At 48.2% G+C, this 233,910-nt stretch overlaps 4 protein-coding genes and 2 long non-coding RNA genes across 13 annotated transcripts; 3 read left to right on the top strand and 3 right to left on the bottom strand.

Moving 5' to 3' along the window:
- The first annotated feature begins 45,598 nt into the window (after nucleotides 1-45,598).
- Nucleotides 45,599-64,266, top strand: LOC144157611 (phosphate-regulating neutral endopeptidase PHEX-like). The gene is made up of 2 exons (XM_077688440.1): nucleotides 45,599-45,968; nucleotides 64,055-64,266. Exons 1-2 carry the CDS (start codon nucleotides 45,672-45,674, stop codon nucleotides 64,250-64,252), a joined length of 495 nt encoding a protein of 164 aa, XP_077544566.1. The 5' UTR covers nucleotides 45,599-45,671; the 3' UTR covers nucleotides 64,253-64,266.
- Nucleotides 64,267-74,498: 10,232 nt separating this feature from the next.
- LOC144158202 (deoxyribonuclease TATDN1-like) lies at nucleotides 74,499-145,762 on the bottom strand. 4 transcript variants are annotated; one of them, XM_077688901.1, is made up of 10 exons: nucleotides 145,513-145,762; nucleotides 131,188-131,274; nucleotides 130,462-130,553; nucleotides 116,602-116,668; nucleotides 106,441-106,590; nucleotides 101,578-101,750; nucleotides 95,110-95,186; nucleotides 89,659-89,729; nucleotides 88,443-88,575; nucleotides 74,499-74,692 (listed from the first exon to the last, which is right to left on the bottom strand). In XM_077688901.1, exons 2-10 carry the CDS (start codon nucleotides 131,225-131,227, stop codon nucleotides 74,575-74,577), a joined length of 921 nt encoding a protein of 306 aa, XP_077545027.1. In that variant the 5' UTR covers nucleotides 131,228-131,274; nucleotides 145,513-145,762; the 3' UTR covers nucleotides 74,499-74,574. The 4 variants fall into 4 exon arrangements, with proteins under 4 accessions (XP_077545027.1, XP_077545026.1, XP_077545028.1 ...); XM_077688900.1 differs by having other exon boundaries at nucleotides 131,188-131,299; XM_077688902.1 differs by having other exon boundaries at nucleotides 74,499-74,696; nucleotides 131,188-131,299.
- Nucleotides 120,036-121,544, top strand: LOC144157612 (uncharacterized). The gene has a single exon (XM_077688441.1). It carries the CDS (start codon nucleotides 120,152-120,154, stop codon nucleotides 121,325-121,327), a length of 1,176 nt encoding a protein of 391 aa, XP_077544567.1. The 5' UTR covers nucleotides 120,036-120,151; the 3' UTR covers nucleotides 121,328-121,544.
- A 6,139-nt stretch (nucleotides 145,763-151,901) lies between the features above and the next one.
- On the bottom strand, nucleotides 151,902-196,082 carry LOC144158201 (deoxyribonuclease TATDN1-like). 5 transcript variants are annotated; one of them, XM_077688895.1, is made up of 10 exons: nucleotides 195,924-196,082; nucleotides 188,927-188,986; nucleotides 188,744-188,838; nucleotides 181,901-181,964; nucleotides 179,871-180,020; nucleotides 165,910-166,082; nucleotides 163,959-164,035; nucleotides 158,862-158,932; nucleotides 156,116-156,248; nucleotides 151,902-152,069 (listed from the first exon to the last, which is right to left on the bottom strand). In XM_077688895.1, exons 2-10 carry the CDS (start codon nucleotides 188,970-188,972, stop codon nucleotides 151,925-151,927), a joined length of 954 nt encoding a protein of 317 aa, XP_077545021.1. In that variant the 5' UTR covers nucleotides 188,973-188,986; nucleotides 195,924-196,082; the 3' UTR covers nucleotides 151,902-151,924. The 5 variants fall into 5 exon arrangements, with proteins under 5 accessions (XP_077545021.1, XP_077545023.1, XP_077545022.1 ...); XM_077688897.1 differs by lacking the exon at nucleotides 195,924-196,082 and adding an exon at nucleotides 195,783-195,917; XM_077688896.1 differs by lacking the exon at nucleotides 195,924-196,082 and adding an exon at nucleotides 195,462-195,760.
- On the top strand, nucleotides 191,652-194,562 carry LOC144158203 (uncharacterized). Its single transcript, XR_013319983.1, has 2 exons — nucleotides 191,652-191,761; nucleotides 193,165-194,562. It is a non-coding gene; the product is annotated as an uncharacterized LOC144158203 (long non-coding RNA).
- Nucleotides 196,083-203,154: 7,072 nt separating the features above from the next.
- LOC144158204 (uncharacterized) lies at nucleotides 203,155-208,824 on the bottom strand. Its single transcript, XR_013319984.1, has 3 exons — nucleotides 208,393-208,824; nucleotides 204,601-204,637; nucleotides 203,155-203,253 (listed from the first exon to the last, which is right to left on the bottom strand). It is a non-coding gene; the product is annotated as an uncharacterized LOC144158204 (long non-coding RNA).
- Nucleotides 208,825-233,910: the final 25,086 nt, after the last annotated feature.

The raw sequence follows: 233,910 nt of genomic DNA on the forward strand, positions 1-233,910 counted from the left end.
ATCTTACCATTCCAATGATAAAAAAATACATCCAGCGCCTCAATCACGTCCGGGGTTGCTTTTTAATTAAGCGGCTGACGAGATCAGTACGCAGGGGCAATAGCAGAAATGGCCGCCGTCGCGGAATCGACAGTGCTTCGGCAGCTCTGCCCTGTGATATCCGTCCAACAGTCATGCGGACAGCTTTGTTTCCACAAAATCCAAACTTTCGCGGCAACCGCTGAAACCAAAGCCGCGACTGGCCGCATTAAAACGTCTCTAATTAAACAACCGTCGCGCGCGGGAGCAAAGGAGGTTTCCACACGTAATAAATAGGTCAATACTTATCGCAACTAAAACAACCAGATGCGAAATTTCTGTCAGCTCTCCTCATAGGGTTTTGGCTACGTTTTACAAAATAACTGCACTCACATCAAAACGTTGTTGTAGCTCCTTTACACAAGAAGGAAATGCAGATGCTGAGTGGGTTAAGAGGCAACGGCATTGTGGGCTGTAAAATATTTGAGTGTTCTGTCTTCAAGACAGATAGGGGGCGTAGTCGATCCCAATTACACTCAACGTAGAAGTCCACTCTTTAGGCAGAATATGCCAAAAGAAGAGCTTTTAGATGTGTTGTGGGGTTTATGAGGTTTGTTGGATAGGATGGAGGATAGTCGAAGCTTCCGCAGTTCCGAACGAGGTCGTGGTGGTCAGCTTGTGTGGAGAGCATACAGGCATGTGTGAGGTGACGCGCTCGTTTAGACGACTTGTTTCGATGCGGGAACCTGACCATGACGAGATTGCCCTCATTCGGCCTTACTGAAGAAAAAGAAGGGGCAAGTCACGCGAGGGAAGGACGTGGACCAATAAGAGGCAGCCACAACCGAACAGCTATGAAGCCCAGGAGAGAATAGAGGAAAACGAAGGGAGGAGTGGATGGAGCAGGATCGAGCAGCGCGACGTCCAGGTGAAAGACTCGGAGCTCGTCGGGTTTTCGGGACCCGAGCTAGAGAAGGGGCTACAAGGCGCCTTGGCAACATGGGATCGAGGCGCCACTAACTCGTGGAGGCGCGCAACCTTGGCGTGCTCCGCCCTTGGATGACCCGCCGCCTGTTGCCGGTCGGTGACCGGCAGTGCACGGTTCCCCCCTGCCCGCTGCTACAGGGCGCCACGTCGTAAGCGCCTGCCAAGCAGACCGTTGTATACGAGGACAGTGGTGCGTCCTCCTCGTCTACGCGCCGGCGTGTGCGACGCCGTCGTCACAGCCCCGGAACGCCACACCCCGCATCGTTACCGACAGCCACGACGCCCTGCAGACTCAGACTCATCGCGCAGAACATTCGGTGGGGACTTTTCTTTGAGCTTTCTGTAGATTTGCTATTCCTCAGGGTTATGTACATTTGGCATAACTTTGAATTGTAATTGGCTCTCGGGTGTAATAATTTCTGGTTTGATTTTATTGCATTTTTTTGGAGGGCGTTACCAAACTCCCTCGTCTATTTTTTGGCCCTGTGGCAGGTCCCAGTCGCCACAGAACAACTGAAAAGAACCTGCGAGGGAGACTGCTTTCACCACAGCACGTTGGTGGCAGATGAGGGGACGGCCACTCTTCGCCAATCTGCGTTGGAGATTGAACTTAAGAAATTTCTCCTGGACTTAAGAAAGGGTAAATTCCTGATAGGAACTTCCTGCAGGGGTGATGTCGGTGTTGCGGCAATTTTTCAATTTTAACTGTGCCTCACTGCTGGCGTTCGATGTCGATACATAACGCACTGCAGGAAAGCCAACACTAAACAATGGAAGGGAGCATGCTGATGATGGGTATCCACAAAGGTACATCAAGCGTCTCAAGAAAAAAAAAAACGTTTTCCGTCGGTCAAGGGCGTGGGGCACATGCCGTTCCACAGGGGAGTGGCATATCTTCACATCGGGTCCGGGTCCGTGTTTTTCAAGAACAAACGTCAGAGACCTAAAACGTTCGCTTGCCAGATCATTGTATGACCTTCCTGATCTTTGGAAAGGCCAAACCGCACCAAGTTGGACCCTTCGAAGCCTTCAAGGCACCATCGAAGGCACCGCTTTTACACTGCCGCTTCGCTAAACCTCGGCGGGGAGGCAGCGAGGCCGCTCGTGCAATGGCAGAACAACAGGCGGCTGCACGAGCAGGCACAGCGGCTGCAAGTGTGGTTGTGGCTAGCGCTCTTTCCACGTCGCAACAAATCGTCGATGGAGCTTTACCGATGGTGACTACACTGGACGGCGAGGTCATCACCGCTGAGGAGTATGAAGACTCTACTTCTTTCCTCTCCTCCTTTCCCCGCAGAGTAGCATGCCGGCGAACTCATGCCAGCAATCCTATCTGCATTTTCCTCTTTATTCAGGAGTTTCTCTCTCTCTACATGTGGCAATGGAACTCTCGGGGGTACAGATCTAAGCGGGGAGCACAGCAACAACATATTAACCACTTGGTTCAAAATTGATGATTGGAAACGGTGTACATTCATAGCGGTCTCATGTAAATAGAGTTGTTCTTTTCTTTTACGGCGGCTTCGGACTCCTTTCTTCATCATCTTATGGTGCCTGGAAACCCGGGAAGGAAGAAGACGGAGCCACCAACCTGGCGGAACGGGTACCAATCCAAGTGAAAGCGGCGGAGTCGGTGTCCGTAAGGTGGATGAGATATGCAGAGCTACGGTGGTGCAGCCCAAAGGCGACAGACGGGATGGACAAACGAGAGCGCGACTATTCATCCTCAGTTCTCACGATTGCCCTCGGTGGGTCCGGACAGTGACTTGGCGAATGGTGAGGTGAGTGTCGCTGCTTGGCGCACAACGAAAAAGAGGCTACTTCAACAACACGCACGCAGTTGCACACAGTCTAGAATGCTGCTTCAAGATCTAAAGGTAAATTTAAATTTAACCTTGTACAAATACTTGTGTTAAAAGGTTTTCAGTACGTAAATAAACGTTTCAGCAGTTACAGTAGCTGCTAGGTTTGCAGGTCACGTGACAGGGACACACATTGTAGTGCCAAGTTTCGACACTACGAACCGCCACCCTTCCGATTTCAGGAAGTTTGCGGCCAAATTAAAATTATTTCCGCCAGTTTGTTTAGAAATTGCTTGTGGTTATCGGGCTATATAAAACGCTGGCTTTCATATGAGCTGGAGAACATATACGCGACAAAAATCGGTTGTCTGTCCCTTTAAGCTTGAATGTAAGGACCACTGGTGTACATGGTATGTTGAAGAATTTTTTTGCGCGACATACGAAGAGCTGAAGTTGTGCTAAGGCATTTAAATGATGCGATTGAACAGGTTATCGACAACGACTGCCTGAATGAGGAATTCACAGTCAACATTGAGTATGAAGACCAGATGAGTGACATATTGAGCCGGTTGTACCACCGGTTAAAAGAAAAGGCGGACACCAGGGAACATTGCAAAGTCATAAAGACATTGAATGCATCGGCGAACTTCAAATAGTTTTTTACACTGACTAAGATGTGCTAGGAGCCACCCGATGTTGAATGCGCTGCTGAAGAAATACGCTCGCCCGCAACTTCGCTCCCATCACATTTTCTATCACAAGCTACCGGAGCGACTATGTCACGTTCCCTCGCTACACTGGACATCCAAACTGAAGATGCTTTGCTCTCACGTTCACCTGAAGAGTCCCCGAAAATGACCCCAAGTAACATAGTCTGCTCATCAAGCGCGGAAGCATCTCAACAAGCCCCATATAGCAAAAGTCCCGAACATGTAAATACAACTGATGGTCCTGCGGAAGTAGAACGTAGAGATGGGACACTTATAGTGGACGAAGACAGATTCTTCAAAGGGCCACAGACTGTCATTACCCATAATGGACGCCGCAAGTTGATTAAAACAGGTCACAACGGTTGTTGTCGGAAGGGTGGCAAGAATGAATCCCACATGTTGTTGTGCCAGAGCGCCTGGCCCAAAGGCGTTGCAAAAGGCGACGCGCCGACAGCGAGGCTGAGTCACGCCTCTCCATTTCGTCGCTGCGGCGCGGCCGAATCCTGCATCGGAGAACGACCAAACAAGGGCATGTCGCTACGCCCGGAGGCGAGGTCACGCAGACGGCGGTGGCGTCGCCCTCCCTTTCCCCATCGGCGGCGCAGCTGACTCACCGCTTCGCTACCATTCGTCGGAATTCAAACTTCAGGCAGCGAGAGCTCTGATTGGAGCTATTTGAACTTCTCGGGGCCCCAACGAACTTCCCGGGCTATAAAAGAAGCCCGGAGGCTCTCATCGTCGGAATTCCTCGGCGGCTTCTCTCCGGCACCAGTCTCTTCGGAAGCACCGAGTGAAAGGGGTGCTGTCGCCTTTGTGCGAGTTATGTAACGTTTGCTTACCTTGTACATACTGTATATAAATGTTACTTTAAGTTTTCGTCGGCTCGAGAACTTCTTCGCTGGGCTCTGCGCCGCGTCGATAGCGGACGGAGCAAGGAAACATCGCTACACCGGTGACTGCGCTCGGGTGGCCAGTCGCAACAGCGGAGACAGCGTCGGGATGGCTGATTCCCAACCTCGGTGACGAGCAGGAAGGCGAGTCACAACATTGGCGACCGCCCTGGGATAGTCATTCCCAACAGTGGTGCCAGCGGTGGGATCGTCAATTCCCAACAATGTACACACCAATTACCAAAACCCCAAGGAAGACGCGGAAGGTGCTAAACAACTCGTCTGAGGCCCCTGGGAATATATCTTTTTTTTTTTTGCGAGAGTTGGCCTTACGGCATAACAGTCATATATACGACATTACATTGGTTTAATGGAGAAACGTCAACAGAGACCGGTACTGAGGGCCCCATATCCACCGCTGTAGATCAGGGGGTCTCCCAGGATGGAGCCCTGTGCCCCGGAGGTGTTGCAGGCGAGAGGTTTGAAGGGCAGGGCAGGTCCATAGAAGGTGGCTCGTGTCGGTTTCAGACGCAGGGACCGTACAAAAGGGACAGGTGTCCGCAAACGGTGCGTGATAGCGGGCAGGCCAAGCGTGGGTCACTGCTGGGGATAATGCGACCCCAACTCGAAGCCTCCGCAGCAGGACCTCCTCCCAGCGAGCGAGCCCACTGGGGAGGTCGGTTCCACGCGGTGGAAGTAAAGCACGCGTGGCGCGGCGGAGGTTCTCCTTTTCCACCAGCAGTTCTTCTAGGGTGGACACCGGAAGAAGTGGCAGCGGCCTTTGTAGGTCTATACGGCGACAGGCGCGATCCGCCGCTATGTGGGCAGGAAGCATGTCCCGGTGAACCCACAATACACGCACAGGGCATGGATATGTGTCCAGGATCGCGTGAATACGTGCCGACATGCTGGTGCTACGCGCAACGCGACGTAGATCACGTATCGCCGTCGTTGAGTCCGTGTAAATTTCCAGTTTCACACCGGTAGTTACTGTCGATGAGAGCGCTTGGAGACCATCCCGAATTGCAGTAAGTTCTGCCAACAGGCTTGGGAGAGGTCGGAGGGTCTCGTAGGCGCAGCACTGGTTTAAGGTTGGGTGAGAGGGACAAGCCAAGGCTGTGGTTACGAGGCAGTCGTGTGCCCCGGCGTCCACGAAAGCCTGTATGACTCGTGTCCGCGTCGCAGGCGCCCAGTGACGGACATGAAGGAGGGCTGCATCCGGAGGTTGTAGAAGGCCAGAGGTTCGGACATGTAGCCTTGCCAGAGGCTTGTTGTCCGTCACCTGATGGTAGAGCCAGGGCGGTCTAGCCGCAGAAAAGGCTGGCATTGTATCAGGAACGTGGCCCATATACGCAGCGAGAGCCGCTGCCTCCGGTACATATCCACGCTTTAGCAGGCGAGCGGAACGACGCTGATGGATGATCTCATCTAGGGTGTTTAGCTGGGCTTCGGCTTGTAGCGGCGGGATTGGTGTTATGCGAGGGAGGCCAGTAATGGTGCGCATGGCGGCCCTGTTGATGGCCTCAAGCCGAGCCCAGTCCGCTTGCGTCATGTGCTGGAACTGGGCCTGATACACAAGCCGTGGCTGTAGTACGGCGCGCACTAGGAGACGGGCAACAGTCCAGCAGGCCCCGCCAGACTTCTGAGCGATGCGGCGAACGAGGTGGAGCATCTGTCCGGTTTTCTGCCGAGCAGATCGGAGCCACTGAGCTGCTGACCCTGATGCCGATATTTCTAGTCCTAGGACCCGAAGACGGTTGTGGGAAAAGGGACGAGCCGCCGAGGCCCGTTCTGATGAATGCTTTAATGATACATGATGATGATGATAGGCACGAGGGAGGCGAAGCGTCTTCTTTTTTCAACATCCTCCCCCGCGCGAAGATGGCTGAAAGCATCACAGCGTGCTAGAGTCCATGGCCGATAAGCAGCCCAGTTGAAAGGTACCAAAAATTCAAGTCCGTTGAAGGAACAAGGGTCAGGAAGCTCGCCGCTTCTGCTTCCACCGATGAAATCGATGCTTGTTAGCCAGCCGAAGCTTGGAACTCTGACCTCGATGAGCAACTGCTGAACCTTGCGTGTAGCTGAGAGGCATCGAACCGATGAGTTCACCAGTAGAACCAATACCCTTCTTTCGCCGGTAGGCTTTTCCGTTCTTCATAAAAGTTTGCGCTGTTTGTAACGCCATTAGTAGCCTCAAGAAGTTTGGAATCGAAGGCATTGTTTCCTTTTGACTTGGCTTTCGTTTAACTCCCTCTTTCGTCCTGGCGCTGTTAGCGACTCGGTGCATCCTCTGCATCTTGCCACAACGCATCCACTGGTGCCGCTTGCGTCTGAAATCTGCCACGTTGCGAAACAAATCACTCCTAAATTTATTCTCTATCGGCGTGGTTGTTCCTTTTCTGCCTTTCTGGCGGCCTTTCACGAGTTTCATACGATCTCTTACTTTAGGGTACATAAGCAGGGGCGGATGCTCCAGAAACGTGGTAGCTTGTTCCTCTTGCCCTTCAGATGGCCCGCTGCTGTCGGCTTCTTGTGATTTCTCGTGGTCGGATACTTCAACTGCCGCATTTGTCATTCTTGGTGTCTTATAGCCAGCGGTCGAATCGTCAACGGTGTTTTCCGCTTGCTCTAGTCTCTCTTTACCCAGAAGAAACTCACCCTGCTCTGAACAATCGTTGTCCGCCAGATGGCACGAAGCATGCGCGGCACAGCACCCAAGACAGCCGTTCTCCATCGGCAATATATCTTGCAAATTGAATACTGGATTCCACTGGCATTTGTGATTTTGGGGGCCAACATTGCTCTTTCCATTCGGTGTTCCCATATGTTTCGTATCTATATGTTCACCCTTTCGGTGCTGTCGGAGGTCTGACCAAATTCTGGCTTTGCCGGACGCTATGCGAGCTTGTGGGTTAGTTTTGGCATGGGTGATCTTCATTTCCAGTTGGACTTTCGCCGATATTACCCTGCCTTCGAAATCAAAGGCGTCAAACATCTCCGTTTCGAGCTTTTCAATGTCGACGGTATTTTCTATTTCCCGGTTAATATTTTCCAGGCAATCGTTTTGGTCAGTCAAAGTTTCCAACAGGTGAGTCAACTCACGTATCGGTGGATGCTCCAGGCGAAGAAAGTCTTCAAGCTTGCCGATGACAAGTGTTAGACGCTCCCGCACAATCTGCCGTCTTTCGATGAGGGCCTCCATGGTCCAGCCCAGCGTCACAGACGTCAATATGGCTGGGGTCACGCTCACGGGGCAGAAGTCGGCGCCATAGTAGCGGGAGTCACGCAGCCACGAAGGCACTATTCACAAGTCGGCAAAGGCGATGCAGTATGAATGGGTCCGGCTCGCTTCTTCTTCTTCTTGAGCTGCCCCCACCTTTCTCAACGGGTTCGCTGGAACGGCGGCTTCACTTGTGTTCCCCAGAGGTAAGAAGGCGGTCGAAAATAAGCCAAAATCCGCTCGGTGTGGCTCTCCTCTGGAGGTCCCTTGTTCCCAGTTCTCCCGGCGGTTCGTCGCAAGATCGAGGAACGTCGAGCAACGGGTTTTCGGCACCAAAAATGTGCGAAAAGGGACGAGCCGCCGAGGCCCGTTCTGATGAGTGCTTTAATGATACATAATGATGATGATGGGCACGAGGGAGGCGAAGCGTCTTCTTTTTCAACAACGGTCAACCACGGGTATGTCGTTCCCATTCAGTTGCAGTGAAACGGGAGACACTGCAAGGAGGCGGCGGTCCCAAGCGTTGGCCACGGGAAGTAAAGCAGTTTTCTCTTGCGAGGGAGAGAGGCCCGCATACTCGCACCATCTCTGGCAGTCTGTTAGTGCTTGCTGGAGGCACTCAGTTTGTCGTGACAGGTCTGGATGCACTGACCACACCGTAATGTCATCCGCGTACATGAGGAAATATAGATCTCGGATTGAAGCAAGGTGCCAAGCTAGCGGCAACATGACGATGTTGAAAAGAAGCGGAGACAAAACAGACCCTTGTGGTACGCCTCGGACTGGTGTAAAGTGACCGAAACTTGCTCTGTTGATGCGGATAGAAAAAGAACGGTGTTGAAGGATGTATCGGACGAAATCGCAGACTTTGTCTGGAAGGTGGAGGCCATGTAAAACTTGTAGGATGGCAGCGTGACTAACGTTGTCGTACGCCTTGCATATGTCCATGGCGAGCACAGATCTCACACGGCGGGATCGGCCTCCAACTAAAACCATAAATGAGAGGTATTCCAACCCATCCTCAGTACCGAGATAGGGCCTGAATCCAGTTTGAGCCGGGTGATACCATTGAAAGGTATCAAGCCACCACTGAAGCCGTGTTGCAAGCATTCGCTCTAACAACTTGCACAGCGTCGATGTCAGGGCGATGGGGCGCAAGTTCCGAAGTACATGTGGTGGTTTCCCGGGCTTTGGAATGGGAACAATATGCGCCCGAAGCCAAGAGTCAGGTAGTTGACCGGAGAGCCACACCTGATTAACCGAGTCCAAAAGCGGCACGAGGGCTGGGTCGTCGATGTTCTTGTACACCTCGTAAGTTATGCCGTCGGGACCCGGAGCAGTCCGCTGTTTAGCGTGATCGATCGCTGCCAGGAATTCAGCCACTGTGAACGGTGCCTGGATTCCCAAAACGGCTTCATGAGTAGGCCGTAATCCAACACCGTTAGGCAGGGGGAACGGAGACGGCATGGCGACTGGCACAAGGTCAAATGCAGGAAACAAGGCCCGAGCAACGTCGGGGGCGAATTGTGCCGGGTCCTTGTTTGACGCAATACAAGCGCTGGCAGCTGCATCTGGAGGCCGACTGCCCGATTCCATTGCGCGAAACGTGCGCCAGACAGACGCCGTTGAGGAAGATGGGCCTAGAGAGGCGCACCAGTCAAGCCAGCGCTGCCTCGACAGTTTTTTTTCGTGCCGCCTGGAAGCAGCGGTAAGGCGCTGATACTGAAGCCTGGCTGGTAGGGACGAAGGATCCCGTGCGGAAATTACTTCAGCTTGCTTGCGCTGAGCCCAAAGCTGCAGGAGCCGAAGATCGGGCTTTGGGCGGGACTCCTCCACCCACGTATGTTGAGAGGAGTCCATGAGGATACGCCGAAAAAGAGCGCTGGGATCCGGGATGGGCTCCGAGAAGGATGCATTCAGTGTGGAACGGAAGGTGTCCCAGTTCACCACTGTGCAACGGCGACGAAGGCGACCCGTCGACTCTGGAATAAGGCCCAGGCGAATGGGGTGATGGTCGCTGCCCCAGCAGTCAGCTTCACGTTGCCAGGATACCGTTTGTGCACCCAGCCACCACGACAAGTCAGGTGAATAGGGGGGCATCCGTACGTGGGTACACCGGCGTGTTGGGCTAGTAATGTCATTCAAAAGTGTAAAGCTGGCATCGGTGAAGTGCTCCAAGACTACTCGACCACGCTCACTTGAAGACGGATATCCCCAGTCGCAGTGCAGAGCATTGAAGTCCCCCGCCACAAGAATGGGACACCCAGGGTTAGCTCGCCGTAGTTGGGTAAGCCAACCCAGCCGCAGGCAGGTAGCACGACCACTATAAGGGCGCACGTAGCACGACACCAGTATTACCGCACAACGCGGGAGCTGCACTTTTGCCGCCACCACTTCCTGCCAGTCTGTACACCACGAGTTTAGAAGGATGGGGTTTTGAGGAAACCGAGATAGGACATAAACGGCCGCCTTGCCCGGAGGAGTAGAACTTGATCTGCACCGCCGATCAGGAATGGACGGCTCAGCATACGCCGTAAATTGAGGCAAGCGGGGGAGGGAGTTCGTCTCCTGAAGCAAGAAAGCCCAGGCATGGAGCTTCCCCAGACGTAGCCTTTCACGGATTTCTCCAATTTTTGTAGAGAGACCCCGACAGTTCCACTGAACGATATATTGGTGTGATTCAGGCATGTAGCTGACTGGTTAGCGAAGTTGGGCGGCGAGCACGGAAACCAGTGTCTGTAGCTGGTGCACCACAAACTGGAGGAGCTCCTTGTGGGTCAGAGTTGAGGGGGCAGGCTGTGAGGGAAGGTCAGTCGTAGACGGGGCGTGCTGATGAGCCTTGGAGAATGCACGAGGTGGACGTGGTGGATCTCCAGCTGATTGATGCAAGTTCGGCCGCCGGCGTGTTAATTGAGACCTTCGCGTGTTGAGTTTCTTCATTTCAACTTGCAGCAAAGCCAGCTGTTGGTCTATGGCCACAAGCTCATCCTCCGCAGGAGACAAGGGCGTCTCAGAAACAGCTGTCAGGCGACGGCGCAAACCACGAACAGCGTCTCAATATGTTGGCTGCGAGGGAGGCTCCGTAGCTTCCTCCTCCTCCACTGCATCCTCATCCTCTTCTGCCAAACAGTCGAAACGGTTGAACGTTGAGGTTGGGTCTGGCTGGGAACGAGCACGCCATGCACGGCGCTTCGCACGCGTGGCCTTACTCTTGGTGGGGCAGCCTTTATCTGTGATCTCATGGTCGTCAGAGCGACAAAGACCACACTTAAACTTTGGCTGTTGAGGTGGAGTAGTTTCGACCTGATTGGGATCCGGTGTTGGGCACGGACATGAAGAGCTCATGTGGCCACCGCGAAAGCAACGGTAGCAGTGCACTACCCCTGCCTGGAAGGGACGGGGCCTGAGGACAGAACCGTTGAAAAAAAGCCGGTTTGAGGGCTCCAGCGGGCCCCTTAGCGTCACGAGGCATGTGCGGCCGGATCCCATATACCGCCCGAGAAGCACTTCGTGCGTGTCACATCTGGTGTTGTCGCGAAGGTAGTCCGGATCCTCCCCGGGATCGACGCCCGTGACAACATAACGGCGGATGTCAGTTCCAGATACCAGGTACGCTTGCACTTTGAGAATTGTGTCAGCAGAAAGAGCTATGTGCGTTAGAGAGCACAACTTAGCCACTGCATTTAGAGATGTCACCCACACTGACACAGTGTTCGTAGCTCGGTGATAAGCGTATCCAGTAAATCCAGTTATCCCGAAGCAGTCATCAAGCAATTTTTGCAAAGTCTTGGTCGGTAGACTCAGGACGTTGAAATGCTGCCGAGGCTTGATGGCAACTTTGTACCTGGCTTGTGGCAAAGAGCTCCGCAGGGTAGGTGTCGCGGGAGCTTTCGCGGGAGTTGGAGTCGAAGCAGACTTCTGGGTGTTGCCAGCGGCACAAGCCCGCTTTGCAGCAGGCGCAGTCCCTCCCTCCGTAGCACCAGTATGTGGCTCGGCTGCAGATCGCTTCATGGACGGGTCGGCGGTTACCTCCATCAGTGAAGGAAAGTCGTCAGAGGTTCCAGCAGCAACATCAGCCGCAGCAGAAGCTCCTGGCAGCTGTGTTGTTTCGGTCGGTGGTATCTGGCCCAGCCCGACTGCCATGGCAGGGCCGGGTTTTGGTCGCAAGGAGCTCAGATGCTGCTGGGCTAAGCCTAGCGGACTCGCATCAGAGTTCAAGAACGTAGAAGACGGGATGCGAGTTGCAAACTGGATACGACGTCTGCACCGAAACTCCCGTCGTGTGCGCAAAAGACGGGCTCTTGCAGCACTCTATCTATCTGACTGCTTCAGCGGATTTGACAGGAACGGCTTTAATGTATACCGTGCTCGGAACCTGTGCGATCAATTACCTGGCAGACACTCGTAGGACCTTGGGGTTCGGATATTCAAGGGTAACTGCTTAATTTCATTTATCTGTGGGGCGGGGAGGATGCTACATTTTGTTCATCGGATGAACGCTCAGAAGACCTGGGAGTCATGGTTTTCAGGGGAGATTTGCTAATTCCATTTTTTGTGCCGGGGTGGGAGGATGTTATATTTTTGCGGTGGACGTAGGGCAATTACCCCAATGAAGAAGAGGACGTCTGATCGTGCAGCGTTAGTGTGAAGAGAAAGAAAGGAGAAGATGATCGGAAACGGTGTACATTCATAGCGGTCTCATGTAAATAGAGTTATTCTTTCCTTTTACGGCGGCTTCGGACTCCTTTCTTCATCACCCTGTCTGCTTACCAGGCAGGGCGCTCAGAGACCTCTCTCGGTATCAGGGTAACCTGAGCGAAGAAAGTACCCCCGTCCCCTACTTCTACACATGCTGTATGGTTTTTTCTAAATTCCCCAAACCAAATGATCGGCCCCCTAAAAGGGGCCGCACCGAAGTATCATTTCCATGATAATCCCTAAACCTGACAACTACCCCCACTTTTTGGTAATTGAATCTCTTGAACAAGTCAGGCCTATTGCTTCACAGTCCGTTTTCTTGATTTCGAAGTTTCTGCAAAGCATTGTAGGTGAATCCTGTAAAGCTAAGAAACAAATAACCGGCGGAATCTTGATCGAGGTACACAGTCAACAGCAGGCCACAAAACTCCTGAAGCAGACCCGAATTGCCGATCTTGACATCAAGGTCACGCCCCACCGCAGCCTCAACAGCTCGCAGGGCGTGATCTCGGAGCCACATCTAGCAAACGAGACAGAGGCCGATCTTCTTGAAGGCCTGAAAAGGCAAGGTGTGACATCTGTCAGGTGCATAACCATAAGAGATGATAAGTTAGTACCCACTGGACATATCATCCTAACGTTGGGCCATTTCGTCCTTCCAGACCACATAAATGCTGGTTTCATCCGGTGCTCCCTCCCAGCGTACATCCCGAACCCGCGGTGCTATTTCAAGTGCCAGTGGTTTGGGCATGGTAATAACTCGTGTCGGGGCCAAATAACCTGTGCAGGTGCGGCCAACATGACCATTCCACAGATAACTGTAGCTCACAACAACTCCTCTGCATTAACTGTTACGGCCCACACGCGGCGTACTCCAGAAAATGCGAGTTCCAACTTAAGAAGAACATAATAAACATAAAGGTCACAGAAAACATCACCTTCCCAGAGGCGTGAAAGACGTTCGCCTCTTTCTCCCTGGGGAGGTACGCCGGCTCTGCTCGCCGGGGGTGGAGCGGCGTCTGGTTTCGCGGAAACCCAGTACCGCGAGTCGTAACTCGTCTCGACCCCCCCCCCTCCCCTCTTCGGGTTGCCTCAGGAAGCCCAACCCGTCCCCACAGCGCTTGCTGAGCCAGCAGCGGCTGTGGTGGCAACGGTCACAGTCGGGACCGATGTCCCTCCGGCCCCTCCTTCTTCACCCTCCGTGCTTCCTCTGGAGGCTGCGGATGCGATGGACACCGGGGGCCCCGCATCGGCTCCCACTTCTGCCGCACCGCCCGTGCCACCTGTAGTGCTCCGAACACCTTCGACGGTAGCGGCTCAAAAAACACAAGGCACCCGAATGGGTGCCAAGTCCAGGAAGCCTGGTCCATCGGGCACCCCTAGGACATCCGAGGATGAGATGGACGTGGGACCATTCCTCTCTTTGTAGCAGTGGAAGTAACGGGTTCCTGCATCCAAACCTGTAGAGAATCCGAAAAAGCCACCTTCGAGAGTCGAAGTCCCGAAAGACCATACACGAATAACACACTCCAGTAGCTCCGAACACTTCATAATGCGAAGAGAAAACATAATCCAATGAAACTGCAGAGGTCTTTATAAAAATATTGACGATGTATACGAAATACTGAACGCTAATCACCAAATGTAATGTGTGTTCAGGAAACACATTTGAATTCCAATCACACAAATTTCTTGAATAGATACATGGTATTCAGAAAGGACAGGGATGGCTGCACACTCTTCTGGCGGTGTGGCCATAATCGCCCGGAAATCCTTAGCATGCCACCCTGTCACTTTGAACACTGTCCTTGAGGATGTAGCTATTCACACAATAATATTTAATAGGTTGATACTCCACATACATTCCTCCTGACCTTGCACTTTCGAGCTCTGACTTCGAGGCGCTGGTTGACCAGCTTCCCGAACCATACATCCTAACCGGTGACCTTAATGCACACAATTCTTTTTCGGGCTCTTCTCGCACTGATGCCCAAGGTAGCCTGACAGAGAAGATTTTAACATCCTCTGGAGCATGTCTTTTCAACAAAAAACAGCCTACATATCATAACATAGGACACAACACACGCACATTTCTTGACTTGGCTATTGGCCCTGCAGTTCTCTTTCCTTGTCTCGAGTGCGGTGTGGGCACTGACCCATACGGCAGTGACCATTTTCCCACCTCACTAACATATATTGATAAAGGTCCACGGAGTCCATCTTCCCAAAACAGGTTTAAGGGAGCAAGACCTAACTGGAATGCATTTATAGAAACATTCAAACTACACGACACAACCATAAGACACCTACACGTAAATGAAGCCGCTCAACTCCTCATGGCGCACATCCTCGACGCCGCCGAAATGTCCATTCCCCACGCCTCTGGTGCCCCGCGCAATCGGAGGAGGCCGTGGTGGAATGAGGACTGTAGGCGGGCGCGAGAGGTCCAGAACGAGGCGTGGGGTATCCTTCGTCGGTACCTTACGTCGGGTAACCTCCTGTTCAAACGGGCAAAAGCGTTTCGAAGACGGGTGCACCGTGAGGCAAAACGAGATAGTTGGCGCTCATTCATAACAACAATAAACTCCTACACAGACACACGGAAAGTATGGACAAGAATACGCACACTCAAAGGACAACAAGCACACAGCCTGCCTCCGGTCAGCACAACAGGGGACACACTCGAACACCAGGCTGGCACACTTGCACAACACTTCCAACACGTGTCCAGTTCAGCGCACTACACAAAAACTTTCATGAAACACAAAATCTTGGCCGAAAAGAAGCCTTTACATGAACATGACAGATCAACCACGTCCTATAACTCTGAGTTTTCGCTCTGAGTACCCGTAAACCCTCAGCTCCAGGCCCAGACAACATCACATATACAATGATACAACACTTACACGCAGACACTCTTGTTACACTCATTCACTTTTACAACAACATATGGCTTTCGGGGCACATTCCAAAGTCTTGGGGGATGCCATAGTTGTAGCATTCTTGAAAGAGGGAAAGGACCCTTCCACTCCCGCAAGCTATCGACCCATCGCCCTCACAAGCTGCCTGTGCAAGCTTCTTTAGAAGATGATCAACAGAAGTCTCGTGTACTTCTTCGTGTGCAAGGGTCTTCTCGAGAGCTGCCAGGCTGGCTTCAGGGTGGGGAGATCTACGAACGACCAACGTATCGCTCTTGAATCATATATCAAGGATGCCTTCGTGCATAAACAGTTTTCCCTTACGGTGTTTTTCGACAACGAGGAAGCCTATGACACCGCTTGGCGGTACGCCATCCTTAGTGACCTGAAGTCAATCGGTGTTTCGGGAAACATGTTGAACATCCTTTGTAGTAATATGTCGGAGAGAACCTTTCGTGTGAGATTTGGTCCTGCACTGTCAAAGGTTCATGTGCAAGAAAATGGCGGGCCACAAGGTGGAGTGTTGAGCTGCACTCTTTTCATAGTTAAGGTGAACTCTCTTGGAAAGGCATTGCCACCTACAATCTCTTATTCCATGTATGTAGATGACGTCCAAATTTCTATTAAATCATGTGATATGTCAATCCGCGAACGTCAAGTCCACCTTGTTGTCAAGAAACTCGCCGGCTAGGCAGGCAAGAATGGTTTAAAAATTAATCATGGAAAGAGCTCTTGTGTTGTGTTCTCCAGGAAGCGTGGGGTCCACCCAGACCCAGACGTCACTCTTAACGGCGTGTCGATTCCTGTGAACAAGGAGCACAAGTTTTAGGTATTTTATTTGATGAAAAGCTTATATTCATTCCTCATATCAAACCGCTTAAATGCAAATGCTTAAAAACAATGACCATTCTTAAGTCCTCTCACACCAATATTATGGGGCCGACAAACAATTCCTGCTGCGCCTTTACACTGCCTTGGTAGGGTCTCGGCTTGACTATGGCAGTGCCGTGTATGGGTCGGCGACAAAAAAATGCTCGACCCAGTGCTGCATCTTGGCCTTCGCCTCTCTTGCGGCGCTTTCCGAACGGGGCTCTTTCAGACACGCACAAGACACCCATCCATAGTTTCATTCCACCATGGCATCTTCGTCCTATATCATGCGACCTGTTATTCACGCAAGAAGGAAAAAATAGGGTACCCAGAAGTGCGATTCTTCAGCACTTCCTGTCTGTATGTCGAGTGTGACAAATGGTGCCTAGAGCATCAGCGGGAGTATGTTGGCTTGCTGTATGCATCGAAGATGGTGACTCTCACCAATCATCCTTTTAATCCTATCATGAACGATACGTCAAACTTGCAACTCTTTTTAAACAGGCCATCTATCTCCTTACCTTTCTCTCTCAGAGGGAGAGAGGAGGCTTCTGAGCTCAATTTCCCCCTTTCAGACACGCACAAGACACCCATCCATAGTTTCATTTTACCATGTCATCTTCTTACTATATCACGTGACCTGTCATTCACGCAAGCAGAAAAAATAGAATACCTAGAAGTGCGATTCTTCAGCACTTCCTGTTCCTGCAGGACAAGTACAGGTGCGCAGAATTCCTCAGCAACGTGTCGAAAACTGTTTGTACTGTCTCTTGTGCAGCACACGGTCCAAATTTTAGTGTTAGTAAAACAATGAATTTTCATAGGAGTATTTACACGGCAAATCACATCATCAAATAAAAATCCCAAGTCCATCGTGTACACAGATTCTCTAAGCGTTGTGCAAACACTGTCATCAGGAAGGTCGTATAAAACCGATGTGATCAATGTTCTTTTAAAGGTTATAACGACTGCATATGCTTCAAATTTAGAAATAACTATATGCTGGGTACCAGGGCACTGTGGGATCCCTGTGGTATCCCTGGATGAGACCGCTGATAAAATGGCTGGTGCCGCTGATCTCACGACCACAGTTGACATAACAGCAGCACCGTACACCGACCTAAAGACACACATCAGACGACAGCTTCGTAACACATGGCAACTGCACTAGAGTCAACAAACACACAACAAACAATACGTAATAAAACCGCAATTGGGACGCTACATAACTGACTCACACAATAGATAGACTGAAGTCGCCGTGGCTAGGCTCCAGATAGGAACTGACTCACACAACAGATAGACTGAAGTCGATATGAACTCCAGATAGGCCACACACATGTAACGCACTCCCACCTGCTCACTGGATCTTCCCGACCCATGTGTAGCAGGTGTGGAAGGGACCTATCCGTAGTACACATACTAATCACATGCAAGGCACTCGGTACAACACGACACAAACATTTCCCTGAATTATACCGACGACACATTCAACTGCACCCAACGTACTTTTTAGCTGACGAACCAATGTTTTCAAATCAACGTGTTTTTAAGTTTTTAGCTGACATAAAATTTCTGCAGCTCTTGTCATATCACGTGTAATCATCCTGGCCCTATACACCAGTCATCTCTATTGTATTTCGTATTGCGCCACTTTTACTTCTACTCACAGGTTTTAGTATTTAGCCTCATAAACCATTAAATAACTTCTTCTCTCGCGCTCTTAGCTGTTGTTGGCCTTGCGCCATTAAACACCAAACATCATCATCATCAAAATAACCTACGTTAATCAGTACCTAGAACTCAAGAAAGCGGAGAAAGACAAAATAGAACGAATTATGCGCTAAGTCACCAAGGTGGCTCTAGGCATTCCAATGGCTGCTTCTACAGAAAAATTACTGGAGTGGACATTCACAGCACGTTGGATGAACTTATATCCCAACGCATTGCCCAATACAACAGGATGGCTGGGACCCCCACAGTGCGAGCCATTCTGGAGTCGCTGCACATGCCTTAGCGGACCAGAACGGAACCAAAGACACCATTGAAGAAGACCTAGCAGCCCAAAATCAGTGTGGCCGCGCTCCCCAAAAATATGCATCCAGAGTAGCATCAATACCGTCGGCTTGCCCATGCTAATGCACTCCACAAGCAGTACACCTCAAACCCCGCGGTATGCTACGTCGACATGGTGGACTATCCTGGACAATGTACGGTAGTGGCCATGGTGGCAGATCAACAGGGAAAGGCTCATCCTGCTTAATCCGTACGTCCAACACAGAAACGGGGGAAAGGTGGCATTAGCTCATGAAATTACTGGCACGCAGGCTACTACCATCATTTCGTATACCAGGGCCGCCCTGTGCATGTATGCGTGCGGTAGGATCTCCTCCACAGCCGCCTAAATCCTTGCGAACAGCGCGACGCGAGTTTCAAGGCACATCCGTCTGGAATGGACGCCAGGTCACAAGTCTCTCCCTGGGAACGAGAAGGCACATGAAGCATCCCGAGGATTCACGAACCAGGCTGACTTCGAACCCGACGACGCGCCGTCTGTGAGGCGGAGCGGGATAGACTGGCAACTTACCGAGAGATTACTTAGAAGTGAAATTTCCAGCTGCCCACACTGCGCTAAACAAATGGCAAACAGTTCCGTGGCGCCGGTTGCAATCAAATATGTTCCTTCACCCCGCCCTGTGTCACCGCAGTGATCCCGATGCGGACACGCACAGATGCACGTGGTGCAAAATTTCAGTAGTCACACTAAAACACACGGTCTGGCAATGCCCCAATAAACCACAAGCCTTAGAACAAATAACACATATCAGAAGTAGTGAGCAGTGGGAGGCCGCACTGCTCAGCTCTCTTCCCGGGATACAAGCTGCTGTCATCCAACTGGCAGAGGATGCCGCCGGCGACGATGGGTTCGTGACCGCCGTCTGATGGGACGAAGACAATGGACATTCCCGCGCGGTTCATTCGTCTTTGAAAGGGATTACAATAAATGGACCTCTCTCGCTCTCTCTCTCGTCGTTCGGAACCGAACCTGGGTCCCTCACGTTATCAAACCGACGTCTATTCGATATCGCCGTTCCGACGCTATTGAAGCACCTTGGATTTTGGATTTTCACTTTTCGTCTGGTTGCATGCTAGAGTTTCGCCTGTTAACTATCTTTCACTTAAGAAAGTGGCTTTAATTTTAACCGCGAAGTTGTTTAGAAAATTGTAATTTTTCGCGTCCGCAGTTAAAAATACCCAGAAATTTCCGAGCGCGCACGTGTGTGCGTGCCTCGCGACGACCGCCCAGCATCGCCTGCGCACATTTGTAAAGCCAAGCATACCCACTCAGGGACATTGGCCACGATGGCGGCGACCGCCCGGCAGTTAAAAAACCAAGAAATATCTGAGTGCTCGTGTGTACGTGCCTCGCGGTTACCGCCCAGCGTCCCCGGCGCACGTTGTCAAGTCAATTATACCCGCGTAGCACGCGACTTCGCCTGGTTGCGGGCTACCGCAGCCGTGACGCTCCGAGCGAGCCAAGCGATAAGAAAGGACAATCTTGCGCGCTGGCATTTGGAGGTCACTTGCAACGCGATGAAAGATGTAGAGGAGTTGAGCTGCCGCTATAAAAAAGAACTTTGTACCCAAGAGTCTCCATATAAGTGCAAAGACAGGAACGCCCTTAATGTACTTGTTTAAAGAGCTCAGCGCAAAAAACAAGCCCCGCAGGGTGTTGTGGTGGAAGCCATAACAATCTACTACAACGCGGTTACCACTACTACAAAGCGATTATACCTCTACCTTTACTGTGGAGTAGTACTCCATCTCATGCCAGAAAGCAAGTATATTGGTCTTGCCACGCCCTCGATGGACATTTAAGTTGTAAGGTTGGGGATGACGGCTCGTTTTTTATTGTACGCACAGTACTTACAGCTTCGAAATCCATCAGGAGATCCCAGTTTGGCGCTCTTGATTACTCATGGTCATTGTGCCAACACTTTCAGTAATGACCCAAAAGAAACGTCATGGCTACTTTTGGCGATGGGATGCGTATGTTCCGGCCACAATTTTACCAACAACGCCAACCCAGCTGCCAACTTCTGCAAAACGTACCAATATGTGTCTTCTCCGAACTACGACCAGCGTTTAGGTTCACGTCCTACCGCAAGCGCTCTGTTTATTGCTGCCTGCACTATACTTTCGGAACAAACTTGCACTTGAATTTTTCGAGAACTTTAAAGCCATAAACATGTCGTCGACGCACCTTCACACAGAATTTCTGCGGGATAGACAAAGAGAACGCGCACATCTGCAGCTGATACCGGGGACACTCACAAGCTAAGCTGTGTGGGGATTGTGAGGAAGAAGTGGCATGTTCGATTTACGCCTGGCCAGAGGAGAACAACAAACACACCCAGCTACTTGCCGAGATACAGGTGCTCAGTAAATGTCAACACGGGGCCGAAAGTGGGACCGGTGACCAGGGTTCAAAGGTTCCAATCAATGGCGCGTCAGCGGAGTGAACTCGGGAAAATTGAAATGAATTCAGGAAACGTCTCTCGCCTTTATTATTGGAAGACCAATAAATAGGGCGAACAATGTGAGGAGACATGGGCGGGGGTTGGGGGGTGCGGGGGTCACGGTGTTTCGATATTTGCAGTTAGGCGGGCAGATACGCGGTCAATTTTTTCTTACATATACCCTCGAAAAAACCACTGTGCCTGGCAAATTCGACTCAGCGGGAATGTCTTGACACACGACAATTTCACTGAGGTGCCCACCGTCATCATCAGGACGCTGTGTTGGGCCCCTTTCACGCGGGCATGAACCAGGACGGTGCTCTGACAGCCACCTGACGGCGCCGCCTCCCGACAGCCCCCGCAATGGAGAACGAAACTCTTCTTCAGCAGACCGGTCCCGGGACGCACCTCTCGGGCGCAGCGCATGGCCCGTTCACAACCTCTAGGCTTCAAGCTTTACATCGGGGTGCTTCGGTGGACGCCCTCGTTCGCTCACCCCCCAGCTGTCCAGATCAAGGTGCCTGTTCGGTTCGCTCTAACTCAAAGGCTTCACTGCTACCTGGAGCCGACTGCGGTCCCTTGAAGGCAGCACCACATACTCAAGGCTACTCTTCAAATGCACGAACGTCACCGACGTCGCCTGAACAAGGTAACGTAAGACTTGGCCCTACTCCTCCGGGACTTGGCGCTTGCGTAAGCATGAGCATAGGAGACTTGAAGTCCCATACGGACATGAATAAGTCAGTTATGGCACCTGAACCATCATGCCTTCCAGACCATGCCAACCAGAGCTGTCTAAGCCTTTCTCGGGGAAGCACTTCTTTGAAAACAAGGATGCCTCTTGGGTTAATTTCAGCTAGCTCAGATTTTTTGATCCGCGCACCCGACGCGGCAACTGTCACTTGGAACCAAGGTACACCACGCAATAAAATTGGGGATGCGGAAAGCAAGACGGTGGAAACCGCAGCACGAACTGGCGTTACCTTCACAAAGACGAACAGTTCTTCCCCAAGAAGGACTCAAATAGTCGGCCTAGATGTATTCGCTGTTTCACCAAAGTACGAAGGGGCGAGTCAGCGCACTCCAAAGGCGCGGAATGTTCGCACGAAAGAAAGGACAACAGCAGAAAAGGAGAATGACCTTCGTGAAACCTCAAGGAGAAACTATACATCTGGAGACCGCGGTGAACAGGGCTGCCGCACTGAAGAGCGGTGGCGGGACACTGAAACACAATACCGCCCTAACATGCGTCTTGTACATGACGTTGTTGATGACCTGTTTGATGAATTTGTATCGCAAGACATTCTTAAGAGTTCCTCGATTCCGCTATCCAGGCGTTACACATCTGTATTATCGCTATCATTAGCGAGGACTGAGTCGCCAAAACGGACTCAGTCGTCGTCTTTACACGGTCGCGAAAAACGCGACCGCCTGTCGCTGCCGCAAGCTAAAGTAAATAAAAAGGCAACCCAAAGATCGGCTTCCACCACGCAGCAAGGACGATCTCGGGTTAATGAATCTAGCGACAAGGAGTCTTCGCCCAACGAGACCAAAGAATGCGTGTTAAACGCGTGCTCCCTATTGGGGTCGGTCTCGAGGGACGTCTCATCTGAAGCGCGACGCTTATGTGAATCCCTATCGGGCATAATCTCAAAGGGGAAGAGATTGACGAACCTAGCGGTGTGCGAAGACGACGGAAGCGACGACGGAGGTAAAGGCGGTTTGGAGAACAGAGCTAAAAGAACTGGCGACAAAAGGGGCCGAGTTTTCGGGGACAATTTAAAGTGTTCGAATAACGTGAAAGCCACGGAAAAGAAAAAGTTCAAAGGCGCGACCATCGGCAAGCATCGATCCCGCTTGAAGCAGACGCATAGAGGAAGCCGCGAGAAAGCGGGCGTCAGCGTAAAAGTTTCGCTCGTGACCGGACGCAAACACACGAAAACCTCGAGGAAGACGCGCAGACGGCATGAAGCGAACGATGATGATGACGGTGAAACCCCGCTTTGCACTCGTCATGCTGCTTCGAAATTGCAGAAGAGTCGAATTCAACCGCTTTGTGCTCAACAGCAGTCGAGTTCAACTTTGGGCCAAACAAATTGCGACTATGTAGCGGAACAACGGCCAAGGAAACCTATTTCCACACATCGTAACACATTCCACCTGCGAAGGGTACCGGGCCGAGTGTTTAGTCATGTGCGTCAAGGCCTAGCTAATAAAGGAACCGCTATCCGACGGCCAAGTAAACGGTCGTCGAACATGGACGAAGTTCTCAGCACGATCAAGCACATCGAGACCTCTTGGAGAACCCCATTATGCCGCTCTTTCTCTAGCCAAAAATCAGAAGTAGGGCCCGAACAGTCTGAAAATAAGTCTGGAAGGGATAAAGCCGACAAGAATGGCAAGTTCCTTATGAAGATCCCTAGAGCCGCAGGCTTAGCTATTGACGTCGACGTCAGTTTATCGGACCAGAGTGAACCCGAGTGGAAAACGAAAAGAATTTACTGCGTCAGCCCGAAAACCCGCGAAGACGAAGAACGCCGAAAAGTCAGAAGCTGCTCTACGAGCAAGGTGTCTCTGGTGAAGCAAGACCAAGATGTGGAAAAAGTTGTGTTCAGCGAGCTGTCATCGTCCAGCTACGAAACTTGGTTAGAAGAAGACACAGAAATACAACTGCAAGGCCTCCCACCGCGGCAAAGGCGTCTTCGATCAGAGCCGCGCAGGGCTGTCAATGACGACGTACAGCTCCCCATGCCACGTGTTAACCGATGCCACAGATATCACTCAGACATGCTAGTCGGGGACAACAGACACCGTCGCATTCCAGGTGCTCAGATCCGGCATTACTACAACGACATCCCATTAAGGAACTTCAGGACATTGGGTGCGGTGGAAAGATACAGCTGTGTGAAGCGCGTGAGCGACTCACCAACACACTTTGTTGTTCCCTTGAATGCACGCACCCTGACCTACACACGGGGATTAACGCCATGTCCAAGGAAGTCTCCCCAATCGCTTTCCGTAGACGTGGAGCGGAACCCAGGGAAAAGTAGTGACAATGGCCCCGCTTACCCGCGGTGCGGGAGGCACAGCATCTTCCGGCCCGGATCCCCTTCTGCTCGACGTAAGCGCGAGGACAGCTCTCCACCGCACGAACTTGAGCTCCTCCTGCTGACGCCCCACTCCCTAACACCGTTCTCTCAGACAGCAAGGCAGCCTGCCCCTGTCGCATACGGACACCGGTTCGAGACTCAGGTCTATACGTCGTTCTCTGGTCCGCCTTTTGCCCTGCAGTCGCCTTTATCCGAATGCATGGTTCGGCCGCCTGTCTTCCTTGAGCAGGCGGCACTGTTCAATGAGACAAGCTCGATCAACACTTATCCCTCGAGGCCACCAATCTTGCCCCGTCACAGGCTGTCTGCGCAGTTCCAGGAGGGCCTGTGCACAGTGAAAGCAACAGATGTTACTCCCGCGGAGCCTGACTTCCCGCGACCAGAACATAAGGATACCAAGAACGAGCCACTGAAATCACATTCTTCCTTTCAACGCATGTATGATTCCGCGAAGTGCAAACTATCTGGTTCAAGTTTAAAGGTCATTTTCCCGGAAACCGCCATTGTCACGCCTTCAGCTCTACCTAGAGTACCTAGAGTGATCTCCTATTCAGAACAACCAGGTCTTGCTATGGTTCAAAGGGCATCCCCCCACTCATGCTTGCCGGGGGACCAACGCTTCCGGCAAGCCTCATCTTGCGACGCTAGAGCAGTCACATCAATGGACATCCGCCACTCTCCTTCGCTGCAAAGGGATGGCGTCACTGCGTCAGATATCTCCCACGCACGCCAATGGTCGAGCTCATCCACTGGCCGCAATGTTACGCTGCCACCTGGTTTTCCAAATGCGCGGGAAATACAAAACGAGGCAGTGGGTGCAGCATCCACAAACTCCATCATGCCGAGCGTGGAAAACCGATTGCACAGAGAAGACGCCACGGCAATTTTCGGGCGCGTCGTCAGTGCGGCACTAATCTTCCTGGCATGCTTGTTTGCTGGTATTGCGGCTGCCTTCGTCATTCGTGCGAGGCGTCACCAGCCATTGGCCATCCCCGATAACGAAGACAGCGGAGACCTTCCGGAGATTCTTAGTCTGCCTTCGAAGATTGAGTTAGCAGGGACGGCGAATCGCTCCTCCTGCCAGAGTCAGATGTGCAGCGAACACGTGAGAAAGCTATTCGTCTCTCTGGACGACAGCGTGGATCCTTGCCGTGACTTCTACGGGCATGTGTGCGCGATGGCGGCGGTCAACGGCACGGCAGCTGAGCAACTGGATCAGCTGACCGCGCATCAGGTGCTGTCTTTCCTCAAGGCGACTGACAACAGTTCTGACGGAGAACTTCCATTGGTAGTGGCTTCTAGGCACCTCTATAACGAATGCGTGCAGCTCGCTACTCTTAACAGGAAGGAAAAGGCACCGTTGCTGAAACTGCTCAACCTTACGGGTCTGGGCGACTGGCCGTACGACGATAATGCCTCACTCCCGGACGTCTGGAAGGTAGCGGGAAATATACAGCGACTCCTAGCCCTGTCCCCTCTTTTTGAGCTGAAAGGCCTTTCCCACGGGAAATTGCGGCTTGTCCCCGGACACCAAGGTGGCCCCGACAAACCCGCTAACGTACTAGCCGCCATGTTGACGTTACATCATAACGGTTCGCGTCTCCGTGAGCTTGCGGCGGATGTCGCCCATTTGAGCCGGCGCCTTAAAAATTTGCGCTTCCTCCGGCCGACGTCAAAGTATCTGCAGGGAAACTACTCCGAGATACTGCCTCAGTCATACCTTGAAGCGGCGCTGACTGGCCTTGGACTGGACACGGGCGCAGTAGAAATCCAGCAAGAGGCAGGGGTCAAGCCTCTCGTGCAGTTAGTGCGGGACAGTATGCCTCGGACGGTGCTTAATTTGCTCGGATACCGTCTGATGCGGCACGTCGACGTCTTCACGAAAGCAGCGGCTAGTGGCGATATCCAACGGGTGGCTGTCCTCAGCAGGTAAGCATATGCGCAACATAACTTGGACCTAACTTTGCTGAAGCCAGTTAGCAAATTCTGGGCCCTTCCACCCTGTAAAGGCTGACAGGCGAAGGTGGGTGCACTCATCCTCGGGACAACTTCACTTATCTAACTGGGCCAAGGAATCTTTGCTGTATCATTTATACAATTTAGAGCAGTTGTGAAAGTAATGTGATACCGAGAAATGAACGTGGTTTTCGCAGGGTTGTTTCTACATTGCCCCCCCATTATGAGCACGTGTTTAAAAAGCGAGTAAGAAACATCCGAGCCCGAGAACATGTCGGAGTGCGCTAACAAAGGCTTCTATTACGAATGTTTTGCTCGGATGAAGTGATTCGGAAGAATTTACTATAGATCCCGAACAGTGTTCCGCAGTAGGTCCTGCTGTGTTGGTGCCAAATGGCTTCTTCAAACTCAGTTTGGGTGCACAGGGAGTCCCGATGTGCACGCGCTGTCCTCGAGGATGCTCTTACGAACGACGAGGCCGAGTTCGTTCGTTACGCGGCGGTACGCGACCGTCTGAACTTCGACTCCATACGCTCCATCGTGGCGGAGGGGAAGCGGGTCCTGGACGCCAGACTTGCCGAGCAACGCTGGTTGGACCTGCGCACCCGCAGGAGCCTCCGACGTCATCTAAGGGAACTGAAGGTGCGCCCGTCGCTTTCACAACATCCTGGCGTTTTAGGGGCGAAGCACCTTAGGACCTCGCTTCGTCCGGGGCTTGGCATCTGTGTACACAGTGTTGCTCATTCGCAAGGAGCATTGGATTGGATTGGATTAAATTGAATTGTATCGGATTGGATTGGATATGAATATGATATACTGTACACACGCGTTGTCACTAAATTACATGCGCGAGTGGGCAATGCCATGGATGATTTACGGTAAGAACGATCCCCAGTGCTTCGCCCACTCGTCATGATTCACTTCGTGAATTTTTTTAAAGACGATAGCCTTTCTTTCGTTTTTTAAACAAGCTTGTTTGGGGGACTAGTTGGTTCATGATTCTTAAAAATGTTAAGCGCAAAAATCAGACAATGCACAAGAATGGAGACAAGACAAGTGCTTTCCCTGTTGTTGGGGGACTAGTTGGTTTATGACGGTTAAATATGTTGAGCGGAAAAACAAAAGACGATACACAAGAAAGGAAACAGGTCAAGCGCTTGTCCTGCCTCTTTTCTTGCGTATCGTCTGCGCTAAACGTATTTGAGAATCACGATAAGCTTGACAGTGCTACGTAGCAGCGAACATTTTTGTCTGTCTGTCTGACTGTACCTCGATTCAGCTACGGGGCCAAAAGCTGTAATGAATAGTTACACGGGAACTTCATATAGGCAAACCTTGTCAATACCACCGCATCTGGGAACACACTTCATAAATGTCAAGATAATTTAGCGAAAAGAAAACATCATGCATAATTGAGGGAAAACATCGCTACAAAAGTGACATTTGCAGTGCTCTTTAAAGATGCATGATTGCGTGTTTTTTTTTGTTGCGATAGCAAATAGAAAACAAGCGTTGAAAACAAAATATTAAAAAAACGATTACGCTGAGGCCAGGAGCTCGTAGCTGGAAAGCCAAGCAAAACAGTAGCAAAATGACCCAACAGATGGCGCTCCAGCAGTGTGTACGCGGCAAAATTGGTTGCATCCAGCAAGCCTCTACTACGTCTGTCATTGGATGACCAAGACACGAAGGGAAGCGCGTGACAGGTGGACATGGTGGATATGAGAGGCCGTTACGTGGCAGAGGTGGCAGAAGACTATCGTCTGTCGACGACATTTGCAGAAAAACGAGCAGATACACGTGCAGTGCATTTTACGTTTCACGCTATTGAAAGGAAAAAATTGTTGTCTGTCTGTCTGTCGGTCTGTCTGTCTGTCTGTCTGTCTGTCTGTGACACGATTCAACTGATCCACCTACTCGCCACCCCCCTACTCGCCCCCTGCTCGCCACCAGTGTATCTGTCTTTTTTCCTTCAAATGAACGACTGTCATGGCTCGTACATGTACAGTCATGGAAAAATGAAACGCCATACCGAACATATGAACCAAAACACACAAATAGCGCCATTTCTTTCCATGCAAGTCAAAGTGGTGCGTGACTGAATTACAAAAACAAAGTTGCAAAATGTGGTTTTCCAAATATACTACCCGCCGCGGTGGCTCAGTGGCTAAGGCGTTGCGCTGCTGAGCACGAGGTCGCGGGTTCGATTCCCGGCCGCGGCGGCCGCTTTTCTGATGGAGGCGAAAAGCAAAAACGCCCGTGTGTACGAGATTTCGGCGCACGATAAAGATCCCCAGGTGGTCAAAATTAATCCGGAGCCCTCCACTACGGCGCGCCTCATCGCCTGCGTTGCGTCGGCGCGTTAAAACCCCACAATCAATCAAATCAAATCCAAATATACTAATAGCCTGCGATCCTTGGCCCCGCAGGAACAGGGTTTTTTTAATGTTACGCGTTTTGGTTCATATTTTCGTGTTCGCATTTGATTTGTCCATGACTGTACATATTATTCAGCGCACTGGAAACTTTGGGTATATTGGAATATTATTATGCGCTCGCAACGAACACCACCAACATTCATTTTATTAAGGGTATGCGTTGGAATGGTTTGTATGGCAGAAAACAAAATGTTCTCGAACACTGGCGAGGTAAAATCACGCGCTCCCAACAGGTGGCGCCTGAGCACTGAGAACGCGAACATAACAGATTGAACAAAACTTCATTGCATTCACCACGCGAGTTGCGATGAGGACAGAGGAAAGAGCGTCAGTGGTGTATGCGCAAAGCAGAGGTAGTTACGCGGCAGGGGCCGTTAAAGATCTTTTGAAGACATTTACTGGCTGGCAGCGAAGCAACAAGAAGCGCGTCAAAGGTTGCGGGTCAGATAAAGCGCTCCATGTGGTCCTCGTAAAGGGTATCGTGAGCGCGCTTGCGCAAGCCGGCGTGCGTAGGTGAAGACTGAATTATGCTGCCATTGTGCGTGTTATCTGCGAGAAAAGTGTTTGTCGTTTAAATGAGGAGCGTAATAACACATTTCAAGACGATGTCCTAACCGCGACCCTGGCGACCCGCAACGTGAACAGCGCGCACGCCGAGCATGCAGTGCGCATCGAGTGCACACCTGTCCACACTGGGCACCACCTGGGCGCAAACTGAGAGGCAGGGTGTAGCCTGTAGGCGACGACGGAGCGGTAAAACCACCGGAGGTGCTTTGGAAATCGGATGCTTCAGGCGAAGCGCGGGGTCAGCGAAGTTCGCGCCGTGCTAATTCAACACAACGCAGGCTCTTCTGGTAGCTGCTAGCGCAAAATAATTTAGCGAAAGAACATGAGCTAGCTTCGCTATCGAACCTTTGTTTTATGTCTAGCAACACCGCACTTGTGTGCCTGACGCTGTTTCTAGCTCGTTAGTTTATATTCTCGTCGCCACAAGCAAACCCCTGCAGGAGCTTTAAGCCAGCAACTCTAGTAGTCTCTGGTGCAAGGGTGTCCAACTCGTAATGACGCGTTTCCCTGCGCAGGTACGCTTTATTTCCGAGCGCTACCAAAGCAGCGGCGAGGTGAACCTGACGACCCCAGCGCTGGCGCTGTCGTCAGGGGCCCTGGCCACGTATCAGATGTTCCGGGAGTCGCGGTTCCGCAGCCGCGTGCTTCAGGGCGCTGCGTATGACGACGGAGGGGACCATGAATGCGCCTACGATGAGCACGAGAAGGTGAGGCCATGACGCCTGAAACCTTGCACTGGATGCGCCGCTGCATCGTGAAGCGCCGCGCTTGTCGAACGCTCTCAGAAACTCTTCCTTGCAGAAATTGCAGCTTCGATGCTAATGGAGTAATAATAACGTTAATAGTAATAATATCAATATTAAGAATAATCAATCAATCAATCATGTTTATTTACGTGCCTAGGAACAGCCAAAGGCCCTAGTGCTGCCGCACGGATAGTTACATAAGAAGAAAATACAAGAAACACATTGCAAGAAACACCCGCCGCGGTGGCTCAGTGGCTAAGGCGTTGCGCTGCTGAGCAGGAGGTCGCGGGTTCGATTCCCGGCCGCGGCGGCCGCTTTTCTGATGGAGGCGAAAAGCAAAAACGCCCGTGTGTACGAGATTTCGGCGCACGTTAAAGATCCCCAGGTGGTCAAAATTAATCCGGAGCCCTCCACTACGGCGCGCCTCATCGCCTGCGTTGCGTCGGCGCGTTAAACCCTACAATCAATCAATCAATCAATCAATCAACATTGCAAGAAACAATCAATCGACAACACACGCAAACTAAAGTAGTGAAAATGACATAAATAAAACACAGGTGGAGGGAAAGGTGAGTACAGGTAAAAAAGAAGAAAAGACTCCTTTGTGGCTCTGTTTTTATTAAAGACCGCACAACAAGCAGAGCAGCAAATTTTGACAGTAATACGACACAAACGATGGCGAAGTATAGAGATAAATGATAAGACGAACAAATCACAGGAAACAGTTTCAGGAATAGGCAACTATCAGTTGGCTAAAACAGTACCGCGGAGAAACTATATTCTAGCGATCAAGAAAAAAAAAAGACGACAGAGACATCATAGATGTTTCACATACTGTACTGAACAGGGCAGTACGGCAAATTTTAAAGTAAATTACTAATAATATTCAATCAATCAGTCAATCAATCAACCTTTATTAAAGTGACCAGAAATAGCCGAAGCCTGCGTTCTGGCGCACTGAAAGGGGAAGAAAAAGCCCTCATCGAAATACATCAGCGGCTGCCACATAAACAGCCACTAAAAAGGTGGGTGAGTAAAGGACAATAAAAAACTCGGAATACTACATAGAATAAAATTAAAAGTGGCATCCAACCTACATTACACCATTAACAGAGACTGTATATTATGGTACATTGCAAAAACGCATCGTACAATAACTATAGCAATAGGATGAAGCATCAATTACACTAAAATGTATGACACGAAATAAAGGAACTATTTGTAACTATTCAGGATAATGACGAGTTATAGAAACATTTGTTACTGTGGCCTGCCAGGGTCCCCCAAAAAATGTGTATGAAGAGTTGACTACAGAAGTGCGTGATAGTACATACAACAATTACGCCCACAGCTCCAACATCATACCCGAACAAATAAGAACAAACTCAGTGTAAACAACGCATACACGAGGAAAATAACTTAAGATCACGAGTGCTGTCGAAATGAAGTTGGCGTGACACGGCTAATTGATTGATTAATAATAATAATCAATCAATCAATCAATCAACCAACCTTTATTTTGGGTACCCAGGAACAACCCTAGCGTCTTGGTGCTGGTACACCATACAAAACAACAAAACACTAAAATTAAGACGAGACAACACACAAAAACAATATGTATGACAGAAAAAATAAAGTAAAAAATAGTTACAGAAATCTTACAAAGCAAAAAAGGAAAAAAAAAAGATCAAAAAAGAAAAGACAGGCCTAGTGTTGCAAACCATGACACTCGGCCAGCGAAACGTTCAAGAGACGTGAAAAATAGGAACTATACAAGCAAATATTGAATGAATATGACATAGAGTACACGTATAAAACCAAAGTTTTCTAACAAAATGTTAGGAAGTTCCAAAATGAAAAAAAGAAAAAAGCTTCAGCGTTACCAACACTGACACTAAAACGTACAGATTTTCGAGCAACACAAAACAAGGAAAAGTGAAAAACAAGCAAAAACACAGTTTGCATATAATAAAAACGGTACATAAATTTGGAATTACATAAAGGACTTAAGCTACAAGTTTTCAACTCATTAGACAACAAAGTAAAACAATTGTGTACAGGTACAACTTTAGCAATTTTCCAGCAGTTAGGAAACGTGCCAGTACTAATACAGTTGTTAAACACGCATAAAAACACTGGAGCAAGGATAGGACTGAAAGCCTTGAGTAGAGCCATGGGAATGCCATCTGGGCCACGCGCTAGCGAGGGCTTCGCGTCCCGTAGTAATTCCTCCCCTACAAATTCCGTGCTCGGTGCCGTACCGCGACAATTGTACATCGGAGCTGACGGAACGTCGCAGGTATTCCTATACACCGTTTTAAACTGCTGAGCGAACGCGGCAGGGATGTCATCAATTATTACTCCATCGGAGTTAAGAAAATTAATGCATTCAGTGTTATGCTGGGGTGACCTACTGCGGATATATTTCCATAAATCTTTGGGGCTCCTTTTAAGATTGCTTTCTATGGACGTAATGTATGCAGCCCGATCACGATAATACAGTTTTTTACATAGTGACCGGTATTCTTTAAACTCTAACTTCCATTTTGTCTCCCCACTCTTTTGAGCTTTTCTGTGGGCACGCTCTTTGCCGCTTAGTGCCGACCGGAGTTCACGCGAGAACCAGAAAGGATACTTCGAAGATTTATATTTCTTTACTGGTATATATCTGCGCATACCTTCTTGAAGTACTTTGGTTAATTCGCTGGCCTGAAAATTTAGGTCATTTGACGCGAGGATTGCCGACAAATCAAAATTCGACAAGTACTGGTAAAATGTAATGTAGTCACCTGCAGCAAAATTATAGCGGCGGAATTCGGATACGTGGCTTGTCTTTTGCACATCACTTTGAATAGGTAGTACTATGGATAAGGGTGGATGGTAATTGTCCGGGGTAACCAAATCAGTAGGGTTTATGTTGACACTGAGGTTTTCGATGTTTGAAAAACAAAGGTCAAGTAAGCTCCCAGCAGAGTTCACAACGTGGTTGCATTGTTCAAGACCAGTAAATGAAATGAAGTCCAGTAAGGCTGACGCCTTTTGAAGAACGTAGTTATTGCAATGAGAAATGCTAAGGTCCCCCCATTCCATTCCCGGCGAGTTAAAGTCATCGAGAATCACGATACGGTGTCTAGGATGAGAGGAAATTACATTTTCAATCGATGCTAAACAAGTTTGAAAAGAAACCGGAGCTATGTTAGGAGCTAAGTAAAATGCATCAAGCAGGACGCGTTCGCCACCGAGGCAACACAAGTCAACCGAGGCAGACTCATCCTCTGTCTCCAGGTCTGCGCGCCTCACGCATCTGAATGAGCTATTGACGGCTATCAATGCTCCCCCTCTCGTGCGTTTAAAGCCAGATGTGGCACGGTCACTGCGGAACACATTGTAATAAGGCGGAAAATAATCTTTTGGCGAGATACTGGGTAAAAGCCAGGTGTCCGTAAGAACAATCACAGAAAAAATTGAGGAACATACATTACAAAAAAACTCGTTTGCTTTAGTCCTTAGACCACGAACATTTTGATACAAAATGTTAAGAGACCTATTCATGAGTGACCTGGTCATTTTCTAACTCAGATGCGTGCAGATGGCGATCATGAAGAATTCCGTGGAAAGGTTTAAAAAGGCAGTTTGTCGGCCATAGGCCCGGGTACTGCAGCTTCTGAAAAGCTTCGTCGTCAACTGCAACGTAAAATGAGGCATAGGATTCATACTTCGTTTTCAGCCGTTTGCACACTAACGGTGCGATCGCCACGCTGGAAACATATGCCGACACCTGGGAAGACGATGTTTCAGGAGCCAGCTTTGCCACGCACAGCGCCTTCGATCGCCGATGTTGACTGGCGACCGACAACGTTGTACTTGTTGCCAGTCCAAAGCACGCCGGTGATCGTTCCTTGGTTGGACGACGAGAGCCTGTTGCCTGTAGAAGTGCTGGGCTCTCACCATTGGTTGACGATTGCGAAGGCGTGTCCGAGGCACCAGTTCCGGGCGCTCTCGGCTGCACTGGCCCCATGGGCCCGCATACATAATAATAATAATAATAATATAATAATAATGCTTTTTAAGCGAAAACTTAAGAAATGCAGGGAGGCAGGCCTGCCAAAGCCGCATTGGGCTTGATTGGCAGCGCCTGGCAGCCAACGGAAACAGCAAATAAGTAATAAGCACTGACACATGTACAACGCATAGTACAGCTGAACTCACAAGTAATCAAAAAACAAAAAGGAAAACAAGTTGACTTACGGCACATAGGTTACACCCGACAGAATTACAGTACTAGAGATTTAAAAATATTACCTTATTTCCTACACGAGTCACAGCTTATCAGAAATTGTTCAACGAGAACTCGAACGTCATACAATTCACAAACAGCGTTTGGCACACACCACCGGATATGGTTTGACAGAACTTGAGGTGTTGATTGATGTTCAGGTGCTATGGGGATTCAAGATAAGGTCTACGTACAAAATTCGGGAGTGTGCATTGGGTCTAAAGTTGCTCCAGTCCTGAGCAACATTTTTTTTCTGGGCAAGGTTGACTGTGATTTGCAGCTTGGTTTACAGGGCGTTGTCATTAAGGTTTTTCGTTATGTGGACAATTTTTTGGTCTTAGGCTGCAACGTGCAAATTGCGTCCTTCAAATGTGCTGTTCTTGAGGCCGTCAAGGCGCAAGGTGAATGTTTGAAGTTCACGGCTGAGGTTCCCGTTGACGGCACTTTGAAATTTTTTGACCTCGAGCTCCGGTTCTCCCAGCATCATACATGCCGGATGTACGCGCCCCGTTCTAGCAAGCCGCTCTTAAAGGGACCCTGCAACACTCTTTGAGCAGTGCAAGTAAACCTGCGCGACGTTTAGATTACACTGCCAGGAATACCTGAGCCAAATATTACACGTGCACGTGAAGCGGTGAGCGCGCAAATCGATGTGAAAGACGCGGAAAAACAAACCGCTCTCTCTTCAGTTGTCCTCATTATGCATGGCCTAAGGGACGTCACATAGGCCACGGCTGCCCGATCGGCTGTCACTGGTCAACTTCGCGGCTAGATTCTCCCATTTCCGTCGTCGTCATCGATGTGTACGAACCTCTTCTATGCCTGAACCTGTAGGCACAGTTTTTCCGTTTATTTTGTGTTTTGAGTGCGCGCGGAGTTTGAGTGATGAGCTCAATACTTCCCTTTCAACGGAAACACTCGACTACAAACGTTTATTGCTTCAAAAACGCCCTACCAGCCCGAGCGCTTGCTTGCGAGCAGGCACCCATGCCTGCTTTTTTGTGGCACCAGACCGGAAATAGGCCGCTCCGCGTTGCGGAGAAAAGGAGAAAACTACCCGGCATGTGATATATCGAAGGCCACCGAAGAGAACGCCGCGAGCCGCCCCCCTCTCCGGGAGAGAGCGCGCAGCTTTCGTCGCCTTGTTCGCGCTCGAGTTGAGAGGGAAGGATTATGCGCGATTTCTCATCACGCGTAGTTTCGTTAATTGTGAACGGATTTTCATAATTCTTGCGGGAGTAGATTTCTGGGACAATAGACTTTATCCCGAAATACAGTACTAGTAGTCGATGGCAAGTGTTGCAGGGTCCCTTTAAACTTCGCTTCTTTTCATTCGAAGCTAGTTAAGAATTAAGCCCACACTTGCCTCAAATCCGCTGTCAACAAGTCCTGTCATCATTTGGCGCAACCAAGCTTCAATGAGCAAATAATTCGACTGGAGAACGCTGGCTTTCGTCTCTCCGTGCTCCAGGCAATCTGTCAGCGTCTTGGGAAGCAATTGAAAGCGTTCGCGCATCACATAACGGATGCCGACCAGAGTAAAAAAGTGGTGGTCATACCGTATGTACATGCGCTGTCGCATCGCCTTAAGAAGACGGCTGACAGAGTCGGGGTTAAGGTGGTTTTCTCTGCCAGGAATAGGCTAGGTAGACTATGCAGCATGGTGAGCAACAGGCTCGATTCCCGAGACAGTGTTTCCACACGTGGGTGATTGATTAAACACAGACTCCAGGTTGGTCGGTGTAGGACCGATGTTGTGTACTGCATTCCTATGTCCTGTGTCCGGTTGTGCGTCGGCCAGACCGGCCGCTGTCTCAATGTACGCTTAAGGGAGCACCATTCCTCCTTAAAAGGAGGGCCCTACACACACCTGGCGCTGCACTGTTAAGACTGCGGTTGTAAGCCATGCTTCACAGACACGCACGTGCTTTTTAAACAAAGAGACCATGCTACCAGGGAATTGCTGAAGCCTTCCATATCCGGACTAGGGTTTGGGATTGTATAAGTCACTAGTCACAGAGTATTCTACATAAAGAAGTGCTACTTCATAAGGAGAGGGGTAGAGGACGGAGAAAAGAAAAAGAAGAGAAGGAAAGGGGGCGGTTGTTGTCATGTACCACCGTACGCATGTGCGACGGTCACACGTGCCTGATTTTTGGGTTTAGGCATGAGATATATGTGCTTTAAATTTTAATAAATCTTTCATTTGATAGTAGGCGCTGGTAAAAACGAAACGCCTTTTCTCGTCCCTGTGTCTGTTTGCGCTGAAGTTTCACTCATGGATGTTCCCCAACTAGTTAGTCTCTCCATTTTGCTTCAGTTGATTAAAAACGCACGAAAAAGCAGAATTGTAAAAGGGCAATAGTAACTGGACAGAAAAATATATAGCAGTGCTTTGAAGGCTGAAGGCGCGTGAACCAATAAACGCAAATGCGGCAAGACTAGGCCTTAAAATTCAAATTATATGTTTACAACACGTAATACCATTTTAATGCGCATTTCGTTTTTACAGAAAAAATACTGGGAGGCAACCTGTTAAAGTAGAAAAGGACGTAGAAATGACGCATTCTTCTACCTTACCTAGTTCGTACACAAGTACTAGTATTTCGGTCGTACACAACGAACTGGTATATATGGCTGCTTGAACGTGCTTGTCCAGAAATGTTTTCTTGTGACATTTTCCAATAATAATTGATCAAAGTTCGGTAAAGATAGTACTTTAAAGACGTCGACCTTATTTTCATAGCACAGTATATCGTAGCTACACTCTGTAAAATAAATCGCAGAATACCGTCATTTCTATTTTTCCAACGAAGTGAACATTGACCGTACACTGTTATACCGTAGTGTAAATTGCTATGAGCTAAGGCATGCGTGACAGCTCTCCGTACTGATATAGGCATGTAGTATTTAATGTTATAAAGGAGAGACAATACAGCCCTAAGTTTTTTGCACACTTGCGAAAGGTGCGAATTCGAGGAGACGTCATTATCGATAGGTAGGTCGAGATACTTTACAGCAGGCACGTATTTGATAAGTTTGCATGCGCAACGGGTACAATCAGATGTATGTAGCAAGAACGAATAGTCAATATTCACTTTTTTAAAGGATTATGAAAGCAAATTAGTTGACTTAGCAGCGTTGACGTTAATTTAGTTGTCTTTAAACCAATCCATTATATTTATTTCTGCCTTTTGTAACAACACCACCGCAGCCTTACACTCGTTTTCGGAAGCTATAAGAACGGTATCATCAGCGTACTGAAACAAAGAAACTTCTACAGTGTTGACAACATCGTTCACGTAAATATCAAACAGTAATGGGCTCAGAAAAGAACCTTGAGGAACTCTAGCTCTTATTAATGAAGCAACACTTTGACATTCACCTATTTTAGCTAATTGGTATCGGCCCCGAAGAAATTTTTTATTAAGCCAGAAAAGGAAGACATCATGGAAGCCAAGTAAGCAAAGTTTCTCTTACAACAGGTAATGACAAACACTGTCAAAAGCCTTGCTGACGTCAAGAAAGAGCCCGCAAGTCGCAATATTACTTTTGGAAGAGGAGTTTAAGAGATCAAAAATTCTTCCATTACCGTCTGCGTTCCCCTGCCTTCCAGAAAACCATACTGTGTAGGCGATAAAATACCATGTTTGTCTAGGAAAGATCACATAGTTATTAATAGGTGTTTTTCTAGTATCTGGGCTATCCTAGATAAGATTGAAATTCACCGGTAATTGTTTTTTGTTAAGACGGAGACCGGATTTATAGAGTGGAAAGAGAAATGGGCTCAGCGAAAGTTGTAGCTCTCTGTCTCTCTCTCTCTCTATATAGAGTGGAAAGAGAGTCTATGCTTTCAATTGCACAGGTATGTCACCCGTCGCAAAGATGTTGTTCAAGAGATGCAAGAGAATGTTTTTAAGGATTGAAAATTCCTTTGTTATTCATTAATCGTAATATTGTCTACACCAGGTGATTTATTGGCTTTAAAGGAGCCGTGAAGACAAAACACAAGTTTGGTTCATTCAAAAGATTGCCTCGTTAGAATCATACTGACACCACTTTTAAAACACGCTTCGCTCAAAGAAGCTATGTAATAATTATGAAAAAATGGAATGGCCATGCGACCACTAGCTCATTTCCCGCCACATAACCAATGATATCATACCAGCGAGCTCTGCGATTTGCGGAGGCCGGCGAAAGCAAACGCAAATTAGGCAGAGCTTATAAGCTTGCCGAGCGAACTATTTGTGCTTAAATTTAGGGCACATTCTTTTTGCAGCAGCAAGAATGAAGGGGTAAATAGTGGAAGTTACGTAAACTCCCGTGAACGTACAAGTACCGATGCGCACTGTTGTTGGTACTGCGCGTAATATGCTTGTTTTAACTGCACAGCAGTCCGCCGCTTTCGAGTTGTCTTATACCTGTGCTACACGAGCATTTGGAAGGACATTTCAGTCGAATGACCTTCGAAATTTCAAATGTCGTTCCAACTGGAAAGAGTCCTGTCACCTACACGACCATTCTCAAAGGCAGTTGAAAATTTCCGCGTTCCCCGCCACGTTTTGGTGTCGCCACTGCTGCCATGTTTCGTTCTTGGTGAAAATGTAATTTTAGGGTTAAAATGGGCAAAAAAGCAACTGATAAAGATCAAATTTATAGCTATATACAAGCGCGCACAAAACATGCACAAGGCTGCCAGTTTCTTTTCGCCTTTTTTCGCACCGCCGCTGGTCCGCCGGTGTTGAGAGTACCAAGTTACCTCGTAATCGTAGAGCGGGTGACAGAGAACGAAAACAAAGAACAACTGAAAAATTATGAATATGTTGCACTTCAAACACAAAGTTTTACTCGTAAATAATTGTTTTTGTTATTACGGCTTTCAGAAACTGAGCCCGAGGATACGACCGTACGTGTTTCAAAGGCCTTTGAGACTCTCAAATGTCATTTGTCGTGCTCCTTTGACTCAAATGCCATTTTAACTAAATGCCTTTGAAAAATCCCCGCATTTCCCCGAGGGGAAGAATGTGAAAGTGCGAATGCAGGAGTTGAATTTGCGCGGTTCGGTAATGTTCGCGAAAGATAGATCACACACACACACACAACTACAAAGAAAGAAAGATGCATTTATTCACAGACACCTATTTGTGTTTTCGTTGTACTTGATTGCTAGAGCGGATCTCAGCTTTGAAATTTCGTGTCAGTACTCCTTTAAGCGGGTGCATTAGCCCTTCTCACGCCCGATTCCTGGCCAATCCCCCACGTGGGTATGTGCCATGTCAGCGGCCAGGCAGCGCGCGCCCATCTCCCCCCGTTGCCAAGGAAGACCCCGGTTGCCAAGGAAGACGAGAAGATTCCTGGCCAATCCCCCACGTGGGTATGTGCCATGTCAGCGGCCAGGCAGCGTGCGCCCATCTCCCCCCGTTGCCAAGGAAGACGAGGAGCGCGCGCACCCGCAGCTGTTGCTATGTGGACGGACGGCGGTCACCGGAATTCAGGGTCGCTTATAAAGTGCATTCGCACTTAAAACGTCGTGTAGCAGCTGAAAGGTGTGATTTGAGTCAAATGCGTACATTCGACTCGAAGGCCTTAGAAACGCTCGTGTAGCACGGGTATTACACCCACTGGCCGATTGGCGTATGCGGCGTTGTCTTACGTGACCGTGTTTGTCGAGTATATTCCATTTACTTTCTGCAGTAACAAAAACAAGCCAGGTGCAATTACGGTCAACAAACAAGCAACGGCAGACAACAGTCAGTGCATGAGTATGGTAGCGCATCTGGGAAGACTGACGGCAATCAGCACTCCAACCGAATCACGCAGTGCCGCTTACGTCTTCATTGCTGATGTCCAGAAAACGCACGATTTGGCGGGATAATCAAAATTTTAACCTAAATTGATTAATTTCTCAGTGAATACGGCATCGTTTGCTCCCGGACAAGCGCTAGGAGCTCTATAAAACACGAAACTTTTCGAATAAAAACAACTTGTATTTTGTCTTCATGGCCCCTTTAAGGCTATAAATTATCATTCTTAAATCGTTTTCATCCCACAATGGAAGAAAGGTTGACTCCAAAATGCTAGAATGCAGAGTGCACATTTGTGTACTGGAAGCCAAACTACCCGGCATCCGTAAAAAAGGGCTATTGTATTCATTAGCAATGCTTTCATCATTACTGGAAACATTACTCCTGTAGGAAGACTACTCCTGCCGCTGCGATTGCCACCTTTTCTTAAGTCATTAATCAAACGCCAGGTTTTTCTAATGTCTGAGCGTGCGTCGTCAAATTTTTGCCGTAAACGAACCTGCTTAGCCGAACGAATCATGGCATTAACTCTGTTTCGAGATTCTTAAAACTTGAAACGCAAAAAGGCACTCGAAGGTGCTCGTCTTCACTGCACCCAGATAATATCTTTCTCCTTTATTGCTGCCAGAATTTCCGAGGTCATCCATTTATTTTCCGAGTTCCTTTGTTTAATTGTAACTTTGCGCGTAGCTGTCCCCTAAAGAGATCAAGCTGCGTAACAAGATTACCATAGATTTCAACTGGTGCCCTATTGACAGGAAATGTATTCCTGCCGTACTGCGCAATTAAATTATCAAACATTTAGTAGTCAGTGATCGAAATTTGTTTGCTGTGATTTGACTGACCCTGCGCATTCCGTGGAATAGTCAATGAACAACGAACAAAGTAATGGTAAGCGACTTTCGATTCTACCACTGCAGATTGGACAAGCACACCTTTAGGTTACAAAGGTGTCCTTTGCAAAGAGCTATCAATTGATAGGTCTTTGCAAAAAAGGTCAACAATGCGCAGAAATCCCGAGGCGCCTGCTCCACTAAGCACGAGCACAAGTTTGTAGAATATGCAAAAAAGATATTGTTTATTATCTACCATTACCATGCGGAAAGTGCTACGTTGGACAGTCGGGCCGCTGCGTCAATACAGGGCTCAGAGAGCATAGGAACAACTGCCAGCAGATCACTCCCAAAGGGAGACTTGCCGATCATTCTCATCATTGCCGCCAATGTCACAGCGTTCTAAATTTCACCAAGACAAGTGTCATCGGCCGAAGAGAGAAGATAGAAAGAGAGATTCTAGAAGCCTTCGCTATCATGAAAACAGACGCTTGCAAAAGCATGCCGACAGTCACCCTCACAGATAGCGAGGTAGAATTGCTGACACATGCCCAGAGGCGCTGAGACGAGAGGGGTGTTTTTGACGGGTTGGCAAATTATAACCTCGTTATCAATTTATAACCTTGATTCGCACCAGTGTCTTTTGATGTACATTTGTGTGTGTTGTGCAAAATAAACCAGTTGATAGTTCGCGCTTCGTCCACTCCTTGTGTGCTCTGCCCGTGTCTGTTGAAGGTTTAATACAGCGCGGTTCAAGAATATGTATAACCAACTAGCCCCTGTTTTAGCCTTGCTTACTCATGCGGGTGTTCATGCAAATTGCTTACTAGCTGCAGTTTTCATCTGGACAATAATGGAAGGCATGACATTCTGGCTCGCTGGTAAGCGATGTACTGTTGGTATATCGGTTTGCTGGAAGTCGGCAATGTTGAGTTTGACGGTATGGTCAGTCATAAAGGCAACTAGGTTGTCACCCTGAGTTGCCGGAAAACCATGTATTTCGAGTTGGCTCGCCTTGTGTATTGTATATTGTTCTAAGTCATTCATTTCTGTGCTCAGCTTATCCATCGTGTCGTTTTGCTGCGGTACGGTCAAAGAAAGGGACGCAACTACTGCATTTAGCTGAGTCAATTCTGCCTTCTCGGTGGTTACTTATTCAAGGACGTTGTCGTACTTCTCCTACAGAAAGCTTACGGATTCCACAAGCTTTTCACTTGTCGCCTTGAAGGCTATCATCACTTCCATTTCCTCCGCCAATGTCGCGAGTGGCTGTCAGTTGATCCAACTTAGCAATGACGCTCGATAGCTGCGTACAAGATGCCTCATCTGGAGTTGATGGATCGCCTGTGTTAGACCGACAAGTTTGGCAAATCCAACACTCGAGCAGTTTGTACCATTATGATAACGTTCCTTGCACGCTGAACAACTCAAGAACTTTCATTCAAACACTTGGAGCACACAACTCACAAGGAAGACATTGAAATGCACTAGTACATGTTTTATTCGTGCACACGCGCACACGCACAACTGCTAGTTCAGTGACCGGGGGGGAGGAGGAAAACTTTTATTGATATTAAATAAGAGTGCTGTAAGTAGAGTCCTCAGTCCAGGACCCCAGAAGAGCTTGCTGCCGCCTTCGCCCTCTCGATGAGCCAAAGCTGACGATCAGGATCTGAGCTGGCCAGCTCTCGCTCCCACTGCTCTAAAGTTGTATTTCGTATCGTGTCTATATCGTATTATGTTAGCAAGCCCACACCATGTGATATAATGTTGAGAGCTCTCTACAGTGAGGGCAAGTGTATGTATACATTGTAGGGAATATAGCGTGGAGCCTGGTAGGGTGCGGAAAAGTATTTGTCTGTAGCTGCCTAAGTGAGGTTTCTTTCTCTTTTGTGCCAGGGCTTTATGGCCTGGCGGATATATCTGTCGGGAAAGCTTATAACGTTGAGTGATATCTCTGTACGTGACTAACGGCTGGTTAACCCTCTGCTGATATTCTTGTGGAGCCCGGCCGGCTAATTCTCGGGCAATCGTGTGAGCGACGAGGTTCCCACGAAGACTTGAGTGGGCAGGTGTCCTGACGATAGTCACATTTTTCATAGGAGGGTTTTGCTGGAGTATTTGAAGGGCGGTTTTAGAAATTCGTCTACTGATATAATTCCTGCATGCTCCTTGTGGTTCTGAGGCGGCAGTCATGGCTTCAGTTTGAGTGATGGCAAGCGCAATGGCTGTTTCTTCCGCTTGCCTTGTATTGGTGCGTCTCAGGCTCGTGAGGGCTCGCGCCGTGTCCGTTATCACTGCCGTCATAGCATGCTCTCGGGCGTAGTCTCCCGCGTCTGTGTACACCACCCTGCTTTTTTCCCATATTTCCTCTGTAGGGTTTCGGCTCTCGCCGTTCTTCGTACCTCATGGTGCTGAGGGTGCATATTTCAAGGTAGGGGGGAAACTATTATGTTTTCTCTTAGTTCTTCGGGAATATCTTACATGGCAGGCCCCGAATTCCCTACCGCATATCCGAGACGGCGCAAAAGGGTGACGGCTAGTTGGAATGGTGGCGAGTCGTTGCTGTTGAGCGGTCAGGTGGGCTTCTATGAGGTCGTCTATGATGTTGTGCAGTCCAAGCACAAGCAGCTTCTCGGTCGATGTGCTTATCGGTAGTCCAAGGGCTTATTTATTGATCTTCCTGATTAACGCATCCAGAAGTTTTGAGTATGGCATACGGAGCGATGTAGAATATTCTTGATGCAACGAAAGCTTGTAAGAGGGGAATCGTGTCTTGTTCTTTCATTCCGTGCTGCTTGTTTGTGATACGGCGTAGCATGCGGGTGATTCGACTCACCGAAGAGTCGAGTTTGCAAATCACCTGTGATTTGGAACAGTCTTCTTGAAGAATCATGCCCAGTATTTTGATGGAGGCTGAGGGTTTGATGAGGACCCCATCTAATTCTATTTCTATGGTTGTCTTAGTGTCGTTCTTAAGTCGAGGTTTCTTCTGCACCAGTAGGTGTTCTGACTTCTGAGGGGTGCTATTGAGGCCGCAGTTTGCTACATAGGTTTCGACAACGTTTTCAGCCTGTTGTAATTTGTCTTGCATTTCGCCTTCTGAGCCTTCTTCTATCTAGATCGTGGTGTCGTCAGCATATTCCATGGTGCAGCCCTGTAATTTGATCCGGTTGCCTTGGAAGGTGGATGAGGGCAATATTGAAGAGAAGCGGGGAAAGAACCGCCCCCTGCGGACTGCCCTTGCATCCAATCGTGATGGGTTGGGAGCTCACGTCCGCAACTTTGATGACCGCCTCACAAGCCGTTAGGAATTCTCGAATGTATGCGTACATTCGTTCCCCGCAGCCGAAGTTAAGGTTTTGGAGGATGATTTCATGCTCGACGTTATCGAAAGTCGAGGGCTAAAATAGGTCGAGGGCTAAATCTTTAGGTCGAGGGCTAAAATAGCCTTCGGTGTGAGCTTGTTGGCTTTGCTCAGAACATCTTTAATTTGCAGGAGAATGTCTTGAGTTGAATGATGTCGCCGGAAACCAAACGTGTGTGACATGCGTTGGGATTCTTTAAGGTAGCCCTGTAGTTTGTTAAGAGCAACATGCTCCATGAGCTTTCCACTACACGAAGTAAGAGAAATCGGTCGAAGATTTTCTATGCTTGGATCTTTGCCCGGCTTTGGGATAAGCCTGACTTCGGCTTCTTTTCATGTTGAGGGTATGGCGCCTCCCTCCCAACAATGGTTCATGTATCGTATGAGTGCACAGATTGAGTTATGGTCAAGATTTGACAGAGCTCTGTTGGGGATTTGGTCCATTCCTGGTGATGTGTTCTTCCGGATTTTTGCAAGGGCTACGCTAACCTCTGCCTCGGTGATTGGGGGATCAAGGTGAGCGTTGGGGGAGCCATTGTACGGAGGCGGGTGGAAAGGGGGTGAACTGGGTATGTAGCGGGATTAGGGAGCACGAAGCATATCGTCTGTGGTTCGCGGAAATTGATGAATGATTGTCTGTATGGTTTTACTAGTTTCTCCTTTTCTTTTTGTCGGGTCGATGATTCGTGTAGACGAAGCAAAAGAACGCACGTTCTTCGTGCCTATGGTGCATTCTACGAGGAGTATCATTTTATCGGAACCAAGAAATCCACTTATTGCGTGGGCCCCTTGAAAGCGGTTTAGTGCCCTCCTTTTTCTGGCATACAAGTTTCCTTAACTTACGGAGGCAGCGTATACATCATCATCATAATTGTTGTCGTCGTCATATTCATCGTCATCCTGGTTGCACCCACTCCGTACGAAGGCCTCTGCCGAAGATATGCAGTTAATTGTCGCTATTTTTTGTAATATCATGCTACATAAATAAGGTATCGCGGCCTCCTCGAACAATGATTTCAATGCGTATTTTAAATTGAAAGAGCATTTTGAAGCTCGATAATGTGCTAAATGTGACCTTAAAAGGGCCATGAAAAACAAAATACAAGTTCGTGGAATTCGGTGCGGTGCGGTGCGGTGCACATGTAATTCAGTGCCGAAAAGTAGCTAGTGTGTCGCATGGCTGTTCTGTTTCCCTCATTATATACAGCTTATTTGAGCAAAGTTTCTGTTAAAGCTGGTGTAAGTGGTATTCTAACGACTGGTGTTCTATTCTATTCTATTCTTCCTTGAATGCATCAAACTCGCATTTTGTCTTCATGCGTCCTTGAAGCAGCGTTGTCATGTATGCACCTTTACAACCAGTCCAAGTTTGGAACCAGTCGAAGTTTGGAAACGTTTTTCTCTATAATAGTGAGAAAGACGGGTTGTTTCAGGAGACCGAGTCTGTTAGTCCGCTTCCCCTGAAAATTCAAAAAATACAGAGCAGGCAATTACGATAATAAATCCACGGAAGATGATGGCGATGACGGCACGGTTATGAGGAATCAGGGGTTTACCCCTTTGTGCCCACAATGCATATGCCGATAGTGGCAATGCTGTTTTTATAGATGAATATCCCGAAAACAGCTCTGATGCTCACAATATGTATTTCTCTGTTTTCAGGCGTTGTAATGAAATACAGAGAAGCGTCGCAGTCGTGTGGTTCCTTCAAATTGTCAATAATGTAGCAGTAACGCAAACCAAATTACAATGCATGGAGTACAAGCCATTCACCAAATGCACCAAAAGCGTGGCAGCCCATGAAATGTCATGGTGTAACACCTCTCCTGACCAATGCAGGTGCTGTTCTTGCGGCTATCGGTGGTTGAACTGCGTGAGCCACAGAGTCCGCTATGGCCGGCCCTGCAGGCCGCTCGCCTCGTCCCACGGCTTTCCCGGTGCATGCTTCGGGTCTTGCTGCCGTCGCCGACGGACCGGAGCGTCCGTGCGGCCATGCAGTGGTCTCCCGTGGCGCTCACCAAGCTTGATGGCTTACGGGCGTGCTTGAGAGCGCAGAGCGCACGACGAACAAAGCCGACCAGGTTGGGCTGGGGTCCGGAGCAAGAACAGCTGGTCGAAAGCGCTGCCTTAGGGCCCGCCAGAGACGTCTTCCGCACATACGCGGAACGCCTCGTCGGCAAGGACCATGTGGCCCAGCCGACGTATGACGCCACCAGGACTTCTAGAGAGTGGGACCAGGTGGGCAATTTCGAGGGTCTGTATTGGAGTTACGGTTCCTTGCTTACCTACTGACTCGCCACTCTTCGAGGGGAACAACATTAGAAGCACTGGTAATCTCTAGGGCTAGTTGCCATCTTCAAAGAACTGTGCGAACATTAGTCTGAAGCATTTTCTTGAATATAGGAACCATATTCTTGCCATAGTTTCAGGAACAGAGTTCCGACAGATGACTACGAAACTGTGGCGAATATACGGTGTATGCACAAGCGCCGGTGACGCGATGTATTGTGGGTAGGTTGCCATCTTGCCGTTCATCGAAGAGAGACGAAGGCCGGCCCAAGTGGTGTAACACGTAGCTTGATATCGCGCTTTTGGAGCAGTGGCAGGCTTTCTTCGTGGCGTCGGAACCAGGAGGATACGCGGCAGCCCTGAACGAAATCGACAGGGCACGATATGAGCAGAAAATTGCGTTGTGTGGCGTCGACCCGTTCGTGCTTGGCGAGGCTGACTGCGCTACGAGCGTGGAGCCGTGGCCAGTGTGGCCGCACGTCGACCATGTGGACATAGTCGACTCCCTTGTTCTCAGAACTAGTTTTGTGACCTTGAAACAGTTGAAGTGTCGGAAGTCTCTAAGAGGCCACAACTTTCTAACCAGTGGGTGGGTTCGTGAACCGTGGCTGAAGCAAGTCTCGGCCGACACCGTGATCATCGCCCCAAAGGTAAACTCTCTCGTATCACGCGTGTAATGTGAAGATCAGTTGCTTGGGCGCATGTTGATTGTAATTACATTTTCGTGTGCAGGTGAACCACTCCCAGAACCTGAGCGTGCCCCCTATGCAAGCTTGGACACTAGTGAAAAGTGATGTAGAGGTTATCGCGGTGCACTGCTCGCGCATGGCCAGGATCGAAGAGGCGTTCTCGCGCGTAGCTGCACTTTTGTTTTATCTGGAATGCGTCGCGCGTGCGCGAAAGGATCGTTCATGCACGGACGGCGCGAATCTGTGGCTTCCCCCACACCTTCGGAAACTTCCTGTGCGTACGATCGCCGAAATGGACTTCTCGTCGGCCACAATGAAGAAGCGGCAGCTTGACTCTGGATCGGCAGCAGTGAGCGCACCGACGGCTACCTCGCGGCCAACTGCTCCGGCGGCGACGAAGGCGGACTGGCTCACATTCTTGGCCGGCGCGATCCAAGCAGGACACCGGCCGGCTACTTCCAGCGTAGACTTGGCCTTTAAGGATGTGTATCTGCCAGCAGTGTGGAGCTGCAGGGGTGCAGACCTGCGCCGGACCTAAGAACGCGGTGCTCAAGACTTAAGTTGTGCAGAGGTTGAGCAGCGCTGCGACCAGGTGTATGATAGCCTCGACCTCAATGATAAGGCTGTTGGCAGCATTGAAGCTAGAACACGCAAACAGTCCATGAGCACGCAGTGGTACGACTACAGAGCTGGTCGAATCACTGCGTCAACTCTGTAGGATATTTGCCATACAAACCTAGACCGACCATCCCTGAGTTTGGTTAAGCGCATTTGCTACCCACACACTAACAAGGGGCATTCAGATGCGGTTAAATACGGCAGGGAGAACGAGGGGAACGACCTTGCAAGCTACAGAAGTTTGGCTCTGCAGCGGCACAACAGCGTGCAGTTTCAAGATGCAGGGTTTTTGATATCCCAGAAGAATGTTTTCCTGGGTGTAACACCTGAAATGCTCGTAAAGTGTTCTTGCTGTGGCAAGGGCATCGTGGAGGCCAAGTGCCCGTGGAGGGCAAGAGACCGAAACCTTGCTGACTTAGCAAATGAAACGAAAAGTTGCGTTGTTGAAAATGGTGGCATTTTAGAGCTGAAATCAAGTCACCGCTACTTTTATCAAGTGGAACTGCAGCTGCTTGTGTGGCAGGTGTACTACTTGCGACTTTGTGTTAAGGAATCACAAAGAGATCAATGTGCACAGAGTCGCAGCAGATAAGCAGTTCCTATTGCCCATTGCTACCTGTCGCAGAGCGTTTTTTTAGCAAGGTGCTTCTGCCCCAACCTTTTCACGCGTCCAAATGAGAACCGGCCGCCTGCTGTAAATGGCTCCGCATCCCCTGATGGTGCACGGTCAAATTTGGGTGCAAGACCCACTCAAGTTGGGAAAAGTGATCAACACTGTTCGTGCAAGGGACCTGAGCAAGGGAAAATGATTGCCTGCGATGGCCCTCGCTGCCCCATCATATGGTATCACTTTTATTGTGTAGGCCTCAAAGGGGAACCAAAAGCAAAAAAATGGTTTTGCAGCTCCTGAAAAAACACGAATGTTCACTTTTGGCAATTCCCCGATACTCCTGCAACGTGGTCCCGTCTTTATCATCATCGTCAGCCTGCTCAGTTCCACTGCAGGACGAAGGCGTCCCCCACTGACCTCCAACCGCTCCTGTCCTGTGCTAACCAAGTCCACTGTTTACCCCCGAAATTCCGTATTTCATCCCTCCATCGTGTTGTCGGCGTTCCCCTTCTAGGCCCATTTCTTGGTATCCACTTTGTCGCCCTAACTGTCCACCGCTTGTCATTTCTTCTCCCCGAATGGCCAGCCCCAGCCCATTTCTTTTTCTTTATTTGAACTATGATATCATCAACTCTTGTTTGTTCTCTGATCCAGGTAGCTCGTTTCTCGTCCCTGAGTGTTACTCCTCACATTATACGTTCTATGGCCCGTTGAGCCGACCTAAGTTTGCATTCTAGTCGTTTCGTAATGCGCCAAGTTTCAGCTCTGTATGCCATTACTGGCAGTATGCACTGGTTGTAGATTTTTCTTTTGAGTGACCGAGGTAGCTTACTTTTCATTATTTGGGAGTGCTTGCCGAGTGCTCCCCAGCCCATACCTGTTCTGCACCGGATTTCTCCCTCATGGTTGGCGTCAGCATTAACCATCTGTCCGAGGTAGTTATATTGCCGCCAACGATGCATTGTGTTTATTTGTGTTTTGCTTTTACCGCCCGGCTGCGCCGGTGTTATCTCTGTGCCAAGGGAAGCGCGTGTTTCACTCTTTCTTTCTGTGCCGCGTGCGTTATCTGTTCTGATAGGGGGAGCATTTCGATCTAACGTGAACAGCCCAGAATAATCTTCTTGGATCTACAATGTTCTAGATGTGAATCAACGGTTCGAGAACCACACGCGCCGAAAGATAAAAAGCCTGCAGAGCAGAAGCCGGGGTATGCGACTCGCCGTAGCTCGCATGCGTACGTCACTTTGTTGACTGCTGCTTCGCCGCCTCTGTATGCTTTGAGTTGTTAGGGGAGCACAAGTTCGCTCCAATAAACGTGTTTCTCTCGAAGGCAACTGCGTCGTCTGTGGCTTCATGACATCTGGTGGAGGTGCGGGGTACATGAACCCTACGCCCTCGTCAAGCCGACAGGGAACAAGGTCTTCAGTCGGAGTTTGGACTGCTTCCGGATAAAGTGAAGAAAGAAGACGTCGTGACCACCACTATGATCAACGCAGGCACCATGACCGTCGCTCCCAGTCCTGCCCTCGTTCTTCAGCAACCCAGGGAGCCCCCATCATTTCATGGGTCACCTTCGGAGGACCCTGAAGACTGGTTGGAGCAAGTCGAACGGGTCAGGCTGTTCAATCGATGGGACGACGCGGAGACACAGAGGCAAGTGTTCTTCTACCTTGAGGACTCAGCACGGATCTGGTTCGAAAACCATGAGAGCTCCCTAGAGTCTTGGAACGATTTCCAAACGCAATTTTTAACGACATTCACCACCGTTGTGCGAAAAAAGCGGGCCGAAGTCTTGCTGCAGACGCGGACACAACACCCTAACGAAAGTGTTGTAGTGTTCGTCGAAGAGATGAAGAGGCTCTTCAGGCGTGCTGACCCGTGCATGGCGGTAGAAAAGAAGTTACGCTTCTTAATGCGCGGCGTGAAGGAGGAATTGTTTGCTGGACTTGTCCGCAACCCGCCAAAAACCGTCGCCGAATTTGTGAGCACAATTGAGAAGGCTCTCGAAATGCGTGCTAAGCAGTATGACCGCAACTTTGTTGGCGCGACTAATGCGAACTACGTCGACCACATGCCGATTCCGGCAGACAGCCTACGTGAGACTATCCGCGCAATAGTGAGGGAGGAGCTGCGGAAACTTCTCCCCACGCCGCCACAGCCGCAAGTCGCTTCCCTTACCGATATGATTAGGGAAGAAGTGCAGCAAGCGCTGGGAACCTCAACGACGTCAGAAGCACCCCGCGAGCCGCAAGCCATGTCCTACGCGGCTGCTGTTCGCCGACCTCGCCCAACTGCTCTCTACCGTCACGAAACTCCGTACCGTCGCCCCCTGTCGCCGGCCCGACCACCTGCGGTGCCAGCCCCCGCCCCAAGGAAGACCGAGGTGTGGCGAACGCCTGATAATCGACCGCTGTGCTACCACTGCGGAGAAGCCGACCACATCTACCGTCGCTGCCCCTAGAGGCTCGGTTTGCGAGGCTTCTCCGTCGACGCACCGCGCCCCCGACCCGGCCAGCGCCCTACTGAGATCAAAGACTACCTGTCCAACACCAACCGAAGACCAGCCCGATTCAACCGTTCACCGTCGCCCTACCCGTACCAGTCGCCAAACCGCTGCAGCACTGCTGACTTCTCACGTGGAAGGTCCCCCAGCAGACGCGGGAAAACTAAAAGCAGCAACTTCTGGAGGTAAAGTTGCAGGACCACGGAAAAATAAAAACCCTCCAACGACGCAGCGACCCGATCTAACCCTGACCTGACTTCCGAACACGACGACAGAAAAACGGCGCGACGCGTACCCGACACGACCGAACCTGCCGCTGAGAATACGACGAAGACGACGACGCATAGTGCCCGACCGTCAACACATACAAGCAGAGATACTACGCCACGACGTAACCGGAACTCGAAGAAGGCGGCATCGGACGTTCAGCTGTCCATCGACGGCTTTGATGTAGTTGCTCTCATAGACACGGGGGCCGACTACTCAGTAATGAGCGGGCCATTTGCGTCTAAGCTGAAGAAAGGTATGACCAGATGGGACGGTCCGCACATACGCACAGCCGGAGGCCACCTCGTGACGCCAAGTGGAACGTGCACATCGCGCGTCACCATAGACGACACAACGTACCCTGCGGCGTTGGTCGTTCTGCCTAACTGCTCCCGCGACGTAATTCTTGGAATGGATTTTAAAGACGATAGTCTTTCTTGGGCCACTTAAACCCAGAAAGTTTGGTCTGTCTGTATGTCTGTCTCTCTGTCTGTCCGTCTGTCTGTCCGTGACTCGATTCAGCTACCCGGCCAACGTAAAACAATGCCTGCGCAATAGTCTTATATAGTCACAGCTAAATGTGCCCGTCTAAGTCTGGTGTGATGTTCATACTTGTCAATATTGTTGAAGAACAACAAGATATTACGTATATATAAGACAACAAATAATTACAGATGTGATATTTGCAGCGTTCCTTTATAAAAAATCGTACATGTTTGATTTTGGCGAGATTAAATACTTCATCAACTAAAGAAAAAAATATCACTCCGCTGTCGCCTGCTGTCGCCCGCGCCATATAGCTTCTGGCGGCATTTGAAGAAATCAAGTGGCAAGAGTTACGAAAGGTTCCACTAGATAGGTTCCACGTTCTGCTTAAAACGCACGTGGACTAAGGAAACGCGGTTCTATAAACGTTGAAGTAGGGCGCCTCGATTCACACGCGTCTTCGCCGTACGGCAGCGTTGGCATCGAGACACCCGGTTTAGAACAGTGGAACGCGGGAAATTTAAAATGGTTTAAGCAAACCTTTGGCGTCTTTACCTTGGGAGGAGCGCGACGCAACAGGAACAACATGAGAGGTGAGCGGGAAAGCGAAGGGAGGCATTTACTTGGCAAAAGTCGATAAAGACTATCGTCTTTTAACGACATTTGCAACGAAAGGAGCAGATACGCGGCCAATTTTTTTGATGGACAACGGTGCAATAATCGATCTGTAGACCAAGTCAATAACTTTTACCCCCCATCACTCTAGCACGCCGGAACCGAACCCCGAACGTCGTGCTGCTGTAAGGATTGCCGATGATCATGTCACCCTGCCTCCTGTTAAGAATCGGCCAGCGCCGCAGTACTTCCCCGCATCACTCCTCGGCTGTGCAGCGAAGCCACTCGTGCTCCTTTGAAAACAGCGCAACCATGTCGGTGGCAAGTTGCGACAAGCCGCGTCAGACGCTTTGCTCTCGGCAAAACTTCGGCGGCTGGCGGCGTGGCTCGTCTCCACGCTCTTCAAGGACACAGAGGCCCCGTCGATCGCAACGGAGTCCTCCTCTCTCCCCTCTCTCGGACTCAACGTGCCCGAGGCTATGACGGGCTTACGAACTCTGGAAAGAGTGTTGTGCGTGTTCCCACTTGTTGCGTTTGACCGTTATCGCTTTTGGGTATAAATAGAGCTGCCCAAGCGTTGTAACTCATTCCTGTTAGAGCAGCGAATCGATGTTGTCGCTCTGCCGTCGGGGCATTGTTCTTTGGCTTCGGCTCACCTCTCGCTATGAAGTAAACAGTTACGTTAGCCTACGGCTTCTGGACTTCTTCACGGCTGCAACAGCGGCTGGCCGCTCGCATCATACACGCTACCACTCGTATGTCGGAGGCCACGGAGCTCGGATCGGGTGCCCCCGCCCGGTCGCAACAACTGGTTGGCAGCGGTGGGATGGCAACTTCGTAAGACCTGAAGCCAGCGGTGCGAGACCCAACACCACGGACGCCAAGGCGGCTTCGGACTTCGCAGAATTCACGGCGGTCAATGGTGAGTGCGGAACTTGTCTTCACTGAGTTTTACCAGGCTTCTGAGGATATCTGGTAGGGTGTCTGTTTTGTCGCGTGGGTTATTCGCGCAAAACATTTTTGGAGAAGTGGGAAAGCGGTACTCTAGACCGGCCATGAATTTGAAGGCGTTGAAAAAACCGCAGTTGTTGGAGCTTGCAAAAGAGTTGCGCTTGGATGTTACGGACGCGCTGAGAAAGCCAGAGCTGATACAGGCTATACTCGCTGTGGGGGCTGACGATGAGGAGCTGTCGGAATGCATTGAGCGGATCAATGGCAGGGAGACCGCGAAACGTCAGGCTGCAGAGGCAGAGCTCCAGCGCGAGGAAAGAGAGCGAGTACAGGAGCTCGAGTGGCAGAAAGAGGAACGAGAGCACAAGCTTCTACTTGAGCGAGAAAGACAGGAACACGAGGAAAAGAAGAGAGGGTACGACCTCGAGCTCGAGCGCCTTGAACGGGAAAGAAAAGAGCTCGAGGGAGCTCGAGGGAGCCCAGTCAAGCCTCGTTATGGCTTTTTGCCCGTACCTCCCAGCATCGTGTGATGTTAAAAATGAATTGAATTGAATTGAATTGAATTGAATTGACTCCAACGGGAGAACAAGCACCTAGACCATGAAATTCAACTCGAGCAGGAAGAAGTGAAGCCCGAGTTAGAATTGTAAAGACTTCGTTGTCGAGGAAAGCACCGTACCAGCTCCGCAGCGCGGCAAGGTTGCTGAGAGAGATAACGACGGCGCATTAGCTCAGACTGTCGGCAGAGGGCAGTGCGTGTCCACTGAGTGCGATAATGTGTCGGCGTTTGTTTTGGAGATCTCGGCGGAGTGTTCGGACGTGTTCGGGCGGTTCAAATTCGCGGGAGGCCTTGGGAGCGGCTTGCGGTCTGAACATGAACATTTCGCGAGATAGCGAGGTTTCGCTAGAGCGCGTAAACCGTGAGGCTACCGAAAGGCAGCACGACTCCGCTGAAACGGAAGTTGTTCCTTCGGACAGTAGTGCAGAAACGAGCGATGTGGTGGCAAAGCCTGCAGTCGAAGCAGCGAGCGGTTTGCACAGCTCAGTTGGGAGTCATGACGATCTCGCCACTGAGCAAGCCGATTCCGTTCTGCCACCAGCTCAGGTAGCTGACCTCGAGCAACGGCCAGCCGAGCTCGTAGATATTCAGGTGTCTGGGGCGGCTGAGCCGTCTTTTGAGACAGAGCAGCCTGGTTGTAGTGTAGTTCTGGCAGTGAGAAAGGAGAACGGCAACACACTTCGGCCTTCGCGTGCCGAGGCTGTTGCTGAAAACGCGAGGGATGACGAGATAGGGTCTGTTGGAAGCTACCAGGTGTCTAATGAGCACGTCGGGCCCTTTTCACTCCCAGCTGATGCTCCCGATGATAGGCCAATATCGGCTGAGCTAGTTGAGATTTCGGTGGCGCCTGTGGCTGAGCCGAAGTCGGGAACCGACCAGCCTAGAGGAGAGAACGCAAACGCGTTCCGGCGTTTGCTTGCCGAACGCGTTCGCGAAAAGGCGAGCAAGGATAGAGGGAAAACTTCCGCGCGTACTTGTGGCGCATGTTTTAATGCGAGCACGCCGAGGGGCAAGGCCATGAGCTCGCATCGCGCCAAGGGAACGCCGCCTCCTAGGAGGAGTGCGCGCCTTACGTTCGAACGCTGGAAAATCTCGTTCGCTCCTCCGCGCGCTAGACCATTGTCCAACAAGAGGACCGGTGTCCTTTCACGCGGTCGCAGCAGCGTTCAGAGAACGGGTGCACCTAAAGTGCGATACAAGAAGGGGAAAACTCGGAGCAATGATGAGAGCTCGAATCGCAGCTCTCAGCGCGAGAAGTGGCCTGTAGACGCCTGACTTTCTCAATTTCATTGTTTTTCCTGGAGCAGGTTTCGCCCTTTACGATTACATTTCTTTTTGTGTGGGACATTTCCAATCACGCGAAATGTCACCTTTCAAGTTTGTCACTTGTCTAAAGTACTGCTGGGCAAAAATATAACTAGAGTAGTTAGTTATTCGCGTACTTTTTCGCAATAAAAAGCCTGGTAGAGCTTCAGTGTGGATTTGTCTTCGCACTTGCCGGCGATGCGGTTGTGTCTTCCTGTGTTGTTCTGTTGCTTGCCTGACCAAGCCAGAGACGATCTTGGGGAGCCACTACTCGTCCAGTGACCCGCCCGGTGAAGCTCCAGCACGGTGTCGTACAGCCAAGGCCTGGAGTCGAGCGTCTGCCGAACACTTCACTTCGACAGCATCCCTCCGGACAACGGTTGCAGACCCTTATCCATCGGGATCTCGGACAACCGGCAGAGAAGCTGTTACGAATCGGCCAGCGCCGCAGTACTTCCCCGCATCACTCCTCGGCTGTGCAGCGAAGCCACTCGTGCTCCTTTGAAAACAGCGCAACCATGTCGGTGGCAAGTTGCGACAAGCCGCGTCAGACGCTTTGCTCTCGGCAAAACTTCGGCGGCTGGCGGCGTGGCTCGTCTCCACGCTCTTCAAGGACACAGAGGCCCCGTCGATCGCAACGGAGTCCTCCTCTCTCCCCTCTCTCGGACTCAACGTGCCCGGGGCTATGAACGGCTTACGAACTCTGGAAAGAGTGTTGTGCGTGTTCCCACTTGTTGCGTTTGACCGTTATCGCTTTTGGGTATAAATACAGCTGCCCATGCGTTGTAACTCATTCCTGTTAGAGCAGCGAATCGATGTTGTCGCTCTGCTCGAGTCCTGTATTGTAACCTCGCCCGTCGGGGCATTGTTCTTTGGCTTCGGCTCACCTCTCGCTATGAAGTAAACAGTTACGTTAGCCTACGGCTTCTGGACTTCTTCACGGCTGCAACAGCGGCTGGCCGCTCGCATCATACACGCTACCACTCGTATGTCGGAGGCCACGGAGCTCGGATCGGGTGCCCCCGCCCGGTCGCAACACTCCCCGCGCAAGCTTGATGATCGCAGTATACTGTGAAGATGCTGCTCCTGACGTCGACGCTATTTTAGACAGTGATCAAAGGTTGCTTCTCGACCGCGGTGTCTCTGTCGCGAGAGGTGTTGCGCGCTCCAGAGAACACCAATCCCATGTTTTGGTTACTAATTTCACCGAGGAGTACCAGCATTTAAACAAGGGCGCGGCAATTGCATTCCTTGAAGAAACGCAAGAAGCAAGTGATGTGATCGCGGTCGCCGACTTTGAACGCACACCCGTAGAAACCTTCAAGATCCCGCAGCCCTTCGACGTGAATCCGGCGCTACCGCAAGAACAACGGAACAAATTATTGGCTTTGCTACGTCGCTATAGCGAATGTTTTTCGTCGCGCTCAAAACTACGCCAGACACATCTAGCGAAGCACCGAGTAATAACCACAGATGGAGCCCGACCTACCCGACAGTCACCGTACCGCGTCTCTTCACACGAGCGCGAAGCCATCCGGACTCAAGTCGACGACATGCTCAACGACGACATTATACAGCCATCAAAAAGTCCGTGGGCTGCGCCGGTCGTTCTCGTGAAGAAAAAAGACGGCACACTGAGGTTCTGCGTTGACTACCGGCGATTGAACAAGATCACAAAGAAAGAACGTGTACCCCCTGCCACGAATCGACGACGCCCTTGACCACCTCTGCCACGCGAAGTACTTCTCATCGATGGATCTGAAGACAGGCTACTGGCAAATTGAAGTGGACGAGAGAGATCGAGAGAAGACTGCATTCATAACCCCGGACGGCCTATACGAGTTCAAGGTGATGCCGTTTGGGGTATGCACGGCACCAGCAACGTTTCGAAGAGTCATGGACACTATGCTAGCTGGCCTAAAGTGGCACACCTGCCTCGTATACCCCGACGACGTTGTGGTATTCGCCCGGACTTTCGACGAACACCTTGCAAGGTTGGAGTCTGTACTCGAGGCCATTCGCACGTCGGGGTTAGCGCTGAAGCCCGAAAAGTGCCGTTTCGCGTACGAGGAGCTCACGTTTCTGGGCCACGTCGTCAACGCCGCAGGAGTACTACCTGACCCGGCAAAAACTTCAGCCATTGCCAACTTCCCAAGGCCGAAAGACAAGAAGGGCGTGCGAAGATTTCTTGGACTGTGCGCATACTACCGGCGCTTTGTCGCAAACTTCGCACGCATTGCACAGCCACTCACACACTTGACAAAAGATAGCACGCCTTTTAGCTGGGAAAACGACCTAGAAAAAGTATTCTGCAAGCTGCAAAAACGCCTGCAAAGCCCGCCCGTTCTCGGTCATTTCGACGAAAACGCCGAGACGGAAATGCACACGGACGCCAATGATATAGGCTTGGGTGCCGTCCTCGTCCAAAAACAAAGCGGTTGCGAAAAGCTAATCGCCTATGCCAGCCGTGGTCTGTCGAAGGAGAAAAACTACTCTGCCTCTGAGAAAGAGTGCCTGGCAATTATATGGGAGATTTCAAAATTTCGCCCGTACGTGTATGGAAGACCATTCAAGGTTGTGACAGACCACCACGCGCTGTGTTGGCTCGCCAATTTGAAGGACCCCTCTGGCCGTCTTGGGTGGTGGAGCTTGCGCCTGCAGGAGTTCGACGTTACAGTCGTCTTCAAATCCGGCAGGAAACACTCCGACGCCGACTGCCTGTCACGCGCCCCCGTCGACCCACCACCACAACACTCTGATGAAGACAGCGCGTTCTTCGGAATCGTGACGGAGAGCGACCTAGCCGCCCAGCAGCGTGCCGACCCCGACTTACGCATCATAATCGACTACCTGGAGGGATGCAACGTCGCCGTTCCTAGGACCTTCAAACGCAGCTTAACACCATTCAGCCTGAGAAACTCCGTCCTCGTGAAGAAGAAGTTCAGCCCCAGAACAAGAACGAATTGCCTTCTTGTCATCCCCGCAGACCGTCGTGACGAAATTTTGGAAGCGTGCCACGACGACCCGTCTTCCGGACATCTCGGCACAGCCCGTACAATTGGAAAAATCAAGGCGAAGTACTACTGGCCCCGCCTTACATCCGACGTCACCCACTACGTCCGGAGCTGCCGAGACTGCCAGCGAAGAAAAACGCCACCGACGAGACCCGCCGGACTTCTCCAGCCCATCGCCGTCCCATCGAGGCCCATCCAACAGATTGTAATGGACCTACTGGGCCCGTTCCCTACGTCACGATCCGAGAACAAGTGGATTGTCGTAGTAACAGACTACATCCGCGGCGGCCGCTTTTCTGATGGAGGCGAAAAGCAAACACGCCCGTGTGCACGAGATTTCGGCGCACGATAAAGATCCCCAGGTGGTCAAAATTAATCCGGAGCCCTACACTACGGCGCGCCTCATCGCCTGCGTTGCGTCGGCGCGTTAAATCCCCGCAATCAATCAATCAAAAGCAACAGACTACATGACGCGCTACGCAGAGACCGCCGCTCTTCCGAGGGGGACTGCACAGGAAGTCGCAAAGTTCTTCATAAGCCAAGTTGTGCTGCGACATGGAGCCCCGGAAGTACTAATTACGGACCGCGGAACGGCCTTTACTGCGGAGCTGATGCAAGGACTATTACGCTACAGCAACACGGATCACCGAAGAACAACGGCATGCCACCCCCAAACGAATGGACTAACGGAACGTCTGAACAAGACGATTGCGGATATGCTGTCCATGTACGTCGACGTTGAACATAAGACCTGAGACGAAGTGCTCCGTCACGTTTGCGTACAACACGGCTATCCAAGAAACCACGCAGATGACACCGTTCGAGCTCGTCAATGGAAGACGGCCGACTACAATGCTTGGCGCCATGCTGCCGCACGTAGAAGACGACGACCTGAACGCCGACGTCCAAGGATGCCTTCAGCGTGCGGAGGAGGCCCGCCAGCACGCTCGAGTTCGTATAACGGACCAGCAGCTGGTGGATGCCGGCCGCTACAACCTCCGACGCCGAGCCGCCGAGTACCACCCAGGGGATCGTGTGTGGGTTTCGACTAGCTCCCATCCGACTACGCAGATTGAATGAGAAACTTCTGCGATGGTATTTCGGACCCTACAAGATTCTACGACGTGTTGGCCAACTTACCTACGAAGTGATCCTCCTGCACATCACGACGACACACGCGGCCCGAATTCGTCCACGTGGTTCGCTTAAAACATTTTTACGGGCGATGACGAACTTTTATTTTTATTTGTTCGGACTGTGGATTATGTTAGCATCGGGTCGATGCACTCTTAGAGGGGGGGTAATGCCGCGAACCATGTATTGTGTTTATTTGTGTTTTGCTTTTACCGCCTGGCTGCGCCGGTGTTATCTCTGTGCCAAGGGAAGCGCGTGTTCCACTCTTTCTTTCTGCGCCGCATGTGTTATCTGTTCTGATAGGGAGAGCATTCCGATCTAACGTGAACAGCCCAGAATAATCTTCGTGGATCTACAATGTTCTAGATGTGAATCGACGGTTCGAGAACCACGCGCGCCGAAAGATAAAAAGCCTGCAGAGCAGAAGCCGGGGTATTCAACTCGCCGTAGCTCGCATGCGTACGTCACTTTGTTGACTGCTGCTTCGCCGCCTCTGTATGCATTGGGTTATTAGGGGAGCACAAGTTCGCTCCAATAAACGTGTTTCCCTCGAAGACAACTGCGTCATCTGTGGCTTCGTGACAATATTCTGTTACTACCTCTAGCGTTTTGTTTTCTAAGCTGAAGAAGACGTTCTTGGCATGCTTGTTCCTCATTATGATTCACAAAATAGAGCGCGGCGTGGACAACGACGGTAAAGAAGGACGACGGGACAAGCGCTGCCTTCTTTACCGTCGTTGTCCAAGTCGCGCTCTATTTTTTGAATCATAATACACCAACTTGCCCAACAGCTTCGCCTAATCATGTTCCTCATCACTTTAGATTTATTCATATCCCCATGGCCGTGTTTTCTGATTGTAGTTCCTCAAGCATTGTTTGCATGTGTTCTGCAGTCTCACTCAGCAATACTATGTCGTCCGTAAACCTCAAATGGCTCAAGTATTTCCCGTTTATCCTTAATCTTATGTTTTCCCGGTCGAGCTTTCTAAATACCCCCCTCCAGACTAGTTTTAGAGAGATGGTATCTCCGTTTTACGCCCTTACGGATTGAAAATTTATCGCTTTGCTTGTGAAAAGTTATCCTGCTCGTGCATCCCTTTAGAAGTCTTATGTAGGTTCCCTCAGTTCGGAGGCAAAAAGCAAAAACGCCCTTGTGTGCGAGATTATGGCGCACGTTAGGGATCCCCAGGTGGTCAAAATTAATCCGAAGCCCTCCACTATGGCGCACCTCATCGCCTGCGTTGTGTCGGCGTGTTAAACCCTACGATCAGTCAACGTTGGCTCGTCCAAATATTCGTAACGGTTACCAAATGGTGTCTGTTCACATTGAAATGGATGAGAAACAAAAGCTTGTCTTAAGTATTGTCTGAAGATGTTATGCGACATCTTTCTTTATGTCCTTGAAGTCCTTGGTTCAATACCGTTCTTCGGTGTTCTTATTGAAATATGCACATATGCTGTGTTGTGTGCAAACTGTTTTTTCACACTAAGTTGGAATCAAATGAAATCCTTAATATGTACTCCAATTTTGGTGTTGAAAATGGTACATGTGTCAGTGATATTTTTTCTTCAAAATGCAACCACTAATTGCAGCAGTGTAGGCAGAAAAAGTTGCAAGGCACAGCGACACCTATGGCCCACGAGTCCAATGAAACGTCCTTAAGCACAAGAAGCACTCAGCAAACACCTTTTATAGCACATAAGCCAAAGAAGAATTTTTTGCATTCAGTGTGTGTATATAGCACAGTAATTCGTTATAGGGCTTATGAATTCAACATCAAACTGCGTCACAGACGGGACCGAGAAAAAGCGGCAGGACTGTGCTCGTCCCGCTTCTTTTTCTCTGCCCCATCTGTGTGTTCAGTTTGACGTACCAACATGCAAAACCAACTGGCCCAACAATGCTTTATTCAGCTTATGAAGTAAACAGTACAAAAATAACCAACATGCACCCATCCGTTTGACGACCATGGTCAAACACGTTCGATGGATTCTTTGCTTACAAACGTATAATGGCATCAGTGAGGACACACAAGCTTCGCTTTAAAACATCAGAGCAATGTGAAACACATGGTCTTTAGTCAAACGGCACAACAGAGTTGCACAGATTAGTCAGTGCAAAGCACACCATACCCAGCTTTCTCGCTCAAAATTACAACCTCTCGGGAACCTAGCAAAACCACTTTATGAAAATTATATTTGGCATAAAGCTAGAAGCCAACGTGAAGATTAAAACACTAAAAGTACATTTCAGGTTTCTGACTTTTTTTTGTAATTCGCTGTCAAATCTAACTCCCCATGCATTTCTATGGGATAGTTCCCATGGCTCAGGAACCCAGTCACGCAACGTGCGCGGCTTGAAACTGTGTACAAAGCAATTATTCACCCCAAATATTAGTTGTGCAAAAGAAGTTTTAATTTCGCTAAAAAATTTCAGAGTAATCACTGTTGAAAGGACTGCCATGAGCGAGAAAGATGCACATGCGTGCAATCTTGACAATTTGGCATTCGCCATACTCGTTTTTTCGTAGCACTTCAATCGGCAAGCTCCCCTTCAGAATGGTGAAGTTATTCCTCACCAAGCGAATTACTCTTCCAACGTGAATTCTCACGTTTCCGATCTCTCTAGTGCGTTCAACGTCCCGACTGGAAAGCTGTCGTTTTCCCCTCGTAAAGGCAGGCATAGCCAAAGTTGCACGGCACAAGCTCACACTCTCTTCTATGAGGAACCCTCTATCTGCCAGCACGATATCCCCATACTCCAACAGGTCAAGGATGCCAGAATCTTCAGTTATTGCTTTTTCGCTCGCCCTACCCCCAAATCATTGTGACAATACTTTCCTGTGAGCATATGCCCACAAGAAACTTCACTGTATTATGGTGCTTGTAATGAGACCATGTCTCGGCTGTAGTCAGGTAGGAACTGGGTCGGACCTGCCGTGGTGGCTCAGTGGCTAAGGCGTTGCGCTGCTGAGCACGAGGTCGCGGGTTCGATTCCCGGCCGCGGCGGCCGCTTTTCTGATGGAGGCGAAAAGCAAAAACGCCCGTGTGTACGAGATTTCGGCGCACGTTAAAGATCCCCAGGTGGTCAAATTTAACCCGGAGCCCTCCACTCCGGCGCGCCTCATCGCCTGCGTTGTGTCGGCGCGTTAAACTCTACTATCAATCAATCAACTGGGTCTGTCTATAAAAACCTCAAATCAATTCAAGATAACCCGCACTTTGATGCCAAAGTTGTCCACGAAAGCAACGGGGAGTGTCTCGACTACCTCCTCTTTTTCCGGCCAACGCACCACAGTTTTCAAGTGATCAAAAAAAAAAAAAAAAAGAAAACATCCAGCCATCTTTCACGATTGCGGGAGATCGTGGACTGAGATACGTTGAATCTGAAAGGAAGGTCTTGCATTGGGCACCATAGTCTTATCCTTATAAAAAAAGCAACCATCTCTTCAATCTGAGTTAGGGAATGTCTTGCCGAGTGCGAGATGTGGTCCTTTGCCCGGTTGAAGATACCAAGCAGCATGAAAAAGCTTGGAAGTCCAGTGTAGAATGCCAACCTGCTGGCGTGGCCTTCCAGGGCTGCTTCTGTAAAACTAGCCGACCGCAGCGCCGTCTTGGCTTCTTTCATTAGTTCCCTGGTGCTCGAAATATACTGCTGAAGTCCGTCAATGTCTTTACCCAGCAAGTCAGTCTGGCATCGAAAAACTTCAAAGCGCACAAATAGACGGGGACAAAGAGGAGGGACACACACACGCGCTTACTCGCAACTGCCGCTTTTAATGAAATGCACAAATTTATACGTGAACACAAAACAGATTAAACAAACATTGAGCCGATTAGTGCTTGCTCCTTCCCGTGAAGAAAAGGATGCATTAATGTTGCAAGCACTAATCGGCTCAATGTTTGTTTAATCTGTTTTGTGTTCACGTATAAATTTGTGCATTTCATTAAAAGCGGCAGTTGCGAGTAACCGCGTGTGTGTGTCCCTCCTCTTTGTCCCCGTCTATTTGTGCGCTTTGAAGTTTTTTCGATGTCATGCGCCAACTAGCCCAACTTGCGGTATTGCTTCAGTCTGGCAAGCTGCCTCTGTTGAAAACGAAGGGTAGAGGACAAAATTACACCAACTTAACGCACACACAGAAACATGGCTTGTGCTCAGCCCACAGCCAAGGAAAATGTTTTAGTTTCCTAATTTTTACGTACCAACTCTAACGTTCTCTTCAACTGCTTGGTAATCTTCTTATTCACTGTGTACCTGACTGTCGCCAAGAATCCCGGAAGTTGCTCCTAGAAAAGCACAAGATTGCAGAACATAATTTTGGCACCACTAGGTAAATTCGAGGGAAAACAGGAAGGTGCATTACCGGCAAAAGGTACCTGCCGTGCCGACCGTGCTTTTCAGCGGTCGTAGTGCTTCGGGCTGCTTGTTTGAGTTCGTAACCCAAATGAAGGGTAGGAACCCAGTCAGGTTTGCAGTCATCAAGCAGCTTCGAGGGGTGGCCTGGAATCAAGGGGCAAACAAGCACATGGTTCAAAACTTTTCTAAACTTCGAATTCCAAGTTTTTTGCAGCCATGTGGCGCTCGGTTTTCTGTTTGGTGAGCGAATCTGCTACTGCCGTCAGTTTACGAAAACGTATCTGGAATTTCAACTGTGCAAATACTGCGCCGTTAATGTTTACAACTCGAAAACCTAGCGGAAACACGATACACGCACACGAAAGCCCTACGTGCGTGTTTCTCCCACTTCTGAATTCCTATTTCAGCAGTGTAAACTAGCAAGAAAACCAAGCTCTCGTTTATCTGGCATGCCTGCAGACGCCAACTTGGTATACGTTTCTAGAACCTCCAAAAATGAGTTTCACCTCGTGAAGCTTTCACTTACCAAATATAAAATGTCATGAGCACAAGCTGTACCTGTCGGCGTGTTCTTCTATCCCACGTCTGTTAATCCGGGCGAGCCATTCGCGCTGCGGCCGTTCCGTCAGCTCCTTCGTTTTTTGGCACTCGGCTGTAATCACTTTAGGCACCTTGAAAAAACCAGGGTCACTGGGCCCTGTTTTTAAATTTTGCACCTTAGTTTGAGTGCGGCTAGAGCAGCCAACTATCACAAAGTGCACCATCGCAGGGAGACGCCACGCGTTCACTGTACAGGCCGCCGATCGGATGAACGGCAAGATGGCGACTTACCCACAATTCATCGCGTCACCGGCGCTTGTGCAGTCACCGTATATGCACCTGTGCGTTGTCATTGACACTTGATGCGAACCCATTTACGCCGTGCAGGCCTTCTACCTTTTGTACGCTCACTCGGTGTGCGAAATCGGGGCTCACGGGCGACGCTTGACGCACCATACCCCGCGCTGGAAGAACGTCAACGGCCAGCTGTCCAACGACTGGGCGTTTCAACGGGCCTTCGAGTGCCGCACGGGAGATCCGATGCGTCTCGGCAAGACGTGCTCGCTCTGGGAACCGAGCCACTAAATACCACTTGTGTGTCTGCGTAGTTATTAGCATAAAGCGTATTTACTGCATTCACTAAAAAACAAGCACTTGCAATTATTCACTTCGCGCAGCGAGCTTCACTGCGCGAAGGCAAGTCGCATGACGGTTCTTGAAGATACAATAACACTGTTTAATTTGAAAAACTAGCCTTTAGTTCTTTGCTGAGCTCATTTCCTGCCACGAACAACATTTTGTAACCAAAAAAAAAAATTGCGCCCACCTCCCCGAAGGGAATCGTGAGGAAGTGCGAATGCATTTCTTGCGCCGAGAGTACACGGCGTAGTAATTCTGCCATCGCCTTGAGAGGCGCAGTACCGGCGAGGGGGAGCTGTCAGGCGAGGGGAGAGGTGCGCGCCGAGGGTGAGTGCAAACCTAACGGGGGGAGAGGCGCGCCAGCTGCAGAGCATGTGACGTCACGGCGCGAGGAGAGGGGGAGCAGACGCAAAGGCGCCAGCGCGCGGTCACGTGGGAGTGTGACGTCACGGCGCGAGGAGCGGTGCGGGAGCCGGCGCGGGCGCGCGCAGCCACAGCGCGGGAGGCGGAGCGCGCGCGGGTCACGTGGGGTGTGACGTCGCTGCGCCGTTGCTACAGACGCTCCTCTCCGCTCCTCGCGCCGTTGCTAGGGGAGAGGAGGAGGAGCGCGGATGACGGCGGATTCAGGGTCGCTTATAAAGTGCATCGCACTTAAAACGCTACTTTTGCAAAGCTTTCAAATTTCGCTTTACAGTGACGTGTTACGGGCAGAAACGGCGACATACGGGCCAGCACTAAAGCATACTTATTAGTGTTTACTGCACTTTAGCATACAAGTGATGCGATCAAACGGAAATAGAGGCCCCGCTACAATCGCCCGCTCATGCGTCTCAGCGGTGGCTGCGGTTGACGGCCACCAATCACATAAACGAGGATCCGTGTCGCCGGATACTGGCTCGGGAGTTGCAAATGCTTTACCTGTTTTCCGCAATGTCTCCATTATTTGTTTCGTGTTTGTAAGAAGGTTGGCATCGCTGTTATCGTGACAAAGCAGCCTTTTAGATGAACCGGGCCTGTATTTTGTCTTCACGGCGCCTTAAGTGTTGCTGAAGCGTTCTTCCCGCCACTGCGAACAGTAGGGGGAAGTGCGAACTCCGCACAAGTGCATGCGGTTGCACTGGCGCTTGGCAGCGCGACAGATCAACTCAGTTCTGCAATGCATGTCTGTTGACAAGGTCCCGGGACGGATTTAGGCCTCGGAATCTGACTCGCTGCAGTGGCACGCATCGCCGTTGGCAGCGAATACAGTCGCCCGGACGTTGTCAGTGGCATCGAAATGTTTCTCGAACACACGCACGTGTTCTTGGGAGTCGAAGCGGAAGTCGTCTGTTTCCTGTCGCTTATTGACACGGTTCCATTTTCAATTCTTCCTTCAAAGGGTCGGTAAACATACAAGGTAAACTCCTTCCGTTGTAACGTTGTAGAAGTGAGAGAGAGAGAGGGAGAGAGAGAGAGAGATGGAGAGAGAGAGAGGGAGAGAGAGAACATTTATTGCCTAGTCACTGTCCTATAAATCAAAGTCAGCTAAAACATGGAAGATGAGGCATCGCTGTCTTCAGAGTAGGCCAGAATTTCATCTGAAAGCTTCTAAACATCAAGGAAGAGAGCCGCCTGGGCGGCTCGAACGTCTGTTCCGGGCGGGGGAGCCGGGCAAGTGCCCCATGAGGTGACGCGGGAGACGGAGGGCGAAAGTTCGAGGGTGACAGCCCCAGTAGGAGTGAGAAATAGAGGGACTGGGAGGGCGTAGGTTAGCGGCGGAGAATAACGGTTTGAGCGCGAGTGACACGTGGACTAGGATATGGAGAAGGGTAGGCTGGTGAGTGGGTGAGGCGATAGGACAGTTGGGTGAAATGACGAGTAGTGCGATCGCAGAGACGAGTGGAAGGAAGATAAGGTGAGGTTGGCCAGAGCATAGACGTACCGGAGGATAGATCTCGGAACAGCGCGTTTAATCTTGCGTTGCCCTCCATGTTGGCGTGCCTAGAAACCCATACCAGGATAACGATGCGAAAAGAATAGCTGTTGGCAGCATCAGTCAGTAAGTCAGATGAAAAAGGGTTGACGGTATAGCATAAATAATGTGAAATGGCTGATTGCGAATGTGTGAATATGTAAGTAGGGTGTTCGGTGGAGGTTGTGAGAGCGGCATGCTCTGTAGCATGAGTGATGGAGTGCTGCACTAGGGAGGCGGCGTCTGGCGGACAGGGAAAGGGCGTTTGTTCTGAGATGAAAGACGTGGGGCGTAAAATGGCTGTGGTTCCTTCTTGCGTAGAGACAAAAATAACTTGCGCCGTTATAGCGCACCGGCGGTTCCTGCTTGTCTATGAATGAGACACGCATGGTGAGGGCGTAGAAGGCGTTGGCATCCATGCATGCCCGAAAGAATTCACATTATTAGGTCGGGGTTCTATGCGGGGACGATGAAATGTAGTCCAAAGAGTGGGAGCTGTAAGGATTGGGGGAAGCGACGTGGCCGGGTATGTCATTGTCTGCAACAGTGCACGACCTTCGTGAGATGACTGACGGTGCAGAAGTTCGGCTTGTTTCTGTGTCTCAATACGGTCTTCCATAGTGTTGTGTGCACCGGTCTAATTATAGGTTGGTATTAGGTGCGTAGTAGGGCCCGCCAAGGACTATGTGATAAAGCTTAGAGATAGCTGCCTCTTGTTTGGTTAGTTTAGTAGGTGTGGGACGCATGTATGGTAGCTTATAACGTATACAGGACATGCTCATATGCAATATGAAGGAAATGTTGCTCGTGTGCACCAAATTGGTGATTTGTGATGCGGGACAGGATATGAGTCATTTGCTCGATTTGTGAGTGTATAGTTTGAAGTGTAGGGCACGAACTACCCGAGTAGTGATAAGTAAGACCGACATGTTTTAGTGAGTGCATTTGGAATGGGGTGTTAACGATGAAGGTGTTGATGAGGTCACGGTCAGGGGCTCTGCCTTTCTTCTAAGTTATAATCATGATGGCCGATTTGGAAGGAAAGATAGGCCATGGGAGGGAACATGATTGTTTATGAGCTTAGGTGTTAGTTCAAGTTAGAGTTGGGCTGTGAGGCCCGGAGTGAAATATCACTGGAATAGATGCAGTAGGAGAGCAATAGAGTCAAGGAGAGGAGGCAGTTGGGCTTGTGCCATGGTAAAAAAGGTTGGAGAAACAATTGAGCCCTGAAGGGTGCCAGCTAGAGGTTAGATAAAAAGATAAAGGCGACTTCCATGGAGGTTTAAAGAGGCTATACGGTTTGACAGAAAGGGTTTGATAGAGTTGTACATTAGGCTCCCGCAAGGTTCGGGCAAGGTAAGGTTCGGGGTACAGTAAGGATCGGGGTAAGGTTCGGGCAAAGTAAGGGAGAATTGACTCGTGTCAAACTGTATCATATGCTTTGTAAAGGACGAGGGTGAGGAGGCCGAAAGTTGGGAGGAGCTCGGGAATTCGTAAAGATCGCGAGAGACGCAGAGCAGTGTGCCCTGTGTCGAAATTTCATAACTAAAGCAGGTTGGGTTGAAGCGGAGAGGTTAGTCATGTTTCATGTGCCATTCGAGGCGGGTAGCACCGTGAGTTGTAGGTGTTTGTCGACGTACGAAATAAGCGAAATATGTCTTACATTGTCTTTAGGTGCCGGAGTTAGATTTCGCCTCTCCATCTTGGTGAATGATGAACACAAAATAATGAGGTCCTTTTGATGCTCAGCCGAGAAGACGATCACGATTCGCTACGTTGACCGTCGTCCAATTCTTGAAGCGGGTGAGGTATGAGGACTGCTTTTCTTGCAGGATATTAAGTTTGTTTAAACTATTTACATCAGGACAGAATTACGGTTGCTTTTTCACTCTGCCCGCAGCATCCTGTTTGGCCATGATCTATACTGAACTAGATCCTTCTCGACCGACCGACCGCGGACAAAACCCGATACTCTGGTTCTCATTCCAAAAACCACGCCTCCAAAGGGGGCGTTCAAGGAAGAGCGGAAAAAAAAAACATTTTTCAACATGATATATATGGACCACGGATTGGCCACAAGAACTAAGCAATCTTAAACATGTCCCCACCTGTGGTCACATGACCTAACACTCTCTCTCATAGAATTCATAGTACGTTTCCGAGGCACGTTATTGCAACCGACAAGCAAATACAAGACATCTGCCACCTAAAGTCACTGACCGCACGGATTGGTCAAACCATTACGTTAAGCAGGCGGCACCTGCACAAAGCCAAAGCCGAACGCTTCGAGCGGTATTCGCGCAGCTAACATTCCGCAGTGTCCTCACCTTGCTGCACTGTTGTACGGCATACCCAGCTTTCTCGCTCAAAATTCCGACCTCTCAGGAACCTAGGGAAACCACTTCAGGACAGTGATATTTGGCACAAAGCAAGAAGTCAACGCGTAGATGAAAACAATAGAAAAACTCTCTAGGATTCTGAATATTTTATGTGCAATTCGCTGTCAAATTTTACTCCCTATGCATTTCTATGGGATAGTTTCCATGGCTCAGGAACCTAGCCGCAAAACGTGCAAGACTTGAAACTGTGTGCAAAGCACGTTTTCACCCCCAATATTGGCAGCGCAAAATAACTTTCAATTACGCTGAATAACAGCAAAGTAATCGCTGTTGAAAGGACTGCCATGAGCGGGAAAGCTGCACATGGAACGACGTTCCAAGGAACGGCGTTCCTGGAACTAGTTCCTTTTGGGAGGAACGGAGGAACGTCACCGTTCCATTAATTAAAAGTGGGTGGAACTGTAACTGTAACTCGTTACGTTTACGAAGGAGTGCCAGAGGGAACTTCTGTAAACGTTCCATCTGCAGTATTTGGCTGTATTTGATGCCAAGGCTTAAGGGCGCTGAAGCTAGTACAAAAAGCCGCTGACCGCTATTGTGCTTATCTTCCTATAGCTACCCAATTTTCCCGCCCTTCTTCAGAACATGCTTCCTCGAAAGTCAGACAGAAGAATGACGACGCAGCGGGCTGCAGCCTGTCGGCAGGTTGCACCGGGCGCGCACGGCCTCGTCGCTACGTCGGGTGCGGATGCGCATGATACAGGTGCTTCGGCGTCCCTTTGGTTCGTCTTCTGCCGCGAGTTCTTCTTCTGTGCATAAGAGTGGAACGCGAAATCCGAGCAGGAGAAGACGTGCCTGTGCCGTGTTCACCACACATATATTATCTCCAGTACAGGCAGCCGTGCCAGCCGAAGGGGCCATACGAGACACTGGGCGCCTGGGTCGTTGGCGTTGCGCACACCGCGTGTAAAAACTAGGCGTCAAGTTCTCAGCCTCAGATTCTTGAAATATTTCGGCTGCCGTCCAAAGCGAGGCGAGAGCCATCTGATGTCTTCCGCAACAGCAACCATCCGTGAGAGCAGCAAGCCGAATCTGACCTCGGAAATTCTATCGCCCTGCGGCACCGCCGTGGTACTCGAACGCGCAGCCGTAAACTTTCTCACGCACCGAGCGAACCACCGGTTTTGTAATGTGCCCACTGCCAGGTTTGCTTTACGGTCGGTTTTCGTATTTCTCTGGGAGTTATTCCGCCACCCTTCCTTCGCATCATAGCAGTGCGAAGACTGTAATGCATTGTTACAGACCGGTTCCGACCAGTGCTTTAGCCGGGCACCGATGGCGAGCCGAGTAGCGTATACTCACGTAGGGTTGCCAACCGTCCCGGTTTACGCGGGACTGTCCCTACTTATCATACAACGTCCCGAGCCCCGCGCCGTCCCTGACAAGACAGCTATATGTGCCCGATTTGTTCCGGACCGTGCAATTAGTAATTTTTTGTTACCCAAAGCACGCTCAACTGGGCGCGTCACGCTCTGGAAGTGAACTTGTCCAGGCAGAGCTTCAGGTAAAGCTGAACTTGCACGTGAAGCGCGACAACATTTACGGAGCAATTGTTGCGAGCCGCATGTATCCAGATGAAGTACCGTTTCAAGAGGCCGCAACAATAAAGAAACAATGGATTTGTCTGGAAAATGCCACCGCAAAGAAAGCTGATTACGCTACTCTCCCCCTCTCCCCCCACTCCGACTTCGTTCATTGAAGACTTGGTAAGCTGGTGGCTGTTGCCGTGCGTAGAATTCCTTCAGTAAGGCTTGTTGTTGGGCTAGTTGGTATCGGTAGTTGTACGTGGTTGGAAAAGCGCTTTTTTGTGTCACAAAAAAGCGTTTTTCCAACCATGTACAGAATTCCTTCGTTCCGAAAACGAGATGCCGGAGGCCAAACTTAAAAACTGTAGCCTAAGGTTGCAGCAGACAAGGCTGCGGCAAAAAGGCAACCATGAACTCTCAATCCGGCAGAGTAACACTCTGAAGCTCTGTTGTGCGCAGTTGCTGCGATGCTCGCGCGTGCGAGGATTTAAGAAGCAAATCCTCATGGTCAAGGTTATGCGCACGGCACCACACAGTGTTTCAGCGACCGTCATACACAATATACACAAAACAACCACTGTCCGTGAAGAGCGCGGCTTGTATGCTAGCACACGCCTATCAGCGCATGCGGAGACAGTGTGCTGAGCCTGACGGATATATCCTCATGTACAACACGGTAGTACTTTGAAGAGCTTTGGTGGTACGGCTCTTCAACATTGCCAACGAAGTGTTGACGAAAAAACGGGCTCGTCTGTCGGACACCAACATCGAGATGCAACCTTTGCTGAGTTGAGGCAAAGGACTCTACTAGGTTACGAATCTGTATTCTGGACCTTTCTTTTACTCATACTGTAATATTGAATCAGCATTCATTACACGCCTATGTATTGTTCCTTTCGATGCGGTTTCTTGTGCAAGAAATTAATGTTCGTGCACGTGAGTAACTTTCTTTTTGCACATCTGAAGCGCAGTATCCTGACTGCGCATTTAAGACCCAAGTGGGAAGCGCCATATATGTTGCACTTGTGATCGATGAGAACCACATTTGCAGTTAAAAATGTCTGGAATATATCCGGTGCTTGCTGAAAAAAATCGTCTAGGAGCGTTTCGTTGAATTCTTCTTATCTCCAGATAATTTGCTGCCGGCGGTGTTCATATTCGTATAATATACGAAGTTTGATGTGAGGGTTAAATTCCACACTTCATTTCGCTTAAGGATTATCCGACACCACATTTTAATTAAAAATCAAATGTAACGCTAATGTAACGACACGTTAAAATGTTCGAAGTGTAACTGGAACACGTTTCTTTCTCAATATAGGAACTTGTAACGGGAACTCGTTTCAAAATTGGGAAGGAACGAGGAACGAGCTTTCGTTCCTATTTTAGAGGAATGTGTACAACACGTTCCTTTAAAACAGGAACGAAAGCTCGTTCCTCGTTCCTGCCCAATTTTGAAACGAGTTCCCGTTACAAGTTTCTATATTGAGAAAGAAACGCGTTGTACTTACACTTCGAAAACTGGAACGTATCGTTACATTAACGTTACATTCCATTTTTAAATTAAAATATGGTGTCGTATTCCTGAGCCGAAATAAAGTCAGACATTTAAAAGCTCACATCCAACTACGCATATTATAGGGATAGGAAAACCGCCGGCAGCAGTTTATCTGGAGATAAAAAGAATACAAAAAAAAATGCTCCTAGACGATTCTTTTTTCAGGGAGCACCGGACAAACTTCAGACACGTCTAACTGCGATTTTAGTGCTCGTCTATTATAGGTGCAACACATATGACACTTCCCACTTCGGTGTTACGAATGCGCGCTAAAGTTACTGGGCTTCCGATATGCGAATAGAAAGTTACATGCAGGAACGTAATTAAAAGTCTTGCATTAGAAACCGCGTAGAAAGGAACAATACACAGGTCTTTAATTAATGCTTATTTAATATTGCAGTTTATATAAAATACCTTACGGCCCCTTTGCAGGGAATTTAGTAAGGGAGTTACAAAAGTGGAGCTGTGCGGATCGTGCAGCACAAATTTGCGACGAAAATAACACAGCAGAACAAGTAATGACTACAGGGTTCGCAATCCAAGTTTACGTCAGAAGACTATAACACGAAGAAAAATAAATGCCAAAGGCGTAGTCACACAAAAAATCTACAAAGTATGCTAAAAACAATCAGGGTAGTAGATAAAGGAAACAACCAAAGATAGTCAAGTATGTGGACGCGACGCACGAATCATTTGCGGTGGTTAGAAATACGCACACGGGAAAAGCACAGGAAGTAACCTGGAGCCTAATTACGTGCATGAAAAAACATTTACACTTTTAAAAGTATAGTCGGACACAAAGTGCGACACTATAAAGGAATAGAAACAACCACAAATAAATAAAAATGATACAACAACAAAAACACGTCTCGTGTTACCGAAACGACAGATTCTTTGGTTCGTCAAGCAGAAAAAAGTTAAGTACATAACAAAGTTACAGGATATGGCAGAAGAGAAAAATGTAGAATGAATGAAAAAAGGGAAAACAATTAGTGGGAAAAAATATCCGAATGCATAGTCGCACCTAAGTAGAGTCTCTCGTTTGAACTCAGCAGCAGGGGCCGTATTCTGCTGGGCATCCGGCGCACCTCGGATTAGATCCGAGGCGCAATCCGGTGCGGTCACGTGAGGTTGCGCTCGGTTGGGGTGTCACGCGATTGGCTCGGAGCGAAAACGTCAGCCGGCCTGCGTCACGCGGCTATATTTTGGCGATATTTTGGTGACGTCACGTAGCCAAGTGGCTCCCGCGAGCGAGGCGTGAAATCCGGCACGGTCGAGAGCGCATCAGATTGTAAGGTGGCTGCGTTTATGCCGCCCGTGTTTGCACTTTTGTTGGAGCTGCTGGAAGAGGATCCCGTGCCTGAGCGTCGGCTGAGCGACGGCGACTTTAAGCGCCGTTTCCGCGTCAACAAGAACACGGCGCGGATGCTGTGCGACGCACTCTCCGAACACGCTAGGCCTCGAGGTGCGACGGAGCTGCCTACGGAAGCGACGGTGATGTGCGCGCTGAGGTTCTTCGCTACTGGCAGCTTTCCAGATTGTCGGTAGCGGTGATACTCTCGGCATGACGCAGCCGTCGCCATGCCGAGATGCTAAAACACCAACTAGCCCATTCCCAAGCCTTGCACATTGAGTGGAATGGCTGTAATTTTTTTTCACAATAGAATATTCGCAACGAGGTCCAGAAACAAGTCACTTCTGGTACTGAAGGTAGTGCGTGGTCGCGAAGCGTATTTTATTTATTTAATTTTATTTAATACATACTGCGGACCACACTTAGGTCAAGAGCAATACAACAAAACATACACAAAAACCAATGCACAGTTACCCAGTATCGCAAGTACTTCATTCGGTTATCTGGTTCCAGTCTGAAATGGTGCCTGGAAAAAACGAAAATTTGAACGTGTCCGTTCTCGCGAAGTACGGAGTTAGTGCATTTGGTTGCTGATGTCTTGTCGGTCTTGTGTTTAATGGAGAAAGAAAGGGGGTTGGATCAAGGGCAAGTTTGCGATTATATAAAAGAGACAGAAAATGAGACAGAAAATGAGGAAAATGAGGTAGCTCTTGCCATACGAAGGTCCGAAAAAAAGGAAGGTCTCGTTGGAAATTTAGTGTTGATGTCAGCATTTGCGCCAGATGAAGACAAGTACATTATGGTGCCTTGGCGCTCGCCGAACACAAAAGTGCTGCACTGTTCGCCAAGGGCGAAACCTAAAATAACTGACAAGCACAGCGTGCCTCCCCGTCGCCTTGTCCTCCAGAAAATTTGTGCTGCTTCGGGCCAGCATGTCGTGTCCAACTAACACCGCTCTCTCAGTGGCCGAACCCACCGATCGTGCTTGCGGCCCGCATTCATCTACGCTTCCGGTAGTTACAAAGTAGAAAGCAGTGCATGCACCCTATATACGATTTACATGAATCAGGAGCTCACATCCCCTGACACCTCATGACACCCCGTGGCTGACACCCAGACACCCCATCAGTCATGTTTTGCGCTGTTTTCTTTTGCAACGTGGTATACCAGTTCACTCGAAGTATTTTTATGCCTACTTGACGGCGGGAGTGATTCTGCGCACCCTCTTGTCTCCATGTCGACCGGTAAGGTTCTGCACAGACTCCGCCGTTGCGCTGCGACTTGTCGTAACTTGAAACTGCGACCGTGGAGGAAGAGACGAATATGCATGCCAGTTTAGGGCCGTGTTAAAAACAGCCCATATTAGCGCACTTAGAGTGACCGCGTTTCAATTGTACCGGTCAATGAGAGCCCAGGGCAAAGCTGTATTTCGCATCCTTAGTGAGCACATATGTCCAACCGAGGTACGTGGGAATATCTTCTATAGGACGAAGCTGGGCAGGCTGTCAGGGAAACAGAAGCCTGCACGTGTTGTCGTAGACCTGGGCAGCCAGGGCGTCGGGGTCTTCTCCACGAACGCTGGCCAAAACCTCCAGCACCTGCCTGCGTGAGCAGAGGGCTCTCGGTCAGCGAAGAACGCACACGAGTCGCAGAAAAGGTAAGAAAGTCGGAAAGGTTTCTTCGCTCACTGGGGCTGTTCGCGGCACGCAAACGAATCCGATTCGGAATGTGCGGCACACACCCATCTTGCTCAAACCGGATCCTCGTCTGTTCATTTACCTACCGAGTGTCTGTCTCCGCGTTGAGTGCAGCTCTTTTAAATGGTACGAAGATCAGCTTGAAATAAACATTTTGCAGAGTTTTCACGAGGTTGAATACGTACTCTAAATGAACACCGAAAACTGTCATCGAAGGCATGCGCAGCAGCGTTCTCACTGCGCCTAATCATAGTTATGCGTGCATGGTGAAGTTGCCGAAATCTTTATGCGATAACACAAGGATTACCAATTCAGACAGCAGGCGTCAGAAAGCAAAACTGTGTCTTGCTGCTGGGCAATCAGCCTTAGCTGACTGGGGATTATCAGCGGTCATTTAAAAAATGGACGCCATCCCGCCCTTTGAAAGTGGATGTCCCGCGCAGCTGTTGCAAACCACTACTCATGCTGATGGGGGAGGGTATGAAATGTTCCTCGTCGTCTCGGCGGGCTTGTCGCTTGCACTCGGCCTCTCTGGCGTCAAATGCTGGTTCCTGACGCATGCGCTCGGCGTTTTGGGCGACAACTGCTGGGTCCTGCCTAGCCAGACGCACACGCTAGCCCTCGAACTGCGTGAACACCCCTCCCCTTTTGAGAGTAGCTGCAAACCTAATCTTCACCAGAACACATAATTGTTCTCCGGCTTCTTTATCATCCATCATGCGGTTTCGACGCTTCTTTTGGGATTTTTTTCTTTACGCGAATAGTCATCTCTATGCTGCACGTTTGATTAGCCTGGCGCATGCGCTCGACGTCTTGGGCGAGAACTTCTGGGTACTGCCTGGGGTTCTTGCTTACGACACGAAATCTTCCGACCGACAAATGGCTAACAGCTTCGCTGTAAAATTAATCAGGGCACTCAAGTCTGCTTGAGTGTTTTGGAAGCGAAAGCTGGCGATAATTACAAACAACTTGTTCACTGCTACACCGTATTCGCATCTCTCTCTTCGCTTTCGTGTCGTCGTCTTAAGGCGGAAATTACGTCAGCAAGCAGACTTGCACACGCCGCAGCATCCCCAGAGTCAGGTTCTGTGCGGCTGGTGTGCACTATTCTGCTCACGTGCCATCACGTTCAGGTGTCACGCCACACGCACTATTCTTCAACTGTTATGTTTCCAATTCGTAGTTTTGTGAATTTTGTGACGCGGGAACAATGCCTCTCAAAGCTCCCAGCCCCTGGCAACAACAACTTTTCTTCTACGCTGGAAACGTGCGGAGATAGCACAGACCTCCACAAAGATTTTGTAATCAACATTAGATAGTGTGACTGGCCGGTAACCATTAACTGAAAGCAGTTTTTGCTTTGCTGTGGACTTCAGGATTAAACAGCGTGACTTTGAGAGAATAATCCGCGAAGAGGGTTTATATCGAGGGGCACGAAAAAATGTTGCGGGAAACGGGGCACAAAAGAGACTTAAAGAATTTGTAATCCTGAAATTCCGTCAGGGACAGGTAACTTGAAAGAGCGAAGCTGATCAACAGCATTTTCTACTTCAGTGAAGGTAATTGGGCCAATTATGCATGAAGAATCTTCATCTGATACAGGTGTAATAAGGGACACAACTCACTTAAGAACTCAATTTAGAATGGAAGAATAACCCCCGTTTTCCAAAAAGGCATTAGGGAATGTACTGAGAATTATCGGCCCATATGCGTTTTACCATTTTTTAGTAAAATAGTCGAAAAGCTCTTGTATTAAATTTAACCTATTATCCTCACGTCAGTTCGCTTTTGACCCGGTTATTCTACAGAGCTTGCACTTATTTATCTTACTAATCAAATTAAACAAGTCATCGACGAGGGTTTACTTTTTAGTGGTGTTTTTAAAAACCTTACTAAAGCATTTGAAACAATTGACCACTCAATCCTACTACACAAACTTGAATCATTTGGCATTTCTTGGCCTTCTCTTGAACTCACTCACTGTTATTTGATGGATCTATGTCAACTGGTGCAAATTAACGGTCACTTTTCCTCCGCAAAAACAGTTACGAGGGGAGTTCCTCCGGGTTCAATTCTGGCTGCTCTACTTTTCTTGTTATTTAATAATTTACCTAATGCGCCTCAAAGCTCTAAATGTCTGTTATATGCGGATGACACCATTATACTTACGTCGAGCAGCAATCACATCGCACTTCAAAATGCACTAAACACAGACCTTATCGGCATCCACCAGTACTACGTGAATATTCAACTGCAAATGCATGCTACAAAAACAACATTTACGACATTTCATTTCCCACAGAAAACGGTTACCTTGCCTCTTTCACTTGTAATAAATGATCACAAAATACCTGCTTCAAAGAGCACTCGGTTTCTTGGCGTCGTTTTGGATAAACATCTCAAGTTTCATGCTCACGCGCAGTTGCTACTAAAAAAGGTTTATTTCGGTATTCACGTCATTGTGAAAGCATTACCATGTTTCCCACAACATGTTATCCTGTCACTATACTATTCTTACATTCACAGCCATCTTTTATATTGCTTATCATCTTGGGGAAACACGTACAACACACATTTATATAATCTACGACATCTCCAAAACCAAGCCGCGCGGCTAATGACGTTCAGTGATTACGTTTGTCGCTTCATCCCCCTATACGTTGACTTAAACATAGTTCCCCTTGATGAATTATTTACTTTAAAGTTGGCAGTCACGATGTTTCTCCTGATTCATCACGATGTGCGCATAGAAAGTTTCACCCCTGAACTTTTCACTAATAATAATAGAACTCGGTTCTCTGCGATAAGAATTTTATTTGCCCAATGCTCGCACAAACTATGGGCAAATGACTGTTAAATTTGCTGGTGTCTCCATGTGAAATTCCTCCTGAAATCAAACAGTCTTTCACGACGGGCTCATTTTGCCGAAAAACCAAAAAATACCTAATTACTGAACTAACTGGACCATATTGGACACAGCTTTAATAAGGAAATTGAAACTGGTTCTTGTTTTTACTTCCTGCTTGTTTCACACTGCTTTGTTGAACTTGTATGTTCTGTGTATAATTACAGTATCGCTGCTCCTATTGTGTAAGTGGAGCGGTAGACAACATCTCACGAAAACGTTGTTTTATGTATGACTTAGTCCTGCTGCTATAATTATTGCAGACTTGTTCATTACCTTCGTTATTTCTTGAAAATTGTATAAAGTGTTTTCGTTCCCTTTGTTCACGTTACTACTTCGTAGTTACGCATTGTATACAAACTTCGTCATAACGCTCATTTTCTGCTGCATATTATGCATCGTTTAATCCACGATGTGCTAGCAGGTCCCCCGACAGTTTATTCTGGGACCTCCATATGTCTTCCGCTTATTCGTTAATCTTATCTGTACGTCTACCCTTCAATAAACTACGAACTTCAAACAAGACACAAAGTAATGCTCGTTTCTGTTTTCACTCGTTGAGCATGTAAACATTGCTTAATTGTTTTGAGCGGCGTGCGCCTTTGTTATCTGTTCAACCAGACCAGTTGTTAATGGGCGCCGCTGGACGTCGGTGGCGATACGATCATCGGCTATAGACAAGGGTGCCCTCTGCCCCGATTCTATTTGCTTTTTATTTAGAGCCGCTATGCATGTCAGTTCTTCAATGCCGAAGCGTTCACAGTTTTAATGTTTTGGGCAATAAGTTTAAGGTATTGCATTCGCAGATGACCTCGCCTTCTGTGCTGGAAAGCCAAGTATTAAAAAGGTGCTCTCGTTGGCCGAATAATTCGGGCTTTCAGGCACTAAAACTGACTTTACAAAGAGTTCTGGCCTTCAGCTTGGCTCATTGGTGCTCACCCCATCCAATATGCCAGCATTGAAAGGTCACGTCGGCTACCAAAATACCTTGGCCTACCAATGAACTGCTTTAAGAATAGCACAAGATACCGGTGGGATCGGGGGAAACACTCTGTCGTTATGCTGAGAGTTCCATGTCGCATAATCTTTCAATTTTAGGAACAGCTAATGTGTGCAACATGTTTATCGCTACAATAGGGCCGTACGTTTTAAATTTTGCACTGCGCGCGGCTCCCGATTCAGCGTTTTCACAGCACCTTCGCGACATTTGTATGGCTGTCTTCCATGGAGCCTGGGCGGGATAGTCTGTTTAGGCCCGTCTGTGCGGGTGGGCTCGAGTGAAGCGTCTCTATTTGAGGCAACTAGTCACGCGTTTTTGGTTTCTCTGTGACTCATCCCACCCTATTATAAGAGCCGTTTGTCAAGTGAATCTTGTGGATCTCCTTCCTGGTATTATTGTTTCCTCTAATTTTTTTCTCACGGCCGTATATATGGGGGTTCTTGCATGAGGTGCGTTCTTCTGTACGATTTTTATTGGCTTGTTTTTCCACTGACTATTTATTTACGGTGTCGTGCAAAACACTCTACATGGATTAAATATCAATGCTATTTCCTGAACACCTCTACAGATCTCCTTACGATGGTTTGCCCGGTCATGATATCCTTAAGCGAGTTTGTAAAATGCCTCTTTCACCATGTACAAAATCTTAGTTTTTCAAGCTACGTACGTAAACCTTGCACGTTAAGACGTGGCTGCGCAGCAGGAACGTTTTTGTGTGTTCTGTTAATTATAGACATTGCGATGCTCCAGCAACAATTGAGGGTTGTTTCATTGACTGCAAAGACGCTATACTGTTCTGGGACGTGCCTCAAGGGAGACTCCAAAAATACTTTGAATTAACACCCCTCAGTGCGCGGTATACCTTGTAACGCTCCAGGATGATGTGCCTTATGAGCTGTTTTTTTCTGAGGGCTCTACACAGTTTATGGAAAACGCCCATGTTAGAGAGGAACGCTGGGCCGATGGTACCGTCCAAGTTGCCCTCAAGTCAAATGATTATTCAGCTACAAGGCTACTATGACCAAAATGATTTGAGAGCGGATTGGTACCTTGCTTTTCACAGGTGTGTATCACTGCTACCTTACTAGTGGGAATTGTTCTCAATGTCTCGTTCACCGAATTCTGGATTACTCGTTCCATCTTGCATATTAAGCGCCAAAATTTGAAATATTTCTTGCATATATGTTTCTCTATATTTGAATTCTACATACGAGGAAGCAGAGCTCACGGCACAGGAAGCCACACATTATCACGGCACACATTATCACGGAGTGTGTAGTGAAAGTCGAAGGGACGATAGCTAGACAAGGTAAACTTTCCAGGAGACGAAAGATTTAATTGGGAAACGGTAACGCATGACAATCTCCACCCCAGCTGACAGAATAAAACTAGCAGAGCTTTCAAAGTTAATCAATAAGCGTAAAACAGCTGACATGCGGAAGTCAAATACGGATAGGATCGAGCATGCTGTAAAGAACGGAGGCAGCCTGAAAGCAGTTGAGGTGTCTAGGCATGGGGAAAATACGATATATGCACTTAAAGACAAGCAAGGTAATGTAATCACAAATGGAGATAAAATAGTTATAGTAGCCGAGGAGTTCTATAGAGATCTGTACAGTATCCCCGACTTCCAGGATAATACCGAACGAGGAAGTAGTCCAGAGGAGATAGACATCCCACCAGTAACGACAGAAGAAGTAAAGAAGGCTTTGAAAGAAATGCAAGGGGGCAAAGCCTCTGGTGAAGATCGGATAACAGCAGACCTCTTGAAGGATGGAGGGCAAATTGTACTAGAAAAACTGGCAACCCTGCATATCCAATGCCTAATGACTGCGAGTGTACCGGAATCTTGGAAGAACGCGAACATCATCCTATCCTTAAGAAAGGTGACATAAAGGACTTGAAAGATTACAGGCCGATCAGCTTAGTGCTGCAGTCGCCTACAAGGTACTTACAAAGAAAATCGTTAACATAATTTCTGCCACCTTAGATATCAGCCAGCCTAAGGACGAAGCAGGGTTTCCTACAGGTTATTCCCTAATAGACCATATTCACACAATCAATCAGGTGATAGAGTAATGCGCGGTGCACACTCAACCCCTGTATATAGCCTTCATTGATTATAAGATAGCATTTGACTCGGTCGAAACTTCAGCAGCCATTCAGGCATTGCAGAATCAGGGTGTATACCAGCATTACGTAAGAATACTACAGGATATTTGCAAGGGCTCCACAGCTACAATCGTCCTTCATAAGGAGAGCAGTAAGATACCCACAAGGAAAGGCGTTAGACAAGGAGACGCAATCTCTCTAATGTTATTCACAGCATGTTTACAAGAGGTATTCAGAACATGGGATTGGGAACAGGTGGGCGTAAGGGTTAAGAAGAATATCTTATTAACCTCAGATTTGCTAATGACGTTGCCTTGCGAAGTATACTTGGGGGACGAATCGCAAAGCATGCTTACCGCACTGGACAAGCAGAGTAGAACCGTGGGCTTCAAAATTAGTACGCAGAAAACTAAGCTAATGATCCATAACCTCGGGAGAGCACAGCGGTTTGGGATAGGTGGCGAGGCAGTGGAAGTGTTAAGCGAATATATCTATTTAGGCCAAGTAGTGACCACAGATCCCAAGCATGAGGCAGAGGTAATTAGAAGGATAAGAATGGGGTGGAGAGCATTCGGCAGGCATTCTCAAATAATGGCAGCCTACCATTGTCCCTGAAGAAGAAAGTGATGACAGCTGCATCTTACCGGTATTAACCTACGGGGAAGAAACATGGACGCTCACTAAAAGGGTTCAACTAAAATTGAGCACGACTCAGCGAGCAATGGAACGGAAGATGATAGATGTAACATTAAAGGATGAGTGACACAAAATTTAGTAAATAGTTTAGATAACTATGTAAAATGCTTCTTTTTTATCAGGAGATATCTCACAGCAAGTTTCAACAGTAACCGTTCAGAAACAAATTTCAAATTCATTTCAATCTTTGCCCGCACGAGAAAGGCCGGAGCGGGCCGACATGGCATCATCTGGTCCTTGCCCCAAACTGCCGACGTCGGGTTTCCCCTGACGCAGCCGACGGGCCGGCTGCGTCAAGGGAGGGTTGGCGTGTGCTGCTACGCCGTGTGTATCACGTCATAGTTTTGGGACTGACGTCATGCTGCCAGGGCGCGTGGGGATGGTGAAGACTTTGGCCGGTCTGGGCGCGCGCGTCCCCACCGTCCGTGGTGCGACAAGAATGGTGACGTCACGTGCACCCTCCTGTCATGGCGGCCGCTCGGCGTTCGTTTTTGTCGCAACCGAAACTGACACGAATAAACGACGCCGTAAATGATTGCTTACGCTGCGATCGACCGTCTATTATGGCATTCTATGGCTAATAGGCACCCAAAGCAGCGAAAAAACTTAACACGAAAATTTAGTGTCAATACTCCTTAAAAGGAGCCATGAAGAGAAAACAAAAGTTTGTTTTATTCGAAAGATCAGGTGTTTCATAGTACCCCAAGCGCTTTCCCGGAAGCAAATCATGCTTTATTCACTGAGAAATAAGGCAATTTAAGCCAACATTTTAAATCTCCCGCTAAAATTGCACATTCCGTGACGTGAACCATGGCGTCATACGAGCCGGTCCATGAAACAGATACTTAGTATGTCGACTCCATATAGCACTCACACGCGGCAGTCGACCGAGACGGCGGCCATTTTAAAAATACTAGTAAAACCTAGTGCACCCGCAGCCCTAGTCATGGAATCGCCTGATCCGGAGAACAAAACTCTCGCCGAGGAGCTCGGGCTTGCATTTAACAACCTCACACAACTTGAACGCTCAATGCTTCTAACTGAGTGAGTGAGTGAGTGAAAAGACTTTATTCGATCATCCGGCGGACGACTATCCTAGCCCCACCTGGGGAGGGTATAACCGCGATGCGGCCACACATCATCTCGGCGTGGTGTCCTTTACTCAGCGAGCAGCCCTCACTACTACCGCCTTCTGGCAATCGCGCCTGCCCCTGTGCTGGGGTGGTAGCGAGCACCTGGCGCTTTCGCTCGGGCGCTGCTTTTCGAGGGCAGCCGAAATCCACTGGACGGCCCGTGTCTGTTGTTCCCGTTGGTCGCTTCCCGCAGCGGCCGCAAGCCACGGCGGGATCGTCGTCACTGTCCGTGCCTCCCTCGGATTTTGTGCACAGTCCCACAAAATGTGGGCCGCAGTAGCCCTTTCCGATTCACACACGCGACACAAGTCACTCACATATACGCTAGAGCACACGTGTTTCATGAGCACCGGCGTGGGTAGCGACCCAGTCTGCAATTGCCGGAACGTCACCGCGTCGCTTCGGGTCAGGCCCGGGTGAGGCGGGGGCATAGTCCTGCGTCCTAGTCTATACCAGTTCAACACTTCACTTTACTCCATCATCCTGTCTTTGGCTTCGCACCACCACTCCTTCGTCGAGTCGGACGGTTGGTCGGGGCGGTATGTGAGACCTCGCGCCGCCTCGTTGGCCGTCTCGTTGTGGTTTGCGTTGCCTCGGGCTGACACGTCCCTTCCCATGTGGGCCGGAAACCACTTGATAGCACCGCTCTGTTCGTTGGGTTCACCGCGCGCAACACCCGCACTGCTGCCACACACACACTGCCTCTGGCGTAGTTCCGCACCGCGGTCCTGGAATCGCTCAGCACGGTCGTGCATCCGGGGTGGGCGAGGGCCAGGGCGATGGCTACTTCCTCGGTCTGATGCGCCGACCGTGTCCACACGCTCGCCGCCGCCTTCGTCTCGCCGGTGACCGCACTGACCACCGCCGCGGCGAAAGCTCCCCTCCTGTCCTGATATTCCGCCGCGTCCACATATACGGCACCGCTGTCTCTGGCGTAAGTGCACGAGCGGCAAGAGTTGTGGGATACGCGGTGGACGGGAAAGCGACCATTCCGCGATAGCCACAACAGACGAACGCCCTGCCGTCGGCACCGCTGCCTCGTCAGCCCCGTCGCGACGGACGAATACAGACTGGTACGTATGTGCCGTATTTTTATTACGGTTAATAATAGTTCAATTTCATAACAGTATCGCTTATGCCAGTTGGCCGGTGTCGTGTATGGAAAGCCGTTCGCGCGAGCTCTCTGCTTCGACCAGAAAGATACGAGCGTCAATGCGCGGTGTTTACGGCATTTTTTTCCCCAAGGTCAGACCGCTTTTACGGCGATTTGACGAAGTCGGCGACGAGCGCCAGCATGTCCCAGGAGTGAGCTAACGTAAGGGTCCCTGCCGTAATCACTTCCTCGGAAATGAAGCGAGCACACTCGTACCTCCTTTAGCTCTCTTTCTCCTCCGTTTGCAAAGTTCACAAAACGTAGCCACTTGCTTCGCCGAGGTTCGTCGTTGGGCAGCACATGAAAGGAGATCTCCTCACCGGCGGGGATGTCGCACTCCCTCGACGATTTGCCCGTACTACATGGGCATTTCAAAACGTATCAACGAAATTTCATTGTAAAGTAGTCGAACAAACTGAAGTTTTCAGTGGTTGTAAACTGGAAACGAGCTCCTAACAATAGCAGCAAGCCAACACCATTCCGAAACTTGAAAGTGAACATTTCGACAGACTTCTGTCTGGTTGGGAAGTTACTGAACTGAGATTTAATTAGGCTCCAACCAATACAATGCAAAAAGGCAAAAACCCGACGTTTCGAAGCCGGCTCGGCTTCTTCTTCAGGGGTGACAGTGGCCACGCTGCAGCTGCGTCTTATAGTCTCACATTTGCTGGCCTCGCACAAAGCCCCTCGCTGCGGCACGTAATCCGTGTGCGTACACCGAGGGGAGAGTGCCAAGCGAGCGATTAACATTCCCAGGTGTGCGTTGAATATGCCACGATTCGAGGAAAAGCCGCTTCCTCCAGTTCGTTTCCCTTTCGAGGATGGCCGTTCCGGGGAAGTCAATTTTGTGGTCGGCCACTTCGCAGTGTTCGGCGACTGCACTGCGGACTCTATTTTGTTTCCGGACGTCGTTCTTGTGTTGTCTAATCCTCTCCGGCAGGTTTTTGGTCTCACCGATGTACGAGGCGTTGCACCCCGCGCACGGGATGCGGTAGACGACCCCGGGTGCCTTCTCTATTGTCAGCCAGTCTTTGGGGCGGGGGATTAAGCGGCCTATAGTTGTCGAAGGCTTGTGGGCTATTTGTACTCCTACCCCTTTGAAAATGCGGGCCAAGGCCTCGCTTGTTCCTGGAATATACGGCACCGGCACGCGTTTCAGGGGTCCGACGGTTGAAGTTCTTGGAGAGTTTGTCACCCTCTTCTGCTCTTTGCGGCGGGTCGCGGAGTGAATGAACTTTTTCGGGTAGCCGTTTTTCTTGAGGTCCGCAAATACAAGGCTTACTTCTTTCTTACGTTCTGATTCGGACGAGCAAATTGCATCAGCTCTGTTAATTAAAGACGACACAACTGAGGCTTTGTGGTTAGCGGGGTGGGCCGAATTAAAATGAAGGTAGCGGCCGGTGTGCGTAGGCTTCCTGTGAACGGAGAACACCAGGCCCCTGCCTCCTCTTGTCACTTGGGCGTCAAGAAAGGGAATGGAGCCGTCTCGTTCACATTCAACCGTGAACTGGATGGCGGGATGAACTGAATTTAGGCGTTTTTTCAGGCTGTCAACTGCGGAGGTCTTCACTATGCAGAAGCAGTCGTCTACATACCGAAGAAAAAGTTTTGGTTTCGGCCGGAAGGAGCTCAAAGCCTTCCCTTCCACGTGTTCCATCGTCAAGTTCGCCATTGTTACAGAGATGGCGGCCCCCATTGCGGTTCCAGTTTGTTGTTTGAAAATTTGCCCATTATGCGAAAAATATGTGCTGGCCAAGCAGAACTCGAGTAGGCGGCATATCTCGTCGGCAGTGAGCGGCGTCCTTTCTTTTAGGGTTGCGTCATTTTCGAGGGCAGTTCGGGCCGCGGATACAGCCAGCGGTACAGGAACACTAGTGAACAATGACACGACGTGGAACGAGACCAGGCTCTCGTCTTCGTCAATGCACACCTGTGACGCAAGTTGCACGAAGTGTCTGGAGTTGCGTACATGAGTCGCGGTCTTCCCGGCGAGGGGGGCGAGGATGCGGTGCAGGAAATTTGAAAGGGCTCGGCACGGGGATGATGTGAAGTCTACGATCGGGCGAAGGGGGGCGCCAGGTTTGTCGATCTTCGGTAATCCGTAGAAACTAGGTGCGGAGCCGTTTCGACAGATCAAGCGAAGGTATAGAATTTTTTGTTCCGGGTGGTTCTTGAAAATCGCCGCGAGTAACTTGTTCAGCTGCGTCTGCGTTTGGTTTGTAGGATCCCTCTTTAACTTCGTATACTCGTCTCCGTCCAAGAGAGCCGAAACCTCCCGGTAGTAGTCCTGACGGTCTAACACCACCGTCGAGTTGCCCTTGTCGGCAGGTAGGATGACAATGCTTTCGTCTTTTCGAAGTTCCTGGAGTGCTCGGTTTTCCTCTGCGGTCAAATTTTTTCCCATTTTAAGCGGCAATTTCGATAGGAGGCCAATCAATTTAAGTCTTATTTCATCTCGGGCGTGCGGCTGTACTTGTTGAACGGCTTCCTCTACCGCGGCAACGACCTTTGCAAGGGGGGGGCTCGTAGCCACATTGTAGCTGTGTCCTTTGGCCAGAACAGAAGTTTGCTCTTGAGTGAGAGTGCGGGATGACAGGTTGGTCACAAAACCTTGATCTTGGGCAATTTGGGGCGAGGGCCTTATCGACAAACAAGAAAGTTTCTTATCTTGCGTGATCCGGTGTTTGTCCGCAGTCGATGCCGCCACGCTGTCAGCAAACTCGTCGACGGAGGCCATCAGTCCGGGGATGCGGTGCTCCAGTTGGCGCTTGGCAAAGAACAGGTCCAGTTCTTTCTTCCTGATGGCGGCGTTGCATTCGTGGAGGCGGGCATTGACGAGTCGATGTTCGGCTTTAGTGATGATATTCAGGCCCTCGGGGGTCGACACGGGCCGTTTCAGGCGCAGGCTCTCAGGGACGACTTTCCTTTCTTTACAGTTGCGGTTGAAGTCAAGATGAGTTTTGAAGACGGAGATTCCTTCCTTGATGCGTATGTAGCGCTGACAATAGAGAAGGCACCCGGGGTCGTCTACCGCATCCCGTGCGCGGGGTGCAACGCCTCGTACATCGGTGAGACCAAAAACCTGCCGGAGAGGATTAGACAACACAAGAACGACGTCCGGAAACAAAATAGAGTCCGCAGTGCAGTCGCCGAACACTGCGAAGTGGCCGACCACAAAATTGACTTCCCCGGAACGGCCATCCTCGAAAGGGAAACGAACTGGAGGAAGCGGCTTTTCCTCGAATCGTGGCATATTCAACGCACACCTGGGAATGTTAATCGCTCGCTTGGCACTCTCCCCTCGGTGTACGCACACGGATTACGTGCCGCAGCGAGGGGCTTTGTGCGAGGCCAGCAAATGTGAGACTATAAGACGCAGCTGCAGCGTGGCCACTGTCACCCCTGAAGAAGAAGCCGAGCCGGCTTCGAAACGTCGGGTTTTTGCCTTTTTGCATTGTATTGGTTGGAGCCTAATTAAATCTCAGTTCATTCCGAAACTGCGACGACTGTCACTATCTCGTCGCTGATTGCTGTTCCTTACTCCCCTCGTTTATATTTTTACCTTTGCTGGTTGGCGATATGACGGCCAACCTCCTGCGAAGGGATTACGATACCAAGCAAGGTCGCGGCTGTGCGTGCTGGGACGGTTCGTTGGCTCCGAAGAGCCTCGAACCGAAAATTCGTCTGCGCGACGGCGAGATGTCGAGCTCAGCCGGCGGTAGTTTCGTACGCATTGGCGCACACGCTTGCGTGTTCGTTCGCAACTTCAACCGTTTACTCCACCGTTCTTTGTCATAAAAAGAATGTGCAGTATGCTTCACGGGCATTTAGCTCGTTATGCAAACTGTAAGCCCTGCCTAACATGCGTTTGCTTTTGCCGGCCTCCGCCAACCACTGAGCATTCTCGAGTGACATCATAGGTTCTGTTGCGGAAAATGAGCTGGTGGGTCGCATGGTCATTTCCTTTTTTCCTAATTATGGAGCTTATTTGAGCGAAGTTTGCGTTATAAGTGGTGTCGTTATGGTTCTAACGAAGCAATCTTTCGAATGAACCAAACTTGTGTTTTCTCTTCATGGCTCCTTTAAGGGACAAGAAGAGAGCGGAGTGGGTCAGGGAACAAACGCGTGTTAAGGAAATATTGGTACAAATTAAGAAATGGACGTGGGCAGGTCATGTAAGGAGAAGTCAAGATGACCGTTGGTCATTAAGGGTAACAGAGTGGATACCCAGAGAAGGCAAGCGTGGCAGGGGGCGACAGAAAGTTAGATGGGCAGATGAGATCAAAAAGTTTGCGGGGATAAATTGGTCACAGTTGGCACAGGAGGGGGTAATTGGAGAATAATGGGAGAGGCCTTTGCCCTGCAGTGGGTGTAGATAGGATGATGATGATGATGATGATGATGATAATGATGGTTGAATTAAGTACGATAGAAGAAAAAAAGACCCGAGGTCAAATCTAATTGAATCGCTCGTGTGTTTATTTTATATTTACTATTTACTCTATTATTCGCGGCCATATTTCTGACCAGAAAACTAGGAAAGCTACGGCAGCAAAAACAAACAAACAAACAACAAGAACAAGCGCTTTTTCGCAAATTGGAAAAATTTGTTCTTTCGATGTAAAACCATTACCTTTACGAACGATACTCACACAAGCTTGGCGGGCTCGTTGCGTCCGCTGACCATAAATCCAGGCTGAAACTGCTCCTTCTTCTTCGTCGGGAAGGAGGTGCGGACATATTTGGCCCCTGCATGCTTCGGTCGGATTTCGCACCACGGCGAATCTGCGCGAGAGGTTTGCACGCACGGGTAGCGAAAACTGCCGGACAGCGCACAAAATTCTACTCCCCTTTCCACTGCCCACTCACGCGTACCTGCCGGCTTCCCTGCGCCTGGCTGGCGACTGCCACAAACCTTGTTCTCGGCACGAGCTATGGTTATGGTTACATTTAGCCCAATTACGCCACTTGATGTGATGGGCACCTTGTCTAAGAGCATTTTATCTGCACCTAAAGAAGTCCCTAAACACCTATTCCGTGACAGCCTCTCTTATTTACCCTGTTGTCGCAGCGAACTGGTAAGAGCTGGCAATGCTTGCTCGAGAAGCCGAGTAAGTCATGCTCCATCGGCTATCCAAATCCAAGGACCGCACAATGTCCACAAGAATATTACAGAACATCATAGCCAACAACATTGGGCCGTATGTCCGAGCAGAATGAATCATTTGGAACTCCAACAAAATTGTTCCACCAGTGCGTGAGACCATCTTGAGATACCCATTTTGTACAGTCGCAGGACCACCTTCGTATGTGCTCACCCGTGTTGTGCTAGAAGTGTTCGTAGCACTGAAAGCGATTGTTCCCTTCACTTTTTAAGGGTGTGGAGCGGCAGAGCGATGCAGTGTTTTTCCTGCACCAATTGTTCACGATGGTGTGTGTTGGGACCGAAAGAACTTCTCACTGCAATCACGAACTCAAACATTAGAATAAATACTAGTGCACAGTACAATGTATGATGTGTTTAATGGTTCTTGTACGCATGCATGCCTGTTACTTATGAGACATTTACTCATTGCTAAGAAAGAAATGCCTCTTTTAAAGCTTCGATACCGGCGTATTACAAATTGAGCGTTTGGAAACAACCGCTACGAACTTAGTCGCAAATACAATACGACAACGCAGAATCCGTTGCAGATCATTCACGTATTCATCCTAACTACCTTATTACGAAAGACTAGTGCTTCCGGCTACTGTAGCGTAGTGCCGGCTAGCGTTCCATGTTGAACAAACTGTGCTGATACACTGCCTGCGTCGCTCAGCGTATATGTGAGAGCGGTATACGACATGTGATTGCATGCGAACTCATACCTGTGCCAATGACAAGTCTGTCTCCCGGAATGCTGGCGGCCACGTCCAGATTTTCAGCTGTCTTCAGCGAGCTGCAGTGTAAGCCTTCATAAGCAGCCGACTTTTTCGGATCCAGGTGTCTTTGTAAGCCATGCAATATCAGCCTGAAGCAGGTGCGCGCGTGAACAGCTTCATAGATGCGTCGGGATTATAATTTCAAAACTGGCGCCTTAATTTAATTGGTATACAACGTGGCTGCCCCGCACTCATATCCGCGGATCCACATGGAAATCGCTTGCGCTTGCCCTGCTTGCTTTACTTCCTTTTTGGCGCCCCTCACGCTGAAGCGGATTGACTGATTGAGCACTTCTGCCTTATTCAACTTTCCCATGAACAATTATTCTGACTGCACCGTCTAAACAGCCCGTAGTCTGAGCCGCTTTAGGCACTGCTTCTGAGCACAAGGCCGTGGGTCTGATTCTACACCACGGTGGCCATGTTTTTGATTGAGGTAAAAAATTTGGCAGTCGATTTAGTGAGCTAGTCTATAGCCCTAAAGCATTATTACATCAGTCATCATTGTATGAGGCGTTACTCCCAGTCCACGCAAGGAACACTGGAATCGAAGAAGTTTCTGCCTCTCCGCTTTGCCTGGGAGCAGACGATTCACCCTGAAGAGCGAAAATGCTCTTGTTATGTGCAAATACGTTCAAATTTTCAGACTGATTAACTTTTAGCAAAATAGGCCAGTTTCCCGATTGTTTTTATAAGTTGGCGCAGTTCAACAAAATATCAGTAAAATTATCAGAGTGGCGCTTTATCGGCTAAAAATTGAAGAAAATGCGCACATAGGTGCAATCGTAGAGAGATTTCATTCTTAAGCAGCACACTTCCTCACTGCAGATTTATTGCACTGCACGTTCATGCGTTTTTATGGTAAATACCCTTTAATTGCCAACTTGATGGTTCTAGTTAGTTGTAGCTGGTTGAAGTAAACCAAAAGTGTGCTTATCAGGCCTGCGTGCCCGTTCGTATGCGGATTTCTCGCAGACGCGCATCTCGTACAGCTCTTCCTCGCAAACAGACCTAGAAATTCTTGAGGCCTACCCCGTTTTTGGCGCTGTCCGCAAAAGAATTCGGCTTTCTGGAGAGGGGTTGTGCACGGGCAAGGGGTGATTGCCGAATACACATGTGTACGTATAGGTTTATTTCACAGCGTGTGATATGGGCCGGCACTACGGTGTGACTTGGCGATATGAGCAAGTGTGACATGTGCGATACTGTTTTGTTTGTTCCCGCTGCATTTTTATATTCACCGTTTCCACGTTTCGCGTAAATACTGGCGTTCTCCGCGTTTCTTCGGCAAAAACTGAGTTGAAGTATATCTAGCGTGTGTTTCGTCTGCTCTTTAGCTTTGTCCGTGTGTTAGTGTTCGCTAGTACGATGAATCTCTTGTTTGGTCTTGGTGTGCAACTGTGTGCGCGTTCACGGCGCACTTTATCACGATTTGGCCCGCATTCCGGAACGTGGGAGAGACGGGGTACCCTCCAGCCGAGTGACGACCTGCAGCGTGCCGGTTGTGACGGTGACTGACCGAGAGCGGCCGTGCTCGTCGGTGTTTATTGGTCAACCGTGTTCAATGTTTCCCACCAAGCCTGGTGGGGCCACCGAACTTAGCGGCCAACGAAGATTAGGGTGGGGGGCGACACACACTTGTCACACATTTATGGTGCGAAACTCGAGCTATGGCTCCGTAGATTTGGTTTCACTCTATTCAAACACGACAAAATTTTTAGGGCGCTGCCCTTTGGCGGCTGCGTCTGAGGTTTTACGGTGGTGATGGCGGTGTAACCGAGCGGACGGTGGGAAGAGAGAAGATTGAAATGCTTTATTCGGCTGGTCGTTTTAAAGCGCTCTGATACTCCGTGCTCGGGTGGTCGAAATCGAGCGCTCGACGTAGGCTCGGTTTGTCGTCTCAGAGCGTCGTCCTCCACTCCGAGCGCCTCTGACCAACTTCGAAGCGGGTGCGCCGCCGAAATCTGGAGACGATCGGGTAATGTGACCCCGGCCGCCGCCGATACTCGCCCATACCCGTCTGCCTAGTCGGTGGCGTTCGCTGAGGCCTTGCCAGCGGTTTGTTGTGGTCGCGTTTCGACGCTTTTTCTTCTCGTGCTATTACGAAGGCATCTACGCATTGTGTCTAAAAGGACACGTCCGTTCTGAAGGCCGCCATTTGTTGAAACCATAGAGTTTCATACTAATTATATATATTAGTATGAAACTCTATGGTTGAAACACCTTGGCTACCTTGGCAGGCCTGGCCGTTTGCAGTAGCCGTGCTGGCCGCGCCGCGGCGCCACGGTCGCTTGCTGCTCCAAGACGCGTTCGGTTGGGAGGGGTGACTCTTGCTAAGATTGGGGGAAGCGTCCGCATCGGAGTACTCCGAGCCAGAGTATCAGAACGACTGCCCGAATACAACAAAAGAAAGGAAAGGAGGAGAGTGTCGCGAAATTGTGATGAGAGGGTGGTTCGCCGTGGCGGCTTAGCGAGAGCTGATCCGAAAGTGCGCGGTTGGGAAGGGGGGAAGCAGTATGCGGTGCCCGCACTAGACGATCGTCTGTGAGACGCTTGGCGAAAACGTGAGGGGGGACATGCGCGTGGTGGTGATGTGCGTTAGCTTCCTAAGACGCGTGCTGTCGCTTTCTGAGACGCATTTCGCGCCGCCGATGCAGACGCTCACATCGCGGCCGTCGAGAGGACCAAACATTAAGAAACTCTATGGGACCAACGAGTTAGTGCTGCCTCAGCGCACTGCAGCACTCAGGAGTGAGTGCTGAACTGCGCGTAGCTGTCGCGTGCTTTGTCAGCCGTTTTCTGTAACCATACACATATACGTGTCTGGAATTCGTTGCTGCAACATATTTTGCACAGTCAAAACAAGTAACAGCTGCGCCCAAACTTTGCATCAGGGAGTATCGCAATCGCCAGATGATGTTTTTCATCCTATTATTAGGCATTTTGCGTTTTCTGTTCCACAAATTCAATTGAAATAATTTTATATCACCAGTATTTGTGGCTGTGTTGCTGAGCAAAGGATGAAGTAGCAGCTTGACAAGGGCCAGCAAAATAAATTGCATTTTACAGCCGCCTCATTCCGTAGGGACGATTTCCCGCACATTCCCGATCAACTTCCTAAGCTTTGTAGTCCCGCAAAAGGACCGAGCGCCGAGCGGGGGTTGCCTGTATCTATTTTACCGGTAGGTGCCCAGCGCCACCAAGGCACATGAATGCACATGGTGTCTTCCACAGCCACAGAGGACGCACTGCCTGGCAACCGCGGGTGGCCGGACATACCGCCGGACTCTATCGCACGCGGCAATTTGGTGTTGTAGAAGGCCGGGGGCCCCCGCAGGATCGACAAGGGCCAGGAGCCCCTAGCAAGGGCAAAGGCAGCTTTGCAGGCCTGAATTCCCCTTGCAAGGGTCCCCACTCGACCAGGGACGGTGTTACGATTGTGCGCGCGGCTACCATGTTGACGCTTGCTGCAAGTTTTTCGGAGACCCCCGGCGTGTAAGAAAGTTGTCTCGGACAAGTAGCAACGTGCCTGGGAACGGCCAAATAGCGGGCGCCTCGCTGTCGGCGTGATTCAAACTTCGGCGGCTGAAAACGCGGCGTGTTCACTTGAGATCAGTGGTTGCGAATTGACCCAGCGAGGCGAACGCCGCATCCGATATATCCTTTCCCTTCTCTCTCAGACTTTGCGTGCGCCGCTACTGCCGGCCTGTCACGAACTTCGGAAAGAGTGTTGTGTGTGTCTGTGCTATGTTCGCGCCATGTACAAAAGCAGGAGGAGAACTCTTTTGACCCTTCACGCTTTGGGCATAAATACGGGGCCCCGAGCGCAGTTCATTCGTTTTGGAGCAAGGAATCAATGCTGTCACTCTTCTCGAGTCCTGTACTGTAACTCGCTTGGAAGGGTATTGATCCTGTATTGCTTCGGCTCATCTCTCGCCATGCAGTAAGCCAGCTGAGTTTGCCTTCGGCTTCCTGTCGTCGTCACCTTTGCTGGCCGCTCTCCACCACGCTACCAAACATGACGAAGGCGCCAGAGCCCGGTTCCGGGTCGCTTTCCTGAATATAACAATGGCTGTAACCATTAAAGAAACAAAGGGTTTCTTTGTTGCCTACCCCGTACTGCCTACCCCGTACTGCCTACCCCGTATTGCCTACCCCGTACTGCCTACCCCGTATTGCCTACCCCGTACTGCCTACCCCGTACTGCCTACCCCGTATTGCCTACCCCGTACTGCCTACCCCGTACTGCCGGGTAGGCAGTACGGGGATTTGAACCCGATAGCTCCTGCATACGAGGCGAGTGCTAAGGTTACGGCGCCTTACACCGGCGCATTTACCGACACACTAGTGTAACTTTTTAAGCACTAGATTCCCATACAGGGAGCGCTTGTCCCAATTTTAGTTGTGTTATAAGCTGGGCTAGTTGGTACTGTTCCATGATGGATAACAGCGCCAAAACTGGACGAAACCACGAAAAAGGGAGGCACAAACAAGCGCCGACTTTCAACTGGCTTTATTCGGAAAAAAAAACACAAATATATCCTCACAGAGCATGTGCGAAAAGAAAAGAGAGAGAAGGAAGCACCCTAGCTGCTGACACACGCGATAGAGATTATAAAAACATTTCAAGTTATGCACTATGAAAAAGAGGTTTCTTATCTGGGCATAGGTTGAAATGTAATTTTTATAATCTGTACCGCCGGTGTCAGCAGCTAGGGTGTTTCTTTATCTCTCTTTTCTTGTCGCACATGCTCTGTGAGGATATATATGTGTGTTTTTTTTCGAATAAAGTCAGTTGAAAGTCGGCGCTTATTTGTGTCTCCCCCTTTTTGGTGTTTTCGTCCAGTTTTGGCGCTGTTACCCGTCGTGTCCCAATGTTACTTGTTAGTGACAGGTGGTATTAAAGTATAGGGGGGATTAAAAAATACGAGTAAGCAAACCCACAGCTTGCGACGTACATTGTACCGTATGGCTGTAAATTCGGTGAACTGCACAAATGCGCCGTTCGCTCTGAGAGTGTAGTCTACTCTTAGGGGAAGTGTTTAATCAAGAAGCGACGCCAGTAATTTATTCTGAGGCACCTTTTCGTCAGATGATTAACCCAACTTTGTTGGTATTTCTTTTAATCCCCCCGGAACCTACCACTTTCTCGTACCCATGGTAAAAACCAACGAGGTGGAACGGTTTCCACTATGCATTTTCCGTACCGAAGGCGCCTGTACCCATTTTTATTCTGGTGGGCGACCAGAGGCTTCAGACTCAGCCCAAATTAGAACCTCGCACGTCTGCAGCAGTCGTAGAGCGCGTATTCATTTTGGTACTGGTATAAAGTAAGCTGCAGGAATCGTGTAACAGATCCCTGAAAAACACGAAGACAAGGCATGCAGCTTTACTGACCAGCCGTTAAGGCTGATGTGTAGGCCCAGTTCCAAGAAACTGGCTGCGTCCTCCCGGCTGTCAGTGAACGAGTGCACCTGGAAGGAGAAAGGGCAGAGTCACTATTTGCTCACCCTAAATGGTGCACGTTGGCACACGTTTCACTTACTAAAGCCTCTGTGCAGCCCTTCTCGAAAGGTGGCACCAGGAGGCATCAGGGAATGGGGTGCAAGGTAGGGTGCACATTCCCACAGCAAGAGTTTAACAGCGCAGCTCTATTCAGTTACGCTCTCTGTACCTCTTTCAATGTTCGCGCATCGAATCTCCGGCTCCACGTGGTTTTCATGCGCGAAACGTTCGGTAGCACACGCATTAGCTCGGCAGCGATGGCTTCTGCTACGACGGCCCGACAAGCTATCTACCCCTCACAGATACGCTTTCCTAATGGATTCCATTCTCTGCTCTATACTCCCCTCCTCCCGCACTGCGTTGCATGCAAGAGTACGCTATTACAGCGTCGTCCAAAACAACCCCAGTGCACATTTTCACATCAATATACAGCGGCAGAAGCGAAAGATAACAGGCAGTGGGCAACGCGAATGAGACAGATCGAAGCCATCCCAAAGAGTAAGGCGGAAGCGGATCGCGGAGCTAATCATGTGAAGAAGGCGAAGCCCTTCAAGAAGGCGGGTGGAAGGAAGGCGTCGCAGACGTCCAGTTGGAGAATGGTGCTTTCGCTTTCAGAAATAAGCGGTGCTTAGATGTCCTCGGGCGCTCTCGGACTGCGGGTTAGTTGCGGTGACGTTACCCCTGTGGTCGTAGTCAGTGACTTTAACGCCGATGTGAGGTTTGTGCGTTTCGTTTTGGAGAAATTTGGCTTGTGATGGCTCACCTAAGTGGCCACGGCATCGCTGTTTCTATGCCTCGTCACTCACCCATCATGTACTTTCAGATGGTGTTGCTGGCTGCCTGCGGCTGTTTATCGGCCGCTGCGCCATCCCTGCCGCTCGTCTCCAATGCTGGTACTGCCGCTTTCCTAACCGATAGCGGCCAATGCCCGGATCCGCCGCTCGACACGCTACCATTTCTGGAGAAGACGTGATTCGTCGTCTGGCAACGTGCTACGTCAGCTGACCCAGAAGCTATAAATCGCGGGGATTTCAACGGAGCCCTCGGCCACGGCATCGCTGTTTCTATGCCTCGTCACTCACCCATCATGTACTTTCAGATGGTGTTGCTGGCTGCCTACGGCTGTTTATCGGCCGCTGCGCCATCCCTGCCGCTCGTCTCCAATGCTGGTACTGCCGCTTTCCTAACCGATAGCGGCCAATGCCCGGATCCGCCGCTCGACACGCTACCATTTCTGGAGAAGACGCGATTCGTCGTCTGGCAACGTGCTACGTCAGCTGACCCAGAAGCTATAAATCGCGGGGATTTCAACGGAGCCCTCGGCCACGGCATCGCTGTTTCTATGCCTCGTCACTCACCCATCATGTACTTTCAGGTCAGTTTCTATGACTGCAGTTGCTGCCGCAACAATGATGTCTGTCTACTAGCGGTGTCGTGGCCCCCTCATGTTTTGAAGCGTTTCCGCGCAGTTTCAATGCACATGTGGCGTCTTTTGGTGCTCGGGGGTGATATTGAGCTAAATCCTGGTCCGATGACTAAGGTTCAAGAGGAAAAGTTAGAAAGTGTGTTTAGTGCTGTACAGAGGCTTGAGACCAGTAACACTAGCCTGCTTGAAGGCGTTAATAAAATCCTGCAGGTTCATATTACACTGCAGAACGATTTGCAGGCTCTAACAAAACGTGTTGAAGAACTCGAATCCAAAAGTCTGTTGACAGCATCACCCGGACCTTCCGCCTCATCTGAACCTAACATTTCCAAAATGCACGAAAAAATTGACGACCTGGAAAACCGCTCACGCAGGTCTAACGTTCTTTTCTACGGTATTAGCGACACCGAGAAATCTGAAGCATGGGACGTCTCCGAGCGTCTCGTCCATGAATTTTGCACTACCAAACTTGGCATAACAGTGTCTACCATAGCCAGGGCTCACCGTATAGGCCGCTTTTCTTCTGATAAACCACGGCCTATCATAGCCAAGCTGTACAACGAAAAGGAAGTTGAATCGGTGATGGGCAACGGCTCCAAACTAAAAAACACAACATTCAGCATCTCCCGCCACTACTCAGAGGCTGTTCGCGATAGACGACGCAAGTTGTGGCAGTTTTCCAAAACTGTGAAGAAAGATGGTGATCGTGTGCGCCTTAACTTCAACAAACTTCTTATTAACAACGACACTTATTATTGGGACACTGAGGCCGAATGCGCTGTACGTACTTCACAGCCCGTTGCGATCCCGCGTAATAGCGACAGTCACTGACGCTCTGCAGTCATTCGCCCATCTCGTGAAGCTAACCTGTCTTTATGCCCACGTGCACGACATGATACGCACATGACTACTAGTTTCTTGTTTACTAATATCAGAAGTGTAGTACCCAAAAGCGTGCCTCTCTCCTCGCTGATCGATTCATGTTCTTCATCTGTTATCGCACTCACTGAAACGTGGCTAAATGACGGTATTCCTGATGGTTCAATCCTTGTTACTAACTCTGAATTTAAGCTCTATCGCTGCATGCGACCGTGAAAATCGCCGCGGTGGGGGTGTTCTTCTTGCTCTTAGAAAAGATCTTATTGCTATTCCCATTGTTATTAATTCATATATCGAGTCTACTTGGGTATCAGTGAAAAATGGTGTTAGTAACATAATTATTGGTGTTGTTTATCGTCCCCCTGATACAAACATGTTCACAGTCGAATTTCACAGAATCTTAGGCGAGATGTCTTCGAAGTTTCCTGATGCGACACTGTTAATATTTGGTGATTTTAATTTTCCTTCTATTAATTGGTCTACCATATCAGGAGCTGCCACGGAATCCGAGGCTAGCGCTTTCCTCAACACCTGCCTTGATTTCTCATTGTTTCAATTAATCACTCAGCCCACGAGACGTTCCGCAACCGCAGCTAACATCCTTGACCTAATTTTAACAAACAACCCCGGTCTTTGTTCAGATATAATACATCTTGATGGTCTTTCCGATCACTCCATTATCACAGGTAATCTGAAATGCTCACCAGTTAAAAAGAACGTCACTAAAAAGCAAATAATGTGTTACGGAAGGGCAAACTATGATGGTATTAACCAGGAATTGTCTACCTTTGCAGAAGGTTTTCTCGAAGATTTTTCAACCCGATCAGTAGAGAACAACTGGAATTTGTTTAAAACTAAATTTGCCGAGCTCATAAATAAATTTGTTCCCGTCATAACAATTTCTTGCACTAACACAGTCCCTTGGTTTAATAATCAGCTTCGCCGGCTTAATAATAAAAAGAAGCGCCTTTACAGGCAGGCTAATAAGCTCAAAGATTCAGCTTCCTGGAAACGCTATAAATTATGTGACAGTCACTACCAATCTCTGCTAAAATCAACCCGCCGTAACTTTTTCGCCCGCGATCTGCCCTCAATGTTAACTAACAACCCAAAAAAGTTTTGGCGCACAATAAATCCTTCTAACCATCCCGACATCACCCTTTCCAATGATGCAGGCGACGCAATTCCCGAGGACGAGTGCGCGCAGGTCCTGAATAACACCTTTTCTTTAGTGTTCACCCGAGAGGACGTCACATCATCACCAGCTGTTAACACTTCCACCGTTAGTTCAATGCCCGAAATAGTTATTAACGAGGCTGGCATACTTTCTTTACTCAGCAAACTTAAAACCACTTCCGCATCTGATCACCTTGGATTCAATAACAAAATACTAAAAAATGTTTCTCAAGGCATCCATCGTATCTTATCAGCTCTTTTCACCCAATGCTTGTCATCTGGTTTAATCCCCGAAGACTGGCGAATTGCTAAAGTAATACCGATCTTTAAATCTGGCGATCGCTCATCCCCATTTAATTATAGACCAATATCGTTAACAAGCACCATTTGCAAACTTCTCGAACACATCATTCACTCGCAGGTAATTAACTACCTAGAAGAGCATAACATCATTTTCAAGTACCAGCACGGTTTTCGAAAGGGCTACTCGTGCGACACTCAACTTGCCGGGTTTATTCACGATTTACATTCTTCCATTGACGCTGGCATACAAACTGACGCAATTTTTCTTGATTTTTCCAAAGCCTTTGACCGGGTCCCTCATCACAGGTTGCTAATCAAATTAACACAGCTTAACATTCACCCTCTTGTACTCGCATGGATTAAAGATTTCCTTTCAAGAAGACTTCAGTTCACATCCGTTAATAACAGTTTCTCCTCTTTTGCGGAAGTGTACTCAGGTGTTCCTCAGGGCAGCGTGCTGGGCCCCCTGCTTTTTTTAATTTTCATTAATGATTTGCCTAACACGGTTTCATCCCAAATCAGGCTTTTCGCGGACGATTGCGTGATTTATCGCAAAATTTTGGGCAAAGAAGATGAGCAGGCCCTCCAGGCTGACCTAGATGGTATAAGCTCTTGGTGCTCTGAATGGTTAATGTGCCTTAATAATTCTAAAACAAAGCTTATGTCCTTCACTAAACGCGCATCTCGCATTTCAACCTCGTACTCTTTAAATAATACTCCAGTTGAACTTACTAGTAATTACAAGTACCTTGGTGTTTACCTTAGTTCGGACTTATCCTGGAATCATCACATTGACGTCATACTTGCATCGACTAACCGCTCACTACGTCTTTTAAAACATAACTTGAAGCATGCCCCATCGCACCTACGTAAACTCGCTTACATCACACTTATACGGCCTAAAATAGAATATGCATCAGCAAATAACGATTTCTTTTCTTCACCAGCTTCCATTCTTCCCAGACACGACCATCCTTTCAAAGTGAAGCGTTTACTATGTCGTGCATTGCACTATTCTCGGTCATTCGTTCCGCGTACAATCATTGACTGGAACGCATTGCCATCACACATAGCCACCGTCATTGATGCTGTTAATTTTAATCAACTAATACTCACTGAAGTTGTGAATTGAAAACAAAACTATCGCTTATTTATTGTATAATTTCTGACAGATTGTTCTTTTTCTAAAAAGTTTTGTTTGTTGTTGCTTCTACAGAGTTAATTTTTTACGCGTTATTTCGAGCTAACATTACATATATCATATTTGTGTTCGCGCATGCGTTGTCCTTTTTATGTTCTATTTTTCCCAGTGTATATATTTTGTTCATATGTTTGTTTCTGCTGCACTGACTACCCCCTATGTAATACCCTCCTGCGTGAGGGCCTTTAGGGGTACTTTGAATAAATAAATAAATAAATAAATAAACCGCCCGCATAGCGGTGCACGTACATCGAAATGGCACTTTTCGAAATTGGGTCTGCAGTTGCGGGTACGTATGCCCATCCGTGTGCATCATTGAGATAACACATCCATTGTGAACATCGTTACTAAGTGAAAATGGCTTTACAGCTCCGTTGGTCACGTACGTTCGTAGGGCGGAATAGTGTTGTACTCTTTTTAATGTGGAGCATTCTCTAGCTGCCTCCTTCACATCGGGGCCTTTGGCGGACTATCTAGCCTTTTACGTCCAGCCATATATCAGCAGCTCCATCCCCAAATTTTATTTTATTTACTGAGATTTCATGGGGATAAAATCTCAGTAAGACAAAATTTTGTGGTAACCAAATATAGGTGGCCAATTTGGATTCGTTTGTGCGTAGTAAGTTCACATTGTGCCTCCTTCTAACTCCTGAGTATCCACATCGGTATCCGTCCCAAAAAAATCGCACTAAGGGCACAGTTTGCGGTACCCGAAGATGGGGAGATCATCCGCGCGCACTTTTAAGTGCGAATGCACTTCTTAAGCGAGCCTGAAGCGTCCGCCGCCGTCCGCATAGCAACAGCTGCGGGTGCGCGCGCTCCTCGTCTTCCTTGGCAACGGGGGGAGATGGGCGCGCGCTGCCTGGCCGCTGACATGTCACATACCCACGTGGGGGATTGGCCAGGAATCTCCTCGTCTTCCTTGGCAACGGGGGGAGATGGGCGCGCGCTGCCTGGCCGCTGACATGGCACATACCCACGTGGGGGATTGGCCAAGAATCGGGCGTGAGAAGGGCTAATGCACCCGCTTAAAGGAGTACTGACACGAAATTTCAAAGCTGAGATCCGCTCTAGCAATCAAGTACAACGACAACACAAATAGGTGTCTGTGAATAAATGCATCTTTCTTTCTTTGTAGTTGTGTGTGTGTGTGTGATCTCTCTTCCGCGAACATTACCGAACCGCGCAAATTCAACTCGTGCATTCGCACTTTCACATTCTTCCCCTCGGGGAAATGCGGGAAATTTTTTTTCACAGTATGTTCCCATTGCACGTCTTTCCACTAGTTATATCCACACTGTGAGGCAGCCGCAAATACACCTGCTGCTATTTATAGGGACCTGCAGTGAGCGAAGTCCCACCTCTTGCAACTCACCACGCCGCCATTGAAGAGCGTCCGGTTCCTGCGCAGGATGTTGAGCATGTCCGCACCAGCCCTGCGGCAGTGCAGGAACAGCGGCAGCCCCCCGCAGGGCTGCACCAGCCGCAGCTGCAGCTCGAAGAAGCGCTGCTGCGTCGCCTTGTCGCAGAAGTGAAGCCGCTCGTAGTCTGCACGCAAAAGCCAGCGCACCACGCTTAGGGAAAAACAAATGATATGCATTTGCAAGCAAGTTCGATGCGGCTACCCAAACAAATCTGCAAGTTGGACAGAGGCAGGCGGAGTACACGAGCTTCACTCCAAAGGCAACTCCAATATGCGTTCACGTTAAAACCATTCTTATGGTACACCCCGTCTCTGCCGCCTCGACGTCCCTTCTGCGCCGCCCACACTCCCGTCAATCTCCAGCACCTAATTTGGCACTGCCCGAAGTTCGCGCGCTACAGAACCTTCAAGCCTTCTCCAAATACAACCTCTCTTTACATCGACCCTCGAGCAGTGGAACCCTCCATGCAGCTTTAATTGCACATTTTTCTCTAAAAAGAGGTCTAGCGCGAGCAGTTTGAAGTCGTGAGCCTGTTCTCCACAGCCCACGCGGCCTCTCCAGCCTTCTCAAGGAGCCCAGCTGTTTTGGTTCGAAATGTCCCAATCTACAAACACCCCCCCTTCTACTTGCACTTCCCCCACTTGACGTAGAGTCTTTCTGCCACAATAAAGGCTACCTTCTCTTCCTCCTCCTTTTTTTTTACTGAAGCGAAAAATTATGTGCAAATTAAAACATTTTGCAGCCCACAACATCTGACATTTTTACTATCTGATTGTTCGTAAAGTGTGAGCTTTGTTTGCAATAGACACGTGAACCTGTACATTGCTTTCTGCTTTTGTTATGGAAAATATTGAACCCAACCCGCATACGCAGTCGGGGAAGAAGAAATAACATCTGGAAGGGTCAAATAAAGATTGAGTAACCAAAATTGTTTTTTTTGTTGTTGTTCCGATACAAAAGCAATCGCCCTTGGCCCCAAATGCAGTGGAAACAGTTCCGTAATAAAACAGTTGCTAGTTTGCGCCCTCCCTGCGTTGTCCCGCATTTCTTGTGCGTTCAAGGTAGGTTATCTTCCAGCGTAACTGTTTCCTCGTAAACTTAATCGGAAGACAGCTGACCGGAACGAACAGTGGAGAGGAGTGTGTACAAGAATTATGATTGTTGAAACGAGCTTTATACGGGCAAAAAAAGGGAAAAAATTCACGCATCTCCACGAAGTGAATCATGATGAGTGGGCGAAGCACTCGGGATCGTTCTTACCGTAAATCACCCGTGAGAGTGCTTAGTGCTGCTAAAACTATTTCCAATACAATTCAATTTATTCCAATCCAATCTATTTCTATCCAATCCATTCCAATGCAATCCGATGTAAATCCAATTCAATCCAGTCCAATCCAATGCAAAGCTCCTCGCGCATGCGCGACACGGCTCTCCAGTGTAGTGGCGTGGGGGAGCCATGTAGTGGCGTGCCCCTCATCTTCTAGCACCGTCACTATCATCATCCGCATCATCCCACCATCATCATCAGCGGGGCTTGCCCGGCTGCGTGGGCAGAGCCACGCACGACAGAACAGATGGAACACGACCGAGCGCCTGGGTGGTAGCTCGTCTTCGCCGCTCTCGAAGTTCCGGCCGGGCCTTGCGCACCCGCTACAAATGTAGGAGAGCCACAGTGCATAACCGAGTCCACGGCTCCCTTTCCTACGAGTGGTGACCCGGGGGTTACGCGCCTGATACCCGGCCAGCGGCACACCGACATGGCGACGTGGGGGGACCCGCCGATCCCGGTGTTCGACTCACGCCACGTCAGAGGATAGTTCTTCAAGTTCGAGGCTACCCTCTGGCTCAACCACGTCAGTGTACAGCCTCTGAAGCACTCCATCCTCTGGGAGACGCTTCCGCTAAAGCTCCGCTGCGTCCTCGTCCTCCCACCGCCCAGCGCCACCCCAGACCTTCACGCTGCCGTGCTCGCGCACTACGGCCTCACAGACGACCTGTTTCGGCCTGCAGCAGAACGGGTACACGCACATTCCGCGTACGCTTCACAGCCGCACACTGTACCCTCTGCGCCCTCGCCCTCGTCCCTTGCCACTAGTGTCGCCCACCTGGACTGCACCTCCAGCACGGCAGCCACACTTACACCAACAAGACTCACAGCCGATGTCGTCACGGACGCCAACCGGCCGCAGCCCTCCTCCTTCCCTTCTACCACCCCATGCACGGGCTCCGGTGAGTTCTCTTGCCCAACCCGGTCTACTACTGCCCCACCGACGCGCATCGTGCGCATCACGACGCCAGAGCAGTGCCCTGCTCCAGTGCAGTCGCAGCGTAGCTCGCACGAGACGGGCGTCGTGGCTCCCAACGCCAACGCCTCATCACGTTCAACGACATCGTGGAGCACTACCGACTCTCTCGTCGTACTTTATCCCCCGCCCATTCCTCCCTCACACCTCACCAAACCCGCTATCGGCGACTCTTGCAGACAGACTCTTTCCCATGCAGAGCTCGTCTGCACCACATCCACCCCTCATCATTCCCGTCTCCCAACTGTCCCCAATGCGGCCAACGTGCCACTCTGGAGCATTCCATGTGGGCTTGCCCTTACGACCTCTTCCCTCAAATCTCCAGCAGCGAGCTATGGAGAGAGGCGTTGGGTAGCTCTAGCCAGGAGATTCAAGAGGCCCTGGTACGCAGAGCTACTGAAGTCGCGGCTGGCCTCCGCCCAGCCGCCACCAACCCTCAGTAACCATGGTTCAAATAAAAGTTTTCTCTCTCTCTCTCTCTCTCCCAACGCCAACTCCGATGGGCTCGCGTCTCCCATTGTGCTTCCGTCAACGCCTAAGCTGGAAGTTAGAGGGAGTGAGGCCGCTGGCCATAGCGACTCCATCCCGGCCTCACGGCTCTCGGAGCAACACGCCCAGGTGCGCCCTGGGGAGCACTTTGGCGAAGCATCCGCGACTGCTGCGCTGCCTCAAGCGCCACGAGAGCATTCCCGTGCACGTGATCTGCAGAATGACGTGACGCAGCGCGACACGCCCGCGGAGCACTTCCGGCGTCGTCAATCGCTGATGTCGCCGCCAGGAGAGTGTGCTGCTGCACTTCGACGCCGACATTGCCATCGACGTCGAAAGCACCCGCCAAGAAGGCGAGTTTCGTCGGTGACACCCCTACGGGGAACTCCCGAGGCTGATCAGCACCGCTTTGCCCAACGTCTCTCGCACGCACGCGTTGGACGGCGACTCGGGATTTGTGCGGCTGCTCAGCGGCGTTCAAGGACTTCTCTGGTCTGCTTGTGCAGTTAACGGCGCAACAAGCAGATATTTTTGGCGGAATGCGCGCGAAACTAGTATACGTAGCATGCGCTATGGTGGAACGGCGGCCATTTGCCCGACTTCCCGGACGAGCGCTCGAACTTCCGGCGGCCGCGCGCCGGAGAGCTCGAAGCGCCATCCAGCTACTCTAGTGGCGGTAAGCGGACGCCACTGCTTTATTTGGTGCCGTGGTAGTTTTTCTTCTTTCGGGCTTTATAAAAGAAATACCGCCTTATCGACCGGATGAACGATGAAAAGTGTGTTTATTTAAGCCAGTCTACGCAGTGCAAACAAAAAGAGGAGCTTGACAACTTCATTTTAGTGTCCCCTTAAGTGCAAAAAAAAAAAGAATACAGCTCCTGTACACACCCTGTCAGTTTGTCGCAAGATGATAAACTACGAAAACTCAGAGCCGTAAGGGAGACGTACTGGCCTTTAAGGAAGATTCCTCCTGTGAATTAATTGTACATGTAAGCCATTTAACGCACAATAAAAAGTCGCTGGTTTTTGAGCTACAGCTTTTTTTCAATTGTGATTAAAACCTTTGTAGTGATCAGCCGGGGCTGGTTACCAAGGGTACACGATGCCTGTTGGATAAGCACACCTTGGTATACTACCCATAAGTTTTAGTTGAGGCTTACGGTAAAGATAGTTTGGAATGAACTCGTTAAAATAAAACAGTGCTCTATGTAGGCGCAGGCGCTTCGTTGACATGTAAATGGCCTCAAGGTGCGCATATAGTGTCACAGACTTCGGACAGCTTCCTGAGAAACTTACACGGCGCATACCCGCATATCCATGTGGCCAATCTCTCCCTATCTGGGTACGTGCTCCGGTGGAAAGACACTGGTAGATGACCAACGGAATGAAGAGAAAGTAGATGAAGTCCGAGTGCTCGCTGGACTGGGTTCGCGCCATCAACCCGTCTCTCGCCTGGTGACTACGGTGTCCTTTGTAAATACACCTTCTTCCTGACTACCTATCTCTGAGTTGTCACGTGACAATAGTAACAAAGGAAGCGTAGTGTTTTGTGCATAAATGCGAAATACAGTCCGCTTTTGAATATTGTCAATACTGGATGAACTAAGCCGCTGTCGCTTGTGAGTAATTTACCTGAATCTCTGTATCATGTATACAGCTGTATCTCATGCATCCTCAGCAAGGATAAACACTTGTTTTGGTTCATGGCTAACCAGGCCTGTAGTTTCAGAGTGTCCTTCGTAATTACCACTGTAATCAGTCAGACACCATAAGCCAAGGAGTCCGGACCTCCGTGAATCAAAGTAAATGCCAATACCTAAGTATCCGCCCACCCCTTGGCGTCTTTCTTACCTAGTATTTGTTGACTGGACCACCAGCACATCCAAGTGCAATTCCTTACCCACAGCCTATACACAAAGTTCTGTGCCGTCGATTTCGTGCAGCTAGGCTCACTGAATTCCCGTGAAGTGCGCGTTATAGATTGGGGCGCATTAGAGCCGGCAGGCCTGCCTGGCCCCTCACCTAGTCCCATCTCGCCCAGGGCAACCACTCTGCCAGCGCCCTCGAACACGACCTCAGCCAACTGGTCCAGGTAGCGCTCGGGGGGACCATTCAGGCCCTCGAAGTCACCAGCGCGCGTTGGGTGCACACCCACCGTGCTGTACAGCATCCCTGCGACAGGTGCAAGCAGAGCGGTGTTGCGCTGAGTCAGCGGAGGCACTATCTCTTGGACCAACATATCGACAGCTTTTTTTTCTCCGCACTCAGCGTCCAAGGACGGACTAAAAATCAAATATCCTGCGCGACATCCCTCGCGACAGGAGTAATTCACGCCTACCTGAGACGACCATTGTAGAAAAGGAAATGTAAGACAACTATTATTTACCATAAAGGCGTGTCTTGATCATGAATCTGGTTAAATAAGGTTCGCACATGTACGACAGAACCTAGCTGGGCGCAAAATGGAAAAATGTACCATTGTCTTCCATTAATGATGCGGTGCTTCACATTTTCGGCAATGCTTTGTTTCACGTAATGAAAGTTTTGTGCACCTTGGCAGCATGGGCGGTGTAATCAAAGGCCTGACCTATTTGGTGAAACTTGTTTTTTTACATATTACCGGTGAAGTACCTTTTAGTGGCTGTTACGGCTGTTGAAAATAGAGGTCAAGGTGACTCTTCGCCGGACGAAAGACTAACTGAAGGTTAGCTGACATTCAAAAGACTGTAAACAGCATGGCATTAAAATTTGAGTGCATGCGCACGCCTTTCGGTACACGAAATAACCACAAACGCGCTGGTAAGACACTAGGTTCCGAAAACTGAAATTTGCCTTATGAGCAATGAAGTTTAAGCTAGGCCGTTTCCTATTGTTTTTGCGAGATCACATCTGTTTTCAAGTCCACAAGGATGACACCGATAGGTGAATGCGCTGACTGGCCCTTTTCTTAGTAAGATTCAAAGATATGTCATCAGAAGTACGAGAAGGAAGGCTGGGACTAAAGGCTGCAAAAGCCTAACAGAGGCCCCAGCCCCCTTTGGTACATACAACGAATAAGCAAAATTGACAAGCTGGGAGATGTAATGTTTTAGTAATAAAAATGGAAGGAACATATAGAGCACCAGACAATAAAGAACGGACAATAAAGTACACTGGAACATAAGAGTAAAATAAAATAAAGTGTAACTGGAGAACCGCAGTGGGACTATGACTGCGTTTTAAATAAGGACACAACTACAAAACCAAAGCATTAAACGACGTCTAAACAAAATCTACAGTTCTAGCTATTGAAGTAGGAATTCTGACTTAAAGGAGCCATGAAGAGAAAACACAAGTTTGGTTCATTCGAAAGATTGCTCGTTAGAATAATACTGACACCACTTTTAACGTAAACATCGCTCAAATAAGCGACATAATTAGGAAAAAGGGAATGGGCATGCAACCCACTCATTTCCCGCAACAGAACCTATGATGTCATACCAGACAGCTCTGCCATTGGCGGAGCGCGTCAAAAGCAAACGCAAATTAGACAGAGCTTATAAGCTTGCCCAATGAGCTATTTGCGCTGAAATTTAGGGCACATTCTTTTTAAAGCACTAACAATGGTGAGCCAAACAGTGGAAGTTACATTTCTTTGAGTTACAAGGTACATTTACAAAGTACAAAGTACAAAGTACAAAGTTACAAAGTACATTTCTTTGAAGTGTACTTTGAAGGCCAAAATGCAGGAAGCGAGAAATTTCTATTTCAACAATACATTGGCACGGTTTATGGTAGAAAACCCGACCAAATTCTGGAAGTCTATTAATTGATTGATTTTAGTGTTTAACGCGCCGACGCTACGCAGGCGATGAGGCGCGCCGTAGTGGAGGGCTCCGGATTAATTTTGACCACCTGGGGATCTTTAACGTGCGCCGAAATCTCGTACACACGGGCGTTTTTGCTTTTCGCCTCCATCGAAAAGCGGCCGCCGCGGCCGGGAATCGAACCCGCGCCCTCGTGCTCAGCAGCGCAACGCCTTAGCCACTGAGCCACCGCGGCGGGTCTGGAAGCCTATTAACCCTAAGTCATCTGTTCAGTCTTGTTTCCTTATGAATGACCAATCATGCTCCGATCCTAAAACTATTGCAGAAAGCTTCAAAAGTTATTTCAAGTCTGTTTTCTCTCGTGATAATGGCACTATCCCAGATTATGCTTGCAACTTCGCTCAGTCTACAATTCCAGACATCACAATCTCTTGTTCAGGCGTTCACAATTTAATACTAAAATTAGACGTGACTAAAAGTTCCGGTCCTGATGGCATTCCTAATATGTTCTTGAGGTGGTACTCCGAATGGTGCGCTCGTTACTTGACTGTCATTTTTGAGAAATCGCTTGCGTCGGCCACTGTTCCCATACTTTGAAAGACAGCTGATGTTGTCCCGTTATTTAAATCTGGCAATAAGCAGCTCATTCCAAATTATAGGCCAATTCCCCTAATTTCAACAAGCTGCAAACTCCTGGGACATATTATTCATAAACATATTGTTGAGTATTTGGACGCCATCAACTTTCTGTCCCGGTGCCAGCATGGCTTCCGAGCAGGATTTTCTACAACAACGCAGCTTCTAGAATTCACTCATGACATCGCTACATCACTTAACAAAAGAGGTCAGACGGACGCAATTTTCATAGACTACTCCAAAGCTTTCGATAACGTATGCCATAAAAAACTTCTTCTGAAACTTAGTTTATTTCTCAAAGACTCTAGATTACTCGGTTGGATCGCGGATTACTTGCGTTCTCGATCTCAATTTGTTACTTTCAACCAGGTGCAATCATCCCCTGTTGAAATCACATCTGGTGTGCCGCAAGGCTCTGTGCTGGGACCTCTCTTGTTTATTATATTTATTAATGATGCTGTTAATGTCATCTCTGGAACTACTGTAAACATGCGTCTGTATGCTGATGATTGCGTACCGTATAACTGCATTACTACTTCTCAAGACCATTTAATGCTCAACAACGTATTGTCATTATTCTGCGATGGAGTTTCACGTGGCAAATGCCCATAAATTACAAGAAAACTGTAGCTATGACTTTCACAAATAAAAAACAGCCTCTCAGTTTCAGTTATAACTACAGTGGGTGCACCCTAGCACATGTGAGCGAATTCAAGTATCTCGGTGTCACCTTTTCACCTGACCTTAAATGGGGCAAACATGTTGACCAGATAACCTCTCAAGCTCTAAGGAAACTTCGATACTTAAAGCGTAGATTGAAAAACTCGACTAAAGATTGCAACTGCCTACAATACTTTAGTGAGACCGATGCTCGAGTACGCCTCTGTGGTTTGGTCGCCTCATCTTGAACAAGATAAAAACAGGTTAGAATCTGTGCAGAAAAAGGCTATACGGTTCATTCTTAATCGTTATGATCGAGACTTCTCACCGTCTTCACATGCACACTTGTTACTTCCTTCACTAGAACACCGCCGCACGCGTGAGAGTGTTATCTTGTTGCACAAGATTGTACACAATGCAACCCGCGTTCACGCGCCCTTATCTTTCGTTGATGTACCAGTCTGCACAACACGTAGTACAGATGCTTTGAACCTTGTACCCTTCAGGTCTCGTTTGGATTGTTTCAAGTTCTCTTTTTTTCCGCGCGTGGTGGAACTGTGGAACAAGCTTGATGGTGCTTTGCGTAGACTGAACACGGTAGAGTTCGGGAAGAACTTTATGTGTTAGCCACAAAATTTGTGCGCACTATTGTTTGCTTCTGTATTATTGTTGGATTTTTTCTGTATCCGCTCCTGCAATGTCCCAGGCATGGGACAGCAGTATTTGTAAATAAATAAATATGAAAGCGCACATAAACATACAAATACCGATGTGTATACTGCTGTTGGTAGTACAGTGTCTATTCTAGCCACTGTAGTGGGTAGTGCGCGCACTATGCTTGGTTTAGCTGCACAGGGCCGCCCCGAGTGGGAATGGTGGACAGAGACCAAAGATAGGGCCCGAGGTTACGGTGAAGTATTAAAAAACGCGCGACTGTCCAGAAGAGAATATCCCCCGCCCCATCGGGCCCTGAGCCGCGAAGAGGCGACGATTCTCAGACAGCTACAGACGGCGTCGGTCACGTCGCCGGCGGCACTACACCGCATGTACCCAGAGGAGTACACAAGCAGCCTATGCGAGGTATGCAAAAAGGGGCCGGCCAACCGGTGGCACATCATGTGGGACTGCGCCACCGACCCAGAAGGCGCCAGCTTCGAAGATTACCCGGCACAACTACAGGAAGCCATCGAATCAAGAGACAAGACGAAGCAAGAGTGGGCCATCCAGCAGGTCTTCACTGCACTCGAAAAGCACGGACTCCGTAAAGGGGCCTGCGCCTATTAGGGTAGCGAAGAAGATGCGACGACCGGCCACGTCGGGACGAGGGTCATAACAAACCCCCGCCCACTGCAGGATCGATGTGAATAAAGTCCTTTCCAGTCCAGTCCAGTCCAGGGCTGCGGGGCTTTGGGGTTGTTTCAGACGACACTGGCCGATTGACGCAAGCGATAATGTCTTACGTGATCATATTTGTCGAGCGAGCACCATGTTTCACGAAACGATTGTCTCCATGAACAAAACAAGCCAGGTACAAATACGTTCACAAACAAACCGAAGCCAGAAAACGGCTTACCGCGGTGCGGTGGCGCCATCTAGGTTCACTAACGGTAAACAAGGCCCTGTGATGTCATCGCGGACCACGAAAACGCACAATTTAGCGAGAAAATCAAAATTTTGATTGAAATAATTTAATTTCTCAGTGAATAAAGCATCGTTTGCATTCGGACAAGCGCTGGGGGCACTATAAAACACTAAATCTTTCGAATAACACAAACTTGTGTTTTGTATTCGTGGCTCCTTTAAACGGTGTTCTTTCACCTGTGTTGTAAATTTGTTTCTGCTGTATTTGAAATCAGTCTGGTCTTCAAATAACTATGTTTAGTATGTCGGTGTTTTGAAGCAGAAAAGACTACCTGCCTAAGTTTGTTCGTAATTTTGGTGTATGTATTTTGGGATATCTGAAGGAGAGAGAGAATAAACGTTATTTAAATCAACAGGGGGGATTGTACTGAAGCTTTAAGGAGGCATCCTCAGTCCAGGATGCCTTGAGCGCGGGCAGCGTCGACAGCCCTTTGAGCCAGCCGAAGCTGGTCGTCCAGGCCGGTGCTCACCAAGGTGCTCTCCCAAAGCTCAACAGTAGAAAGTTGCAGGCTGGGGGGAACCAGTGGGGATTGGTCACACCCTCCGACCATATGGCGTAGCGTTCCGGGTTCTCCGCAAAATCGGCAAAGCGGGGAGTTCTGGTGGTTATAAAGGTGAAGCCGGATAGGATGGGGGAATGTATTGCTAGTGTCGTTACATTTGCCATGAAGATTTTCTTCGTGTATAACTTGTAAAAGCTTCACATAATAAAGTTAGACCACCTTAAGCATAATGCACTGAAGAAATAGTGTGCCCGTTCTGAAGTCGGCATTGTGTCCGCAAGAATTGGCAAATATTGGCAAACTCCTGGCAAACTCCTTTTTGAAAACGATCAGCCGTTTGTAATTTGCTTAACTTGTTGTTCACCACGCTAATATTCCGTAGCAAAGCCTAGAATAGACAAGAGTGTTATAAAGCTGTTTTTTTAGCGAAAGTACTATTAAACCACTTGATCTTTAGAGAACGCCCAAATATTCATTGCCTAAGGGTTCTATATAAGGATGCCAAGATAATTCTTCATGAAACCATACCCCTCAGAACTTCTGTTCTTTGACTCGGCTGATCATATTGCCCCGATATTCGATATGAATGCCTTGATCTAGCTCCTTATTTATTGGTCTAAAATGATATAGGTAGTCTTCGATTCGTTTAGCTGTCAGTTATTTTCGTGCAACGAGTTTGAAAAGATTTCTAAATATCCATTTACTTCATACTGGAGTTCACTTACACTGCTACTGGAGAAAAATATGTTCTTGTCACCTTCATACACGGCTATTTGGGGTTTACATGGTATGTTTGGGATATCATAACAACGGTCCCACCTTTGACCCTTGCGGAAGACCATGTTTCATTTCTAATAACTCCGATGAACCCCAAAAATTCAACAAATAGCTTCATATTACTTCAACAGCTCCTTAAAAGGGCCATGTAAACAAGTTCTAAAGATTTCGTGTTTCATGAAGCCCCCCACCGCTTGTCCGGCCGCAAACGATGCCGTATCCACCTATAAATTAAATAATTTACGTTAAAACTTTTATTATCCCGCCAAATCGTGTGCTTTTGTGACGTGTGCCATGACGTCACAAGGGCGGGTATTCAAACGAACTTCCAGAGAGTCATTAGGCTCTGCAGCCTTACTTTCCATCAGCCCTCCCAGATGGCGCTACCATATTTAGCCGCGGACCACTCTCGATGGTTGCTTTGCTTTTGACCGTATTTGCTCCTGGCTTGTTTTTGTTACGGTAGAAAGTGATCGTTTCGTGAAACATTGGGTGTGCTCGACAAACAGGGCCCCGTAAGACAACGTCGCCTGCCCCAATGGGCTGCAGTGCCGTGACTACTCGTGTAAGGCAATCCATCGAATGAACCAAACTTTTTAGCTTTCCAAGCAATATTTCGTGATTTATATAAGAGTCAAATGCGTTTTGTAGGTCCAAGAATAGCGTGAATGTGAATTTTTTCTCTATGTATTTTTCATTACATTGTACTTAATATTAGGTAGAGCTTGCTGTGTTGACTTGTTTTTGTTTTTTTTGAAGCCAGACTGACACGGCCTAGTGTGTGTTGCAGAAGTTTATTAGTCTATTATGTATCACACTTTCAAGTATTTTTCTAAAGGCAGTCAACACAGAGATTGGCCTGTGATTGGAGAAACTGATCATCGCCACGTACCACCTTTGTGAATCGGCCCAGCTCGGGCTGCTTTCAATTTTTGAGGAAAAACTGTGGTCGGGAAGGTCAAATTAACAATAAAAACTAAAACATCAGTCATTTCAGGGTCGATGTACTTAACGGGAAGCGGTGCAATACCATGGATGCCAGATGCGACGTTGTTTCTAATTTAAATAACAACAGTTTGCACCTCGCTCGCGTTTGCCGGGCTTGTGGTGGTTCCAATACAGCGCGACTTTTATCTTCATCAATCTCCGCAATTTAAGCCCTTGCTTTGATAAAATGCTTATTCATTGCGATTGCCATTTCCGCTGATTCTACCCATCTACCGTTCCAGCGAGCAACATGCGACTGCGTGCTCTTCTTGTGGCCCGTTATAACATTCACTGTTTCCCATACCTTTCTGGAATCGTTACGTATATTCTCGAAAAGGCGTCCATACTATCTGAGCTTGGCACTTTGCAGGTCGCTCTGCAGTTTGTTTCTATATTTTTGAATTTCTAGAAGCAGGTTAGTATGCTTGGCATTTAGGTTCTACAGAATGTTCCGCGCCGCTGCATTGACGTCCTGTTTCCACGCTATAGAAAAACAGGTGAATGTCTTGAGCACGTTTGTAAGTTTTTCAGCACCGCGCCAAGTACAGCCTTCAGAACCAAAGTGCAAATTCAGAATTCATGAGTTTGACTTTTTCAGACAGCACGCGAGAACAACATTTCTAACCATGCCTTGGAATCCCTCTGCTACCCAAATATACTAAAACTCGCGAAGGTCGTACCGGTGTTCAAATCAGGGGATCCAAATGATCCTTGTAGTTACCGACCTATGTGCATATTAGGCATAATTGACACCTTTTTTTAAAGCGTATCTCAGCTGAGATAAATCTATTCCTTAATGCAAACCAAATAATCTGTCTTCAACAGCATGATTTCGTTACACATAGGTCTACAGCCACAGCCATTCTATCCCAGATGCTTATCTCCACCCGTCATGAAAACAAAATCGCAGTAGGAATATTTTAACACGAAAGTGTTTTATGCCCGGGTACACCGAAATCTCTCTCTCCTCATGCCTGCTTTGCACTGTTGTCATTGTGTACATCTTTTTGGTTTTTTGTACGGTTGAAGTTCCTGATTGTTGCATTGCTTGTAATCAAAAGTTGTTTTTTTATGTCCTTGTATGGTGTTGGATAATACCGCGATCTTTTTTGCGTTTAATTTAAGTCTGTAACGAAATTTGTTGAACATTGTTGTCTGCTAAAAATGTACGCTGTACCACACCCCTCTCCAATGCCCTTTTGGGTCATGAGGGTACATGAAATAAATAAATAAATAAATAAATAAATACATATCCGTCACGGAAGTGACGTCGCCATAAAAAGTACCATTGATGCTGCGGCGCCCAGATTCGAGCCCATGCCCTCTCGAGCCCTCTCGCCGCAATGGGAGGTACTTGGCGCTCTACCGACTGCGCTATGAGCAGAGACGTGAGCAGCTCTACGAAAGCGCCTTAGGTCCTTCACCATGACTCATTCAGATGGTTCTGCCGTCTAGGAGAGGCGAAGCGAAGTAGCGCATCATGACGCTAATGAGCGCCGACTGTTGGCGCCTCGACGCCAGCGCCTTCGTGTACGGGGCACGCGCGTGAATTGAGGCACCCTTTGGTTTGGCGTTGTTCCCATGACCGTTGTGTTTCAAGCTGCTGCTTTTGTGCATGTCATTTTTGGTTTTGCTGTCCCGGAATAAACCGGTTTTTTTTTTTTTGTTTCTTGCGTGTTGGCGTCACTTCATCTGGCGAGGTCAGGCTCGCGAACCCTTCGCACATGAAGGAGGTTACTTTAACCTTCAGCTGCTCCTGTAAAGGCACCTTTCACTTTCGTGTTTTGCCGATTCCTATGAAAGAGGGATCAACCACAATTTTTGTGTATGTGGACCAAAAAGCTGACTCCTGCTTAGCTTCCTGCATAAGTGATATTAGTTGGCTAGCTATAACAATTTGCACCTTACTGAACACATCTTTGCTAAACTCAGGTCAAGAAGGATACGTTAGCTAACTATAGACCAAAAATACGAGTCAGTTATATGTGCCTCCGTTTATGAGCCTGTTCTGATGACTAAGAGTACGTCGAACAAACGACACGACAGTTTAGTGGCTTTCGTTCCTTTAGCGCTTTTTTGGCGTATGCTATTTACAAACCGAATCGATATAATATACGTACTATAAAAACAAGATAAGAAGGCTGCAGGAGGGTTGCAAGCTGGGCTAGTTCGAAATTTGACATTCTTGGATAAAACCAGCGCTAATTCAGACGAAGACGAAGGAAGTGTACCACAAGGACAGCCGCTGGACAAGGACAGCACAGCGGCTGTCCTTGTGGTTTACTTTCTTCGTCCTCGTCTGAATTAGCGCTGGTTTTAGCCAAGAATAAGAAGGCTGTCTGTTCATTAAAGCCAAAAATGAGTAATATTTTGTTGGGGCGCAGGATCTCTCTCTCTCTCTCTCTCTCTCTCTCTCTCTCTCTCTCTCTCTCTCTCTCTCTCTCTCTCTCTCTCTCTCTCTCTCTCTCTCTCTCTCTCTCTCTCTCAGTCTCTTTTACCAGCGGCGTATAACACCTCCAGAATTATGCAGGGTGTTGCGACGATAATTGGAACACTTTAAAAAATTTTCCTTAACGAACCGCCGCTCTGTTCGCGCTCAAACTTGCCACGAAGGTGGCATTTTGGGGTCTATTTTGTTTGATACCGGGAACAACGATGGTACTTACCTGTCTATTCTGAAAATAAATAAAAACGATTTTCGCCTATTGGAAAATGGCGGCTGACTTGGACGTGCGAGCCAGTGCAAGTTGATGTTGGAACGACGAAACCACCTGGAGTATGCAGAGCGAAACGCACGTTTGGGATTCACGGTAGGAAGGAGCCAAATGGTGCAGCAGACGATCAGGAAATGCACCTAGGAATGACCTAACAGACGATCAGGAAACCCGGTTTTCGGGCTCGCACGTCCAAATCAGCCAGCATTTTCCCATAGGCGAAAATCGTTTTTATTTATTTTCAGGATAAACAGGTAAGCATCGTCGTTGTTCCCGGTGTCAAAAAAAATAGACCACAAAATGCGCACTTCGTGGCAAGTTTGAGCGCGAACAGAGCGGCGGTTCGTTAAGGAAAAAATTTCAAAGTGTTCCAATTATCGGTGCAACACCCTGTATATTTCTAGCTCGGCCAATGCACGTAAAGCCCACTGCAGCAAAAGGGGGCTTGGTGGCACTTGCCTGCGTGGTCGGTGGCCATCTGAAGAGCCTCGCGGCTGTCCTCTAAGTTGCCCCCAGTCACCACAATCTGCACGAAAACGCAAGCACATTTGTTCCATAGATTTCTGTGGCAATATTGTCGCACAAAAATCTAATTTTGGAGGCGCACAAAAGGGGCGAAGCACTTTATTGAGCAATACAGTGCACGAAAAACCTTATAAATTTAATAAAATTTGCTGACGCCTTCTTATTCACTTCATGCAGGAGACTGTGCGATATCAGAGCTTTAGGAAATGTAAACGGCAGAGCTTCCTAATCCCAACCGTGATCAGAACGATCAGCACATTTACAATGATTGAATAGACGCCTAACACGTCCTAAATCAGCCTGGATTCACGCCACCCAAAAATGCTACCGCATCTCACTAGCTTAGGCAACGCACAGTGCTGCCTTCATTTTGGGTCAGTGTGTTGTGCGTGAGTGTGTGGCATACCGATGGCAACAACCACATCGACCGCGAAGCAAGACCTGGGAGGTGATACTTGAAACAACTACGCCACGTGTGCTCTTGTGGACGCCTCCCTGGCGTACTCTTGATGTAAACAGTGCTCGAGTGAGAAAGAGAGAGAACATTTATTCAGAAAAATGTACTCATCAACTCCCAATTACTCATCGAAATAATTAAGAGCAGTTGACGCGCACTTCGCGTACAACAAAATGTGGACGTCGGCTTCGGAAATGAGGCCGCTCACGCTCTGGCGAACGCGCTTCTCAACAACCGCTAGCCGCCGCTGAACCCCTGGTTCACTACCGTCCGTCCACTTCAGGACCCCAACGACCAGCGTGACTTCCTGAAATAGCGAGGACGGCAAGTGCTTCTGGCATCGGTATCTTTCGACCACCATCCGTTGCCGAGCGGACTGCCGCGTGCTGCCGAGATTTTTAACCATAAGGCTCGAGCTGTAGCGGCACTGACCAGTGATGCTATTGCTAAGTAGCGAGCTTACATCCCTCGTCGTGGACGCCAGAAACCTGACGATGTTCAGCCCTCCCATCCTGACGTCACCTGCTGAACATGTGACCTGGGGTCCGCACTAGCAGCACCTTGTGTGGGAGTGTCCCAGTCTTGAGAGGTGTTGAGAGGGTCCCGATCCCGGTCCTCGCGCGCCATCGCCGCCAAGTCCCAACGTACGAGTTCTCGATCACGCCACCACAGCACACGCACGTCTCCCTCGGGATTTCGCACGCGAGGCTAGCATTGGGAGCTGGACTTAATTTGACCCTCTAATTCCCCTCCCTACAATCCTTATAGGCCAACCCCTTTCCTAATAAAGTTACATCTATCTATCTATTCACAAAAAGCTCCCCCTTTCGGGGCGGTGGCGGTTGGCCACAAGGCTTACGCAAACTGGAGGCCTCGGGAGGTGACTACCACCTGGTCCGCAACCTCGGAGCTCAGGAAGGCTTGCTCCCAGGCCTGGGTTGTGGGAAGGGGTGGGTAGGGATCCTTGGGGCACTGGCAGAAGGGATGAAAGTGTGCGTCTAGAGTACCGCAAAGCCGAGAAGTGGCGAACCGCGCTCTCCGCTTCGAGGAAACTGAACTCTGCCGGAGCTATGCAAGGGGCAGGGTCATAGCGCATCGCATTCTCGCAAGCAAGGCGCCAGAACACCTCCCAAGTGTTACAATATTATGGACTCCTGGACACGACTCTCTTTGTGGAAACCAGCGAGCTAACGCTGTCGCCCGAGCCCATGCTTCTCGGGCGCCACTGGAGAATTATTACCCGGAGCCCATAATGCTGCAATACAACATAATTCTACAGCACCAGCGACTCACCCGACAAGCCTTTCCTCCTCCACACAAATCCTTAACAAGAGAAAAAACGACATTCTGGCGTCAACTGCAAACAAACACCTTCCCGGAAGGCTCCACGCCATGTATCCTACAATAGGGGATATTTAAAAAGAGGCGCCATCTATCGAACGAAATGCAAACTATGCGCCGCCATTTTGAGAGCGGCGCCGCTCGACTGGCTCGACGCGGAGTTCTTCATTCCGTACACCTTCGTACGGAAGCGAGCTCAATCGCTCGACAATTACAATGCCTTCGCACTGCTGCGTGCCTCTGTGCACTCAGCGAGGTACCAGAAACGGCACAGGAGACAAGGCAAGCCCTTATTTTTATTACCAATCTTGTTTAACTTAATGAAAACAAGAGCGAATGAAGGAACCAAAATACAGCATAGGGGATCGCGCGCAGGCTGATCCGAATGGCTTCCGCTGGCGTCAATGTTGCGGCGTGAAAACTAAACACGTAGTAACTCAACAGTAATACAAGTTACGAGTATGTATTGCTACGCATGCATTCCTAACAGCACATGAGTGCGGCGAATGATAGCTAGCTCACGGGCAGGGACGGCTAAATTATAGCCCGGAGCATTGAAATTTCCTCTGTCGCAGCGTAAGGAAATGGCGTTGTTCTGGTTCTTCAGGTTCGCGGGCAGGTGTGTAAATATTTGGGCATGCCAACTGTGCTCTTTCGTAGCGTAACGAAATGTGCGCTTCGTGCGTGCGGTGCAATGCCTCGGCAAGCACGAAACGCACATTTCGCACACACGCCCATCCTTTGGCATTCGTAATGCGAGAGCGTACGTTCCGTTCCCCAGGCATTTTTTAAGTCTACATTTTATTTATCATTGTAGTCTTTCCGAGTAGGTCAAGGTGGGATTGCCGGATTTCATCGATGGGTGCGCCCTACCTACATTTAAACACAGCATCTCTTTTCATCTGAGCTCGTGCCGGCAAAACTAGTGGTGTCGACGGAGCACGTTTGTTCATTCGTTTTGCGTTTTTAGGTTTTTCGTAAACTTATAACGGGTGTTGTTACGCACATCCGGCGTTATGAAAAAAAAAGGGGCAAAAGACGCATTTCCAAATACTAGCCAGTTGCCGGGCTCTCAACGAAAAAAAAAATTGTTAGACACGGCAGTGTAGACTGTTATAAAAAAGACAGTGGCAATGAAGCATACTGCTTTGGTGTTGACAATGCTATCTTCTAGAGCAGCTCATTCGCCAGCATTCGAGAAAGTTCCGACAGACGATTATTTTGGTTTATTACGCCCTGTGTTCCTATGCGGGTTAAGAGAGTTGCAATGTCAGAGCTTTGTAAACAATATTAATTTGTGTCTGCTTTACACTCCAGGTCTCGTACCACCGTTTTCCACAAGCCTCTTCACTTCGAAAAAGCTGGATAATTGCCATCAAGCGGGACGAGGGCCCATTGTTCACGATAAAGAGCAACACAAAGGTCTGCAGTTCCCACTTCAAGCCAACAGACTTCATCCCTGGAGTGGCAAGCGGAAGGAGGATTCTTCGTGAAACAGCAGTGCCTTCAGTGTTGGTGTTTTCCAAGCCCAAAAAAGAAAGGAGGGCACCGAAGGTGCGTACCCCCTTGCCCCAGCAGAAAAATGCCCAATCCTTTGCTACACTAAACTTGCCCTCGCCTGACAGGGATGCAACTGAGGAGTCTGGAGGGAAAGATCAGGTGGAAGAGGTGGATACAGCCATCGATATGCAAGACAGTGATGAGGTGGAAACACTAAAGGTTGTTGTGCAGAAGCAGGCTGAGCAAATCGAACTGTTAAAAGAGCAGTGCAGTGGCCTGAAAAGGAAACTTGAAGAAGCGCAAAGCCGAGAAGCTCTTCAAGAAAAGAAGCAAGCCGGAGATCTCTCAAAGCTACAGAAACAGTGTGATGGTTTGAGGGAAGAGTTGTTGCAAACAAAGGCTGCTGCCTACAAAGCGGAGGGAGACCTCCTTGTGATTCAGCAGCAACTGGAAGAAGAAAAGTTGAAGAATGCACCTTTTTGCATTGACCGTTTCAAAGGCTCCAGTGAACAAATGATGTTCTACACTGGACTCCCCGACTATGACACCTTTGTTGCGGTGGCAGAACTAGCAGATCCAGGAAGCAACAGCCAGGGAAGGAAACGGAAGCTGGACCGAGAAAATGAACTGTTTCTCGTGTTAGTGAGGTTGCGGCTTGGCCTGTTTGAGCAAGACCTGGCGGATAGATTTGCCATTTCGCAGCCCACTGTGTCGAGAATTTGCTGTGAATGGGTCAACCTTATTTATGCTAAGGTGATAAAGATGCATATCTGGCCATCCAGGGAAGCTGTGAATGATACAATGCCTGCTTCGTTCACTGAAAAGTGCAAGAAAACCAGGGTGATTTTGGATGCCACAGAGATCAGGTGCGCAGTCCCCAGCTCCCTTGCATTACAGTCAAGCACGTACTCCCAGTACAAGTCTGCAAACACCTTCAAGGGACTCATTGGAATAATGCCGAGTGGTCAACTCTCATTCGTTTCCGAGTTATACACAGGCTGCATGTCGGACCGTGAATGTGTAATTCAGAGTGGGTTCTTGGACCTTAGCTTTGACGAAGGTGATGTTGTGATGGCAGACAAGGGGTTCAAAATTGCCGACCTTCTTGAAGAGAAAGGTGTCAGCCTGAACATTCCTCGTTTCCTGCAAAACGGGAAGCTGTCTGAACAAGAAGTGAGAGAGACACAAATTGCCTCCCTGAGAATTCACGTGGAGAGGAGGATACAGCGAATCAAAGCGTTTCACATCTTCGATCGCCCAGTTCCCCTCACACTGGCACCTGTGGTGACTCAAATATGGACTGTAGTCGCCGTGCTAACTAACCTTCAGTCAGACCTGATTGCGAACCCCGGTGTGGTCTAGTCCAAAGTTAGCATGAAAACAGATGTGGGTAGTTTAGAGAGCTGAATAATCATAAGACATGTACAGTGAAAGCTCGTTACTTCGAACTTCAATAATCCAAATTTATGGTTATTTCAAATTGTACGATTTGGTCCTAACAAGGCTCCATAGAAGTCTATGTATAAAGAAGCCCGTTAATTCAAACCCCAGTAGGCACTGCTGCCACGGATAACTCAAACTATGTGCCGGCGCTTCGCACATGGCCAGAGAAACGCACCCAGTGCTTGCACACACTGCTCCATAGAATACAAGATATGCTAAAATCAATCTATATCCCACATGATGGAAGTTTTGGAAGACGCATTCATTGCGAACTACGTGAGGATGCTGTGGTGTGTCGTCCACTGACAGATGAGGGCATCATATGTCAGGTCAGAAGCACTGGCCTTGTGCACGTGTGCACGTGTTTATTTCGTTATGCCTGCATTTCCTTGTGTGTGCATTATCTGTGAACCAGCAATCTATTTAAAATGTAACTTTATATTCCTTGTATAAACATAGTGTAGCGACTGTTGATATTTATTGCTCATCTGTTCTTTTTTTTCTTCTTCTTCTTTTGTAATCATCAGAATAGCGTGCAGTGGTATGGGCACGTCGTGTAGTGTTTGTGTTTTTGTGCATCAGATAAAGGTCACCATGTACTGACATTTTTATTTTTACTTTTTTTTACAAGTTTCTGAAGGAATATGTTTGCTTCATGGGGCATTTTCAAATCTTCCAAGCGTCCATGTATTTATATTATCCTTTTTCACGTGGTGCTGTCCTGTATGCGGCCCTCAGGCACCTTCAAGCGGTAGCTAGCCGCTTTTCCCCTAAGGGACCCCCAACACTGTTGTTGGAAATAAACTGATTTGATTTTGATTTGAACCTGTCGCTGCCAACAACAGCAAGGAGGAGAAAAAACAAAGCATAGTGCGGCCGTCCGCTATGAAGTCATGGCCGTATGGAATGCCGCCCATCTCTTCTGTGGATTTCGAGAAGGCAGAGATAAGGTTTTGGCTACATTTGGTAGAGCAAAAAGTGCCAACTGTCAGGGACAAAAGTCAAGCGGCAATCACAGGCTTTTTCAAGCGTCAAAGTGTTGACATGTCCTACTGCTTCCCCACTGTCATTATTGTTCCCTATTTAGAGTTTTCATTAATTCGAACTGAAATGGTGTTCCCTTGCAATTCAATTAATGAGCTTTCACTGTACTAACAAATCTGCATTTGGACCTGATTTCAAGCCCAGATGTCCAGTCAGTTGTTGGCGGATCGCAGATGTGACTGGTACACAGGGCTGAATTCAGTCCAGACATGTTACTCTTGTGTAAATATATTGTGTGAATAAAATGTTTGTCATAAAAGAATGCAACTGAACACCTTTCTTTGATCAGTCATTCTACTTGATGGTAATTCTGACAGGTTGGTTGGTATATTCGCATGAGTTAAAGGGGTAACAGTTTTGTTTCTGGCAGAATAGACGCTGACATGTTGGCTCGCAGGTATGCACACAAGTTGGAGTCTGAAGTTTTGCCTGTGGCAGTAACAAAAACAGTACACGTTTTATTGGAGCACACAAATACGTACCAGATATTTGTAGGGCTTGTTTAATGCAATCATTCCTGAACATGTTTTCCTTAAAGAGGCAAATGCAAAGATTCAGACATTTATTCACTAGCAACATTAAACTTTAGCAGCTCCATTCATGTTAAAAAAAAAGACAGCACACTTCCAAGGTGCTCCTACGTTTCACAGAAGTAACGCAGCATATCGTTGAAAAAAAAAATCAAGCCGAGCCTTCATTGCCTCCCACTCCGAGTTTTCAAAGCGTATTCTTTCAATCGCAATCCACTTCTCAGAGAAAACAGCAAAGTCTCCCCACTGACAACCCGTTAATGCCATCTGGCCTACTACCTGCTGGTAGTACTCATGGTCGCGCAGCAGACGGGGTTCACTGCCATTAGTGAACTGCATATAGAAGTTCTCGTTGTCAGGCACGGTTTTTGGGTCAGAACCCGTCAACGAATACGGACACTTCACCTCCAGCACCCCAAACGTGCCTTCTTCAGGGTCGAAAACAAGCCTGTCGGGTGTTGCCCCCAACCACGGAGAGGCAGGGTCGACGAAAAGTCCACAGTGCTCCACAGTGACGTCGTGGCCCAGCTTCCGGAGAACGTTTGTGTAGCGATGGGTTGCAGCAGCTTCATTCCTCCTACCATACTGCATGGGCCACACCCGCGACAGGTCCTTGGGGTCAAGCAAGTGGTGCAGGCCTTTTTGGGTCCAGCTTTGCCTCATCAGCACCTTGCCAAAGGCCGACGCAGTAAGACGGTGTCTGCGAGCACGAACCCATGTCTCGCTTTGGCTCTGCTGTCGTGTATTCTTTTCCAGGTCACGTGCCTCCTGGATGGATACGGATATGTCCTGAAAAAAATTAAGCCTGCTAGTCAACCATGCTAAAGAATGCTTTATTTCAGTTTTTAAAAATAAAAGAAAGTTAAAGTTCATGTGCAGCCAGAAAACTCGCTGGGGGAAAAAGTCCCACGGATGAAGTTCTACGACGGAAAAATGAAGGCGCACTGCAGTGCCTACATCAAAGTTAACTACAATATTGGGAGCTTTAAAGTATGCTGACGTTTAAACGCTTTAAAGTATGCTGACCTAACACCCCGGATAGGTGCCATGAAATTAAGTTGTTAAAAAAATTCCACCTTCAACTGACCAACTTCCATGTTTTGTTAGAAAAATCGGTTTTAGGTACTCGCATCAAGAATGGCTTTCTCCCGGCTTGAGAAGTCTCCTTGAAATTCGTGCTGCACACTGTCCTCGAAGAAGTCCAGTCTTGGCAGAGGGAGTGACAGGCTCTTTCCAGGGCTCAAGTTCCCAAGCCAGGTGGTGAAGCCGGATGGTTGGTGGCCCTGGTGATAGGTTGCAGGCGAGCCAGACGGTGCAAGACCGAATTTTGTTGACACCATGGCTCCAGGATCGCTCAACAGGTCAGCTGCAAAAGATGTCTTCCCCAGAGCCATTAACCTCTCGCCAAATTTCTTGCAAGATTGAAGCACTCGCTCGTCATCCTTGCTTTGGGCACCACACAGATTCACTGACTTCGGGACTTCACGTCCACCCTCATGCACCCTCCGCCAATCCACAGACTGGACACTGGTGGGCTTGATTCCTTCGTGTCGGGGGCGCCTCCACCGCTGGGGAAACTCCGTGCAAGAAAGCACTGGTGGTGGCTCTTTGTAACCATGTTGTTGGAGGAGGACCAGCAAACGCAAAAGCGCAAGCACGTGGCTGCATGCACCCCCACTACCAGCTGGACACTGGCACGTGGTGGCCTTGACGACACCCAAGCTTCTGTCCAGGGTTACTTGAACTTGGTAGGGCGCACCTGCCTTCTTTTGGCTCCTGAAGCATGTGCCTCGAGCGTGGACAAGACCACAGCTAAAAAAAAAGCAACAAGGAAGCTTTAAGTTTACTACATACCTTAGAAGAACCCTCAGTTCAATGTCCAGTTCAATGTTTCTTTTACATAAACGGGTGAAGTTTGTACACAATGTGCCTTGTGCTGACAAAAAATACATAAACCATCCATTTGTTCTACACTGACACTTGCTGGGAAACGTACTTGCTGGCAATGTAAAACCCCCGCTACACGCACGCACGCGCGCGCACACACACGCCCGCCGCTTACTGCTTTTATGCTAAAACTTCATTTTCCTCTCTTTTATGCCCTCAAACCAGCGCACTTTGTTAAGCAACACCCCCCTTTATGTCTGCCGTTTGATGTCATTACAGAGCCGATAGATGCATGGCAGATGCATTGAAGTTCGCCAAATGTACGAGTTACGTATAAAAAGCACTTCGCATCTTCAAAAATAACATCTTATGCGTCCAAAAACCCTTCTGTAACCCTACAAACCTCTGTTGACGCCGTCGACGACCTCGGTCTAAGCGCTAGAATATGTTTACGAAAACACTAAACACTACGGTATGCTGTATGCTGGAATGTCCTCGGGCGGGTGCGCGAACCACGAAAATGTGTGGTGTAAAGCTTTTGCAGTTTTCGTACGAGCACGAAAATCTATACTTTACGCTCAGGAGTTCGAGCGCTTGCTTCTACCGTGTTGCACTGCAGGTAGCTTCGTAAACAGAGCATCCTCAGGTATGGGAACGATCGCCAAGCGGTAGACAAGCAGCGAAACTAACGAATTAACACTACTTATGACATAATCCACAGTAGCACACAAGAAATAGCACTCACCTTACGTCAGGCATACAAGTAGCTACCGAAGACGGCTCGGCGTACGCCTCCACCGTGAAGTTGTACGCTCGCCGCTGCTGCCGTAGGGATGCGTCGTTTTCGGTGCAGAAGTTCGTTACCGTTGCATCGCTTAGTGTAGGAAGGACGCTTAGATCACGGACCCACCGAGAACTTGCCATCGCTAGAATCCACAGCCCGTTAAAACATCGAAAAACACCCGTAGAGCAAGTATTACAGCTAACACACAGCAGGCCGCAAGGTGGTCAAACGACGGCGCCGACGCCGCTCTCAAAATGGCTGCGCGCACAGTGTTGCCAGACCACCTAGCGTTTTGAATATCCCCTATGGGGCCAACGGGCTCAGCGCGTTATTCTTTTCGTTTCCCACGAGACCTAGCAACGCGAAACAGACAATATGATTCAAACTTCCCCAGTAAACCGCGTTGCGGCGATAATTTTAGAGCGGTTTTGACACAATGACTTGCTTCGGCGGCGAGCGAGCAACCAAAAATGGCGGCGCCAGCGTATACGTGTCTCTACCCTGTACGGCGGATGCGTGAGTGAAGGTATTCTAGGCTGCAGAGCGGTCGGTTTCAGTGATGTCACTTGGGGCCACGAAAACGCACGATTGAGCGGGAAAATCAAAATTTTAACCTAAATTGTTTAATTTTTCACTGAATAAAGCACCGTTTGTATCCGGACAAGCGCTGGGGGCACTATAAAACACGAAATCTTTCGAATAAAACCAACTTGCATTTTCTCTTCATGGCTCCTTTAAGGAGTATCGGTAGAAGCTATCTTACTTTCTTTGAGGTGTTAGTTTCAGTCTATTAATTACCTCTAGAATATCTTGTGGTAAAGGTGAAGCTACGGGTTTTTTTTTTCTTTTTAGAAGTATTCGTAAGCACGCAAGCACAATGGTGCATTGTGCTTTGGTGGAGTCCGAAAATAGCATGGTATGGATGCGAAAAGCGAAAACGCCCGTATGTTCCAGAATTCGGCACACGTTAAAGATGGTCAAAATTAGCCGGAGCCCTCCACTACGGCGCACGTCATCGACAGTGGTTCGTCGGCGCGTTAAACTTCATAATCAATCAATAAAAATAGCATGGTAGCGGCCTAACGCATTTTGTACAGCATTACATAAGAAGTTGTGCATTCTTTACTTTCTTTCATCAAAAGAGACGAAAACAGTCCAAACGGATTTAACACGACAAAGCTACATGTAGGGTATCAGGAGTGCAGATAACTCTCATGAGCATCTGCAAAATGCGCACAAATTTTATACGCACATCACGGTTGTCGTCGTATTTGATGGTCCCTAGAAATCCACCTTTCGCGGACTGGAATCAAATTGGTTCAAAAAAGGGGCAACAGCGCCCAAAGTATAACCCACGACAACGATTCCACGAGCCCAGACGCGCTAGGGGTGAAACTTCAAACTTTGGGCGTATTTAATACTGCCTTTGAAGCTCGAGAGGGCCGTGGATTAGCTTAAACCACCTGAAGTTCCTTAATGCGCGCTGAAACCTTCAGAGGCCAATTTCTTGCTGGTCCTCGTTTCTTACTTACGACGACATACGGTCGTAGTGTCATTGTGAATGACTCTGCTATGAAATTCAAGCAAGACGAACAACAATCTGACCTGCGAAGTTATTTTGCGGGCAAAATCCTCTGACGTGTGTTAGAGACCCACTGAGAAGCGCACGTAAGTCCCAGACACGCAAACAACCGCATGGGTATGCGACGGATACAGGAACACGTACATGTCAATTTCAGTCACCAAGCAACGACGTGTGCGTAAAGTTGGGTTCATTATCATCAGCAGCAGCATGTCTACACCCACAGCAGGACGAACGCCTCTCCCATAGATCTCCAATTCCCCCGGTGCTGTGCTGACTGCAACCAATTTGTCCCCGCAAACTTCTTGAGCTCATCTGCCCATCTAACCTTCTGTCGCCCCCTGCCACGCTTGCCTTCTCTAGGAATCCACTCTGTTACCCTTAGTGACCAATGGTTATCTCGGCTTTGCACTACATGCTCTGCCCGCACCCATTTCTTCTTAATTTCTACTAATATGTCCTTAACACGCGTTTGTTCCCTGACCCACTCCGCTCCCTTCTTGTCCCTCAATGTCACACCTATCACCTATAATGCATGCTGGTTTCATGTATCATTGAGCAAGCCATTATCTATCATCGCCTTCAGGCGGGTACCTCCGGTCTTGCACGTAAAGAGCCAACTTTTTAGAAAATGTCAAAGAAATCCAACTGATTTACTCGCGAGAGAGGAATTTAAACAAGTAAGAAATAAACTTACTGCAAAATTAAGGCTTGCAAAAAAGAAATATCAAATCACTGAATTTTCCCTTTGTAGAAAGAACACAAAGCAAACCTGGCAACTGGTTAACAAAATAATTGGCCGACCGCCAAAGGCTAATATTGATAAAGTTATCGCGGACGCTTTCCAATGCCAAACTCCAGAAGTATTAGCTAACAGCTTTAGTGACCAGTTTTCAGGAGCGCTTCAAAAAGTGCATCAAAATAACCTACAGTCTATATCTGTTCTAAAGTCTTCATCATGTTGTAATTCTGCCTATTTACCAATGGCCACCGAGTTTGACTTATGGCAGGCCATGCGAAGCATGCCCATTACCAAGTCTCCTGGCCTGGATGGAATACGATTACGAGATCTTGTGTGCAATTTCAGTCATATTAAATTAGTACTACTTTATATCATTAATGAAACCTTCAGAACGGGTAGAATACCCGAAGGGATGAAGATCACGGTGATACGGCCCCTATTAAAAAAGGGCTCAAGAAAAAAATTTGCAAATTACCGGCCTATAGCCATTCTGAATTATTTAGCTTGTGTACTTGAGAAGATAGTTTACAGCAATATGAATTCATTTTGTCAGAAATACGATCTTTTCAGCTCTCATCAGTTTGGGTTTCGCAGCGGGTTAAGTACTATTCATCTGCCTGAAGAATTCAGTGACCGTTAATGTAGTGAAATTGATAAAAATAACCTCGTGATAACATTATTCATAGACTTGCAAAAAGCATTTGACACAATAGACCACTGTATATTACTTAATAAATTGAATGATTTTGGGTTTAGGGGTCCTTATCTTGCCTTTTTTAAAGATTACTTTTCTAAACGTTTTCAACGCGTCCGGGTAGGTGATTGTTATAGTAAGCCGGTACTAATGAAAACCGGGGTACCCCAAGGGTCAATCCTCGGGCCGCTGTTATTCAATATTTATGTTAATGATCTGGCCAGTCTTTCCCTTGAATCCCATGTCTATATGTATGCCGATGATACTGCCGTAGTTTTCCCTTGCACAGATTACAATGATGGTGCCCGTGTCTTTCAGAGAGACATTTGTACCATTTTAGACTGGCTGACCGATAATCATATCTACATAAATAAATCGAAGACAAATCTTATTTGCTTCCATAGCCCTTACAAGTCTTTTCAATCAGCTTACCCATTACACTTGCACGGCAGTAAATGCAATAACTGTTCTTGTTCCGTGCTAACACTTCAACATAACGTAAAATACTTGGGGTAAAAATAAAATTGATAAAAATAACATCGTGATAACATTATTCATAGACTTGCAAAAAGCATTTGACACAATAGACCACTGTATATTACTTAATAAATTGAATGATTTTGGGTTTAGGGGTTTGACGACACACTTTGACGACACACTTGATTGGGGCCTTCACATTGAATACGTTGCCAAACGCCTTAGAGCAGTGTGCGCTTCCTTGTATGCGCTGCGCTCTATTTGCAACACTTCAGTTAAAAAGCTTGTATATAAAAGTTTAGGAGAGACCATTATCAAATGCGAAATTACAATATACGGTCTCGCATCATCTTATAAGCTCAATATTCTGAACACCACCCTCCATAAAATTGCATACAACCTCGCTTATAGTACAAAGCACCACGGTGAACCAATGGGAGATGTCATGAAACAATTTCATGTGTTACCTGTTCAAAAGCAATTTATGTTTGATGCTTTGTGCAAGCACTTTTATCAAAAGGAATTCAAAGTTGTGAATGTTAACGCTAGACCTTTGAGAAACGTTGAAAAGTTTGTATTGCCACGTGTGTACACCTATTATGGTAAAAAAAACCGTGCCTTTTATGTCCCACATTTATTTAACAGAATTAAAACCGAGCCAGTGGTTAATAATATGAAGCAGGTAAAAACATTTTTGATGTCATTTATTGCGGACATTGAATGAATGCACTGCGCTGTTTTGGATGTACCCAAAATACCATTGCAACAATTTGAAATGCGACTGACTGCTAAATGCCTTTCCTGTGTATGTAAGTAAAAAGTACCTTGGCGTTTTTTGTTTATTCCCTTTCTTCTTTTTTTTCTTTTCCTTTCTTTTTTTTTTTCTTTTCCTGGGCATGGCAGTTGCTCAAGATATTTTCCTTGCGATTGTTGGGCTCCTTGAGCTTTCTACTCCCGTTGTGTCCCAATTTGCGTCCTCCTGTGACTGCCCAGCGGCGCACACAAGCCATGCGGCTTATGCGGGCTGGATAATGTTTTGTATTTTGAAATGTGAATAAACATTATTATTATTATTATTATTATTATTATTATTATTATTATTATGTATCAAGTATCACAAGCTTCATGTATCACCTATCAGTTGGCTTCATACATGAGTTAAAGCTTTTCTTGTAAAAAGTCGGCTGCAAAGCGTGCATGCATGCCGCGCCCAAACCTTACAAGAGCGAAACACTCGAAGTCCGCCATCAACCGTTATCACTGTGATATCGTATACGATATTACACTGTCTGTCATAAACAAAGAACAGATACCTTTTCGACTCCGTTGGCCCTGGCTCTCTCCAAAACCTGGTCCAGGTCGTTGGGGTGACTGCACGACCCGTACATGCCTCGAAACATGGGGTCTGCACACAAACGTATGTTCAAGTGTTAATGGTGGAATGCAACGAGCCGAGTCACTACCTAAATTTTGTATGCGACCAATGGATCTCTACGGGGCAAAGGTGAGACGGGAATCGGACTTCAAGTTCCCGCATCACTAATTGCCGAATCCCTCCTGTCGAAGTCGCTTGTACAGAGTTACCATGCGCGCATTTTACCTGTGTGGCATTTTTCCGCAACCACGTTTGGTGGCAAAGTTGAGCTTTCGGGTCGCCGTCAGAGTTTCCCCAATATGATGGAAAAAGGGGAGCGCGCGAAGGGGAGCGGTATGAAAAGAGAACTTATTAACTCTTGCATTGTATCTGAGGACTCCGTAGAGACCACATATCGCCCCTTGGCCGATAAAGTCAGATAACCGTCTCATAAGTCCCGTAATTGCGCAGTCGATATATCTATTGCCAGTGAAACTGAAAAACGATTCATTGCTTGCTTGAGCGAGGGCAAATAGAAGGGGAGAATAAAACAATCGGTCAGCGGTCGTAATATAAAAACACTGCCATGAACAATTTGAACGCTTACAGTGCGCACATATACAACTGCTAAGGTGAGTGCAACTGGTTAAAGCTTCCACAAAGTAGCCAATGGGAGTCTACTAACCAGTAAGGTTCGTTCCAACGTCGATGAGTTTTGGAGCCATCACTTCAGAACTCTACACGCGAAATACTTCAAGCCAGGGCCCCGTTTCTGGAATGAAAAGAAAAAGCTGTAACTGAATGAAGAAAGATAGTTATCCCACCAGCTGTATGAAGTACAGATCACCCACGTAGAAAATTTACACGTATTTATGTTTTGCTTCAGTTGTCAATGGCAGTGACTATGGCTTTGGTGTTAATTAATTAAACTTGGAAGGACAATGGTGAGTCCTAGCGAGCGTCCGTTTGCGTCCCACAGAATACTATCAGGTGAAGCAGACTGGCATTCTGTAACGTTGACAACTTCAGTGTCAACTACCTAAATATTAAAAGTGAATTAAACTCGCAGCAATAATATAGCCACCTTAACGGCTAATTGTAACATACACCATTTCCACTCTTGCTAGATATGATAAAACAAGGGTAACAGCTAGGCGTTCTCTGAACTCGCCCTCCTACCTTATATGCGCATATATTGACTGCAGACAAGAATCCTCAACGTTTGCAATTTTACTGTGAACTAATTACGAGAAGTAAATGAAACTGGGCGTGATGATAGAGTCGTCTTAGCGGCTGATGGTCACACCATATCACAAGAATTTGCTGTTTTCTGCAAGCATACCCCTCCCGTAGATTCCCATGTGCTGACTGCAGGCGGTAATTCTGTACTGTTTACAACTTTATAGGGACCGAAGTAATAAATACAAATAAATGAAATTCTGCGCAATCATAGAGTCGTCATGTAATCGTCGTGTAATTCGGGGGGGGGGGGGGGGGAGAGTTTGGTAAACAACAGTGACCGCAGTTCTCTGCTGAGTAGTCACGATAAAGTTGGTTTGGCCGCTAGGCACGTTTGCATGGACAGAGCTTCAAGGACAGCCTCGGGGGTTTGGACGCGAAGACACGGAAAAATGCATGGAAACCTAACCCACTATAACTTCGCTGCAAAAAAAAAAACACTCCGAAGACACCTGCGCACTTCTTATGCGTTGTGCACGGGAAAGCATTGCTGTCCGATTGAATTGATGAGATATCCTTCTTGTTTAGCGCTGAGAATAATAGGGACTGTTGCGCCGCAGGGCGAGGTCAACCGCGGCAACGAAAGGAACTTTATATACGCATCTACCATACCTAACACAGAGAGCTCTACAAGAAAACTTACTGTGCGTCTCTTTTTTGTTTGTTTGTTTGTTCTGCGCTCCGACAATTGCCGTGTTTCAGACGGTGGTCCCGACTAGGACATTAGTCGTTAGTTCCTTTTTTTCATGTTTGCGGTGCTTAGTTTCACCTAGTTGTATTTTTTTCCCTTTCGTCCTCATCGTCTCGGTGTTCTAACACTCTGCCTATAAATGCCTTTCCCCCGCTTCTTGGAGAACCGTGTAGCCTCTCTGCCTTCACTGATGCCGCTTGTTCGTCTGTTGGTTTGGCATCCAGTCTTCCATGAATAACATCAGAGTCTCATTATTCTGTCGGCCCTGAACGTGTTTGGCGTCCAAACTTATCGTATAGTAAACAAAAGCGCGTGCTACTCGCGCTTTCACACCACCGCTCCGATACATCCCCGGCTCCACCGAGCTTTCGTCTGAAATCAAGAAAAACCGAACAGACACAGGTGGATTGATTAAACCTTATTCAAAACAGCAAGCGCAACATTCGGGCGACCGCTCAGTGAGAGACGTCCTCAGTCCAGGGTGCCTCGGAAGTGACCTCCTCGTGTTGTCCTCTCTACCAACCCGCGCTAGGTAAAGAGGTCGGAGCTGGCCAGCGACTCCACCCACTGCTGCGTGGTAATGTTGGGGACTGGTGGTTGGGTAGGGGTGTTGGAGCATTCTACGGCAACGCGGTAGAGGGTTCCCGTGTTTGGACAAAACGGACATGTGGCTGGGTATTGCGTAGGGAACAAGGCGTAGTATGATGTGGGGAAAAGTGTTTGCCTGTAGCTTGCGTAGTGTAACTGCGTCGGTCCTGGAGAGAGTGCAGTGAAGAGGTGGATATTTCCGTCATTGTAACTTGTAGTGGGTGAGAATATCGGCGTACAAGAGGAGGGGAGTGGATAAGGATGGGGGTGGGGCAAAGGGTAAGAGGGTAAGAACAGGGTAGTCGGCAATGTCCAGGAGCATACGTTCGCGGGCCGCGGCATGAGCCTCTTCGTTGCCTTCTAATCCCATGTGGCCTGGAGTCCATACGATGTGTGCGAGGGGCAGATGGAGATTCTGGCGTAAAACTTGTAGGTCTTCGTGAGAGAAACGGCCGGTGAGGTAGTTGCGGGCAGGCTGATTTGGAAACTGTGAGGATCGTGATGTATTGTCGGGTTCGTAAAGCGAGGGCGATGGCAGAAGAAATCCAGAATTGCATTGGATTGTTAGCTCTGTCGCTCCGCATAAACGCTCCAAACACCAATTGTTCCTGCGCGAGCCCTTACGAAGCGATACGCAGTACATCCGGCAACTGTTTATGTTGACGCGGCTATATCTACAGGCACCACGACGTTTACGCGGTCGCTATCATCAACGGTCCCAACAGTCCCCCTTTTACCACCCTCACCCTTCGCTCTTCTTCCCGCGACTGCGGAAGAGGCGGCTATTGCGCTTGCATTAACACTACGGCCTTCCCCTGTTATCATAATCTCAGATTCGAAGACGGCCATTTAAAATTTCTACCACAAAACAGCCTTCCTTGTCTGCCGCAAGTATGTGTAGCCTGTTTTCAACCGCATACTCGACTATTTTTTCAACACCAAGGCGGTGTTCCCGCTTTTCAAGAGTTCGGACAGTACGTTGATGAAAAAATAGTCCAGTATGCTGTTGAAAACAGGTTGCACATACTTACGGCAGACAAGGAAGGCTGTTTTGTGGTTGCGCCGAAAAGTGTTTTCTGTGAGCAGGTCCTGCAGGCGATCGAAAAGAATTTTAAACCTATTGATGTAAAAGCCAATAGGGCAAAAGAGCGCGCTGCGTCGTTGCTAAGAAGTCACAATCTTGAACTATACCACTGTCAGTAAAGAAAGCAGCAGATCTCGACTTGAAGCCTTTTTTGTGGTTAAAACGCATAAGCCCTAAGCCATCTTAGCGTTCCGTCTGGACGGAACGCTAAGCAAGGGCTTTCTCGAAATCCCCGTCACCTTTTCTACGCTTGATAAGGAGCGCATCCTGCACCTGTAGTAACAATTTTTAGTCAATCCACGTTTAGTTTTTAGTCAAGTTCACGAACAAAAACACAGCCTCCGAAAAAATTGTAGTCCTGGGTATTGTATTTCTGAAATGTAAGGGCGGAAAGTACATCGCACGATTTCTTTCTCAGCCAGCTATAACAAACGGGGATATAATCGCAGGAATAATATTGGAATACTGCAGCATCTGATGTTGGGACCATTTTTACAGGGCCCGTGCTCACATTTATCGAAATTTCTATTTCCCCAGAACGCGTACGTGTCAAAATTGGAAGGTTAGCAGCAAAAGTAGATAAATAGTGTTAAACTGAAACTGCACCTGTTGGCTGTCATTTGAGAACGATTTTGTTTGTTGTCCGTACCAGTTAACAGTGGTTCAGAGACCAGAGTCACGTCACTTTGTTGGTACAGTGTAAGGTATGGGGCATCTCATAGCACCATTCCCTAGTAGGCTGCATTGCAGGTGCTTAAAATATAAATTATAGCCTACATCTGATAATGTAAGTCCCAAAACCTGTGTCACCGAAGACATGCAGTTGCCATTGACAAAACCTTTTTCACTTATTCTCTACAACTGCAATGCCGCTATGTACCACAAGCTCAGCTCCAATTTCTAAATTTCAGTAATTGGCGACAGTGCCAGTGTTTCAGTAAACTTAGTTTATTGCCGCTTTCCAGGTTTCGCTAGAATTTGCGTAGACTTTTTGTCCCATTAATTGCAATTTTTAAGGTGAAATTGTGTGCTGGCGGTCCCTTTTTCTTATATTGATTTGATCAATCGTGTGGAGGCACAAACAATAAAAAATTGCACTTTCAGCCAGCTCACTCCATAGAGGTGATTTCCTGTACAAGCTGGGTCAACTTTTCAAGCGTTGTAGTCACACGCCAAGAGTATCTTCTAGTGGTAACAAGGGCCGAGCGCCAGGCCTGTTCCTATTGACAAGCGCCAGGCCTGTCAAAATTAATCCGCAGCCCTCCACTACGACGAGCCTCATCACCTGCGTTGCGTCGGCACGTTAAAACCCTACAATCAATCGATCACATATATACGTGGGACAAACCGGGAGGTGCCTGAACACCAGGTTGTCGGAGCACCAGCGTTCATTAAAAGGGAATCCACATAGCCATCTGGCGAAACACTGCAGCTCACATGGCTGTGTACCGGTTTTTGAAGAAACCACTGTGTTGTCGAAACACAGAAATAAAACAACAAGGGAAATAATCAAGGCCTTTCAAATAAGACGATCTGCCGACCGATGTATCAGTATGCCCTCAGTAGCACTGCATGACCGTGCATACGCTTATCTGAGCGACACCCTTGCATGGCCACGTAGAGTAATACAGACGGATGAATGATTGTGTTCACGGAGATTGTGTTTTTACTGCGAAGCGGCATATGTCTCCCCCCGTTTTCACTCAGGTGTAGCCGATTTACTCATAGCCGCTTTTATGCTCCTCCTCTCCACCGGCGTCCCCTTTTCCTAACTTTAATACCCTCGCCACCACTGCTGCCTCTTTCATAAGTTGCGCATACGGCTGATAACGGCGGTAGCGTTTTTACCAGATGATTGCGGATAATCAACAGAAGCGCGAAGGGGCGTCAAAACGACGTAGCTGCTTCCGCCGAACGTTTCGCAACCATTTCTGCCAGAAATGCCACCTCGCGTAGCAGTTGTCAATTCCGCCCCTGTGTACAGCAACTTGCCCGCTTGGAACTCCATGGAGTGAGCCCATAATTGTACTTCAGATGGAAAGGCTTACCGAACGACATTTTAGCCGGTGTATTTCGCGCCTAAGCACAGGCTAATCACTGGTTGCCGGTTTATGCGGTCACGGTTTCAGGGTGCAGTGCGGGAGAAGGCACACGCAGCTACGCTTCATGCCCGTACAAACGATACGCCCTTCGGGCTGGTGGAAGATTTAAACATGGAAGCCTCACGGCTCAATGCAACCAGTCAGTTGTCCTCCGTGGTCGAGCGCTTCGGGTATATGCTTCAGGTCTTCACTGATGACAGGACCATTGTGCTGGCGGGAGGTTTAAACTTGGACGTCAAACGACCCATCTGGCGTCCTTCTTGGTACAGCGCACTGGTTTGGCGTGTAACACAGAGGGTAAGATGCCTACGACGTGGGATGGAAACAGACAGTCCTGTGTTTGTGCGCTAGAGTAATGCTCCAGTCCTTTTCAGTTTCCTTCAGGGAATTTGCTCGGAAGTATGCTCAATGGCAAATTACAAAGAAACATGTTTTGAGTCGTGCACTCCGTGGACCGCGTCGCGTCAGTCGCGTTGCAGGTCTTCCTTCTTCACGGAGTGGATGGGCACTTTTTTTGTTTCTGTTTATTCGTTGCAATAATTTACCGCCATGTGGGAGATTGTTGTATGTATATTGCCAGTGTTTTTTTTTTGTTTTTTTGTTTTTTTTTTTTTTTTTGAAAATAAACTAGTGAGTTCACCACTGTCCTGTCTACTTCTCGTTCCTGTTTTGTGCTGTGTTTTTTTTTTTTTCACACTGATTTTCAATCATGATCGGGACCAATGGTTAGACATACCGCATAACTCAGCAAACGGTAGCGACAGTGGCAAACGAAACAGATACAAATACATATACTGGATTACACGATGCATTTTAGGAACAAAGAAAAACACAGATTATTTATCAAACTACAGCACTATCATCTAACATAAAACGCTTCATGGCAGCAGAAAAGTTGTGTGCTGCTTTCACATCTGCCGGTACAGCATTCCAAATAAGAGCACCATGAAATTATATTAGCCGCCGACCATATACATTTTTAGCAACCGGTAAATTAGAGCAATTGTTCGTCGCAGCTCTTGTACTGAGCGCCGGTAACTTAAAAATGCTTAGTGGTAGCGGGTCGCCATGTTTTACTATTCTGTTTATTATATCCACAACGCTTATTAGGTGAACAGAGTGCAGTAGAACTACGCGCATGTGTTGGAACAGCAATTTAATGGTATCAGTACAATTTGAAAATGTAGTAATTCTTACTGGTTTTTTTAAGCGGGTGAAAGGTTTCAAATATGTTTTTTAAATGCTGCTCCACCATCCAATACAGTAGCTTAGAGGAGGAGGAGGATAAACTTTATTGGGAGCATCGTAATGTGGTGTGGGGCCCTCATTCCAGGACTCCATTGGAGACCCCTGCCGCTACGGCCCTTTCCACCAGCCTAAGCTTGGAATCGAGACCGGAGCTGGACAGCTCCTTCTCCCACTGCTCACGGGAAGGGTGCGCGATTCTTGGAATTTTGGGGTTTGCCGAACACTCCCATACCATATGGTACAGGGTGCCCGGGGAAGCGCAAAATTTGCACAGCTGTAAGTACTGAGTGGGATGGAGCAAGTGAAGTTTTGACGGATGAGGAAACGTATTTGTTTGGAGGAGCCGGAGGCAGTGCTCCTGCTCTTTGGTTAGGGATGCATGACCGGGGGGATAGATCATCCTTTGGCACTTATAGTACCCCGTTATGTCTTGATACGTAACCAAAGGACACGCAGTCTCTAACCTACACCCTCGTGTCGCCTGGCGGGATAGATCTCGGGCGATGTCATGGGCGGTCGTGTTGCCCTTGAGGGTTGAGTGGGCTGGCGTCCAAATAATCTTCCCTTTTCTTTCGGGTGGCTTTTGCAGCAGGATGTTCAGAGCCGTTTTGGAAATTCTACCACGAAGGAAGTTTCGGCAAGCCTGTTGCGAGTCCGTAATAACGGTATCCGCATTTGTCTGGGAGATGGCCATGGCTATGCCCAAATGCGAAATATAGGGTACGTAAGGTGGCTGCGCTGAAATACTCACGGGCTTTTAATAACGTGTGGCAGCCATACGCTAACGTCGAGCATGTCTTATCTATACGAGATTTCCAGTTCATATATGCGCCAAACATGACACCTAAACATTTAAACGGGGTTATTCTCTGCAACAGCGTAGATTCAAACTGTAAGTTGAAGCTACCAAAATCGGGCTGTATCTTTCTGGAGTGAAAAACCATGCATATTTAGTTTTGTGTGTATTATGTGGTTTCGTTTAAACCATAAATTAACTCTCTGAAGCTCCTCGTTGATTTCGGATTCGACCTGATTTAGGCTGTCTCCAATGAGAATTCGCGCCGTGTCGTCTGAATACATTAGGGCTTCCGAGTAAAGCAACAGAAAGGGAAAGTCATTGACATAAAGTGAAAAAAGACTAGGTCCAATAACTGAGCCCTGTGGTACTCCTGAGATCGCTGACTCAGTACAGGACACAATACCATCTATCACTACTCGTTGCTGTCGTTCGGAAAGGAAGCATTTAAGAAGCTGATGAATTCTGCCTCTAAAGCCATAATCGTCAATTTTAGTTTATATGTTGTGGTTGACTGAATCGAAGGCCTTCCTTATGTCTAAGAAAACTACGACGGCTGGCTTGTCGTTTGGGGCCTTATTAACTTGTTGGGTTAATACCAGAACCGCAGAAGACGAGGATCTGTGTGACCGGAAACCATGCTGGTTTCGGCAAATTATACTATGTTTGCAAAGGGATGATGTAATTTGCGCTGATAGTATGTTTTCAAATATTGTATTAATAACACTTAACATAGATATTGAACTGTAGGTCACCACCTTTGTATACAGGGACGACTTTGCCAAACTTAAGTTCATTTGGGTACATACCACAGTCTCGCCAGTGGCGATTGATTGATTGAAAACACGTTTATTCCATTTTGTTGCGCTTGGGCGCTGCTATGGATAAGGGTCGGGAGGGGATCGGTAGGAAGGGGAAAGTGGGAAAGGATAATTATGCCGCCATTTACTGCGTCAGCAGCCTGGATGCAACCCAGTGCTCGCCTGGAGTCGTAGCCGCCGTAGTGTCCTGGGCGTCACCATAGAGCCGGTCACCAACGACTGGTGCTGCGGGGTACAGGAGAAAAAGTAGCAGGACGCGCTACAAGCTAGCAGCGTACCCAGCAGGAGTTTAGGCCGCGGACAGGACCAGGACTGGAGAGACGTGGGCCAGTGTTCAAGTCGCACGTTGGTGAGGGCACGGTACCGAGGAATACTGTAGCGGGGGCAGTCCCACACTAAATGTTGTAGGTCTTCCCTGGTATGGCAAGTTCCTGCACGTGCTCGGGACACTGGGAGCAGTCCCACGGTGATGAAAACGCTGGAGCCAAAACGGTGTGAACAGCATTCCCGTCTGAATCCGTCGAATAATCACAGTTTCCCGCCGTGAGAACTCACGGGAAGGAACTGCGAGGATCTGGAGAGGGTTGGTCATGGCTACGTGGTAAGCTGTCCGGCGGGCTTGACTAAGCTGCCGTTCAGCCGTGGGATCGTCTTCTTCTTGAGGGACGGGCAAGGACGCCGTCGCCACGAGTGGGGAGGGGCTCCGAGCTAGCACGGAGAGTAAATGCGCGCGTGCTAGTTCGTGCACTTTCTCATTTCCAAGGATGCCGCAGTGTGCTGAAACCCAATGAAGTGTGGAGCCGTTACCCGATGCCCGGAGTTTCAGAACGTTGCGCCGAATGACTTCGGTGACGGGGCAGGTGAATTGCACATTGGCACAGGCTCGATACGCTGCCTGTGAGTCTGTGTACACGTGGTGATGTACAGGGGAGCTTGTTAGGTCTTCCTGGAGAGCTGCGTCGAGATTGTCACAGATGGCCTGCAGTTCAGCTTGTGTGCTGTGGGCCGGAGTGACACCGACGTGGTAACGGCGACCTTGAAGTCCAGTAGTTTCGTCGACCCAGCCCGTGGCGTACACAATATGTGAGTCTGCCGTAGTGGGCATGGCCACGTCCGTGTAGATGACACGCTCGTGTTTAAATGCCGCCTGTGTGGAGCGGGCGTGACGTTTCACGTGGGCTGCTCTTCGACCGAAGTGATGAGGTCCCATGTGGATGGGTAGTGGCTTGCCATCTGTAATGGTAATGTACTCCCACGGAGCTGTGCGTCGCGGGAGTAATGTTATAGCCTAGACGGCGAAGGGTGTCACGGCCAGCCTCTGTCGCACGAAGCCGGACTTCTTGCAAGTGCCGGTGCATGTATGTGATCTCGGACAAGTCGTTAATAAGGCTGCAGCTCTTCGGCGCTTCGAGGCGGGTGTAGCGGGGAAGTCCCGTGACAATGCGTCGTGCTTCCTTGCACAGCCTTTCGAGTACAAGCTTCTGGGTGCGATTGACCGGGTGGTAAGGAAGTCCGTACATAATACGAGATGCTAGCACTGCTTGCACGATCTGCCGCATCTCCCTTTCATTGACACCTCTCGTACGGTTTGAAATACGTCTGAGAACGTGAAAAATTTGTTTGCACGCATTAATGACCTTTGGAACCAGGTAGAGGCGGTACAGTTCTCGTCCAGTTCATGCCCAGGATTCTGATGCACAGTTTTCTTGAAATCTCTTGGCTTCCAATCCGCAGTATGTATGCCTCCTTCTCCGCCTGTTTCCCCGTTGTACGCCTGCCCCCGTGAATGACCACGAATTCGGTCTTATCTGGTGCAATAGCGACGCCGACACCGCACATGTGATCGTGTATGATGTCCAATGCCTGTTGGAGCGTGGCCTCTTGTGCACCGACGGAACCCTGGTGCGTCCACACGGTGACGTCGTCGGCATAAATGGCGTACTTAAGCCCAGCTACCGCTTCCAACTTGCACGGTAGGCCGTGCATGGCAATGTTGTAGTGGCGAAACATATGCAACAGGAGGACTGCCAAAATTTCAATGTTCTGTTTTATCAACTCACTGTTATAGTGTCAAGGCCGGCCGCTTTACAACCATCTAAACTCTTCACCATTGATAAGAGGTGTGGCAGTTCTATTTCAAACATGACAAAGCTATCGAAGACTGGTCTACAAGGACGCGTATGACCCGAAGTGTCAGGAAACTGGGCAGCCAAAGACCACCCGACGTCTGCAAAATAGTTGTTAAAACTAGTCACCAAGGTAGCACACGTTTATTGTAATCTAAACCAACTGCATCCTTAACGATCTCCCAGGCTCTTTTGGTGTAGCCTTCGGCTTCTGCGACGAGCTTAGTGAAGTATTCTTTTTTCCGCTTCCTTATCATGAAAATTGATTTATTTGTATAAAGCTTAAATTGTTTAGGCAATATTCAGTATTCCTATGCTGCTTTCATTTGTGCAACCACCGCCCTTTTGCTTCAGTATCTCCAAAATAGCGGGCGTCACCCAAGGTAGTAGTGCTTAATAAGGCAGCATTTTTAAACGAGCGTATGAAATTCCCGTACTCAGTATTAACATCCTCATCAGCGCAGAAATCAATTTGACTTATTTTGTCTCGTAATAACTTTGGATCGACCTTTGTATTAACTTTCCCCTGGATGGTTTAGCATTAAGAGGTTCAGTTTCAAAGGTCAGCTACCGGAAGAGGAAGCACGCCAGCAGACACATCATTGTCAACGTTGCAAAGGGCGTGGTCAATAAGGGTGCTTCACGTATTAGTGATACGTGTTGGCTCAGTTATTACATGTTAAACGATTTTACGAGATATGTGTATTCACTTGAGGTATCACTGGACAAGTTATTATTGCAGTCTCCGACAACTACTGTATGTTTGCAGTGCACGCGGAAAGTTTCTATTGGCACAATCTCAATTTTTTTAAATTCTTTCTCTCAAGGTTTAGGTTTTTTTTTTTCTCGTCCTCCCTCTCCCTTTTATTTGAGTTCCGCTCCTCTTCAAGATGACATCCTGCGTGGGCTTCAATGTTTTATCGCCTCAGCCAATAAGCCACCACGACGGGCGGTTGATTTACCCACGAATTCATACATCTATCTTAAACTTAAGCAGCTAGACTGTAGTTGTGTGCGAGGGATTAGTGGTGGGACGCGCGTGATCACGTTAGCGCGTTTTCATATTAACCAGGGCTCAACCATTCTCACTACGACCACTTAAGAATGCTGATTTAAGAACAACGAACAACAGCCACTCTTCACTTGTTTTCACATACTCACAATCGTTTTTGTGATCAACAATTCCAGGGACAATGGTGGCTACGGACGGGGGACCCAGACTAAGGTGGCTAGCCACCGTACCAGGAACCAAGAACCGCGGAATATTGTGATGATGATGATAATCTTGATGAGCTTAACTCACCCCCACAAGGGGGATTGTTCACGTATACGCTAAATTACTGATGGTGCTTCGACTGGGCTTTAAAATATTTATTTCCCAGGCAAAAGAAGGGCGGGGAATGAAAGTCCACTATGATAAAAACCCGAATTACCCAGTAATTCTGAATTCTTTAGCAATCCATCGCGGCCGCGTGCTGGGTTAGGAGCTGCGCGAGCGAGCGCCTCCTCTGATAAAGCGCGGCGTACCTTGACGTGTGACGTCAACACGGGGGCATGGCTTCGCCTCGTTTTGCAGTCGCGCCGATCTCCAGAAGCGCGCGTTCGGAGGACTGAATGGCTCAGCCAATATTTCAGCGGGCAATTACACTTTCGCAAATATAACACTGGATAACAGTTTCACTGGTGATTTCTACACTACACCAACAATGTCGCTGAACCATGCGTGGCTTATCTTGCAGATGGTGCCGCTCGTGCTCAGTGCTCCAACATCGACCGCCCAAGTCCCGACCTTGCCTAGCTCATCTCGGACAGTATCCCGTGACGACATGGAAGCCAACCTATGGAACTGGAGAACTTCAGGAACGTCACCCCGCGAAGAAGACATAAAACCTCGTCCGCTACTTCAGTGGGAGCGGCGCCACTACACCAGCAATGTCGCTGAAACGTGCGTGGCTTATCTTGCAGGTTGGTTATTATGCTCATGTATCTTATTATCGTTCTGGCAATCCCTTTTTGATTGTACTGCCGCTCCCAGCGAATTGTTTTGACATTCTGTTCAAGTTTTGGTCAGAATGGGTGCTAATGCTTTCCGAGGACGTTGAACTCAACTTCGGACCAACTGTAAATGCTTGAGACAATTTTAAAGACACAAACTCAAATAGAAGCTAGGTTAACTCAGATAGAAGAAAAAGTTGAACCCTTGTCTGAATATGCTGCTAACCTTGACATTGCTAAAGCCTCCAGAGCGCGATTGAACAACAGCAAGAAAGATTAAACGAATTGGAAGACAGGGCTCGAAGAAATAATCTTGTTTTTGCTGTCACTGAAACTGATAAGGAAACACGACAGGACATTTAAAAAAGTTTAAAAAACATATTCTCAACGCGCCTTGGTGTTACAGTGTCCTCAGTAGAAAGAATTGTTCGATATAGGCAATGATTCGATATATCCGTGTTCGATATAAGCGGGCTGTACTGTATAAGGCATATAACATATAAACAATTTACACTTTCGTTTAGATTTAGGATTTCAAGCAGCTTAGGTGACTACTTGTTGTAAAGCGCTCGTGCAGTAAGCTTCCCCCAATATTCAACAATATCTCACGTCTAGCAATTGCATTTCTTAGACGGAAAATCGTTCGCAGATGTGTGGTCGGGCTGCTGACCGCTGTGCTTGTTCACCCAGCGCAAAAAAGTGCTTCCTGATCCCTAGTTTTACGCTGTACGGTAAAAGTTCCAATTGATTTCATTTCCTTAGTACCTATATTGACTTCGCTGACTGTTCTCCCGCCTTCAAGTGGCCTTAGATTTTCCTACTAGCGTACCTGTCAGCGAAGCGTCGCGTGTGCGTTTGTGCAACGCTTGTGTGGAGCGACCTTGACTTGGAGCTAGATGCATTGTACAAACTAACAAAGTAAAGGAAGCCACATTTTTCCGTTCACAAACGTGTCGTGGCTTCGTTTCAACTAAGCGAACGAATTGCGACGACCCGTCGGCGGCCGCCGGACTAAACGCTGGGCCGACTGACTCTGCAGGAAGGTCGGCGAGCCGTGCAATAGCGCAGCCAATTGCCAGCTCGTCTCCTCGTGACGTCACACGAAAACGCCACAAAAATGGGCGAGGGTGCAGAGAGGAGGACAGCATTTTCGAATTGCTTTTTCTACTAAAATTCGCGTAAACGCGTTCAGAGTGGTCGAAACATGGCCTATGGACTCCGGACCCCGGACTACAATTTGCGCTAGTAATCCCGCAATGTTTACAAATCACTTCAGTGTCCCTTTAAGGGGGAGACGTGGGTCTTGAAATGAACTTTTTTATTAATTGGTCTCTGATAATGAAAATCACTGCGCATATGTGTTTTGTCTTCCCCATTTCAAATATGTAATTAGTTTTTAAGTGGTATAATTATTTTTTGAGTTATAAAGAAAACACTGGAGCCTAATTAAGTAATTTCTTACGGGCTTTTAAGGAACTTTTTATTAAATTTTTTTTTAATAAATGGTATGGATGTGTAGCTTAAGGCCTGCCATGCATACTGATGCTATTTATATTCCTGTAAAGCTGGCTGATTGGATAAAATTAGTCTAATTATGCCAAGTACAGTTTTCAGAAAAATTAAGAAGCTCATATTAGTACTCATAACATTTATTTGGGGCAAAATGAGCCAATTAAAATAGCATCAGCATGCAGTTCATTTTATCCCGAATTCAACGGTATAACACTTGTAGAAATCCTTTGAAAAAAACTACCTCAAAACCCCTGTAAGGCTAGGCACATATGCAAAAAAAGGGAAGCTGAGAAAATCGCAGTTGAAGTTTTACTACAAGTGACAGTTTTATCTATTGAGCATATGAAAAAAAGAAAGGTTCTAGAATGTAGCTCGCTTTTCGCTCAACACGAGCATACCAAGTTTGCTGAAATCAGTTGGTTGGAAAATTATGAAATCCTCTGTCTACAGATGGCAGCTGGCAGAAAAACTGAACAAAAGCAAAGCCAGAACGTTGCTTCAATTTTTATGCTGTTGGCAGCGCGCCGTCACTCTTTGGCGACTATGGCTGAGGTGCCCATCGTGCACCACAGTTGTAAACGTTTATTTTGTTATGTTACTGCTTCATTTGTAGCAATCAAATCGGATTTGCATCGCGTGAAATTAGTTGCAGCGAAGGGGCTGGTAACGGAATGCCCGCCACTGTTCTGTAACTTGCATGCGCTCGGCTAGGTGGGATAACCACGTTTTTGGTTTAATCTACTCGTATATCACGTCACCAACGCACATTGTGCACAGTGCGAACATTTATAATTCTCAAATCACTCACCTATATGGTAACCTGCCGACGAGGAAGCGCGCGCCGGAGTGCGGGCCGAACCGCCGCAGCATCGTTGATAACAGAATGAACACACTTCCCTTGCGACGTCGGCATGCGGCATCCTCCACTTTATCATTTCTTTTCTTTCTATTTGCTGCTGATCGAAAGATAGACGCACCTTAGTGCCCCCGCAGGCGTAATCATATCGCTACGCTATCGTCTCGGCAGCCCGCGCGGGCGCTAAGCCTACCTCTGTCTCGGCGCCGTTCTCGCGATAAGTCGTCGTCACAGAAGCAGAAAATCGTATTTTAATAATGCCTGTTCTTCCTTTCGGTTATCGATAGACATCTTTATTTTTACGCCATGCGGGGCTTTTGTCGGTCCTCGCATAGCCCTGTGGTGAGAGTGCCGAGCAGATGACCCACGGCGCCCAGCCAATGAGGTTGCACACTGCGGTCACGTGCAGTCAGTAACCAATTAGGCGGCGCGTTCCGTCTCTTTTCTACCGCGGTTCACGGCCGGACTGGAGGAGCGGCGAGCGCGCGCGGCCGCCGCTCCTCCAGGCAGGCCGTGCGCGGTTTTACCTGCAACCAACGGACGAAACGGAGTGGATCTGGAAAGCGAAAAGACGCGCTTTCGAATGAGATCAAGATGGACGCCGTGGCGCAGTAGAACCCGAGGGGCGAGTCGTCGAAAAAATGCTATTTTCGCGTCGAATCTTGGCCGATTTTAGCGGGCGTCGGTGCTATAAATTTATATTATGGCTCAAATACGTACTCCTGGGTCTGGATATTTTGCTAACCGGTAGAAAAATAGCTCTACTGTCCGAAAATGGCGATTTCTAAAAAAATTTTTTTGGCGAAATTTCGGGATTCCAAGACCCGCGTCTCCCCTTAAATTAAGAAAGTATTTTCACACACCACCAACTAACCACCCTTGTGCAAACTAGTGGTGTATTCCGGTACTAAATAGGAGGAGGCGGATAAGCCTGCCTCAAACATGTTTGTGTAAAGGGAGCTGCCATCCACTGAAATTCAGTCCTGGCGAAAGTACTTCCAGTTCCGAAATTGCTCGCAATAAACAGACATTGTTTCATTCTAATCTTTATTACTTTCTACTACAACTCACCCTTAATTTTCTTCATTACGTATATACTTCTTTTTTCCCGCAGACTTGTTAAATTCAATAGCACTTCCGTGGGGAAGGTTTCTTTATCGGTACCCCTGTACGTGCCGGCAGGAGAAAGCTTTCCCACTGCGATTGCAATAACTACTAACAGACCGTGTACCGGTACCTTTTGCAGAAAGCAACATTAGCTACCAGGGAGTGGAATGGGCACTCCTCACCTGCAAACTGATCTAAAGGATTAGATGTACTGGAATAACTGCCTACACAGCTCTCACAGGATTTTTTTTCATGCCATCGTTGAGGTCACACACTACAGCAGGATTGCACTATAGCATGAGAGGTTAACAGTTGCATTTTTGTTGAAACCAGCTCCACAATTGCGGAACTAAAGGGGCCTTGCACATACCTTTTTTAGATGCATGGGGAAGGTTGGTGCATAAGGGGCCGAGTTGATGACCCACAAAAAACAGCTGTCAGTTCTTCCTCAGAGTAGTGCCAATGAGCGAATGGGGGGGAAACGACCGTTTGTGCTGTACATGTCAACTTGGACAGCACTGCATCAACACTCGTGTCTCCCACAGCATCTCAGTTCATCATCATCATCACCAGCCTGTCTACGCCCACTGCAGGGCAAAGGCCTCTTTCATTATTCTCCAATTACCTCGGTCCTGTGCCAACTGTGACCAATTTATCCCCGCAAACTTCTTGATCTCATCTGCCCATCTAACTTTCTGCCGCCCCCTGCAGCGCTTGCCTTCTCTAGGGATCCACTCTGTTACCCTTAATGACCAGCGGTTATCTTGCCTTCGCATTACATGCCCTGCCCAAGTCCATTTCTTCTTCCTAATTTCTACTAATATGTCTTTAACACCAGTTTGCTCCCTGACCCACTCCGCTCTCTTCTTGTCCCTTAATGTTACACCTATCATTTTCCGCTCCATTGCCCGCTGAGTCGTTCTCAATTTAAGTTGAACCGAGTGAGCCTCCAAGTTTCTGCCCCGTAGGTGAGTACCGGTAAGATGCAGCTGTCATACACTTTCTTCTTCAACGACAATGGTAGGCTGCTATTCATTATCTGATAATGTCTGCCATATGCACCCCACCCCATTCTGATCCTTCTAATTATCTCTGCCTCATGGTTGGGATCTGGGGTCACAACTTGGCCTAAGTATATATATTCGCTTACCACTTCCACTGCCTCGCCATCTATCTCAAACTGCTGTGCTGTCCCGAGGTTATTGATCATTACTTTAGTTTTCTGCATATTAATTTTCAGGCCCACGGTTCTACTCTGTTCGCCCAGTGCGGAAAGCATGCTTTGCAATTCGTCCCCCGAGTTACTTAGCAAGGCAACATCATCAGCAAATCTGAGGTTACTGAGGTATTCTCCATTAACCCTTACTCCCACCTGTTCCCAATCCAACGTTCTAAATACTTCTTGTAAGCATGCTGTGAATAACATTGGAGAGATTGTGTCTCCTTGTCTGACACCCTTCCTTATAGGTATTTTACTGCTCTCCTTATGGAGGATGATAGTAGCTGTAGACCCATTATAGATATCCGCTAGTATTCTTACATAATGCTCATCTACCCCCTGGTTCCGTAATGCCTGAATGACTGCTAGGGTTTCGACCGAGTCAAATGCTTTCTCATAATCTATGAAGGCTATATATAGGGGTTGAGTATACTCAGCGCACTTCTCTATCACCTGATTGATCGTGTGAATATGGTCCATTGTTGAATAACCTTTACGGAACCCTGCTTGTTCTTTAGGTTGACTGAAATCTAAGGTTGCAGAGATTCGGTTAGCGATTACCTTGGTAAATACCTTGTAGACGACTGACAGTAAGCTGATCGGCCTGTAGTTTTTCAAGTCCTTCATGTCGCCTTTCTTATGGATTAGGATGATGTTGGCGTTCTTCCAAGATTCCGGTACCATTGCGGTCATTAGGCATTGCGTATACAGGTTTGCCAGTTTTTCAAGTACAATTTCTCCGCCATCCTTCAAGAGGTCTGCTGTTACCTGATCCTCACCAGGTGCTTTGCCCCCTTTCATTTCTTTCAAAGCCTTCCTTACTTCTTCGGTCGTTACTCAGTTAACATGGCATCTCAGTTAACATGGCGTAAAGTGTGCTCACAGTAACATCCTTCAGGTGTGTTAGGGAACGAAGCTGCAGAGAACTTTGCCCAAGACCCACTTGCTTGTTGAAAGTGGTGTCAGGTGCACAGCACACTTGGAAGTGGTCGATTACTGATCATTTCAGATCGTGGAGGAAAGAAAGCTTGGGAGAGGTCCTGCTAACAAAATGTGGCTTTTCCACGCTCTCGGTGTCATGGCATGTGGCGAAAAGCCAGCCCCACCAACGCCTCGCTACATGCGGTGGCCCAATGAGGAGTTAATTTTTAGCAGATGGAGCAGACAAAAGCAAAGTGAGTAAATGCAGAGGACGTGGCGAGCGAGGACAGAATACAAGGGAGACTCCCTAAAATGGTGTTTCAAGCTGCAGTAGATGTGACGTCAAGGCCTCTACAAAGCTTTTCTTTCCTCCATGTTTCAGATAGCAGTTGTGGCAACCGAATGAATCAAAAGGGCAAAGGCCTTCACTGCTGTTCTATATTGAGACAAATTGGTCCAGAGCACGAATGTGGTTTCATAAGCTAAACCTTCCCTCATTGCGCGCAACTCCCGGCTGGTGTCCGACAGCTCATGGTGGAACGCCGTGTGAGGGAGAATACTGGCCTTGTTTGGAGGACTTGGAAGGAGAGCCTCCCCTTTTGCAAACAGCCTAGTCCTCCGGTTCCTTTGTGTGTGTGGGTTACCTGCCGCAAGTAGTTTCGAAACGGTGCTGCCCCAGTGGCTTGTCTCTCCCCCTGGTCTTTGTAAATGCATCATTTGGTCTTTGATGGTGCGCATCATAGGTGTGAAGCACCGTGCAGGCCGACCACACTATAAGCGCTCCACTAATGTGACAACATTCTCTGCTCCCTTATCTTGCGTAATGGCAGTACGCTCTTCTGTGCAATGTTTTCATATCGGGTAATCTAGGCACATCCACTTTCCTTAACATGATGCAACCCAACACAAATCTAACTGATCCTTTAAAGCAGTGGTTCTCAAATGGGGGTCCGCGAGGGCATTTCGAGGGTCCGCGAAGCCTTCCCCGACGCTCTCCCGGAAGCCTCCCACCCCATTCATTTCGTCTTTTTGCTAAACCTCGCTGGAAATGCGAAAAGGTGGCTTCACTGCATGACTCGTACGTTTAATTTCCCCGCGTAGACCATGTTTTAACTTTTTTTTTTTGCAAGACATGAAAACGATGTGTAAAAGCCAGACACGCAAAAGGCTTGGTGACTCTTGGCTGCACGAGCGAATTGTTCAGCAATATTACGTGAACAAGAACAAAAGTTAGACATAACAGGCTGGCAATGAATAAGAATGTTGGTGCAAATTGTTTGACATCATGACACAGTCAGCATTAGTTAGTCGGGGGGCACGGGAAAAGCAAGGCCGAGGTGGGGGAAGGGGGGGTAGGTGTGATCGGTGTAAGAACCGCCCCCGAAATTTCCTAACCGCTGCATCTCCCCCACTTTCAGTCTTTTTCATATGTACACGCCGAATAATGTTAATGTGTAAAAGCGAAAATAAAAATGACAAGGATGAAGAGGGACTGAGACAATGTTTTGGACAGGCTCTCTTTCTTTTTAGTGTTTTTTATTTACCGGTAACATATACCCTTCCCCCCCCCTCCCCAAATATTTCTGGCTACGCAACTCTCGTGAGGTCCCCCATCACTTTTGCAAGCCCGGAAGGGGTCCTCGGCACGTTCATGGCTGAGAACCACTGCTTTAAAGCTTTTAAGACTTAAATCTTGCCTCATCATTGAAACAAAAACTAACAAAAGAAGAACCATGTGAGCAACAAGCTTCAGCGTCGGACCCTTTGATCAAGAAGCTAAGATGTTATCGAGGCACCATTATACCAGGCTTTCAACTTCATCCCAGCCGAGCCTTAAAAATATGAATACCGTCGAAATGCATTCTAGCATTCAGCGCTAGCTAGAGAGCTATGGAGCTATGGCACCCTCAACACCGCGATGAATACAAGTGCAGCAAGATGCTGAGGTTGGCAACACCAGAATACACACAAAGCTGTGGAATGCCGTGTTAATGTGCATAACCCAGTCATTCTGTCGACTTGCATGGGTGGGGCTAATTTCAAAGTGCCTGCTTGGGAAGAAGAGAGAGAGGGGGTGTCTGCCCTCCCCAGCACACCCTTTTCCCCCTGACTACTGTGGCTGTGGGTGGGACGCAAATAGTGTCCTGTTTGGCCGCTACTTATTGCAGGCATCAACAGATGGCGCCACCGTCCTGGCTGTCCCACTTTCACAAGGCCATCTACGGGTGGCATCACCATTATAGCTTGTTGCGGACAAAGCAGGTAGATGCCCGATGAACTAGAAGAGAGAGGTCTTGCTGCCAACGCCGGCCTGGCTGGTTTGCTCACTTGGCTAGGCCGTTTTGCCCGAGCCCTAAACATTACTAATACGTAGCACATTGGTGATGCGCTAGAGGCCTGCAAACATGCACGAATGACTGAGCTGTGAGCGAATGAAACCGATTGATTGATTCTAGGGTTTATTGTGCTGACACAACGCAGGCGATGAGGCGGACTGTACTGGAGGGCTCCGGATTAATTTTGACCACCTGGGGGTCTTTAGCGTGTGCCGAAATCTTGCTTTTCGCCTCCATCAGAAAATCAAACCCACATCCTTGGGTTAGCAGCAGAATGCCTCAGCCACTGAGCCCCCGTGGCGGGTACGAAGGAACTGAGAAGACGAAATCTTTGCCCAAGGCCATACAACAATTGGACCTCGGCACACCCTCGAAGCACCACGGCAGATTGGAATTGCCCTTTGATGCTGTGGTTGTTGTTTATGATGATGATGATGGTGGTGATGCCCTCAATGGCTGGATATCTTAAGCTCTGGTACCTCTTAATTTTCACTAAAGTTGTTGGTGGCATTTACATGCACTGGCCTTGATTTCAGACAGCATGGGGCAAGGTTTACAGAACAAAAGAGCAAGGAATCACGCTTGCTGGGACTTGCCCACAAAGGCATCCCTGATAGACAGCGTTTCTCAGAAATGTGGACAGCAGTGGGTCATACCGCAGCCCATCCCAAAACGTTAGTACGTAGTAGCCCCCCGTACAAAGTGTTAGTCCTTTGCAGAATGCACTGGTTGCAGAATAACGCTGAGGACAACACTGCTGTTGTTCTTCCCCTGCTCCTCTTTATTGGGCAAACTGCTGTGCCGAGGTGCTGGTCTGCTGCGGCTGCTCGCCGGGAAAAAAGAGCCTGCACGTGTTCTCGTACACCTGGGCAGCCAGGGCGTCGGGGTCTTCGCCACGCACGCCAGCCAGCACCTCCAGCACCTGCCTGCACACATCATCGCCATCATCATCATCACGAGCCCTTCCTGCAGGAGAGCCTGTTTGCAGGCCCTTCTGCAGCACCTAAGAACACTGCTCCAACGAAACCTAATGCAACTTAAAATGACCCAACCAATAGCTAGCCTAGCATAATCTGACCTAATCTAACCGGATTTCCTTTTTCTTTTCCCATTTCAGTTCGCTCAAAACAGTGTGATGCTACAGACAATCACCCCCCCCCCCCCCCCCCCCCCCCCCCCAATGATTGCTATTTTGTGTTGCCTAGTCCTGTTATTTGCCCCCCACGTTCTGTATCTCTTTGGGTATTAATTTCCATACCTCAAACATGGATACCCTGGCAGTCATTCTGTCGATCGGGTGTTCCACATGCTGTAAAGCCTCCTCCTGCATCCCATGTTTGTTTGGCCCAGCAAGGCTCTCTGCTTGGATTTGTCCCCTAACCCACAACATGCAGTTCCTACTCCTAAGCATTACTTGTACCATGCCTTTTCTTTCTTCTCCCACTGTCCTTCAGGCTGACTTTGGTTTTATTTTCAATGCTCTCAGCAAGTCCTCGCACTTCTCTCTCACAAGTCACACGCTGGCAAAATCAGTAATCTGCTGTTTAATTCTCAAAAGTGCTTCTTAAACATGCCTTGTTTCACACCAATTCAACACCCAAGTACCTTGGTGTTCCTTCGCGAAATACTCGTGGCAACATTGTACGTACACCCTTCAGTCCCACAATGGTGGTCTAGGGAAAGAGGAGGTTGCGGGTTCAATACCCGGCCACAGTAGCTCACAAGGGCGTGCACACTACACCCGGGCCAATGTGACCCATGGCCCATACAACACAGCTCTTGTCATGTGAAAATGAAGGACAGTCAATTACCGTGAAATGACCCTGGTGGTCTCCACGCGGAATAGGCCCTTAGTGGCTCCTTTCGAGGTAATGTCAGAAACAGCTCTTCCAGCCACAGACAAGATACAAAGGCAGTACATAAGCCTGAAGCAGCTGTACAAAACAGCATTTACAGCGGTTGCCCTCTGCACTGATGGAAGAAAACTTAGGGCTATGAAAATGATCGAATACTTTGTGAGTAGTGTTTGCAATTTCATTCCACCGGCAGGGCTGTTTGACCGCTCGAAGTATTCAAACATTTGAAATTCAGGGGTTAATGAGGCAACAAAAGACAGCTCTGCTGCATTCCGTGCATACTTTCAAGCGTAGCCGCATGGCATGGCCCCATTAGCGTTGCCCTTTCCTGCAAGGCTTCTAAGCCGTGCACGAAAGCCTAACCCTTGTGAGTCTCATTGCCTGAAACAAGGTTCACTCCGATGTATGTTACCAAAAGTGGGACATTACTTAGAATATGCGTCCTAGCGCATCGAGAAACCAGCATTTCTTCACGGCAATGCATCCCAATATTTTTCGCTCCACAGCTTTTCAATATTGTCTTAAACCTTCATTTTTAAATTTTTGTATCACGTCCTAACCGTTTTTGTACATGAACAGTCAGGTGATTTTATTTTTTGTAGCTACGTTTTAAGAGCTCCCTACACACAAAAACAAAGGTATTCGTATTTTGAAGCATGTGATTGGACTTGCAGTCAGTTTTCACTATTCATATTCAATTTGCTGTCCCAAAATTGATATAGGCGCATCCCTATCAAAAATTCACATTTTTACACAGGTAGAACTTCGAGCAGTGCTTTTCTCAAGTCCACCACCAACATATTTTACTTGCCCTTCCGGCATGACTATTTCTCGGGCAAACCACACAAATTTGTTTTGTCATCCACTTTCTACGCTCTCATTAGTCAGCATAGCTAGCAATGGTAACTAGTAATTGAATTAATCGCTAATTTTGCCGTAACTCGCTGGAACCGTCCGGACACCTCACGTGTCTTTGAAGAGCGACGAACTCTTGCTCTCTGAATAGTTGTTTATGCAGAGAGAGAGAGAGAGAGAGAGAGAGAGAGAGAGAGAGAGAGAGAGAGAGAGAGAGAGAGAGAGAGAGAGAGCTAGTCATCAAATGCAACTTTAGGTTTTTTCCCACACAACTTTAGAAGGTGGCTGAGTGGTGCCAGTGACGGTGAGAAAGTGCGAGGCATTCTACAGTGCGCGCTTGTGTGCCCTATACTACAGATGTGTATGCCAAGGATGTTCACGGTTGACCGAACAAGGACGCGCATAAGGCTTTTGCCTTAATAAGTTTAAAGCCCACCAAATAAGCGAGTGTCCCCATTTGTTTACAGGTGAAACTTTTCTGAAAGACGGGGAGTCTGAAGGCAAAAAGTGTCTGCTCTGCTACACGTGGGATGTTAGGCACGCACTAAGATTTCACTTGTCCCATTTTTTCAAGCACACTGCCCCGCATGTTCAACACTACTTCACCTGTGGAAAAATGCTGCGAGGGGAGGCAAAGCGCCGTTATTGTGAGGCCAGGAATGCACCACAGCTCAGTCCACAGACCGTGCCTCACCTCGTTCCACCGAAAGCCTCTCTGATGCGTCTCAGTGCTTCTACAGGGGGCTCGCAGCATGACGCACAGCTGGGCCTGTACTGCTCTGCTAAAGCGCACGAATTTCCCCACTTCTGGAGCAGCCCTGAAATTCCTTGCTACGGATACTCCTTGCGCCTCTCGTAGCACCCTCAAAGCGGCTCGCACGCCGATTCAGCATGCTCTCTCTGCTGGCTTCTCTACCCTTTCACAAACCAACACCAAACAGTTCAAGCACTATTTTTCACTGAGCACAAGATAGCTACGCTGATGGTGCTGTTAATGTTGGCCCGAGACGTTACCTATCAGGTCTTGGGGCAATGCCTTGTGCGCCAAAACAAGTTTGCTCCACAGCGAAATTGATTCACATTCTCACAAACTCGCCTGTGTGAAAACCCATGGCAGGCCTGTGTGTGGATGTCAGTAAGAAAAGAGGAGGTAGGAGGTTGAGTGAACAGGTGTTGCACTTTGATTCTCTAGCCGAACGACGCATCCTGGCTGTCTTCTGTTCGGGAACCAGTGGTAACCTGGCATCGTCTTTCCAGCTGCAAGTTTTTTCCGCCATGGCATGCACACTTGCCCAAGTCCAGCAGTCTTGCCTGGTGCAGGTGCACACTATAGATGCAAACTGATTCGCATTCTCTGGGCAAGAAGCCAAGAAAGCTGTCGACTTTTCTTAAATACTGCGACAACCATACACCAGTAAAGGAGAGGGGAAGGGGGTGGATGCACCAAGCAAATGCTTACCTGAGCAAACATCACTGAAACTTACAAAGAGAAAAAAAAAAGGATTGGAAGAGGTTGCTGCTCAAAAAGGTTCTTGCCACATAACAGAGAAAATTCAGGCTTTGTGTAAAGCTTGAATGATATTTTTGTTGCATACACCTCCAATTCCACACACATTTAAACCCAGGAAGATTTTTCTGCTTCACACACATTTTCAATGCTTACGGAAGTTTTATAAGCACATTTGGTTTGAGACTAGACATTGCAGTTACGAATCAGCAATGAGGCTAGCTTGAATTCCCCATGCTTGCATGAATGGAAAATTCATACGCCAGATGAAGGTGCCCTTGGGCTGTGCTGCAGCAAGTACTTGAAAAGCATAAAGGTTCAAAAAGTCAAATTCCGGGAGGCTTAATGCACCGACGCTACACTGGGCTACGAGGTGCGCCATACTTGAAGAGGGCTCCGGATCAATTTTGACTGCCTGGAGATCTTTGACGTGCGCCAAAATCTTGACACTCGGGTGCTTTCGCTTTCTGCCTCCATCAGGAAAGCGGGCACCATGGCCGGGACCAAACTCGCGTCCTTGGGCTCAGCCTTAGCCACTGAGCCACCAAAGTAGAAACGCCGAGTTCCACAAGAATTTGCTCACCTGCCAAAAGCAGAAGCACCCAACGATGTTTAAGCGGGGAAACCTCGAAAGGTTGATGCAGTAGAACTACTACTTCATACTGCCACCATTCAAGCAGGAGGCCAGACCCCTAATTCGCTTGCAGCTTTGCGCGTAACGAGGCCAACCAACGGCCACTCGCGGGAGACTCACACGAGGTTTGCCGGCTCGTTGCGGCCCTTGACCATGAAGCCAGCCTCGAAGCGCTCCTTCTTCTTGGCCGGGAAGGAGGTGCGGATCAGCTTGGCCCCCGCATGCGTCGGCCGGATCTCGCACCAGGGGCAGTCTGCACATGGGTGCCGCTAATTAATGGGCTGGGGTGATCAGACTCAAGGCACAGGAAGCTTTATTACTACGTTATACCTTGTCAGGGAAGCAGGCACAAAACAACCACGCTTCAATGACTGTGAAAACTGCCCGGCAACGTGCTCCATTCAGCTTCGGCTGGCACACTGGGTCTTTCAGTGCTACTCTGTTGTGCCACAAACAACGAGCGAGTTGTCACTGTGCTGACAGCAGAACCCTGTCCGTCTACCAGTTTGGCTGAATAACAAGCTGCCAAATGAGAATGTCACTCAGAATGGTCAGAAACCTGCAACAACTCCTCGCGACGGTGCATGTGTTGCAATGATAACACTGACAATGCTTTGACTGCAACCATGCTTGTGTGCAGTTCACAGAAAAAAAAAGTGCCCAATACCTGATACTTGTAGAATGTTACAGGACAGATATGCTGTACTTATATTGCGCAGAAATGCCATTCTTTTGTGAGATTTCTCATCTGTGCGGATGATGTCACGCTGTGGTCCACAAGCCAAGACCTCGGTTTGCAGTGCCGTCACCTCCCTAGATGTTTTTAATGGCTTTGCGGAAACAGCTGGCTTAGAAAATTTCAGCTGAGAAGTCGTGCTACGAACAAGTGGCTAACAAGGCAGGAAGGAAGTTAGCCTCCATGGCTAACTTTCAACTTAAAATTGCTTCAGCTGCCGTGCCAGCCAAAGACTTCTGACCCACCAGCAGGGTTCTGGTATTCATTGATTCCGAAAGGCACGCAAGGACTCCTCGACAACCTTGCACTTGATCCACCGAATTGCAACGAGTAGTGGAGGAGCCCGCACGGAGGTGGCTCGTACGCGCTGTTCTCCAGCCGCACCTACTCTACCAGGCACAGTTTCACCATGCAACAATGGGCGCAACTTGACACTATAAACAGAGAAGCCATGCGCACCATCACGGCACTTACAGGAGTCATACAGGAACACGCCCAGCTTAATACTATAACAGAGCGAAGAAGGAAGGAAGCTCAAGCGTTTGTGTATCCCAATGACCGCAGCACATCAATCACATTTTTGTAACGAGTTTCCAGTCACTTCAACCTTAGATGATCTTCCAACATGGAGGTACACGACAATGACAACCAATAAGACGACGAAGCTTTGTCACCGTGACCAGCCGGCGCCAACCTCCGATACCACAGTCCCTGGAGGCCACTGCTTACTGTACACAGACGCAGCCCTTCTGCCGGACGGAGGATGGACTGCTTTCGTCAGTGCCACGCACCTGGAAATTAAAAGCTCGCGCTCTTACACTACTGACACTCTGGACGTGCTGCTACTGGAGCTCCAGGCTGTACATGACGCAGTCAATGCTGCAAGTGCACTCCATAACATCACAGAGGTGGATATATACGCTAACTCGCTCGGTTTTGTGAAGCATCTGAAACAAGCAAAGAAGACACCTCTGATTTGCCAGCAGATTCACAGCCTCCACAGAACATCAGAGCTAACGATCCGTGTACATCGGATGCAGGGGCACGGTCAGAATATACTGAACCACGTAGCAGGCCATCTTTTCCACTCTTCTTCCCCCCATGACTCCTCCCCTAGCCCCCTTCCTTGTGATCTATCTGCGCTCCCGTCTTTCAGCCCGGAAATGCCTTCTGAGAAGGGACACACGTGCCCTAATTCCCCCGTGTGTCTGCTCCCTCTCCCCTAATCTTTCCCGGGTGGAGGAAGTTTCTCTCAGCATGCTTCGGGCTGGGGAGGCCCCCACACCTTCAGTCACTTGGACTTGGAGTCACTCACAAGACGACCCAGGAACTTGTTCCAAGTGTTTGTATCCGGCGGCTGAAGCTGATGCTAAGCATCTTTTGTGGACGTGCGCGGGAACTAAGACAGCTCGAGGCGACGTGCTCAGAAAGGTTGGTCTCCAGTGGGATAAACCGGATGACTACAACTGCTGGATGCAGGAAGATAAACACTGCAGGTCGCTGATAGACTTTCTGCATGCAACTGGACTGCATGCATACCTGTACATGCGAAAACCTACCGGTTTCGTGACCATCTCTGCTCTTGGCAGCCCCTCGCTCTCTACTTTCTTCTCTATCTCTTGCCTTCCTACTTTCTTCTCCCTTCCCATCTTTAAACCTCCTACCATATGCCACGTGGCAAAAACACGAAGTAAAAAAAAATAATAAAAGAAATGCCATTGGCGTACTGAAGCAAACACGACTTTCCCAGTCATGTTTGTGATAGGTATGTCTACTTGTTTTTTTTTTTTTGACAAGCGCTTTCCACAAACAGGTTTATTGCCCACATTATTGGACACCATTTTTTAATGTCTGTTTTCATCTGTAGAAGGAAGAAAAAAGGAAAAGCTGTGCAAATAACTTCAGTACAAAAGAAAGCAAAAGTTTCAATCATATACACATACTAGTAGTATTTTCTTTTGCCGAGACGAACAAAAAAAAGTAAAAGTAGACAAAAGTAATTTAGAAAAAGCACTTGGAAAATTGCTTCCGTTTTCTCTTGTTGGCTAAATTACTGCCGATTCAGCATGTTCAAACTAGGAGGCCAAGTGCACGCTAATTGTAGAGGCTTCGCGGAATGCCATGTCTTACCCGTCTCGATGAGAAGCCACTCCACAGGAATAGTGGCGGCCACTTCCAGGTTTTCAGCAGTCTTCAGGGAGCTGCAAGGGAATAGTATTGTGACAACACGTAGACATCTTTTAAAACTCTTTCCTCAGACAACCACATCTTTGCTTGTGCACGCCGTTTACACAGGTTGCATTCCAGGCTTCCTTTAACACCAAGAACATAAATGGCACTTCCCTGCTTATTTAGAAATCAAATACAAACTATTTTCACCCATGGGAAAAAGTGGCGGCCATGACAGAAGAATGACCACCCTAGAACGGCCGCACTGCCGGGACGCCCTGATCAAAAAGATCAAAAATGTACTTTTGTTGCTCGTTTAGAACAATCACAGTGCTTAAAATGAGCACCACCTGTGATAAAATAACCTGCCCTCCTGTGAATTGAATTGCACATTTTCTTAGAAGTTACAATTTAGGTTTAGATGTCTACTAACGAGGGGTGTGAAATTATTCGAAACTCTCAAATATCCAAGCGAATAATGCAACGTTCAACGCAGCTTCGAATCAAATGGCACTATTAGAAAATTGCAGGTTTGTCATCGAACACTCAGGTGATTTTAATCCAAACTATTTTTATATGTCTATATTAGGCACAAAATGCGAGTGCATGCAAAGGCAGGCACGGCAAAAGTGATTTCTAAAAGCATAATTCACCAGTTAGCATTGGGAAAGGCAGCTGCAAGCAGGAATGGCACCACCACATCATGAAGGCATGCAGAGAAGTTGGGCTAATTTTTCATGCCTTGCATTTCCCCATACGTGAGGGTGTGTTTTTTTTTGTTTTGTTTTTTTGGCATGACTCATTTCGCATCCACACCCTTGAGGCATGCTTCCAAAGCCAAACACCTTCCCAAGCCACAGGTGATGCCGACCCTGGCACGCCAGTCAGTGTCTGTCGCATCTTTCTTGATACGTATGGTTATCATCTCCGAAAATTGAAACCATGCCGAAATTACACCCGCGCTATGTATGAGCTAAGTAGTAGGTGGGGGCTGCGGCTTAATACTTGCCACCTTCAAGTTGTGCCGAAATCTCATACACGCAAGTATTTTCGTTTTTTCTCCGCCAGTAGAAAAAACAGCCACTGTGGCTGGGAACTGAACCCACGCCCTTCTGTGCAGCAGCACAACGCCTTGGCCGGTCAGCTGCCATGACTGGGTGGCTGCAATTTCCACACATGGAATGAGCCACAATAACATAACATTCACCTCTCCAGAGCAGTTTTGAGGAGTCCTTAGGCAATCCAAAACTGATATCACAATTGAAACTCTAAGCTCAAATTAAATACAGTCAATTCCTGAGGGACCACAAATCCAGAGGGACCAGAAAAAAACTTCAAAACTGAATGTCCAATTAAACAGGAAGCAAAACAGCAGCATCATCATTAGTACGCATTAGGCACGACACCGCGAGACAGGCAGTCATGCCTTTGCAACTTTTGACGCAGGTTAGCTACCTCCGCCATTCAACTCAGTACCGAAGTGATACAAGTATGTTTGTACAGTCTAGCGATATTAATTATCTCGAAAATCTAGCAAATGATGCCTTGAGTAAATTATTAAAATGGAGTAAAATCAATTCCTTGGAAATAAATGCAGTGAAAACAAAAGCTATTCTATTTGCGCCACCGCAAAAATGTATTAACCAAGATATTGCAATTTATCTTGGATCTGAGAACATACAGTTGTCGACAGAAGTTAGAACTTTGGGGGTAATTTTTAATAAGCATTTAACTTGGGATGACCATATTGAGCGCACCGCTAGCTTTCTGGCCAGGACATGTGGTGTATGGGCAAATTACGACAGGTGTTACCGTCCAAGATTAAGCTTTTAATTTATCATGCATTATTTTCCTCTCACTTAACTTATTGTTCTCTTGTATGGGGAACAACATCACGAACCAACATACACAAGCTAGGTGTACTGCAGAAAAGAGCAATCCGAAATATAGCTAACGTACCATATGATGCGCACACCTACGAAATTTTTTGCAGCCTTAATGTAGTACCGATTCAGCATTTATATGAAACTAACCTCATGCTCAAATGCAAACAGTTTTTCCAATATAACAACAAAGCCTTTATAGGTCTATGTAACCTAAATAAGCCAACTCTAATACCGTATAGCTTTAGGGAGAGAAACATGTGGTCACAACCTTTCTCGCATACGAACTACGGATTTTCAAGATTGCAGTATCGTGTACCGTGTTTTTGGCCTAGATTTAAGTAGTATCTCGAGGAAATGATTGAAATCGCATATGATTAAAAATGGAGGCCTTGCCTAAAACTAGCAAAATGTTATCTTTTGTGTGTTTGTCATTAGCTTGTATTTCTGCGTTTCAAGCCTATTGACCAGTGACTCAAGCTGCGGCCTTTGTAACTTTATATAATTTCAAACACCCCATTTTCTCTGGTTGATATTTCGTGAAATATTGCTGTGCATTATACATAATGTATGTGCTTTTCAATTCCGCCCTTATTGTGCAAAGCCTAGCATCGATGCAACAAGCTACATGCATATAGTAATGATATTATGCTCGTAATACCATTGTGTTTTGTCCCACTACAGCTATACCATGAATGAGCTACCATTCGTGGGGTAATATATGTTACACGTTTGTTGTAGTTTTACTGTATTTTTTGTATCTATGAAAGAGAATCCATACGCTGTATCCGTTGCCAAGACAACGGGGCAAGGACCTCGTCAAACTGCTGTACTGCGGCTTTTTGTTCTTGTTCCAGCACTCTTTTATGAAAAGAAGGCTAAATAAAAGGTTGATTGATTGATTGATTGATTGATGACCCCTTTCTTGTGGCGGTGTCGTGCCCCTACAACCCAGACTGGCGTTGTGCTATTCGCGTGTGTACAGATGCCGTTGCATTTGACTTACTGTGTCCCTTGTTGCTGATTCTGTCCGGTGGCGTTGAGCTAAACCCCGTCCTAACAAAGAAATTCGGGCTGCCATATGTAAGCTTCAAGAATGACAAAATGCTATTCAAACTCAGCTAAAAGACTGGAAAAACACACAGTTAGCACAAGAAAAAATCCTCACAGATATTACTAACAGACTTGCCGCACTGGAAATCATGCAACCGACAAATAATCCCGACCCACGAGGCAAATGCAATCAGACGTGAACTCGTGGTCCTTCAAGCGGCTAACCGAGATACTAACAACCTGGGTATCGATGACACAGAAAAAGAGACTTGGCAGGAGTCTGAAAAAAAATTGTAGAATTTTGCTCTGTCACCTTGAAGCTGCAATTGCACAATAACGCTATCAAACGTGCCCACCGCTTAGGCAATTGTGTAACACCAAAAGAAGACCCATAATAATACAGTTAAACCACTTCAAGACTAAAGAAAATATCCTTGCTTGCAGCCACCAACTGAAGGGAACTGACTGCGCCATCCGAGAAGGTTTGGCTCCTGCTACTCGATACGCGCGCTCCAAATTAATACAGTTCATACGACCTCAAAAGTGTGCCTTTAAACTCTCCAATGACAAGCTGCACATAGGAAGTAAATCCTATTTTTATTACGCAGCAACCGATGCCATTCTTAGAGGGCGAAAACTTCCCTGCATTTGCGCCGACCCCTCTCAGCTGCATTTGAGTGCCGAAGCATGTGCCAATTGACGCAGAGCAAATTACCAAGGTCATTCAAACAACCGTCCATCCTCTTCTGTAGATATCAACATTGCTTTCACCAACATCAGAAATGCAGTTCCAAAACGAGATCAGTTACACAGTTTTATCACAGACATTGACGCCAACGTAATTGTTCTCACCGAGACATGGCTGAATGACAACATTAAAGATTGTGAAGTTTTGCCTTTGGACCTGAATTACACACTATACCGCCATGATAGAAAAGATAAGAGAGGAGGTGGCGTTCTCGTAGGAGTTAGAAGTAGCCCATCATCCTCACTCGTCAGCCGCGATGACAACATTGAGCTAATGTGCATAATTCCTCGGTTAAATCAGTGTTCGTCATTTGCTATCGACCACCAGACAGTAATCTGCCTTTTTGTGACCACCTTTGCACTTCCCTCACAAACGTCAAAGATAAATTTCCCGAAGCGCCAATTTTACTTTTTGGCGATTTTAACTACCCTCACATCAATTGGTCCCTTCTCGCTGTATTAACGCAACAAGGACAGGTCTTCAAATGAACGTTAGTTCACTGCTTAGTCTGCAGCAAGCAAACTGTGGAACGCCTTGTTTACCGCCAGCCCTCCCAGATGGCGCCACCATACAGCTGCTTGCACTTGTTTTGCTTCAGAACGTATTTGCACCTTGCTTGTTTTTGTTATGGAGGTAGTAATTGTTCGAATGAACCCAAACAATTTCTAGACTTGGTGCTAGACTTCAACCTTCACTTCAATTCAATTTTGAGATTTTTCTCGACCAAATTCAGCGTTGAAACTTTTAGAGTAGGTACTTGAAGGTATGAAGACTTCAAAATGTGTTTTTCCCAGAATTCCTTTTTTCGCGATTCTCAACCATTCCAAGACCCGCGTTTCCCTTAATTCAGGCGGGTTTGGCACAACTGGGGTGCTTCGGCGCAGGATGGCGCAAGTAAGCATGTTTGGCGCTCAATGTCGCAAATGGCGCAGCTGTTACACCCCTGGGTGTGAAGCAGAATAATTAAACATGCTGATATGCCATGCACTGCCCATAAACCAGCCTAAAAGTTACCAAATCACCCTTACTTACAAAAAGGACATGTAGAAGTCCCCTGAAAGAGCACGCCACAGTGAAAAAAAAAATACTACCACTGCAAAGGCTCGAACCTAGGCCGTTTGTGCCAAAACTTTCGCCTCCACCCATAGGCTACGGAATCCGAACAGCGGCGCTCTTTCAGCAGCTACTCAAGGCAATGAAAGGAGTGTTGGAAGGGAATCAGTAGATGTCGCTGGGTGCGCATGGGAAGTGGCGGGCTTGTACCCACTAGCGAACGGAATGTCGCCTGCAGTAGGGCGGGCACTAGCCAGGGACTTATGAGCAGCCCGATGTGCTTTCCCAAACTGTAGCGCTGCGTATCGTCACGGTACTGACCAGCCATTGATGCCGATGTAGAGGCCCATCTCCAGGAAGGCAGCTGCCTCTGCCTTGCTCCCGTCAAACGAGTGCACCTGCAGCAACACCAGCAAGGGCCACTTTCTTTCTCTTTTTTTTTTTTTTTTCCGGCTACTAGGTGGCCCAGACCAGAAGCTCTCTGGCCTCCACCGGCCGCATGTAAACAAGAGAAAAACCAAACAGCACAGAGGAGAGGTATTAAAAAACCTCAAACTGGGCCTCAGACCTCAGCCTTCAAAAGCCCTACACCTGGGCTGTAAGGCATGCCATAGCGGAAGGCTAGGGATCAGCTCAGAGCACCTGGCACCAACAACCTTGCACACAGGCATGGCCTCCTTCAAAAAGATGGCGAGTTTTTACAACGGCAGAACAGCTTGCCTACTCACACCAGCACAGCAGGCAACAGCATAGCCTTTGGGTATGGCCTTGGGACAACAGATTCCCTTTTCATGACCTTGCCGTGCACTTTGGTGACCCACCACTCGCTTAGTTGGGTTAAATGTGTTGGGCAACGAATACAGTAAGACCTCACTGCAAGAGATACTTGGTTATAAGAGACATTTGAATGAAAATCTCACACAGCGTATTTCGTTTGCAGAGTGAATAATTATTCAGCTGGCCTACAACAGCCTATGATACCATGGTTTTTGGTTGCCAAGCGCTGACTGAACCAAAAGCAGTCACACAGTGTGAGGCACTGCGGTTGAAGGGGTGAAATGATAAGCAACAGGCGAAAAAAGAAGAAAAAGAGGCAGCTCAGAGTAAAGCTTAAAACCTGAGTTCTTTTTACCCCGGGTTTGTGTCATGTCCAACAAGCACATACAGAGCTTACACGCGCATGGTCAGAGGATCAAACAGCAGCGCGAAAAATGTCTGCACTGGAAAAAACACCTGTGCTCAGATCTGTCCAAATCGAGTTATTCACGGAGTAATAAGTGCACACATTACAAAAGTGAAAAATTGGGCAGACTCTGCTGTGCACTTTGAGAGTCCTGCATTTTAAAACGCATACACATGAACAAAGCAGAAATCCAGTACCTACTGATCCTGAGCTTGGGCAAACACATGTAGTGGAAGTGCAATGCATATTGACGAACTGACTTTGAGCCAATTAAATTGGGATGCCAGCCCAATAGCAGAGGACGGTACGTGCAGCATGTCCCACATTGAACGTGGCCTGTCTTCAACCCCACTAGTTGAGAAAACTCTGCAACTCTGGTCAGAAAATGCTCCGACATTTAAAGAAAAAGGAAAATTACGAGGCTAGTGAAGCAGCCTTCATGATTTAGGGATTATTGCACAAGCATGAACTACCAGTCGCCGGATGCAACACTCCGTTTACCTGCGGGTGCAACCTGCAACATACCCACTACTTTGTCATCGCCCAGCAAAGAGGACACTTACATATTTTTGCAATACTATGAAGCCTGGTGAGTGCAATAAGAGAATCGGTTTTTTGATGCAGCACTTGTAACTAATTTTCCAGCTAACTGAACTTCGGTGTTTGAAATGGCATTCGAAATGTTTCCTTCCCACCGGTGCCACCAAAGCTTAATAATGAGCTTTAAAATGAGTTCCAAGCAGTGCACCAGAAAACCGATTCTCTTAGTGCACTCACCAGGCTTCATAGTATTGCAAAAATATAACGATTACAGTTCTATGGCCAACACTGTTTTGCCTACTGTTTCTCCAAAAATGGCTAATTGTCTACAATTATCTTGGAAACTAATTGCCTTACTAAAAAATAATAGCATATTTGAAGTCAGTGGTGAAAAAGCAGCAAGGCTGACAAGTTTCACAGAGTTTACTTCGAAATTAAAAGAAATTGTTTTAAGAGCCATGTCGACGACGACCACCCTGCACTTTCCATCCGACTACGTAGGTACTATCGGCCACTCGGCGGCCAGAGAGAGATGGGGGGAGCACTCACGACTGCGCCGCTGAAGAGAGCCCGGTTGCGCCGCAGGATGTCCAGCATGTCCCCGGCCGCCTGGCGGCAGTGCAGGAACAGGGGCAGCCCCCCGCAGGGCTGCACCAGCCGCAGCTGCACCTCAAAGTACCGCTGCTGCGTCGCCTTGTCGCAGAACTGCAGCCGCTCGTAGTCTGCGCCACCCACAGGGACCACTCGACTCTTGCACGAGAACAGCAACGGAGGACAAGAGGGGGAACTGCCAGATACATGCTTGCCGTATTTTCACGCATATAACCCACACCAAAAATGCGAGAATTTCGGTGACAAAGGAGGGGTGCGAATAATACACGGGAGTTTTTCTTTTTTTCTTTTTTTTAATGCAGCTTCATGGCAATACGCGTTGTGCCGTGAAGCTCCTACGCAGTGACACTGACTAAGCCTTCCATGGCAGCGATTCCGCAAAACAGCACTGTAACAGCTCAACTTGGTTAGTGAATTATGACTTTTGCCTTGCAGTCAGTTTATTCTACTCGCTAAATATATGCTTTTTCTGTCTACATAGCATGTGATGTGTTGCTTAAGCAGTAGCTTTCCTGCAGCCTTTCCTGTTTCAAATGTGCGGGGAATACGCGAGGATTTTTTTTTTTCTTTTCCGGTGGGCTGAAGGTGGGGGTGCAGATTATATGCAGGGGTGGGTTATACGCGTGAAAATATGGTAATTAGAGGGGCCATGCAGACAAAATACAAGTTTGTTTTATTCCAACGATTTGGTGTTTTGTAGTGCTCGTAGCGCTTGTTCGACAGCAAACGATACTTTATTCACTGAGAAATTAGGCAATTTACGCCAAAATTTTGATTCTCCCGCTAAATTGTGCGTTGCGTGACGTCTGTGATGACGCAACAAGGACAGGTCTTCAAATGAACGTTAGTGCGCTGTTTAGTCTGCAGCGGACAGCCGGAACGCCTTGTTTACCGCCAGCCCTCCAAGATGGCGCCACCATACCGCCGTTTGCACTTGTTTTGCTTCAGAACGTATTTGCACCTTGCTTGTTTTTGTTATGGAGATGGTAATTGTTTCGTGAAACATGGGGTATACTCAACAAACAGGGTCACGTAGGACGATGTCGCTCACGCCAATCGACCAGTGTCGTCTGACTGTTGTGCAGCTAAAACAAGCATAGTGCGCCCAGTAGCAACAGCAGCGTGCACTGGTACATCTACGCTTGCGTGTACTTTCGTGGCTTCCATTGTTTACCCCACCATTCTTACTGCTATAAAACGAATATGCATTACAATTAAGCGAAAACAGCTAGTTCTGCAAGCTTATAAGCCCTGCCTAAGTTGCGTTTGCCGGTCTCAGCCAATGCACAGCCACCCATAATACGTCATAGGTTCTAGTGCAGGAAACGAACTAGTGGGTCACATGGCCATTCTCTTTTAAATGCAGAGCATTTCAGTAACTGACGATGTCACCCGCGTTGACGTCCGTAGTCCGCACCGTCGTTGTCCCTACTATATAAAAAAAAATACTATCCGGCGCCCGGTTTCGATCCCTCAACTCTGCGGGCAGAACGCAATGTACATGGTGCTCTACCCACTGCGCCACAAAGCCGACACAGAATGGGACGCTACGAACGCACCTTATATCATTGACTCATTCAAAGTACTGCTGACGAGCGCTCTCTCGTCAGCAGTTGCCACAAGTGCAACAACATTAACGTAACGCAAACTACTTAACGTCGTGCGCCCCCGGAAATGCTCTGCATTTGATCGTGCCCCTCGCGAGGGGGATGTTTCACTGCGTCGCCATGCGAACAGTTTGCCATTACAGTTTCCGCCCGCTCCGGTCGGTGTCGCCACGGTTCAAACCACGGCAGGGGAGCTGCACGGGCGTTCGTTGATCGGCGTGCGTTCCGGCGTGGTGGTTTGATGTTTCGCTTACTTTCGTAAGAACCAACCCAACGAGCGTTCCTAACTAAATGAATGCGGGTGCTGCCTTTACTTTTCTTCAGAAGAGATCGAGATCGGCAAATCTTGCTTTCGGCATACACCCAGGAGAAAAATGAGATTCCCTGTTACTGTACATCTGTGCACTCAAACTCGAAATTCAAATATACGCTGTTTTCAATCGAGGCTACTCAAACTTCTGCGTGTCCGTGGCACGAATCCTCTTTGACACACATGAAGACCCTCGCCTTTGATTGAAATAACTCGAAAATCACTTCAAGTGCGAACGTGTTTTCACGGATGCTACGATATTTCAGCGCTGAATTCGATGCAATGGTTAGGGCACCATGAATTTTTTCCCTAATTATCTAGCTATGAGTGAAGTTCAAGAGTGGTGTCAGTGTGTAACACATAGAAGGAACCAAACTTGCATTTTGTTAGCATGCCCCATTTAGGCTACTCTGCTACAGAGTTACCCCCTTTAAAGTCAGCTTCACTGCTACATGTAGGTGCTGTGCTCGGAAGACGTATGGCAGTGTAGGCAGCCTGATGATAAAGTTGGAAGGGCTTATTACTACACACCTACACACAGAGCCCCTTGAAAGCCAGCTTCACTACTGCACACACATTCATTGCTGGAAAGGCATTTTTCCCAGCTGCAATACAAGGGATTTAATGGGCGGTTTGAATGCGGTGAAAGTGTCATGGCTCAGCAAGTGATGCTGTCAGCTGATAAATTAAACAGCCAGTGGTAGTTACCAACTTGGCCCTTCTGTCAGAGGAAAATGAGAAGCCTGCACGAAAGTAACTTAACTGCTTGGCTCAAACATGCGCCTGTGAGATGTTCACAGCTTCAAAAATTGCCTGTGGCTACGCCAACACCACAGGGTAAAAATTCTCCCATGGTTTATCTTTCCCCACCAAAGGAAGACACTATTCCATGCCAACACTGAAAGACAAAAAGAAAGGAAGATAATCAAAGGTCACGCAAGCAGGCAAATAAAACTCTGTTTTGATGGAGTCACTGTCGTCAACAAATACCTTGACAACGAAATTCTCCGGCAGCGAATTTTTTTACTCAGCCTGTGAATTTTGTTGTAGAAGAGCTCGACTTTAGCACACATAGTACCATATTTTCTGGTCTATAAGTCGCATTTTTGTATATGTCGCACCCCCTTAAAACGATAGGTTCTCCGAAGAAAAACATATACAAGTTGCACCACTTGTTAATCAGGTAAACTCATAGAGCAGGGGTTCTCAAGCATGTTGGTCCCAGGGAACCCTGCTAAGTTCCGTTAAGTGCCAAGGACCCCCCCCCCTCCCACCATTTTTCATTCCGTTCATGCTACATTAACGTGCAATAAATTCAAAATCAAGCAAGGGTATCGTTTTTTTTTTTGCCGTCGACTTTACGCGAATGCATACGCTAGCGGCACCTATCTCCAAACAGAAGAAATGCGCATGGGGGTAATATAAGACCGAGATTCAAGTGCAATAGTTTAACTCTTTCGCTACCGCGCCTATCTAAATCGATCAATTTGATCGATACTTTTGGGAGCGCCCTTTCAAAGCGTTCCAGGGGTTTCTCGAACAAGTAAAGCTGTTCGGAGTTAGATCAGAAGATGGCCTTTCAAAATCGGTTTTGTTTTAATTTTTGCAACGGAAACGTGATTTTTGACACGCTTTTGAATCACCTGGGTGTGGAAAAGGGGCGTGGTCATCGCGCGTCACGGCTACCAACGAAGAATGCGAGCAACTCGTAATTACTCTGCACCAGCGCTTGTTTTTTGCTATCAGGGCGTGAATGGGGAACTAGCAAACGATTTTCAATCGTCAGGTTCGCGCTCTGACAGTAATAATCCCGGAAATCGGCTGAAAATGTCAAGCAGTGCCTGGTTGCAAAGCTACTTTATGATTTTAGGCAGTTTTATTGCCTTTGCGCAAGTTGTTGTAAGTACTGTGGTAGTTCTACTTACCCCAGTACCATTAGGAAACAGTTTAGAACAGTTTCGGTTTCGTTTCTGCATCGCGAAATTCATATTTAGCTCTACTACGCAGTCACCCAACTTCAAGACTACCTGCCATGGCGCCTGAAGCATCCGCGACTGATCCTCGAACAAAGCACGCCGCTCCTGATTTCCCCCCACCCTAACCCGATTTCTGCGATAAGAACTTCAGATGCGAGTCAAAAGGTCACACCCAGTCGCCAGATATCTGTTCTGCCGAGGACAGCGCTTCAAACCGACCTTACACTGCCAGCTGTTCGCCTTCCAGTTTCGTTTCCATGCGAGGGTATATCCGGGTGTCTAATGTTGCTGCTTAGTTGAACTGTCTATTCGGACGGAGTCTCTGATAAGTTTTTGTACTGTTTCATTCGAAAACTGTTAGGTGGCGCTGCAATAGAGGAGGCTCGTTGTGCTGATCTTTTTCAGCGCGCAACTGCTACTCGGCCAAAGATCGCAGGGCACGATTCTAGCTCATCGTACCTCATTTTTGCGAGCAAGGCTACAATTGCGAGTAAGAAAATGACAATAAAGCTCAGCTTTATGTTTTGAGAGATAACTGACCGTGAACGACAACAAGCATCAGCCACGGCGTTCCGTTTTCAATGTCATGCATGTTTTTTCCGTATCGCGTGCTTGTCCCAAATATTGTGCTCGCTGTAAATGCAAAGTCAGCCATTGACAAGATGTTTTTACGTTATGTGGGGGCAAATTGGTGCCTCTGATAAAGTCAAACTGAAAGATTTATTCCAGGGAACCACCCGAAATTGCACATTTTGAATTAGAGGTTGGGCTTCACCGCATGACACGAGCACCGTGCGTGCTAACTTTTTTTTTTATATCTGAAAAACTGTTCTGCGCAAGTCGACATTTTTTTAGGGTCTGTTTTTGAAATGTTTCCCTACAAAATGTATGTTCTAATTTTTTTCTACTACCGGTGGTTTAATATACACAACTCCTTTTTTATCATTTTTTTCGACAACTTGACAAAAATTTTGATTTTGATATTTTTTTTCACAACTATGATATATGAAAACCTTTAAAAAACGGGTGTTATTGGAAAGGCCGTTAAATAATCTGCATTTTGTGCTCCTGCAATTAGTGCCTAAATAACTTTTTAGCAGGAAAAAAAATGTTTTCTTGGACCCTTAAAAATTGGTCAATTTTCTGCGGTAGCGAAAGAGTTAACCACGTGGCCCGTTTTCGGAGTCTGGCTGGCTACAAGCTGCTGGCGAGATTTATTGCGCAGCTCGCGCGTTTCTGTTATGCGCTGAGATGTGCTTATTGACACTCGGGCGTGAGGAATGGAGGTTCCTTAGATCGATCGCACCTCAAGTTCACCATATAATACTTTGCGACTGCGGAACCAGGTAAAATTTATCAGTGGCTCGCGGAACCCTGAGGAGGGGCCTGCGGAACTCCTAGGTTCCGCGGAACCCACTTTGAGAAACCATGTCATAGAGAATCAGTTCTTTAGAAAGTGTGGCGAAAGTATACATGGTTGCGGCGGCCGCCGCTTCTGGACGCATCCCCCGGTAAGCAGTGCTAGACACGTGCATCTACTGTCCAAAGTCTACACAGAACAAACTTCTCAAAAATGGTTTATTGATACACACAGATGGCATGTACTTACAGACAACATTTAGGCAAAGCCATCAAAGCCTTCTTCCTCCGACTCGCTAACAAATATTTCATTTATTTAGAACATAGAGCTGTGTCTCTCAATGAGCGTTGATATCACGCAGCACACAGGCACCTTTTCGAGCGCGGACCACACGCAGCCGCCATGCACCGGATTTATTGCATACATAAGTCACACTGGTGGATAAGACGCACCAACAAAAATTTCAGAAAAAAAAACGCAACTTATACACCGGAAAATACGGTAATTGTCCAAGAGCTCCGCTCTTTTTTCTTTTTCCTGTTTGGGCGAGTTTACGTTTAATGTGTTCCCTCGTTACACACAGGAAATGCAAAATGGGTAAAAGGTGGTACCACCGCAACATCAGTACCCTCGTGTTATGGCTCCCTGGCAGCATGCACAAGTGCACTTTGTGCATTTACTTGGTGAACAAAGCAACACAGTGTCGCTTTGTTCACAACCCCCCCTCGCTCCTTTAATTACCGCCTCCCAAATGAACTCCTAACCGCAACCTTCTCAGAGACCAAAAAGCTCGGAACAAAATGCACAAAAGTTACTCATTTGCCTGTGCATTGCAGAACTTTAAGCTGTGCTGTTCGCCCGCATCCCTCCTGCTTCTAAGCACGGCAGGTGGGCGTGTTAGCCACAAGAGTTTTACATCTTCGGATAGGCAGAAAGGCAGCAGGTGAGCACAGCTTCATGCCATCTTTCCACCAATCCATGGTCATGAGATCTCGCAGACATGAACTACAGTTGAACCTCGATATAACGAACCTCGATTTACCAAAATTCACGATATAACAAATTTTTTCAAGTTTTCTATCAAAATTTTGCTAAATCCATGTATTTTTATCTCAATTTTACGAAGTAATTTCGTGCGACGCTTCCGATTTAACGAAGTCACGGCAAGGAAGGGAGAACGAAATTCCAGTCGAGGCACGTTTTATTTTGCCTCTCAGAGCCTACATTAAAAACATTCAGTACTCGCATTGACTCTGAAAAGGCTAAAATGAAAGAAAAGCGGTGAAATCTGCGGTTGACAACAATTAAAAGCAATGAAAGAAGCTCCTTAACTCTTTCGCTACCGCAGAAAATTGACCAATTTTTAGGGGTTCAAGAAAACATTTTTTTTTCCTGCTAAAAAATTATTTAGGCACTAATTGCAGGAGCACAAAATGCAGATTATTTGACGGCCTTTCCAATAACACCAGTTTTTAAAGGTTTTAATATATCATAGTTGTGAAAAAAAATATCAAAATCATAATTTTTGTCAATTTGCCGAAAAAATGATAATAAAGGAGTTGTGTATATCAAACCACCGGTAGTAGAAAAAAATTAGAATATACATTTTGTAGGGAAACATTTCAAAAACACACCCGAAAAAAAATGTCGACTTGCGCGGAACAGTTTTTCAGATATAAAAAAAAATGTTAGCACGCACGGTGCTCGTGTCATGCGGTGAAGCCCAACCTCCAATTCAAAATGTGAAATTTCGGGTGGTTCCCTGGAATAAATCTGGCGGTTTGACGTTATCAGAGGCACCAATTTGCCCCCACAAAACGTAAAAACATCTTGTCAATGGCTGACTTTGCATTTACAGCGAGCGCAATATTTGGGACAAGCACGCGATGCGGAAAAAAACATGCATGAAGTTGAAAACGGAACGCTGTGGCTGATGCTTGTTGTCGTTCAAGGTCAGTTATCTCTCAAAACATAAAGCTGAGCTTTATTATCACATTCTTACTCGCAATTGTAGCCTTGCTCGCAAAAATGAGGTACGATGAGCTAGAATCGTGCCCTGCGATCTTTGGCCGAGTAGCAGTTGCGCGCTAAAAAAGATCAACACAACGAGCCTCCTCTATTGCAGCGCCACCTAACATTTTTCAAATGAAACAGTACAAAAACTTATCAGAGACTCCGTCCGAATAGACAGTTCAACTAAGCAGCAACATTAGACACCCGGATATACCCTCGCATGGAAACGAAACTGGAGGGCGAACAGCTGGCAGTGTAAGGCCGGTTTGAAGCGCTGTCCTCGGCGGAACAGATATCTGGCGACTGGGTGTGACCTTTTGACTTGCATCTGAAGTTCTTATCACAGAAATCGGGTTAGCGTGGGGGGAAATCAGGAGCGGCGTGCTTTGTTCGAGGATCAGTCGCGGACGCTTCAGGCGCCATGGCAGGTAGCCTTGAAGTTGGGTAACTGCGTAGTAGCGCTAAATATGAATTTCGCGATGCAGAAACGAAACCGAAACTGTTGTAAACTGTTTGCGAATGGTCCTGAGGTAAGTAGAACTACCACAGTACTTAGAACCACGTGCGCAAAGGCAATAAAACTGCCTAAAATCATAAAGTAGCTTTGCAACCAGGCACTGCTTGACATTTTCAGCCGATTTCTGGGATTATTACTGTCAGAGCGCGAACCTGACGATTGAAAATCGTTTGCTAGTTCCCCATTCACGCCCTGATAGCAAAAAACAAGCGCTGGTGCAGAGTAATTACGAGTTGCTCGCATTCTTCGTTGGTGGCCGTGACGCGCGATGACCACGCCCCTTTTCCACACCCAGGTGATTCAAAAGCATGTCAAAAATCATGTTTCCGTTGCAAAAATGAAAACAAAACTGATTTTGAAAGCCCATTTTCTGATCTAACTCCGAACAGCTTCACTTGTTCGAGAAACGCCTGGAACGCTATGAAAAAGCGCTCCCAAAAGTATCGATCAAATTGATCGATTTTGATAGGCGCGGTAGCGAAAGAGTTAAACCACTAGTGGTCATGGATGGTTTAATAGTGCGGCTACCATTTTGACGTCTCCATCAATGCCTACACCCTCTATGCTTAGGCTGCCGAAGCGACTTCAAGCTTTTTTTCTACGCATCCTTGCTCACGGTGCCGCTGCTCCAGGTTGTGCTCGCTGATAACCACATAATTATTTTGTTCGTGCATCATTAGCACTCCAATTATTCAATTATCATTAGCACTCCAAGGGAAAGAAAAGTGTTCCAAGCCTTGTTAAGGCTGTCAGCATATGAGCGTCACGTAAAGCCCACCCTGGTCAAGAAACACCAAGCACTGCTTACGGACTTCTTCACTGCGGCTTGAACATCAAGTACTGGTGGCAATAAATTGCTCTCTTTGAACGTACTCATCTTCGTTTCACCAGCGTTCATTAGACAGCTGCGGTGCGAAGAAATCTGTTTCTTTAGGGCTCAGTGGGCATAAAAGTAATTGTTTAATCGAATTTGGCCGGAAGATATTTAATGTAAGCTTTCCGCTTTAGCGGGAGCACGTATGCGCTGCTACACACAGTCAGTCCGCCGCTCAACTCGCAATCATGGCTATCTCGAGTGTCATGGTTGCATCATGCGCCTATTTGCAGAGCCTTTGTACATGAAAAAAAGTCTTTCAAAAAGCAGCCTTCCACTGTTGGCCCGCCGCACCCCTCAACGCCGCCTAAGTCTACCACTGAACGGACGAAAAGAGGCGTAACTTCGAACCAGCACCTCGCCGGGGTGAAGTTCACGGGGCATGGACCCAGGTTCAATTGACTAACAGTGGGGATTAGTAGTGACCGAAATGAAAAAAAAAGAAAAACTGGAAACCTAGTCTGCTATCATATTTAATGAGGCGTTGCGGAAAAAGCACCAGTTTGACGACGACACATGAACTACCGTTGGGTATCGAAATTCCAATGCCTAAGTAGTGAAGCTCTTAATTCACACAATTTTCGCAGCTAGTTTTAGTACAAATTTCGCTTTAAGTGGAGAGGTAACTACATAGCAGTTGTTTCCTGGCGATGGGCAAGGTTTTGAAAACCCAATAACTGGTTAAATGAACTGTAAAATCGAAACCTCGATTTTACGAAATTCTCGAGTTAACGAAATTTGCGGCCCCAAGTACGACTTCGTTATATTGAGGTTTAACTGTAGTGCTGTAACGTTCTTACTAGAGCAGGGAGACTGCGATAGTGGATTGAATCATTTTATTTTGAAATATAGTGCACCATAAAAGCTCTTGTCTGTTGTTTACTGCAAAGCTCTTTACGGGTAGAGTTCCGTAAAACTTTTGCATTGTGGGGATCCCCTTTTTCCTCCTCCCGCAAGCGTGGCTTTCAAACGAGCGTGCTTTACCGCGCACGTGACATCTCGCAGGCCGACGCACCGGCGGGCACGAACCTCCCCGCCCGTGAACCTGCCTCCTTTCCCCCTGCGCTTTGCTGGTCTCTTGCTCTTGGAGGGGAGACTGGAGGAGCCGGAGAACGGGGGCGCTGCCCATCCCCTCTCCAGCTTTTGACCCTGACCGGACGCACGAGGTAGGCCTCTTCCTACCTTGTGAGCAGCCCACGTGCAACCTCGGCCATAGCCGCCCGTTCGGGTGGGGCCTTGAGGCGCGCGTCGGTACAGTGTACTTCTTAGCCCTGTCTCGGCGTTCAGTATGCACTGTACCATTCGGCCAATAGATCTCCTGGTTCGCCCCGGCCCTCTGGAGCCTGGCGTCGCCTTTATAACGGCGAGTCGAACCCATCGTGGCGGCAAACCACACAGGGGCTTATTGGTTGGGGCATTTTGCGGGCGTGGTAAAGCCCCCCGTATCCCACATCGGCCCTCTTAGTCCCACCAGCCCACAGCGTCTCCCAACAAATCAGCGTGTGCGGACACTCGGCTCATGAGCGTAAGGCATTCGCGTGCAGGCGCGTTTCCTTGAGTACAAGGCATTCCACAGTGGGAAGCGTTCATGCGTGCGTGCTTGCTTGCTTGTTTGTGAAAGACGTTCCATAATGTGAGGCGTCCGTGTGTGTGTTCACTGAAGTTGCCAGTCTCCATTTTGAGTCCCACTTCTATCCTGTCATCATAATGGGGAAGCTGTGTATAGCACTGGCTCCCGGACCAAATTTCGAGGTGTGTAAGACGTCCAAAGGCTCTCTGCTTATAAATGCTGCACCCTCATCCTCCACCACAAAAGGATACGTCCACCCCCTTTCCCCTAATTGCAGACCATCTACCGAGATTAATGACACTCAGGAATAGCAAGCCACAGCATCACTTCCGTCAAGAGTTTGCACCTGTGTCCACAATTCTGTGTCACCTCAGCTTTGCTGGTTGTCTACCTTCACATAGTGGAATGGCTCATGATATCCTCTTCGAATTTTCAGTTTCCGAGTTGGAGGCTATCTTGTTTAACACTCTGGCCAGTGACAGCACTGTCTACAAGGCCAAAAAAGTGCCTACCAAGCCACGTGTCACATACAAATGAGTGAGCAGCGATTTAAAGACTCCTCTTAAAGGAGCCATGAAGACAAAATACGAGTTTGTTTTATTCGAAAGATTTCGTGTTTTATAGCGTTCCCAGCACTTGCGCAGCAGCAAATGATGCCGTATTCACTGAGAAATTAACCAATTTAGGTTAAAATTTTGCTTCTGCCGCCAAAACACGTTTTGGTGACGTCTACAATGAAGTCATAACGGCGCGTATACAAAATAACTTACACTGTGCCATTCGGCTCTGCAGCCTTGCTTGCCGTCAAAACTTCCCAGATGGCACTAGCATACTCAGCACTCCGTCGTTACTGTTTTTGACCGTATTTACACCTGGCTTGTTTTTGTTACGGTAGAAAGTAATCACTTTGTGAAACAGGGGGTATGCTTGACAAACAGGGTCACGTAAGGCAACGTCGCTTACGCCAATCGGCCAGCATCGTGTAAGACAACTACAAAGCTTCCGACTGCTGCGCAGCTAAAACAAGCATAGCGCGCCCAGTACCAACAGCAGTGCGCATCGGTACTTCCATGTTTACGTGTATTTTTGTAACTTTTGTTATTTACCACACCATTCTTGCTGCTGTATATTGCATTTAGGTGCAAATAGCTCGTTCGGCAAGCTTATAAGCTCCGGCTAAATTGCGTTTGCTTTTGCGGCTTCCGCCAATCGCACAGCTGGGCTCATAAGACATCATATGTTCTGTTGCAGGAAATGAGCTAGTGGGTCGCATGGCCATTCCTTTTTTCCCTAATTATGCAGCTTATTTGAGCAAAGAGTACGTTAAAAGTGGTGTCAGTATGATTCTAACCAGGCAACCTTTCGAATGAGCAAACTTGTGTTTTGTTTCCATGGCTCCTTTAAAGTGGCACTGAAATGAAGCTGTGGCTGCACAGTGCAGTTTAACCCACATGCTCCATTATATGACCATATAAGTCTAGAGCTGTGGTTTATCTGCAATAGGTGGCAGAAGAGAAAATGCCATGCACTATCTGCAGCCTCTGTACCAAGTATTGTATTTTTGCGTGTATAACCCACCTCTGCATATAATCCGCACCCCCACTTTCAGCCCGCCGGAAAATACAAAAAAAAAATTCTCGCGTATTGTCCGCACATTTGATACAGGAAAGGTTGCACCAAAGCTACTGCTCAAGCAATACATCACATGCTATGTAGACAGAAAAAGAGCGAGTATAGCGAGTATATATATTTAGCGAGTATAACTCGCTGAGTGCAAGGCGAAAGTCCCAATTCACTCAGAGTCACTGCTCTTGCTAGAGCTATCGCTTGAGCCGCAGTCCTCACTGTTGTACACAAGGTCATCTTCACGGCACAACGCGCATTGCCGTGAAGCTGCACTAAAGGAAAAACTCAGCGTATTATCCGCACCCCTACTTTGCCAGTGAAATTTTTGCATTATTGGTGCAGGTTATACGCACAAAAATACGGTACTATGGTGACCAGTGATGTCGAACTCATTTGCAGTATGTTTTCACGCTATATATAAAGAGTGGCACTTTCCAGAAGTGCCTTCCTCTTGCCATTTGGCCGCACAGCACCAGAGCAGTGTGGGAAAGCCCACTTCCGACAGCGGAAAGTGCCCGTGCACGTTTTTGAACTTAATAATACTTCAAAGCAGTGCTATTGAATTTAGGCCAAAGCAAATACATTTAAATCTCGATGTAACGAAAGCGATAGAATTCGTAATTTACTTTGTTACATTGAAATTCTGCTACATTGAAATTCGCAGTTAAGGGGGGGGGCACTGGTTGTAAGACAACTTCTTTTAATTTTCAAGTAAACTTTGTGAAGTTTGTCAGCCTTGCTGTTTTTCCCCACTGATTTCAAATATGCCATCAGTTTTTCAGTTGGTCAATTAGTTCCCCAGATAGTTACAGATAATTAGCCATTTTTGTTCAATCAATAGACAAAACAGTGTTGGTCATAAAACTGTAACATTTACATTTTTCAATGCTATGAACCCTGGTGAATGCAATAATCGAAGCAGTTTCTTGATGAATTGCTGTAAATTTAAAATTAGTTCCAAGTGGTGCATCAAAAAAACAATTATCTTATTGCATTCTTCAGGGTTCACAGTATTGAAAAATATAAAGATTACAGTTTTAAGATCCAACACTGCTTGGTCTATTGTTCCTCCAAAAAATGGCTAGTTACCTCTAATTGTCTTAGGAACTAATTGACTGACCCAAAAAATAATGCCACATTTGAAATCAGTGGGAACAAAGCAGCAAGAGTGACAAGTTTCACGGAGTTTACTTAATGATAGAAGGGAGCTGTTTTAAGAGCAGCCATACCCAGCAGGTGAACTCCACTGCCAAACGCACACTAATCAGCACAACCGAACGGGCATCCCTCACTGGCCCCAAGCAGACGACACCCCAGTAACGACACCATGGTAAAGAACAAAGATTTCATCGTCTCTAACACAACACAGCCACACACATACACTCATGGGTGGTACATTTTTCTCTGCTACAACCAGTTATGTACACGTAGACCAAGTGAATCTCTGCAACTCTCCATTCTTTCAGCTCTTCAAGAAAGATTTAAAAAAAATAGCGCAGCGCAAGAAGTATTCGTGAAATGGTAGCAATAGGTGGTCTCTTCTAATAAGATGTCCTCAGTCAAACTTGTTTGTTGCTTTTCTTTTTTTATTCGAGAGGTGTATTCCAAGGGCCAGGCCAGTTGTGAGAAGTATAATGCTTGGCGCGGATTCAGTGCGGATGATAGCCATGTCAGCACCGCATCAATAGCCTCATTGAAAAACAAACGGATTATCTGAATGCGCACTTGCTGCGTGCACGAAACTAAGCTACCGTACTTGGTTTCAAAATTTCCCCTAATTAGTTCTCTTGTGTTTGCGCCCACACTGTTTCCGATTCTTTCTGTGTGCGAGTTAAAAGCACCAGTTCGTGTTATGCACTTGTCCTGCGCAACTGTTTCCTTTTACGTGCTATTTTGACACATTTCACAGCTCTAGTAATGGACTAGACCACACAAAAGCATCAGCAATTTGTGTGTGTTCAGCAAAGTTATTGAACAAAGTGTTTTGTGGCACTCCTTCGCAACGACTGATTGAGAAAGGCCCTAGCGGCGGCCGTAGTGCTCACCCAGTCCCATCTCTCCGAGGGCGGCCACCTTGCCTGCCCCCTGCCGCACCAGCGCTGCCAGCTGGTCCAGGTACCGGTCGGGGGGACCAGCCGGCCCCTCAAACTCCCCGCACCGGGTCGGGTGGCAGCCCACCGTGCTCCGCAGCATCTCTGTGCATCAACAGCCGAGGACATCGCGGGGGAGCGTGCTGGCTTCCATTGGCCGAAACAAGTCACCAAGCTGCTAAAGCAGCGCTTCTTAAATTGGCGTGGATCCCAAAGCCTCTTGTCCCCCCAACCCCCCTTTTTCTCCTCTCTTGCTAAACATTGACAAGAATGCCTAAAAGTAGCTTTGCCATATAGCGTATGTTTGAACTACTCTTGCACATAACGAATGAGTAAATGTTAACGGAATCCCCCCAGTAATGAGGTGATGACATGTCTTTTCACTAAAAAGCCCATGCATTATGTTGTGCTACTGTTTTATTAATGTTAGTGCTGCCATTGGTGGCAAGCTCAAATCAAGTTTTGCCCATTGCAGGTGGTGACCGTCCTGTGCTAGATATTTCCCTCTGCTTTTCCACCACCAGCATTCTGATCTTCTTTTAGACACCTCTACAGCCCTGTATTTCAAGATCACATTCCGAAATCCATGCCCTACGAAGATTTCTTTCAAAGGGGGTTACAGGTCATCAGAAGGGAGGAGTTTTGCCAAAAGGAACACAAAGTTTCGCTTATGCACTCCCTTGAAAAAAAATTTTCACCTTCCCCCCCGATTCCACAGACCACACATGCAACGCACTGAAGTTGGCTTTGTGCACAACGCCGCGGCTATGCGGGAAAGCCAGACCAACAGAAGGTGAACATTGTTTAGGTGCATGGGCGAGCCTGGCCGCTAAGGCAAATGAATAATCTGACACGGACCAGCACATACTTCACAGTGGAATTCCCTGTCACTTTTGCAAGTGTAAAAGGGACATCCCGTCACATTCGTGGCTGAGAATCACTGTGCAAAAGTACGCACACAAGTCGTTCATTCTTCGATTGACTGATTTGATTGATTGCGAGGTTGAACGCGCCAACACTTCACAGGCGATAAGGCGCACAGTAGTGGAGGGTTTCGGCGGACTAATTTAGACCACCTGGGGATCTTTGACGCGTGCCGACATCTCGTACACACGGGCGTTTTCACTCTGTGAAAAAATTTCTATGCAGGCCACCACATCAAACTCTTAGGAGCTTCCCTGCTGCGAACCAAAAGCATGCTCCTAAATGCATGCAAGCAGATTCACTCACTGCACTCAAGAAGTGCAGCAAACTGGGCAAGATTGTGTGCGTTCAGGGTGACCACAGTGCAAAAAGAGGCGAAGACTAAGAAGAAGGGAAAATGTCCGTGTTTTCCTTCATTCCTAGTTTTTTTTAACTGTGATCACCCTGAACGCACTCAAGAAGGAATATTGACTCCTTGCAAACCAAGAAAACTGCGAGATTGGTGCTGCGGTAGGCACAAACTGGATGCCTGAGACACTCTGTAATACGAAGCATGCAATTAATTAGGTACTCACGGCACAAGGGCATTTCCAAGGCTGAGCTAGAGAAACTTTCAGGGGTCCAATGCTTTCAGTAGCCACGGCCTTAATTGACTCGCTTTCAATGTATAAAAAAACAGTGATTGAAAAGAAGCAAACGTACTAGAAATATGCCTCAAAATGGCAGAAGGCCTGATTTATGAAAAACAAAGAAAACAAAGACAGAAGTTCACAAGGTGACAAAATTGCTGTCATGAATTTAGGAACCTCTGCTTTGCTTAAGGAAAGGGGGGGGGGGGGCAGATTAACCTATTCATTCCAGAAAAACCACCCTGCTCTGTGTCCTATTTGGACCTTTTTAGTCCAAATCACTGTTAAAAAAATTGCAACCTCTCAGTTTCACAACTGTATTTGTATTTGTATTCCTATTTGCCTCCCCCTCCCCCCTACACTAATGCCCTTGAGGGCGATGTAGGTATGTGTATAAATAAAATAAATAAATCCTGTCCCCAGAGCACTTGCCATGACTAGAGGCCAGTTCCAGGGCTCGCTGGCTGTCATCCAGGCTGCCTCCCGTTACCAGGATCTGCAGAAAGAACAGTGCGCCAAGCGGCTTGAACGCTGTGCATTTAAAATTCACATGATGGGGCTAGGAACACCACTGCAGCACGCATCCTCACAACCAATCTCAACCCTGGCCTTTGTAGTCAGCTCTGTTGTTAGGTGGTTACCACCTCTGGCTACACCAGCAACGCACACCAAGGCCCAACACATCATGCTCGTCCCCTGTTTCTATTGGGAAAATAGAAAACACACGCATGCAACCACTATAGGGACCGGGAAGCTGGACGGGTGGCGCCACCACTCAGCGCTCCCCTCGTTAGTGGAATGAGCCGGTGCATTGGACTGCGCAGCCTCCCGTGGTTTTGGCCGTGTTTGCTTCGGTTTTGGTGGTGTTGTGAGCAGATATGTGCTGTGAAACAAAGTCTAGACAGATGCGTTCGGTTCTTAGATGCAATAACGGCTATGTAAACTTGTCGGATGCTTCGGAAGTTGGGTATGGGCTATAATGACATCAGCGCATTTCACAGCAATTTACGCTTATTGGCTCCACCCATTCTGAGCACGAATAAAACCACTATTATTAGTATTAATTTCTTCTTGAATGCACTATCAGCTAATAAACTTATTGGACGCTTCCAAGTTTGGGAATGGGCTACATTGACATGAGCTCTTTTTGCGGCGCTCTGCGCCTGGCTCCGCACGATCTGAGTAGGAATAAAACTTCAGTTCTACCACTTTAAATTATCTTCCCTGGTTTCAGTGACTACAGTTTCCATGCCAGCCATAATGGTAGGATACCTCGACATGTGTGCTTTGAAGAGAAAGGCACTTACACACGAGATCGATTAGTACCATGTGGCCATGGAAACGTCGCAGCAGTTTACACTTTCTTTCTGTAACCCTGAGCTTTGTGCCTTCGGTTTTCGTGATTGACAGCATGCGAGCCTGAGAGCTGAAGCAGAACTACATTTGTAGAGGTCATTTTATCAAGAGTCAAAGTTATTCAACCACCCAACAGCCCAACCTACAAACCATCCCCCCTCCCCTTCACATTTTACCACCAGCGTGGAATAAAGGTTGGCACCAATAGTTCAAAACGTGGCAGTCGTAAGTTCAGCCTGTGTTTTTTATTGCTTAAGCATTCTTGGCCGAGTACATAAAAAAATCCTGTAATACCTTGTGAAGAAACCAAAAATGCGCGACTATACTTGCTTCAAATAGGGATGCATCAGCCCGAGTCCGCAAGCACAGACGCATTTCTGACACGCTGGGAAAGCAGTTAGAATTTGGAGAGGGGTGCATGGAAGTGCAAATATAAACAGCAAAATCATCCAGCAAAATCATCCATCGTCGTCTAATGACGACGATGGTTGAACGCGAAGCTTTCTTTGTGCAAAATAGAATGGAAAAGAGTCAAAGCCAAAGACACTGCGATCAAAAGACCAAACTGCGTGCTGGTCCAATTCGAAGCTCAACTAGTCAAAGTTTAAATCCAGAAGGCAACCAATTGGAAACCCACACGAGAAAGCTTTTTGATAAACCATCATCGTCGTTAGACGGAGTGCACGATTTTTCAAGCGTAGGTGGCAGCTTGTAAAACGACCGCAGCATTCAGTTGTGAAACTGAGTGCAGGTTTTCGGCACCCTCCTGTTTCTTGTCCTTCACCCACTCAGGACTTGTTTTTTTAAAAACCATTAACCAACTAGCCAGCAACCATTGCAAGTCTTGTAAAGCAATGCTTTTCCACGACAAACAATAATGTTCTACTATCATACGGTATTTATTCTGTAACCGATTCGAGATGACTGTAGTAAGTGTATTTCTGTGAAATTAAACACCTTTCTACCATAGTCAATGAAGTTACGAAGCGTCGTACATCACATTTTCTGTTTTGGGGTAAATCTTGGAAGGCACCCCCCAGCTTTGTCTTTCACTTGTGCCCGACGCTGTTTCGTTGTCAACTGCCAAAGGCCAGCGCCGCAGCATTCCTGGATACTTTGTGGGAGCATTTATCTGCAACATATTCCTCCATAGGCTGCATGCAGGCATGAAAAATTTGCACAAAAGAACGGACTTGCACTTCCAGCTTGGTGCACTGAGCGTCGTCTGTGCTGAGTACGGGCGTGAATCACACACATGGCATGCCTCCTGAAGGTCACCTCCACGCTCAAGATTTCCGATCTGAAAGAAGTCCCTGTGGTTATCTACACTTTGCCAGCTGCACCGCAGCACAACGACAGAAATCCATGCACGACTACGCTGCACTGATCACCACCGGCATTCCACTGACGAGCGGTTCGCCACGGGCGGCGCTGTTTGCTGAAGTGGTGCCATACAACAGCCGCCTGGTCCCTATTGGCGGTGAGATGTTTCAGTGGCGCCCCCAGGCTCTGACGTCACCTTAGGGACTCGCGCCGCTGTCGCCTGCTACACTTGCGCCGCTGCTACACTCGCACTGCTGTGGTCCACTTGTGAGGGGCAGCAAAGCTAAAAACTGCGCACTTTGATCTTTCAGGGCATCAAAAAGCGTATTTTCAGAAATTCAGTTATTTTTCCAGCCTATGATAACTCTGAATAACTTCAAGCTGTATACCGCACAAGTTTGCAACGAACGAGGAGAGAGAGAGAGCAACTTTCTTCAGAGCATCGGACAACATGATCGTGTGCAACTCGTCCTTTCTAGCTTATTTGCGAGGTTCAGGGCTCAGAGCTCCTCGATAAGTGTGCAAAATGCATAGGCTCCCATAAAGTATTTTCGAGATGTTCTTATGAAGACTCAACAGTGTAATGCTACGCACCAAGAAGCGTGTTCCTACACGGGCATCGCAAAGCAGGAAACAAAGCGGTTGTCTTCTATTTCTTTCGTAGTTGTTGACTTGTATCAGGTGAATGTTTTTTCTATGCCCAGCGCATTAATTTTTCTGCACCGCCACACACGTCTTATTAGGAGGTTCGGGGATGTGTGGGAGGCTTACAAAGATCTTGTGGCTATTTTCTTCAGGCCGTAAGGCATACACTACCTTCTTCAAAAATTGGCTTTCGGTATGGCTGTGTAAAAGAAGGTGCATATTCGCAGTGTGCTTTGTTTATTCGCATGCGAATTCAATAAGAAGGTTTGTGCTACGCCACCGCAAAACGGCGCAGACGACGTTGTCCAGAGTACTCGAAGGAAAGTTTTTCGCCCCGAATTTCTATCGTAACTAACAAACTGAATCTCAACTGAAACAGTTAAGACATTACTATGGTGTTGAAGGCTTGATATACTCGCTAAGAAACACAAGAAATAGTGTACGTGCCGGTTTTCAGTACCATGAAGAATCACAACCGATGAATATCTCCAAGCAGCTATTTATTGTTTTCCAACCCCTTCAGGCGTAAAGAACCAATCCTGCCCTGCTCGGGGTGATGTTCCACGAACTGAAGAAAGTTGCTCTCACTCTCTGTCCTGGACTGAGGAACCCGCCCACTAACCAGCTCAATTTTACTGCTAAAGTTTTCTCCTCCTCCTCCTCCACTTGAGTGCAGCTTTCCTGTAATGCATACCTGAATATTGGGAAGGCATGGCTGTCGGAAATGCACCGAAATGTCCCTCAAGGCCTGAACAAACATAGTGTTACTGTATTTTTACCGTACACGTTACCCGTTTTGCTCAATAAGCCTCCATACTGGTTAGAAGCCTGCACCAGCACGCGCCTATACACACCGTAGGTTGTTTGGAACTCAACCTACATTTTTCGCGCCCCATAGTGCATGTCGGCACACTTTCATGCTATGACAACGCAGAGTGATGTGATACAATACTTTTGAGTGTTCGGCAAGGTTTCAAAAACTGTTCTACCTTACATACGGTTACCGGGAATCGTAATGCCTTCAGCCAAAGCCGACAGCCCACAACGCATAGAATTCGTTTTGGTCTTGCATTTCCGCTGTTGTCGGTTTTTAGACTCTGGATGTTCCCTTTGTTCGAAAGATTTATGAATGCAGAAGCTGACGCCTAGCTCCGACTCTCCGCACTGGACCGGCTTCGCAGGAATGGGGCCATGCCGGTAATGTTTCTTCCGAAGCGGTGTCGAAAACTATACTGTATATCACGCCTGGAGCTAATGTGTGCGATTTTAAGTCTTTTATTATAATAAAAAGTTGCGCACATGCAAAATCTGGTTCGGACAAACATCAAAACTCGACCGAGCGCAAAGAAATGGCAGGTAGAGCGAGCCCGAGTGAAGCAGATGACAAATGCGAGAAGACGCCCTTCGCAGCGCCACCCGTGGTCGCGCTCACCGTCAATAGGGACCTCCTCCTGTAGACAACAATGTACGTCTTTTCTTTGTGGACAATAATGAGTGAATTGAATTGAATTGAATTGAATTAAATTATACGAGAATGACCCACTGGTAAGAGCAACCGACATGCAGGGCATAATTGCCGGGGGACAACCAAATGATTGAGGCACTTGAAGCGGTCAGCTGAACAAAAAAACGCCTGAACAACCAAACACGAAGGAACACATTCGGTGCTGCTGAATTTGTAATGCCTCATAACACTTTGCAGTGCAAAAAAATGGACAGTGGTTAATACATTACAGAATGAAATTGGATGTATATGAGTAGATAAGTTTACATGTTGAATTCGACTCAATTGTTTCAGAGCAACCAACAGTAAAACCAAATTTTCGAGAACCACAGAGTTTTAGGCTCCAAAATTTTTTCAACAGAGATGCTACACATCTCTCAGGGACAACTCAGTGCATGAATGCCTGTGCTGCTTTTTTCACTGACGTCCCTAAATGGGCCATGAAGAGAGAATACAAGTTTGTTTTATTTGAGATTTCGCATTTTATAGTGCCCCCAGAGCTTGTCCGGCAGCAAATGATGCTGTATTTACTAAGAAATTAATCAATTTAGGTTACAATTTTGATTCTCCCGCCAAACCGTGTGTTTTCGTAACGTCAGCAATGAAGTGTATTCAAGCGAACTTCCACTGCGTCGTTCATATTTGTGGCCTTGCTTACCGTCAGCCCTCCCAGACGGCGCTACTATTTTCATCCACGAACCATTGTTCGCCGTTGCTTTGTTTTTGAGCGTATTTGCACTTGGCTTGTTTTTGTTACTGTGGAAAGTAATCACTCTGTGAAAGATGGGGTATCCTCGACAAACTGGGTCACGTAAGGCAACGTCGCTTATGCCAATCGACCAGTGTCGTGTAAAACAACTTAAAAGCGTGCTTTGCAGCTAAAACAAGCATAGTGCGCCCAGTACCAACAGCAGTGCGCATCGGTACTTCTATGCTTACGTGCATTTTCATAACTTTCATTGCTTACCACACCATTCTTACTAATATGCATTACATTTAAGTGCAAATAGTTCGTTCGGCAAGCCTATAAACCATGCCTAATTTGTGTTTGCCGGCCTCCGCCAATCGCACAGCTGGTTGGTATGACATCGATCATAGGTTCTGTTGCGGGAAATGAGCTAGTGGGTCGCATGACCATTCCCTTTTTTCCTAATTATGCAGCTTACTTGAGCGAAGTGGGCATTAACAGTGGTGTCAGTATGATTCTAACGAGGCAATCTTTCGAATGAACCAAACTTGTGTTTGGTCCTCATGACCCCTTTAAACAACAGTCTATTTATTGCATGCAGAAGCCACCGGGATCTGTGCTCCCGTTTTCTCAGAACAAACGGGCTGTCCCTAAGTATAGCTTTAGTGACCCTCGGGCCCTCTAGACAGGCTGTTTGCAGGTGGCAACCTGTTTGGTTTGGTGGCAAGCAGTGCCCGGGTGGCACACTCACAGCATTGTTGCACAGGGTGCAACAATGCTGCACATTAAAAGGATTCGAATGCCAGAAGCACTGCTGGGGACAAGAGCTCTGGCATCTTTGTATGCGCCCCAAATTAGGAACAAGAAACGTCTCACGTGCCACTCAAGTGACGACATGCAATGCAATGTGGACACACATGCCTTGACACTTGGCAATAACCCGTACCTGATTCATAAAAAAAACAAAAGCAGTTGCTGCCTTCGTCAACAAGCCAAATCACACTGGACTGGCCAAACACACGCACATGCAAGAGGCATCAACTGAGGCCAAATTCCCCACCGTGACAGCTAACAAGTAGCACCGTTGACCCGGCCCATCAGCTGTCCCCATTTTCCGATCTGCTTCAATCACAACTGGTGTGACAAAATGAAACAACGCCAGAGCCCTTGGACCTGCTTCAGAACCGAGTGCTGTCCACTGCTGCACCCCGTCCCAGCTGCACCCTGTCGCCGCACTGACCACAGAGAGGAGGAATCTCCTCAACAACCACCACCAATGATGCCCAATGGAGGGTTACAAGCTGAGCTAGTTGGAAAGACATTTTGCATAAAACCAGCGTGAACAGTTGCTAATGAATCATGCTACACTAGGGGTTGGCAGCCTGAGGCCCCTGGGGCAGTACTATGCAGCCCCCCCTTCCCCCTGTCACTTCCTACCTGAAGGCTGACACGCCACTTTTGACCTCAAATGTGGTTAGACGAGAAACAAGAACAGAAAATTTATCACTTCCAGTTGGCACTGTCCCCCATCTTCCCACTTAACCAGATTACTGTCAATCATTGCCAAATATTATTGCCAATTCGCACAATTCAAAGCTCCTCTCCCCTATTTGCCCTCGGCCGTGTCGGCTTCATGCAACTTGGCCCTACACCTCGAAAGGTTGCTGACCCATACTACCAAGGAAAACTTGTAGGATTGCTTTCTGGCTCAGTGACCGCAGCAGTATGGACGACCCCATCGAGGAACGCTGCCGCTCACCCGGTGAACTCCGTTGGCCTGCGCCCTGTGCAGAACTTGGTCCAGGTCGTCGGGGTGCTTGCGGGATCCATTGTACAGGCCTCGGAACATGGGGTCTGCGGACACACGGCAGTGAGGCCTTCAGACCTGACGCAGCACGTGAAAGAGCTGGCGCACTGCTTCGTCAGGGGGGAGAAAGCTCACCAGTGAGGTTGGCCCCGATGTCAATCAGCCGCCGTCGCACAGCCATGTCTTCCTCTCGTCCTGCATGACAGAAGAAGGGAAAGGGCAAAGTTCACCCCAGGTTTCACGCACTGCATTAGTGAACTTCGACTGTCCGGTACACTGTAGAAGGGTCTACAGAGTGAATCCACACTGTTTGGGGATCCATAATGTGCACGGAAACGATGTTCACACAGAGATTTTTGTTCTCCACCTGCTTCACAGAAGCAGAGCACTGGAGCAGAATTGAACCTGAGGCCTCAGGTACAGCAGCAAAATGCCTCAGCCACTGCAGCAGGGGTAACAGAAAAGGCAAATAATCCAGCTTCTCTACTAAAGAAAAACTGCACACAGAGGAACTCCTTTTATGTTGTTCACAGAACAAGGTGTATGCCTTGCTTCAGCAAAAAATTTACCTCCCCTTACATCAACTCTCCTCCACTCGATACACCTTCCACACAGTAGGCTACTGCCAAAATGCTTAGCAGGCTGCAGAGGTTCTCTTACAAATCCCGCGACACTGGTAGTATACACTTTCTTCAGGATAGGCACTTTACCTTAGCCATCATATTTCGAATTCTAACTTTCTGCAAAAATAAATTAACCCCTGAATGTCTAATTTTCTGCAAAAATAGATTAACCCCTGAATGTTACTGTGCGTGGGCACAAAATAGGCACGATTAACTCGGTCACTATTGTTTTGAGCCAGCCTCGTTTCAGCAGTTGCCAATCCCATCAAACATTTAAATGGAATGGAGTGCCAATGCTAGTCTTCATGCTTTTGACATTTTCTGCATTAATAAGAAACTGCTGCAAGTGGTATATTCGCATTCACGGCACAACAATCTACCCGTACAGGCCTGCTTCAACACCTTACAGTATAGCATCCTAAAAAGTCGTTGACTGATTGATTATGAGGTTCAATGTGCCGACGCTACACAGGCAATGCGGCGCACCGTAGTGGAGCGCTTCGGAATAATTTCAACCACCTGGGGTCCTTAACAGGTGCCGAAATCCCAACACACGGGCGTTTTTGCTTTTCACCTCCATCTGAGAAGCACCCACCACAGCCGGGAATCGAACCCACGTCCTTGGGCTCGCAGCACAATGCCTTAGCCACTGAGCCACCACAGCGGGGCGAAAGGCGTAATACCTTCATGAAAAAATAATAATGCAACCTCCAGGCTTGTTCTACATTTTTTTGGAGAAAGTAAGTTGCCGCTGACCAGGTTCATAAACAGGAAAGGAAACATGGCCAGTGCCGAAGTAAAAGTTATTTTGATGTCCACACTTGCAAAAACCCACACATGGAATGGAGTTAGCCACAAAAAAAAGAACTGCGCTGGAAACCATTTTTTGCGGTCTCGGTGGAAGGCACAAAAGAAAGGACAGGCCAGAGGGCAGCAGATAGCTCTCCTTATCATAGAATGAGTATCAGTGCAGTTCTCCTTGTTTACGAGAGTCTCTGAGGTCCCCTCCAGAGGTCCCCCTGAGGATAAGACAGAAACGATACATGCCCACTCAGGCATTGGCCAAGGCTTGAAAATATTAGTTCATAATCCAACCTAAAAAAAGTGGTTACGAAAGAAATAAATGGCACAAAAAGGGAGGAAACAAATAGAATGACATCTTAAAATAAAACAAAAGAATACTGGAGGAGAAAAATAAATAACAGGAACACTAATGATAACTGATTTCGGCTACTAAAAAGAAAGAAAGAAAAACACATTTCACTAACAGGATAAACGATCAGAATCGTCGATTGAACAGTGGAAGACACAGCAAACATCCCTGTTGCAAAAAAACCAGGCTCCAATGACCCAAGTGATAGTAAATGAGGACTGCTAGGAGAAAGACCCAGGCTGTGGTGTGTCAGCCTCTAAGTATCGCTTACGAAGCCCGGAAAACCATTCTAAAGAGACCTGGAAAGATCTCTTCATGACAAAAGCAGCACAGGGCTGGAGCTGCTTTGCGAGAACGATGGATGTAAATATATTTACATTTGGTACCAGACAACAGCAGCTTGTGAGTGCAGCATTCCATAGTGGCGACTGAGCAAGCAAAACAACGCTCCCATGTACTGGTAGTACCTGTTACCAATATAAGCCCATTTTTGATCGTTTGCAGTGTACCTGGGTCTAAGCCGGTTATAATATTAAAATAGTGGCGTCAGCTGAAGTTACTATCAAGTACAATCATTGGTTGGTTAAAATCAATTAAAACTTTTGATTCGTCAATCAAAAGTTTCTGGATAGCCGTTTCATAAAGCCCTGGTCAATCCATTAGCGCACTATCTTGATTTCTTCGGAGATAAGTTCGCACGTGGAACGGAGCGCCGAGAACTACGCATGCGCAGTGTGTGCGTGCAAACGAAATTGCCTCGCACACTCCACACTTAAACCATAGAGAAATAAAAAATTAGAAGAGTGGACACACGGGCTTATCGCGGCCGAGTGGCCTGACTCGCGCGCCGTCCGGCAGTCGGCGCAAGTGGTAAAAAACTCAGTATTTAAAATTAAGCTAACACACAATATTATACTTTTAAGGTTTTGTTACACATTAGACTACACATTTTTATTTGTGTAATAAGTTTAATGGCTGTCAATGTAAATTTTTGTGGCTTCTTTGCACCAAGCCCGGCCAAGCCGCCAAGCCGCTAGCGCAAGCCGCCATTTGGCTCTTTCGGCAGCGTTTGCACGTGCGTTTCTGCAGCCTCGTGCTAACCTCTGTAAATCCTCCCTGTTCTGTGCCTCTGTTGTTGAGAAGGAAACACCTAGCGCTTTATTTGCGACATCGGTTTTGCATCCTGACCTAAAGGTGAGACTTTCTTTTTTAAAGTGCTGGTGTGGCGTATCATATTTATGTTTCCTTGTACTGCAAACGCTGCGAGCACTGCGTAACCTCAGGGAATCAGCATAGCTAGTGCTGCGTCTTTAGGATAAGCGCTTTGGAAACGCCCCGGAAAGGCGTAAGACACCATTTTTTAGCTGGCCGTAATTGTATTTTAGGCTGGTTGTGCCGTTTTATCTAGCGCTGAGGGATGCCAGCGGTACGCGCCCGTCGTCGCACGTAGCGTTTACGTGCCGCAAACGACGGCTGTGAGTTGCGGAAGTGGCCGGCCGGCCGGCGGTCCGTAGGCGAAGCAGGCGTTGTGCGCTGTCGCTGCACTGAATTGCGTGAGCCGCATGCTGCGTTGTATTATACTAGCTAGCCATTGCTAGCTTGGCCAACTGTTACTGCTATTATGGCCGTGATGCGCTGCAAAGCCGCCCGGGCTAACGTACACGGCGAAGTAGCCGTATCTGCATTAATGTGGCTTATCTGGGCATAACCAGCAGCCGTACACTCATCGGAAGTTTTACACATGGGTGCATACCAAGCTGCCTGCGTACAAAGCGAACCCGCTCGCCGACGCCGATAACGCGCGCTCGTCGCTTCGCTTTGGCGCGCCAGGTACGGTAAAAACGCGTCTTTCATCGGCAGATAACAGCTTTGCTCGAGGCGGGGTGAGTGCGCAGTGCATTGAAACCTTCAAATTTGGTCTTCGTTCTACATCGTATATCAATTCCGGTATCGCAGGCATTGCATACAACTGTTCCCCACTTGCCGTTTTTTTTCAAGCGTTTGCTCTCTTTTCTCTGGTCATATTTTGGCTAGTTTCATTAAACACGTATTGCGCAGATTGCACCTATTCAGTCGGAACTGTGTGTTTCTTGTCATATCTTTTTAAGGCACGGCCTTTGGCGGTCAGTAGTACTCAGTACGACGCTCACTGCTGCTTGCCATGGTGCCCACACAGTGCCCAAATATACTTTCGCCAGGTGCCAGTTCTCGGGATGCGTTTCTTTCGCGAGCCCGTGGGGCAACAGGTTTGTTTAACGTTCAGCTCGCTCTCGCTCTTCGTCCTGATTTTACAAAAAAAGACAAAGGGATTCAGGCTATGTGAGCAGCGTTATCATTCTTGTTAACCCAAACAATAGGTGAATTGCATTAAGAATGTGCCTGACCAGTGTTGCGAAATTACAAAGACCCATAATTTAAGTGTTGCTAATAGCTTGACCGCATGATTGCTCAATAGAATAAGAGAACTTGTGTTTTAAATAGGTGGCATGCACTGGAGGCAATACTTGAATACTAGTTGCAGTCAAATTTACAGACTATTCGCATATCATCTGTCATTGCAAGCAGTTTGTGTACTATATCACTTATCACCTGTGCAGGTCTACAGGTGCCCTCAAGACAGAGCCAACCAGCCAGCTGCATTCGTCATACCAAACATGGTGCAAGCACTTCATGAATCGTGCCCTCACAGGACTCACAAAAGTGGCCGTGCCAACTGTTCTCCCAGAGTTATTCAGTTGTATTGATGACTGCCTGCAATGCTTCTTGCTACCTTATTGATGATTCTGATTGATACCGCAACTGTATTCCATCTATTGAACCTTGCCATTAGCACCAAAAATCTAACGCGTTTCGGCACTCAATAAGGCGTGACCACTGAAAAGACTATCGTTGACTCAAGGAACAAACGGTTTTTTATCACTGACATGCCTCATATCATTAAAACCACTAAAAACAGCGTATACAGTCTCCAAACTCCACTCGCAAGTTAATGTTGCTGCTAGTTGTAATATTGTGGAAACAGTACATTCACAAAAACCCTTTTACATTATGAAGACTGCCAGGGTAAGAGGTCATGCTAAATGTCGTTTCTCACCATACGTGCTGCCTGTTGTCGGACTGGCCTAGATGAAGAGAACCATGTTGGGACCTACGTTGTCAAATGCTTATGGGATTCTGTAATGTGCCACCATTGTCTCATACACGAGAAGCATATACTGCTTCCCTGTTTCTTATATAAGACTGTTCGTATTGACAGCGGAAGGCACGAATTTGTGTGCCTTAATCGAGCCTGGAACCTGTCGGTTGACTACGTGCACGTACCTAAAATATCCCCGCCTGGCCCTTTGCCTTTACTGGGAAGGCAACGCTTTCGGAAGGTAACCCGGCTTCTTGGGAAAATGCACCCTTGCAAGGAACCAATAGGAAGGTGATTTTTTTCCTCTTAACCTTTTGCGTGTGCATCTCCACATAAATGGGATTTCTGTTCAATTACTGCTACTGATTTGAAGTTGCCCCGAGGCAATAGATCTCATTAGCGTTCATCAAATAAGCCAGGCCATCAAAGCCAAAGTTTTTCCCTTCTTTCACATCCTAACTGGAGAAATTGCCAGACTAAGAAAATTATCTGCGGAGGTAGTGGTTGTAAACAGTTGCAAGTATCCGAGTGTCTAGATTATGTTATGGTTGATATTTTTGTATGACTGCAACAGCGCACAGAGTCTGAGGGTGTCGTAGATACAAGTAAACCTGTGGATGGCTGAGTTTCTGGGTTTTCTGCATTTTCAATTACCGTGGAGAAAAAATCCTTTGTGTGGTTGTGATACCTTTACTTGTGCATTTTTTTTTTCATTCCTGGAAACGTATTTTCCTCTCACTACTGTGTATTGTCTCTGTTGTGTATTACTCACTGTTTATTATTATATGTGTGTTGCAAAGAATGATGACAATTTGAACTTGTTCCGTTTAGTGCCATGCAATAAATATTTCTTCATTTATGGTCTGTGTCTTTTATGTGGCTCGGCAACATGTGAACACTCGACAGAATTCTTAACCAAGTGTGAGTGGTACAGTAAATTGCAATTTCACGTTTTCAGAAAAAGGTTTTTTTTTAGTAAAAGCATACGGGCACTAAGCCTGAGAATGATATATTCAAATAAACACTAATTATTGCATGAAAGCGTCCGAATACCGTACCGATGCCCGTCGCTGTGAGCAGCGCTTTCCAGTCCTTCAAACTACCCGCCAAAATCGGTGTCCGCGAAACCGAAACCGAAAGTGAACGTACGAAAGTATGGTTAGAAGTTTGGCTCTCCGTCCGCTCGGTGCGCTACACTACAGTACAGTCATTCGGCCGCAGGGCTCTATGGGAGTGTCCACTCTTACCAGTATTTCTTTCTCTATGCTTAAACGATTTCGTGCCAAACGCAGTACGCATGGGCCGCTGATTGTATACGGTAACACGCGCTCGCACGTTCACGCTTGAGTTAAGAAACAGCCGGTGCTGTAAATTTTGGGTTGCACAGTGTACTAGGGTTTTTTTTTTTTTTTTTTCCGCGAACATAAACCGCTCCACGCATCACGAAAGCAGTAAACTGACAGCGTCGAACCGGCTACGGATTGGGTTGGTTTCATGACATAGCTTGGAAGACTTCAAACACTTAACTGCAGAAAATCGCGCGACTTACACAAAAACCCGGCCAGGTTAGCATTGTCCCCCTCTCCATCAAAAGACCGCACTCAGCACCAACACGAAGCCAAAAAGACGAGTTATAAAACAACCGCGCTAGAACGTCGACGCACTGACAATACTGACAATCTCGATATCAAACGTGCCGAGTATTAGCGGATTCGGATAAAAAGTGTGCAAAAGCAAGGGTCTTCTCGGCATATTTACCAAGCGTCCAGGGCCACTGGCTCAGAGCTGTACGCAACAGGCCACCGATGCTGGATGAACTCACGTGCGGCCGCGTCCCACTGGGTTCGCGTACGATCGACTGGGAACTGGACCCCCTTTCCGGAAGCTCGCAGAGGCCGCCGGGTCGGAAACGGGACTTGAAGGAACCGTTATTCCGGGCTGGCTCAAAAGGGCGGAAGTCGGAACGGGTTTTTTGGGAGTGGAAGCGAGCACGCCGGCCGGAACTGCGGTCTGAACCGTTTGCCGCTACCGGTTTGAACGGAAGGAAGACGGCGTCAATAAAAGAGCCATTGTCCCTACCTATTTCTTTTCGATTTTCTCGGAATAACGGCTCGGGTCAGGGCGGTAACCAGTGCGACCCATGACAAGCCGTGAAGCCGCTGCACGACCACGTCGCCAACGCGAGATGACACGGGATTTCGCATTGCAGTACTGACTTACTTCACAGTTCACAAGACGATCATGCAACACACATGTCTGAGAGTTTATTTTGCGAATTCCAGGGTCCTAGCAACTTGCAAACGTCAGAGAACACACGCCGTTGATGTAGGACACATTGCAGTACACTTTGTCCACATGGTTCACGTAGTCTGCTCCTGGCTCGCGGCCTGGCTTGGAGCGATTTAAAGTTAGACGTGCATTCAAGCTTTATTTAAGTTACTTTTTATTTGAACGTGATTACCAAGCTTGTTGAATAACAAGATGTGTTAAAATAATATCAAAAGCGGCAACAAATAATAATGCGCACGGATTATTACGCATATCGTCTGCTTCGGGTTCTGCAGGGAAGCACCGCCGTGACTGGACGCATGCTGGCTGTGCTCGCGGGGCGTTTTGTGTTTTCTAAAATTCTTGTGTGCCATGCCGAGACTGTGACCCTTACAATTACATGCCAAGATGCGCACTGACTATGGTCCTGACTGTTCCTAATAACACTTTACAAGTTTCCTGTCCGTTTTCTAAATTTGGTAAAATCTATCGCTCTATCTGTGACTGTCACTGCAACTTCACACTTTCACGGACGTCAGTACAGAGAGTTCAAAACCACGACCTACTTTATACTTCAAAACCTCCCGCCCCACTTTAGCTGTTGTTATAATTCTTTTTTTTTTTTTCAGCGAGTTCAAGCACAGGTACAACTAGAACAAAGACAAATCGCGTTAACAGCACTCATTTTGGTTTCATTTGCACTTTTTTAATTGGTACGCCAGTTGTTTGTGAACCTTTGGGCGGTCGGACCAACATTTTTTTTTTTTTCTCCAGGTAGGGCTTTCAATCAGTGACTTTGCGGTACCTGCCGCGTCACTCCTGCAGGACTGGATCAGCGCTTACATCGGGTACAGAACGATATGCCTGGGGTCACTCGGCGCGCTACGACGAGGCCCGCTTTATTTCTCATTTTGAACTGCTGAGGATTGACCCAAACGAGCTCTGTGTTTTTGTGTGTGTGTGTGTGTGTGTGGGTGCACGTGTGTGTGCTATTTTTTCTCCCTCGTAGAATTGCGAGAGCGCTGTTCTGGCCCGCCCATCAACCGCTGGAAACTGCTCTCGGAAGGCAAATAAAAGAGACCATATGAGGTCTGGGTGCATCCACTTGTAACTCCACCTCACAGAAAACATGATGTGGAACAAGGTACTGGAGTGGGTAGTTCATTTTAAAAAGAGGTACAGCGCAAATAGAAAACAAGTACACAGAAGCACGACGGGACGATCGAGCACTGCATGTCCCGTCGTCTTTCTGTGTACTTGTTTTCTATTCGCGCTGTACCTATATTTTAGCCCGACATAACTTGAAGTTTTGCTGAACTTCATCAAAAAAGCAGGCACTCAGCACAGCTAGCTTTTAGTTGGCTTTTTTGCCATCGCAATGTCCCCACAGCTCCCAACATATATTATCACCATGGGGCCTCGAGAGAGGCCCCATTAATCGGGCCACGGTGAGTGGGATTCCCCTATGTGTGCTCGTTTTTCTTTCCTTTTTTGTAGCGTGAGCTACACTGGCCGAGGTTGAGCAGGATCGCGTGGCTCCTGGACAGCCGTGCTGCGCATGCGCGAGGAGCAGTGACGTCACACGGCGCACAGAACGTTGCTCGCTGTCCGGCGTCTCTCATCTCGCCGACCCCCGTTCCGCACGTGGCGGCCCGGTCCACTTGATGATCATGCGAGGGCCGGGTGGCCGGGTGTGCAACCGTTGGCTCATGCGTCGCAGAAACACCGGCCCCCGCGGCCGGGAATCAAGCCCGCGTACTTCGGCTCAGCAGCACAACACGATTTAGAAGCTATTACTACCATGCCTTTTTTTATTGTTGTTAGAATAAATCGCTGGAGATCGAGTCCAACGAGTTAAAATATGCGTAATTGTTACAAAAAAAAAAAAAAAAAAGGAGGAGTAATTTCTTGCGTTCAGAATCCGAGATTTGCAAATTCGGCTGGCTCATCACACTGACCTATAGAACCCTCATAATTCTTTCACGCTCTAATTACTCTAGATCATTTCTGCACGCGAATTTTCTCCATACTCCTTGCAGTTTAGGAAATAATTGCCTCCAAAAAAGTATATAGATTTACAGATAGTATATACAGATAGTACAATACAATTTACAGATAGTATATACAAAAAACTGGTAACCTATATAAAATCTGCATGCTAAATTACATACAAAACATGTTAGTATACACAAATCCTTCATAGCCCACTACGACACCTGCATGTAAGTGGAATAAGAGAGCTGCCTAAATATTTGTGCAGGATAAATGAACGACGCGCAGTTAAAATGGTGCTTGCCCCCACCAGGTATGTTCCAGACATGCGCTTCCCACTTTGCCTGCCTTATCCTGCCTGCCTCTGTGGCATTGAGGCAAAAGGCTGTTTTGAAAGGGGCCATGAAGAACTTTGTTTAATTTGAAAGAACGAACTAGGCCTCAGTACCTCAGTCAGCTCCACTCTAGCCACGAAAGACGTTTTTAACCGGAAAAAACGCAAAAGTATAGAAAAACTTTCAAATTTCAAAGTACACTGACATCATATGGGCCAGCACTAACAACATGATTTTCAGTGTGTTAATCGCACGTTAGCATTCCAAGCGATGCGATAAATGGAATGAGAGGCCTTACTGCATTCGTCCAGTCATGTGTCTCGGAGGTGGTTTAGGTCGGCGGCTGCCAATCGCACAAACAAGATTCTGTGGCATCATACAAAAGTTGCCAAGAAAGAGCTAGAGAGTCGCCAACGCTTCACATTTTCTTTAATAAGTTTGCGATAAAATTGGTATCATTTTTATCAGGACAAAGCAACCTTTCTAATGAACCACTTGTATTTTGCTTCATGGCCCTTTTAAGTGCACCCAGTCATTGATGTTCCAACATGCTAAAGCTAGAAGACTGATTGATTGATTGTATGGTTTAACGCGCCGACGCAACACAAACGATGAGGCACGCCGTAGTGGAGGGCTCCGGATTAATTTTGACCCCCTGGGGATCTTTAACGTGCGCCGAAATCTCGAACACACGGGCATTTTGGCTTTTCGCCTCCATCAGAAAAGCGGCCGCAGCGGCCGGGAATCGAATCGGCGTCCTCGTGCTCAGCAGCACAACGCTTTAGCCAGTGAGCCACCGCGGCGGGCAAAGCCCAAAGACTACAGCCCATTCTGCATTTTTTTCTGTAAAGAAAGTTCCGAGAGGGAAATTACTGCAAGGATACATAGATATTTGCTTTATTTTTATTGGAAACACTAAATATTGGGCAGAAAGACAATGAAAAGAGCAACAACAACAACTCAACCTACAACATATGGCCATGTGCAGCCCTGCAAACACAAGAAATTTGTTTTCAGTAGAAAAGAAACAAAACAAGGTAAAAGAGCCGTACTAAAAATACACAGTATCAAGTTTCTTTTTTTTTTTCTGCTACTGCAGGTATGGACTCAACTCTAACACAGCCGGTGAATTTACATGTTGATTTGTACTTCTGCATAACAAATCACAATTGATAGAGTTGGTGGTATGTGCTGTGAGTAGTGTAAACTGCTTTTTAACTATATTTACAAACCATCTACCTGTATTTCTGCTCAACTCAGGCACATTTTTTTATAAATAAAACAAAAGCACACACACCGAAATTCACAGCACAATAACTTTGCAATGCAAGATTTCTGCCGCTACAGTGACAACATCTAAGAAACCTTACTGGTTTCTTCCTTGGATCAAAGTATTGTCAAAATCTTGCTTCTCCGGCTCTACACACTGACCAAGTCAATGCTTGAAAATTAGATAACTGCGCAGCCGCATGGCACAATAACAGTTTCATGAACTCTTTGGTAACAAACAGTGTGATACGCAACCTAACATGCCACCCATTCACATGTGCATGGAACCAAAACTGAAACAAAAGCATGACGAATGTGTAAAGCACTTTTCCAAGCTCAGCTGAATTGGCATGAGGTATGCGTGAGCGTTTTCTTCTTTCCCTAGCAAAAGAAATCATTGGAACCACAACAAAAGACAGAGAGAGAAGTACAAGTGCAAGTACAAGTGCACGGCAGACCACAAGGCTGTACATTATCGACAAAAGCATAGTGTGTTTGAAGGGACAGACGACCAATATTTGTGCAGTGCATGTCGTCTAGCTCATATGAAAGCCGGCATTTCATGTAGTGGGGGGGCAACCACAAGAAATTTCCACATAAATTGGCAGAAATAATTTTGATTCGGCCCTAAACTTTCTGAAATCTGAAAAGTGGCACTACCGTACACGTACAAACAGCTTTGTCCGTTTCAATGCGAGACTACGTAAAAGGAGCAGGAATCAATACTGTTCAGCAATACTGTTTCAGCTGGGGACAAGTTCCTGACGGGTTGAAAGTGTGCTGCTGCACGGCTCACTGTCATGCTTGCACGCATTCTTCTTGGGAGCAAGCTTGATGCCAGGAGACCTAAAAACCCCACTTGCAAATATTCTAGGGCCCTATGAGGGAAATCGTTTTCGTTCAAGGTGTCTTAAAGACCAACTGCACTCAAAATTTCGACCTTTTTGAAAACCAATTATAGCAACCAATTTAATGAACTATCTCGAATCAATTAACTTCTTTTATGCGCACCAGCATGGTTTTAGAAAACTCTTATCATGCGAAACTCAGCTCTCAGAATTCACCGACGATATCTTGCAACATATGGACGATCATCTACAAATTGACGCCATCTTCCTCGACTTCTCGAAGGCCTTCGACCGTGTCCCACACAATTACTTGCTTGCAAAATTAACTACTCTTGGAATCCCCCCGACACTGATTACTTGGATAGAACATTTCTTAAAAGGACGCGTACAATACACAACTGCTAACTCCCATGATTCGCAAATTTCTAGTGTTACATCCGGTGTCCCCCAGGGAGCAGGCTTATCCCCCCTATTATTTTTAATCTACGTCAACGACCTGCCATCTAACACAAAAACCAGACTCCGTCTTTTTGCGGATGACTGCGTCATCTACAATGCCATTCATAACCCTAGCGATTCCACTGATCTTCAGGAAGACATTGACACTATCGTTGCATGGTGTGCAAAATGGCTCATGCCTCTTAACCTTAATAAGTGCCAATCCATGTCCTTTTCTCGTAAATGCAGCATCACAAATCACGCATACCATATCAGTTCAAATGAAATAACTCGAACAGACTGATATAAGTATCTAGGCGTTCACTTGACATCGTCATTATCATGGGTCACTCACATTGAAACAATATGCGCACACGCCTCACGCACACTTGGCTTTTTGCGCCGCAATCTCAGACCTGCATCACCAGCTATTAAAAAACTTGCATATCAGACATACGTTCGGCCTAAATTGGAATACGCTTCATCTATCTGGCACCCCTCACAAGCATATCTCACCTACGAACTAGAATCCATCCAGAATCGCGCGGCTCGCTTCATCATGTCAAACTACTCGCGTAAATCTAGCATCACTGAACTCAAACGCACACTTGACCTTCCATGTCTCCGATCACGTCGAATCATCTCGCGTCTCTGCTTGCTTCACTCGTTCTACTATCACCCACTAGCCAGGCACCCTCGACTTCAACCCCCGCCCAGAATCTCGCCGCGCCTCAACCATAGCAAACCAATCGTACACATTCAGTGCCGCACATCATCGATGAAAGATTCTTTTTTCCCTCATGCAATAACCCTGTGGAATACCCTGCCCGACAGTATTGTTTCGTCCGCTGACCGCACGACTTTTCGCAAGAAACTAGCAGTGCATTTCACCTAAATGGTTTTTGTTAAAATGATTTGCTAGTTGAACCATGTTTGTAACAAACTTTTAGTGACCCATGCATTCTGATGCTTATTACTTATGTATATTGCTCTTTTATTTGTAGTCTATGATTTTGAATATTTTTCTGCTTGCTTGTTTCCTTTCTGAGCGATGTTTTTTGTTCCCTTTCTTCGTCTTTTCTTCCTTTTTTCGGCCATCTGTGTGATGAAGAGTCCCTCACATATTGTTTGCCCCCGCCTTATGTAATGCCTCCGGGCCCTTAAGGCTTCAATAAATGAAATAAATGAAATGAAACCCTATTTCCATATAGTCTGCTTTATAGCTCACTTGCGGCGTGTGGACGGCGCAAGTGGTCAGCAAAAATCGGCGATTTTGAAAGCGAAACCGAGGACAGCGCGGCCACTGCAGTGACGTTGCAGCCGTCCAGCGAGCGGCCGGACGGTCACAAGCTCGGGAGAAAGTCTGCGCGCAAGCTCTACGCGCGCGCAAGGCAGCAAACGGGTGAAGCGTTCGCAGCAGAGCTCGACCGGTTCTCCAGCTGCGTGGCTGGCCGGAGGAAGAAGACCTTGTCGGCTGGAGCGTCACAGGCGCCTTATGGCTGTTTACCCGATCTGCCGGCAGGTACAGCGGGGTCTGCGGCGGAGATTTTTTAAATGCTTCCGACTGATTAACAAGGCATTTCACGGGGCTACCACTCTGGTCCCAGCTGATTTGGGGGTACTTACTACGCATTAAAAATAAATTTGGTCGAGGTGAAATTTCAGTGCAGTTGGCCTCTAAGTGATGCCTTTTCATTAGAGATAGAGGGCATGCGCTCTACAAAAGTCCGTTGCCTCTCTCCCTTTAAGGAGCCCCCGTGCTGTGAGTGCGCATGTGAAGCAACAGGGCCTTCTTCTCTCGAAACGCTCGAGAACAGATGCCGCATGGGAATGGACGCTCACCAGTATGCTTCCGCATGTGGACCACAAGGTTGCTTTTCACGGAGAAACACCTCGAACAGACGGCGCACTGGAACGGCTTCTCGCCCGTGTGCACACGCATGTGGACCACCAGGTTCCTCTTCACGCTGAACGCTGCCGAACACATTTCGCACTGGAAGCGCTTGTCGCACGAGTGGACGCGGGCGTGCCACAATAAACCGTTCCTGGAAGAGAAGGCGGAGGGGCACCTTGGGCACCGAAAGGGCCGCTCGCCAGGGTGCGAGCAGGTGTGCCTCAGCAGGCCCTGTCTCTGAGCAAACGTGCGGAAGCACACGTCACAGACGTATGGACTCTCACTTGCGTGAGTCTGCATAAGCTCAGCCGGGTGTAGTTCATGAGTTGCGGTGTTCTCGACCGCACCAAGAAAAGTTGTGCCCATTGGACGGTCGCCGACTGCAGCACTGAAGTTTGCCGGGATATGTGCGTTGCTTGAAATCATGCTGGAGGTGTCGTGGCTTGCGAACATGACTGGAGCTCCAATTTCAGATATGCGCTGGCCTTGTACCGCGAGATGCACACCTGGGACAAGAATGGCATGCTTGTGTTGGCAACTTATGGTAACAGCAAACAAGCTCCAGCAACTACACAGGACTTCATGGTTATGATTTAAGGCAATAATGACAGCATTTGCATTTCAATGCACGGTGTAGTTGTAATACTATAAATATAAGTGACACAAGCTTAGTATGCCTTCGGAAGCATAGTGGCCACCTGGTCACCTTATTGATCTTAATGTGAGGAGTTCGAAGGTTTTGGAGACCACCAGGCATTTTAAATACGCATTTAAGCTGATTTCTCTGCCATTTAATTTATGAGTAACCTTGTAACAACGGCAATTTTAATCAGGGGCTTGAGATCCTAACACAAGTAAAGGTTTAGAAGGGCACGATAGATCAATGAACAAAGAAAATTGGGGGAAATAGCTGATTTTGATGGCTGGTACTTGTCAAAGACAGCCACCCTTGTGTTGTCTTTGACAACATGAGGATGGTGATTTGAGAGCACTCATGTTGTCCTCTTCTTGTGTATCGTCTGTCTGCACTTTAAACATGAATCAGATACGACCACCCTCAACACACACCGATAATATCAAGATTGCAAAAAGGCACAAGCCATTGAAATTCTGCTTTACATCATCACCTCAACTATTCAAGTGAACAAAGAAAACGAGAGCAAGAACTTAGGTGCATCTTTTTTACTCAAAACCATCTTAAACGGAACGATAAGAGTAAGCTCATCACCGATCAAATGAAAAAAATATCTTGTTCAATACAGACCTACCATAACGGGCTGTATAACATCAGGTGCACTACACAGTGTGTATACATAAATTAGTACACACATCTGCTTTTAATTAAAAAGAAAACTGCAAACCCTACTTATGTATTGACATTCTCCCTCAAATAAGACTCATTAATAATTATTTTTGCTGAACAATGCTGACAAATATGGAGCACATTTCTAGATTTATTAGACTGAAAATGTATTGCCTATATAAATGTCTCACTCAAGAATTCTTCCAACTTTGGCTAGGCAGCTGTATCAAGAAACAGGCAGACAGACAGACAGACAGACAGACAGGCCAATATTTTCACGTTTGAGTAGCCCAAGAAAAGCTATCATCTTTAAAACAAAAATGAATATTTCAAGAATAGACAGCTTTCATTATGCAATGAAACATGTACAATGGTTCTCAAGACCAAAGTGTGGAGCTTTAAATTCTCTCCATACAAGAGACAGTTTTTTTTTTAAATATATGTAGCTCCCCAAAAAAAAAAAAAAGACGACGACTTCAGAAGCACATAAAATGACAGAGAAGAATAAACAGTATTCAGAACTAAATCCATTAGGCTGATTTCTACGAACTTATGATGATGCTGATCTTGAGTGTTGGGTACGGTGTCTGAAAAAAAAAAAAGAGAAAAACATAAAAACCTCAGCAACACAATTTTTTCACAACCTGGCCAAGGTCCAAGAAATGTACAACAGCTTCCCTGTATAGTACTTCTTGTTTCACAAATACTCTGGGAAATAAAATGGCTTCTTGTTCAAAAGACAAAATAATTGTCATTGATAAGTGTCGTTATTGCCAGGTGGTGCTGTTAATAGCTCTTTCCCCATATTCAAGTAAATGTGTGCTTTTGATGGACTGGCAAAATGCTCAATCCACAAAACAACTGTGTCAAGTATTCAACAATTAATGCTGATTCAAAGGCTGAGGTTGTTCGCTAGCCCACATTGGAATACAAATATTGGCTAAGTGCATCAGCCAAGATCTCTAAAAAGTTCCAATTCCTGCTTTGAAGCAGTTTAAAGGCGCATCTGACAACTTGTGGCAGGTTACGCTGCACCCTGTCTCAGATGAACCTACAGAAAGAGAGAGGACAGCTTCTGCGTCAATTGGCCATTTACTAAGCACAGAAAGTGGGTTTTTTTCCCTGACCAAATTGAACATATAATAAGGTTTGAATTTTTGGTAAGCTCAATGAAAAAGTGAATGGCGAGCCACTGCTTAAACTCTAGCAGTCCAGCCCCCCCTCTAAGCAAGCTTCTAGTCAGGATCGCCCACTTTTTATGTTTCATAGAGTTACGTGCCCCTTCCCCAGACATGGCAACAGAATATGAGAAAAGCTGAATGCTTTTGAACCAAACACGTTCATGGTGCCTAGGCAGGCAGTTACTATATCTCTGCAATGACTCAGTGGCAGCACACTTAAACTAAGGGACCTTTTTGGGTCCTCTGCCGTGCCGCCCAGCAGAGGCCCCAGGAGCTAAGCTGAACTGTGATTGTGCAGCACTGGACTAAACGAAATTCTACAGGAAAAATTGGCACGACTGTGTGTGTGTGCACCATTTAACCTCCATTTTTGTTGTTTCACACCTAGCATAGCAGGCTTAGAGCAATGGCTTAGCTAAAATCACCTTTGTTCAATTAAACACTCCCACTGCCAAATCGACCTGCCACAGGAACAAGAAATGATTAAGCCAGCCGAGGCACAGAACACTAAATTCGGGTGATATTGGCTCGTCTGGGCCGCTCATTCACTCATACACATTAACTCACCATTCTAGTAGTCCCCGTGCAAATTGACATGGCCTTTTGTAACCAAATGGAAAACTCACACAAGTCTCAACTCATTCAAAGAGATGAGTGAAATTTTTATACACCACTGTCATGACTGTACGCCTCTTCTCGGCCCCTGAGCCACGTTTTTTAACTACAGTCAGTTATAACGAGGCCTAAAAATTATCTAAAACATGATATCAGAGTCTACCCCAACAAGTAGGGTGGGGTATAAAGGGCAGAGATTACAACAGAGCTTTGTGATCAACACATAGCATACCAACACAGACATTTCAAGTATGACATCCAACCCCACTTCACCAGAAAGGAAGAGCCCAGTTTCAAGGGAGCTCTTAGAAGGACTAGACAAGGAAGAAAAAATCCAGTGGTTAATATATAGCCCATAAGTTTGCCATCTTGTGAACTAACAATACTTGTCAGCACCATGCACATCTCCCATCTGACATCCAACTCCAATCCACCAGCAAGGAAGAAGCAGGCGTCAAGTGGCGATTGTGAGCTATTATACACCTGTTGTGGAGCAGCCATGAAGAAGGCTGAGATGCAAAGTAAACAACAATGCAGCTGCATTAGCCCACCAATTACTTGTCGTGTGAAACCACTTCCTTCGCGTCTGCATCAGCAGTGATCGATGTAGTAGAGGCAATAATGAACACCACGTATGCACCACAACAAGAGTTATAGCTAATTTCTACAGTGATCACAAACAAGTCATGGGAAGCAAAACATTTGCATGTGAATGAAAGTATTATGAGCCTCACTTGTCACATGCAAGTCTAAGGCCCTGCGAGAAATTGGCAAGACTATGTTGGAGGCCCACTGAGCTGGGACAGCACCAAAGGAGGAGGGTGCCCAGAGGGGGAGGGGATGCGAATTTGCAGAAGAGGTGCTACACACAACGCTTGAAGTGGGCACACCTTTCCATGAGAAGCTTATGCGAGTTACTGAAGACCGCAGATTCAAGACCATGTATACAGCCAGCACTGATACAGCCACATCGCTGGTCAGGAGCTCACTGCAGCAAGCGCCGGACACGAGCTGACCAAGGCTGGCAAAAGGTGCGGGCTAGGGGTGCTGAAGGCCTGCACATAACCCGCATACAGAAAGTGAAACATCACTGCAAATTTTTTCATGTGGATGCATTAAATGGCCCATTGGGCAGACAAGCTTCTATCAAAAAACTACAGCAGCAAAATGGCTCCTACAATAACTGGCGGCACAAAGAGAACAAAGGCAACTTGACAGAGCTGGAAAGAAAATTGAGAAAATTTGTGACTGGATGGGAATCAAACCCGGTGTCTCCGGAGTGCGAGTCAAGCATGCATCCCTGACCCAGCTAAGGGCCCATGGCCCAGGGATGTACGGTGAGGGTGATGTTCTGTGGCACTTTGGTACGCAACACATTCAGATCACCTTACGTTAAGGCTGAACACAGGCAGAGCACCATACCCACTTGTGTGGATTGGCCAGCAGCACGGTAACAGCTGCTGTCAAAAGGTCGCGGCAGTATCAACAACCCCCGCGTCATTGCAACATCGAAGATGCCCAGCCAAAATTCTTACGTACCCACTTAAGGGGGTTCGCCAATGATGATGACAGCTGTCATCAGAAGTTCACGGCCAATTCGCCGATCCTCATTTGCAGTGCAGTCTACATAACCAATAACCTGCCATTCCAATTCCGCCAATAGAGACGTTCATCCCTGCTCCTCCTTCTAAATTCTACGAGACAACTCAGTGGGATTGAGGATTCACCAGTGAAAACAACAGCCTAGGCTCACGGCCGATTCGCCAATTCCCAATTATGCAACACCACCATACCCACTTAAAAGAGCCCTCGACAGAATCCAATGGGACATAAACAACTTCACATTCCCAACGTGCTTGGGTGCCCTCGATTTTTTTCCTTTTTTTTTATGCCATCTTAATAAAGCATGCGCCCGAGCTGTAACGTGTGGCGTGTTAGCCACGGCCACATTGACGCTGCTCCAGCCACTTGAGCTGTGCTTTCGTGCAGTAGCTTGCCACACGCCCATTCTGCCACGAGCAACACACAACACTCAACAGTGTCGGTGGATGCGACAGCGTTGCCACGTAATCTACAAACCCAGCCAATCTCTCTCCCCTTTCTTCTAACTCCCCTCCAACCTGGTCATTTCGGGTATGCGCATGGGGGAGCAGTTTTCTGCGCACACGGGACCGCCCGATTATTCTTTCGCCTAATGATATCGCTTTGATATATCCCATCGACGGGTTTAGAACGTTCAGTTTACATCCAGGAGAGAATCACAGCAATTCTGTGCGCACTGCTCCTCTATCTAAATGCTAAGTCTGTAGCGCGCGTAGCCACAATAGCATGACAGTTTGCTGCTGTGCTAACCGGTTGTGAACATCACCTTCACGCCTATCGGCACATGCTGCGTGCGAGCGAAGTTCACAAATACGCGGCGTGCGTCACTGACAGCCAAGACCGGGGAAGCGGCGCTAGCTTTGCTTGCTTTTTCGAATCGCCAGATCGTGATTTTCTTACACTATTTTTTCGTGCTCGGACGCCCAACATGCAACAAACCGCACATTTTCGTAGCACGAGAAGTTTCCCGTCTATGAGCATGCTGTTAAATGAAGCCCCGGTCAACACTCGACCGATTGCGGTGACCGGGTCCGCGCTCTCGTGTAAATCCAGGGCGTTTCGCCACAAACACGGAGCTCTACTCTCAGGCGGGATGTCGACTCGGTGCGAAGTGTAACGGCAAGACGAATCTCGCACACGTAGACCGGTGCCGTTTGACAGCATCGGCTGCAGCGTTGCCATGGGAGCAGGCTGTGGGCAGCCGATAACTTCGCTGCCCACAAAGCACAGCGCTGTAGTTCACATCACCACACCTCACCAACTGAAACTACGTCGCCATCACGGCATCACATCGGCAAGCGCTTGGCAGCATCAAAGAACGCGCACAGGAAAGACACAGACTTTTTGATCAGAAAAACCACGAGAAAAACGGTGCGATTCCGCCATGTTTCAATGACGGCTTAACCATGCTTGACTCGACCTGCTCTTGAGTTGGCTTTTCAAGCTTTTCCTACAAGCAATCAGGCAGGTAAAGTAGACTAATACTTAAAACAAATGTAAGCCGGGATATAGAAAAGTAAGCAGTTGCAGATAAGTAAATTAAATATGCAAGATGGCATATTTTGTTACCCCAATTCAAATGTGTAGCCATCAGTTTTTACCATCATCATCATCTGCATAGTGGCGCAATTTTTGACTTTTTTTTTTTAGGGATGGAGCGTCAGTACCCGAACTGGTGCGCACCAGAAGTGCTTGAGAAACGGCGGCGCATTTCGTACTGTCACAAGCCGACCCCTTCACAAATGGAGCTGAGCGCCATTTAGCTCGCCACCCTCGGCGCACGCAGCTATGGCCGGGAGGCGCGCACTGTTGGCTCCTTGGCAAAGCTAATCAAACATGAGTGCTGTACGTTGTGACCTTACCTAAAGAAACTACTCTGTACTTCACACCTACCATGAGTGCCGGGACACGCGGCCAGCATCGGAAACGAATTGGCCCACGTGCAGGGACTTATACACCCAGGGGCGGATCCAGGTTTTTCCTGAGGGGGGAGTCAGCTTCTACCCATGGATGATGATGATAAAAAGGAGGATGAGGATAGTAGTCTTTTCTATTCACTGAAATATTTCAAACCACAAATACAAGAAATAGAAAAAATATTCAACTGGACTTTTTCTATGACCTGAGGGGTCATCTTCTAGGGGGTACAAATTCCCAAATTGTGTGTGTGGGGGGGGGGGGGGGTTCAGGACATCCGGACCCCCCCCCCCTCCACCCCCGAGAAGGGTTTCGACACCCCCCCAAAAAATTCCACAACCCTGAGCACCCCGCCCAGGGATTTATACACACCCTCCTTCCCAAACACCCCCCAGGAAGATTTCGACACCATCCCACTATCGAAATTCTCGAAGAACCCCTGCTTGTACACGTTTTGGCGCGAGGCCAAAATGTCGTATGTTATCGTCATTCACGAGTCACGACACAGACTTGGAGGAATGTATCAAATGCGAAAAGGCTTCAGAATCAACGGAAATTGCTGCTCAGAAAAACAGCAACTCCCGGCCTAAAAATATCTTACTCATTGTTCTAAAGTCCTCATTCACAAGGCTCAGACTGGAGTCGCACTGACAGAGGACATTCTTCAGAAACTATGTTAAGATGGCCGTTGCCGTACGAGTGACCCCTACGATGACGCCCAACAGAAATCTGAATTCGGGGGCAATTTCTGCAGGGACGTGAAACGTACCTCTTTCTGCAGGAAGTGAAACGTTGGCTGCGGAGGGCTTTAGCTCCTCCGCAGCCAACACTCCAGAGATGTTCCTCCGTACAAAGGTCAGGATACCCCCCTCAGCTTGGGGGAGTATACACTTGGACTACCGCTGTAGCAAGCTTCCACATGTAGCCACCATTTACCCCTCCCTGCAATAATTAAAGTTCACTCGATTCAATCCAGAACTTTCCATGAGTGAAACTTAAGCGCAAAAGATTTTCACAGGGACGAGAAAGGGAACGACACAGGCGCGTCGTTCCCTTTGGAGTCCTTCCAGTGTGCTGTTCTTGATGCCTTCAATGCGAATGGTAAAGGTTTGAAGTTCACGACCGAGATTCCAGTTGAAGGCACCCTGAAATTTCTTGACCTCGTGCTTCGTTTCTCACGGCACCATACATGCTGGATGTACGCGCCCCGTTCTAATAAGCCACTCTTGAACTTCGCCTCTTTTCATTCCAAGCTGGTTAAGAACGGGATATCCCACCCGTGTCTCAAATCCGCAGTCAGCAAGTCCTGTCATCATTTGGCGCAACAAAGCTTTAATGCACAAGTAGTTCGGCTGGAGAACGCAGGGTTTCCCCTCTCCGTCCTCCAGGCAATCTGTCAGCGTCTTGTGAAACAGTTGAAAGGGTTCGCGCATCACATAACAGATACCGAACAGAGCAAAAAAGTGGCAGTCATTCCCTATGTACATGCGCTGTCGCATCGCCTCAAGAAGACAGCTGACAGATTTGGCTTCAAGGTGGTGTTCTCGGCCAGGAACAAGCTGGGCAGTTTATGCGCCATGGTGAGCAACAGGCTCGATTCTCGGGGCGATTCCCCCCCACGGGGTTGTTTGATAAAACACGGGCTCCAATTTGTTCGTTGCATGACTAATGTTGTGTACTGCATTCCCATGTCCTGTGGCCGGGTGTACGTCGGCCAGAGCGGCCGCTGTCTAAATGTACGCCTGAGGGAGCATCATTCCTCTTTGAAAGGAAAGCCCTACACCCACCTGGCGCAGCATTGTTCTAAATGCGGATATCAGCCACGTTGTCAGCCACACTTCACGGACACGGTAGTAGTTTTTAAGCACAGAGACCGTGCCACCAGGGAACTTGCAGAAGCCTTCCATATCCGGATTAAGGGTCCCGATTGTATAAGTCACCCGTCGCTGAGTATTTTAGATAAAGAAGTGCAACTTCTCAAGGAGAGGGGGTAGAGGATGAGGGAAAAGAGAAGAGAAACGATAAGGGAATGGGGCGGTTCTCTTGTACGGCCGTACGCATGCGCGAAGGGCACACGTGCTGGGTTGTTCGGTCTGGGGGTGGTATAAATGTGTATTCGTTTTCATTAAAACTTTCAGTTGATAGTAAGCGCCTGTGTCGTTCCCTTTCTCGTCCCTGTGAAAATCTTTTGCGCTTAAGTTTCACTCATGGAAATTGCGAACCAACTAGCTCGTCTCTCCATTTTACTTCAATCCAGAACACCTGCGACGCGCAAACATTTTTTTAGAATTTTTAGACTACGCACAACGTGCATGTAAACAAAATTTCTCTTTAGTTCGCATTCGCGCACACTTTTAAAACGCCACTTGGCACCTGTGGCTCTCAATAGCTTTTTGTCTGTGGGCACATTGGTCGTATGGGGTATTGCTTTTGTTATGATCATTTTGTTTGCCTACAGTGTGAACTCCGGTTCCTGGAATCGTTGAGACATGTTTTTAAGGCGAAAGCCCAGAGTGCTCGGGGAAGTTCGACACCTTCAACCCGTACAAAAAGATAAAAAAACTATGTACTACAAACTTAGCAGGTGCGAATTCCCAGCTGCCCACCACACACCAACCGCTAAACAGGCCAATTAAGGCACGAAGACAACTTAAAACAGATATCCGAACCCGGTGGCCCATAGTAACTTCCATTCAGAAATTTTCTGTGCAAATACTGCGGCCATAACGCACACCCGACGCACATTACGTCGAAATGCCACAAGAAACGACGAAACAAGACCCCTCTACCCCTATACAGTGGCGTCGCTAAAGCGGGGCCGGGGCCCTGGGCCCCGGGCACCAGCCCCCTTGGTGAGGGGGGGCTTGTTCCTCTCCAATGTGTAAAGTCGATGTCGAAAACGCGAAAACTGCTAAATAATTTACGCCAACATAAGCCTATCCAAATTTGCCTCCTGGTATAATGGAAAAAGGCGAAGACGATTCCGACATCGAAGAATCCCCCGGGTGTCGGCGATGGGCGCGGCGTCAGGAGTTCATTGGGTGAAGGGCTGCCGGAGGCGAAGAACGAACGATTCCTGGAGGGGGGGCTTCGATATGACCGCGACGGGCGAAAGGGTGTAGCAAGCAAGGTTGTTCCTGCAGGGGGCGACATTGGGGCCAACGAGACTGTGGTCACGTGTTTTTGGCGGCTTTCTGCGTGGCTTTTTGTTGCACAAAAAGGTTGTGTGAGCTTATGCTGAATGTTTAGCTTTTTCTTGCGTTTTTTCGGTGACGCGTCGGAGACCGTGCACTCCGGTCCCCTTGTCATATTTTCAGAGAAAATCTTCAGAGAGAATGACTTGAAAAGAAAATCTGGGGTTGAAACTTGGGAAAGGGGGGTGGCTGCGGGACGAAGAATTAAAATGAGATGAAAATAAGCGGGAAAACATGAAACTAAGGCTGGTGTTGAAGAGATAACTGGACAGACTTTCTGTGTGTGGAAGGGAGTGGGGGCCGTTCAGTCGTCCAACACTGGGTGAGACAGTTGCGCCGTAATGGATTCCCTCCCTTGCACTAACCAACCAAATATTTCTAATCGCGAAGGATCTAAAATCGGGTGTTGATGGCTCACGTTTAGAAGTTGACTTCCATGTATTGCCCAGCGACGGTGTGCATGGAATTTTCACGAGGATGGAGAGATACGGAAGGGGCGTATCCTATTCGCCCCCTGTAATAAAATTAGAAAATCAAGGGACGAATAGCTTGCCTAACAAATTACGCAAGAAATGGATTACTGTATTTGCTTAGCTGTTAATCAGATAAATCTACGTCTCTCTATTTCATTCCGATTTCAAGTGTGAAAAAATGCGTCTCATGTTTCCTGTGTTCCGCGCACCAATAAAGCAGGTAGGATTGAGCTCGTGTTTTTTTTTTTTGTCTTATCATGGTATTTGGGTGTGGTACCACGTAGTTCTAAGTAGCTTTAGAAGCTGATGACCTAACATTTTGCTTCGGTGGGTGCACCTTTAAAAGGTAGAGCATGAATAAAAACTCCCACCTCCCCTAGCGGGAACCCCTGTGTAGATGCGACGCATAGGCGGAGCGGCGAAGGGACCGCGTTTTATAGCGCGCATAACGTTGAGGGGACTGCGTAAGCCGGTCCCAGTCGATGACGACGTTGGCGTACTTGTAAAGCGGCGTGGACTCTAGGTGTTTGAGCCAAGCGTGGATGTTGCTTCGCCGGAGAACGGCACACCGGTTATATGCGCAGCGCGCCCTAAGGAGAGGAAACCGCGGAAGAGAGAGTACTGCACATGCGCCGGCCCCAGCGCGTCTGCCGCGGCTATGACGCAACGTGCCGAGGCTATGACGCAACACGATCCAACACAATCCACTTTAATCCAATCCAAGCCAAGCCAAGCCAAGCCAATCCAATCGAATCCAATCCAATGTTCCTCGCGAGAGTGTGTTGGCTATCGGAGAGGAGAGGGGGTGAGCGGCGGAGAGCGCAGCTGGCGCGGCGAGGAGAATGGGGGAGGGGTGGACAACGCCGACGACAACGACGACGACGCCGGAGGGACAAGGCGAGTGAATCAGATGCTCTGCATCTAAAAATGACAGAAAAACAAAATTAAGGGCATAACAAGAACATGAACACCTGGTACAGAACCCCATTTGCCATCACCAGCTCACGGCCACTCGATGAAACTTCTTCATCCGAGCGGCCGTGACCAGCCATTTGGTTCGCTGAGTGCTGCCCATCGCCGGGAGATGTTCGAAGAGTTGTACGATAATTTAGGTGGGTGAGAGGGAAGTTTCTGTGCCCGAAGAAACGTGCTTCAGCAAGCTTTTTGAATGTTACTGAGAAAACATTTGACAGAGATCTGTCAAAAGTACTGCCGGCACAGGATAGGACGCCCGGTGTTGTATATTATGGGCTCAGTGTACCTCCGCATGCATTTTCGGGAGGCGAAAACTCTACCGCAACGAATCAGGCCGCATGACAACGATGTTCGGAGACCGCGAAAGAGGCTTCGGTGGAACGTCCATCTTCGAAAGCGTGCCCAACTGGAGAAAATGACTTGCACACCAAAATATATCGTTCCCTCCCAACTCTCCCGCTTGTGTACATGCACGGCATGCGCCTCCACAGCACGGCGCTTTGTGAGTGAAGCCGCTGTACAACGTGACCCCTGCCACCAGTGGCGTAGCCAGGAGGGGGGGGGGGGTGCTGACCAAGCTTCAACCCCCCACCGAAATTTTTCCGGCCGGCGCCGTGCTGCCTGTTATGCCTGGTACTTCGCCTGTGAACAAAGGCGCATAACCTTCGGACGTGCCGCTATTGGAACATTCATTCCTCAATGTCTGTCCTACGTATGGGTGCCTACACAAAACGAAGCGCCCGAGTCAGGATGATTGCTGAGGGGTGCAGCCCCAAAAGCGATGGCACTTTCGGGTAAGCTCAGTGCACGGGGCGCCAAAGGCGCGCGTTGTGTCCCTTTGTGTGTGATATGTCGCTACGCGGACAATAATTGGCCGTCTGAGGCTTTCTCAGCAGAGGAGATTGACTGGTCACGGTGTAGCCGGCGAAACAAGAGCCCCGTTTGCATTGACCCGACGAGGGCGCGTTGAGTTGAAATAAACGGGTTTTTTGGACTCGACACACTCATGTATAAGCGGACGCGGTGAGTCGAAAAGCCGTCGGGGCGAGTCCGTACGACTCGCAGGCAGGGGGTGAGTTGACGCGCTCGTCGGGCTGAGTCGCCGAGCGGTGGGGAGCGGAATACCGTATTTGCACGAATATAATGCGCCACCGATTGTACCGCGCGGGTAGGTTCCCGCAAGAAAACCCGAAAAAATAATTGGACGTCGGCTTTACCGCGCAGGTGTAAAATACATTACAATACTTACCTAGAAGAAGGAGATTTTATTTCGCGCGTGCAAATATTTCGCGCGTGCAAATGTGGCAGCCAAAAATATTTTTGTGCTTAGTAAACTTGCTTATCCAGCTCCTGCAGTAAATAAAACTATAGCGGGGAACATTGAAGCTGTTTGCGATTTCAAGTGTCTTGAACTTCATAATTCTACGTGTGACGGGCTAATTGCAGTAGTAGAAAAATGTTTAACAGCTGACCACGATGTGTCATTCGGGAATTGGTGCGCCGAAATTCACTCACGTGATATTGTTATGGGGAAGAGACTATATTTGGAGGCTTGGTACAGCGGGATGCAAGCATGCACCGGGCAAGACGAACAAGCCTGAGCGCGCGAGAGAGAGCCGTGATGATAATGACAGGGTCAAATAATGATGATCGCAGCTAGTCGCGTAGATTGTCCACCTTGTATCATGGGTCCTGCTCGCCAACAACATAACCATGACTTGTAACATGACTCCCCGCTGGAAAAGCGTCGTCCCGACGCTAACTTGTAGTCGATGAACGCGCACAGTATGGCTTCAGGCGGGACACATGCACAATGCTAGTAGGCGGGGTTCTCTCGGAAGGTGAAGGAAGGACGGGGGTGATCTCATATGTTACGTCCGTAACCGAGCGGAGAACACGGTAAGGACCGCTATAAGGCGCAAGCAGTTTTTCTGAAAGTCCCACGCGACGGGATGGTGTCCAGAGAAGGACCAATGATCCCGGAGGGAAGTGTACTGGCCGGTGGCGCTGGTCATATCTGTGCTTCTAAGAGGCTTGTGACGAGTGAAGACGGTCGCGGGCGATCTGCCTTGCAAAAGTAGCTCGGGTGATCGCATCCTGAGCGTATTTGGTGGACAATGGGGCAGAAGGGGGCAGTAAGGTGTCCAGGGGCAAAGCAGGCTCACGGCCGTAAAGAAGGTAGAAAGGGGAGAATCCCATGGTGTCGTGACGCGAATAATTGTAGGCGAATGTAATGTAGGGAAGGGCGATGTCCCAATCGCGATGGTCCGCTGAGACGTAGGCAGACAGCATGTCCGTAAGGGTCCGGTTGAGTCGTTCGGTGAGTCCGTTTGTTTGCGGATGATATGCTGTGAAAAATTTGTGCTGAGTAGAGCATGAGCGCAGAAGGTCGTCAACAACTTCGGATAAAAAGTATCGGCCACGATCGGTGAGCAATTGACGGGGAGCTCCGTGGTGCAGAATGACGTCGGCAAGGAGAAAAGCGGCAACATCGGTCGCGCAACACGTAGGCAGGGCACGGGTGATGGCAAAACGTGTTGCATAGTCCGTCGCGACGGCCACCCACTTGTTTTCGTACTTGGATAGAGGAAAAGGGCCCAGTAAGTCCAAACCTACACGGAAAAATGGCTCAAGGGGAATTTCGATCGGTTGAAGCTGACCGGTGGGGAGCGTGGTCGGTGTTTTCCGCCGTTGGCAGAGGTCGCAGGCGGCGACGTATCGTCGCACGGATTTGTATAGTCCGGGCCAAAAGAAGCGACGTCGCACACGGTCGTACGTGCGGGTTATCCCGAGATGGCCAGCCGTGGGGACATCGTGAAGCTGGTGCAAGATGGCCGCACGCAAGTGCTGAGGTATAACAGGGAGCAATTCGGGACAATCGGCGCGGAAGTTGCGATGATAGAGGGTGCCGTAACGAATTGCATAGGCACGTAGAGAAGGGTCAGGTGTTGCGCATTCGAGACCGTCAAAGATTAGGCGTAATGATGCATCATGGCGCTGTTCTTCAGCAATGTTCAGGAGGTCGGAGATGGCAAAAAGGGAGACATCAGAACTTGCTCCGCTGAGGTCTGGACGGCCCACAGGATTCCGTGACAGGCTGTCGGCGTCCTGGTGTAGGCGACCAGATTTGTAGAGCACAGAGAAAGTATACTCTTGAAGGCGGAGAGCCCATCGACCAAACCTGCCCGTGGGGTCTGTCAAAGACGAAAGCCAGCAGAGAGCGTGGTGGTCTGTAATAACATTAAATGGCCTACCGTAAAGGTATGGGCGGAATTTGGCGACGGCCCATACAAGCGCAAGACACTCCCGTTCGGTGATGGAGTAATTGCGTTCGGCTGGAGACAGGAGGCGGCTGGCGTAGGCGATGACGCAGTTCTGGCCGGCCTGTTGTTGTGCCAAAACCGCCCCTATACCATGGCCGCTTGCGTCGGTGCGGACTTCGGTTGGTGCCGATGGATCGAAGTGGCCCAGAACGGGTGACGACGTTAGGAGAGCGATAAGCGTAGTGAAGGCTTCATCCTGTTTGGGGCCCCATGCGTAGGTGACATTCTTTTTAAGAAGGTCTGTGAGAGGACGGGCAATGTCGGCGAAATTCGCAATGAAGCGACGAAAGTAGGAACAGAGGCCTACGAAGCTCCGGACATCTTTTGACGACTGTGGTTTTGGGAAGTTCTGCACAGCGTGAACTTTATCGGGGTCGGGTTGAACGCCGTTGGCGTCGACAAGGTGTCCAAGAAGCTTAATTTGGCGGTGACCAAAGTGACATTTTTTGTAGTTTAGCTGAAGGCCTGCACGTCGGAACACTTCCAAGATAGCCGAAAGCCTCTTGAGATGAGTGTCGAATGTAGGGGAAAAAACAATCACGTCATCGAGGTAGCATAGGCACGTCGACCACTTGAACCCATGGAGTAGCGAGTCCATCATCCTCTCAAAGGTAGCAGGGGCGTTGCATAGGCCAAACGGCATTACCTTAAACTGGTAGAGACCGTCGGGTGTAACAAATGCCGTTTTTTCGCGGTCGGATTCGTCAACAGAAATTCGCCAATATCCAGACCTGAGGTCTATAGATGAAAAATATTTGGCGCCATGCAGGCAGTCCAGTGCGTCATCAATGCGCGGCAAGGGATAAACGTCTTTCTTGGTGATCTGGTTAAGGCGTCGGTAGTCTACGCAGAACCGCCAGCTGCCATCTTTCTTTTTGACTAGGACGATAGGTGAAGCCCAGGGGCTCGACGAAGGTTCGATGATGTCCTTAAGGAGCATGCTTTCGACTTCCTGCTGAATGACCAGTCGTTCAGCATGGGACACACGGTATGGACGGCTGTGGACAGGGCTGGCATCACCGGTGCTGATACGATGTTGAACAGCAGTAGTCTAACCCAAAGGACGATTATCGAAGTCGAAAATGTCTCGGTAGGTGTTCAAATGATGGCGTAGAGTGGCAGCTTGGTCTTCGGGATGGTCGGAGGCGATCATGTTGGAGAAATCCTCGACAGAAGGAATTGAAATTCTTTGGGTATCGGAATTTTGGGGTGGGTCTACGCACAAAGCTAAAACTTGGTGATCACCTATCGGCCGCAGCGTAGCCAGAGATATACCCTTCGGTAAAAGTTGAGGGGATGATCCAAAGTTGAGGACCGGTAGGTGAACGCTGCTGTCCACAACTGTCACAACAGTGTGTGGCACGGCCACTTCACGCGACAGCAACACTTCCAGAACAGGCGAAAGCACGTAGTCACCGTTAGGAACCGGAGGGCTTGACAACAAGGTAATGGAGGTTACTGCTTTTGGCCGTAAGCGAACATCATGCGTGGAGACAATGCGGCATAAAGGTTCTTCGGCGTTGACCACATCTGAAGGCATCTGGACGGGTTCTTCAGGGGACGAATTGGGAGAAGGCAAGTGAAGGCGGAGGACACCGGTGGAGCAATCGATAAGAGCTGAATGCTCCGACAGGAAATCATGGCCTAGTATAAGGTTATGAGGGCATCGCTCCAATACGGCAAATAGAACGACAGTGTCGTGGCCCCCAATGCGAATTCGGGCAGCACACATTCCGGCGACGGCAGACGTCCCTCCATCGGCGACCTGTACGACACTGGGCACCGCCGGAGTGAGAACTTTGCGCAGGCGGCGGCGGAGGTCTGCGGTGTCAATGAGAGCACTTACTGGAATACCATCGACAGTAACGTCTAGTAAATTTCGTCTGGTGGGCAAGGTTAGCAGAGGATTTGGTGGCCGGGTCATAGATGCAGCGTCACCTCCGGGAGCTGCACTGCCTAGTTTTCCGGAGAGGAGCGGTCATACGGGGTCGGCGACAGGAAGCGGCGGGGCTGCGGCGAACGGGACTGGCGGCGGTGCGGTGACGGCGAGCGATTGTTGCGGCATGGTCGGGCGTCGTCGTCTCGGGAAGGCGTCTGAGGACGGGGAGAGAAGCGAGCAGGGCCTTCTTCCGGATTGTTATAGACAGGAAATCGGGGTCGGGGAGGCATAAATCGACGACTCTGGCAGTATCGCGCCACGTGGCCAACACGATGATAGTGGAAGCATATGGGTCGGTCGTCAGGCGTTCTCCAATATGCAGGGTTTCTGATCGGGTAGTTGAAAGTACGAGTATAGGGCGCTCGCCCATCACTGGTAGGTGGAAAGCGGCTAGATGGGCACTCAGCGCGGCTAATGGCGCAGACGGATTGAACGCCTAGCTTAGCAAGTTCTTCGCGCACGACAGCTTGAATTAACGGTACGGGAGGCCTGCTGTCTTCAGCAACGTATTGGGGAAGAGCGGCGGGGGCCATGGCCTCGAGCTCTCTACGTACTATTCTTGTCAAACCGTCCGGTGGAGCCGTGGCCGTGGTCACGCCAGATGAGATTGGAGGTTGTACAATTTTCGTGTTCAGAAAGTATGCACGAACGCCAAACGAGGCATACGTTATCATGCCGTATTCCTAAGCAGGATAATGCCACGCTGAGATGTTTGATAACACACGGAAGCGGCGACCGAGATGGCTGTGCTTGATGACAGAGAATATACTACACTACGTTAGATACTTTGTAAACCGCTCCAATGCGTTTTTTTTTATGCGACGGACGTGAATGTTCACATTAGATTGTAGATTTAGGAAGGATGGGGAATACTGCTGTACTTTGGCCGGGGATGTTTCGTTCCATTCCAGAAACCAAGCCACATTTGTTCAGGAAATACTTGTTTCGTTAAACGCGTCGGTTTTCTTTCCCTACGGGCTCAGGACAGTGTTAAAAAAAACAATTTTTTGGCGAAACTAAAACAAGGGGCCGATCGTGATAGAAGTTCTCTCCCGGCTAAGAGGTAAACAGTATTCCTACAAAGTAAAAGAACCAAGACAACCAGATTACTTATTTTGCAAGTATACATGTCACGATTAGGTGATGTTTGTCCGGAATTAAAAAAAAAAAAAACACCACTCCGAACCACCACCGTGCCATAATTTGTGTTGACTGCGGGGGCCTAATTCTTTGCCCACGATGTCGTGTGCCTGCATATTATAACCTGGCAAGCACTTGTTGTCACTGAACCTCAAGTGTGCTCCAGTGATAGTCGGTGATATATATAATGATGATACTAAAAAAATTAGGAGCGAAGAGTAAATATACGGCCTCTGTCCGACTAGCGCGGTAAATGCTTAAATCTAGAAATGCTGAAACAGGTCAACAATTCATTATCACAAACGTTTGGTGATTGTTACCTAAAGTAACGTAACTACAACGTAACTGCCTTGTCCGACTGGTCTGTTAATTATAACGAGGTGGCCGTAATATTGTAGCAGAATGCGCAACGCACAAGCGAAAATCAAGTCTACTACAGCCAATAATGCTGAGCAGCCACTAGTATGCTGCAGTGTTTCCAGAATAAATGCATGTGAAGCAGTAAGACGCCACTCATCGAAGTGCAGCTAGCAATCGCGGAGGCACCGTAGCGCCGCTGCCGAAATGGCGCGCGCGTGTGGGTCTGTGTACGGGGATGAGTAACGGGGCTGGGGTGGGCGACAACGAACAAAGGAAATGCGGAAGCAGAGTCTGCTTGTTGGTTTATGCGTTTACCGGCAAGATGTGTCTCGCATATACGTTTAGAGCGCATGAACGATATTTTGTCGCGCAGTGCACGTACGTGCTTTTCGCTGGTAGATTGTTTATAAAACGCCCATTAACCTTCGGCATAAATGGTTTTGTGTATAATAAGAAACAGTTAAGGCAGTACCTAATATTAACATAAGGTATAAAATCCCCCTATGCTGGTTGCCTAATTCAAAAATATTTTGATGGAATCCACTAGTCGACGTCACAGTCACTGCTTTGGGTTTCTCTGTCGTGTAAAGCAAATTTAAGCTCCAAGATAATTGAACCAACAGCACGGAAAATTATGAAACAAACTTCCAGTCATGTGTGAAAATTAAACTGCAAGCTAAATTGCCGCAAAGGCAACCGTGCGATCGTTCGCAATGCTTCCGACAACCCGCGCGGCCGAAGGGTGTCCTTCTTTGACGTCATGACGGGCGCAACCAATCAGGGGCGTCAAAAGACGAAAAGCGCGCGTCTTTCAAACGGGGCCGCGGTTTTTGCAGGATAAATGCCACTTGGACTCATGTACGATAAATTTAAATGTGATATTCGGAATCAGCGCGCAAGAAACTATATAACTGTTAATCTAACTCAAATTTTTTGGAGAGCGCTTCCGCTTCACTTTAAGAAAGTGTTGGCCAGATGTTTTTGTTCCAACTGCTTTGCTGTCTTACGGTAATTTTTTATTTACACTTTTTCGCACCATTACAGATCGATATTAAAATCCCAATATGCAAAAAAAAAAAATCGGAGGGCAAGCAAAAAATGCGTTGGGGTGGAAACTTTGTTGAAGCAAAAGCGTGTGTACGTCCAATGCACATTTTTTTGAAGATTTTTTCTTTTTTTCTCAATGTTACTGTGGGATAGTGTGCAGTTGGTGGTTTTGCGCTGCATGTCTTTATTTTGAAACTTGAGTTGGTGTGGGCTTGGGGAACCTTTGGAGCTGGGCGCATTTGAAAGGTGAGAATTCAAATCGGGGAATCACAGGGACCGTTAAGGGGGGACACTGCTCTTAAAACAGCTTCGTTTAATTCGTAAGTAAACTCTGTGAAACTTGCGTCTTGCTGCTTTTTTCCCACTGATTTCAAATATGTAGGCTCGTGCAAATAGTAATATTTTAGTTCGAAGCGAATAGCCCTTGGGGTCGAATACTTTCGAAACGAATTCAAATAGCTGTCAGGTGTCACTGAGCTTCCTGTCACTGAGACACTGAGCTTCCAGGCCTGGCGGGACCTTCATAAAAATGTTCTACGCAGTGGAATCTTGATGATATGTTTCTGGGTGATGTGAATTTCGGGATATTATGAATTTCTGATAAGTCCCGGTGAAATTGAATTGTTTGCAACGGGAAAAATTTCGGCTCTTACTAACAGACCTGCGCGTTCCGGCGGATGATACGATCGAGCCGGCGAGGCGCCCGACCGCCGAGCGAGCAAGCGACGGCTACGTACGGGCTCTCTCCCCCCTGTTTGTCGCTCTTTCTCCAGGAACGGCCGGGCTGTTGTTTTCTGCTCGCAAATATGCGCCGCGCACGTCACAGGAGGGCTGACGCTGCCGCAGAACCACCCGCACGCTGCGCGGCCGGCGGTGGCAACATGGCGTCGGCGTCGGCTGCGACGTGGCGTCGGGAGCTCGAGCGACTGCTTCTAAGCGTTCTCTAAAATGTTGCTCAAGGCACGCATGAAGTTGTTTGTGCGGTAAAGGAGAGCTCCATGCGGTTCACGCACGCGCAATGTCGACGCGCCCGAATCGCATGCAAAAACGCGCCATGCAGTTCAAGTAAAAAAATCGCACGCGCAACGCCGACGCGCCCAAATCGTGTGCAAAAACGCGCCATGCGGTTCACGCGCCGACGCGCCCGAATCCCGTGCAAAAACGCGCCTTGCGGTTCACGCGTGAACCACATGGTGCATTTTTGCACACGATTTGGGCGCGTCGGCGTTGCGCGTGCGATTTTTTGACACCCGCATCGAAGATTCTACGCGTGCGGCAGCTTCTGTCTCGCTCAGAAAATGACGCGCGTCGCGCGCGGCAGTGGGAGGAGCCTGGCGACTCGCGCCAATGCAGAGCCTTCTATTGAGAAGGCTCTGCGCCAATGGGGAGGCGCGCGCCTCGTGGCGGCGGTTATGAAGCGCTCGAGACAGCCGGCTGGCTCCACCGGGGATGTTTAGGCTTGCCACCCCGGCAGATATTGCATGGGCGGTTTCACTAGCGCTGCGGATGATGTTTTATAGTACCGTTTTCACCCACATTATAAGCTCCTTTACCGCACAAGCAACTTCGTGCATGCCTTGAGCGGCATTTTAGAGAGCGCTTAGAAGTGGTCGCTCGAGCTCCCGACACCATTTCGCTGCCGAAGTCACCGCCATGTTGCTGCCGCCGGCCGCGCCGCGTGCAGCATGCGGGTGGTTTCGCGGCAGCATTCAGCGCGCCTGTGGCGTGCGCGGCGCGTTTTCACGAGCAGAAAACGCTCCATGCGAAGAAGGCTACTACAACGTTCTGAATGTGGCTTAGCTTGTCTTGGCTCCACATGTAGTCAAGATGTAGGCCTGATGTCAATGGCACTGCGGCTTGCCTAACGAAACTGAAACTTGAACGCAGTTTTGATATTCGTTCACCCCGAATACTTCGAAATATCGGAAATGTTAAATTCGAGTCGAAGCGAATTCGAATACTGTAATATTCGTTCGAATATTCGAAGCCCCCGAATATTCGCACAAGCCTACTTGAAATATGCCATTATTTCTTGAGTCAGTCAATTAGTTATTAGGATAATTAGAGACATTTAGTCATTTTTGGAGGACAATAGACAAAACAGCGTTTGTCATAAAGCTGTAATCAATACTATGAACCCTGGTGAGTGCAATAAGAGAATCGGTTTTTTGATGCACCGCTTGGAACTAACTTTACCGCTCATTAAACCTTGGCGTTTGAAATGGGCATTCGAAATGGTTCCTTGCTACTGGTGCCACCAATGTTTAATTAGGTGTCAAATTAGTTCCAAGGAGTGCACCAAAAAACCGATCCTCTTATTGAACTCACCAGGGTTCATAGTGTTGGAAAATATAAAGATTACAGTTTTATGACTAACACTGTTTCGTGTATTGTTCGTCCAAAAATTTCTAACTGTCTCTAATTATATTAATAACTGATTGACTTACTCAAAAAATAATGGCATATTTGAAATCTGGGAAAAAAGCAGCAAGGCTGACAAGTTTCACAGAGTTCATTTAAAAATTAAAGGAAGCTGTTTTAACTCTCTCGCTACCGCGCCTATCAAAATCGATCAATTTGATCCATACTTTTGGGAGCGCCTTTTCATAGCGTTCCAGGCGTTTCTCGAACAAGTAAAGCTGTTCGGAGTTAGATCAGAAAATGGCCTTTCAAAATCAGTTTTGTTTTCATTTTTGCTACGGAAACGGGATTTTTGACACGCTTTTGAATCACCTGGGTGTGGAAAAGGGGCGTGGTCATCGTGCGTCACTGCTACCAACGAAGAATGCGTGCAACTCGTAATTACTCTGCACCAGCGGTTGTTTTTTGCTATCAGGGCGTGAATGGGGAACTAGCAAACGATTTTCAATCGTCAGGTTTGCGCTCTGACAGTAATACAGTTAAACCTCGATGTAACGGACTTCAATGTAACGAACCACGGAATGTTTTGTAACTTCAAGTGTATGCACACCATGTGTTGAAGATTCCTCGAGAGCAGTTTGGCTTCCCCCCAAAGCAGACACCAGACGACCGACGCAAACCGCACCGGAACGGCAAAATAACAGCAGAACAGCTGCCCCAAGCGGACGCGCTGGCAGCACGCCAGACGAAGAGGGAAAGGAGGATGCCCGGGCCCGGAGCGCGACGGCGTCTGGTGTGCAGACGTAGAGGAGGAGGGGGGTGGTGGCGCGTCTGGACGGGAGCGGGGACTGTCTCCGCAATTCGGAAAAGATCGACGTCCCCATCGGTGCCAACTACCATTGGGAGATAGTGAGCGGCGAAGTTCGCAAGTTCGATTTATCTCTGGTGGCGGTGAAAGCTGATTTCTGATGGACGCTTCAACCATCCTCCGTGGTCACGAGCTCTGCTGCTGCTGTTCTCCGTACAGTCGTCACCCAGCAGAAGCCCAACCTCTCTACGGAGCTTCGGGCTTTCTGGGAGCTAGAGAGCCTTGGCATCACAGAAACGAACTGCGGCCGAGGAGGCGAAAATGAAAAGGTACGAGAGGATTTCATTTCGTCGCTTGCATTTATCGACGGTCGCTACGAGGCCGGCCTCCCTTGGAAGCCCCTGAACCGGCAGCTGGAAACTAACGAGACTGTAGCAAGACAGCGCCTGCTCAAGCTTACGCGTCGGCTAGGCAGTAACACCGACAGGCTGGTGCAATACGACGAAGCGCTCAGGGAATACATAGACAAAGGCCACGCAGAAAGGGTTCCTGAGAGTGAAGTCGAAGTCTCATCCAGACCTGTCTACTACATGCCTCATCGTGCTGTTTACCGGCCTGACAGCTCAACGACAAAGATACGAATCGTGTTCGATGCCTCTGCTAAAGCACAAGGATCTTTGTCACTCAATGATGCGCTGTCAACCGGCCCGAACCTAAACCCTGATCTCCTGCAGCTGATTCTCAATTTTCGCTGCCATGTCATTGCACTGACTGCTGACATAGAGAAGGCGTTTGTACAGATAGGTATCAAGCCGGACGACCGTGACGCCCTCCGTTTCTTGTGGTATGCTAATCCACCTACAGATGACGCGAAGGACCTGGATATCGTTGGGTGGCGCATGACGCGCGTGCCTTTCGGCGCAACTTGCAGCCCTTTCATGCTGGCTGCTACTATTAAGCATCACCTGAGTACAGTTGCAGGGGACCTTTGTGACACTGTAAGGGTTCTGGAAAGCTGCCTTTATGTCGACGACCTAATTACCGGCGCTGACACTCTCGAGAGGGCAACTAAGTTCTACCAGGAGGCGCAGCATATACTCAGCTCGGCAGGGATGAAGCTACGGAAGTGGAGTTCCAACAGTGAAATCATGCAGCAAAAGTTCCACAGAGATGGAGTAGGAAACCCATCGTCTGAAACCGAAGCCTCCGCATCGCCGGTGACAAGAGTGTTGGGTCTCGAGTGGAACAGAAGCAACGATGCACTGAAATTCTGCCTCGGAACCACGCTGGAGCTCCTCACCATCAACCGAAACACTAAGCGCTTCATCCTGCAGGTATCGGCAAGAATCTTTGACCCTCTTGGTCTTCTGGGTCCTGTGACAATAATCGTGAAAATGCTGTTCCAAAAATTGCTTCCAAAGGACCTGAGTGAAAGTTGGAGCCAATGGGTTGAAGCTCTTCACCATCTAGAGGAGATCTCTATTCCGCGTCGTTACGTCTGCCATGCCGAAGGGGACGAGCTCCATATTTTCACTGATGCGAGCCCGCAGGCTTGTGGAGCTGTTGCCTACCTGCGAAGCCAAAGGGATGGTGAAACGACTGTCATGGCTCCTTTGAAGGCGCTGTCGTTGCCGCGACTGGAGCTGCTAGGTGTGCTGCTGGGCGCCCGAATTTGCGACTACCTGAAGCGGGTGCTGGCTTTATCCTTGGGCCGATTGAACTTGTGGACAGACTCCATGATCGCATTCCATTGGATAAGAGGGTCGGCTAGTCGCTGGAAGCCCTTTGTGGCAAACCGCGTCATGGAGATTCAAGAGAAAACAGCACCCAGTGAGTGGTGGAGACATTGCCCGGGCAGTGAAAACCCAGCTGACATGCTAACTCGAGGCGTTGCTCCGGACAAGCTAAAAGATTGCGAAAGTTGGTGGTCGGGACCGACGTGGCTGGCACAGCGTGCCTCCTCTTGGCCCAAGACGCCCACGGGTTCTCCCATTCAGGTTCCCGAAGAGGAGAGGAGAGTGAGCCATGCCAAGACGGTTGCGACTCACTAGCTGGTACCAATAGACAGGTATAGCAGCTTGAGTCGCCTGCTGCGGGTCACAGCTTGGCTGCGGCGTTTCGTCAACAACTGCAACCCCGCTTAGCGCAAAAGAACTGTGAGAGTCCCGGCTCCTACTACTCCGCCCAGTACAAGAAGAGGCGTTTGGCAGCATGATTGGCCGGCTCGAGCACGAGGGGACTTCCGATCAGGCCTCCGCCCTGCGAAATTTGGAGGTGTTCAGGGATGATGACGGGGTGCTGCGACTCAAGGGACGTCTGCAGCACTCCGAACTTCCATACGAGACGGCGCATCCGGTCGTGCTGCCTGCGGCACACCACTTCGTGGACTTGCTGATAGGCAGCACAGATCAGCGGTTGCTCCACGCGGGATGCCAGGACGTCTTGACACAGTTGCGAGAGGCATACTGGGTCATTCGGGCCCGCCAATCCGTAAGGAAGGTCCTGGGCCACTGCATTACCTGCCGAAGAATGCACAGCAGACGGGCGACCGAGCCGACTACCCCACTGCCACGAGACCGCGGCTCCATTCGAGGTCACGGGGCTCGACTTCGCCGGGCCTGTCCTGACTAAAGGTGACGGCAAGACGCAGAAGTCCTACATCTTACTGCTGACCTGTGCTGTAACAAGGGCTGCGCATTTGGAGGTGGTGAGTGACATGACGACGGGGAGCTTCCTTCTGGCCTTTCGTCGCTTTGTGGCACGGCGTGGACTTTGCCGCATCGTCTATTCTGACAACGCTGAGACGTTTCGGCGAGCTTCCGGGGAGCTGACCAGACTGTGGAAACCCGCGCAAAAGGAGGAAACAGTAAACTACATGACACACCAAGGCATTGAGTGGAAATACATCGTAGAGAGGGCGGCCTGGTGGGGTGGGTTTTGGGAGCGGATGGTCCGTTCTGTAAAAACGGCCTTGAAGAAAGTGCTGGGGTGCAGCTACATCACTTTTGAAGAATTAAGCACTATCCTGGCGGATATAAATTCAAGACCGCTCACTAGTGTTTCCTCGGAGGCGAGCGAGCCGCAACCGCTCACGCCGGCACATTTCCGTGTCGGACGACGCCTCACTTCTCTCCCAACACGCGGCGAGGAGCCATCGACAGCCTCAGGCGGCGAGCTCACCCGCAGGTGGAGACACCGCGAGCGGCTGTCGACGCTTTTGTGGAAAAGATGGCGCCGGGAATACGTTTGCGCGCTAAAATCGTATCACCATTCCTCTCCGACCGCTTCGAGCAGCCTACGTATGGACGAACTGGTGTTGCTACACGACGATTTTCAGCCCCGGCAGACCTGGAAGACGGGTCGGATTGTTCAAGTTTTCCCCGGTCGGGACGGTCACACGCGTTCCTGCCTTGTTCGACTCCCTGGAGGAACCACCGTCAGGCGTCCGATCCAGCTATTGTATCGGCTGGAGTCATAAAGAAATGAGCTATTTGGGCGGGGAGAATGTTGAAGATTCCTCGAGAGCAGTTTGGCTTCCCCCCAAAGCAGACACCAGACGACCGACGCAAACCGGACCGGAACGGCAAAATAACAGCAGAACAGCTGCCCCAAGCGGACGCGCTGGCAGCATGCCAGACGAAGAGGGAAAGGAGGATGCCTGGGCCCGGAGCGCGACTGCGGTGTGTAAGTGCGGGAAGGCGTCTGGTATGGAGACGTAGAGGTATGCAACTGCTTTTTTATCATTTTTTTCGACAACTTGACAAAAACTTTGATTTTGATATTGTTTTTACAACTATGATATATAAAAACCTTTAAAAAACTGGTTTTATTGGAAAGGCCGTTAAATAATCTGCATTTTGTGTTCCTGCAATTAGTGCTTCACCAATTTTTAGCAGGAAAAAAATGTTTTCTTGGACCCCTAAAATTACTCAATTTTCCGGCGGTAGAGCAGTGTCCCCCCTTAACTCTCGTTTTACAACAACGCTTTTACCTTTGACAGAAGTGGAGCTTCTTGTTGAGCCCATGCTTCGGTACTGATAGCAAGTGAGTTCCAGACAAAGGCTTGCTCCACCTGAAACACCTACAGGTTGGGGAAAAAATTACGCCCTGTTCCCAGGGGGGAACCATGCATAGGATGCGAAGCAGCAATGGGGGTGAGTTGTCTGTGAGTAGAGTTGATGGATGGTGTTAGAGTAAGTAGACGTGTGGGTAGGGTGGTAGTGTGCACACCTGGTTGATACGGCTGTGAGGAGGAGAGTGGAGGTGTGGACACCGGCGCAACACCGCTTCTCTGCGTGGACGTTTACGTTCCCCTTCACGTGCACGAAGATCGGGATGCTCGTGCCCTGCTCTGTGCGGCCTTGAGAATGGAGGAGAGACGCGCATGTGCAGTGGAGGTGTGGTCGACCGTAAGACGCTTTGCATCTAAAAGACGTAGGGGTTTGTTGTGTGTAGGGTTTTTCAGCACAGACTAATGGCCTTCTCTGCAGAGAAGGAAAAAGCTGGCATTTGTGAATTGAGCGCTTGGGAAGGTATTCATATGGTATTGTGCCAGTCCCGCACGGAGAACACTAGCATCACTAAATAAGGGCTTTTAGAGTATCGGCACTCTTTTCTCTCATTGTTATGTGCCGCTAGGATTTTCATTGGTCGGTCGGCACCACGTGATATTTGTTATCATATGGGCGCAGCCGTTTTGTTTTTGGGCACCTCTCTTTGTCTGTCTGTGTCTGTCTGTCTGTCTGTCTGTCTGTCTGTGTCTCTCTGTCTGTGTCTGTCAGTCTCTGTCTGTCTGCCTGTGTCTGTCTGTCTGTGTCTGTCTGTCTGTGTCTGTCTGTCTCAGTCCGTCTGTGCCTGTCTGTCTGTGTCTGTCTGTGTCTGCCTGTCTGTCTGTGTCTGTCTGTCTGTTTGTGTCTGTCTGTCTCTGTCTGTCTGTATGTATCTGTCTGTGTCTGTCTCTGTCTGTCTGTCTGTGTCTGTCTGTGTCTCTGTCTGTGTCTGTCTGTCTGTGTCTGTCTGTCTGTCTGTGTCTGTCCGTCTCTGTCTGTCTGTCTTCCTGTGTCTGTCTGTCTCTGTCTGTCTGTCCGTGTCTGTCTGTCCGTGTCTGTCTGTCTGTGTCTGTCTGTCTGTGTCCGTCTGTCTGTGTCTGTCTGTCTGTGTCTGTCTGTCTGTGTCTGTCTCTCTGTCTGTGTCTGTCTGTTTCTGTCTGTGTCTCTGTCTGTGTCTGTCTGTCTGTGTCTGTCTCTGTCTGTGTCTGTCTGTCTGTCTGTCTCTGTCTGTCTGTCTGTCTGTCTGTCTGTCTGTCGGTGTCTGTCTGTCTGTGTCTGCCTGTCTCTGTCTCTGTCTGTCTGTCTGTGTCTGTCTGTCTGTCTGTGTCTCTGTCTGTCTGTGTCTGTCTGTGTCTGTCTGTCTGTTTATGTCTGTCTGTCTCTCTGTGTCTGTCTGTCTCTGTCTGTGTCTGTTTGTGTCCGTCTGTCTGTGTCCGTCTGTCTGTCTCTGTCTGTCTGTCTGTGTCTGTCTGTCTGTGTCTGTCTGTCTGTCTGTCTGTCTGTGTGTCTGTCTCTGTCTGTGTCTGTCTGTCTGTCTGTGTCTGTCTGTGTGTCTCTGTCTGTATCTGTCTGTCTCTGTCTGTCTGTATGTGTCTGTGTGTCTGTCTGTCTGTCTGTGTCTGTTTGTCTGTCTGTCTCTGTCTGTCTGCCTGTGTATGTCTGTCTGTCTGTCTCGGTCTGTCTGTGTCTGTATGTGTCAGTCTGTCTGTCTGTCTTTGTCTGTCTGTCTGTCTCTGTCTGTCTGTGTCTGTCTGTCTGTGTCTGTCTGTCTGTCTGTCTTTCTCTGTCTGTCGGTGTCTCTGTGTCTGTCTGTCTGTGTCTGTCAGTCAGTGTCTGTCTGTCTCTGTCTGTCTGTCTTCCTGTGTCTGTCTGTCTCTGTCTGTCTGTCCGTGTCTGTCTGTCCGTGTCTGTCTGTGTCCGTCTGTCTGTGTCTGTCTGTCTCTGTCTGTCTGTGTCTGTCTGTCTGTCTGTCTGTCTGTCTCTGTCTGTCTCTGTCTGTCGGTGTCTGTGTCTGTCTGTCTCTGTCTGTCTGTCTGTCTGTCTGTCTGTGTCTGTCTGTCTCTCTCTGTCTGTGTCTGTCTGTCTGTGTCTGTCTGTCTGTGTCCGTCTGTCTGTGTCTGTCTGTCTCTGTCTGTGTGTCTGTCTGTCTGTGTCTGTCTGTCTGTGTCTGTCTGTCTGTCTGTCTGTCTGTCGGTGTCTGTCTGTCTTTCTCTGTCTGTCTGTGTCTGTGTGTCTGTCTGTCTGTGTCTGTCTGCCTGTGTCTGTCTGTCAGTGTGCCTGTCTGTCTCTGTCTGTGTCTGTCTGTATTTCTGTGTCTGTCTGTCTGTCTGTGTCTGTCTGTCTGTGTCTGTCTGTCTGTGTCTGTCTGTCTCTCTGTCTCTGTCTGTCTGTCTGTGTCTGTCTGTCTGTCTGTGTCTGTCTGTCTGTGCTGTCTGTCTGTCTGTGTCTGTCTGTCTCTGTCTGTCTGTCTGTCTGTCTTCCTGTGTCTGTCTGTCTCTGTCTGTCTGTCCGTGTCTGTCTGTCCGTGTCTGTCTGTCTGTGTCTGTGTCCGTCTGTCTGTGTCTGTCTGTCTGTCTGTGTCTGTCTGTCTGTGTCTGTCTGTCTCTGTCTGTCTGTGTCTGTCTGTCTCTCTGTCTCTGTCTGTCTGTCTGTGTCTGTCTGTCTGTCTGTCTGTGTCTGTCTGTCTGTGTCTGTCTGTCTCTGTCTGTCTGTCTGTCTGTCTTCCTGTGTCTATCTGTCTCTGTCTGTCTGTCCGTGTCTGTCTGTCCGTGTCTGTCTGTCTGTGTCTGTGTCCGTCTGTCTGTGTCTGTCTGTCTGTGTCTGTCTGTCTGTGTCTGTCTGTCTCTGTCTGTCTGTCTGTCTGTGTCTGTCTGTCTGTGTCTGTCTGTCTCTGTCTGTGACTCTGTCTGTGTCTGTCTCTGTCTGTGTCTGTCTGTCTGTCTGTCGGTGTCTGTCTGTCTGTGTCGGCCTGTCTCTGTCTGTGTCTGTCTGTGTCTGTCTGTCTGTGTCTGTCTGTCTGTCTGTCTGTGTCTGTCTGTCTCTGTCTCTGTCTGTCTGTCTGTTTATGTCTGTCTGTCTGTCTCTGTCTGTGTCTGTCTGTGTCCGTCTGTCTGTGTCTGTCGGTCTCTGTCTGTCTGTCTGTCTGTCTCTGTCTGTCTGTGTCTGTCTGTATGTCTGTGTCTGTGTGTCTGTCTGTCTCTGTGTCTGTCTGTCTGTGTGTCTCTGTCTGTCTGTATGTGTCTGTGTGTCTGTCTGTCTGTGTCTGTTTGTCTGTCTGTCTGTCTGTGTATGTCTGTCTGTCTTTGTCTGTCTGTGTGTGTCTGTCTGTCTCTGTCTGTGTCTGTCTGTCTGTCTGTCTGTCTGTGTCTGTCTGTCTGTCTGTCTCTGTCTGTTGGTGTCTCTGTGTCTGTCTGTCTGTGTCTGTCAGTCAGTGTCTGTCTGTGTCTGTCTGTCTCTGTCTGTCTGTCCGTGTCTGTCTGTCCGTGTCTGTCTGTCTGTGTCTGTCTGTCTGTGTCTGTGTCCGTCTGTCTGTGTCTGTCTGTCTGTCTGTCTCTGTCTGTCGGTGTCTCTGTGTCTGTCTGTCTGTGTCTGTCAGTCAGTGTCTGTCTGTCTCTGTCTGTCTGTCTGTCTGTCTGTCTTCCTGTGTCTGTCTGTCTCTGTCTGTCTGTCCGTGTCTGTCTGTCCGTGTCTGTCTGTCTGTGTCTGTGTCTGTGTCCGTCTGTCTGTGTCGGTCTGTCTGTGTCTGTGTCTGTCTGTTTATGTCTGTCTGTCTCTGTCTGTGTCTGTCTGTCTGTGTCTGTCTGTGTCCGTCTGTCTGTGTCTGTCTGTCTCGGTCTGTCTGTGTGTCTGTCTGTCTGTGTCTGTCTGTCTGTGTCTGTCTGTCTGTCTCTGTCTGTCCGTGTCTGTCTGTGTGTCTGTCTGTCTGTCTCTGTCTGTGTCTGTCTGTCTGTGTCTGTCTGTGTGTCTGTCTGTATCTGTCTGTCTCTGTCTGTTTGTAGGTGTCTGTGTGTCTGTCTGTCTGTGTCTTTTTGTCTGTCTGTCTCTGTCTGTCTGTCTGCCTGTGTATGTCTGTCTGTCTGTCTGTCTGTCTCTGTCTGTCTGTGTCTGTATGAGTCAGTCTGTCTGTCTGTCTTTGTCTGCCTGTGTGTGTCTGTCTGTCTCTGTCTGTGTCTGTCTGTCTCTGTCTGTCTCTGTCTGTCTCTGACTGTCTGTCTGTGTCTGTCTGTCTCTGTCTGTCGGTGTCTCTGTGTCTGTCTGTCTGTGTCTGTCAGTCAGTGTCTGTCTGTCTGTGTCTGTCTCTGTCTGTCTGTGTCTGTCTGTCTGGGTCTGTCTGTCTGTCTGTGTCTGTCTGTCTCGGTCTGTCTGTCTATCTGTGTCGGTCTGTCGTTCTGTCTGCTATCTGTCTGTCTGTCTGTGTCTGTCTGTCTGTGTCTGTCTGTCTGTGTCTGTCTGTCTGTGTCTGTCTGTCTCTGTCTGTCTCTGTCTGTCTGTCTCTGTCTATCTGTGTCTGTCTCTGTCTGTCTGTGTCCGTCTGTCTGTCTGTCTCTGTCTGTCTGTGTGTCTGTGTCTGTTTGTGTCTGTCTGTCTTTGTCTGTCTGTGTGTCTGTCTGTCTCTGTCTGTCTCTGTGTCTGTCTGTCTGTGTCTGTCTGTCTTCCTGTGTCTGTCTGTCTCTGTCTGTCTGTCCGTGTCTGTCTGTCCGTGTCTGTCTGTGTCTGTGTCTGTCTGTCTGTGTCTGTCTGTCTGTCTGTGTCTGTCTTTCTGTGTCTGTCTCCGTCTGTCTGTGTCTGTCTCTGTCTGTCTGTCTCTGTCTGTCTGTGTCTGTCTGTCTGTCTGTCTGTGTCTGTCTGTCTGTGTCTGTCTCTCTGTGTCTGTCTG

Source organism: Haemaphysalis longicornis, unplaced genomic scaffold (assembly GCF_048455015.1).
Source record: "Haemaphysalis longicornis isolate Haplotype H1 unplaced genomic scaffold, Haemaphysalis longicornis Haplotype H1 scaffold_10, whole genome shotgun sequence".
NCBI classification, from domain to species: domain Eukaryota; kingdom Metazoa; phylum Arthropoda; class Arachnida; order Ixodida; family Ixodidae; genus Haemaphysalis; species Haemaphysalis longicornis.

What these genes read in the sequence shown, in the direction of transcription:
- LOC144157611 (XM_077688440.1), top strand. Translation starts at nt 45,672, where the DNA reads ATGCTTCGGGTCTTGCTGCCGTCGCCGACGGACCGGAGCGTCCGTGCG. An exon ending in CTTCTAGAGAGTGGGACCAG is followed by an intron (nt 45,969 to 64,054) that starts GTGGGCAATTTC and finishes TACGCCGTGCAG; the next exon opens with GCCTTCTACCTTTTGTACGC.
- LOC144157612 (XM_077688441.1), top strand. Translation starts at nt 120,152, where the DNA reads ATGCAAGACAGTGATGAGGTGGAAACACTAAAGGTTGTTGTGCAGAAG.
- LOC144158202 (XM_077688901.1), bottom strand. Translation starts at nt 131,227, where the DNA reads ATGGCTCCAAAACTCATCGACGTTGGAACGAACCTTACTG. An exon ending in GGGCCAACGGAGTCGAAAAG is followed by an intron (nt 116,669 to 130,461) that starts GTATCTGTTCTT and finishes GTTTTCGTGCAG; the next exon opens with ATTGTGGTGACTGGGGGCAA. An exon ending in CGCTCTTCAATGGCGGCGTG is followed by an intron (nt 95,187 to 101,577) that starts GTGAGTTGCAAG and finishes TTCTCCTTCCAG; the next exon opens with GTGCACTCGTTCACTGACAG.
- LOC144158201 (XM_077688895.1), bottom strand. Translation starts at nt 188,972, where the DNA reads ATGGCTGTGCGACGGCGGCTGATTGACATCGGGGCCAACCTCACTG. An exon ending in CATCGGGGCCAACCTCACTG is followed by an intron (nt 188,839 to 188,926) that starts GTGAGCTTTCTC and finishes GTGTGTCCGCAG; the next exon opens with ACCCCATGTTCCGAGGCCTG. An exon ending in CTCTCTTCAGCGGCGCAGTC is followed by an intron (nt 164,036 to 165,909) that starts GTGAGTGCTCCC and finishes GTGTTGCTGCAG; the next exon opens with GTGCACTCGTTTGACGGGAG.